Consider the following 288358-nt stretch of genomic DNA (forward strand, 5'->3'; position numbering starts at 1 on the left):
CTAAGTGATATGAAACTAAGTGATATGAAAACTAAGGAAATTAATCTGATTTTAGGCAATATTGAGAGGCATTGTAACTAAGAATAAGTAGACAGGACCATTATACTTTACTTTTATTAGAACAAAATTGAGATATTGTGTCTAGTCCTAGGTGCCATGATTTGATTTTTATTGATAGTTTGTTTTGTACACACTGGAAAATGTACAGAGAAGAGAGATGAGGATATGCAGAAGGCACTGGGAATATTTAGCATAAATAAGAAAAGATTTGCAGAAAATGGGAATTTTATAGCTATTTTCAAATGTGGGCTTCAATGGGGAAGATGGATTACACATTTTCTTGGGTATAGAGGGAATATGTAAGAAGAATGAGTAAAAATTGCAAAGTAATTTTAGGTTTAATGTAAGGATAAACTTCCTAATAAATAGAATTATCAAAATATGTATTGAGTGCCATGAGAGGAAATGTGTTCTTTAGTGGAGGTCTTCAAGCAAAGTATAGATGACTTTCTACATAGTAAAAAACACAATTATATTTCTACATAACAAAATTTCAAATTCTCTTCTTCAAATTAAACAACTTCACTTCCTTATACTAAATTTTGTGTGACATGGTTTTCATAACTTTCAAAATCTTGGTTACCTTTTTCTACTCTTTTAATCTGTGGTTTTAAAACTATACACAATATTCTATATATATTTGGACCAATCAGATCAACATATAATTGGACTTTTACTTCCTTCATTTTGAACACCATCTATCTCTCAATGAAAACTAAGATTGCATTAACTTTGATGATGATTAAGTCACATCGTTGATTAATGTTTAATTCAAAATCTCCAAAAAGGAAAAAAAAAGACTACTGGAGGATATTACATGGAATCACAATAATCCCAACCCCAACCTGTTTAAACAAGTTGATGATTTTGAAAATTGGGAAATGGATAAAGGTAAACATATTAACTATCACTATAGCTTAGGTAATTTTAACAGATGGGAAATAGTCACCACAATGAAAAGATGGAAAAATACCAGCAACTGTCTCAGCTAACAAATGTTTAGTCTTCTTGCCAACCACAAAGAAATGGCAGCCAAGGGCAACAGCAGTTTAGAGTACAAGTTGATTTGCAAAATATTACGAAGAAGGATGACAGAAGATCACAGTGTTACCTAGCAGAACAAATGCTTTTGCATTTGAAAAGAAAATGAGTTTCAGAAAGCTTGGCATGATACCCAAATAAACCATATTACTCTAAGACCATTGAGAGGGAAAACTAAAAGAAAGAAGACAAAAAGGAATGAAATGCCCTAGGCCAGCTATTTAAAATAATGTTAATCTATGCTTATCATCAATAATGGAACCACCACGTTTAAACAGTCATCTCAGTATTTATTCATGATAAAGTGTCAATAGCAGAGTGATAATGACAGAAAGAATAATTCAAATGCATACTTACAGGAAAACATTCTATGTATGGAAATATCATTTTAAAAGTAATTAAAGATCTATCAAAGAAATATATCAGTGGCTGAAGATTCTAAAAATAGAATAAGATAAAGAAAATTTTGTTTTACCAAAAACAAAAACGAAGGGTTAAAGAAACATAAAGCTCTATTGTGACGTACTTGCCTTCTTTCCCATCTTTAGTAAATCTTCATGGGAACTCTCTATACAAATACTATGTTTCAAATGCAAACATGGTAAGAAAATAGCAGACCTTTGTTATTTCAAAGCAAATCACATTTTCACAGCCAAACAATTAATGAGAGTTATGTAAAAATAAAAGATCGTGCTGCAATTTTTTGTAGATTTATAAAATATTTGATTCCATAACTCAAAATACAGCCTTGAAGGCACTACTCAAAATGACTCTCACTTAGATGCTGAAATTATACAAGACTTTATGAAAGACAGAACTACAATGCAACTATCTGTTTAATGCTGATATGAAATGAAGTATTTTAAAAGAGCTAAACCTTTTTCACAGATTTTCTTCAGTCTGAAGACATGAGATATTTCTTCTATTTTCAACACAATAAGGATTACTTATTGAGAATTAGCTTTTTCAAACTTTCTTACTTCCAGATGACTCGTTGAGGCTCAGAATACCATTAAGACTTCATAAATGAAATTCAGAGGAATTTAAAAGTAATTGTTCTAAACATTCACACTGGAAAAATAAAGTGTATTATCAATGTTAAATCCTCAAACTATTAAATGCAATTAGACAGGCATTTATTGACAAAACCCCATTGATTTGTATTGTTTATGCAAGTAGTATAAATCAATAATGGGTTTGAAATTGAGTAGAACATCAGTAAACATCAGCAATGTTTATTGCTGAAGAAAAACTGATTTTCAATATCAGTTTTCTCCCAAGTGGTGCTATATAAGGCCATGTAACATAGAATTCAGAAAAATTAAAATAAAAAATAATAACTATCACTAATATATTACCTACTATGTGCCAGATATAATCCTTTTTTTTTTAAACAACATCTCATTTGTTCCTCCCAAAAACTCAAGAAGATAAGTGCCATTATATAGTTGGGGAAACTGAGAAAGAAGGTAAATAATTTGCCCAAGATTATATAGCTAGTGTCTGAGGTCAGGTTTGAACCCAGATATTCCTGACTCCAGTCCCACAGCAGTTATGAATAATCAAGAGAGCAGTAAGAAGAAACTTGGTGAACAAAAGCAGTCTGTAATATGTTGCAGTATTTAATATGTACAATAACTTGTATACAATGTAGAAGACATTATATATCCTAGTAACCACCGAGGGAGTTTACTTCAGTTCTATTCTGCTTAATTCATTTTATTTTGATATATAATTATTAATACCTAATGCAAGTAAGACACCATACTACACAAAATACAAAAATGAAACAGTCCCTAACATCAAGAAGCTTATATTCTTACAGAAAGATAAACGTATAAAGCCATAAGCAAATACAAAATATATTTTAGCAATGCAAAATAATCACAATACTTAATTGGTGGCTCAGAAAAGGTGTCCTGGAAAAGTCAGTTCCTGAGATATAATTTCAAGAAAGCTAGGGATCATATCAGGAAAAATTGAGTTGAACTTTCATTCGAGGCATAAGAAACAATTTACTCTAAGTTATGTTCTAATTTGAGAAATGACAAATCATGTATGTAAAGCTAGTAGGTTAGCTTTCATTCTGCAGCTCCTTTTACAAATGAAGAAATTGAGGCAAACACAGTTAAGTGACTTTCTCATATTCACATAACTAGTAAGTATTTGAAACCAAATTTGAACTCTAAAAGATGTCTCTGACACTGGACCTTGCACTGTGTCCACTGAGTCACCTAGTAACACATATATTAAATATTATTACTTCTGTGTATAGGTATATAGTAACACACATGCTTAGTTCATTTATCTATTTTTTTTAAATAAAAAGAATGAGTCACTTCAGAAATCAGAGTTTTAGATAATTTTGTTACTAGATTCCAGCGAGTAATTATGTAGAAAATTATTCTTTGTATTTAAAGAATGGGCTTCTTTTTTGTTAATTTTATAAAATTTTATCATTTTCCCTAATACATACAAAAACAATTTTTAACATTCACTTAAAATTTTTTGAGTTCTAAACTTTTCCTCTCACTCCCTCTTCCTTGAGAAGGCAATTTGATATAGATTGTACATGTGTGGTTATACATATTAGCTATATTGCAAAAAACCACAAAAAAGTCATAAAAATTGGAAAATATGCTTCAAATTGCATTCAGCTTTATCCATTCTTTGTCTGGGGTTATATAGCATTTTTCATTCATAGTCCTTCAAAATTGTCTTATATCATTGTATTGATGAGAATAGTTAAGTCATTGTACAATATTGGTGTTATTGTATGCTGTATTTTCCTGGTTCTGTTCACTTTACTTTGCATCAGTTTATACAAATGTTTCCAGGATTTTTTCTGAAAGCATCCTATTCATTATTTCTTACAGCACAAAAGTTTTTCATCATAATCACAAGGGAAGATTCTGAGAAGATGGTAGAATACATCAGCAAAATTCTGAGCTTTCCATATTCTCCCACCCCGCAAAAAAAAAAAAAATGTGCCTCAGGGTGAATAGAGACCACTTTAAAAACAAATAAGAAATGGGGCAAAGCAGAGGTATTAGGATAACCTAAGAAAACCAGAAGATTCTAGACAGAGGTTTAACTCTTACGATGTGTAAACACCTCCAGACTAGCTTCACAGAAATAAGAAGCCTGGAGCCACTTAGCTAGCTGGGTTAGGAGGTAACCTCAGCGCCAACCACAGGAATGTCTACTTCTTTGAGAAAAGTTAAGGGTCTGAGTCCTGGAAGATTGAGGAAACCTCAGCTGATAATGAACATCTGGCCCAGCTATCATTTATTATCATGCATTGTGTACCTAATCTATTTTGCTGATCCACCACTATCTTGGTCAGTGCCAAATGGTTTTGTTGATTACCGTTTTGTAATACAGTTTGAGATCTGGTAGACCAGAGTCTTGTTGTTGCTGTCTGTTTTTCCTTTTCAATGGACCATAGCATCAGAGAGGTGATGCCATAACATTCAAGTGAATTGAATTTAGTGATGGAGGCTGTGTGAAGTTACCAGCCTTACTCTTTCTCTCTCCTCTGGAGCCATCTCCTTTAGAGATGGATCTGAATTCAATGGGAAAACTTGACTATTTAAAGTTAAAGTCCTTCCCAGGTCTCCATTTGACTGAGACAACACACATTCATTAAATAAGGATATGCAAGGAATGAAGGGGAAAATGGTCTATTTTACCTAGTCTAAGGAAAGGGAAATGCACAGGGTTTGTGGTGAAAACAGGAACAATTGCTATTTACACTTATGACTAAATAAGTCTTGGGGTGGGGTCCCACCCCAAGACCTATTATTACTGGCCAATGTGAGCCAGAGTGATTTGGGTTTAAGGCATGGCTCTAAAGAGAGAAATTGAGTCAATAAACCCCAAGATTCTAGTAGATCATCTTCTTTCACATTTTCCCCCATTGATTCCATTGATATGCTCAATCTTTTGTTCTTCAGGACTAATTTTATTGACTTTTTAGCTCTTTTTTGTTACTTTGATTAAGATTAGTTTCCTTCTAATCCTAGGACAGTATTGCTTGCTCATTTTCATTTGCTTCATGAGTCATCTTGATGCAGAAATGTTATTTGTCTTTAAAAATGAGCAGAGGGCTCATTGACTGCTGTTTGTATTGAATAACAAACTAATTTGAAGCAAATGGACATTGATCAAATTATCAGATACTGCGGCTTGCAAAATCTGAGTCAGTTCTAGTGACACATCAGGGTTTTCCCTTTCCACAAATATTTGAAGGTGGGTGTCAGAGGCCAACCTAAGCTTATTCTATTTGTCAGAGGGGAGTGTGCAGAAGCATTGTTGAAGCTTTCCATCTTATGAAGTGAATCACTTATTTGATCCAATATTACAGCTTCAGAGATATTAAAATTTCTCTAGTGCCCAGATTTATTCAACATCCATGGCTTTATTTTTATTGCTTCCAGGATGCTTGGCTTTCCCAACTGATGATTTTTTTGGTAATATTTGCTGACAATGATTGAGAATCAGGCAAGTCTCTCCTTGATTTAAATCCAAACCCACCAGGATTTGGCAAGTCCAGGCAATTCACACAGAGCTGTTTCAACCCGTTGAAATATCCTGATCTATCACCTTTAGCTGTACATGAGTCCATGGATTAGCTTTTTTTTTTTTAAATTGGTGTAACGGGTTTGTGTTTTCAGTGGAGTTTGTTTCTCACAATTTGAACAACCTTAGAGAGTACATTTCAACTAACATACAAGTGATGACTTCATCCAAACAAGTTTCTAGGCCTTGCAAGTAAGTGAACCAAAGTGGACATTACAATACTAATTGTCAGCAATTAATGTCAGACACACCTCATGTAATTCAATGTTTAAAAGGGGATTTTGAGCCTTGGTCTTTGTGGCTGGTTAACCAAGTGAACTTGAGCAAGTCCCTATGTCTCAATTGTATCTTTAACAAAATGAGAAAATAATACTTGACCCAAACATTGAGCTGATATAAAAATAAATGTCTGGAATGCTCTTCTTCTTTAATTCTGCCTGTGGAAATCTTGTTCTTCTTTCAAGACCATCTAGATCAAATGTCACATTTCCTATGAAAGCTTTCCAAGTTTTCCATATTAAAAATTATTTCTTCTTCTCATTTTCTCTTGGAAACTGTATATCACTTCGCCATTATTATGAAATTCTACTTTATTTTGTTTGAATAAATGACAGAATATAGCACTATTGCACCCTGCACAGATAATGAAAGCTCTATAATATTAAAACTGTGATATACATATATGTGATTATATTTATATGATGGTTCCAAACTTTAAAATATTTCTAGCATTCAAATGTCAGCATATACCATGTGTGTCAAAGATGATTTAAAACATGCATTTTGTTCTATATCTATGTATTTGTTCTGTACAGCAAAATCCAAGAGTTTTTTAATTGGAAAGAACCTGGGAGGACATTGGTACCAATGATAAACATATATGTATTATATATTTAAATATATGTACATATATTCATATATAATATATACATGAACAAAATTTTTCTCTTTGAAACTCTTACCTATAAAGACTTTAATTTATAATCTGCTTATTTTTAGAAAAAAATTTAAATTTCCAATAGTTGTCCAAAAGTATACTGCCATGAAAGGTTTTTCATCTATTTCGCTATTTATTTCTTTACACGTTCTCTACAGGTAATCTGTAATGAATCTTCATGATAGTATTTCTTCATTTCTTCATCACTGAACTTTGACCAGACATAATCTACTTTGTTTGCTTATTTGCTCTCTACTTTCTGTTTATTTCTTAATTCTTTTTTAAAATAACATGTTATTCTGCTCATACTTCTATATACTTTATTCCTTTTGAATAAAGCTTTACTTTCCATAACCATTTCCCAATTATGAGTCACTGCTCAACTAAAGCTCAGAGGTACTTCTAACCAGATGAAACTTGGAGTACTATATTCATTTGGGTTTTTTATCTGCATTAAGCTTCCATCAATATTTAAACTTTGTGTCTGTTTATAGATCATTCACATTGTTGTCTGTCTTTCATTTTGAAAATAACCAATGACATAATGAGTAGTCTTGATTTATGTGTGATTTTTATTGTGAGGCAGAGTTGTATAGTCATCATTCTCTTCCAGAATCACTTGACTCCAGTGAGAAGATAAATGGCTGGGGATACAGTGGATAAGCCTGTTATTGTCAATGTTTGACCAAGTTCCAAGTACTCCACAGCACTTGCTTCAGCCCCCTTTATGGCTGATGGAACAAATTTTTCTCATCTACCCATTCTGTTTAGAGAAGTTTTCAAGTGCTTTGAATAGAAATTTCCTTAATTCACTGATGTATTTGAGGGAAGCCTACCAATGAATAAAAACCTTGTTTAGCCCATATGTTGAGACAGTTTTACCTAGATATGACCACTGTGAATGCTAAATCTTTTTGGAGCTACAGGTGATAGTTGGATGAAAACTAGATGCCCAAAATGGAGAAGTAGTCCTGAAAATGACATGTGCTAGCCCTAGAAGTGCTAGTCCTTCCTGGACAACCCAAAATGAAACAGGAAAGTTTCTTGTTTAAATTCAAGTGTAATCACAGAGTTAGTCCATCCATTCAAATAACTTTGACAGAAATTATAGATGAACAATTAAGTAAACCTAGAATTTAGTAGGATGAAAACAAGCAGATTTCCAGTAGGAAATCATATGAGGTTCTTAATGTTCTCAAGGTTATCCTTGAAACAAATCAAGGGAATTCAGTCTAATAGATATCACTGAGATTTGATGAAATGTAATCCAGTTTACCTTGCTTGTAACTCATATTCTTTGCAAGTATGTATAGGTCATTTGTAATGGAAGAAGGGTGTATATACCTAACAGCAAAACTAAATTAATGATAAAGGTAGTAGGAGAGTTCCTGGGGTGGAGCCAAGATGTTGAAGTAAAGTCAGGAAGCTGTTTGGACTCTCCCAGTTTTCTTATAAAATCACATAAAACCTAGGTTCCCTATAAAATCACATAATAAAAAGAATCTGATGGAAGGAAATCACTCTCCAGCACAAAATAGACTGAGAAAAAAAAATCAACAAGGATCAGCCTCACTGAGATGAAAAGAATGTTCATCTCTTTTGCGTTTGTTTGATCAATAATAATTTGGAGTACCTTTTCATATGACTAAAATAGTTTCAATTTCTTCATCTGAAAATTGTTTGTATCCTTTGACTATTTATCAATTGGAGAATGGCTTGATTTCTTATAAATTTGAATCAATTCTCTCTATATTTTGGAAATGAGGCCTTTATCAGAACCTTTGAATGTAAAAATGTTTTCCCTGTTTATTGCTTCCCTTCTAATCTTGTCTGCCTTTGTTTTGTTTGTACAAAAGCTTTTTAATATAATGTAATTGAAACTTTCTATTTTGTGATCAATAATGATCTCTAATTCTTCTTAAGTCACAAACTCCTATATCTTCTATAGGTCTGAGAGGCAAACTATCCTATGCTCTTCTAATTTATTTATAATCTCATTTTTTATACCTAGAAAATGAACCCATTTTGACCTTACCTTAGTATATGATATTAAGTGTGGGTCAATGACTAATTTCTGCCATATTGGTTTCCAATTTTCCCAGTAGTTTTTGTCAAATAGAGAATTCTTATCCCAAAAGCTGGGGTCTTGGGGTTTGTTGAACACTAGATTGCTATAGTTATTGACTATTTTGTCCTGTGAACCTAACCTACTCCACTAATTAGTCTATTTCTTAGCCAGTACCAAATAGTTTTGATGACCAATGCTTTTTTTTTCTTAAGTTAAATACAATATATGTATACATGTCCAAACAGTTATATTGCTGTACAAAAAGAATCAGACTTTGAAATAGTGTACAATTAGCCTGTGAAGGAAATCAAAAAGGCAGGTGGACAAAAATAGAGGGATTGGGAATTCTACGTAGTGGCTCATAGTCATTTCCCAGAGTTCTTTTGCTGGGTGTAGCTGGTTCAGTTCATTACTGCTTTATTGGAACTGATTTGGTTCATCTCATTGTTGAAGAGGACTATCAGAATATATCATCATATAGTATTGTTGTTGAAGTATATAATGATATTCTGGTCCTTGTCATTTCACTCAGCATCAGTTCATGCAAATCTCTCTAGGCCTTTCTGAAATCATCCTGCTGGTCATTTCTTACATAACAATAATATTCCATAATATTCATATACCACAATTTATTCAACCATACTCCAATTGATGGGCATTCACTTAGTTTCCAGTTTCTGGCCACTACAAAAAGGGCTGCCATAAATAATTTTGCACATACAGATCCCTTTCCCTTCTTTAAAATCTCTTTGGTATATAAGCCCAGTAATAACACTGCTGGATCGATCAAAGGGTATGCACAGTTTGATAATGTTTTGAGCATAATTCCAAATTGCTCTCCAGAATGGCTGAATGTATTCACAATTCCACCAACAATGTATCAGTGTCCCAGTTTTCCCACACCCCTCCAACATGCCACATTATCTTTCCCTGTCATTCTATCCAATATGACAGGTGTGTAGGACCACTGCTTTTTAATATAGTTTTTGATCAGGTACAGCTAGGCACTCTTCATTTGATTTTTTTTCCATTAGTTCCCTTGAAATTCTTGACCTTTTGTTCTTCCAGATGAATGTTGTTATTTTTTCTAGGTCAGTAAGTTAGGGAGTTGGATTTGTATAGCACTAAATAAATAGATTAATTTAGGTAGTATTGTCATCTTTATTATATTCGGTCAACCTATCCAAGAGCACTTAATATTTTTCCAATTGTTTAGATCTGACTTTATTTGTGTGGAAAATGTTTTGTAGTTTTGCTCATATGTTTCCTGATTTTTCCTTGGCAGATAGATTCCCAAATATTTTATATTATTGACAGCTATTTTAAATGGAATTTTCCTTTGTATCTGTTGCTGTTGGATTTTGTTAGTGATGTATTAAAATACTAATGATTTATGGGGATTTATTTTGTATCCGGCAACTTTGCTAAAGTTGTGAACTATTTCTAATAACTTTTTGGTAGATTCTCTGAAGTTCTCTAAGTATACCATCATATCATTTACAAAGAGGAATAATTTGGTTTCCTCATTATCTACTCTATTAATGCCTTTAATCTCTTTTTCATCTCATTGCCAAAGGTAGTATTTCTAATATAAGATTGAATAATAATGGTGATAGGGAGTAACCTTGTTTTGCTCCTGATCTTATTGGGAATGGTTCCAGTTCATCCCCATTATATATGATGCTTACTGATGTTTTGAATAGATGCTACTGACTATTTTGAGGAAAAAAATCAATTTATTCCTATACTCTGTAATTTTTAATAGAAATAAGTGTTGGATTTTATCAAATGCTTTTTCTTAATCTATTGAGATGATCATATAATTTTTATTAATATGGTTATTGATATAGTCAATTATGCTAATAGTTTTCTTAATATTGAAGCAGCCCTACATTACTAGTATAAATCCTACTTGGTCATGGTGTATTATTCTGGGGATGATTTTCTGTACTTTCTTTGCTAATATTTTATTTAAGATTTCTGCATCAATATTCATTAGGGAGATTGCTCTATAATTTTCCTTCTCTGTTTTTGTTCTACCTGGTTTAGATATCAATATCATGCCTGTGTCATAAAAGGAATTTGGTAGGACTCATTCATTCCCTATATTTTCAAATAATTTATATTGTATTGTGGTTAATTGCTCTTTAAATGTGTGGTAGGATTCACATGTAAATCCATCTGGTTCTGGGGATATTTTCTTAGGGAGTTGATTAATAGGTTTTTCTATTTCTTTTTCTAAGATGGAACTATTTAAGCAATTTATTTCCTCCTCTGTCAATCTGGGCAACTTATATTTTTTTAGGTATTGATCCAATTTACTAAAGTTATATAGAATTTATTGTCATAAAGTTGGACAAAGTAAGTACTAATTATTGCTCTAATTTCCTCTTCATTAGTAGAAAGTTCTCCCTTTTCATTTTTAAGACTAACAATTTTATTTTCCTCTTTCCTTTTCTAAATCAAATTTATCAAAGATTTATCTATTTTATTGTTTTTTTATAAAACCAAGTCTTAGTTTTATTTATTATTTTTTTTTTACTTTCAATTTTATTAATCTCCCCTTTTATTTTTAGAATTTCAAGTTTCGCATTTGATTGGGGGTTTTTAATTTGCTCTTTTTTTTCTAGCTTTTTTATTTGCAAGCCCAATTCATTGATCTATGCAAGTAATCCTCTAGAGATATAAAATTTCCCCTTTTTACCACTTACGCTGCATCCCACAGATTTTGGTATGTTGTCTTGTTATTGTCATTCCCTTGGATGAAATTATTAATTGTGTCTATGATTAGCTGTTTCACCCATTCATTTTTAGGATGAAATTATTTTGTTTCCAATGACTTTTTGGTCTATTTTCTCCTGGCTTTTTACTGAATGTAGTTTTTAATGCATTGTGATCTGAAAGGAATGCATTTACTACTCCTGTTTTGTGCATTTTATTTTGAGGTTCTTATGTCCTAATATATGGTCAATATTTTGTATAGGTTACCTCAGTTGCTGAGAAGCAAGTGTATTCCTTTTTGTGTCCATTCAGTTTGTCCAAAGATTTATCATTTCTAATTTTTCTAGTATTCTATTTATCTCCTTAACTTCTTTCTTATTTATTTTGTGGTTTGATTTATCTAGTTCTGAGACTGCAAGGTTGCGATTTCTCACTACTATAGTTTTGTTGTCTATTACTTCTTGCAACTCTCTTAACTTCTCCTTTAGAAATTTAGATGCTAATCCATTTGGTGAATATATGTTTAATATTGATAATGCTTCATTATCTATAGTAGCCTTTAGCAAGATGTAGTTTCCTTCCTTATCTCTTTTAATTAGATCAAGTTTTTGCTTTTTCTTGACCTGAGAACTCAGGTCAGGATGGCTACCCCTGCTTTTTTATTTTACCTGAAGTATAATAGATTCTGCTCTAGCCTTTTACCTTTACTCTGTATGTATCACCCTGCTTTAAATGTGTTTTCTGTAAACAATATATTGTAGTATTCTGGCTTTTATTCCAGTCTGCTATCTACCTTTGCTTTATAGGAGAGTTCATCCCATTTACATTTATGGTTAAAACTACTAATTCTGTATTTCCTGCCATTTTATTATTCCCAGATTATACTTTTCTCTTTTCTTTTCCCCTTACCTCCCCACCAGAATTAAACTTATGGGCAACACTTGCCTCAAGCAGCCCTCCCCCTTTAGAATCCCTCCTCCTTAGAGTCCCTCCCCCTTCATTATAACTTTCCCCTACTATTTTTGTATTCCCTTATATTTAGCCTACCCCTTCCCTTTCCACTTTTCCCTTACCACTTTTCAATGAAGTGAGAGAAGTTGTATATTTTCTCTTTGAGCCAAATGTGATAAGAGTAAGATTCACACAATGTTCATCCTCCTTCCTTCTTTCCCTCAGCTATGATAGGTTTCCTTTGCCTCTTCATGAGATGTAATTTCCCTCTTTTTACCTCCACTTTTCCCTGTTTCTGGTACAATCTCCCTTTCACCTCTAGCTTCTTTTTTACATTATAACAGTAAAATCAAATTATACATGCACTCTCTGTGTATGCCCATATCAGAAATACAGTTCTCAAGAGTTCTTTTTACCTTTTCATGCTTCTCTTGAGTCCTGTATTTGGACATCAAATTTTATGTTTTCATCAGAAATAAATGAAATTCACCTGTTTCATTGAATGCTCACCTTCTTCCCTGGAAGAAAATGCTCAGTTTCGCTGGATATTTATTTTTGCCTGTATTCCAAGTTCCAGTGCCTTTCAGAATATCAGATTCCAGGGCCTTCGATCTTTTAATGTGAAGGCTGCTAGATCCTGAGAGACCCTTATTGTGGCTCCTTTGTATTTGAATTGTTTTTTTTTTTCCTGGCAGTTTGTAGTATTTTTTTCCTGGGTCCAATAGTTCTGAAATTTAGCAACAATATCCCTTGAAGCATTAATTTTGGGGTCTTTTTCAGTAGGTGTTCAATGAATTTTTTTCAATGATTATTTTATTTTCTGATTCTATGACATCTGGGTAGTTCTCTTTGATGATTTCCTGAAAAATAGTTTCTAGGCTCTTTTTTTCATTATGGTTTTTAGGGAGTCCAATAATAATTCTTAGATTATCTCTCCTAGATGTATTTTCAGGTCTGCTGTTTTCCCAAGCACATATTTAACATTTTTTCTATTTTTTCATTTTTTTTTTGTTTTGTTTGACGATTCTTGATGCTTCATCTAGACATTCTTTTCCATTTGTTCAGTTCTAATTTTTAATGAATTATGTTCTTCAGTTACTTTTTTTACTTCTTTTTGTAATTGTCCAGTTGAATTTTTAAATGAGTTATTTTGTTATGTGGATTTTTTTTCCCATTTCACAATTTTTTAAGGAGTTATTTTCTTTTTCCAATTAACAAATTCTGTTTTCCTGGGAGTTCTTTACCTTTTCCATTTCCTTTTTCCACTTTATCAAATCTTTCTTTTAATGAGTTATATGCCTTTTCCAGACCTTCTTTCAGAAGTTTCCTTTCCTTACCCCATTTTTCATCTAGCTCTCTTTTAAGATACTTTTAAATTTCTTCTAGGAGAGCCTTATGTGGTGGGAAACAGGTTATATCAATCTTTGAGGCTTCATATGGAGAAATTCTGCTTTTAGACTCCTCGAGGTTTGAAATCTGTTCTCTTTCACTATAGAAGCTGTCTATAGTTAGAGCTTCCTTTGCCTTTTTACTCATTAAAAAAAATTGGGATCTGCTTTTAGGGAAAGGGGGTTCCAAGCTTCCTCTATACATCAGGAATCAAGAGTGGCTGCACTGGGATTTTGCTGAGTCACTCCTGACAGTGGGTAGGTATGGCCAGGTTACAGGAGACTCTGGTGCTTTGGGGTACACTTTTTACCTTTTATATTTTTGTCAGATGTTTTATAACTTCACTGCTAATCTGCTGGCTTGCAACCCAGGCAGAGTAGCCAACACTGTGTTAGAGTCCTCCCAGTAGATTCTTTGTCCCATGGAGACCCCACCCCATCCCTGATTTGCTCAGTGTGTGCTGGCCTCCATGTCTGTGACTGGCCTCCTCCCATGCCCATGCCCATGCCTGATCAAAACAAATCAAAATAGATTTCTGGCAATCTTCAAAATTATCTTCTGCTGATAATTTGCTGCACTCCCAATATTTGTGAATTCTGTCAGTCTAGCACTATTTCAGAGGCTGAATTTCATTTAGTGTGAGGGTAGAAGGAGAAGTCAGAAAGAAGCATGTATCATCTGCAACATCTTAGCTCCACCACCCCACTACATGTCACTTTCACAAGAACTGACCATGTATTAAGGCATAAAAAGCCCACAATCAAATGCAAAAAGACAGAAATAGTAAATGCTTCCTTTTCAGACCATAATCCAATAAAAATTATATTCAATAAAGGGATAGTGAAAAATAGACTAAAACCCAATTGGAAATTAAATAATCTAACTCTAAAGAATAAGTGGGTCAAACAACAAATCACTGAAACAATCTGTAATATCATCCAAGAAAATGACAATGAGACAATCTACCAAAAATCTATGGTATGCAGCCAAAGCAATTCTTAGGGGACATTTTATATCTCTAAATAGCTACAGAAGTAAAATAGAGGAGTAAGTAAAATAAAGAAAAGAGGAAATCAATGAATTAAACATGTAAGTAAAACAGTTAGAAAAGGAACAAATTACCCCCCGCAATTAAATACCAAATTAGACATTCTGAAACTCAAAGCAGAGATTAATTAAATAGAAACTAAGAAAACTATTGAACTAATAAACAATACTAAGAATTGGTTTTATAAAAATCTAACAAAATAGATAAACCTTTGGTTAATTTGATCAGAAAAAGGAAAGAATATAAACCAAATCACTAGATCAAAAATAAAAGATGTGAACTCATCACTAATGAAAAAGAAATTAAAACAATAACTAGGAGCTGTTTTGCCAGACTCTATGACAGCAATTTTGACAATCTAATTGAAATGGAGGAATATTTACAAAAATATAAGTTGTCCAGGTAAACAGAAGAGGAAATAAAATACTTAAATAATACCCTTTTAGTAAAAAAGAAATTGAACAACTCATCAATGAACACCCTAAGAAAAAATCTCTAAGACCAGATAGATTCACAAGTGAATTCTACCAAACATTTAAAGAACAATTAACTCCAATACTATGTAAATTATTTGGAAAAATAGCTAAAGAAGGAGTACTACCAAAATCCTTCTATGATACAAATATGGCACTGATACTTAAACCAGGAAGGACCAAAATAGAGAAAGAAAATTACAGACCAATCTCCCTAATGAATAGTGATGCAAAATTTTTTAAATATATTATTAGCAAAGAGATTACAGCAATTTATCAGCAGATTAATACAAAATGAACAAATGGGATTTATACCAGCATAGCAGAACTGCTTGCCTATATCAGGAAAACTATTACCATAATCTACAATATCAATAATAAAACCAACAGAAATCATATTATAATCTCAATAGATGCAGGAAAAGGTTTTTGACAAAATACAGCACCCATTCATATTACAAACACTAGAGAGCATAGAGATAAAGGGAGCTTTTCTTAAAATAATGAACAGTATCTATTAAAAATCTACAGCAAGCATTATTTGTAATGGAGAGAAGCTGGACGCATTCCCAATAAGATCAGGGGTAAAACAAGTATGTCCATTATTACCACTATTACTCAATATTGTACTAGAAATGCTTGATTTAGCAATAAAAAAAGAAAAAAGAAATTAAAAGAATTGTAATAGGCAATGAAGAAATAAAATTATCACTCTTTACAGATGATATGTTAATATACTTAGAGAATCTTAGAAAATCATCTAAAAATCTTGTGGAAACCATTCACAGCTTTAGCAAAGTTGCAGGATATAAAATAAACCACACCAATCAACAGCATTTCTATATATTCCTGACAAAGCTCATCAGCAAGAGATAGAAAGAGAAATTTAAAATTTACTGTAAACAAAATAAAATACTTAGGGACCTACCTACCAAGACAAACTCAAGAACTATATGAACAAAATTACAAAATACTTCTCACACAAATAAAATCAGATCTAAACAATTGGAAAAAATATAAGCTGTTATTAGCGAGGCTGAGCTAGTATAGTAAAAATTACAATTCTGCCTAAATTTATCTGTTTGTCCAGTGCCATACCAATCAAACTTCCAAAACATTATTTTGTAGAATTAAAAAAAAATAATAACAAAATTCATCTGGAGAAAAAAAAGGTCAAGAATATCAAGGGAATTAATGAAAAATAATACAAAGGATGATGACTTTGCATCACCAAACCTAAAACTCTATTATAAAGCAGCAATAATCAAACCTTTTGGTATTGGCTAAGAAATAGAGTGGTGAAATAGATTAGATACATACAACACAATAAGCAAGATCTATGGTAATTTAGTATTTGATAAACTCCCAAATTCCAACTTCTATAATAAGAATTCACTATTTGACAAAAATTGCTGGGAAAACAGGAAATTCAGCATAGACCTACATCTGACACCCCATATCAAAGTAAGGTCAAAATGGATGTATGATTTGTGCATAAAGGATGATACCATAAACAAATGAGGAGAACAAGGGATAATTTACCTATCAGATCTTTGGAGAAGGGAGGAATTTATGACCAAAGAACTAGAGAACATTCTGAAAAGCAAAATGAACAACTTTGATTACATCAAATTAAAAATTTTTTTGCAAAAACAAGAATAACAGAAAGAAAATTTAAAAGGAAGTACAAATCTGGGGAAAAAAATCTTTACTGCCAGTATTTCTGATAAAGGTCTCATTTCTAAAATATATAAAAACTGTCAAATTTATAAGAATACACATCATTCCTCAATTGAAAAATAGTCAAAGAATATGAGCAGAGAGTTTCAGATGATGAAATTAAAGTCATATATAGTTATATGAAAAAATGCTCTAATTCACTATTGATTAAAGAAATGCAAATTAAAACATCTCTGAGGTACCACTTACATCTCTTAGATTGGCTAAGATGACAGAAAAAGATAATGATAAATGTTAACTTTTAAGATCTTTGTTTTTCCCTTTGCAAGTACCAAAGTATAAATCTTTATCACCTTATAGTTATATGCCATTTTGCTCATCAGTCTATTTATAGACATATTCTATTTTTACTCATAAGAGAATATTATTGAAATAATCATTTAAAAAAATAAACTATGTCTTTTCCAAATAATAGAGTTGAGGGGAATGAAAAAGATCAGTTTGAGGTTTGAATAAAATTCAATTCCTTAATTTATCAAATTATTTTTTTTACCTTAACCAACAGTGGAGACACCATCACTAAAAGCAGTATAACCTATAATTAGTTATCTTATCAAAGGACAGTTTAAAAATTGATCCCTATCTGTCATTTATTTGCCTATGTTTGGAGAACTCTAATCCCAAATCACATATAGACCAGAAGCCAGATCTATCATTAGTCATTGTTGTTTAATCATCGTTACCAGGACTCCCAAAATCATGTTCCTGATTTGCTGATAGCAACTTCAGATTTCTCATGAAAAAGAAGATTTGAATTAAGAACTGACTCAGTCCCTGTTTATAATTAAATAGTTCATGCCTCTGCAACTATTTCAAAGTAGAGCCAAGAACTCTTCAGTAAGACCTGATTCTCCTCTTCTATGGTAGCTGAGTGTGGAGATATGCCCTGATAAGGTCCAAGAAGTATAGTTTTAAAAAGTCTGTGGTGTGGTAAGCCTAAAGGATGAAGACATTGAAAAACCTTAGGTGGAGTTAACTAATTTTTCAATAAATGTTTTATTAACAATTATGTTGCTTTGTCGTATGTGTATATGTTAGTATAAATAATTGGTAAAAGGTTCCTATGAGATTTTTATAACTATTCTCTCCTTTTCATATCCTGCAGCTCTTACAGAATCAATTTAAGCTCCTAGAAGCCCAACATGAAATACAGCAACTGAAGAAATGTCTGAACTTTGAACCAATTATGTTAGTGCATGGATATACTTCAACAGGTCTACTGACTAAGACCTACAAGTTTTCCTCCTATATCATCTCCTCCTTTTTGTTTTCTTTCTTCTCCTCCCTTTCTTCTTCCTCCTCCTCATCTACCATTTGTCAGAGATATTACAGAAGGGATTGCTACTTAGGTATTATTTGGATCAGGTAATTTTTTTAGGAAGCTCTGAACTTTGAAATTTTAAGAATCTATGAAAATCTTTTCAAGCAATCAGTACTATGGTAATCCTTTAGCTTCAAAGTTATGCAAATAAACTGCCTATAGATTTGATCTTTCTTTAATTTATGTAAATATGTAGGCATGTTTGTTTGTGACTTGTACTTACTCACTTGCTTTACATCAGAGATTTTTTGCTTTTGATAAAGCTGTGGGTTCTGTGTGATAAGAAAAAGAGAACTGAGATAAGAGCTAAGACAGTAGCTATCTGGTCAGGGTATAGTCTAGCTATTATTTGACATTCATTACACTGTGAATATCATTGGTCAGTCTGTAACATTTCTTTTTTAATAATGTATTTAGGTAATGAAATAGATATGTATATGTGGATACATATGTATAACTATCAGATGAATAAGAAACAAATAATTTTAAGGAATTTTAAAATTCCATCTATAAAATGGAATTTTATAGATCCTATTCCACAATTTCCTATCTAATAGAGAACCCTCTTCTAGAACATCCCTGACAGATTAATATCTTTCCCAATGAATATTTATTAGGACACACTGAATAATGGAAGGTTCATTGACTCATACGACAAAGACTCACATTAAAAAAAAAAAAAAAAAAACTTCTAATTGTTAGCAAAATATTGCTTATCTTGTGCCAAAAAAATTACTAATTGATATATGAAGTTTCATTTTGCAGAAAGTCAGAATAAAATGTATGCATACATACACACACATATGTATATGTGTATATGTTATTTGTGTGTGTGTTTCAGGAACATTCTAAGCAGGGAAGAAATGAAGATTTAGGCTTGGAAATTTTATTTGAAAATATAATTTTGGAAATTTTATTTGAATTATTTAATCTTACTTATAAATTATTTAAATATTGACAGGAATGGGATATACAAGAAGGGAAATCCCCAGCTATTGTATCCCCTCTTTCCTCAAAGTGAGAAATAACTCTCCAGAATTGTGAAATCAATAGGGATAAGTTAATTCAACAACTCTTTATTAATCACCTGTGATATGAGAAGTCCACATGATAAGATCTCCATTTGATGTCTCATTCAGTTATGGAATTATCTCTAGTGTTTTTTTTTTTTTTTGGTTTGTTTTGTTTTTTAACAAGCTATATAAATGAAGTTAATGTTCAAGAGAGTTCTACCAAACTGGAAAGGATTCAGGTACAAGATTGGGGATGGAATATGTGTTTGTCAGACTAGTCTAGCTTGGTTTGAAGAGATTCATTATTAGAAGGCTAGCAAAAATGGTGACATATTCCCTAATCTTCCTTCCACAATAGTTCATAAAACCCATCTACTGTAGAATATAATGAATTAAGATCTCTCTGGATATAAGAAGTAGCAGCAACAAACTGCAAAATTCTGGTATTGAGAGAGATGCACTAAAACCACAACAAAATACAAGAAATGTCCCCTGCTTTCAAGGAGCCTTCAAAGTCATATAATTTTTATAAAGAGAGTAGAAAGATCATATCTGTAGCACTAAATTGATTACCATGGAAATTAGTTTCGATTTCCTATTATTTTACTGTCTCCCTAAATTTGGCAAATCATTTTTTGGGAGGGAGGATAAATGATACACTCCAGGATACTACAATGAAGCTTTAAAAAAAACCCACCAAAACTTCATTTTACTTTTGTCTGATCCAACATCTTCATCACTAAAATGCAAACACAAAGATTTATTAAGTCTTTTCCCAGTGAAGATTAAGAGGGATTAGTATAATGAAATGATTAAGAGATTTAACTCCTTTAGGAGAAAGGTGAGGTAAGTAAAAAATTATTATGATACAGCTGCATTTAAGTGGAATTATTTAAGAGAAAAGGGGAAAAAAGCTGATTTTAATACAAATATTATAATCAGTCAACAAGTATTTATGAAAGATCTATTATATGACAGGCATTGTGCTAAATACTGGAGATAACAGAGAAAAGTAAAATGCTGTTCCTGTTTTCAAGGAGCTTACAATGTAATGGGGAAAACAACATGCAAGTTGTCAACCACATATAGGTCTCAGTCAGATAGATAGATAGATAAGTACTTGTTGATCAATATCTATTCATTTATAATTCTATAGATGGATAAAGATACATAAATGTAAATATCAAAGTTTCCACTTATATGTGTTAGAATTCAGATTTTAGGAGTCATTTGCAGGTTTAGAATGTATTGAAAATGAAGTGTTTTAATTTTACTATATATTATGTATCTAATATATTAGATATTGAATAATAAATAAAAGTACTTTTATCTTATTTTCTTTTTAATTCTAACTTTTTTTTTTGACAGAACGTATACCTGGGTAATTTTTTTTACAACATTATCCCTTGCACTCACTTCTGTTCCGACTTTTCCCTTTCCTCCCTCCACCCTCTCCCCTAGATGGCAAGCAGTCTTATACAAGTTAAACATGTTATAGTATATCCTAGATACAATATATGTGTATAGAACTGAACAGTTCTCTTATTGCACAGGAAGAATTGGATTCAGAAGGTAAAAATAACCTGGGAAGAAGAACAAAAATGCAAACAGTTTACACTCATTTCCCAATGTTCTTTCTTTGGGTGTAGCTGCTTCTGACCATCATTGATCAACTGGAACTGAAATTAGATCTTCTCTTTGTCAAAGAAATCCACTTCCATCAGAATACATCCTCATACTGTATCATTGTTGAAGTATATAATGATCTCCTGGTTAAAAGTACTTTTATTTTGAATGTGCTATTTTACAAATAACATTTAATTCAACTAAAAAGTTTCATTAAATGCCTATTACGTATAAGACACTAATATACAATAAAAACAACCTTATGATAACTACTAGGAACAGAAAAGCAGAGTCTTGTCCTCAAGGGCTTACTTTGGGGGAAGAGGGGTAACAAAAAATACCTAGATAACTAAATAGAAAAAATATAAAAAGTAATACAAGGTAATTTTCATTACTAGAAAGCATTGGCAATGATGTATGTGGAGATGAGGGCATGAGAGAGAAGCCCTGTCTAGAAGTCAACCCTGAGTTTCGCTTTGAAGTTCAGTATTCAGTGAGAAGATAGTAAACAAGGAACAAACATCAGATCCTCTTCATAGATGACCATCTGAACAAAGGTGCTGAGGTACAAGATGGAATGTTGCTATGGAGAAAAGTCATTTTGACTAGAAGAGAGGAAGCAGGAAGGAAAATTATAAGAAATGTATTGAAAAGGTAGGTGGAAACCAGGTTGTGGAAATCTTTAAACAATAAGATAAGGAAGGGTTTGAAGATTTTTCATTTGGAGACTGACATAATCTGGTTTGTGTTTTAAGAATATCATTTTGGGGGAAGCTAGGTGACACAGTGGATAGAGCACCAACCCTGAAGTCAGGAGGACCTGAGTTCAAATCTGATCTTACTTCCACTTCCTAGCTGTGTGACCCTGGGCAAAATCACTTAATCCCAACTGCTTCAGCAAATATATATATATATATATATATATAATTTTGGCAGCTGTACCGTTGTTGATAAATGAGGAGAGGAAAATTATGGAAATATCAAGACAATTTAGGAAGCTTTTGTGTTAGTCTAATGAAGAGATATTAATCCCCTATAGAGTAAGTGTCCTTTGAATGCTAATGAGAAGGATAGTCCCACAAAGTAAGATATTTTTGAGTTTTCATTGACTCATTTTGCTTTTTCCCCCTACTACCCTGGACTTCTTAAAGCCAGATCTATTTAATTTTTTAATTTAATAGAATTTTATTTTTTCAATTAAATATAAAGACAGTTTTCAACTGAGTGTAAATTAAATAAAAAATAGTTCATCTCATTGCTGAAGATGGCCAGGTCCATCAGAATTGATCATCATATAGTATTGTTGTTGAAGTATATAATGATGTCTTGGTCCTGCTCATTTCACTCAGCATCAGTTCATGTAAGTCTCTCCAGGCCTTTCTGAAATCATTCTGCTGGTCATTTCTTACCAAACAATAATATTCCATAATATTCATATATCACAATTTATTCAGCCATTCTCCAATTGATGGGCATCCACTCAGTTTCCAGTTTCTGGCACTACAAAGAGGGTTGCCACAAATATTCTTGCACATACAGATCCCTTTCCCTTCTTTAAGATCTCTTTGGGATATAAGCCCAGTAGTAACACTACTGGATCAAAGGGTATGCACAGTTTGATAACTTTTTGAGCATAGTTCCAAATTGCTCTCCAGAATGGTTGGATGTATTCACAATTCCACCAACAGTGTATTAGTGTCCCTCTTTTCCCACATCACTTCCAACATTCCGCATTATCTTTTCCTGTCATCCTAGACAGTCTGACAGGTGTGTAGTGGTATCTCAGAGTTTTCTTAATTTTCATTTCTCTGATTAATAATGACTTGTAGCATCTTTTCATATGGCTAGAAATAGTTTCAATTTCTTCATCTGAGAACTGTCTATTCATATCCTTTGACCATTTATCAATTGGAGAGTGGCTTGATTTCTTATAAATTAGAGTCAATTCTCTCTATATTTTGGAAATGAGGCCTTTATCAGAACCTTTGACAGTCACACAATTTAAAGAAATGTTTATTTTTCCAATTACATGGGAAAAACTTAACAGTTTTTAAAAATTCTGAGTTTCAGTTTCTCTCTAGTCCCTGTTCCTCGTTGAGAAGAAAAGCAATTTGATATATATTATACATGTGCAATCATGCAAAATATTTCCATATTGCTAGTGTTGTGAAAGAAAACACAGACCAAAAAAAAGAAAAGAAAGTAAAAAAGTATGATTTTAATCTGAATTCATTTTTAATTAAGTCTTTCTCTGGAGGAGAATAACATTTTTCATTATGAGTCTTTTGGAAGCATTTTTCATTATAAGTCTTTTGGAATTGTCTTAGATTATTGTATTTCTGAGAATAGCTAATTTGTATACAGCTGATCATCATACAATATATTGCTATTATGTACATCTCTCTTGGTTTTGTTCACTTCATTTTACATCAGTTTATATAAGTCTTTCCAAGTGTTTTGGAAAATATCTTGCTTGTCATTTCTTATATCACAATATTATTCCATCGTGATCATATGCTATAACTTTATGAATATGACTTTTTTAATGGAAATCTGGTAGTAATATTTTAGAAGGAAAAAAATTTCTATTTTCAGAAAACCACATTAAGCAAAAAAAAAAATCACAGAATTGGAATAGATCTTTGAAACCATGCAGCTTTACCTTCTATTCAATTTAGAAATCCCTTCCATGATGATTCTGAAAGATGACTGCTAAAAAAACTTTTCTTGGCAATTGCTATTAACAAGAATAAAGTACCTCTCTGTCTTTGTCTTTGCTTCTGTCTCTTACTATTACTACCACCATCACCACCATCACCACCACCACCGCCATCACCACCACCACCACTACTACTACTACTACTACTACTACTACTACTACTACTACTTTTACTATTCTCTCTCTCTCTCTCTCTATCTCTCTCACACACAATAACTCTAGTTGTGGTCAAGTCCTTTCTTCCATGAAACCCAAACTTATCTGCTTGCAATGTTCATCAATTTTCTTTTGGGATCTTCACAGACTAATTCTACTAATACTTTTATATCAAAAATCTTCTTGAAGACACTGACCATATTCCCTAAAAGTCTGTTTTTGAAAATTAAATATTGTCCAATCCATTCAACTGTTCAAGTGTGTGATACTTCTTTCTTATCATATGTAACTTGCCACCAGTGCTATCTTCTCCACCCTGACAGCTACTAAGTCCAAAGGTCAAAACCTATTTCCCCTTGGCAAGAACTTTGTATTACATATCCAAAATAAACACACCCTTGAATAGAGAATGCATGTTAGTAGAATTGGGTGGTACCTTCATTTTATGCCTTTTCACATAATGTTCTTTATGTGAAAGTTTTAAAGTTCAAGCTTTCAGTCTACTTAAAAAATTCTCATAAGGGATCTGGACACTTTACTTTCCTAATTCACTTTACACTCTAGACTTGAGATTCTGCTTATACTGTCTTACCACTTCAAATATGTATTTTTAAATTAACAAGGATAAGTAATCATAGATGCCAACTATGTACCTAGTACTAGGTTAGGTGTGGTGGTAGATAACAAAGAATGAATGGGATTGGTATCCACCTTAGATAACTTTACAACCGTTTATTTCAATAGATATACAAGTCATATTCATAAGCTAGCAAAATAATACAGTATCAAAAAAAATGATTCAGTGCCATATCATATAGAGCTACAAAATCTAACAATATATCACATAGTTTAAGAGTTATAGGAGCTGAAGATTGGCTAAGATGACAGGAAAAGATAATGATAAATGTTGGAGGGGATGTGGGAAAACTGGCACACTGTTGGTGGAATTGTGAAATAATATAACTATTCTGGAGAGCAATTTGGAACTATGTCCAAAGGGCTGTAAAACTGCTTATGCACCCAATAGTGCTGTATCTGTGTCTGTATCCCAAGGAAATATCAAAAGAGGGAAAAGGACACATATATGTAAAAATGTTTGTAGCAGCTTTTTTGTGATAGCAAAGAATTGGAAAATGAATACACGCTGGTCAATTGGGGAATAGCTAAACAAGTTGTGACATATGAAGATAATGGAATATTATAGTTCTATAAAAATGATGAACATGCTGATTTTAGAAAGGTCTGGAAATATTTGTATGAACTGATGCTGAGTGAAATAAGCCTAACCAGGAATACATTGTACACAGTAACAGCAAGAATGTGCAATGATCAACTATGAAAGACTTGATTTTTCTCAGTGGTTCAGTGATCCAAAGCAATCCCAACAAACTGGACAGAAAATGGCTTCTTCATCCAGAAAAAGAACTAAGAAGACTAAATGTAAATAAACACATGTTATGCTCACTTCTTTTTTCTGTTTCTTTTTCTCCCATTTTTTTTCTCTTTTGCTCTGATTTTTCTTTCTCAACATGATTCATAAAGTAAAACGTGCTAAAAATAAAGAAATTTACTAGAAAAAAGAGTTATAGGAGATGAGAAATAAATAGGTACTGCATTTATCACAAAAAATTTCTCAAGGAAAGAGACCATTGAGAAATGAAAGAAGTAAATAAATTAAAGAAAGGGAGCAGAGGAAAGATGAGGATACTTCAGGAGCATGAACAAATGTCAGACCAAAGGTGTTGCAGTACTCAAGAACGTTCTGGTAACTCCCCTTTGGTTATCAAATGAAATCCAAATTCTTTAGTCTATCAGTTAAGACCCTACAAAAATGTAACTCAATTTTACTTTTCTAGCCCTATCTAAATAGTCATATATGCTGCAAATCAGTCAAATTCAACTATTCCTTGTATCCCAAGCATGCCTTTGCTTTTCTACCTCAATGCATGAACTCAGACTGTTTCTTAATCCTTAACCACCACCCTAAAAATACATATACATGTAATGACCACTTATTTTAAAATCAGCCAGAGTCAGAAATTCAGGTTAAGGGAAAATCTTTGATCTTTATTCTTTGTGGAGGTGAACGGGGATGGTGATCAGAATGTGAGCAGCCGCAACACAAACGAGGCCAACAGTCTCTCTGCCTCTCTCTCTGCCCCTCTTTCTCCACCTCTCTCGCTCCACCCACCAAAATCGTCCCTACGTCATTTCCTATATAATACATCAGAACTTGCGGAAAGAGTGGGCAGGGGTCATTCTTTCTCCAAGCATATATTAATGGAGTATGGTCCAATTACTATTTAGCTTCACATGCTTGGGAGCTCAGTGCATCAAGCTTTAGCCCATTATATATACACATATTAGCTTTTTCTTTTCTTTACATTATATTTATCTGTGTGCTTGTCTTATCAACTCAATTATATTTTAAGTTCACCAAAGGCAAAAACAAAAACAAACAAACAAACCTATATCTTATTCATTGTTGTATTCTTCCAGGACCGCTATGGTAGGTATATGGTCTGCCAATCTCAAATCTCTACTCACTTCAACATAATATTGTTAGACAATACCGTATTGTCTAACAATACTGGATGAGTTGTCCCTTTTCTTTTCTTTTTTTTCCTGCTGAGGCTATTGGGGTTAAGTGACTTGTCCAGGGTTACACAGCTAGGAAGTGTTAAGTGTCTGAGGCCAGATTTGAACTCAGATACTCCTGACTTCAGGTTTGGTGCTCTATTCACTGCACCACCTAGTTGCCTCATCCATTTTCAATATGCCAGATAGCCATCAACTATCCTGTTGAGACCGACATTGGTAGAATGAGGGGAACTGATCTCCTCTCTCTTCATTTTAGACCAATTCTACTATACATACTTTTAATACAATTCTGCCTCATATTCCTCAGAATATTGTCTCTTTAGTCATCTACTTCTCTCTATTCTCTTTTATCTAGTAATTTCATTTGGACCTTTGTATAGGCCAGTCTCTTTCATTCTTAAAAAAGAAAAAGAAAAATACCATTACTAGACATCTATCTCACTCTCATCCTAGCTCTCTCCTCCCTCTCTGAGGCATTTTTCTAGTGGAAAAGGTGTCTATAATTGTTGACTTCATTGTTTCTTCTTCATATAAAAATTCTTTACATATAGTTTCTGACCTCATCACTTATTTGAAACTATTCTCTGCAAACTTAGTAATGATATTTTAATTGCCAAATTTGATGATCTTTTCTCAATTCTCATCATTTTTATGTCTTTACACAGTTTCATACTATTAACCAGTTTAGCCTGTCTATCATGTTCTCTCTTTCTTCTTTTATTTTCCTTAAATTTCCTTTGATACATCATGTTGTATATCATATCCTTGATATCTAGACTCTCTTCCCTTCTATCTTTATTTGTTATTTTTTCTCATTTGGTGATCTCATTTATATTGTGTGTGCAATATCTCTATGCAGAATATGTGCAAACACACATATATAAGAGCATATATACATGAATTTATAGGAGTACAGATGTGTGCATATATATATATATATATATATATATATATATATATATATAAAACATACATGTATATGTGTGTAGAAACCCCTATATGAAAACCATATACATATATGAATGCACACATTTAACATTTTCATGTTAAGGCCAAAGATACTCACTTATTGATAGCTGATAGATAGCTAAGTGGTAAAACGGAAAGAACATTGGATGTGAAAATAGGAAGTTCCATGTTCAAAATTCAGTTTTAGACACTTATTAGCTGTACAAATTTGGAAAATTAAATTAACCTCTCTATGTCTCAGTTTCCTCTTCTGTGATATTTAATATGTAAAATACTGTAGCTCAAGGTTGTTATGAAGACTATGTGGCATAATAAACACTTTTTTAAAAACTGCAAATTATAAAGCTTTATATAAATTATAACTATTATTATTATATTGCAAAAATAATTCTTAGAAAATATGGGTTGAACATGATGGTATCTGTAGAACAATAATATTCTAAGATTCTTTAACAAAAACAAAGAACTTGGGATGAGGAGCCTATTGAAGGGAAGGACCATTAATGGAGTCAGTGTTTAGGCATGCTTAATTGAAGTGACTGGAAGCTTTAAGAGTAGCAACTATTTGTCTTCAAGAGAGTTGGAAATAATGCTTATGGTCCTGCCTTTCCTGTCTTGTGAATACGTCTGAGCCTGAAAGCAATGATGAGGTCATCTTTAAAGAAGTAAGAAATAATAAAAGAATAATATGAACAACAGCAAACAACAAAAGAAGATACAATTTTTTCAAGCGTTAACATTTATATTCCTTACCACTTTCCCTCTGAAATTGGCACCATTATTGCTTTATCCAAAACAATAATTCATTTCAAGAATATCCCTTACTACTTACTTTGTCTCAGTATTTAAATAATTCTTGAAGTCCTACTTCCTCTATAATAAGTCTGTGTAAACAATATCCATGTTAATCTCTTTAGTATTCCTTAACAATATGCTTACTCTGGTTCCATATTCCTAAAATGCTCTTTGCTTGTTGGGTAGTTCACTTAAAACTTAAATTTGTTAATTTCCTTAATTATGTATAGTATGACTTTGGCAATTTTCTAGGTATTTCTCTTCAAGGGTACAAGCTCTGGTGTAGCCATGTGCAGTCTAATTTTGTGCCTCTCTTATTTAGATGTATTTTCTGCCTCAAGATTGTAAAGGCTCATAGAAAAGATGCTATGGACCTAGTAATAGCATGCTCAATTCAAGTCAATAAATTAAGTCAATGTAAAAATTATGTTCAAACAATAGAGAAGGAAAAAGAAGAATAATGGGAGAGAGACAGAGACAGAGACAGAAAGGAAGAGACAAGGAGAGCATTCACAAACAACTTTAAGAGAATGAATGGATGACACATTGCAAAGTACTATGCTAGCTTTGTGATATGAAAAGGAGATATTCTTTACTCTTTAAGATATCTCATTCTAATGTAAAAGATGACACATATAGGAAGTTTTAGAGGCAATTCACATGGAAAACAGTCTTTCTAGAGTAGCATCAAAACAGATGGTATTGCCTCTTCTTTAATGATATTTTCTCTGACAAAATCATATCTTTTTCTGATGTTGAACCATAGGACCTTACAAGGACTTTGGTATTAAAAAACATATATTTCTGGGACTTTGATGGGTGCAGTGGTTGAAGAGGTTGTGGTTTCAGCTCCTGAAAAAAATTACCAAATAGGATCTCCAAAGAAGTTGGTTCCTTGATGATGTCTTCATGGGCTAAGGTGGAAGTTATACTGGAGATGTTTGGAGGGGCACTATTATTTTTGGAAGTCTTAGGAGTATTTTCTCAGTAGTTGTTGGTGAGGATGGTTATGAAAATAAGGTATTCTCTACAGGTATTGCTCCCCTCAGTCATGATAAAGGAGGTTAGACTAAAAATAGAGCTAGTGCTGGGGATAGGAGGTTACTGGATCTTGAGTTTAGGGTTCTAGGCTGTCTCAATGAGAATTTGAAGGGAATTGGTGGTTGGGGCAGTAATGGTTGGATTCGCCTTGAGCATGCCTCCTTCTGTTTCTCTCTCAGGGTGTCTTACTGCTTTAGATAATCAAGAAAGATCTCCTGTACAAGTCGAAAACTGTAACTTATTTTAAAGGTGCTTTAAATGACATTAAATTAGTAATTGAGGCATTAGTGAGGAGGGAATGCATTTTCAATTTAGGAGATTGCACAAGGACCTTAAAATAAGGGATGGAATGTTTTGTATGGGGTACAGAGAACAGGCCTGTTAAACTAGAGAGGAGAATAATTAGAGGGGAATAATAAAAATAGGCCTAAAAACATATGGAAACAATATTGAGGATAGCTTTATATGGCTAGAGTAGGAGTTTTATTTCATTCTAAAGGCAATAGGAAGCCACTAAAGATTTGGAGGTAAGAAATACATGATTATATGTGGTTTTAGGAATATACATTCGACACCTATGTGGAGAATGGATTGGGGAGGAGAAAAATAAAAATATTAAATAGGAAGATATTACAATGATTTAGATGAGAGATAGTAAGTACCTAGACGAGAGTAAAGGATGTGTAAGTAAGAGAAGGGGACAAATGTGAGACATAATGTGGAGATAGGCTTGGCAACTTATAATAAAAATGAGGAAAGAAAAGAAGAAAATATAATGCTAAAATTTCATACATAATCATATTAATATTGGTACCAAATACATAAATAAAAATCTTTGTACAAGAGATGAATTTGGAAGAAATTGCAATGAATTGAGTTTTTAACATTTTGAGAGATCACAATGTACAAACTGCTCTTTTAATGATGAAGAAACTGAAATCTAGAGCCAGGACATTATTGGAATATGTCTACAGGCTAGGGTTCAATGTTAGATCTTCCAACTCCAAATGCAGCATCTTTATTGAATCACAAGAAAAATACTCACAATAAAGCTTGCCATAGGAATAGTGTTGAAGTCAATCTCATTTCCTTTTAGGCTTTTAAAAAAATTAAAATGAATCCAACCAAAGGAGATCTTGCTGGACATTTGGTATAATGTGCTGGGAAAAAAATGACTTGGATAATCAAACTAAAGAAAACATTTAAAGTCTTGCACTTATGAATGTGATCTATTCATGCTTTTTAATCAATGATCTGTAAGACAGGAAATAAATTTAACTTCTCTATTATAATATGACATTTTCCCCCTTTTTAATGTGTTTATTTTTTTAACTTGTATGCTACAATTATTCACATTTAGATTTTAAAAAAGAGAGAAACAGAGCCCACTAATCATTTGATTTCCGTGAAGAAGAAACTGCTGAATTCTTAGCACTCTATTCAGGCTTTTTTCTATGTTTTACAAAGAATGCAAGAAACTGTAGGGAATATAGGAAAAAAAAGTGAAAAATGGTTGGATTTGTAGAAGATTATAATTAACTATTAATGATTCAAGGATAGAGGCACCTCCTTGCTGAGGCAAAAAGGGAAGATAATTGGAAGAGGTGCAATCTGTGCTGAAACTTGAAGGAGGGGAAGAATGTGAATTAGAGATGGAAAGATGGTTCTGTTCCAAGAACAGGTGACAATACATAAAGGCAAAGTGGTAAGAGAAAAAAGGATAAAACCAGGAAGGTTGAAGTTGTCCAACTTTCCTGAAATATTAGGATTGTGAAATAAAAATGGGAATGGATAAGTTGAATGAATGTTGGAGACAGGAAGTGAACCAAGGTCTCCTGATACCAGATCCATCATCCTTTCCATTGTACCATGTTGATACCAAAATAAACCTGGAATAATATTGTGCTGACCCTTGAATAATGAAGACACATATTGGATGAAATATAAACAAAGATAGATGTTGAATGAAACATATATTTCATTCAACCTTTATCATATATATAATCTTAATAATTATTTATTAATCTCTTATTATGTATGCAAAGTACTGTGCTAAGTATTGGAGATAGACAAACTAAAAATATGGAAAAAGTCTCTCCTTTAAGGGATCTCACATTCTAACTAGAGAATGCTGTAAATACCTATAGCAGAATTCAGTTGCAAAACAAATGACAAGACATTTTATGTGGCAGTCACTGGTAGTATTTGCTCAATTCTAGTATTTCTCACATGAAGAAATATGCTACGAAAAAAAAAAAAGAAATATACTATGTAATACGTGTATATGTGTATTTTAGATTCTTGGGAAAATGTCATTTAATGATATTCAGGCAACATGTAACTGAAATTCAAGAGAGAGTGCTAAGTCAGATTTGGGAGCCATCTGCATAGACAGGTAATTGATGAGATAACAAGAGGAGAGTATATAAAGTGATGAAATGATGGGTCACCGAAAAGCCAGAAAGGATACTGAGCTTAATTATTAGAAAAGAATGATGTATAATTTAAAAAAAAACACAGAAATGAAGCAATCAGGCAGAAAAAAATACACTATGAAGCAATATCTCAGAAGCTAAGTGTAGTTTTTTTTTTTTTATTCAGATAAGAAAATTTGAGGAAACTCGTATTGAATTTTTTCAATGGGTATTGAAATTAGAATTAGAGGAAAGAGAAGATTTTGAAGATATGAGGAGTCAATACATAAAGACTGAAACAAATATAATGAACAGAGAAGGTCCAATTGCTGTTATCATACATTTTTAGTGGACCCAAACAATATGATCTTATGACATTCTGGAATAGCATTAGAGGAAAAAATAGAGAATTTAAAATAAATTGTTTCAGATTGGAGAATAGTGGTGAGGGATTTTGGAAGATCAAACAGATGAGTGATTGAAGGGTAGATAAGAATATCATTGAAAATAGCTGACCATATTTTCACTTCTAAGAATGTAAGAAATGAAATTAGAACATTAGAATAGAGATAGTATAAACTTAAAACATGGGGAAACAATGTAAGATAAAAGGACTAGATTTTACCACAACAGTAATGGATATATTAAGGAACTATGAAACTGCTTAAGAGATGTAAGGACAAGAGACTATGACTAGAGATAAAAACTTCAGAATTCACATATTTAGAGATTGGAATTTTCTAGACTTAAAGAGTTCTATGATGTAGTATATGACTCATTGATTGTAGCAGAATTGGATAATGAGAAGAAGGTTAGGATTTGAAAAGACTAAGGAAATGAGAGGGGGGGGATTTAGAAAAGTTGTTAATATCAATCAATCCAGCATTTGTTTTAAATAGTATTTTATTTTTTTCCAAATAAATGTAAAGATAGTTTTAAACATTCATCTTGGCAAAACCAAATTTGTCTTGCTGAACAAGAAAAATCAAATAAAAAGGAAAAAGTGAAAAACAAACAAAAAACAAAAAGGTGAAAGAACTATGCTATGTTTTGATCCACATTCAGTCTCCATAACTTTCTCTCTGGATACAGCTGGCACTTTCATCACAGGTTTTTTGGTGAAAAGAGACAAGTCTGTCACAGTTGGTCACCACCTAATGTTGTTGTTACTAAGTACAATGTTCTCTTGGTTCTGCTTATTTCACTGAGCATTGGTTGATGTTACTCTTTTCAGCCTCAACCAGCATTTTTCTTTTCTTTTCTTTTCTTTTTAATACTTTTTTATTGACAGAACCCATGCCAGGGTAATTTTTTACAACATTATCCCTTGCACTCACTTTTGTTCTGATTTTCCCCCTCCCTCCCTCCAGCCTCTCCCCCAGATGGCAAGCAGTCCTATATATGTTAAATAGGTTACAGTAGATCTTGGATACAATATATGTGTGCAGAACCGAACAGTTCTCTTGTTGCTCAGGGAGAATTGGATTTAGAAGGTATAAATAACCCGGGAAGAAGAACAAAAATGCAAGCAGTTTACATTCATTTTCTAGTGTTCTTTCTTTGAGTGTAGTTGCTTCTGTTCATCCTTGATCAATTGAAACTGAGCTAGATCTTCTCTTTGTCGAAGAAATCCACTTCCATCAGAATACATCCTCATACAGTATCATTGTTGAGATATATAATGATCTCCTGGTTCTGCTCATTTCACTAAGCATCAGTTCATGTAAGTCTCCCCAATCCTCTCTGTATTCATTCTGCTGGTCATTTCTTACAGAACAATAATATTCCATAACATTCATATACCACAATTACTCAACCATTCTCCAATTGATGGGCATCCATTCATTTTCCAGCTTCTAGCCACTACAAACAGGGCTGCCATAAACATTTTGGCACACACAGGTCCCTTTCCCTTCTTTAGTATCTCTTTGGGGTATAAGCACAGTAGAAACACTGCTGGATCAAAGGGTATGCACAGTTTGATAACTTTTTGAGCATAGTTACAAATTTTTCTCCAGAATGGCTGGATGTATTCACAATTCCACCAACAATGTATCAGTGTCCCTGTTTTCCCACATCCCCTCCAACATTCTGCATTATCTTTCCCTGTCATTCTGGCCAATCTGACAGGTGTGTAGTGGTATCTCAGAGTTGTCTTAATTTGCATTTCTTTGATCAATAGTGATTTGTAACACTTTCATATGAGTGGAAATAGTTTTAATTTCATCATCTGAAAATTGTCTGTTCATATCCTTTGACCATTTATCAGTTGGAGAATGGCTTGATTTCTTATAAATTACAGTCAATTCTATATATATTTTGGAAATGAGTCCTTTATCAGAACCTTTGACTGTAAAAATATTTTCCCAGTTTATTGTTTCCCTTCTAATCTTGATTGCATTAGTTTTGTTTGTACAAAAACTTTTCAATTTGATATAATAAAAATTTTCTATTTTGTGATCAATAATGGTCTCTAGTTTGTCTTTGGTCATATATTCCTTCCTCTTCCACAGGTCTGAGAGGTAAACTATCCTATGCTATTCCAATTTATTTATAATCTCATTCTTTATCCCTAGATCATGAACCCATTTTGACCTTATCTTGGTACAGTGTTAAGTGTGGGTCAATGCCTAGTCTCTGCCATACTAATTTCCAATTTTCCTAGCAATTTTTGTCAAATAATGCATTCTTATCCCAAAAACTGGGGTCTTTGGGTTTGTCAAACACTAGATAAAAGTTATTGGCTGTTTTGTCCTTTGAACCTAACCTATTCCATTGATCAACTAGTCTATTTCTTAGCCAATACCAGATGGTTTTAGTTACCGCTGCTTTATAATATAATTTTAGATCTGGTACAGCTAGGCCACCTTCATTTGATTTTTTTTTTCAATAATTCCCTTGAAATTCTTGACCTTTTGTTTTTCCATATGAACTTTGTGGTTATTTTTTCTAGGTCATCAAAATAGTTTTTGGGAAGTCTGATTGGTACAGTGCTAAATAAATAGATTAGTTTAGGTAGTATTGTTATCTTTATTATGTTTGCTTGCCCAATCCAAGAGCATTTAATATTTTTCCAGTTGGTTAGATCAGACTTAATTTGTGTGGAAAGTGTTTTGTAGTTTTGCTCATAGAGTTTCTGATTTTCCCTTGGCAGATAGATTCCTAAATATTTTATACTATCAGTAGTTACTTTAAATGGAATTTCTCTTTGTAACTCTGACTGTTGGATTTTGTTAGTGATATATAAGAATGCTGGTGACTTATGTGGGTTTATTTTATAACCAGCAACTTTGCTAAAGTTGTGGATTATTTCTAATAACGTTTTAGTAGAATTTGTGGGGTTCTCTAAGTGTACCATCATATCATCAGCAAAGAGTGATAATTTGGTTTCCTCATTGCCTATTCTTATTCCATTAATCTCTCTCTCAGCTCTTATTGCCAAAGCTAGCATTTCTAATACAATATTAAATAGTTATGGTGATAGTGGGCAACTTTGTTTCACTCCTGATCTTATTGGGAATAGTTGCAGTTTGTCCCCATTACATATAATGCTTACTGCTGTCAACCAGCATTTTTTAAAGACTTACTATATGCTAACCACTGGAAATACAAAAACAAATCAAAACAAAACAAAAAATGGTACAGTTCCTTTCCTTAAGGAGATTGCATTCTTTTGGAGGGAGATGACACGTACATGCATGAAAATAAATAGAAGCAAGCTTTGAGAGGAAAGTCACTAAAGGCTTTACATAAAAGATGGAGCTGAGTCCTGATGAAAGAAATAATTTCTTTGAGCTGAACAGAAAAAGAAAGATCATCTTAGGCATATCAAAGAGTCATTGCAAAGGTACTTTAAAAAGAGATGGAATATAAATGGGCCAAGAAAAGCAAGCAGGAAAATTTAGTTTCATCTTCCGCCTTTTTCTGAATATATAGTTCATATGTGTGGTTAATATATTTCAATTTAATGTACTATAATCTTATATTGCTGATGGTGGATAGGTTAAGTACAAGTAATTATTCACATCATCCTTCAAGCCAGACATCTTTGCCAGGATATATTAGGGATATGGGCAATACTAGCTAGTTTTAAAATGGCCTTAGTAGTACAAAGATTCCAGTCATTCATTCATTCACTCAAGAAATATTTTTAAGTGTGTATGTTGTATCATAGGAAAGAATTATATATGATAAGGCATATTGATTTTGTTACCCTCTGCACTGGGTAAAAGGGATACTGACCTCACTGAAATCATAACTCTATTGAAGAGTTAAAGGTTAATGAATAAGGTAAAATATTAGAAGCTCTTAGAGATAAAAGCATACATAATATGTCCATGATTTCAAGCTCTCTATATTTGTTTATTTCTAACTCCCTCACCCTCTTCATTTTATCCTCATACTCCTTAACTATAAATACTTCTGATATTGAGGGTTTGGGAATAGCGTTATGCTAATGAGAAAGAAAAGGGAAAAAATAAGATAAGTGAGAAATATTTCATGCAGTGTAAATATAGCAGGTTTGTTGCTAATATTTTTTTCACATAAAAGAAAATGTAGACTTTCTAATGATGTCTTTGATTGCCTCCTGGGGCCACTAATTTTTTATATTCCTTCCATTTTAAGGTTCTAATAGATTTTTACATGTAAAAAATTCAAATTAGATTCAAGAAATCTTCCTCCTCCCTCAGAAGTTGCCTCAATATGATAAAGCCCTCTTGTATTCAAGAAGCCAAAGACAACCATAGTAGCATCTACGGTAAAATGAAAAGCCATATCCATAATTCACACGAGGGTGACAAATATTAGATATGTCATGTAGGTGAGATTTCTTTTTCTTGTCTTAACTAAACAAACAAAAAAGGATAAATTGTATGGAAGATATTTCTAACAGTTTCAGCAATATGTTTTCCCATAAAAAGCTGATCATATAATGATGATTCTGATATCCTGTATGTGGTGTTGATTAAGACTGTGTGAAAAGTAACGTTCCAGTGGTTGGTATGTCAGACCAACACCCCAGATTCCCTATCAAGTTCAGTCCTGTGGATGTGGCTATGGAAGTTCACTTTCTAATTTGGGTTGAGTCATTGACATGACTCTCAGTACAAGACCCATGGAATTTGGGGCCCATGACTCAGGAGCAAGTGTTAACGAGTATTTAGTGAGTTTCTCCAAATGGAACAGATGAGGTGGGGTTGGGAAACAGAAACAGTGTTAGCAACTGAGGTAGAGAACAGTGGGAACAGGGAGACAAGAGATGAGTATAGCTATAAAAGATTAAAGGCATTCCCATGATCATCCTTGAAAAGAACAGTGGGATCATATATGATTATGTGGGTCAAAGAAGGATTCTAAAAGAAAAGAAAAGTAAAAACAAAAAATGTCCACTGTACAGTATTAAGTTACAGTTACATAGTTAATACATAAAATTACATATAATTTTTTAAAATATCAATTTCTTTAAATTTTCATGTGAGGAGTTGCTTGATGAATCATTAAGGATATTAAAGTTGAGAGCCAGATAGATAGAATTGTGCCCTTTGGCTAAGATGATTTTAGGCAGAGTAAGGAGAAAGGAGAGAGCAACACAGAACATTCTCTAGTCTTTTAGTATCATATAGAACTGATTTCCAGTTCCCATCACACTAAAACAGGAACATGTTTCAATACTCTGTAGAATACATTGTTTAAATAAAGCCAGTGGGGGAGAGGGAAAATTGATAAAGTCTTAACCATATGTGTGATTTTGATTGTGTATCATAGGATTATATTATTGGAAGATCATTAAATCCAGTCTGCCACCTCTGCTCATTGAATTTATCAGAATGGACCTTAAAAATTAAGTAGTTTATATTGTTTTGCAGATGAGGAAATAAAGGCATGATATATGCAAGATCACAAAGTTTGTAATTTTTTTGAACTAGCATTTGAAATCAGATATTCTAATTCCATATCCAGTGTTCTTTTCATTGCCTGATATGTTTTGCCTTTGTCTTTTTCAGGAATTCTAACAATCTCTTTCCTAATTATACTAGACAGCATAGGTAGAAAGCAATGACACATAAAATATAAAATATTACATGAATGTAATTTTTATTATTGTTATTATCCAAAATCAGCATAGGATAATAGCTTTGGACCCAAAAGGAGTTTTGAAGTTCTGAAATTAATTGTCTAATTGTACAAAAAGGGAATTCAAGGCCCAAAAGGTTGTGACTCATGCAAGGAAAACTGGAATATGAAAGCAGGCCTTTATCTCCAAATCCAGTTTTTTCCTTTTGCAATACTGACTTCTACATAGCTACCTCTTCTGAAAGCTTTGCTTAGAATAACAGAATTGAAACATACCACTATAAGACAGACTGATGGGACAGTAGATAGAGTCCAGAATTTGGAGTTAAAAAGACTCATCTTCAGGAGTTCAAATTTAGGCTCTAACATTTACTAGCTATGTGAGTCTGAACATTTGCCTCAGTTTCCTCATCTATAAGTGGAGCTGGAGAAAAAATGGCAAAGACCTCTAGTTTCTTTGCCAAAAAAAAAAAAACCCAAATGGAGTCACAAAGAGCAAAACACAACTAATTGACAACCTCACCTACCACAACAAACAATCAGGAAAATAGAAAATATCTTGTTTTATGCTTCATTTCTGGGCCAGAGTTACATTGAATATGGTTTCTAATATGGCTTTTAATAAAATTTCTTAATTTGTTTAATCAGTCTTCACTTAATTTTGTAATTTTGGCTTCTGTTCGTAGAATAACCAGTATTGTTATTTCATTAATCCATACCAGAAGTTTTGCAATCCAACATTAATTGAATTGATAGTGAAAACACAGTCTGCAATGAGGTAGAAACTCCATTCTTTGACAGGAATCTTCAGTGCTAAGTTTCTAAGAGCCTTTGATTAGAAAATGTTTAGAATACATCGGGTATGATGTCAACCAAGAGAAAGAATTCAGGTGTGTCTAAAGTTTACTGAGATTGTATGGAGTACATCCTGCAGTGGGAATTGCTATAAAAATAGTAACTTTGGTGATTACACACTAGTCTTTAGTTTGCATCACTATTTCCAGAACTGAATAAAAGGTATATTGTGAGAAAAACAGCTACTGTTTAGACAGCAATATGTATTTGAGATCATCTGATGAGTATGAATCCTCTGGAAAAATGGCAACCTCGCCTAGAACAGCATGTGCAAAGAAAGAATAGTGTACTAAAAAAGGAAGGATTTCTATGGTCTTAGATGCTCCTAAAGACATATGTACTGAAAATAGCAACATAATTATGTTGAGCAAGACTCCAAACAGATAGTAATTGGCATAAGGAATTGAAGAAGATAGAGGGACAACTATGAAAAAACTTCAATTTGTGTCTTACCCTACTATATTTAACTTCTAACAACGTGTGTGTGTGTGTGTGTGTGTGTGTGTGTGTGTAAACGATCTCTCATTCTACTGGAGCCTTTATGGTGATAGAACCAATAGGGAAGTCATATGTGAATTCTCCAGCATCTTCAAAAAGAGATATTTTATAGGATCTAAATTTGTTCAATTGACAATATTTTATTATTTCTCCTTTTCACAAACCACCCTGCTTCCATAATGGGAGGAGGAAAGCTCTTGTAATAACTAGATATACTCAAGTAAAGTGAATCCCTGCACTGACCAAGTATCTTTTACTTTGCACCTTGAGTTCATCCCTCTTCTCTCAGAAAATCAGTAGTATGCCTCTTTGTCAGCCTTTGGGAATCATAGTTGGGAATCATTTTATGATTAAAATGTTTGTTTTTCAAAGTTTGTCTTTACAATATTGTTGATATTGTCAATTTTTTAAATTACTCTAGATGACACAGATGATATGATAAAGCATTGCCATTTATATTTATGTATTTACTAAATATTTGCCCCTTAGAAAGTCACTTAACCTATTCTTGGCTCAGTTTCCTCAACTGTAAAATAGGAATAGTAATAGTACTTACTTCCCAACATAGTTTTGAAGATCAAATATGATAATGTTTATAAAATGCGTAATACACTACCTGGAACATAGTAGTGTCTTCCTTTCTTCTCCCTGTTCTCTTCATTTAGTTGTACATCAGTTCATCTAAGTCTTTCCAAGTATTTCTGAAACTGTCCCTGTGATGATTTTTTACAAGACTATTCTATTATATTCATATGCTATGGTTTATCCAACTTTTACCCAATTGGTGGGTCTCCTCTTCATTTCTAGTTCTTTTCCACCACAACACACAAACACATGTGTTTACATGCACATGTAGACACATACACACTCATAAATTTGTATGTATATGCATAAATATATTTGCACCGTGTGTCCCTTTCCTCTCTTTTTTTGAAAAAATCTTTTGGATTATATACCAAATGGTAGTACTGCCGGATGAAATTCTATGCATAGTTTAGTATCTTTTGGGGAATATTTTCTAATTACTTTCTGAAATGGTTTGAAACAATGCATAGTTTCACTAGTTTTACATTATTGTGGCTCTTTCCCTGAAGCCCAAAAAAAGGGACATTCTTCCAGAGTACGTCTGCCAAACCACATTCTGGATAGCAAAACCCCTCAAGTGAGAAGGCAGTTTATTCCTCTCTCTATACTCTATAAACAAGGGGATCATTTCATTTTAGTATGGCTGGGGTGAACCATTTGTATCTATTTGTAGCAAAGCTATGTAAGCCAATCTATGATAGCAGGACACCTGTGAGATAAATATCCCAATACTGGGCACCCAAGGGAACAGCTGAGAAGTGATTTGTTACTTTAGGAAAACCAATATGATTGTACCATAGCCTGTCAGTTGTAAAATCACCAAAATTCATAGTTGGAAAAAGCCTTAGAAGCTATTTGAGACAACTCATATCCTTCCTCAGAATTTCTATTATGACAAAAGGCAAGTATTAATGCAGCCTCTAATTAAAGACATTCAAGAAAGGGGAACTTTTCTCCCAAGACAGATCATGTCACTTTGTGATGGCTATAATTGTCCGGAAGATTTTTTTGTTTATTTTTATTTTTCTGATAACAAGCCTAAATTGGCTTTTTTGCAGCATCCTTACAGTAGAAAAAAATTTAGCTCTCCTCTGAATATCTGGGTCAATGAACCTATAAATCAGTCCCCATGTAGAAAAAGGATTATCCTAGCAGTAATAACATGTCCCAGACAATAAGTACTTTTCTATTCCTAGTCTCCTTTGTACAAAAGGAGTAACAAATATCAACATAGATGGGTACTACTTACCTTTGGCCAACTGGCATCATATATACCATAGGATTTTTTACTTCCCTTGCCCCCAAAATTAAATTATGCGTTGAGAGAAAATGTATCTCTAAAGAGAGGAAATTAAAGATTTTGGGAACTTCAGGATATCTCATGACAAAACATATGAAAATAATAGTGTCAGCAAAGCTCAGAATAGTAAACATTATGGAATTGTTCCAACAGTGATGTGTTGTAGAGGAAAATTCACTGAGATTTAATCCTAGTTCTTCCATTAATTTCCTTTGTGACCATGGGCAAGTCTTATAAGCTTCTCAAGTCTCATTTTCCTAATATGGAAAAGAAGAGGCTCAGATTCAGTCCCTTGTCACTATGATTGTCATCTTCATCACCATCATCATGATTCTATGACTATTGTTTAAATAAAGCAGTTATAGATTATGTTGTGAAGTAACAAAGACCCATGAGTATCAGTCATTTCAATTATCAATTCCCATCATATTGTCATGCAGGCAAACTGACATTTGACAAAAAGTGACTATCAAAAATGGTATGATAGTTAGTATTAAACTCCTAAACAATTTATCATTTAATGATGAGGCAATATATCTAGATGGACATTATCACTTAGCACCTAGTCTTGACTGTTACAATTTTCATAACATTGTGCTTTCTTCATTCTCTTACTTGATCGTTCTTTCTCAGATTCATTTGTTGGATCATCATATATGTCATGCCCCAAAACTGTGGATATCACAAGCTTCTTCCATGGTCCCTCATTCCTATTTTTTTGGTGGCCTTATTGACTTCTATGGATTCAATTATCACCTCTAGGGAAATTTAGCCTGTCTATCCCCATATACTTTCTCTAAAGTTCTAAATTAGCATCATCAATAGACTGTTAGATATTTTGAACTACATGCCCTTTAGTCAACTCAAACACATCTAGAAGAGTTAATGATCTTTTCTCTCAAAATAAACCCCTTACTCAATTTCTCTACTTAATTTTGATTTCTTCTTCTTCATTTTCTTTGACCACTTAGCAATTGAGAAATGTTAGTTCATTATTTTAAATATAAGGAGACCAAGGCCCAGAGGGAAATGGCTTGTTTAAAATCAGATAGCAAGTATATTGCACACTTGGAACTGGAGCTCCAGTCTTTTGATTCCAAAGTTTAAAAGTTAATAATCTTCACAAAGTGCCTAATTTGTCCTCTGGCAGTGACTTTGGAAATGAAGAAAATTTAGTTCAACTTTATTAGATGAAGAAAACAATGATTATAACAACATTGATGCTTTATGGTCAAAATATAGGCAATCCTCTTTTCTTTGTATCTAGATAGTATGAAAAAGTGCATGTGGCCTATAAGTAAACTCCTAAATATACAGCTTAATTCTTTATAATCTTCCTAGAAGAAGCAACAGAGGTTTTCCTTAATTCAACTTTTCTGAAGAATGCTAGACTGGATACCACTGTGGTTGGTGAATTCACTTAAATAATCAATTACTATCTTCTTCATTGCTCTAGTTAATTTAAAGATAGAGGTCTTACTATACAACCAAACAGCCATTCTTGCTGTTATCTATATCCATGAAATTAGTTAAGATGAAATTTGACATTATATGCAGAGTCAAAGAAATAAGATTGAAGAAATCTTTCTCTCCAAAGAAGATGGAAGGGAGAAAAACCTAAAGGTCTATAGTTTCTGAGTTGTAAAGTTGAAAAAATGTTTACTCTAGAAAAGGGCATAGAACTGCTTGTGACATATCAAATAACAGTGTTACCTTCTTCAGAGGATCAGAAAAATACATCATTTCTTGTCTTTGACAGACTTTGCCTGAGGATATTTAATAGAATGTGATTCCTGAGCTACTGTCTATCATTGTTTGACAGAGTACAGAAAATGGAAGACAGAATTAGGATCAGAAAAGGCAAATGATTCAATTTTCAATTAAGGGAAGACAGTGACCTCCACAAAATAGGGATAAAGAAACTTGATCTTCAAATGTGGCAGAATTGTAGAATCCCATATCAGAAGGACAGTTAGTAAACATTTAGATAAGGGAGAGATAATTACAAGGAGTCTACCATAAACAGGTCATGCCAGCTTAACTTCTTTCCCCTTACTCTTTTCCTAGCTAGATTTCAGTGAACATTTGACAAAATTTCTCATGTCTTTGTGGACATCATAAGTAAAAGTTAGAGAATAGTACAATTAAGATGCATTCAGAACTGCTTAAATGATTAGGCAACAGCAATAAAAACAATGAATAAATCAGTCAGCATGGTGGGAAGTTACATTGTCTCTTTAATGTTTTATCTTTCAAATGCTTGGTAGACTTTTGGATTTATGTGACCCTGGTAATTTGGGAAGTTCCATGGTTGTATTCTTGAAATGGATTCAGAGAATTTGACCTCTTGAATTGCATGATTTTATGGGGTTTTTCAGATCAAGATTGCATGCTGTCACTTTTAATGATTGCCTGAGAGAGTTAACATAATTCAGAGGAGAGACCTGTGAGACTTGATCTTTCCTAGGAATTCTCGATTGTTTCTGTAACTTCTTCCACTTTGAAATTCTGTAATATTGTGAATTTCTCCTGATTTTCTGAGTTCTTTCTAACTTTAGTAAATATTATAGCTATGGGTTTTATTGATGTAAGGGACTTTCAGATGTAGAAACACTCTCAACTAATGCCAAGTAACACCTTGTTTGTAATATATAGTTGTGTGGAGAACTGGGAACCTAAATGCCCAGAGTGACCTAAGCAATGTTTCAATTATGGGAATGGAACTCAGCTCTTTCTAACTGGAATTTCAAGTATCATCACACTATTGATGTTTTTAATGATGACTTAGATTTTTCTGAAGCAAACATTTATTTTCTTTTAGGAAAAATAACATGAGTTTTAAAAATATTAATTATTTTACATAATTATTTTCAGTCAACATATACATGGTTTTTAGTTTCATTTCCTTTCAAAGATGGTATTTTAGGTGTGACACATATTCAGACTGACTTCATTCAGATCAATAAATTATTGTATCGTGAATTGCAGGAAAACTATTGCTGAAGTACACCAATAAAGAGACCTGTAATAAAGTTCTGCTGTAAAGAAGGTCTATAATCATTGGATAGTTATTCTCCTGGAACTCAGTTTATTAATGAAGGTTTGGTCCAAGTAACCACTAAAGTTCCTTCTATGTCTCACATTATATAAAGTATGAATGGATGTTTTGAAATTCAAGAATTTTGTTATCCTGAAAGTTAGATAAATAGGGAAAATTAATTAAATCACTTTATTTATGCTGTCTCAGGTTGTTTCCTTATAACTTCCTTCATTTTTTCTCATTTGAAATTATGAATAGTATATTTGAAATCTTCATTGGCTGAGGCTATGTGAGGGATTCTTAGCATGGAGTCAGTGAACTTTTAAAAATCATCTTGATAACTATATTTTTGCCTGATTTTTTTATTAAAGTTTTTAATTTTCAAAATGTATACATGGATAATTTTTCAACATTAACCCTTGGAAAACCTTGTATTCCAAATTTTACCTTCCCTCCCCCACCCCCTCTCCTAGATATCAAGCAATCCAATACATATTAAACACATTAAAATATATGTTAAATTGAATATATGTATACACATTCATATAATTAATTTGCTGCACAAAAAAAAAATCAGATCAAATAGGAAAAAATGAGATAGAAAACAAAATTCAAGCAAACAGCAACAAAGAGAGTAAAAATGCTATGTTGTGATTCACATTCAGTTCCTACAGTCCTCTCTCTGGGTATAGATGGCTCTCTTTATTACAAGATCATTGTAACTGACCTCAATCACCTTGTTCTTGAAAAGAGCCACATCCTCTGAAAAGAGCCACGAATAGATCATCATATAGTCTTGTTGTTGCCATGTACAATGATCTCCTGGTTCTGCTCATCTGACTTACCATCAGTTTATGTAAGTCTCTCTAGGCCTCTCTGAAATCGTCCTGCTGGTTGTTTCTTATAGAACAATAATATTCTGTAAAGTTCACATACTGTAACTTATTCAGCCATTCTCCAACTGATGGGCATCCACTCAGTTTCCAGTTTCTAGCCATTACAAAAAAGGGCTTCCACAAACATTTTTGCTCATGTGGGTGCCTTTTCCTCCTTTAAGATTTTTTTGGGATACAATCCCAGTAGAAACACTGCTGGATCAAAGGGTATTCACAGTTTGATAATTTTTTGAGCATAGTTCCAAATTGCTCTCCAGAATAGCTATATCTGTTCACAGTTCCATTAACAATGCATTAGTATCTCAATTTTCCCATATCACCTCCAACATTCATCATCTTTTCCTGTCATTTTAGCCAACCTGGCATCTCAGATTGACAACTATATTCCAATATAGTTAGTTTTCATTTGAAAGTAGATGTACTTAATTTTATTCATTTACGAACATTATTCCAAAGTCTTCAACAGACTATACCAAAGAGTCCATGAAAATCAAACACACACAAAAAGCTAAATGCCATTGGACCAGATGATGGGTAGAATCTCTTCTGGCTCTAAATATATGACTCTACATGCTTGAAAAGGCAATAATTTACACATATAAGTGACTATTTTTTGAAAACACATAAGCTATATGAAAAAAAGATCAATTTTTCTCCAATAAAGGGTAAGAAGAGAAAATAATATTTTTCTGAAAATCTTTCCTTAGTTCCCACATTGACTGCTCTATCCAGTTACTTTCAGCATGAAACTGATTGAAGATTGAAGATTTATTTTGGGTGGATGTCAGAAATTCTGGTTTACAGGACTTTGCATTTGATAAGATGCCAGATATAATACAATAGCAGTAGGGAAGACATAATGTGGCATGAAGAAAAAGTGCCAGAGGAATCAAGAGATCTGGCATACATTCCTTTTCTGTACCACTAACTAACCTTGGGTTAGGATATTTCTCTTTTCTGTATTTCAATTACCATGTCTCAAAAACGAAATGGAATTAAGCCATCTTTAACTCAATTTAAGGTCAATACCACAGTTTCCAAGATCTTTTCCTCACAGAAAGGAAATATATGAAAAAAAAATCAGAATGGTGTTGCTTGCACTGTATCTTGAAGGAACCCTGTGGTTCCTTAGGGTTGGAAATGAAGATGGAGGTCATTCTCAACATGTGGAACAGCCATTCTAAAGGGAAGACTGATAATTTATCTTCTTTTTTTTCAAATGGGCTTTTTTTCTTTATTCCATTCCATCTGTTAATAAACAAAACTGTGCTAGAATTTCATGATTTTATTTGGATTTATAAAGTTTTTTTTAGTTTGTATCAGGGATTCAAGTTCAGACAACATTTTTATATGGAAACACTGATCAAGGGATAAAGTATTACTGAAACAAATTATCATTTAGGCTTTGGAATTGAAGTGTAAACAGAAGGCTAATGCATGAATTTGCTAATTGGTTTTTCTTGCTTTTGAACATTACCTGGTATTTGATCTTTATCCAAAATGTGTTTGTATGTATGCATACATATCTATGTATACACTATTTTAATACCTTGTACACTATAACTGATGTTTGTACAAGCTTGTGAAATCAACAGAAAACAGTCTCCACACATTTAAATACCAGGCAGATTTTTCTTGTGTCTTTCAGAACACAATTGTGAATTTAAATATTATTTCTACTCCCTAGTGACATGTAGTCACCTCTAAGAGTCAGCGAACTGTACGTAGCCTCTTATAAAGAAAGAAGATGGTGGTTATGATGCTATATTTGGCAGACAACATCATAACCACCATCTTCTTTCTTCATCATATCTGGATTTTACATATTAAGCAACTGAAGTTAGAATGGCTTCTTCTGAATCTTCTACATGTTCTAGCTTGCTCTGGAGTAATGAAACTTACCCTGTACCTTCCCATGAAAGAAAACACATAAAAAAACAAGATGGTAGAACAGTTAAAGTGCTGCATGAGACAGATTATTTTATTAATTGTCAAAGAATTACATATCTCAAAGTCAGAAGGAATTTTAGGGGTCACTATAAGAACTAACTCATTCACTAAGGAGACAAATAACTGATTGGATAGGATTTTGAGCTGGAAGGAATCTTATAGACCATCCAGTCCAAGTTATACAATCTAATTCTTGTATAATATAATTTTAATTGAAAAAGCATACTTATTTTATGACTTCTAAATTCTCTTCCTCCATACAGCCCCTCAATTACCCATTGATTAGAAAAACAATATGTATATCTAATCTGTATACTAATTAATACTAAATTTTATATAGTGCCTATTATAAACCAAGTTCTATGATAATCATCTTATAGTTTTTTGTATTATTTGATCACCACAAGAATCTTGGAGATTGATGCTAAGCTGTCTCCCCTTTACTGATGAGGAGAATGATGCAGGAAGAGGTTAAGTGATTTTTTCCCCCCAAGGTCAAGTATCTAGTGAATATGTAAAGCCAGATTTAAACACAAGTTTACCTAACTCTCAGCCCCAGGCTCTATCCACTGTGAGACCAAAATGCTCCTGAATATCTTATCAGGAATCTCCTTTTTAACATCCCTGTCAAATGATTATCCAATCTGCATCTTAAATAATCCAGTGAGGGAATGCCTCCTATGTATGTCCATTTCAGTTGTGGAAAATTCTGAGATTTATTTTCCTCAGATTGAGTCAAAATCACCTCTTCTTCAATTTCTAATTGGTGTTTCTACATGTACCATCTGGAGCAATTTAGAATAAATCTAGTCCATCTCATATACAACATGCCATTAGATACTTGAAGATAGCTATTATGTACCCATTGAATCTTCTCTTTTTTGTAGTAATAACTTTATGGCCATGAACCAATCTTCTTATGGAAGACACTAAAGTTCTCTTTCCTTTTTCCTCTGGATGCACTCCATCTTGTCAGTATCATTCTGAAGACTTTGTACACAGAATTGACCACAGTTTTGTACATGTGATCTGACCATCATAGAGATTGCCACATCCCTCAAAGAATTAACAATCTAATAAAGTGATAGGACAGTTAAACAAATTACTTCACCATACTATAATGCAAAAGTACATAAGGCAAGCAGACACACATATATTTTATTAATATGAGATCTAAAATAAAATCAATTACCAAATATCAAGGAAGATACTATATAGGCTTTCTGAAGGAGATGACATTTGAACTGATATTTAATGGGGAAACGAGAATTCAAGAAAAGAGATAAGAGGTAACGCTGGCATGAGAAATAGTGAGAAAAATCATGTTGATTATAAGAGGAAATAATTTCAAACAATTAATCAATTTTACTAAGCAAGGAAGTTAAGCTACAAAATAAAAATAAGGAGGGATAGCCTTCTAAAAAACCATAGTATATGTTTGTGTATATATGAATACATATATGTGTGTATACATACATATATATGCATATATACATATATATAATATATATATATATATATATATATATATATAGAGAGAGAGAGAGAGAGAGAGAGAGAGAGAGAGACTAAGACACAGTAGACTATATAGACATGTTAAGCTTGAAATTACCTTTAGAATGTCTAACTCACTCCAAGGAAATGCTATCATGATCTTTACCATAATGTTTGACAAAGTAATTTATCTTTCATAGGTAATGGCAATGAGGCTAGTTTCGCTGGATTATCGTATTTTATAATAGGCTCCTATTATGTTTTGTCCATACCTAAAGTTTTTCCACATAACTCATAAAAGTGACTTATTCTACACTGGCTTATCCAAAATGTTTATATTCTGCACCTCATTTTAGATGCAAAGATTTCATGTAATGCTTATAGGCCATAAGGCCCTACTTAGCAATTTATAGTGCTTAGGCACAAAATTCCATGAGGTTGAACTGTAGGAATAATGTGCTTTCCAGCATGTGGAGTTTAGTCTGGAATGAAAATAACATCCTTGAAATTCTAAATGCAAAGAATCAGGAGTCAAGTTAAGGAAGACCTGTATGAAACATGAGATTGCTAGGTATTATTCATGTTTCTCTCTCTCTCTCCCCCTCCCTCTCTCCCTCCCTCCCTTCTTCCTTCCCTCTCTCCCTCTCTCCTCTCTTCTCTCTCTCTCTTCTCTCTCTCTCTCTCTCTCTCTCTCTCTCTCTCTCTCTCTCTCTCTCTCTCCTCTCTCCTCTCTCTCGCTCTCTTGCTCTTTTCTTTTGCTGAGGCAATTAGGGTTAAGTGACTTGCCTAGGGTCACACACCTGGGAAGTGTTAAGTGTCTGAGATCAAATTTGAACTCAGGTCCTTCTGACTTCAGGTCTGGTGCTCTATCCACTGTGCCACCTAGCTGCCCTATTCATGTTTCTCAATGAAAAAATGAAAATAATAATGAGAATAATATACTATATATATGTATATATAACATATGCATATATATATATATATATATATATATATATATATATACATACATATATAAACATCCCAACTTCCCAGTTATCCAATATCTAAAATTCTATGTTACAAATTTATTTTTATAAGTATTAATGGCATTACCTTTCTTTTTTTCACTGAGTAGTACTTTATTTTTTTTAATTACATGCAAAAATATTTTTGACATTCCTTTTTATAAGGTTTTGAGTTCCAAATTTTTCTCCCTCTCTTCCTTACCCCATTCTCCCCAAGACCGCAAGCAATTTGAGCCAGGTTATACATATACAATACTTTTAAACATATTTCCATATTGATCATGTCTTGAAAAAAATTAAGATAAAAGGGAAAAACTAGGAGAAAGAAAAAAAATGAAAATACTATGTTTTACAGTCTCCATAGATCTTTCTCTGGATGCATATTGCATTTTCCATACCAGGTCTATCGATATTGTCTTGCAGCACAATACTGCTGAGAAGAGCTAAGTTATTACAGTTGATAGTCATAGAATCTTGCTGTTACTATGTACAATGTCATTCTGGTTCTACTCACTTCACTCAGCATCAGTTCATGTAAATCTTTCCAGGTTTTTCTGAAATCATCCTGTTGATCATTACTTATACAATAGTGATATTCTATTACATTCAAATACCATGGCGTAATTAGCATTTCCTAATAAATGGACATTCACTCAATTTTCTATTTCTTGCCACTATGAAAGGAACTGCTACAAAAATTTATGCACAAGCAGGTGCTTTTTCCTCTTTTATGATCTTGGTTTATAGACCCAGTAGTGGTACTACTGGATCAAAGAGTATGCACAGCTTTATAATCCTTTGGGCATAGTTCCAAATAGGCATCAGTTTTCACAGTGATCGTTGGCTACAACAATGAAATCACAGATCTTCATCAAAGAAGGAAAAAAAAATGCTTTCAGATTTGGAAACTTCCAGTCAGTACTTAAAGGTCCATATCAGGAATGACATCATCAAATACAAAGAGCAGGAAAGCTCTAATGATATGTTCAACCAGTGAAAAGATAATTTAACCTTAAATCAGAGGACCTAGGGCCAAATTATGACTTTATAATTTACAAGTTTATTACATTTAGAAAGTTACTTTACCTGTCTGCCTTGCCCTCATTTTTTCCTATCTGTAAAGAATATAGACTAAATGAATTCTAGTGTCTCTTTCAATTCTGACATGCTATGACTCTATTTTCTTTATTCCATCTAAAATAACAGGAATTACCACTTTTTATATATCTATATCTATGTATCTATATATCTATCTCTTAACTCTCAAGTTTTAAAGAGAAGAGTTTGATATATTGATGTCCCTTTTGATTAGGATATTTCTGGAGAAATCCCCATTACTCCATTTCTGAAATTGAACTCTTCTAAAGAAAATTAGTTAAACACTTGATACAGTGACCCTGATACAAACACACACACACACACACACACACAAACACACACACATATTTGAATATGAAGATAGATAGATGGATAGATATAGTGTGTGTATGTGTGTGTATCTATAACATTCTCTCTCTACATTTGTTTATCTATCTATCTATCATAGTTCCCTGGCTCTGCAGAAAAGAGAAATATAGATATAGATATAAACATATAGATATATTTAATTTTCTATTCTGTAAACCCAAAATTGGTTATTAAAAAAACTCATTTCTTTACCCCTTCCCTTCTTCAACCTCTAATGAAACAGTATAAATGTATTTGTTGACTGATTTGAGTATCTTTTGCCTCAAATCTTCAGGGCAGGAAGCTTGTTTCAACTTGATGATTTTTATGTAACCCTATTAGGACTAACTGTTCTCACTAGATCTCATATAAATCAGCATACCTAACCTGTGGGAAGTAGGCATCCTCAGGTGTGTGAGCCAGCAGATAAAACAGTACACAAAACAAAGAATGAGGAGTCCTAATTTCTGCACTTTTCAGACTCCCTTTTGAATTACACCTGGTGCTTGAGTGGGCAGGATGTTCCAGGTATATTTTCCTCACAAGCAATGCTTATACTGCAATTCAAAACAAAACCATCAAGCCCTAGAAAGGGCAAACTAGAGTGAAACCACCTAGAGCAGGGAGTACATTTCCTAGCTCCTTTGAAATGCTTTTTTATGTAAATATCTATAGAGGGAAAGATCCTAGATGGTGAACCACGGATTTAACTTTTCATTTGACACTTACAAATCCAAAGTTCATTCAATTAGACATAAAGTCATAAAATGGCAGAAACCCTTTTTTAAGTTCTAGAAAGTCCATAGCACCTCCAAAGCATTACTGAGCTCACTAAATGCTATCCTCCAAAAAGTGTGTTGATGATGCCAAGACATATTGACATTTTGATTTAAATAGCATACTTTTCCAAAGTCAATATGCATAGTCATTTTCAGGACTCCATCCAGTTCACCAGACATTGTCCCTTAATTACCATATACAGGGTCTTGCGTTAAATGCTGAAGAGAATGTCTATATAAAAGACTGTTTCCAACAGCAGAATACATCAATATATACACAGATTAAAAAAAAAATGTCTCTAAATAAATGACAGCGCTGCTGCTATTAAAATCCTGGCTTATGAGATTTGGCAATAAGGTTTCATGGAAGAATATATTACTTTTTAAAATACATTTTATTTAATTTTTTCATTTTTACATACTGATTTCCTACTCTCCAATCTGTTCTCTATATTAAAGCAAAGAAAAATAATTCAGCACAAACATACAATACAAATCCCCTGTCTTACAATATGTATGTGTGTATCCTTTGTCCATTTAATCACCCACCTCTGATCCATGAAGGGAAACTTTATATCATCCAGTCACTTTTCTCCAGTATCTCCAATTGGTATTCCTTTAAGCAATGAAGGTTTTTGTTTTGTTTTATTCTTAGTGACAAAATAAAATGTATTTGCTGAAGATAATGGCTATAAGGGGTAGAAAGGAAAAAAGAACATCTTTATGTGGAATACTTGTTTAGGTATTCAGTGCACTTTATAACTTACATATTCTTTTCAGAATGGTAATGTAATCTTATTTTTCTAATACTAATATTTCTGGAATATTGGAACTTTCTTGGAAACTTGGAACTTTCTTTTTATTAGATTATGTATGGATTATTTATAGAAGTTTTGTAAGTAGCTAGTTTAAAGGGGAACAATGTGGAAATAACACAGGAAAGTAAGTTGTTCATGAAATCGATAAGCATTAATGCATATCAATTTTGTATCTATAGTACTTAAACAAAGTCTGAAACACCTTAAGTGCTTTCTGTCCCCCTTTAAAGTAGGTGATTATCATCTGATTGTAGCTATCAAAGTGAGTAGGAATACACATATAATAAATGAAATGTGCCCCAGTCACAAAGAGTATATTTTAAGATACAAAACATATATTTAAGTATATATAGGATAAAAACAACCTAATCTATAAAAAGTAGTTAAATACAAGATAGTTTGAGAGGAAAGACAATCACAATTGAAGTTAATAGGAAGAAAGAAAGGAATTCTAGGAAGCAGATGAAGGGAGAAAGAACCTGCCAGATATGGGGGATAATCAATACAAAGATAGGAGATAGAATGTTAAATGAGAAACAGAGAAGAGGATAGTTAGACTGAATCACAGAGTAAAACAAGGAGGATAATATCAAATGAAAGTGTGAAGTCAATTAGGAGAAGGCTGTAACAAGCTTTAAAAGCTCACCAAAGGAATTATACTTGATTTTATAGGCTGTAGGACTCCACTGGAGTTTTTGAATAAAGGAGTACTATGGTTAGATTTTTTTTTTAAATTGGCAGCAGTGTGGAGGGTGATTAGAATGAAGAGATTTGAGGAAGAGAAATAAGTTAGAAGACTCCTACAATAAACCAAGCAAGAAGTTATGAGAGTTTTTATTAAGATCGTGGCTGTGTGAGTAATGAGGAGTCAGATGAGAAGATATAAAAAGATATGTAGTAAAGGGAGAAATGGAAATATTTTATCAACTGATTGGATGTGTAGGATGTAGAAAAGCAAGGAGGTGAAAAATGGACATTCTTTGTAATTCCATCTATGAAAGGAAACTTCTAGGAAAGTTTGTAAGGACTAGCTTTTTTGGGGAAAATAATGAGTTCTACTTTTGACATGTTAAGTTTCAGCTGCTTCTGAAACATCCATCTTGAAATAACCAGGAGGAAATTGGTGGGTTGGACGAAATGAGTGGTATATATAAATCTGAGAGTCATCACTATAGTGATGTTAATTAAACCTATGAGAATTTATGAAGTCAATAAGCATGTGGAAGAAAAAAATGTGGATGCAGAAATTAGAAAGGATAGTGTTTATGGTGAATGAGTGAGGGTAGACAGATAGAAGGAGAATCAGGAAAGATTAGTAACAAGAAGGTTCCAGAGAGCAGAGAAGAGAAGGTGGTGATCATTGTCAAATGGAGATTATAGGCTTGATTTAGCAAGTAAGAGAGAGGAAGAGACATGGGTTTAAGTCCTGAAATTGAAGTTGACTACCTGTGAGAGCTTGGCTAATTCCTTACTTTTTCTAGGGATTCATCTCCTCATCTATAAAACCAGGAGATAGTACTAGATGACCTTTAATTTCCTTTTTAATTCTTAAGTCTATAATGAATAGAGCTTTGCATGTTTCTGTATAGATAATATTTTCTTAGTGGAATATAAAGTATTGAAATAGAAGACCAGCCTTGGAACCAATAAGACCACGGTTCCTGTCCCTGGCAGATACTGGCTGTGTGACAATGTATAGATCAGTCACCCTCTCAGGGGCCCAATATGTTTTCTAAGACTGTAAATCATAGAAGATTTTCTGATCTACATGATGGAAGAAATTTTTACCCACATGACAACTCTCTAGGCTGATCAAATCACAGCTTTTCTCCTCATAAATTAAAATACAAAAATTTATCTATCAAATATATATAAATGTATTGTACTTGAGGTGTATATGAAACATAGACCCATATATACATGTGAGTATATGCATACATCATGTTTAAACACACATACATGTCTAATTAAGTATGTGTATATATGTATGCATATGTATGTGTGTATATAATGTCTGTGCATGTAGTTTGTATTCAGAATTAACACACATAGAAACCCCCAAAGACCTGAAGTTTCTCTCCATGTGTGCATTCAGCTAACCTATGACCTGCAGAAGTCTTTGAAAATGTTCATGATGAAACTCTGGAACACAGATACTTGCTGGTTAATAAAAAGTATTAACTTCTTTGCCATTTTTATTCAGTTATAAATGACTTACACATTTATGTTACATTATTATTATTTACTCCATTTTTTTTTTATTTTTTCCAACCAGAATCAATGGCTGTTGTTAGAATCACAAAATGTCTAAATACGTAAGAGAGCTCCCAAAAGTATTTCTCTCATTGTTTTGATTAGAACACTTTCCTTTTACACCCAGAGCCAGAATTTAACTTTGGTTTTCCTCCAACTGAGGGCAGTAAAAGAGAAAACAACTGGGAAGTCTGACCCTGGTATTCTGAATGTCTCTCTGTTCCCACCCCCAACTTCATCTCATTTTGACCACTGCTGTGTTCAGGTGCATTCCAGATGACTTAAATATTGCCTCAGTGCTCTGTATTGGGTTTTTTTTCTCATACATACTTAATCCTTAACCAGATTTTACTTTGGAATTCATACTTTACAACACTCCAACTGAGGCTCAAGTAATATTCATCTATAACTTTTTAATGAGTTGTGCAATTACTCATGTGCCTGAGAAAATCTCTCATAATGCTCCATTGAGTCTCATCCAAGTTTGAGGTAAGAAATAATTGACTCTTTGGTTGAGAACTCCATTACTTTGTTTATGGTATTAGTGGGGGAAAAGGAGGTTGTTTTCCTGTTTCTGTGAGATTTCCATCTCTCCTCGATTATCCACCAACATGTACTTTATGCACGGACCTCTCAATAATGGCTTTCCTGCTGTCTATAGTATGTCATTCTGTGACTTGACAAGAAGAAAACGACCTATTTCTTTCTCTCTGAAACTGTTTGATTTAATTGTACACTGTGTTTGGACTCCATAGAGCCCCAGTGAAGAATAAGAGTAAGTCCTGGCTTGATCTTGTGGCTTTAGGGTCCGTGTCAATTATCATCTGGCACCCACTAGTCTGGCCAACTTTACAGGCATGTTTGTCTCTCAAAACATGTCAGGCCTAAAGAGTGAATCACTTCTTTTTTTAGTTGCTATAGGTGGAACAATCTTTTCCATTAAAATACACTTTACTATCTAACCAGCACACACAAAGCTTTGCGAATGCACCTTTTAGTCTGTCTGATGGCCCATAAAATCTGATAAAATAACATTACTTGTTTTCCCAGGATTCATGGAAGTATGAAATTCATAAATGGTCAGGAAGAACCTGATGAATCAAGGTATAATTTATTTTCTATTATTTTTTTATTGGCAGAAAACCCATTTGGGGGAAAACTTAATATATGTATTTTTTTACATGATACAAATTAGGCATTCCTCTTTCTCACAAATGCCAAATTCTTCTCATTCTTTTGCAGATCTTTGGAGTGAATTGCACTGTTTGGTCATAGAGTATCTAATTATATGATATACTATCACATAGTAAGAGATAATGTGAGGTCAGGAAACCTAGAATTACAAAAATATTCCTTGAATAAAGATTAGAGAGACTCATAAGAAAACTAATAATGATATTCTCTGAATATGAATACACTAAATAGCATGTATTATTATCCCTAGGTTGGGATATTGTTTTGCTATTATTGTATTCAATTTGAAAAACACCTATATTTACCTGTGGGGTTTCCATATTTCTTTAGTGATTTCTAGTTACAGTTTTGTTTGACAATCATAGCCACCAACAGAAATTTATTTTGAAAAATGCATTTATTTTAATATATCACTGGCTTCCAAATATAATTGAGGAGCATACTACCAGGAATTTGACAGACATACCCTACTTAATATCATTAATCAGTTTTTTAAAAACACATTAGGTGAGACAATATGATGGGGTTTAGTTAATACTATAGGAAGAATACAATTAAAAAAAAAACAGCTTACATCTAAGTGGGTAAGGAATGGCAGTAGATTCAGAACTGGAATTCAGTAGAACAAGAAGAGCCAGAGGACTATTCCAGAAATATGATTTCTTTGAGAGTGTCAACTGTTGTTTTATGTATACATATAGGCACACACATATACACACAGGTAAATATATGGAAAATGTCATGCATATGTATGTGAATTTACATGCATGCGTATTATATTATGAATGTGTGTATTATATACGTATTTGCATGCAAAGCATCTAGTGGAGTGGTTCATGTATACTAGCCATTTAGTCAATTCCTGTTGAACTAATTAGCCAGGGTGTCAAGGTACAATTAAAGTGACTGATTTTATAGGTTTGGCTTTTTCACAATCAATGAGTCAGATGATTTTTTTTTTAATGCAAGGGTTTGCTGTATAAAGATACAGTTTGCTGTTAATCTATTAACAGTATTAATACCTGATGATACTGATTGGAGAAATGGTAAGTAAGTTATTCCTGTATAAGCAAATAAGGGAGGTCTTATCAGTGACAGAAGCTTGGATTCAATGAATGATGATTTCTTAACTATAAATGTTTCTCTTAAAGCTACAAGTTTGTGAAATACATATATAAATGAAATCATGACAAATCAAAAGTCCTTCGGATATTTATCATAAGCTGACCACTAACTCCTTTAATTTTAACCTACATGCATGATTGGAAAATAATGATACTCCAATTAAAAAAAATAAATAAAAAAGTCTTTTCGAATTTTCCTGAAAATGATAATCAATGGACTCTTTTGATGATAATGTAAAACATGTTTCTAACTGTTTTTCCTAATAAATCAAAGGAATGGAGCAGTTAAAAAAATAGAAAGAGTGGCTTCTCTCTTACAGCTTCTTTATGGCGTCTGATGTATTTGGCTAAAAAATGTCTTAAAACTGGCATTATATGAGAAAGGATGACAACAGTTTAAATGGAAATATCACTAACTTCAGCAGTAACAAAACAGGAAGCCAAGTGCTCTAAATTAAAACAACTAAGCTTATCCCTGAAGATAAAAGAATATGCTCATCTCTCTTTTCTTAACATAACATAAAGACTGTGATTTGGAAATCTAATTATTATCAGATAGTTTCTGGGATGGTTGATTTCAGTCAACTACTCTGTCTTCCTTTCTATTTTTCTTTCTTTTTCTTTTCTTTGTATTATTTGTTATAGGAGATCATTATGTAAACAGGGAAAGGAGAAGGAATCTACATGGAAATGAAAATGACATAAAAACAAAAGATTCTTTTTTAAAAACTAGACATCTCAGATATTATTCTCATCCTTTCATTATTGGCTACAATAATTTTGAAAAACGATATGACATTTTACATCAGATGTTTAAGGAATTCAGAACTTCAAGGATTTGTGATTTTGTCACTGTGGCTATCCTGCCACCAGTACAGATCACAACAACAAGTGATGTTAATTGTTGTGGACCAAAGTTCATCATGCTGAACCCAAATAGTTGATAACTCTTTCCAAACTTAATCCTTTAAATAACAGGTATCCATAATATAAATATGTGCACATATGTGTGTGTGCATGCATATATATATTCCTGTATCTATTCTACAATATGTACCATATATGGCAGGGGTCCTCAAATTTTTTAAATAGGGGGCCAGTTCACTGTCCCTCAGACTGTTGGAGGGCCGGACTATAGTAAAAACAAAAACTTTGTTTTGTGGGCCTTTAAATAAAGAAACTTCATAGCCCTGGGTGAGGGGGATAATCGTCCTCAGCTGCCGCATCTGGCCTGCGGGCCGTAGCTTGAGGACCTCTGATATATGGCATGTGTATAAATATATATATATATATATATATATATATAACCATACATACATACCCTGACAATGGGATGATACCAATAAAAGAGTCTTTCTTTATAAGGCCTGCCTTACTTTTTAATTTATCTCTGAATGGAAGTTCACCTTCACAACATAATGAGACACTAAAAAGAGCAGAATTTTATTGGATGAAAAAAGTTTTTAATAAAATATAAAGATATGCCCTACTATATTGGAAATATTCTACTTTCTTCAAGGTTAATAAAGTTCAGGTCATTACCTTTAGTGTTAGCATACCTCTAGAATTTCTGTCTCTCATCAACAATGACAGCTGGCCATCTTTATCTGAATGTGACATAGACATCTCAATATGTTTAAGATAGAACTCATTATTTCTCCACTTAAATCCATTCTTCCTTCTAATTAAAAAAAGTATCTTTCCAGCTACCCTGTTTTGCATCTTTGGAGCTATTCTGGGTTCTATGCTGGATACACTACTACCAAATCTTTGATATCTATCACTTTCAGATCATTAACACCCTGATTCAGGTCACTAATGCTTTTTCATTTCATTCCTCTCTTTAATTAATCTTTCTTCACATGATTCTTCTTTACTTGCCCTCTCTTGGTTTAAAAAACAATATTTCTGAAGAAGAAATTACTTACATTACTCATGTGTCTTCAATGATTCCCAATTGGATTTCAGAAAATTGCACACTCTTCAGTTTGACATTTATAACTTTTCAAAATCTGGCTATCTCTCCAGATTTCTTTTATGTTAATATACTTCACATATCCCAGTCAATTTGAAATATGTTCTATTTTTCAAACTTGACTTTGGGTTTCTCCCATCTATGTCTTTGCAAAATCAGTATCCCATGCAAAAAGTCCAAACCATTGGATATTCTCTCACTATCTTAGAGTCCTTTAAATCTCAGTTCAAGTTTAACCTTGTATGGAATATTAGCCTTCCTATCATATAATTGTAAATTTATAAGAAAGAAAGGAAAAAATCCATAAATGAACTATTATATATACAATAAAAAATAATTGAGAAAAATCTATAAGGAAGGAAGAAAGAAGGGAGAAAGGGAGGGAAGGAGGAAAGAGAAAAAAGGAAGAAAGAAAGAAAGAAAGAAAGAAAGAAAGAAAGAAAGAAAGAAAGAAAGAAAGAAAGAAAGAAAGAAGGAAAGAAAGAAAAAGAGAAAGAAAAGAAAGAAGGAAAGAAAGAAAGAAAAAGAAAGAAAGAAAGGAAGGAAGGAAGGAAAGAAGGAGGGAGGGAGTGAGCAAGGAAGAAGAAAGGAATGAAAGAAGAAAGAAAGAGAGAGAGAAAGAAATAGTGGGATGGAGGAAAGAGGAGAGGAAAAAGGAAGGAAGGAAGGAAGGAAGAAAGGAATGAAGTAAAGAAGGGAGGGAGTGAAAGAGAAAAGCAAATGAATAAAAGAAAGCTGTGGAGGGAGGGAAGGAAGAAGAGAGAAAGAGAAGGAGGAAGGAAAAAAGAAAAGAAAGAAATTAAGGATACATAGAAGGAAAGAAAAAGAAAAGGGAGAGAGGGAGTAGGAGAGGAAAGAGAGAGAGAAGGAGGGAGGGAGCAGAAAAAGAAAAAAAGAATTGCTATTATTATTTTATTGAGTGGAGTCAAAGAAGGTCTTGGAGAGAAATTTTGATTATAAAGTCAACTTCCACTCATCTGGGCAATTCAAAGTAGAAAACATATATAAAGTATGTATTTTGTGCTACAGAGTATATTTTACTGAACAGTGTCTCTCTGAAGCCTAATAACTTCAGAAAATGTTTCAGAAGAGAAAATTTCAGACTGACCAGTACTTAAAATAACAGGAAGCACCCAACCATCAGTCAAATTATGGCAGGCCAATGTAGAAATATATGCTCAGGGAGGGTGAGTTATCTGGGCGAACTTTTTAAGTTTCAGCAACTGCTTTCAACCACTAGGGCACTATTCAAAGTTAGGAGCATGATTGAAAGAGTAAAATGAAAAAGAAGGTGTTTTTGAGCACTGAAAAGATATCGAACCACTCCCTATTTGGAGGGGAAAAAAAAAAAAAAAAAAAAAAAAAAAAACTGTGTAGATTTAGATTTGTTGTCTGGCTTTTTTCCAGCACAGCTTGTCAAACCAGGTTACATGTGAAATGTGCCTAAGGCAAAGCATGTGAGTGCTGAGGACAAAGAGGAGCTGGGCTTGTTGTATGGGCTTGTTGGATTTGGAGTGATTTTTACTTTTCCTCAAAGGAACACCTGATCCTCCTTCATAGGTAATAACTCTTCAAGTTCATTATCATTTCTCTGTTTGCTTTGGTTACTGGTGCTCAGTAGAAAGAATCCCTTTTTTTTCTTTTCCCCCTAGATTTATTATTTCTTCATTATGAGAAACAAAATGTGCCACTTTATTTATATTTCTGTTCTAATCCATAAATCTCTCCCTACATCACAAGGTTTATTAACACCTATAGGAATGATCACTGTCTAATATACCTAATCAGATTGCTATTTCCTCAATCATTTCTTTTAAATTAAAAAAGTCTAAAAATACAGGAAAATTGATGAAATGTTCATGAGCATTTCTATTATTTATTAGTTCAGAGAAATATCAAAGCTAGGTAGAGCCAACTTTAGTTTGAATTTACTATACCTGAGCTTTGTCATTCTTAAACATATTCATTGCTATACTATTTGACTCCTTCAATCAATGAGCCTTGTATAGATGCAAACAAGAGTATATTTGAAGACACAGCCTCAATCAAAAATGTCAATTATTGAACAAAGCTGTTCAGATCTTCTCTATAAAGAAAATTAAGACTGAGGAGATGATCCATGTTACCCACCTGTTAAGACTTCTAAGACTTCTTATTACCTGTCATATCAGAAATTCCAAATCTTATAGCCTAGATTGTGGGAACAGCTAAAACAGAGATGGGAAAAATTGACCACATAATAGACATAAAGGGGTGGGGCACATTATATTTCTAACCTCAAAAGAAGATTGAGTTTGAAGTTTTTCATTTCAAGGACATGGCAAGGCATAACTCATCTAACTATGAACATGCAATTTCTTGTGGTCTTCTTCCTGGATGACATTTAATAAATATTGATAACCATTTCATTGATTGCTAGAGGATCCTAGCTCTGTTTCCACATTTACTCATGTTTCATGACTTTCCAGATCGTATTTTAGCTATTTGCATCTGCCATGTTTCAGTTTTCCCATCCATAGAATAAAAAAAAAAATAAGAACAATGCCCTATATTCTCTTTCATCAAGGGACATTTTGGAAACCAAAGAAACAAAGATGTTTATGTCAACTATTTTGAACTCCACAGAATAAAGATGGTACCAACATTTCCTTTATTATTATTTTAAGGTCCAATATTATGAAAGGCATAGGACCTAAAGATATGAAAGTTGGGAAAGAATAGATAATCTATCCAGTCTATCCAATCCATATCAGAGAAAGAACATTCTAAATAATACTTGGTCTTCCAAAACTAGGTCAAGGATTTCTAGGGCTTCCAGAGATAGATCATTTTGCTTTCAAATGGTTCTAATTGGTCAGAGTTTGTTCTTGCATAGATCCACAAGATATCCCTCTTTCAAACCCAACCTCTGCTCTGATTCTTTTTTTCTGGGGCCCCACAGAATAATTACTCTTTTACATGACAGATCTTGAAATACTTGAATACATCTATCAATTATCCCCATATTCTTCCCTTTTCAAGTCAAACATTGCTAGTTCCTTCAACCAATACTTGAATGGAGTAGTTTTTATTAGTCTCATAACCTGTTCACTTTTTTCTGGACCATTTCCAGATGAAGAAATTCTAAGACAAGGCTTATGAGAAAAAGAGATAGGGAAGAAAGGCTCTAAAGAATATGGAAGATGGAACATTAAATTAAACAGATATAATTCAAGTTTGGCTAGAATAAAGCTCATGGAGGAGAATGAAATTAAATGAGGCTGAAAATGTAGGTTGCCATCATATTGTGAAGGGCCTTAAAAGTCAATTTTATGAATTTAATTCCCCCCCCCAAAAAAAGCAACAGGGAATAATTGGAGATTTTTGAGCCTGAAAATGAAAGTTAGATCTATGCCTTAGAAAAATTATTTTGGCAGCTTTGTTGAAAATGGCTTATGTTTATCATGATTTAGTTTGAGAGCTCAATTAATCTGTGATTTCATTATATGTTTATTCTTTCTTTAGAATAGGATCTTTTATGGCAAGCTTGTTAAATAGTATTACATTGAACTGAACTAAATCTACCTCACTAGAGTCTTACCAATTATTCTTTTTTTCCCCAATCTGATTCTATTGATATATCTTTTATTTTTTTGAATAAAGGTTATGATTCAATAATAGGAAAAATATAAATATAATGAAAATAGAAAAGTAGATTGGGTCAAAGTTATAAAGGACTTTAAAGGCTAAACAGAAATGAGAGTTATCATTAACATAAGATATATGTAAAGTTTATAAAGAACATGATTTACAAATCTTATTATTCATTAAAGAAAGTTTTGATCACCTAGAAAAAAGTCACCAAGTGCAAATAACTGTAAAGAAGAGATAATCCTTTTCCTGAGCTGTGTTAATTCTGCCCTTCAGAACAAGCAAAGGAAAAAAATGTTCAGGACTACCTCTAACTTAAGCTAAAAAACAAATGGATCTGTTTTTGAGTTTCAATAATGAGGAGGGTGGGAGAAGAGTATGTGTGAGAGAAAAAAAGAATTGGTTGACTTTTGTTTTTCATTATTTTTCCATTTCACTCATTTCTCTACTTCTGGCTTCCAGCTGTGGCCAAGGAAAGTGCCAAAATATTATGAGAGGTAGTCCCAAGGGAATTTCAGTCTGACCAGAGGTCGAAAATATGACCACTCCAACAAAAGAAACCTAAAAATTGTCATCCCTGTAGTGTACTACATGACATAGAAAAGTTTTAATGAATATTTTATATTTACTCAAATTATGTATTTTTCTTAACTAAATCTTTAACTTAAAAAAAAAAAAGTTCTAAAGAAATGTGGCTTTCCAAATGTTACTGTTTAGTTGTTCAGTAATGTCCAACATTTTATGATCCCATTTGCATTTTTTTGAGAAAGATCCTTCTCAAGCTTATTTTCCAGATGAAGAACTGAGGCAAACAGTGTTAAGTGACTTGTCCAGAGTCTCATATAGCGTAAGTGTCTGAGACTGGATTTGAACTTAAAAAGATGAATCTTTCTGATTGCCAGTCAAGTGCTCTATCTGCTATGGCACATATGCTATAGAGAGCTTTGGATGTTAAATTTTCTTCTAAACATAAAAAGATAGTACTCTTTTAAGCATAAGCAATTATGACCATTTCTATCTATATACTTATTAATTAATTAAATTCTATCTACATACTTATTAAATAAATTAATTATATACTATTAAACTGAAACATGGCAGATGCAAATGAGTAAATGTAGAAACAGAGCTAGGATCCTCTAGCAGTCAATGAAATGGTTATCAATATTTATTAAATGTCATCCAGGAAGAAGACCACAAGAAATTGCATGTTCATAGTTAGATGAGTTATACCTTGCCATCTCCTTGAATTAATAAATTATGAATTAATTAATTCAATATAATACTTAAAATACTACTGGTATACTGTAACCACCATGAAATTCACTTAATAACCTGGCAATGAATGGTCATTTATGAATTTAACTAAAATTTATTTATGCTCATTAATCTTTTTAGCCTATACATATTTATTAAATTTCTATCATGTCTAAGAGACTGCCCTAAATATTGAGAACAAAAGGATGACAATGTGGCTATTTTCATAATAGAATTTGTAATGAAAAGGAGAAATAGAATAACCACGTACACATTTAAGTGTAATATAAATAAAAAATAAAGATAAATACAAAAATCTTATAAAATTTGAGAATATGAGTCATTTTAAATTATGGAAAGGAAGAAACTGGGGTGTCTTTTATAGACTGTTATATTTGGGGGAATAAGGACTATGACTGTGATATCATTGTTACAATAAAATCTTAAATTAAGAAGGTATCTATTGATTCGGTTCTGTATCTTATCTGTTAGGAGTTCTTCAATACTAGATTTCTAAGACAACTGCCATTGATACTAATTCATTATTTCACTTAAAGATCAGGAATAGAGAATGAAGCATATCATTTAGAAAAGGAAAAATTTGATCATAACTTCATGAAATGAAGTCATTACCTAGAGATTACATAATTTAATGGTTTATATTGGCCAGATGCAAAAAAAAAATATTATTGAAAAAAAATCTGTTGAAGATAATAATGCCTTGAAAAGCAGAATCAATAAAATGGGAAAGAAGATGCAAAAGTTAATTGAAGAAAATGATAAACTGAAAACTAAAACTGGGCAACTGAAAGCTAATGAAAGCTCAAGAATCATTCAAACTCTAGAAAATGATAAAAATGGAAGAAAATGTAAAATACCTCATTGGAAAAAACATCTGATCTGGAAAATAGATCCAAGAGATAATTTAAAAATTAATAGTATATCTTAAGGCTACAACCAAAAAAAGAGCCTGTATGACATTTTTCAAGAGATCATCAAGGCAAACTGCCCTGATATACAAGATTCAGAAAGCAAAATAGTCATTGAAAAATTCCATTGAGGAAGTGGCTCTCTTCAACAATGAGTTGATTCAAACCAGTTCCACTCATCCAGTAATGAAGAGAGCCATCTACACTCGGAGAGAGGACTATGGGAACTGAGTGTGGACCACAACATAGCATTTTTACTCTTTCTGTTATTGTTTGCTTGCATTTTTGTTTCCCTTCTCAGGTTTTTTTTTTCTTTCTAGATACAATTTTTCTTGTGCAGCAAGAGAACTGTATAAATAGGTATACATATTTGGATTTAACATATAATTTAACATATTTAATGTGTATTGGACTACCTGCCATCTAGAGGAGGTGATGGGGGAAAGGGGAAAATTTGGAATAGAAAGTTTTGTAAGGATTAATGTTGAAAAAATCACCCATACATATGTTTTGCAAATTCAAAGATATAATAATTTTAAAAAATAAACATCAATAAAACTTTATGGGATAACTTAAAAAAAAAGCCATTGATCATATTCAGAAAGAGATCCCACAAGGAAAACCCAAAAAAAGATGTTGCGAAACTTCAGATCTGTCATATTAAGGAAAAAATGAGGTTGCCAAAAAACAAACAAACAAATTAAAAAAAAAAAACAATTCAAGTATCTAGTAGCTACAGTCAGGATTATCAAGGATTTGTCAGCTTCTTAAAGAATCAGATCTAGAATACCATATTTCAAAGAAGAAAGGATCTAGGATTACAATCAAGAATCACTTACCCAGCAAGAAGATATATATAAATATATATATATATATATATTTAATACAGATATAGATATAGATATTCAACGAAATAGGGGACTTTCAATCATTTCTCTTGCAATGAACTGAAGAGGATAATTTGATTTAAAATACGGCATAGAAAGGTAAGACATTATTTAAAGATTAAAATTTTTACCTACCTGGATGAGAAAATGATACTTGCAACTCTTAAGAACTGTATCTTTTATTAGGGCAATTAGAGGGGGTATATATAGGCAGAAGCTGTAGGTATAAATTGACTCTGTTGTCATGATATTAAAAAAAGGCATTAAGGAGTGAAAAAGGATTCTAATGGGAGAAGAGAAAAAGAATTAAAATGGGATAAATTATATCACAAGAAGAAACAAAAAGACCTATTGTATGAAGCTTAATCTCATCAGTTTTGGATCAAAGAGGGAATAACATTCACTCAGTTGGATACAGAAATTTATCATTGCCTATGACGAAGTAGGAGGAGAAAAGGGGGGAAAAAGGAGAGGCTGGACAGAAGGGAGGGAAGAGACATTAGAATAAAGAGGTAAGAGAAGAAATGAGCAGTGATAGAAGGGAGTACAGTTTAAGGACAAAGTAAGTCAGAAACAAAACACTACTAAGAAGGAACAGGGTAGGTTCTGATAAAGACCTCATTTCCAAAATATATAGAGAATTGACTCTAATTTATAAGAAATCAAGCCATTCTCCAATTGATAAATGATCAAAGGATATGAAATTAAAACCATTTCTACTCATATGAAAAGGTGTTCCCAATCATTATTGATCAGAGAAATGCAAATTAAGACAACTCTGAGATGCCACTACATACCTGTCAGATTGGCCAGAATGACAGGGAAAGATAATGCGGAATGTTGGAGGGGATGTGGGAAAACTGGGACACTGATGCATTGTTGGTGGAGTTGTGAACAGATCCAACCATTCTGGAGAGCAATTTGGAACTATACTCAAAAAGTTATCAAACTGTGAATACCCTTTGACCTAGCAGTGTTACTTCTGGGCTTATATCCCAAAGAGAAACTAAAGAAAGGAAAGGGACCTGTATGTGCCTAAATGTTTGTGGCGGCCCTGTTTGTAGTGGCCAGAAACTGGAAATTGAATGGATGCCCATCAATTGGAGAATTGCTGAGTAAATTGTGGTACATGAATGTTATGGAATATTATTGTTAGTTAAGAAATGAAAAGCAGGATGAATACAGAGAGGCTTGGAGAGACTTATTTGAACTGATGCTAAGTGAAATGAGCAGAACCAGGAGATCATTACACACTTGAACAACAATACTTCATGATGATCAATTCTGATGGAAGTGGCTATCTTTGTCAATGACAGGATCCAAATCAGTTCCAATTGATCAGTGATGAATAGAACCAGCTACACCCAGCAAAAGAACACTGGGAAATGAGTATGGACCACAACATACCATTTGCATTCTTTCTGTTGTTGTTTGCTTGCATTTTTGTTTTTCTTCCCAGGTTATTTTTACCTTCTTTCTAATCTGATTTTTTCTTGTGCAACAAGATAACTGTATAAATATGTACACATATATTGTATTTAACATATATTTTAACATGTCTAGGGGAGGAGGTGGAGGGAGGAAGGGAGAGAAAAAGTTGGAACAGAAATTTTTGCATGGGTCAATGTTGAAAAATTACTCAGGCATATGTTTTGTCCAAAAAAGCCTATAATAATAAAAAATAAAATAAAAAAGAAGGAACAGGGTAGAAAGAAAAGAAAAAAAAATATATGCAGAGGAGAAAATAGGAGAGAGGGAAATACACAGTTGTTAATGGTAACTATAAGAGTGAATGAGTTGAACTCTCCCATAAAATGGAAGCAGATAACAGAATGGTTTAAAAAACAGAATCCTACAAAATGGTATTTAAAAGAAACACATTTGAAATAGAGACATGTACACAGACTAAGGGGAAAAGACTGAAGAATAATTATTATGCTTCAGCTTAAGCAAAAAAAAAAAAAAAAAAAAAAAAAGCAGGGGTAGCAATTCTAATCTTAGAGAAAGCAAAAGCAAAAATAAATCTAATTGAAAGAGATAAGGAAGGAAACTACATATTATTAAATGGTACCATAGACAATGAAGTATGTCAATACCAAACATATTTGCACTAACTGGTACACCATCTAAATTCTTAGGTAAGAAGTTAAGCCAGTTACAAAAAGAAAAAGACAGAAAGGTATATTGGTGGATGACTTCAACTTCTCCCTCTCAGAATTACAAAAATCTAACCACAAAATAAAAGAAAGAAACTAGGGAGATTAATAGAATCTTGGAAAACATAGATGTGATAGACCTCTGGAAAAAATAAAGAAGGATAGAAAGGAATATATGCTTTTTAATCAGAGTACATGGTACCTAGACAAAAACTGATCATGTTTTAGAGCATAAAAATTTCACAAAAAAATGCAGAAAGGCAGACATCATTTTCAGATCACAATGCAATAAAAACTAGAGCCAATAAAAGGCTATGGAAAATGGACTAAAAATCAAGGGAAATGAAATAATTTAATTTTAAAGAATGAGTGGGTCAAACACCAAATCAATAATTTAATCAAAGTGAATGACAATAATGAAACAACATACAAAAACTTATGGGATGCAACCAACGCCATTCTTAGGGGAAATTTTGTATCTCTAGAGGCTTACATGAATAAAATAGAGAAATAGAAGATCAATGAAATGAGCATGCAAGTAAAAAAGCTAGAAAACAAACAAATTAATTACCCCCATTAAATACCAAATGAGATATTCTGAAAACCAAAGGAGAGATTAATAAAATAGAAAGTAAAAAAATATTGTGTTAATTAACAAAACTGCAGGGTGTTTTTTGTTTTTAAGAAGCCCAACAAAATAGATAAACCTTTGGTTAATCTGATTAGAAAAAGGAAAGAAAAAAAAACAAATTACAAGCATAAAAAAATGAAAACGGTGAACTTTCTACCAATGAAGAATAAATTAAAACAATAATTTGGAGCTATTTTATCGAACCATATGTCTAACAATGTAATTGAAATAAATCAATATTTATAAAAATATTATTTGCCCAAATTAAAAGAAGAGGAAATAAATTACTTAAATAATTCCATTTTAGACAAAGAAATTGAACAAATCTTCAGTGAACTTTCTAAGAAAAAAATCTCCAGAACCAGATGGATTTATTCTATCAAATATTCTATCTATTTGATAGAGTATTTAATTACATATGGAATGTATATGTAAATAATATGTAAAAAATAAATAATGTATGTGTAAATAATAAATACATATGGAATGTAAATAAGGAATATTTAATTACATATGTTTAACTTGCATTGAATTACTTGTCATCTAGGGTAAGAGGTGTGAGGAAGAGAGGGATAAAAAATGTAACAAAATTTTACATGGTTGAATGTTGAAAACTATCTGTGAATATGTTTTGAAATAAAAGGCTTTATGAAAAAGAACAATTAATTCCAACACTATGTTAACTATTCAGAAAACAGGCAAAAAAAGTTCTGTTAAATTCCTTCTATGCCACAAATATGTGATACCTAAACCAAGAAGAGCCAAAAAGAAAGAAAGAAAATTAAGAATCAATTTCCCTAATGAATATTGATGCAAAATATAACTTGTAAAATTTAAGTTCATTTATTTTTAATAATGGCATTTTTATTTTTCAAATGCATGCAAAGCAAGTTTTCAACATTCACCTGTGAAAAACCTTGTGTTCCAAATTTTTTTCTCCCCTATCTTCCTCTCCACTCCTTTTGACATCAAGCAATCCAACATAGATTAAACTTGTGCAATTCTTCTAAACATATTTCCATATTTGTCATGCATGCTGCACACACACACACACACACACACACACACAAATCAGATCAAAAGGCAAAAAACCATGAGAAAGAAAAAAATAAAAGCAAACAAACAATACCACCACCAAAAAGATTAAAATACTATGCTTTGATCCACATTCTCTCTGGATACAGATGGCACTTTCCATTCTAAGTCTATTGGATTTGCCTTGAATCACCACATTGTTGAGAAGAGTCAAGTCCATCACATTGATTATTACATAATCTGTACAATGGTCTCATTTCTGCTCACTTCACTCAGCATCAATTCACACATGTCTTTCCAGGCTTTTCTGAAAATCAGCCTTCTCATCATTTCTTAAAGAACAATAATATTTTGTTCTTTTCATATACCATAACTTATTTATATTCCTCAACTAATGGGCACCTCATAATTGTCTTAATTTGATACAAAAATTTTAAAGAAAATATTTACAGAAAGATGGCTTATTGTAATGTTATCAGCAGGATAACATACTACAACTAAGTGGGATTTATTCCAGGAATGTAGGTTGATTCAATATCAGGAAAACAATTGGATAATTAATCATATCCACCACAAAATTAAGAAAAATCATATGATAATTTCGATACCCAGAAAAAGGATGAAAAAAACAGTATTCATTCCTATTAAAACACTAGAGAGCATAGAAATAAATAGAATTTTGCTTAAAATGATAAGCAGGGTTTATTTCAAATCATCAAGCAATTTGTAATGAGGAAAAGATAAAAGCATTCCCAATATGATTAATAGTGAAAAAGGATGCTCAACACCCTTATTACTCTATATTGTACTAGAAATCTTGACTTTAGCAATAAGAAAAGGAAAAAGAAATTAAAGGAATTACATTAGGTAGTGAGAAGATGAAACTCATACACATGGTATGATGGTATACATACAGAATCCTAGAGAATAAACCAAAATTCACTTGAAACAATTAATAACTTTAGCAAAATTGCAAGATATAAAATAAACTCATACAAATCATCAGTATTTCAAAATGTTACTAACAAAGCCCAGCAGCAAGAGATATAAAGAGAAATTTCATTAAAAATATCTGTACATAATACAGAATATTTGAGTGTCTATCTGCCAAGACAAACCCAGAAACTATATGAACACAATTACAAAAACGTTTTTCACATCCAAGAAAATCCCAATAGACTTTGGATAGAAAATGTCATCTGAATCCAGAAAAAAAGCTATGGAGATTGAATGTAAAGCAATACATACTATGTTCAATTCTTTTTTCTGTTTGCCTTTCCTTTCCCATGGTTTTTCCCTTTTGTTCTGATTTTTTCTACCAATATGATTCATAAAGTCAATGTGTATTTCTATATTAAAAATTAATTAAATTTAAAAAATATTACTACTATTTGATAAACACAAAGACTCTAACTTCTGGGACAAAAGCTCACTATTTTATAATAATTACTGGGGAAAATGTCAGAAATTTGGCACAGACAGCTCACAGTCTATAACAAAATAAGGTCAAAATGAGTACATCATTTATGCATAAAGGTGATACTATAACCAAATTAGGAGAGCAAGGAATAATTTACTTACTAGATCTTTGGAGAAGAGAGCATTTATTGCCAAAGAAAAACTAAAGAATATTATGAAATGCAAAATGAATAACTGATTTCTTACATTAAAGTTTTCTACAAATAAAATCAATGTAGCCAATTTTAGAAGGGAAGCAGAAATATGGGGGGGGGGAATTTTATAGTCAATGTTTCTGATGAAAGTTTTATTTCTAAAATATAGAGGGAAGTAAGTCAAATCCATAAATATACAAGATATTCCCCAATTGATAAATGGTAAAGGCATATGAACATACAATTTTCAGATGAAGAAATTAAAGCCATCCATAGTCATATGAAAAATTGCTCTAAATCACCATTGATTATGGAAATGTAAATTTATTCAACCCTGAGGTACCACTTCACACCTGTCAGATTGATTAAGATGACAAGAAAAGAAAATGTTACATGTTAGAGAGGATGTGGGAAAACTGGGTCACTAATGCATTGGGGTAGAGTTGTGATATGATCCATTATTCTAGGAAGCAATTTGGAAATAGACCAAAAGGTCTATGAAACTGTGCATACCCTTTGATCCAGCAGTGTCACTACTGGGTCTTTATCCCAAGGAGATCATAAAAGTGGGAGAAAGGTCCACAAGTGTAAAAATGTTTGTAGCAACTCTTTTTGTGGTGGCAAAAAATTGGAAAATGAATAGATGCCCATCAATTGGGGAATTTCTGAAAAAGTTGTGGTATATGAAAGTAATGAAATATTATTCTATAAAAATTATAAAAGGTTGATTTTGGAAAAACCTGGAAAGATTTACATGAACTTATGCTGAGTAAAACAAGCAGAAGTGGGAAAACATTATACACAGCAACAGCAAGATTGTGCAGTGACCAACTATGATACACTTGTTTTTTCTCAGTGGTTCAGTGATCCAAGTCAGTCTTAATAAACTTTGGATGGGAAATGCCATGATCATCTAGAGAAAGAACTATAGAGACTCAATGTAAATCAGTATCAAGACGTGATATTTTCTTTTTTTTTTTTTTTTTTTATCTTGTGGTTTTCCCCTTTTCTACTGATTTTTCTTTCCCAACATAATTCTTAGGAAATATGTAAAAATAAATGTACACATATAACCTCAAAAACATTATTTTACATATAGCTGGGGAAAATAAGCAATAATAGAGATTTTTAAAAAGACAGTACTACAGCAAGGGGCCAGCATGAATAGCTTATTGAGGATGAATGGGGAAGTATAACTGAGGTCCAGCCTGTTTTCCCAGAAATTATTTGCAGCAGTAGCAATGAATTTAAATTCTTTAGTGGGAGAAAAAAGGCTTGAGGCATCTTTACAATCCTATCCCAAGATTATCCCCATGATAGGGGATGGCGGGGAGGGAGTTAAAAATTAATGACATAAAACAATATAAAATATAAGTGGTAGGTAAGGGGAAATTACTGAAAGATTTAAGAGAAAGAAAAATACTGATTAAAAAGGCTATCTATACCACAAGCAGATAAATGAACAGAAAGGATACTAAAATTAGAAGGAAGTATAAGTATTAAAACATCAAAAAGATTACAGGTTTTTCAGAGTAAGTATTACAAGATAAAGGAAATTGAAGAAACACCTAATAAAAGAGGATTTTATGAATTTTCAAGAGAGCCGAAATGTTGGAATGATCTCTTACACAGCAGAAATAATCAATCAAATAGAAAAACACATGAACCTAAGATGGTGTGCCTCATCAAAGAAGTAAGAGAACAGATCTGCATAACAAATACAATTAAAGTGATGGACAATCTTGGTCCTCTGATCCTTTATTGTAGAAGTTGCCAGATATTGGGTAATACTGAGTGTTGTTCCTTCATATTTAAATTGTTTTTGTCTGGCAGCTTGCAGTATTTTTTCCTTGAGATTGTAGTTCTGAAATTTCACAATCCTGTTTCTTTAGGTTTTCCTTGTGGGACCTCTTTCTAAAAGTGATCTATGAATTCTTTCAGTGAGTGTTCCCTCTGTTTCTAAAATATTGGGGCAATTTTCCTTAATAATCTCTTGAAGAATGCTATCCAGCTTTTTTTTTTTCGGTCATGGCCTTCAGTTAGGCCAATAATTTTTTAAATTGTCTCTTCTGGATCTCTTTTCCAGGTTGGCTACTTTTCTAATGAGGTATTTCATATTTTCTTTCATTTTTAATTCTTTTTAGTTTGTTTGATTGATTTTTCCTGTATCACAGAGTCTTTAGCTTCCATTTGCCCCATTTTAGTTTTTAATGTGTGATTTTCTTCAATTTTTGTATCTCTTTTTCCATTTGGTTAATTCTACTTTTTAGGGAGTTGTTTTCTTCAGATAATTTTCTTCCTTTTTCATGCTGTTGATTCTCTCATGCATATCTCTTATTTTCTTTCTCATTTTTTCTTCTATCTGTCTTAGAGCACTTCCAAGAAGCCTCTTTGGGCTTGAGACCAATTTGTATCACTCTTTGAGATTTTTTCTGAGGACATTTTATGCTTGTCTGAATTTAAGTTGGAGATATACTCCTAGGATAAAGATGGAGCTATCCCAAGCTTCCTATGCAGCTCTGAGCCTTGACTTTGAGCACTGAGTCTCCTTGTGTTTGCAGGGAATAGCTTTGCCTGCTTTTTTCAGGAAACAGCCTGGTTTCCCAGAGTTTGCCTTTGAGCTGTAACTGGAAGCTGCCCCAATGATTTACTCCTCTATTGAGGCAGAGCTAAGGGTCTTAGCTGCTGAATAGAAGTGATTAAGACACCCTCACTGGCTTTCCCAGAGTCTATCTGAGCTGAAATGAATACCCTTTTCACCTCAGTGAGACTGACCTTTCTTTAAGTTTTTCCAATCTATTTTGAGCTGGAGAATGGTTTCATTTCATCAGACTGTATTCAAACTCTTGGTTTCATGTGGTTTTCAAGGGAAACTGGAAGAGCTCAAGCAGCTTCCTGGTTTTATTCTACCATCTTGGTTCTACTACTGAAAGTCCCTTAAGTGAAGGACAATCTTGACGAAAGGAAGTAAAATTACATAACGTGGAAGCTCTTTACATAAGCAAAAAGCTTTGATTCTGAAGACAAAATTCAGAGGAACAATTTAAGGATTAAAATTCTCCAAGAAAAACAAAATCAAACAATTCATGAAAGCAACAACTACAACAAAAACCTGAACAATACAATGCAAGAAATCTACCCAAAACTTTTGCATACACAAAACAACACTAATCCTAAGAAACTAAGATAGCCTCCAGAAAAAAAAGAAAGAAATTAATGAATGAGAAAGGAGAGAGAGAGAGAGAGAGAAAGAGAGAGAGAAAAGAAAAAAAAAAGAAAACATAATAACAGGAACCACTACCACAATAATAATAACAAAAATTATAGTTCAATCTTTATTACACAATATAGTTTAATTAAACAATTCAGATAACCAAGAATAAACAGATACTGCAAATAACTTAGAAAAAGACTTTCCAATAAAGGAAAAGGGAGGTAAACAAGGAGTAGAGTGACTCCAAAAGAGACACAGATTTTCCTGTTGAAGACATTCAATTCTTTTTCTTCTAATTTGAGTTATTTTGCTAATGCCAATTGTATTTGTGAAGTAAAAGGCCATAGTTGCAGATTTGGGAAGGGCCTCAGAGACAGAAAACTAGGTGTCATAATAAATGTAATACTTGAATACTGAGTGAGTCCTAAGGCACTCACTTGTAAAATGTGAATAATGATAGCACCTAATGAATAGATTAGATGTGAAGATCAAATGACAAAATACTCTAAGTGAAAAACTTCACAAACATTGAAATACTATATTTTAAGATTAGTTATCATCATCATGTTTATTATTCCAGGGTCCCCACCTTTTAGAGTTGAGGAAATTTAGGTCAAAATAGATTGCATGATAACCAGGTGCACTTATATAGAAACTATGAGGAGTAGAATTTAAACTGAAGTCCTCTGTTTTTTTGGGTCAACTCTTTTTTCTCCTCAACCATGATGCTTCCCTTTTGCACCTCTGTCTCATGAAATCCTTAGTTTCTTTCAGAAGTTCAGCCCATATGACTCTTTCTATGTAAGAAATTTCCTAAGACATTCAGATGCTAGAGCCCTCCCTGCCAACAACACATTTTTTTAATTGGATATAATTTACATTTTTGAAATAATTTACATACATCTATATGTGCATGTTGTTTGGCCTCAGATGAATAGAAGCTCCTTGAGGTCAGAGAATGTTTCATTTTTGTCTTTGTATGCTCATCAATCAGAATGTCTGATATATGGTACACCCTTAATAAGTATTTGTTTAAGGGGTTAAATTCCCCATTTAATTTTAGTGTCTTCCCTCAGTTAATTATCTCCATTTATTCTGTCTATGGCTTGTTTGAACATAATTGGTTACATATTGTCTCCCCCATTAGACTGTGAGTTCCTTGTAACAGGGATTATCTTTTCCCTTTTCTTCATATCTTAGTATAGTATCTGGCATGTAGAAGGCTTTTAGTAAATATTTATTGACTGATGTATTTATATTGATTAATTGATTTTACTTTACTCATTCCTATTTGTAGAACTATTATAGAAAATAATTATGTATATTGAAATGACCAGCTTATCCTCAACTATCTTTTAAACTTCCTTATTGATAAGATTTAACTCAACCTACTCTATCCCATGATCAGGTTTAGGGTTCTGGTTAAACAAGCAAGCATTATTCCTTAAAACTATCCCCCCCCTTATCAATAAGAATAAAGGCTTCACAAGTTCATGGATCCATATATACATTCAGAGATACAGATACATTATGAATTTAAAAGACTTGCCCTTGATCAACACAAGATCAATGACTTGGAGAGAGCTGTAGTGGCGGGCTTATAAACTCTAGAGATGAGAACTCTAAGAGATATTTTAAACATATTGGATGACAGTCAGAATCTAGGAAGAATTTTGACAAGCCAATATTAAGTCGGATTTCATAAGACGAAATTTTGTGGGGAAAAATATAGTCTAACGCTACACTTGGATTTCATATATCAGTGTTATAAGAATGGATAGATAGTTTGTTAGAAAGAAGGAAAAAAAGATTTGGAAATTTTAGTGGCCTGCAAGCTCTACATAAGTGAAGAGGGTGATATAATTGGCATAAAAGCAAATCTAATATATCCTCAGTTTATATTAAGTGAAGTTCAAGAAAAATCCTATAAATTGGGGAATGGCTGAACAAGTAGTGGTATATAAATGATGAGCATACAGATTTCAAAAACCCTGAAAATGCTTACATGAACTGATGCTGAATAAAGTGAAGAGAATCGAGAGACCACTGTATACAGTAACAATGTTGTGCAATGATCAACTCAGAAAAACTTAGTTCATCTCAGCCTAAGACAATTCAAAAAGACTCATGATGGAATAAGACATCCACTAGAAGAGAAAGAACAAGAGTCTGAATACAGATTGAAGCATACTATTTTTATTTTTTGTGTTTTTTTTTCTTTCTCATGGTTTGTCTCTTTTATTTTGATTCTTCTTTCATAACATGACCAATGTGGAAATGTTCAATATGATTCTACATTTATAATGTATATTAGATTACTTGCTGTCTTGAGGAGGGTCAGGAAAGAGAGGAAAGGAGAAAAAGTGGAAATAAAAATTTTATTAAAGTAAATATTAAAAACTAATAAATAATTTTTCAAAAATAATTAAAACTAAAAATGGAGTGGCTTGCTTTAGAAATGATGTTTGGTGATGTTTTATGTCTATTGTAGAGGGGCTTCTTTCTCAAAAATAGTTTGGGCTACACACATGCAAAAATGTTTGTAGGAGATCTTTTCGGGTTAGCAATAAATTGGAAAATGAGTTGATGCCACTCAATTGGGGAATGGCTGAAAAAGTTGTGGTATAAGAAGATAATGGAATATTATTGTTCTATAAAAATAATGAACAAGCTGATTTTAGAAAGGCCTGGAAAGTTTTACATGAACTGATACTGAGTGAAACAAACAGAACCAGGAATACATTGTACACAATAATAGTAAGAATGTGCAATGATCAAGTAACTGTTAAAGACTTGGTTCTTCTCAGTGGTTCAGTGATCCAAAGCAATACCAATAGACTTTGACAGAAAATGCCATTTGCACCCAGATAAAGAACTATGGAGATTAAATGTAAATCAACAAATGCTATGTTCAATTATTTTTTTCTGTTTTCTTTTTCTATCCCATGGTTTTTCCACTTTTCTTCTGATTTTTCTGTCTGAAGATGATTCAAAAAGCAATGTGTATTAAAAATAAAGAAATTTAAAAAAAAAAGAAAAGAAAAAAAATAGCTTGTGCTTCATAGTTTTTGATCTTCTTTCCTTCCTTGATTCTGTGAGTACTCATTAAGAGCTCAACATCAAAGTAGAAGCTAGTTTCTACTATAATGCTTTATGTACCTGTCTTTATTCCTCTACTATTCAACTTTAATAATGAAGTTAATGAGCTCATGGAGAATTTTCCAGGTTTTTCTAAGAATATTTCTAAGGAAGACTAAAAGAGTATTAATAACTTCTTAGTTGTAGTATTCTATCATATAGAATAACAGTATTCCGTCATAATCCCATTCCACAATTTATTCAGCCATTCCCTGATTAATAGGCATCCCCTCAATTTTCAAGTCTTTGCACAGAGAATAGAGCTGCTGTAATTTTTTTTTTTTTTTTACAAATAGATCCTTTTATTTTTTTTAATCTCTTTTGGGATACATGCTTGTAGAGTAGTAGTATTGTTATATCAAAAAGTTTGAATGATTTCATAGCTCTTTGGGCATATAGACGAATATCCCTATAGAAAAAAATCTGTAATTTTCATGCACTTCTGATTCTATATGGGTAAAACATAAAATAGGGGAACTAAGAAAGCTAATTAGACACTAGTTTGTCTTAAAAGCATACAATGATGAGAAAATGGAAAAAAAGTCTTAACATTTTCTCCTAAAAGTCATATCCAATTTGACACAGTAATATTTATTTTTCAGTATTAATTCTGAGAAATATAATATAGCATGTCCAAAAGAAGAAATATGTATTTTTAAATTAGAAAACAATTTGGGGAACCTAATAATTTTCTAGTATTTAAGGAAGGGTCACATGGAAGAGAAGAAAGAAGAGAGACTGCTGGCTGGGTTCTGCTCTGGTGGCTTCTGGTCTGGCTGGCTTCTTGAGCTACTGACATTGCTAATCTCCCTTTACCTCCAATTCCCTTTTACCTCCGATCCTTCTTCACCTCTACTGAGAATAAAGACTGAAGATTTTCCTTTAACCTGAATTCCTGACTCCAGCTGATTTTAAAATACACGGTCATCACAGAAACCAGATTTCAACTTAGTTCTTCCTGGCTCCAGATCCAGAGCTCTGTCCACACATCATTATCAGTGAAGGATCAGGCTTGTTTTACTGAAAACACTTTCTCCATCCTCTCACTTCTCCCACCACCAGGAACAGTCCTATAAAACATGGCTTGAAGTTGAAGAGTCATACTTTGTCTCAATGTGAGCAAAGCCTTCCTAATTCTGACAGATAGTCAATAATGACAAAAACTACCATAGGTGGTTATATGTTTCCTTTCCCTTCATGTCTTCCAATGAACACCGAATAACTAGTTTTGAAAGAGATCATGGAGAGATGGACTAGAGTACTTTGACTATGAAATGTTTTATTGAGTATTATTGAAAAAGTTCTCCCAACATAAGTTTTTATTGTGATAATTTGGGTAAATACACCAGCAATGGCACCTAAATGAATAAATATGTACAGAGAAATTCTATTTTCATTCCATTATGAGTTAATAATATATGAGTTAATCATTGAAGAGAATTATTTCAAGAGTTATGAGTTTCTATAGTCACATTTGACAGAGAACAGAAGATGGAAAAGGAAATAAATGTTGTTTCTGACCCAGGTCAGATACAGACCAATAGCCTAGAGATAATAGCTTCTCTATTTAGCAAGTTAGGAATAATAGCCACTAAACTAGGATTTCATTCTTTTAAGTTATTCTCTGACACACAGTCCTCTGAACAATAAGATTATCATTAGTATTATTGTTATTATGTGGATCACTGGGCTTTCAGTTGTAATTTTTTTTTCCTTCTTAGAGATGATTTTTTTCAGTTTGTATTTCTAGTTAAGTTCTAAACTCTTTGTTTAAACAAATTGATTTGACAACAACAAATTCCTGTTTTCAAGAAAAAATATATTATTTTGATCAAAATGTAGTTTCTAAATTAATCATATCCTAATATTGTATTGCAAAATAAATGACAAAATTCTAAACATGAATTCTTGAAAAATAATTAATTATAATTGGTTTTATATTTATGATGTATTACTGTGTTAGTGTATATTATGTTTTGATATATATAGTAATACAATGTATTACTATGTATTATAGTACATATTATACTATAGAACATTATACTATTCTAGTATATCACTATATTATATCAGAGAATGTTTTATGTTATATAATATAGCTAATTTATAATTTTTCAGTCTTAATTCTTCAGCTCTCTGTTACTTTTCACATATATATGTGTATGTACATATTGTATTAATTCACACTACATATGCATACGTTGATATGTGCATATGCTGTGCACATATTAAATACAATATGTGCACACCTGTATATACATATGTGTACGCTTGTAAATATATGTATATACATATGCTTGCATAAACACATATGTGAAAAGTAGCAGAAAGGTAAAGGATAAAGACTGACAAAATACAAGAAATTATACTATGTTAAGTGTGTGTATATATTTAGTTTTTTATTGAAGCGTTTTTAAATTGACGAACATCTATTTTTTCCCCTGTCATCCCTTTCCTAACTGAGAGAAAAATTTCCCTTTTAATAGTTATTGATAGACAAGCAAAACAAATTCCTCAAGTGTGTCTCAAAAATATTTATCTCCTTGTGTATCTTTAATGACTTTTCACAGGAGTGTATAATATGCTTAAACTTTGGTCCTTTATATTCATGGATGATGGTTATGTTAGTGAAATTTTGTAAAACTTTTAGTCATTTATTTTTACAATATTGTTTTTACAGTATAAATTGTTCTCTTTCTGTTCTCCACAAATTCTGTCTTTTGTGTATTTTGAAGCATTATCTTCTGTGTTCCCATCTCTGAAGAATGCAACTTAGAGTTTTTTTTCAGTGTCTTCTGCTTTATCTTCACATCTTCTTTGGCAGTGATCATATCATTTCCTATTGGTTCAATTTTCCCATTGTTCCAAAATCTACATAATCCTTTCTCATCTCTTTCCAGATTTTCAGTTTCATATCACAAACTATAGAGAACATTAATCATTAGAAGATCAAAAATGGTTCATGGAATAAATGGAACTGAAGAAATGCTTTCTAGGAATGGTAGTATAGTATGTACAATGTCAGAGAGTTAGGCAGGGGAATATAACATACAGAGAACATCAAATAGGTCAGTATTTCTGTAATGTGAAATTCATAGGATGGATTAAAGTGAAATACATTTGAAAAAGTGTATTGAAGTTGACAAAGCAGATTAAATTAAAAAAGTTTCGTGCATGCGTTTTTTTTTTTTTTTTGGTCTCCTGTGTTCCAATTTACCTTGTGAAATTAATTTGCAATTTTATGAACACATGTATTTCCTAAGTATAAGCTCCTTGAAGGTAGAAATTATTTCTGTTTTTGTATGCCTGGAGTATAGTGCTAAATTCTTAACATTGATTTGAATTCCCATTTCCCCCCTTACTCTTTCATTTGCCACTTCATACATCTGCTTGAAATTCTTGTAGTTCTGCTGGGGATGTTTTTCTTCCCTGATTCCCCTCTTCCTGGCTTCTAAACATTCTTCGGTAATTAAAATTGAGTAAAAAGTTTCATGATTTATTTCTGACTAATCAGATACTTGGATTGTATTCCTGGCTTCATCATGGAATCATTGCTTCTCAGACAAGTTCTTAGCTTTGCCCAACTTTATCATGAAACAGATTATTCAGAGAGCTGAGAACCAAAAACTAGATCCTCTTCTCCTCTTTGTCCCAACAACTCTCACTTCTATTAGTGTCCTTTACATGAGGTTCTTTCGCTTGAGAATTATGCCAAAATACTGATGCAGGATCGCTCACCTATGGAAGGGAGACTAGCCATATCGGTCTACTTTGTTACTCATCTAGGACAGGTCCAACCTTGATTATGCCTAAGAACTAGACATGTGATGGGGAACAGAAACATGATTTTGTTTTCATTAGGTCACTTTTAATTAGGTAAAGTTCAATCTGATCTGACTGAGGAGTGCGGGCAGGGGCTTGTCAAGGATGAAGTGCATCCAAACAGTAACACATGGACTGAGCCTAAAATAGGAAGTACTTAGGCTCTGATGCTTCAGTACCAGAGAGTGTCTAAAATACTTTCCATGTTGGGGGAAACCATCTTTGAAAAGCATATATTTAATCATCTGGTTTTCTGGCAGAACATCTCCTTTTCCAGAAGGCTCCACTGCCACTTTTATTCAAGAAATAATACAAAATTATCGTTACTGTTGTTTCAGTTTAAGATAAGCACCTTTATGGCAGACCTTCATCTGGAACTCAGCCGGCCATAGCTGAGAACAAGGAATTAGTGTTAGAAAGCCAACCCAATCATTTTGCTACGTGGCCAAATGTTCTTCCAGAGGTAAACTAGCAGGTCAAGATGGAAAATTAAAGAACATATGAAGCAGGCATGTAATTATTTCCTCAGAAGCCCTTTTACATGTGCCAGGAGATGATAGACCACTTGTGAACATGTACTTGGAAGGGGGAAGGGAGGACAAAAGGAAATGCCCTGTACAAGCTAATCAGCTCTGCTCAAAATGAAATGAACTCTCTGCACTGAGTAGCTCATGGCCAGGAGCCAAGTCCTACCCAAAGTCTCCAGTGGGTGACTCAAAAACCCTTCCCACACATGAGAAAGATGCCAGCACTTTCATCTTCAATACCCAAGTCTCTCCTCTACCTCATACCACACTGAACACCTACAGGAATTGTTCTCTGATCCAGAGACTGGGTCATTCTATTCCACAAACTGCCCCCCTCACCAAGTTTTTTGCCTTCATAGTGATCTTTCTCCTCATTCCTTCCTTCCCCTTTCTTCAATCCCAGCCCACTACAAGGCATTCCAGATATAGAGCAAGTCAGATTTTATTCTTTTTTTCCCTTGCACAAACAAAAGCCCAGCATTGATTCTACATTGAGTAAACATGCAACAAGAGACTCACATTAATAAGGGTGCAGAATGAATGGAAATAAAATGATAGTCAAGCATTATAATGAGAAAACTGCTAATGATTTTTGAACAAATGTACATTTATTGCTTGTGTTATGTGAGGAGGAAACTTCCAGCATCAGGGTCTGTCACAACTATAGCCTTACGAATGTTTGTGGCAGCCCTTTTTGTAGTGGCTAAAAACTGGAAACTGAATGGATGTCCATCAGTTGGAGAATGGCTGAATAAATTGTGGTATATGAATATTATGGAATATTACTGTTCTGTAAGAAATGACCAACAGGATGATTTCAGAAAGGCCTGGAGAGACTTACACGAACTGATGCTGAGTGAAATGAGCAGGACTAGGAGATCATTATATACTTCAACAACAATACTATATGATGACCAGTTCTGATGGACCAGGCCATCCTCAGCAACGAGATCAACCAAATCATTTCCAATGGAGCAGTAATGAACTGAACTAGCTATACCCAGAAAAAGAACTCTGGGAGATGACTAAAAACCATTACATTGAATTCCCAATCCCTATATTTATGCACACCTGCATTTTTGATTTCCTTCACAAGCTAATTGTACAATATTTCAGAGTCTGATTCTTTTTGTACAGCAAAATAACGTTTTGGTCATGTATACTTATTGTGTATCTAATTTATATTTTAATGTACTTAACATCTACTGGTCATCCTGCCATCTGGGGAAAGGGGGAGGGTAAGAGGTGAAAAAATGGAACAAGAGGTATGGCAATTGTTAATGCTGTAAAGTTACCCATGCATATATCCTGTAAATAAAAGGCTATTAAATAAAAAAAAAAAACCTATAGCCTTCATCTTTGAATGCACTCATGAAATACAGGTTCTGACTAAGAGAAGAGAAATACACAGTATAAATGTCAGAAATTTATCTTGGACAAAGTATTTGTTTGAATCAGAAAGGTCTGGATTTGAATCAGTGCCAGAAATTTATCAGATATATGACAACTGGATGAATGACTTAACTTTTCCCAGTCTGTTTCCTCATTTGTGAAATATGTGAAATAAGGATAATCCCAGCACACGCCTAACATATTTGTTGTGAGGATCAAGTAAAGAAATGTATATATATATATATATATATATATATATATATATAGTGTGTGTGTGTGTGTGTGTGAATCGTAAGTACTACATAATGTTAGTTGCTATTGTTATTTTATTATTATTATTTTTGTTATTAAAAGTTATGTGGTTCATAAAAATTCAATCCATACAATAAATGTATTAAAATTCTCTTCATTTCATTGAACTTTAGATCAAGTAATTTGATTGTTCTAAGTGAATTTAACAAATTAATTGATGGCAGGATGTAATCCTGAGAATTTTAGGATCAGTTGTTTTGATATATATGAAAAAAAAAAATACCATTCTTACCTAATCTACATTCTAAATTTGTTGTCAGTTAGGCTGACAGAGTTATATTTAAGTGTCTTTCATAAAGTTGCAGGTGATGCTTTGAAAAGGAAGAATGAGCGCATTTAGGGTTAGACTTAAGAGTTATGACTGAATATGACTACTCAAGAAGATCATGGGAAAGATAATTTTTCTCAATCAGGAAGACACCTCAGAGACAACCATTATATTAACTCCTGGTCAGGTGGATATTAAAAGTAATCAACAGGATTTGAACTTAAAGCCTCTGATTCTAGAGCATATATATATTTAAATCCCTCTTGACACCAATTTAGTCTTCCTGCATATTGTTTTTTTCTTCATTTGTTTGTTTAACTTGTTAATTTTGAGTAAAATTTAACATCTTTGAGGCCAATGACTTTTTTATTTAGCATTTATTTCATCTTTGCACCTCCAGGTTCTACATAGTGCCTAAAACATAGTAGGCATTTAATAAATGCATGTTAATTTTAAATTATTTTTCAATGCCTCTTTATTCTTCTCACAAAGCTCCAGCTTTAAGCATAATGAAGTATAAAAAGCTCGTTTGACTATTTTCACTGCAGTAAACCTCTTGCTTTTACAAAGTATTCAAGCATTAGAAATATCCATGGAGTTTCCCAAACATCAAGTTTTTCATAAATTACTGATAAGAAAAGAATTAGAAGTAAGGTAGAGTTGTAATTGAATCACATATACACAAGTAAAATGCCTTCTTTTCACCATTCTGACTTGGGACTTATTAAAGTCACTTATTTTTGACTAGAAACAGGCCTTCATGCTACTTCTTAGTTATTTCCACTTCAAATCCCTGAGTTTACACATTAGTTCCATTCTATCGTTCAATTATGTGCTGTCTTTTCTTCCTTGAGGGCAAGGGCTATCTTGTTTGTTTGTACATGTTCCTAGTGCTTCTTACACTATCTGGCACATAGTAAATGCTTAATGAATGTACTAGGTAGCTAGCTAGCTTACTACATATTATGTATACTAGAATATGAAGTAGAAAGATCTGGCAGATAAAATACATGAATAACCATAGACAGAGGTTCACAACATTGTTCAGAAAGCAATAACAACAACAACAAATCCTCCCAAAAAAGAACAAGGAAGTAAAATGGTTCCTGATGAGGTTTGATAAATAGTTAAGGAAAGAAGAAAAGCAAAAAAAGGAAAGGGGAAAGACACACCCAGTTGAATGTAGAATTTCAAAGAAAATCAAGGAGATAAGATTTTCTTAAATAAGCAATGACAAAAAATAAAGCAAAACAATAGAATGAGAAATACAAGAAAGCTCTTCAAGAAAATTAGAGATATCAAGCAAATGTTTCATTAAAAATGGGCATGATAAAAGACAAAAATGGAAGGGATTTAACTAAAGCAGATGAGTTTAAGAAGAGATTAAAATAACACCCAAAAGAAGTAGCTAAGAAATATCTTAACATCACTAATAACCACAATGGTGTGGTTACTGATATAGAGCCAGACATCCTATCCTGGAGAATGAAGTGAAGTGGGCCTTAGGAAGCATTACTAACAATAAAGCTAGTGAAGGTGACAGAATTCTAGCTGAACTTTTAAAAACACTTAAAGATGATCCAGTTAAAACGCTGCACTCAATATGCCAGCAAATTTGGAAAACTCAACAATGACCACTGGATTATGAAAGATCAGTTTACATCCCAATGCTAAAGGATGTTGGAATTAATAAACAATTGTACTTATTTCATATTCCACCAAGGTTATACATAAGATTCCACAATCAAGGTTTCTACAGTATGTGAAATAAGAAGAGAAGGCTGCTTTTCAAAGAGATAAAAGAGACTGAATTCCCAACAAGTATTTAGTGGATCGTGAAGAAAGCAAAAAAAGTTCCAGAAAACAAAACAAAACAAAAAGCAGCTAAAAGCATCTATTTCAGCTTCATAAAAGCCTTTAACTATGTGGATCACAACAAAAGGTAGCAAATCTTCAAAGAAATGGAGGGTACCAAATCATCTTGTCTCCTGAAAAACCTAGAGCAACAGTTAGAACTGATCATGAAACAAATGATTGATTTAAGGTTAAAAAAAAATAATATGACAAGCCTTATTTAAGTTATAAGCAGAGTAAATCATGCAAATGCTTCATCAAAATATAAAAATTAGGGTTATAAAGAGAATTATCCATAATCTCAGACACGCAAATGATACCATTCTGATGGAAGAAAATGAAAAAGTAAGAAGCCATTTAATGAAGGTGAAAGAAAAGTGTAAAAAAGTGTAAAAGTTATTGGAGCTTTAACATAAAAATAAAACAAAACAAACAAACAAACAAAAAAACTAAGATCTCTAACTGCCTTCATCACTTACTAAAAAATAAAAGGAGAAGAAACGCAAGCATTGGCAGATTTTATTTTCTTGTTCTCCAAGATTACTGTAAATGATGACTTAAGCCATGACATTAAAAAAAAAGATGCTTATTGACTTAGAGGAATGATGTGGTAAATTTGTACAGCACACTAAAAAAAAGAAAAACAATCAATTTGCCAACAAGTGTCAAAGCTATGTTTTTGTCCAGTAGCAACATATAGATTTGAAAGTTCAACTATAAAGGAAGTTTACAGTTGCAGAGTTGCTTTTGAATTATGGTGCTGGAAAAGACTTTTAAGACTCCCTTGGACAAAAGAAGATTAAATCAGTTAAAACTTGAAGAAAATTACTTAAATGCTTCACTGGAAGATCAAATATAGAAGCAAAAGTTTAAATACTTTGGGCACATTATGAGAAGACAGGATTAATTGGAAAAGATTAATGTTGGGAAAGACAGAAGCAAAAAGCAAAAGAAAATGGCAGAACTTGAAATGAATAGATGGAGTCATGGAAATAATGAACACAAACTTGGAGACTTTTTGAGAGATAATGTAGGATAAAAGGGATTGATATTATTAGTGAAATAACAAAGATTTAGACACAACTAAATGATTGGAAAAGAAATAATAACATTTTTAGATTACAATGGGGTAAAGATACAAAGAGGGGATTCAGGAAAAGTGCCAAAAGAAAATTTGAAGGAGAAACCAGACAGATATCTAAGCATGTCCTTGATGTCATAACAACTATTCCACAGTAGAAATGAAGGGTGATCTTGACATAGATTCATATAACTCATAACTCTAGGAATATAACTGAATTACTTTTTTGTAAATTTTCAGAACTTTTTTTTAAGCTTTTTATTTCCAAAACATGTGCATAGATAGTTTTAAACATTTACCCTTACAAAACTTTGTGTTCCAATTTTTTTTCTTTCTCTTACCACATTTTCCCCTAGACAGCAAGTAAGTAATGTAATATATATTAAATGTGTAATTCTTCTATATATTTACACAACTGTCATGCTGCACAAGAAAAATCAGATCAAAAAGAAAAGTCATTCACAACTAATCATCTCACCACATTGCTATCACTTTATAAACAGTACATGTCATTTTGCTTGAATTCATGGAGGATTTTCCAGCTTTTTTTGAGAACTTTCTGCTCTTCATTTTTCATAGAACAATAATATTCCATCATAATCACAATTACAATTTATTCAGCCATTACCTGACTGATGGGCATCCCCTCAATTTCCAATTCATTGTCCTGAGAAGAGAGCTGCTATAAATATTTTGTAAATTTAGATCCTATTCCCTTTTTAAAAAACACTTTTGAATATATGCCTAGTAGTAGTAGTAGTATTACATAAAATATATGCATGATTTTATAGCCTTGTGGGCATGAGTCATATCTCTTGACCATTTATCAATTGGGGAATGGTTCTTTTTATATAAACTTGACTCAGTTCCTTAAACATTTGAAAAATGAGACCTTCATCAGAGAAACTTACTTCAAAAGTATTTTCCCAAATTACTATTGTTAATTGTATCTCCTTTCCCCCACTCCCATTTATTCATACAGGGCTATTTTAAAAGAAGATTAAGATAGCCAAAGTATAGTAGAGTCAAAGGTATAATTACCATCTAAGCTAGTCCCTTGGCTTTGAAGCTCATTAAAGCAGGGAGTTCCTTAGAGAAGTTTGGAAAAGTATTATTGAAGAGATATTCATGGTGATGCATGGAGAGAGAGAGAGGAAGGTGTGCAATTCTCTGTCAAATTTTACTTTGTGACTTTCAGTAGCCTCAGCAGGGATTTAGGGTGGAGATTCTGAGGCATCCAGACACTTATCCTCTAGAATTAATGATTCTAGACTAACCTCCTGTGCCTTTATATTATTCTACCTTCAAAGTTGTGTCCTCCCCACAGTAACACCTTCAACACTATCTATTCTACTCGAATAGGATAGATAGCTCTCTTACTTAGCTTTCAATGAAGTGGATAAAGTGCCAGGCTTAAACTGGCACTTAGGGCAGACCTGAGTTCAACTCTAGCCCCAGATATTAGCTGTGTGATCTTGGGCAAGTCATTAAATTAGTTTTATAAATTATAAAAGGGGGGGGGGGGCAGAGCCAAGATGGCAGAGAAGGCATACTCGACTTTCTAAGCTCGTCTCATAATCTCATGACCAATTATTAAATTCAGCCTCAAAAATAGCACTTGACTGGTAAACCCACAAGGATTAGAAGTACAACAACTCACCAGCCGAAGATAATCTGGAAGATCGCTAGGAAAAGTTTGTCCAGAGGGACCAGAGAAAATCAGTGCAGGCAGGGAAATAGAGGCTAGCAAACGGAGTGGACCATGGGAGGGCGTGACCTCTGTGGTTAGAAAAATTACAGAGATGACTCTAGCATAGGCCTTGCTTGCAAAACAGCAGATCAGCAGAGAAATCTAAGCCAAAGTCAGAGGGTACTCAAAAAATGCCAGAACCTACAGGATCTGGCTATATACACTCAAAACTGGAAGTGAGTGACCCAGTGCAGACCATAACACAGCTCTGCAGCCACAACTGCAGTACAGGGCTTGCGGGGCAGTTACAAATCTGCACGGCAGGTGAGCACAACCCAAGGCCAGTCTCTAATATGCACAATGAGGGGCTCTGCCTGGGGCATTAGAACTTCTGCAGTGGGACTGTGCCTCCCTGGGCAGAGATACTTCCAGTTCATGCGGGGTTATTTGCTGGTCATCTGCTAATACCCACAGCTCCCCTGTGGGCTTTGGCCTGGGGTAGTGACAGTTTCACTGTTTAGGCTCTAGCCTCTGGGGAGTTGCTAATCTGCACAGTGGGGTTCTTCACTAGGCACTTCCACAGCTCAGCCCGTGCTAACCATGTCTGAATCACTTGGGGGGAATTTTTTCCCAGAGCACTCCCATACCTTGCTTCTCTTTGCAGCCTGTTTATACCTATCCCTGCTTTGCAGAGGAAGTTCCTTGCCCTGAAGGCAGACTCTACAGGCTGTAAAAATGAGTAAAAAAATCAAAAGGACAATCAATAGCTTCTATAAAGAAAGAGAGAAGGTTTGCAACCCCAAGGAGACTAATAGCAAACAGTCTCCAGACAATACCCCAAAGGGGAATGTTACCTGACCCCCATTACACTCTCCTAGAAGAGACCATTAAAAATCTTAAAAGAAAGTTAGAAGAAAAATGGGAAAAGGAAAGAGAAGCTATGCAAGAAATCATAAAACAATAATATTCCATCATAATCACAATTTATTCAGCCATTACCTGACTGATGGGTATCCCCTCAATTTCCAATTCATTGTCCTGAGAAGAGAGCTGCTATAAATATTTTTTAAATTCCTTCCTTAAATGTGACTTGGAAAAGATAAAAAATTCCCAGGAAGTGCGGGAAACAGAATTTGTGAATTGGAAAAGGTAAAAAAAAAATCCCAGGAAATTAGGATTTGTGAATTAGAAAAGATAAAGAATTCTCAAGAAAGTAGGATTTGTGAATTGGGAAAAGAAAATAACTCATTAAAAAAAATTAGGGAAATGGAAAAAAATTCCATACAGCAAAACAACTCATTAAAAAATTCAATTGGACATATACAAAAAGAAGTAAAAATGCTAATGAAGAAAATACCTCATTAATAATCAGAACTGAACAAATAGAAACCAATGATTCATTGACACAGCAAGAATCAGTGAAGCAAAACCAAAAAATGAAAAATTATAGAAAAACATCAAATATCTACTTAGAAAAAATGACAGACCTGGAAAATAGATCTAAGAGAGATAATCTGAGGATTATTGGACTTTCTGAAAATTATGATGAAAAAAAAGAGCCAAAATACTATTTTACAGGAAATCATCAAACAGAACTGCCCAGATGTAATAGAATCAGAAAGTAAAATAAGCATTGGAAGAATTCATCGAACATCTTCTGAAAAAGACCCTAAAATAAAAACTCCAAGGAATATTGTGGCCAAATTTCAGAACTAATAGACTAAAGAAAAAATATTACAAACAGCCAGAAAAAAATAATTCAAATACCGAGGTGCCACAATAAGGATCACCCAAGATCTGGCTGCCTTCACATTAAAGGCTTGAAGGGCCTGGAATCTGATATTCTGAAAGGCAAAAGAACTTGGAATGCAGCCAAGAATAAACTACCCAGACAATTTGAGCATTTTCTTCCATGAAAGAAGATGGGCATTTAATGAAATAGATTAATTCCAATTGTTTCTAAGAAAGAAACCAGATCTAAACAAAAAATTTGATCTCTAACCATAGTACTCAAGAGAAGCAGAAAAAGGTAAAAGTAACTCTTGAGAACTGTATTTCTATTGTGGATATACATAAAGACTACATGTATAATTTGATCTTACTGATATAACATAAAAAAGGACAGTAGAAATGGAAAGGGGATAGTGTCAGAAAAAGGGGGAAAGGAGGATAAAAGAGGGAAACTATTTCCCATGAAGAGGAAAAGGAAACCTATCATATCTGAGGGAAACTAGAGAGGGGAAGGAACATTGTGGGAATCTTACTCTCATAAGAGTTGGCTCAAAGAGAAAACAATTGACATATTTGTTTTACAGAGAATCTTCTCCCAACTCATTAAAAAAGAGGAGATGAAAAGAGTAATAAGGGAAGGGTACAAAAAAAGGGAAGAGATTCTTTTGTTTTTTTTTTAATAGCCTTTTATTTACAGGATATATGCATGGGTAACTTTACAGCATTAACAATTGCCAAACCTCTTGTTCCAATTTTTCACCTCTTACCCCCCCACCCTCTCCCCTAGATGGCAGGATGACCAGTAGATGTTAAATATATTAAAATATAAATTAGATACACAATAAGTATACATGACCAAAACGTTATTTTGCTGTACAAAAAGAATCAGACTCTGAAATATTGTACAATTAGCTTGTGAAGGAAATCAAAAATGCAGGTGGGCATAAATATAGGGATTGGGAATTCAATGTAATGGTTTTTAGTCATCTCCCAGAGTTCTTTTTCTGGGCATAGCTAGTTCAGTTCATTACTGCTCCATTAGAAATGATTTGGTTGATCTCGTTGCTGAGGATGGCCTGATCCATCAGAACTGGTCATCATATAGTATTGTTGTTGAAGTATATAATGATCTCCTGGTCCTGCTCATTTCACTCAGCATCAGTTCGTGTAAGTCTCTCCAGGCCTTTCTGAAATTATCCTGTTGGTCATTTCTTAAAGAACAGTAATATTCCATAATATTCATATACCACAATTTATTCAGCCATTCTCCAACTGATGGACATCCATTCAGTTTCCATTTTTTAGCCACTACAAAAAGGGCTGCCACAAAAAAAGGGAAGAGATTCAAAGGAGGGAGGGAGGGATCCTAAGAGGGTGAGCGGTGTGACACAAATGGGGCCCATAAGTTTAAAACTGGGAAAGACAATTGGGGGGGGGAAGCAAGAAAAAGAAAAGCATAATCTGGGGATAATAAGATGGCAGGAAATACAGAATTAGTCATTTTAACTGTAAATCTAAATGGGATGAACTCTCCCATTAAGCAGAGGCAGAAAGCAGACTGGATCAAAAGTTCAGAATCCTACAATATGTTGTTTACAGGAAACACATTTAAAGCAGGGAGATACATACAAAGTAAAAGTAAAAGGTTGGAGCAGAATCTATTATACTTCAGGTGAAGTCAAAAAAGCAGGGGTAGCCGAACTTAGATCAAGCAAAAGCAAAAATTAATCTAATTAAAAGAGATAAGGAAGGAAACTATATCTTGCTAAAAGGTAGCATACACAATGAAACAATATCAATACTAAACATATATGCACCAAGTGGTATACCATCTAACTTCCTAAAGGAGAAGTTAAGAGAATTGCAAGAAAAAATAGACAGTAAAACTATAATAGTGGGAGATCTCAACCTTGCCCTCTCAGAATTAGATGAATCAAACCATAAAACAAATAAGACATTAAAGAGGTAAATAGAATAGTAGAAAAATTAGGTATGATAGATCTTTGGAGAAAACTGAATGGAGACAGAAAGGAATATACTTTCTTCTCAGCAGTCTATGGAACCTATACAAAAATTGACCATATATTAGGACATAAAGACCTCAATATTAAATGCTGGAAGGCAGAAGTAGTAAATGCTTTCTTTTCAGATCACAATGCAATAAAAACTACATTCAACAAAAAGTTAGGGGTAAATAGACCAAAAAGTAATTGGAAACTAAACAATCTCATCTTAAAGAATGATTGGGTGAAACAGCAAGTTATAGAAACAATCAACATTTTCACTCAAAATAATGACAATGATGAGAAATCATACCAAAATTTGTGGAATGCAGCCAAAGCGGTAATAAGGGCCAAATTTATATCCTTATAGGCCTACTTCTATAAAATAAAGAAAGAAAAGATCAATGAATTGGGCTTGCAACTTAAAAAGCTAGAAAAAGACCAAATTAAAAACCCCCAATAAAATACTAAACTTGAAATTCTAAAATTAAAAGGAGAAATTAATAATATTGAAAGTAAAAAAAACTATTGAACTAATAAATAAAACTAAGAGTTGGTTTTATGAAAAAACCAATAAAATAGATAAACCTCTGGTAAATATGATTAGAAAAAAGAGAGAGGAAAATCAAATTATTAGTCTTAAAAATGAAAAGGGAGAACTTTCCACCAATGAAGAGGAAATTAGAGAAATAATGAGTTACTTTGCCCAACTTTATGCCAATAAATTTGATAACCTAAATGAAATGGATGACTACCTCCAAAAATATAGGCTTCCCAAATTAACAGAGGTGGAAATAAACTGCTTAAATAGTCCCATTTCAGAAAAAGAAATAGAACAATCTATTGATCAACTCCCTAAGAAAAAATTCCCAGGACCAGATGGATTTACATGTGAATTTTACCAAACATTTAAAGAACAATTAGCCCCAATGCTATATAAACTATTTGAAAAAATAGGGGATGAAGGAGTCCTACCAAATTTCTTTTATGACACAGACATAGTACTGATACCTAAACCAGTAAGCTGAAAACAGAAAAAGAAAATTATAGACCAATCTCCCTAATGAATATTGATGCTAAAATCTTAAATACAATATTAGCAAAAAGACTACAGAAAATCATCCCCAGGGTAACACACCACAATCAAGTAGGATTTATACCAGGAATGCAGGACTGGTTTAATATTAGAAAAACTATCAGTATAATTTGCCATATTAAAACCAAATTAACAACAATCATATGATCATCTCAATAGATGCAGAAAAATAACTTGATAAAATCCAACATCCATTTTTACTAAAAACACTTGAGAGTATAGGAATAAATGGACTTTTCCTTAAAATAATCAGTGGCATCTATTTAAAACCATCAGGAAGCATCACATGTAATGGGGAGAAACTGCAACTATTCTCAATAAGATTAGGAGTGAAAAAAGGTTGCCCACTATCACCATTACTATATAATATTGTATTAGAAATGCTAGCTTTGGCAATAAGAGTTGAGAAAGAGATTAAAGGAATTAGAGTAAGTAATGAGGAAACCAAATTATCACTCTTTGTTGATAATATGATGGTATACTTAGAGAACCCCAGAGATTCTTTTTTCCCCCTTTAATATGTGTTTATTAGGATAGGAAAATCCAGCTCCATTAGTCAAGTCAGCAAGCATTTTTTTATGTACTTACTATGTGCCAAGCACTATGCAAAGCATCATTAGCATTGGGCTGAGCCACCAAATGTAATTCCTTAAAAAGGAAGTCTCTTAAAACAGAGATGTCAGAACAAGGCAATCCCATATAAAGTACATTTTCACCCAGTTTCCTTTATTTGTCATGCAGAGATAGTCATCACTAATTAAAGGAATATTTTCCAAATCTTCACTAGTTAACCAAGAAGCAAAAACAAATCTGTAAATCCATGCTCAACCTTGTGAGTGCTAAGTATTATTGTCCTTTTCTCCCTTTTCAGTAAAGCAGAAAAAAGTGGGATGGTTTATATAGGGTTCCACTTTAGAAAAATGAAGGGGGATAGTTTTTTGACATGCATAAAGATCCCCCTTTCTTTTTAAAGAGAAGATTTCATGGTCTACTCCAATGCATGATAATATTCTTCCTCAGTTCTTTGTGTAACAAAGACAAGTTTGTTGTAAGGCAACAAACACAAGTTAATGAGTTCATAAATACTTGTGCTTTTGATTGTGCTCATTCTACTGCAGGATAAATAGAAATTCAGACACACAGAGAGAGACAGTGATTGAGAGACAGAGAGAGTGAGACATAGGTGATGAAGTAGCAAGACAGATTGAGAGACATAGAGACAAGGACAAAGACATAGGGTGAGAAGGAGACAGATATAGATAGAAATGAGTAAAAATACATAGAGATAACGGAGAGAGGAAGACATAAGTCAGTAGGTAGAGAGAAATAGGAAAATAAGGAGACAGAGATAGATGTATAAGGAGACAGAGATTTAGATTTAGATAGGAAAAGAAGATTTAGGTAAATATAGGAAGAGGGAAAAGAGAGACAGATACACAGACAGATACACGAGAGAGAAAGAGAATGCATGAGAGAAAGGGAAAGAAAAGGAAAGAGAGGGAGAGAGAAAATGAGGGGGGAGAGAGTGATAAAGAGGGAGGAGGGGAGAGAGAGAGGAAGAAAAGGAGAAAGAGGAAGGAGGGAAGGAAGGAGAAGAGAGAGAGAGCTTAAGTGCTTCTTTATGTGATAAGGTTTCCATAAGTAGTAAGGAATAGAGCTGGGATTAACATTCAGGTCTTCTGATTGGCTTTATATTATGCTATTGACTATATTCCACAGCCTCTCCTGGAAACAAACTAGTTGTTTATTCCTCATAAGACAATAGCTAGTTCCATAGGAACTGTCAGCCCTCTTTATAGTCATTTTTCTGGCCCATGCTGTTCTTCCATTGTCTGAGTCAGTGGCAAGAACATAGGATTTGTATTAAGAAGACTTAGGTATGAATCCCAGCTCTGTTACTTTCTGGGAGAGCTAGGACAGGCCACTGAACATTTTTGTGCCTTAGTCCTCTTCTCTTTAAAGTAGGAGAGTGTGAGACTCTAGGGTATCTTCAAATAAATCCTTTCATCTCTAAATTACTCCCCTTCCTTTCTCTATCCATTCTCAGTACTTCTGACTTCAAACTCACTATGTCCAAAATCACCAACATCTGCAAGCTCCCTTTCATTGATTTTCCTCTTAATATCAGAGGTACCACCATTCTCCCAACATCCTAGGCTTGAAATCTTAAAATCTATAAAATTTTTTTTCTTTAACTTCCACGTTTATTCAAATGTTTTCAATTCTCATCATCTCAGTGAATGTTAGATCTTCGTTTCAATTCCTATTTTTTTAAATAATTGTAACTTTTTATTGACAAAACATATGCCTGGGTAATTTTTTACAACATTATCCCTTCCACTCACTTCTGTTCCGACTTTTCCCCTCCCTCCCTCCACCCCCTCCCTGAGATGGCAAGGAGTCCTATACATATTAAATATGTCACAGTATATCCTAGATACAATATATGTGTGTGAAGAACCGAACATTTCCTGTGCAAATTCTTGTTGCACAAGAAGAATTGGATTCAGAAGATAAAAATAACCCGGGAAGAAAAACAAAAATGCAAACAGTTCACATTCATTTCCCAGTTTTCTTTCTTTAGGTGTAGCTGCTTCTGTCCATCACTGATCAATTGAAACTGAATTAGTTCTTCTCTTTGTCGAAGAAATCCACTTCCATCAGAATACATCCTCATACAGTATAGTTGAAGTGTATAATGATCTCCTGGTTCTGCTCATTTCACTTAGCATCGGTTCATGTAAGTCTCTCCAAGCCTCTCTGTATTCATCCTGATGGTCTTTTCTTATAGAACAATAATATTCCATAACATTCATATACCATTTACCCAACCCTTCTCCAATTGATGGGCATCCATTCATTTTCCAATTTCTAGCCACTACAAAAAGGGCTGCTACAAACATTTTGGCACATACAGGTCTTTTTCCCTTCTTTAGTATCTCTTTGGGATATAAGCCCGATAGTAGCATTGCTGGGTCAAAGGGTATGCGCAGTTTGATAACTTTTGGGGCATAATTCCAGATTGCTCCAGAATGGTTGGATTCATTCGCAACTCCACCAATAATGCATCAGTGTACCAGTTTTCCTGGATCCCCTCCAACAAGAACCCCAGAGATTCTATTAAAAAGCTATTAGAAATAATCCACAGCTTTAGCAAAGTTGCAGGATACAAAATAAACCCACATAAGTCATCAGCATTCTTATACATCACTAACAAAATCCAACAGCTAGAGTTACAAAGAGAAATTCCATTTAAAGTAACTACTGATAATATAAAATATTTAGGAATCTCTCTGCCAAGGGAAAATCAGAAAGTTTATGAGCAAAACTACAAACACTTTCCACACAAATTAAGTCTGATCTAAGCAATTGGAAATATATTAAATGCTCTTGGATAGGGTGAGCAAATATAATAAAGATGACAATACTACCTAAACTAATCTATTTATTTAGTGCTATACCAATCAGACTCCCCAAAATATTTTAATGACCTAGAAAAAGTAACAACAAAGTTCATATGGAAAAACAAAAGGTCAAGAATTTTAAGGGAATTAATGAAAAAAAATCAAATGAAGGTGGCCTAACTGTACCAGATCTAAAATTATATTATAAAGCAGCAGTTACCAAAACCATTTGGTATTGGCTAAGAAATAGACTAGTTGATCAGTGGAACAGGTTAGGTTCAAAGGACAAAACAGTCATTAACTTTAATAATCTAATGTTTGATAAACCCAGAGGCCCCAGCTTTGGGGATAAGAACTCACTGTTTGACGAAAATTGCTGGGAAAATTGGCAACTAATATGGCAGAAACTAGGCATTGATCCACACTTAACATCATACACCAAGATAAGGTCAAAATGGGTTCATGACCTAGGTATAAAGAATAAGATTATAAATAAATTAGAGGAACACAAGATAGTTTACCTCTCAGACCTGTGGAAGAGGAAGGAATTTATGACCAAAGAAGATCTAGAGATCATTATTGATCACAAAATAGAAAATTATGATTATATCAAATTAAAAAGCCTTTGTACAAACAAAACTAATGCAAACAAGATTAAAAGGGAAGAAATAAACTGGGAAAACATTTTTACAGTCAAAGGTTCTGATAAAGGCTTCATTTCCAAAATATATAGAGAATTGACTCTAATTTATAAGAAATCAAGCTATTCTCCAATTGATAAATGGTCAAAGGATATGAACAGACAATTCTCAGACAAAGAAATTGAAACTATTTCTAGCTACATGAAAAGATGCTACAAGTCATTATTAATTAGAGAAATGCAAATTAAGACAACTGAGATACCATTACACACCTGTCAGATTGGCTAGAATGACAGGGAAAGATGATGTGGAATTTTGGAGGTGATGTGGGAAAATTGGGACACTGATACATTGTTGTTAGAATTGTGAATACATCCAGCCATTCTGGAGAACAATTTGGAACTATGCTCAAAAAGTTATCAAACTGTGCATACCCTTTGATCTAGCAGTGCTACTACTGGGCTTATATCCCAAAGAAATTTTAAAGAAGGGAAAAAGACCTGTATGTGAAAGAATGTTTGTGGCATGCCTCTTTGCAGTTGCCAGACACTGGAAACTGAGTAGATGCCCATCAATTGGAGAATGGCTGAATAAATTGTGGTATATGAATATTATGGAATATTATTGTTCTGTAAGAAATGACCAGCAGGATGATTTCAGAAAGGCCTGAAAGACTTACATAAACTGATGCTGAGTGAAATGAACAGGACCAGGAGATCATTATATACGTCAACAACAATAATATATGATGATCAATTTTGATGGACTTGGCCATCTTCAGCAATATGATGAACAAAATCAGTTCCAATAGAGCAGTAATGAATTGAACCAGCTCTCCCCAGCGAAAGAACTCTGGGAGATGATTATGAACCACTACATAGAATTCCCAATCCCTCTGTTTTTGTCCACCTGCGTTTTTGATTTCCTTCACAGGCTAATTTTACACTATTTCAAAGTCCAATTCTTTTAGTACAGCAAAGTAACTATTTGGACATGTATACTTATATTGTATCTAATTTATTCTTTAACATATTTAACATGTATTGGTCAACCTGCCATCTGGAAAAGAGAGTGGGGGGAAGAGGGGAAAAATGTGAACAAAAAGTTTGGCAATTGTCAATACTGTAAAATTACCCATGCATATAATTTCTAAATAAAAAGCTATATAAAAATGAATAAATTATAAAAAAGATATTATATCAGCAGCTGCCTCCTAATATTATTGTCAGGATTAAATCAGATAATATTGTAAATAACTTATCATAGAACCTGGCATATAGTAGATAATCTATGTGTTTTTTACTATTATTATTATTATAAATTATTATTTTTCTCAAGAGAAGTCAGGATCTAGGAGTCTAGATTTTCATTTTTTCTGCTCTAAAATAATGATATAATTCTTCTTGAGGTTTTTGAAAGTATAGAATAAATTACAAAAATATAATTAAATATGTAAAGGTAAAACAAAAAGTTTATGGTTATAACATACTTTAATCAACAGGAGCGCTAAAAGCTTTAGTCTGCAAAGAAATTGTGGATGAGGTTCGGCACTGATTATCTTTGCTCCTCCTCTCTTTGCTGCTATTCTCTTTTTCCCCCCTGAGTTGAGCTTGCCCAGTGATTTTTTGTAACAGAAGTAAGGTGAAGTGCTGTTTAATTTTATCTTCTCATTCCTGTAACTTAAAAAAGTGACTAACTCACAAGTCCTTTATAAATACCAACTAATTGATTTCCTGACATCATTAGAGATAGAGATTGGATCTAAGATATTATTGCCATAGAAATCCCCCAGGGAGGTAACTTCTATGGTTTCTGAATTTTTGTAGCTTAGAGTCTTAGTAAAACTACTCAAGACCCTGAGAGACTTGTTCCCAAGATCATACAAGGTTGTGTCAGATTTAGGACCTAAACTAGGATCTTCCTGGTTTCAATTGCCATTCTCAATCTATTATACCACGCTACTTCCTCTATTATTATTTCTACTATTAGATATATTTAATTGTCAATATTTTTATAATATTATGGTTATCTTTTATATATATATATATATATATATATATATATATATATATATATATATATATCACTTTCACCTCCACTTTCTTCCCCATACTTCCCTTTCTCCAAAAAAAGGACAAAGAAAGTGGGAACATTGGTTCAGCAAAACTAAGTAACACATCACTCAATTCTGACAGCATAAATTGTATTCCACACCCACATTCTCCCACCTCAGCAGAGAAGAGATAGAAATATCTTCTCCCCTATATTTTTCAAGGTCAGACTTGGTCATTTTAATAAAAATATAATTAAGTTTTGGTTTTTGTTATTCTTTCCATTTCCATTTTGCAGTTATTATGTGTGTTTTTCATAGTTCTGCTTGCTTTATTTTGTATCAGTTAAAATCTTATTTATTCTTCTTATATTTTCATACTTCACATTGTTATACCACAATTTGTTTGTTTCTTGTTTTTACTGCTGTTAAAAACATTGCTATAAATATTCTGTTATATTGTGCATGGGTTCTTTATATTTTTAACCTCTTTAGGATGTATATTTAGTACTGGGTTCTCAGAGTAAAAGACTATAAACAATTCAGTTATTTTCTTTCTCAGTATAATTTCAGAATGTTGGGTCAATTAACATTTCTACCAACAATATGTTAATGTTCCATATCTTTCTTCCATCCATCTAAGAGTTACTATTCCCTTACTTTATCATATTCCTTTCTATGACACCACAATTAGATGTGGCTGTTGTGAAGAGAAGATATTTAAGAAATGCTTTTTGACTGGGTGATCAAAAATTTGGAGGTGATGAGAAAGTATACTTAGTGAAAGTGGTTCAATGCATCTGCCATTTTGGAACAATGGGGCATAAGAAAGTGAGAGACTTTTTAAACCACGTCAACATGATTAAATTTCCACTCAGTATTCAAATAGTCTATTTCCTTTAAAAATAACCAATAAATCCTTCTCCAGCCTCTAAATAATTCTAGGCTAGTTAGGAATTGAAAACAGATCAAAATGAACATGATCAAATATGTTTGGAAAAAACTATTACAAGGCTATTTCTGACCTCATTTAACTAAAACAAAATATTAGAGAGCTTCTAAGAAAGACTCATACTTTCAACTTACAGCCAAAGCATCCAGCCTAAGTAATATGGATGAATTGAAACATGCATCCTGCATTTTTATTTTACAAGAGCCAAACTCTTCAACCTTCCCATGCTAGCCCATTATTTTGTATGCTTTGGTATGTTGCATGCTGATGTCAGAACTGTACAATAATAATCATCATTGACTGCTAACTGTATTACATAGAAATTATGGCATTTCAGTGGACAAAGTTATTTGTGTAATATAAACATGTGAAAGTTACTGTACCTTTTGGGCTCTTTTAAAAGTCTTCATTATTGGGGTAGGATTATGCCATCTTCTATATATGTGTTACACAGTCCAGATACTTGAAAACAAAGAGTTTCTTACATTTGGCAAAGGGAAAGGAATGTCCTGTACAAGTCAAACATGTCTTAGTGTAGGCATTATTGACAACCCACAATCCTCACCCTCCTGTATTTTCCCCAAATTTTTCACAGACAAACAATTTAGCCATGTATAGTTCACCTACTAAGTAACCCTAAAAAAAATTTATCTATATTTCTGATGGCATTTTTATGTATTCCCTGATTAGGAAAGTAATTTAAAAAGGAGAAGAAAAAGGACACATCCATTTGAAAGAAACTGCAAACAATGTTGTTTCAGAAAGGAAAGCCTGACTGAAACTTCTTTTTCCTCATCCCATTTTTTTTAAATAAAAAGATCATGACATACCAAACTTAGTATACTGTCTTGTATTTTTAAAATTCCTAATATTTATCTTGCTGTCTCAATCTCTTTCTCACCAAGGCTTACTAACTGGAGTTAAAGGGCCAACTTGCCTTGCCCCATCAAATCCATTCAGATAGATCATTGGATTGTTTGAAATCAATAGACAGTACCAAAATTCTTAAAGGAGAATGTGCTACTTATGAATCTCTCATGACAAATGGGTAGGCCATAAGAGGGTTATGTTATTTCAAGACATGTAAATCAAGTCATTTGAGCACAAACTATTACCTGAAACCAAATCCCAAATCTTCTCAGGGTTTGTCTATCACTTAGAATTGCTACATAGTTTCTTGGCATGCTGATTCACAGGACGTTCATTTCCCTATTGTTTCTTGCTGTGGTTTTGTTCCAAATATCTGCCAAGGGCTGGGGGGGTTAGGTAGGGGAAAGAGTCTTTAGGTAACTAGAAATAATTTTTAATTTTAATTTTTGGCAGGGTTGGAGGGATGGTCTGAATATTTTTAAATGACTTGGGCCATAGTCCTGTCCCAATTATTACCACAAGGCACTCAGACACAAGATATTCAGTTATCTCACTGTCATTGCATTCTTTTACTTCTTTTTTTCTTTCTTTCCTCTCTTCCTTCCTTCATCCCTCCCCCCATTTTTTCCTTCTTTCTCTCTTTCTTTCTTTCCTTCCTTCCTTCCTCCCTCCTTCCCTCCTTCCTTTCCTTCTTTCTTCCTTCCTCCCTTCCTCCCTTCCTTTCTTCCTTTCTTCCTTCCTTTTTCTTTCTTTCTTTCTTTCTTTCTTTCTTTCTTTCTTTCTTTCTTTCTTTCTTTCTTTCTTTCTTCTTTCTTTCCTTTGTCTTTCCCTCCCTTCTTTCTCTATCTCTGTGTCTCTTGCTCCTCTCTCTCTCTCTCTCTCTCTCTCTCTCTCTCTCTCTCTCTCTCTCACACACACACACACACACACACACAAACACAAACACAAGCAAACTCACATTCTTTTTTCTTTCCCCTGGAGTCTCTGTCCTTAGTATCAATGTAATACTCTGAAGTGTGATGCCTGATTTTTTTTTATTTTGGCATGCACAATCTAGCACCTGAAACTCGAGCCCAAGTCTTTTTCAGGGCTTGTCAATCACTTAGATTTTCTGTAAATGCTCATTATGGATTATGGTAGAAGTTTAGCTCAGATGCTACCTTTTCCAGAATTTTTTCCTGATTCCCTTTTCTCTATCTCTCCCACACACATATGAAAATATATTCTCCCTCCTTAAGTTTTACTAGAGCATTTTTTCTGGAGTTCAGATTGTATTCTGAATTTAACTTCTTCAAGAAAAAAGACTGCTTTTTTAAAATATCCAGAATTTACCATACACAATACAGTAAGTATATGCATCTATGCCACTGATTGTTTATTGTGATCCATTGAAATATTGCTCCCAGAGGGTAGAAGTCATGTTATTTTTGTCTTTATATCCTTAATGTACACAGAGCAGTTATATTTCATACGTTGGCTAACTGACCAAACTGTATTTCACCATTAAAGCTCTTTTATACGTAATAGAAGTAAAATATCATTCTCTTTTTATCAATGTCTGCTTATCTTCAAAAATACTACACAGACTTTTCAAAATGTTATACTTTATGACAATCATAGGAGGAATAGAAAGTCAAATGCCAGATTGGCATGACATTGACTGGCATGAAACCAGATTGGTTTCATTGTTGTTTTGATTAGGCCTTTTTGGTTTGGTTTTAGTTGCATTTTGGTTGTCATTTCTTTTCCAGGCAAATGAATACGGAGTAACTTGGTGTCATCGGCTCAGGTCTTAGTTGCTATATCTCTAAAAGTAAGAGTCTGCCTCTATTGACAATTAATTGCAGAATTCCCAAACACCACAATTGAAAAAACAAACAAAAAACATTAGTCAATTTGAAAAAAAAACACACCAGAATTTTAGTCATTGACAAAGACAGATGGTGGCACACATTGGAAAATCTTGTGATTGGCTGAAAACCAAATAATGTCTTTTGGATTAAATGTAAAGAGAAAAAGTCAGTTTGAAGTCAGTCAGGATAAAAATTCATTGAGTTACATATTACCACCTAGAAGAAGATCAGAGCTGACTTTTGCCCATAAGCAAATGTATGTAAAAGCATAGAGCAGAATCTATTATATTTCAGTTGAAGCAAAAAAAAAAAAAAAAGGCAGAGAAGGCAATCTTTATCTTAGACAAAGAAAAAATCAAATAGATATAATTAAACTAGTTAAGGAAGGAAACCTTAATCTTGCTGAAGGGTGCCACAGACAAAGAAGCTATAGCAATACTAAACATATCTGCACCAAATGATATAACATCTTTTTTTAAAGAAGTTGATTTAGTTACTAGTGGAGAGAATTCTGGAAAAGTTAGATATAAAAGATCTCAGAGGGGATAAAAAGCATGACAGTAGAAAAGAATGTACCTTTTCTTCTCAGAAGTTCATAGCACCTATTCTAAAAATAGAACATATATTAGGTATGTAAACCTCACAAACAAATGCAGAAAAGCAAAAAATAGTAAATATATCATTTTCAAATGATATGCAATTCAACTGATAATGCAATAAAAATTATAACACATAAAGGGAATATTAACAGATTACATCAGAATATCACTAGGATAATAAATCATGACAAATTAGGATTTACACCAGGAATGCAGGGCTGGTTCAATATTTGGTAAACTGTTAGCATAATTGACTATATCAATAATAAAACTAACAGAAATCATATTATTATCTCCATAGATACAGAAAAAACACTTGACAAAATCAAACATCCATTCATTCCCATTAAAAACACTAGAGAGTATAGAAATTAATGTAGTTTCCTTAAACTCCATTTTAAGTTTTTGATTAGTAGCATCTATCTAAAACCCTTAGCAAGCATTATATATAATGGGGATAAACTAGAACCATTTCCAGTAATATCAGGAGTGAAACAAGTTTCCCTTCCATCACCATTACTGTTCAATATTGTACTAGAAATATTCAATTTAGCAATAAGAAAGGGAAAAAAAAGTAAAGAAATTCGAATAGATAATAAGGAAACCAAATTATCACTAGTTGCAGATTATATGATAGTATACTTAGAGAAAAATAGAAAATCAATTAAAAATTACTAAGAAACAAAGTTGCAGGATTACAAATTAAACCATTACCAACAAAAAACAGCAAGAAGAGATACAAATAGAAATTCCATTTAAAATAATTGTAGATAATATAAAATATTTGGGAGTCTATTCTCCAAGACAAAGTCAGAAACTATAACAACACAATTACAAAACACTTTCCACACACAAAAAAGTCAGATCAAATCAACTGGAAGAACATCAAGGGCTCATGGGCAGGCTAAGCTAGAGAATAAAAATGACAATTCTATTTAAACTAATCCAATTATTCAGTGTCATACCAATCAAACTCCCAAGAAATTATTTTACAGAGCTAGAAAAATAATAACAAAATTCATATGGAAGAACAAAAGGTCAAGAATTTCAAAGTAATTAATGAAAAAATTACAAATTAAGGTGGCATAGCTGTACCAGACCTAAAACTATATTATAAATCAGTGGTCATCAAACCATTTGGTACTGCCTAATAAATAGAATAGTAGATCAGTAGAATGGATTAGGTTCACAAGACAGAATAGTCAATGACTATAGTAATCTAGTGTTGATAAACCCAAAGACCAAAGCTTCTGGGACAAGAAGTCACTATTTGACAAAAATTGCTGGGAAAATTAGAAATTTGAATGGCAGAAACTAGGCATTGACCCACACCTAGCACCATTTACCAAGATAAGGTCAAAATAGGTTCATGATTTAGACAGAAAGAGTGATGCTACACATATATTATATCTAGGATATATGTGACATATTTAACATGTATAGGACTGCTTGCCATCTGGGGAAGGGGGTGGATGGAGGGAGGGGTAAAGTCAGAAAAGAAGTGAGTGCAAGGGATAATGTAAAAAATTACCTAGGCATGAGTTCTGCCAATAAAAAGTTAAAATTGTGGGGGAAAAAAGAGTGATGCTATAAGCAAATTAGAAGAACAAAGGATTGTCTGCCTCTCAGATCTATAGAGAAGGAAGGAATTTGGAGCCAAAGAAAAACTAGAATATATTATGCAAGGCAAAATAGATAATTTTGATTATATTAAGTTAAAAAGGTTTTGTACAAACAAAACCAATGTAGACAAGATTAGAAGGGAAGCAGTAAACTGGGAAAAAAATTTACAACCAAGGATTCTGAAAAAAGAACTTCATTTCTAAAATAATAAGAATACAAACCATTTTCCAATTGATCAATGGTCAAAGTACATATTCATAAATAGATAATTTTCAGATGAAGAAATTAGAACCATTTCTTGTTATCTGAAAAAATGCTCTAAATCACTATTGATTTAATTTCCAGAAACTTGATGATTATTTAATGAGAACAGAAAAACATACACATATTCTCAGAATATATGTATTCATGTATAGGAATCTTTATAAATGATCCTTTATTAAGAAATAAAAACTCACAAATGCAGAAAAATACAAATGTTAAATGCTTAGTTTACTGATCATAATGCAATAAAATTATACTAAATATGGAGATAAATTTGGAAGATACATTACTGGAGGATGAACTTTAATCACATACATTTTTGCAAAGTGACATGAATAAGAATAATAGCAGCATGTTGGAGTGTAGCAGGGCCAGCTCAAACCAGCTCTCAAGAAACAATTGTTAAATTTTCAGTGTGAGAAATTACACCTCAGAAATTGAAAATGCTATAAATTAGAGATGGATGTATTGTTTTGTTGATTGTCTACACTTAAAAAAGTGACAGAGAAAATGAGTCAAATAGATTCAAAATAAAAGAATTTTATGCACACACATTTAAATATATTCAGATATATAAATAAGTATATGTATCTGAATATGTGAGTATATATACACACATTCACATATATTTCAGAGACTTAACTGTCAAACATTTATCAGTACATTCGTATGTACTGGTATGTTTTATGGATACATATATGTACATGTATATGTATATATAATAAACCAACAAAACATAAATATAGCAGGATAGCAATACTCAATCTATTTTAAGACTATAAAGATTCAATTTACTAGAAAACTATTTATGAAAGCTTGCTTCATCCTGTCTCATATTTTCATCAAGTATATGCTTGATTTATAAGTTATAAACTTTTTATAGAAATGAACAAGCAGGCATATGAATTAGTAGAAACTGATGGCCATTTGATGACTTTCTTTTGAGCTTGAAAATAACATAACTATCTCCTATTGCTTCCTTGGACCTTATGATGAATAAACAGAAATAAAGTTTACTATAAACTTCTATGTCTCCCCGTAGGACCAGAATTCATGTTCCACTAACACCCTTACACCTTCCCTACCCCCAACATCACCTAGAGTCCCATCTTCTACTAGACAGCCTGCAAGATGATTCCTCAGTGCTTCCACACTTAATTCTTTTAATGTTCTTCTGGAAATAGATGTAGTTTTTGGACAATGTTTTTTCCCCCTCTTTATTGAAGGGATGTCATTTATGTTTCTTGACCTAATACATTGAAGACTGAGATTATAGGGTTTATTTGTTATGTTAATGATTATCATTAATATTGATAGGTAATTTATTCCATTTATTGTTGTATTGTTAGTAATATTTACAATTATAATAATATATCAATTAGTTTAATAATAGAAGGATTAAATAGAAAAAAAATTAAAATTCTTTCATTAGATTTGACTTTGTTTTTAGAAGAACCTAATTTTCTGTGGTTATCTGGGACATTGATAATCTAAGAATACAGAAGGCCAAATGAGGTATTTTAAATACATATAGGGCACAACCTTTTCTTTTTATATGTCATCATATTCAAGAGGACTGGGTTATTTGTTGGATTAGGGAAAGACTTACTGAATGCAAATATTTACACTCCTTGCTTCCTTTCAATGGCTTTTCTTTTCCCCACTTTTACTGACTCACCTAACAAAATTGTCATAAATGTGTAATGTATCTATAAATTGTTACATGAGTAAAAATTAGACAGGACTAAAGAGGAAGATGGTTTTAAGTATGACAAACAAATTTGGCACATATGCCAAAAATGCTGAACTGATGCAAATGTAGTACTGAGTGTTCTTTTCTCACCCTTTCAGTAATAACTTAGACAAGAAGGTTCTGACTAGCTTTTTGTGTTATCTTTTAATTCTATCAATGGTGGGTTAGAATTCTAAATATGTGAGTATGAGACATTTTACCTTTTTTTACTTTTCCCTTGAGTAGACAATATCACCTCATTCTGGTATTTAATGTTGGATGAGACACTAGAGGTCAGCTAGGTGGGACAGTTGATAGAGGGCCAAACCTAGAGTCAGGAAGAATTGAGTTGAAATCCAGCTTCAGACACTTACTAGCTGTGTGATCCTGGTCAAGTCACTAAAATGTTTGTCCGTTTCCTCATCTGTAAAATGAGCTGCAAAAAGAAATGGCAAACTACTTCGGTATCTTTGCAAGAAATATCAAATGGGGTCATGAAGAGTTGGACATGACTGAACAACAATGGAGCACTAGCCATCATAAATTTCTATTTCCATTTTTTTATGGATAAAGAAAAAAAATGTAATGAATCTAAAGTGTTTCTGGCAGTGCTTGCTTGTATTGCATTGCTCAACTTCACTGCAGCTTTGATTCTGACTACACAACTTGTGCAAACTGCATGGTGCCTGAAAGAATGCTGCCAGAAACACCTCAGCTCAGAAGGGAAACAGGGTCACATAAAAATTTCTCCAGTGAAAAGGAATTGTGAGTGGGGAAAGTTTCAAAAGCTCTGCTTTAGAAAATAGGAAAACACTGAATATTCTTGAGCAAGGGAATAGCATTTTCAGACCTTTCCTTTAGAAATGTTGTTTTATCAGCTATATGGAGGCAGTCTAGAGAAAAGTGAGAGGTGAAGCAAGTAGATCTATTAGGAGTCTTTTTGCAATAAATCAGACAAGAATTATGAAAGTCTGAACTTAGCATGTGTAAAAGTGTAAAGAAGCTGGGTTTGCATTCTGGTTCCATTGGAATGAAGACACATCCTGGTGATGGTAGAGTGCATAGTAGCCTAGTTACTACATTACATAAAGTGATGCTTTATGACTGTGGCTTGTGGTGAAGAAATTTAATTGAGCTAGGAAAAGATGGTCATTCAATGGTGTACAAAAAGATACTAGACATAGCATTTTTCTTAGGAAATAACCTATACCAGATCTCCTAGCAAGAAATGAGGATCATTCTTCCCTTTTTCCCCCCAGTAACTTATGCCAATTGAAAAATAAAATATATTTCCCTTCGTTAGACTGAGACAAAAATTTATGTCTATGTCTCAATCTTTACTTTGTCTTTGTTTTCATGAGTTTACGTGACTAATGAAAATTCTGAGAAATGAATATTGCCAAGCACTGATAGCTATGTGATGACTTTGAGCATTTCTGCATTATGTGGCAGTTGCCTAGTAGGAATTTATTTCTATAACACAGTTCCAGAAGAAAAAACTACGCAGTTACCTGCAACTAAAGGACTAGAGTCTTGCCCTGACTGGTAAAAAGATCTGGACATGAGAATTTTTCTGACAGCACAAATTCTTGGTGAGTGAGAAACACTTATTAAACACTCTACTAGTACAAAGTTGTGTGTGTGTGTGTGTGTGTGTGTGTGTGTGTGTCTGTATGTATATATATTTAAATCATACAGAATAATTTAATAGATAGGTATTTTGTCTGTTTTAAATGATTGTTAATGAATGCTTATGAGTCTTTTCTGTTTTAAGTATAAGTCTTTTCTGTTTTAAGTATTTCTTTTGTAGTAGAGGAAATAAATATCTATTCTATACCTGTCTATAAGACACTTTTTACCTTATAGAAGGAATGCACTTTCAAAAAAAAAAGATTGTATTAATTTCTTTTAGGAGAGAATCTACACATGAACTATACTTGAGCTTTGCTCAAGACAATTTCCCTGAAGTTCTGGAGTGGTAACATAATAAGTCAGAAAGAATAAGGGAAAAAAAAATTTTTTTTAATTGACTCTTTCTCTTTAAGATTGTTCTCCCTCAATTGTGTGTAAGTCTAGGTTTGAGTCCCTTGTGGTAAGAGATTGTCTCTTTTTACCTTCCAGGCTTCAGCATGTTGTATGAGAATTTTCTATATGTCTCCAAACTACTTTTGTATCTTTATTTCACATTTCTCTTTCATAATAGTATATTCTAATCAGACTAGACCACTAGCCATTCCACAAAATTACTTTTCTACTACCTGCCTGAAGCATTTGCATAAGCTTTTTCCCATGTCTGGAATAAACTTCTTCCTTATCTTAACCTCTTAGCATTCTTATTATCTTTCTTCAGGGTGTCACCTCTTCTGTGAAGCTATCTTGATCTCTCCCTACACTTAGTAATGAATATTCTTTTCCTCCTCCAAGTATGCTGAAATATTTATACATTTACATGCTGCATGTTCCTAAATGGAATATTAACTTTGAATGGCATTTCATAAGTTATATGCATTATTGCATTTTTGTTTCTGCATCCCTAGTATAGTAACTCTCATACTTAATAAAATTCATTTAACTGAATCAATTCAAAGGAAGTTCTATACTTGTTCTGCTATTATGTCAAAAGCATGTCATGTCATCCTGAAATAGAACTGCATAAGTTTAACACAAAATTTTTCACCTGAAAAAGAATCCTCCTTATAGCAACCAAGCCAAGTGATCATAATACTTCTATTTGGGAACCTCCAATGATAAGGACCTTAATCTTCTTATTCTCATTTTATTTCACTGTGGTTTTGCATTGGGTGTGCCCTAACAATGTTCTTCTAGAGTTTTCTTCATTCTAAACATTCTTTCCTATGTCTGGAAAGGATTTCTACCCTTTCTCTATTCCCAGAATTCCTGTTATACTTTAAGATTCTACTAAAGTGTTAGTTAATAATTGAGACCTTTCCTAATCTCCCCAGTTATTACTAGTCCTTTCCTCAAATACATTGTGTTTATTTTTCATAAAGTTTGAATATGTACTTCTGTCCTTCCTCAATAATATGTGTTATATAATATTATAAATAACATTATATGCAATATATAATAATATATTACACACAATATAATGTAATGTTTATAATATAATAATTCTTTGAAGTCAAGAAATGATTCACTTCAATCTATGATCCTTCACCACTAAGTCCAATGCTTGGCACATAAAAGATACTTATTTAATACTTGTTAATTGATCTTGGAGTAGCCTGTAGTCTGTTACTCTTTTTGATAACTCTTATTATAAAGATGGATTTTTGTTTGTTTTTCTGCCCTACAATAAGCTAAAATTTGCCTTTAAGTAATTCTGCTCATTGTTTTAGTTTTGCCAAGAGCAGAAATGTGATCAAGAGACAAATTTTCCCCATAGTAGTAGGTCAGGTCTTTGAAGGTTGCTAACAATGTTCTTCTAGAGTTTTCTTCATTCTAAACATCCTTATTTTTTTTAATTGATGCCTATATGACTTTTCTTTTAAATTTTTTTTATCCTTGTCCTCCTGCTCAGTATCCCCTCAATTAGTCAATATCCTTCTTCTGATCTGGTTCCCAGAACAGGACACTCTAGATATTATGTAACTGGGATCTGCCTAAGCTATATGACATGAAAGAAAGACTTAGCTTTCCAAGAGTGGGTAATTTTGATTAATTAATGGATTTCTTCTGGGATAGTTTGTTCCTTTAACAAACATTCATAAGAGTATTATATATTTTACATGACAAGAGGCATACAAAGTTTAGTGATGACAAATTGCTGGGTAGGGAAAAAGAGATCTATACTTGAAATAAATATAATGTAAAAAGCAAAGTCAACAATAAAAATAAAAAAATAGGATGTTTCTTGATTAGTATTTATTTTGGGGAAATTTATAGGAATAAAAAAGATGACACATAGGCACTTAATAAATAAATGCATTGAGAGATAATTTGTATGTGTATATTTGTTAATATCTATCTATAATATATATTCAGGTACACAAATGCATACACCACACACACATATATATATAAAATGACTGACTGACATTGCTTCATGGTTTACTGCAAAAGGCAAATCATTGAAGGCAATATTTACTCAGTGCATGTTCTAATAATTTTGTTTTTGTTTATATTAAAGAAGGTATCAGGTATTAGAGGAGGTATCTCCTAAAAGAAATTTATGAGGCTTCCAGACAAAAGTTCAACAACCACTCTTGTAAGAGATAACCAATAGCAACAAACACAGTATAATATCAACACATTAAAATGAGACATTATGAAATATTGTGACACATATGTTAGATGAGTAAATGCATTTGTTTAGACACATAGGATAAATATCAATTTATCAAATATATTTGAATATCACATATCTACAAAGACCTTTAAAGATTTTCAAAAGGAAAGGAGAGAAACAGAAAGAGACACATAAAAAGAGGTATAAAAATGGGATGATGTCAGTAAAAGAGTAAAAAGACAGATAAAGGAATCCAGAAAGAATAGTCAAAGAGCTGGATAGAAAGATAAGGAAAAGAAGATACATAGAAATAAGGAAACAGAGGCATATCTAGACAAAAGGAGAACAAGGAGAAGAAGGAGTAAGAGGAGAAGAGGGGGAAAGAAGAGGAAGAGGAGGGAGGAATGAGAATTAAGGAAGAACAAATGAAGTAAAAAGTGAATGAAAACTAATAAGAGGAAAAGAAAAACAAAAAAGAACAAAGGAAAATGGAGAGAGGCAACAAAATCATAGGGAGAGAGAAAGAGATAAAGAAAAAGATTAAATTCTCTAATTGGGACAATAACAAACTAAAAGTCTTTTCTTTATCTTATATATCCTTTTTTATATCAGGAGAGGGTTCAAATTCCAAAAAGATTGGGTGTCTTTTTCTCAAGGGTTAGTATTATTTCAGAGAAAAGATTAGCAACATGATCAAATATTCTTAGATTAAAATATTGTCTGGACTATCTGAAGGAAGACAGGGAAAATTATGAAAAGGTTATTTTTCTTTCTTTAAAAATTATCAGGATTTTCCCTCAGGATCAGATTATCTGTGTTTAGAAACCTATGTCAAGTTAATGAATTGGGGAATACCCTTAAAACTGTGTAGATACTAAATTTTGTCCTCCCCTTAATAGGTAAGAGGAAAATAAAAGAAATGCTGGGGTTTTTTGGGTAGAGAACAGAGCTAAGTTTCCACTGACTATCCCTTGGTCATGAATATATTTCAGATGAAAGAGAATTCTCAGATAGCAGGAAAAATGAATTTGACTAGTAAAATGTAGTAGAGTTAGGACATGCAATTTGGAATCAGAAAAACAGAATTAGAAATTTATCTCATCTACTATTGATTTGATTTTGGATATAGCTCTAAATGATCTATAAAATAGAGGTACTAAAACTTCCTACCTTGTAGATTTGTTTTGAGAAAAGTGCATTTTAAATTATAAAGTTCCCTGGAAATTCTCATTCCTTAATTTGTGTCTTTACTACTAACTATTAATGAACATGAGTCAAGACTGCAGAGAAAGAAGCAGTACATGACGAACCCTTATTTCCACCCACTTAACAAAAAACAACAACAACAACAACAAAACTATTCTAATAACTGATCTAAGAAGGCCTCAACACTGACTAACAATAAATTAATCATAAGGAGATAGAAAGAGAACTTACAATGGAGCATCTTTTTACCTCAAAATCACAAATTTGACTTACAGGCAAATATTTAGAACAGGAATTCTAAGACCCATAGAGATCAGCTGTTCAGATATGGTACCTAGGGTTAAAGATAAACCAACACTTCTAGAAACCCTAAAACTAATTTTAAATTCAAATCACAATGCAGTCCAATAACAAGGTATCTCCCAGAGAACCTAAGAAAATAAACTTATTGCACATATCTTAAGCTATTTTCCAGGAATACCCAAAGCTGTTATTGGATTCAGCCACTGACCAATACAGGAGTGACGTTTCCAAGAGGGAACTCTGTGCTCAGATAACTGATCATGGGTTTACTTTTAGATGATTGTAACAGATAGTCTTCTGCTTAGGATTGTAGCTTGAAGGTCTTATAGAAGAACTAGGATCATAAACTAAGGCCAAAAAAGTTCTCATTTATGCCAGAAACACAGGGTTTCTTAAAGAAGATGGCCTGAAAAACTATTAATCAAATCAAAAGCTCTTTTCATGACAGGGATGCCCAATACACAAATTCTTAAGAGATTAAATTCAAAACACCTACAAGAAAAATATCACAGGACAAAGTTTGTCCAGAAGATTAACTAGAATTACTCAAAGGACTGAAGCAAGACTTTTTACTATCTTTTAATGATATTATAAATGAAAAGAAATTAGATCATCAGAGGAAAGCTGTGGAAAGAGAACTGACATATTAACACTATTACCACAACAACTAGCGTATTGCTTTCAAAGTGCTTTAAAAAATAGAATTTTATTTTCTGTTCAAAACAATCATGGAAGATTAGGATATTATTATTCCTGTTTTATAGATAGAGAAACTGTGACATAAGGAGGGTAAGTGATTTGGTCAAGGCCATATAGCTAATTAGTGCCTGGAGTGAGATTTGACTCCATATCCAATATTCTACTTTTTGTCTCACATAGCTATAGCAAATTTTGCAAGTAACACATTCCTTGGAAATAAACTTGGAATAAACAGAATTTAGTGACTTAGTGAGACAAAAAGAAACATTAAAATAAATATCAAAAAGCTGAAAAAAGAAAAGAAAATGTTAGATATTTCATATTTAAAACAACTGACCTGGAAAATAGGTTAAGGATGAATCATAATATCAAGAGTTATGACAAAACAAAACAAACAAAAAGAACACAGATAAGAAATGTCAAAAAATTTTAAAAATCTACATAGAACTACTAGAACCGGAAAGTGAAAATAGAAATCATCTACCATTATCCTACTAAAAGAAAGATCAAAATGAAAACTTTCAGGAAATCATAGCCTAAAACCAAAACTTTCAAGTCAACGAGAAAATATTGCAAGGATATAATGAAAAATTTTTTTTTTTGCATACCAAGGAGTCACAGTTAGAATCACACAAGATTTAGTAGCTAATAAAAGGAACAGAAAACATAAAATGTTATATTCCAAAAGTCTAGATGAGGCAAAGAAAAACTTATCCTGCAAAACTGGGCATAATGCTATGGTGGGGAAGGGGAGGGAGAGATCCAGGGGAGGGAACAAAATAAAGGGCTCCCAAGTCTTTTTGATAAAAAAAAAAGATGAAATTTGAGCAACAATTGCAAAACACAAATATGGGATTAAAAAGAAATATAAAAAGTTAAATACAATTTAGGCATCAGAAAGTATTTTTATAAGAATGAAATGAATGGATTCTTAATGGAAGGAGGGAGATATATAATATAAACAACTTTTGAAAAGTAATGTCAGTAGAGGTCAGAAAAAGAGTTAAATAAGATAAAAGGTATGGAGATGGTTTTTGTTATCTTGGGATGATCTTAAAGGAAGAAAGGCAAGGGAAGGGTAAATTGATTACTAGGGAATAAAAGAAAAAATAAGAAAGGACTAATATCATATAACTTGGAGCACAAGGAGAAATCTATATAAATGATAAAGGAGTGGGTGGAAGCAGGTATCATCTGAATCTCATGTTAATTACTGCAGAATGGAAAAGAATCAAGAGAACAAGTTATGTTATAGCAATATTGCATATTAATATTAAAAAGGGAATGTTTTCAATGCTGGAAAGTATCACATGACAATATAAGGGTAGTGAAATAGGGAAGGCAGACTGAAAATGATACATTTCTCTCTTCTGTCTGATTACAGATATGTTCATCTTTTCCACATGTGGAAACTGAATATGTTTCCATATGTATTCTAAAACTCTGTCCATTTGCTTATATCAAACATTAAATGAGCTGCTTTACAGACTTTTGAAATGTTTTCTTTTGAAAATGGCCTAGCTGTACCAGACCTAAAACTATATTATAAAGTGGCAATCATTAAAAAACATTTTGTACTGGCTAAGAAACAGAGTAGTAGATCAGTGGACTAGATTAGGTTCACAAGATACAACAGTCAAAGACTATAGTAATCTAGTGTTTGATAAATCCAAAGACTCAAGTTTATGTGATAAGAATTCACTATTTGACAAAAATTCTTGGGAAAACTGGAAAATAGTATGACAGAAACTAGGCATTAACCAACATTTAACATGCAATACAAGATGAGGTTGAAATGGATTCATGGTTAGACAAAAAAGATGATCCTATAGGTCCATCAGGAGAACAAAGGCTAATCTGCTTCTCAGATCAAGGGAAGAATTTATGGCCAAAGAATAATTAGAGAACATTATGAACTACAAAATGGATAATTTTGATTACATTAAATGAAAAAGGTTTTGCACAAACAAAACCATTGCAGCCAAGATTAGAAGGAAAATTGAAAATATATGGAGAATGGAGTCAAATTTATAAGGATACAAGCTATTCCCCAATTGATAAATTGTCAAAGGATATGAATAGACAATTTTCAGATGAAGAAATTAAACTATTTCTAGCAATATGAAAAAATTCTCTAAATTACTATTGATTAGAAAAATGTAATTTGAGACAACTCTAAGATACCATCTCATACTTATAAACTTGGCTAAGATGGCAGAAAAAGATAATGATAAAATTGGGAGTGACTATGGGAAAACTACAAAATGAACATATTGATGGAGTTGTGAAAGATACAGTCATTCTGGAAAGCAATTTGGTACTATGCCTAAAGGGTTATAAAACTGTGCATATCCTTTGATCCAATATCACAAAGTCTATATCATAAAGAGATCATAAAAGAGAGAAAAGGATCTACAAGTGCAAAAACGTTTGTAGAAGCCCTTTTTGTAGTGGCAAGAAGTGAAAATTGAGTATATGCCTATCATTTGAGGAATGGCTGAATAAGTTATGGTATATAAAGATGATGGAATGTTATTGTTGTATAAGAAATGATGAGGAGGTTGATTTTAGAAAAGCCTGGAAAGACTTTACTGAACTGATGATGAGTAAAGTGAGCAGAACCAAGAGAATCTGTGATTTTGTGATGATCAACTGTGATGAACTTGGCTCTCCTCAAGAATGTGGTAATTCAAGGCAACTCCAATAGATTTAGGTTGGAAAGTGCTATATGCATCCAGAGAAAGAATTATGGAGACTGAATGAAGATCAAAGGATAGTATTTTCATATTTTTGGTGTTCTTGTTATTTGCTTTTATTTTTTCTTTCTCGTAGTTTTTTTTTTTCCTTTTTGATCTGATTTTTCTTGTACAGCATGGTAGATATGGAAATATGTTTAGAATTGCACATATTTAACCTCTTTCATATTGCTTGTTGTCAGGGAGGAGAAGGAGAAGAAAGTGAGAAAATTTGGAATATAAAATTTTGCAAAGGATGATGAAAAGGATAATAACAACTAGAACAAGAAGAAAAGGGTTATGGAGGAAGGGGAGGAGAAAAGGAGGAAGAGAAGAAAAAATATCCCTTATAAAACAAAGAATTTTAAAAGAAAAATTTAAAAAACAGTTCAAGAAACTAATCGGACACATTAAAAAAATTTCACACCTCTGTAAAGATGAAAGGAATGTACATTCTCATATCCTTTTTTAGAGCCAAATATTGGCATTATATTTATATATCAATTATGTTTGTTTGTTGTTGTTGTGTCTTATTGTTGTTTTTTCCACTTACATTGTTACTGCAAATATTATTTCCTTCTTCTGTTTACTTCACTTCCTACACAATAGGTTTAAATTACAGATTGTGCTTCCCACCCCAACATCCATCCTTTTTTGTTATTATTGTTGTTGTTATGACTTTCCATGTATGTGATAGATAGAGGAGCACAGTGATTAGTGAATCAACTTTGGAGTCATGTATGGATTCAAGGTCCATCTTTGACATATACTGGCTATAAAACAAGTACCCCAACCTCTCAGTGTGCTAGATAGCTTTCTAAAGGATTATACGTTGAAGAAGATTCACTCATCTAAATCCAATGAGAAAGTTTGTCCATTTGGAGTTTGTTATAATCATGAAATCATAGATTTGGACTAAAAAATACAAAACAAAAGTGTTAAAATCTTTTCAATCAAATGAAATTAGTAGTCTTAAAAATGAAAAGGGAGAACTTTCCACCATTGAAGAGGAAATTAGAGAAATAATAAGGAGTAATTTTGCTCAACTTTATGCCAATAAATTTGATAACCTAAGTGAAATGGATGACTACCTCCAAAAATATAGACTTCCCAGACTAACAGAGGAGGAAGTAAATTGCTTGAATAGTCAGTCCCATTTCAGAAAAAGAAACAGAACAGGCAATTGTTTAATTAATTTTTTTATTTATATTATTATATTATATTTTATATATATATTATATATATTTATTATATATTATATTATTATAATATATATTATATATAATATAATATAATATATAATATAATATAATATAATATATAATATATATTATATAATATATATTAAATATATATATATATATTTATTATAATTATAATTATATATATAATTAATTATATAATTAATTAATTAATTAAACAACTCCCTAAGAAAAAATCCCCAGGACCAGATGGATTTACATGTGAATTTTACCCAACATTTAAAGAACAATTGGCCCCAGTGCTATATAAATTATTTGATAAAATAGGGAATGAAGGAGTCCTACCAAATTCCTTCTATGAACCACACATGGTACTGATACCTAAACCAGGTAGGTCGAAAACAGAGAAAGAAAATTATAGACCAATCTCCCTAATGAATATTGATGCTAAAATCTTAAATAAAATATTAGCAAAAAGATTACAGAAAATCATCTCCAGGATAATACACTATGATCAAGTAGGATTTATACCAGGAATGCAGGGCTGGTTCAATATTAGGAAAACTATCAATATAATTGACCATATTAATAACCAAATTAACAAAAACCATATGATCATCTCAATAGATGCAGAAAAAGCATTTGACAAAATCCAACATCCATTCCTATTAAAAACACTTGAGAGTATAGGATTAAATGGACTTTTCCTTAAAATAATCAGCAGCATCTATTTAAAACCATCAGTAACCATCATATGTAATGGGGACAAACTGCAACCATTCCCAATAAGATCTGGAGTGAAACAAGGTTGCCCACTATCACCGTTACTATTTAATATTGTATTAGAAATGCTAGCTATAGCAATAAGAGCTGAGAAAGAGATTAAAGGAATAAGAATAGGCAATGAGGAAACCAAATTATCACTCTTTACCGATGATATGATGGTATACTTAGAGAACCACAGAGATTCTACTAAAAAGTTATTAGAAATAATCCACACTTCGTCAAAGTTGCTGGTTATAAAATAAACCCACATAAGTCATCAGCATTCTTATATATCACTAACAAAATCCAACAGTCAGAGTTACAAAGAGAAATTCCATTTAAAGTAACTACTGATAATATAAAATATTTAGGAATCTATCTGCCAAGGGAAAATCAGAAACTTTATGAGCAAAATTACAGACCACTCTTCACACAAATTAAGTCTGATCTAACTAATTGGAAAAATATTAAATGCTCTTGGATAGGGCGAGCAAATATAATAAAGATGACAATATTACCTAAACTAATCTATTTATTTAGTGCTATACCAATCAGACTCCCAAAAAAACTATTTTAATGACCTAGAAAAAATAACAACAAAATTCATATGGAAAAACAAAAGATCAAGAATTTCAAGGGAATTAATGAAAAAAAAAATCAAATGAAGGTGGCTTAGCTATACCAGATCTAAAATTATATTATAGAGCAGCAGTTACCAAAACCATTTAGTATTGGCTAAGGAATAGATTAGTTGATCAGTGGAATAGGTTAGGTTCAAGGGATAAAACAGTCAACAAATATAGCAATCTAGTCTTTGACAAACCCAAAGACCCCAGCTTTTGGGATAAGAACTTACTGTTTGATAAAAATTGCTGGGAAAATTGGAAACTAATATGGCAGAAACTAGACATTGATCCACACTTAACACCATACACCAAGATAAGGTCAAAATGGGTTCATAACCTAGGCATAAAGAATGAAATTATTAATAAATTAGAGGAACACAGGATAGTTTACCTCTCAGACCAGTGGAAGGGGAAGGACTTTATGACTAAAGAAGAACTAGAGATCATTACTGATCACAAAATAGAAAATTTCGATTATACCAAACTGAAAAGCTTTTGTACAAGCAAAACTAATGCAGACAAGATTAGAAGGGAAGCAATAAACTGGGAAAATATTTTTACAGTCAAAGGTTCTGATAAAGGCCTCATTTCCAAAATATATAGAGAATAAACTCTAATTCATAAAAAATCAAGCCATTCTCCAATTGAAAAATGGTCAAAGGATATGAACAGACAATTCTCAGATGAAGAAATTGAAACTATTTCTAGTCATATGAAAAGATGCTCTAAGTCATTATTAATCAGAGAAATGCAAATTAAGACAACTCTAATATACCACTACACACCTGTCAGATTGGCTAAGATGACAGGAAAAAATAATGATGATTGTTGGAGGGGATGCGGAAAACTGGGACATTGATGCATTGTTGGTGGAGTTGTGAACTAATCCAACCATTCTGGAGAGTTCCAACTCTGGAGAGTTGGAACTATGCTCAAAAAGTTATCAAACTGTGCATACCCTTTGATCCAGCAGTGTTACTACTGGGCTTATATCCCAAAGAGATTATAAAGAAGGGAAAGGGACCTGTATGTGCACAAATGTTTGTGGCAGCCCTTTTTGTAGTGGCTAGAAACTGGAAACTGAATGGATGCCCATCAGTTGGAGAATGGCTGAATAAATTGTGGTATATGAATATTATGGAATATTATTGTTCTGTGAGAAATGACCAACAGGATGATTTCAGAAAGGCCTGGAGAGACTTACATGAACTGATGCTGAGTGAAATGAGCAGGACCAGGAGATCATTATATACTTCAACAAACAACAATACTATATGATGACCAGTTCTGATGGACCTGGCCATCCTCAGCAATGAGATCAACCAAATCATTTCCAATGGAGCAGTAATGAACTGAACCAGGTACGCCCAGAGAAAGAACTCTGGGTGATGACTAAAAACCATTACATTGAATTCCCAATCCCCATATTTTTGCCCACCTGCAGTTTTGATTTCCTTCACAAGCTAATTGTACAATATTTCAGAGTCTGATTCTTTTTGTACAGCAAAATAATGGTTTGGTCATGTATACTTATTGTGTATCTAATTTATATTTTAATATACTTAACATCTACTGGTCATCCTGCTATCTGGGGGAGGGGGTGGGGAAAAGAGGTGAAAAATTGGAACAGGAGGTTTGGCAATTGTTAATGCTGTAAAGTTACCCAAGCATATAACCTGTAAATAAAAGGTTATTTTAAAAAATCCTTTCAATCTCTGAATCCTTTATTGTCTTTTTCAAACAATTTTGTTAGTTTATTTCCTTTATATTGCTGGATACTAGCCAATTCCATTATGTTAAGCAGTCCCATTGCCTTTTGTCTGAATTGTCTATACCTTTTTCCTAATGGCCAAAGGTCATGTTAGCTCACAAAGGATCCCACTGCTATCTTAAATGTTCCATAGAAATAGGTCTCTAGAACTGACACATCCATTCAGTTGTACCTGGCTCTCATTTGGTCTCTTATAGCATGTTTCCCATCTCCCAGTTAGTTCTTACTTCTCCCTGCCAAACTTCCTTGTATCAGGCTGCCAGGATTCTACAATGGCCAATGGGATTTGTTGACAAATAACAAAGATGCTTCTTGTCTTACCATCAAATTTACATCCCTTGTGTTTGGCAAGTGAGCCCTACATGACAGCAAAGGCTTTGTTGTGGTCTGTGACTCATTTCACGCACTCTTCTACCACTCCCTGGGTGCAGTTTTATTGCAATCTGCCTGTTTCACAATCCTAGCAGGGCATCTCTGTAACAATATGTATACAATGAAAAAAGAAAAGCAGTGATTCAGCAACTGTGAAATGAAGCAGGAGCAGCATTTGTTTACGAGCATACCTCCAATTTCATCTGAGAATTAGCTTCTCCAATATTAGATGCTTTATAATGAGGACATGAGACACTGGAGAGAAATTGTTGCTCTAATGAGGAAATGCCCATGTGCTTTAAAATTCCTTTTGGACCAACAAGCATCAATGAGTTGGAGAAAAGTCTAGAAACAAAGTGCCTCATTCCTCAAAAAAGTACTATGCCTTTTGGGGTGAAAGGAATGCCCATTGGTGCCAAAGATAATGGAAACACCTTTGTAGCTAACTTCCTTACAAGCCTACGTCTGAGGTGAGTAATATATGAGATAGATTGATGGCCTATGTTTTCATTCACATATGACCTCTGTGTGGAGTTGTTTCCCAAGTGAAAGGCCTTGAGATCCTATATTTGTCTTGTGATAGTAACACTTTGGCCGTGTCTGCCCAATAATAGCCACCCAGAAGCTTTGTTAATTCTCCAGGCAACACATAGATTCATAATGGTTCAGCTAACAAGATTTCAGCAAGGAGGAGAAGCATGTCACATACATTTACATTCTATATTTGACCCTGTTTTGCTCTCCTTACTAGTATCATATAGGAGATAAGAGAAAGGAGTTGTAGGCATTCAAGAAGAGGAGTTCTAGTTCCTATATTCATATAGGATGTTCATTTATAGTTACAAAGACTACCTGTTTTTCTGGAGGAAGGAGAAAGGGTTTATGGTTTGTGGAGGGCTCAATACTCCTCATCTGGGATAAGTAGCAATTGGATTTCCAAGCCTTGACCTCCAAAAAGAGACATCATTTTTATGAGTGATAAATTCTTTTAGCATTCTTAAGTATTATTATTTATTATATAGTATAAGGAATCAAAGTGGCACTGTAAATAGAAAGCCAAGTCTGAAGTCAGGAAGATTTATCTTCTTCAGTTCATATCTGGTCTCAGATACTTACTTCCTTTTGACTTAGTTTCCTCATCTGTAAAATAATCTGGAAAATGAAATGGCAAACTAATCCAGTATCTTTGCCAAGAAAACCTCCAAATAGGATCACAGAGAGTTGGGCATAGCTGAAATGACAACATTGTGGAGCCATGCATATTAATATATTTTTCTTCTTCCTTTGCTGTTTTGCAAGTTAATGAGGGCAGAGACCACATTTTAATAATTGTCCCTTTTCACAAAAGATCAGTTACATGGTTTTAAAATAATAATAATAATCCTTAATTAAATAATTATTAGCTTCTATTTACATATTCCTTTAAGGGTTGTAAAATCATTTCCTACTACAAACTTGGTGAGTTAGATTGTGATCACATGTTCATGTGATCACATGAATTGTTCATGTGATATCACCTTATGTATTTTACAGATGAAGAAACTGAGGATCAGAGAGATCACATGAATTGCCCATGACCATAGATCCAGTAGATTAGCTCTAAAGTTTGAACATTAATCTATCATCTAACCCATAGAATACCCACATACCTCCCCTAAGTAAGTAAAATTTCTTAAGTAAGAAAAAATTTCTGAAGCATCTCCATCTGACTTTTCCCCAACTCTCCTTACACCCAGATTAGTCCTACATCCAGGACCAATCTCTTATTTTACTTTGTGCTACTTATTACTCTCCAAGGCAAAGTGCAAAAAAAAAAAAAAAAAAAAAAGGAAGGAAAAAAAAGGATCTGCCTCTGTCTCTCATGAATTGTGTGGCACATGTTTAAACTCAGTTTCCTTTTCTTGAGAACATGGGAAAGTCATTATAGAAAACAAGTAAGTTAGTGTTTACAAAGTGCTTTTAAAGTCAGATAAAAACCTGATATTCTATGGCACTGGCCTTCTTGCTATTCTTCCAGGAGGACATTATCTCCTAAAACTACATTTTTACTGGCTACCTCTCTTTACCTAGAATGATCTCACTTCATCTCTCCCTCTTAGATTCCATGACTTCCTTCAAGTACCAACTAAAATTCCACCTTCTACAAGAAGCCTTTTCCAATCCCTCAACTCTAGTGCATTCCTTCTATTGATTATTTCCAATTTATACTGTATATAGATTGTTTGTACATGCTTATTTTCATGTTGTCTCTCATGTTAGGTTGTAAGCTCTCCAAAAGCAACAATTGTCTTTGACTTTTCATTCGTTTGTTTTTGTATCCTCAATTCTTAATTTAGTACCTGCAAACAGGAGGCCAAAAGCCAGCTGGAGCCTAAAATGCTAGTAGCTGTGCTTGGCAAGATTCCATATTCACATCTACAGCTGTACAGGTGGCCTGAGGTCATTATAGTGGTTAAGGGACTGATTAGTAGTCACAAAAAGTAGTTGTGTCTCTATGAAATAGTGCATGAATTTCTTGATATCATGTATATATAACCACAAATCTGAGGTCCTGAATTTTTTAATTTCTCTATAAGCCTCTATATATATAGTATATAACATCTCTATAAGGATTATAGACTATTTTTGTTTGTTTCTTAGTGGGTTTTGTTTTTGTTTTTAAGCTTGTGTTTCCCTATTTTCTTTAGGCTGGAAGTGCAAATATTAATGGGCCTGATCCTACTCTGTCACAGAAGCTTTGCGCTTCTGCAATTCTAACATGTCATTTTGTCCTCCCCCCTCTTTTTTTTTTTAGAGCAGTTGGTGTCCTCTTACCCTGAGAGCTTATCCCATTAATACTAAACTTCATGTGGACATGCAATTAATTTCTCCCACTATAATACAGAACTCTCTAGTCAAGATATCCACTTTTCTCAGCCTATAAAGCAAGCAAAATTTACAGGAGAGTATTACCTTACTTGATTCTTGCACATAGCTTTGAAAAGTCTTTGTAGTGTGTAAATGATATTTTGTCTACAAAATTTGTATAGACTCCATTAAATTTCATGAGTATCACCTCTATCCTTGCATATATCCAGTTACTCTTACTTCTCTCCATTAGAGAAGACCAAGATCTGTCAGAATTGCACATGAAATTCGCTGTATTAGGAATGTCTGTGAAATTAGAAAGCAATTTAATAAAAAGGAGAGTCCATATAACTCAATAAGTTTGAAACATTTAGATTGTCGTCAAAGGAAAATGAATATTATCATTCATGTTCTATGAATCACCAAATAGTGATTTAGATCACTGTGATTAGTATTAATAATGAAAATATTCAAATGATAGAATGGGCATCAATTATCAAATGAACTTTTATTTGTCTCCTCTGAGCCACTAGAAATCATAATTGATGATGACTATCCTGCAATAGCTGATAAGAACAATACTGGCATATGTCATAATGTACCTATATATCTATACCAATTAAATATACATTAGCAGCTATAACCTCATACTTTTTTTTCCACAGAAACATTTCTCTAGAGACCTATTCCTCATAGGGTACTTATGTATTTTTTTTTTAACTTGTTGGCTATTTTGCCTTTATTCTAATTACATTTAATTTTATTGAATTGGTCTGTGAAGATATTATTTGGCTCTTAATATTGTTAATATATTATTATATATACTAATGTACATATCACTTTAATGTTTATAAAGCCCTTTTTTTGGGACAATCTTCTGTGGTAGGTAATGTAAGGATAATCTTCATTTTACAGAAGTGTAAAGTCATAAAAACAATAAGTGACATGAATACCAGAATTTTAAGAGACATGAGATGCCATTTAGGACAATCGGTATATGAACAGGAATCACTTCTACAACATTCCTAAATGAAGGTCATCTAACTTAAAACTTATGGATAGGAAATCATGAAGCTGATGTAATTGTTCCTTATATTGAGCTGAAATATTTCTACCTTACTCCTTTTTCTATTCATTGTTCCTCATTCTTCCCTCTCTAAATAATACTATTGCTATTACTTAAAATCAAGCTCTGTGTTCCTCCTAGGTTTATCAGAAATTAAAACACTGCAAATATGGAGAGATTTTGGTAGAAAGTGGTGAAAAGCTAAGTGATATGGTGAATAGAGCACTGGGTTTGGAATCAGAAAGACTCATCCTAACTTCACATCCATCCTCAGACACTTACTAGTTGTGTGACCCTGGCAAGTCACTTGACATTGTTTACCTCATTTACCTCAGTTCCTCATCTGCAAAATGAGCTGAGAAATAAATGTCAAAGCACATCAGTGTCTTTGCCAAGAAAACTCTAAAAAGGTCAAGAAGAGTTAGATATAACTGAATAGCAGCAGTAGTGAAATATTCATCTCTATCCTATATGTAAGATTTCATTGGCTTTTTTTTTTGACTTGTTACCATACTGAATCATTTAGCACATATAGACTACCATAACTCTCAGATCTTTTTTTTTCATTCAAACTTGTGTCTAACTACCTATTCCTCATCCTGTGCCATTAATAAAAATGAAATATTAAACAACACAGATTCAAAATCAGATCTTCTAGCAACTTCACTAAATAATTTCAAAATCAGTTTTTTGAACCAGTTTTGAATTGGCTTATATGTAATCAAATCTCTCCCACAGCTCCACATTTTGTCTAAAAGGCTAATGTGAAGTATGTTATTTCGGAGAATTCCTCTAAGCCACAATTTTAGTAAATCCTGACAATAAAGTAAATGAGATGAATTTGGCAGGGCTTTGTTTTGATGAAGACATGCTGGCTTTCAGAGACTATTGTTTCTCTTTCTAAGTGCTATTCAATATATACTTTATTAATGTATTTTGGAATGCTGGCAAAGATTAAGGTGAAGCTCATGTATCTATAGCTTGAGGACTTTTTCTAGTTTTGAAATTTTGAACATATTGCCAGGAAGTTGGTGGTACCATATGTTGGGCCTAGAGTCAAGAATACCTGAGTTGGAACATTGCCTCAGACACTTAATATCTGAATGATCCTTGGCAAATCCCTTAACCACTGACAGCCTCAGTTTCCTCAATTGTAAAATAGGGATAATAATAGTAAACTCAAAGGATTCTTACGAGAATAAAATGATACACTATGATATACTATTTATCAAAAGTGTTTAGCGTGGTACCTAGTACATATAAATGCTGATTTTCATTGTTCTTTATCTTGAATTTTCCAATGATCCAATTTTCCACATTTCAGTTGGGACATGGATGTTGGAATCTTTACAAAATGTTAAGCCATTGGAGTTGATTTAATCCTAGAAAGAGTTATTTTGGGCCAGAACTTGAACTAGGTACTAAGTACAACTGATGGAAACAATGCTTGTGTTCACACCTTTAGAGAGCTCATAAGTATCTAAGTACTCAATGGAGTTCACACATGTAGGGCTTAGTCTGAATTCATACCTCTCAGGACCAGAGAGCACTCTGGGAGATAACCCAGAATCCCTCTCCCTCCAGAAGGCGGAGTTAACCTTTGGGAGATCACATAAATAGAAGGAGCTCTTGGAGCTTGGGACAGACTGGAGATTGAGAAGCCATGAGTCGGAGCTGGCTGGAGGCTGAAGAAAGCAGAGGCAGAAGCCAAGGACAAAGCTGCAAGATCTCTTGGAGCCAGGCAGAGAGATAGGCCTCAACTAACCGGGCTAATTTGGAAGGAGAAATAAATGTTTACATTTTTACCAGCTGGCTGCGATTTTGGAGTAATTATTTATTTCAACTGAGACTAAGGCTGCCTCCAGGACCATCACATTTTGGCACCCAACGTGGTCCAAAAGGATACCACATTTTGGCGCCTGAACAGGGACTGACAGGACCTCAGCTGATTTCAGTGGAAAAGCTCTGATCCTGATTTCAGTAGAAAAGCCTCTGATCCTGATTTAAGTGGAAAAGCCTATGACCCTGATCGAGTGGAAAAGTCTCTTCAAGGCAGAAATTAGAGTTAATACAACAAAGAAATTTTGTAGAATTTCAGCTAAGATGGGACAGATCTTTAGAAAACAGCCTTCTGTTTCTGTACAAGGAAAATGTTTAGAGAGCATTGTTAAAGTTATGGAAAGCGAAGGTTTGATTATAAATATGGAGCAGATCACTGAATTTTTACAAACTGTTAAGAACATATGTCCTTGTTTCTCTCTGGAGAAAGAATTAGATCTAGATGAATGGGACTTAGTAGGAGAGGATCTTTGTCAATTCTGTGATAAAAATGGCCCTAACTTAATTTCTAAAGACATATTTAATACATATAATTTAATACAACTGGCTATAAGAAGTTATTTAAGTGTGAAAATGAAAAAGAAGAAAGTACCAACTAAACTAGGTGATAAGCAGGAAAATTCAGATAATGGAGTTAAGTACAATCCTGAGTGTGATACTTCACAGCAGGAGGAATTAGATCATTCTTCATCTCAGAAAGAAGAGGAAGAGGAAGAGGAAGAGAGAGAGGCAGAGATACCGTCAGCTTCTCCTGTGAAGCAGAATATGACAAGATTAGAAGAAGCATTAATTAAAGCAAAAAATAAAGGAGAAGATATATCTCATTTTATAAATGTATATCCTGTGATGGAAAAGATTGACTCTTCAGGTCAAAAAGAAAGACAATACATGCCTTTTAATTTGGAAAAACTTAAAAGATTTGAAAAAGGGTTGCACTCTTTATGGGGCTACATCATCTTATGTGAAGATGTTGCTAGATAATTTGTCTTATGAAATCTTAACCCTAAATGATTGGAAATCCATAGCGAAAACATGCTTAGAACCGGGACAAAATTTGTTGTGGCTTTCAGAGTATCATGAATTATGTAGGCTTCAAGCTCAACGCAATAGGCAAACAGGAACTATTGGACAAATCACTTTTGACCAACTAGCTGGTGAAGGTCAGTATGCAGAGAATTCAGAACAGATTTATTATCCTATAACAGTGTATAAGCAAATTTCTAAGGCTGCAATAAAAGCTTGGTGTTCCCTCCCGGGACAAAAAGATCGAGGGGAAGCTTTCACAAAAATAGAGCAAGGTCCCAATGATTCTTTTGCAGATTTTGTGGGATGTTTGCAAACAGCTGTAATCAGAACCATTGGAGATAATGCTGCTACAGAAATAATGATGAGACATCTGGCTAAGGAAAATGTCAATGAGATTTGCAAAAGAATTATATGGGGACTAGACAAAGATGCTCCTTTAAAGGAGATCATAAGACGCTGTGTCACAGTGGGCAAAAATGCTTATTATACCCAAACCATGATGAACATGAAAAGACAGGGTCCCTCTTGGCAAGGGACTTCTAGAGAAATTCATCGATGTTTTCAGTGTGGAAAAGTTGGACATTTGGGAGCTCAATGTAGATATGGAAATAGAATGAGAAGACGGGGTGAGAGAAAACCCAAAACTCCATGTCCAAAATGCAACCAAGGCTTTCACTGGGCCTCTGAATGTAGACTGACCCAGAGAAGTAAGAGGCAGGGCTCAGCTCCTAAGTATCAATTAAAGGACAGGTCGGGCATGAGAGCAGCTGAGGTTACACCCAGAGAGTCTTTAGAAATTCAGGACTCTGATGTCATCAACCAACAGAAAAGCAATCAGTATTACAGTTGGAGAGAATACAGATTTTTTAACCCAATGGAGCAGTATTCAGTGCAAACAGCTCCAATATAATTACCAGATGATAAAGAGAAAGACCTCAAAACAAAGGAAAAGATTTAAGAAACATTTGACACTGAAGGAGCATGGCTGACAATGACTGTTAAAATAACTTTAAAATCTTCATGAATCATTGGATTTCTGACACAAGAAGAGATTGTTTCAAGTTCTTCAAAACAAACAAAGAAGATTCAAGAAACATCTGATACTGAAAGCATGGCTGATAATGAGACTCTTAAAATAACTTTAAAATCTATTATTGGATTCTTGGCCCTTTAACTAATGGACAATGGATTCCTTTTGGACTATTTTTAGGACTTATGGACATGTATAATGTTGTATATGAAAAATTGTTTACCTCAAAGCTTACAAGAATCATTGGATTCCTGGCACATGAACTAATGGACAATGTGTAAATGTGTAAATTCTCATGTTAATTCATGTTATTTGTTAACACTGCTACTAGACTGTTATATGGATGGATTTATGTACACCTTGTTTCAAGTGAGCCCCTTTAGAAACCCCCTAATCTGATTTGATTTTCTATTTCCTTTGGTATTTTCATCTCCCTGAGATGTCAGGGAAGGCATGATCACCTTTTTGGAGTTCTCACCTCCTTAAGAAGTCAAGGAGGTTATGACCACCTATGTTCTAAATCAAAAGAAAGGGGGAGATGTTGGAATCTTTACAAAGTGCTAAGCCACTGGAGTTGATTTAATCCTAGAAAGAGTTATTTTGGGCCAGAACTTGAACTAGGTACTAAGTACAACTGATGGAAACAATGCTTGTGTTCACACCTTTAGAGAGCTCATAAGTATCTAAGTACTCAATGGAGTTCACACATGTAGGGCTTAGTCTGAATTCACACCTCTCTCAGGACCAGAGAGCACTCTGGGAGATAACCCAGAATCCCTCTCCCTCCACAAGATACCACATGTACTTAACTCCATTATCTGAATTTTCCTGCTTATCACCTAGTTTAGTTGGCACTTCTTTTTCATTTTAACACTTAAATAACTTCTTATAGCCAGTTGTATTTTCGACACTTTCATGACTTTGTCTGCTTCTTATAACTTGTCCCCATTACATACTCTATTTGCATCTCCTCATTTGTCTTAGTTTTCAACTTTTATTAAATTCTTCTATTCTTGACTTTTTAGTCTGAAGATTATTTGCCTTAGTAATAAAAACAAATAAAATAGAAGTTAACTACAACTTTATCTTCTGATATCGCTATCATTGACCCATAAGTTCTACTGCACTTCACACCTCTTCTTGACTTTAATATAACTTTTAAAAAGTCCCTTTTGTTGTCCCTCACATTATTTTACTAGTGTTACCTCAGGGACTATTTTATATTTATATATTCATTAGTGCCCCATAGAATATTCATCACTTAAAAATGAAAAAAAAAATTAGATTTTGAAATAACCTTAGAGGTCATTTGGCCCAAGATACATCAGTAAAGTAATACCCTTTATTGATGGCTTAATTGATGCCCTTTTGACTTTTGCCTGAAGAATTCCAGTTATCAGGGAAAATCTATTATCACCCACAGGAGGCGTAATGCCACTTTTTACTAACTTTCATTGCTAGGATTTTCCTCCTCTTATCAAACCCAAACTGCTTTTTCCACAGTCATATAACTCCTGCGTTCTTTAAGAAGCAGAATAAAGTTCTTTCCTCTTCTTTCAGACAGTTCAACATGAATCTGAAGACAGTATCTTCCTCCTCTCTTAAGTCTTCTGTTCTTTAATTTAACCATCCATCAACAACAGCTTGTCATAATTGAATGATCAAGAAACTTACCCCCATTCTTGGTACTATCTCTGAATATTTTCCATTTTAATTAATGTCCTACCAAAATGTCCTACCTGGAGCTAATCACAATACTCTAAACATAATGTGAAGTGGGATGACCACAACAGAAATATCATCAGTCCCAAGCTACTTTCACAATGTAAGCTCAGAATGCATAAGTGCTTCTGCTTGCTGTCTCTCACTGTTGATACTTAATGAGATTGCCACATATGAAAATTCCCAGATCTACCTCCAACAAAATGTCATCTAGTCACTCCTTCAGCATCATATACTTTTGAAGTGGATTTTTTAATCTAAGTATAATGTTATACATTTATCTTGATTCAAATTCATTTTATTATATTTGGCCCATTGTTCCAGTCCCTCAAAATCATTTGGATACTTACTCTGTAATTCAGTATTAACCATCCCTTCCAGCTTTGTGCCATCAACAGTTTTGAAAAGTATGCAATCTATGAGGTAATCCAAATTATTTATATAGATATTAAGCAGCACAAGGTCAAACAGATCCCTAGAGTCTTCCTTCTAAGTCTAAATCAAACATTTAGGATTATTCTGTGGATTCAGCCATTCAACTATTTCTGAATCTGTGAAATTACATTGTCTCATACTCCATATCTCTTCATCTTTTGTTAAAAAAACTAATGGAAAAAATAATGATGATTGTTGGAGGGGATGCGGGAAAACTGGGACATTGATGCATTGTTGGTGGAGTTGTGAACGAATCCAACCATTTTGGAGAGTAGTTTGGAACTATGCTCAAAAAGTTATCAAACTGTGCATACCCTTTGATCCAGCAGTGTTACTATGGGATTATATCCCAAAGAGATTATAAAGAAGGGAAAGGGACCTGTATGTGCACGAATGTTTGTGGCAGCCCTTTTTGTAGTGGCTAAAAACTGGAAACTGAATGGATGTCCATCAGTTGGAGAATGGCTGAATAAATTGTGGTATATGAATATTATGGAATATTACTGTTCTGTAAGAAATGACCAACAGGATAATTTCAGAAAGGCCTGGAGAGACTTACACAAACTGATGCTGAGTGAAATGAGCAGGACCAGGAGATCATTATATACTTCAACAACAATACTATATGATGACCAGTTCTGATGGACCAGGCCATACTCAGCAATGAGATCAACCAAATCATTTCTAATGGAGCAGTAATGAACTGAACTAGCTATGCCCAGAAAAAGAACTCTGGGAGATGACTAAAAACCATTACATTGAATTCCCAATCCCTATATTTATGCCCACTTGCATTTTTGATTTCCTTCACAAGCTAATTGTACAATATTTCAGAGTCTGATTCTTTTTGTACAGCAAAATAACGTTTTGGCATGTATACTTATTGTGTATCTAATTTATATTTTAATATATTTAACATCTACTGGTCATCCTGCCATCTAGGGGAGGGTGGGGGGGTAAGAGGTGAAAAATTGGAACAAGAGGTTTGGCAATTGTTAATGCTGTAAAGTTACCCATGTATATATCCTGTAAATAAAAGGCTATTAAATAAAAAAAAATTAAAAAAAATAAAAAAACTAATGTAACTTGAAAGACAGTCAAATATTTTACTAAAATCTAGGTAAACATTATCCGCAACATTTCTCTGACCTAAGTATTTAGCAATTCTACCACAAAAGGATATCAGATTAGTCAGGCATGCCCTGTTCTTGTTGAATCCATACTAGTTTTCTAGGTCTTCACTGAGCATCTCTTTAATAAAGAATTCTAGAATTTTACTGGGAATCAAAACTGAGCTCATGGAGGTATAGTTTTCAAAACTGATTTTGTTTTCTTATATGAAAATTTTGAAAAAAAAATGGTAAACTTCTCTATTTCTTTTGTACCTCTCTTATTTTCTCCATGATCCTAAAAGACACTGAGAATGGTGCAGTAATCACATGTGATATTTCTTTTAATACTCTAGTTGGATGGGAGAGGAAAGAATAAGCATTTATATAGCATTCTATTATGTGCTAGGCACTGTATAAGTTTAAGATAAAACTCATCAAGAGTACATAGTGTTCTCATATAATCTACCTGTTTATCTGGAGTACCAGTTCCCTATTAACTATTTATTTACTGTCCTTCCCAGTATGAAGAACATTTTACTTGGGAGAAAATACAAAAAAAGCAAAATAAGATTCAAGAATTTTTACCTTCTCTATGCTTATGAAAATTATCCCATTCACTTCAAGACACTTTCCTGAGTTTATTTTTTCCCTTGATCCTTTTTATCTTCTCAAGAAAATGTGACTAAAATTTCCAACTATTTTGTTATTTTGCATATCATATATATATATATATATATATATATATATATATATTTATCTAAACTGATTTGTGATTTCTCTGTTCATGTCAGTCTGTACATCATCAGAACAATTTGTAATAATTTCACTGTTAAAAGATACTATTCTTTCTATCCTATACTGACTTCATTTAAGTAATTTTCAGCCATACAATACTTCTTTCTATGCCTGTAAAATCTACTCTCACAAGTTTGCATGGCTAGAAATGTTTAAACTCTTCCATTCTCATCTCAGAATTAGAAGTAAATAAAAATCCCCACACTATTTACCTCAAATATTTGCTATGAAAATTTAATGAAATAATGTGGTAAAGAAAATAGATATAGATATGCACATATTCATACATATGTACACACAGATATAAACATGAAATGGGTTTATAATTTTTAGATATGAGAATTACCATTAGAGGTACCTATTCTAAAATTTGAAATCTATGGACACTTGAGTTTGGTGACTTAGGTCAAAAAGATAGCATGTATTAATAGTAGAGTCTTTTGACTCCAAATCCATGTTTATTCCATACTGCTACTCATTCTTTGTAGTTTTATGTAATACTACATTATATTCACCATTGGCTTAGAAAGAGAGGAAACACATATCAGGTTTTTTTTGCTAATTCACTGAGACATCAAGTTCTTCCTGAATTTTCATTTCTGATACTTATTCCCTGATGCATTCTGAAATCATAGAATTATTAGGAAACGTTCAGCACCAGGCTTTAAAGGCTTCGAAATATACCACAGAAGAGTCATCTCTCCACAAAGCACTCATCAGGTAGCTAGAATTGCAAAACCCCTTTGGGGTGTGATTATCCCCTGATTAATGAATTCGTGATCTGGGCATGTGTAGCAAATCAGGGTGGCTTTGTACACATCCTCTACAAATTCGTAAAATGCTTAGGCAGCACTTCTGCTGTGATGTTAAACTTGATCAAATCAAATTGGACTCTCTCCCGTTTTCTTGTGTTATAAATGCTAAGCAACTACCTGCTGGTATCCATAGATCAACCAATCAATCAACAAAGAAGTTAATACACATGTATGTATTAGGTTCTTGGGTCATACCTTTCTATATGGAAAGGAAGGTACAACTGAGATAATTAGAGGGATGGTAATATTCAATGTTTAAACTTTGGGAACCTGGTAAAGAAAGTTTCTTCTCCTACTCTGTTTCTACTTCCCAAAAAAGGATCCACGTAGAGTAAAATTTGTATATACTCAGGAAAAGAGAGAAAAATAGAACAAAACATTAAAAGGAAGAAAGAACAATTTTTTCATTGACTGATATTTGAAGATGAATATAACTACATGTGTATACAGGGGAGATATGCTAGCCACAACTCTCTCACCTATGTCAAGGCAGAAATGATTTAACATACCGTGCATGCTTATAATATAAATGGCAGATGTTTAGTGTCATGAATCTGGCTGTAGAAAGCATGTTGTCCTCATTTCTACAAAGTGGAATTAAAAGAAGCCAGTTAGAGATTACACCATTAAAATGTATTCATTTCCTACTCTTGAAGCCTTCATTTCTTCCCATATTTGTTTCCTGTGATTGATGAGTCCCCCTTTAAAACTGGGTGCTGTCATTGAATGCCAGTAAGAAATTGCAGTCCATCAATAGACATTTAAGTAGGGATTCAGTCTGATTTGCTAATGCTAACAATGAGACTCATTTTTGTCCCAGAGTGATTCAATTTAATTCAATTCTACTAATATTTATCAAGTTCCTATTACCTACAAGGAAGGGTTCTCACTAGGCTTTTGCAGTAATAGAAAGATGAATCAGATATAGTCTCTGACATCAGAGAGCTTACAATTTAATATAATAGGAACATTGCTCTAAAGATAGAAGCAACATGGCATAGGGAAAAACACATTCCATTTGGAGTCAGAATTTGTGGATTTTAACTGTGATTTTAAAGAAATTATTTGCCCTTTCTGTACCTCAGTTTCTCCACTTGTAAAATGATGGGTCTTGAACTAGATTATTCTTAATGACCCTTTTATCTCATTTTAGTGACAGCTCATTACTTCTACAAAGTTCTCATGAGTGTGATGGTCTTTACTTGCAAATATATATGCATATATACACATATACATATATATTATAGAGAGAGGGGGGAGAAAACATACATTTTTAATGTATGAGTATGTAAGCATGTATTAAATCTTCTTTTGGCTCACAGCTTAGCCTTCTTTCATTATAAGTATGATCTGTCCTAAGGAAAAAAAATGTAAGAAACTTTTTTAGGAGTCATATCTTATATTTAAAGTTAGAAGGAATCTTGGAATTAATCTCATCCAACACATTCATCTTACAGAGGAAGAAACTCTTAAGTGATTCTTCCAAGGCCACACACATAGTTAGTAGCAAAAGCAAGATTAAAAACCTAGAAATTCTAAGTCCAATGAGCATTCTTTCTACTGCTCTCCACTAATTCTGCCAGTTCTTCCATTTATATAATCTTCACCCACCTGAAGTCCTCAAATTTCTGCTCCTGGTTTCCTTGGACATTCTTTTTTGGAGAGGAAAACAATAGCATTTCTATTTTTAAAGAAGAATTGCTAGATAAGATGATTTTTAATCAAAGTAATGAATTTTAATGGTAGAATTTTAATCATGTGAGCTAGTGGGTAAGTCTCATGAAAAAATATTCTAAAGTTGAGGGGGAAAACAACCCCAAACTAATATCCTCCTAATCTTAACCTCTGACATTGTCATTGTCATTGTTATTGCTATTGTTATCTCTCTTCCATGGGGTACAAAAAAAAATATTGAAAAGTGAAAATGTAGGTGAATAATCAAGGTTTATAGATTAAAAAATAAATATCTTAATGATACTGATCATATCAATTAGGTATATAGCAAATCATGTAAACATACTCAGTTTGATCTAGCTAAGATTTGGAACGTCATTTCCCCTCCTCCTGAAATTATCATCCATTCATTCAACCTTTTTTATTCTTTCATTCATTTTTTTTTCTCTGTGCAGTGCAATGTAATGTTTTTGTTCCCATACATAATTCTTGATCTCTGATAGTGGGATTTTTTAGATTTTTATTTTGTTTTATTTTTTTAATTTGTATAGGAAAGTCCCTAGTATGCAGTAAGAGCTTCATAATTGTGCACTAGAATGGTTTAAAATTTTTATCTTCAATTAAAACTCTTATTCTTGAAACAAAGTATTGATACTAACTTCTCTTCCTTGAAAATGAATAAAATACATGTTTTATTTAGCTTTACTTGATAATTTTTTCTTTCTAGAAATTTAGCTTTCTCTGAAGTGCTCCCCTAGTTTTGGCGCAATAGATTACCTAAGAATTCACCTCAGCATAAAATTTATCTTCATTTCTGAAACTGACAGAACTACATCCAACAGATCTGCCAAATATGACTGCTACCCTTCCGATTTGATTTCTTGTCTAATTAGCTTTTTATGCTCCTGGGGAAGCACAGTAGGGTCATGTTAATATTACAAGGACAACTAGGACTAGGAATGAAATCTGAGAATTCTATGGAGTATCTTTGATCTGAGCCATGGGGCAAATCCTTGTGCTTTCTACCTACTAGAACAAAAAGTTCATGGGTACTAAGAGAGAAACAATCACAAAGCACTTTATAGATAGAAAGTGATCACATTATAATGTGGTATTTAATTATAGGTATGAATCTTTATGTTGCATCTGGAAGGCAATGGATGTAGAATGTAGTCCTAAAATTACTATTAGTCTTGTAAATTATTTTATTCCTTGTAAATGTCCCAGTGGCCACTAGATGACAGTGTGTGAACAATTACAAGAGAATCAGAGAAAAAGAGGGAGAGGTAGACAGGAGACACCGAGATAAGAGACACAGAGACAGAAAGATGGAGAGACAGACAGACAGACAGACAGAGACAGAGATAGAAAAACCATTCTTCACCCCTCCCCCTTCTTTTGAAGAATGTCACAAGACAGCAATTGCAGAATCCTTGGCAAAGCTAACCTTAATGAACCTATCTTTGAGCTGAGTTCTCTAGAACATGAAATCAGCATTCTATTTTGGCTTTAGCCCCAAATCCTGAGGCAAAATAGGGATCTTGAAGATTTCTAACTGGGTTTCTAAGATTAACAAATATGGACAATATGACAATTCCACTAGCAGCATATAGATTTTCCTCTGACTTGATAAATGGCTGAGCTAGAAACTACATCCAGCTCATCTGCCTCGAAGCCTAACAACTTCCTAGTATGCCAAACTACCTTTGGAGATATGTCTTTGGCACTAAAGAGAAGTCTCAGTGGCTGATTTTGTATCTGTGTCTGTGTGTGTATGAGAGAGAGACTGATAGACAGATGGACAGAGACACAAAAAGATAAAGACAGAGACAGAGAGATAGAGACTAAAGAGATAAAGATAGTGAGCCAGAGAGAGAGATATCTATCCCTTGGACCTATTTCTTCTAATAGATATATTATGTGTGTGTGTGTGTATATATATATATATATATATATATATATATATATATAATAGATATATTAAAGATATATCTTACTTTCCTTATCTTAGCTATTCTAAGATGCTGGGTATGAGGTGACAGATCTTGAGAGGATAGTCTCTCTGAGGAAAGGGAATAAGCACCATGAAAATTCCTTTAATGTCAGGAAAATCTGGGAAATATGAGACTGAAAAACATATGAGAGTTGATTTGTTGATTAAGTTGATCTGTTTTTCAATGACTCTTCTTCAGATATGGGCTCTGATTCCACTCTACAACCTGCCCTCCTGCCCATTTTAAAAGGCTGAGATATTATGATTTTTCAAAAAATGTATTTACCATGGATATTTCTATGGGAATATCATTTCCCAGGTTGAGAAACAGGATGACATCATGAATAGAGAGGTAGAATTTTTCATCAGGTTAGCTAGAATAAAGTCCTCCTTCTGCCACTATGTGGCACTATGTGGGTGATCTTGGGTATATTACCATTTGGAGTTGATTTTCTTCATCTGTGGAATGAATGAGTTGAGCAAGTGAATCCACACTCATAGTTTCTGATACTTTGGTATATATCATGAAAGGAGAAGAAGTTCATTGGTTTGAGAGGTCATAATTTAAGACATAATCTTATTGGTTTATATAATAACATAAATATTATTTATATAACAACTTGATATTATAGATGTTTAGTAAATAAAACATAAAACAGGGAATGAGGACAGTTTTATATTTAGCTATTGGACAATTCATCTCCTCTGACTCTGACTATTCATATATGCCAAAAAATAACACTTCAGTGGGGGAGGATTTTTTTTAATCTGTTAGTGATTAAATGCTGAATGAAATTCATAAGGTTTTATACTTGATATTTTCAGTTCAAAAGTCAACAAAAACTTTGTTGTATATTTAAAAGGAATAATGAATTTATGATTTCATGGGCAATCAACTTTTTCATTGTTCTGTATTATGGAAAGTCTTTTATTACATAAATTAAAAAAATAAATTTTATACACACAATTATATAATATATATAAACATACATAAATACACACACACACAAATTCAATAATAAGTTAACACAGGGATTGAGGCTAACATTCCATGTTATTTGTCCCCCCATCACAGAAACCCAAACTTTAGAATATAAAGACAGTACCCTTGCATATGGCTGATATATTTATTACCTAAGGCTAATTATTTCTTTTTTAGAGTGATAAATGCTTTCCAAATAGAGATAAGAATGGCATTTCCTGCTCTTGGATAGGGCGAGCAAATATAATAAAGATGACAATATTACCTAAACTAATCTATTTATTTAGTGCTATACCAATCAGACTCCCACAAAACTATTTTAATGACCTATAAAAAATAACAACAAAATTCATATGGAAAAACAAAAGGTCAAGAATTTCAAGGGAATTAATGAAAAAAAAAAATCAAATGAAGGTGGCTTAGCTGTACCAGATCTAAAACTATATTATAGAGCAGCAGTTACCAAAACCATTTGGTATTGGCTAAGCTACAGATTAGTTGATCAGTGGAATAGGTTAGGTTCAAGGGATAAAACAGTCAACAAATATAGCAACCTAGTCTTTGACAAACCCAAAGACCTCAGCTTTTGGGATAAGAGCTTACTGTTTGATAAAAATTGCTGGGAAAATTGGAAACTAATATGGCAGAAACTAGGCATTGATCCACACTTAACACCGTACACCAAGATAAGGTCAAAATGGGTTCATGACCTAGGCATAAAGAATGAAATTATTAATAAATTAGAGGAACATAGGATAGTTTACCTCTCAGACCTGTGGAAGGGGAAGGTCTTTATGACCAAAGCAGAACTAGAGATCATTACTGATCACAAAATAGAAAATTTCGATTATACCAAACTGAAAAGTTTTTGTACAAACAAAACTAATGCAGACAAGATTAGAAGGGAAGCAATAAACTGGGAAAATATTTTTTCTGATAAAGGCCTCATTTCCAAAATATATAGAGAATTAACTCTAATTTATAAAAAATCAAGCCATTCTCCAATTGAAAAATGGTCAAAGGATATGAACAGACAATTCTCAGATGAAGAAATTGAAACTATTTCTAGTCATATGAAAAGATGCTCCAAGTCATTATTAATCAGAGAAATGCAAATTAAGACAACTCTAAGATACCACTACACACCTGTCAGATTGGCTAAGATGACAGGAAAAAATAATGATGATTGTTGGAGGGGATGTGGGAAAACTGGGACATTGATTCATTGTTGGTGGAGTTGTGAACGAATCCAACCATTTTGGAGAGTAGTTTGGAACTATGCTCAAAAAGTTATCAAACTGTGCATACCCTTTGATCCAGCAGTGTTACTACTGGGATTATATCCCAAAGAGATTATAAAGAAGGGAAAGGGACCTGTATGTGCACGAATGTTTGTGGCAGCCCTTTTTGTAGTGGCTAGAAACTGGAAACTGAATGGATGTCCATCAGTTGGAGAATGGCTGAATAAATTGTGGTATATGAAAATTATGGAATATTACTGTTCTGTAAGAAATGACCAACAGGATGATTTCAGAAAGGCCTGGAGAGACTTACACGAACTGATGCTGAGTGAAATGAACAGGACCAGGAGATCATTATATACTTCAACAACAATACTATATGATGACCAGTTCTGATGGACCTGGTCATCCTCAGCAACAAGATCAACCAAATTATTTCCAATGGAGCAGTAATGAACTGAACCAACTATGCCCAGAGAAAGAACTTTGGGAGATAACTAAAAACCATTACATTGAATTCCCAATCCCTATATTTATGCCCACCTGCATTTTTGATTTCCTTCACAAGCTAATTGTACAATATTTCAGAGTCTGATTCTTTTTATACAGCAAAATAATGTTTTGGTCATGTATACTTATTGTGTATCTAATCTATATTTTAATGTATTTAATATCTACTGGTCATCCTGCCATCTAGGGGAGGGGGTGGGGGGCAAGAGGTGAAAAATTGAAACAAGAGGTTTGGCAATTGTTAACGCTGCAAAGTTATCCATGCATATAACCTGTAAATAAAAGGCTATTAAAAAAAAAAAAAAGAATGGCATTTCCTATCCACTTTGCAATCTTTTGGATTCCTCCTTTATAAGGAAGTATCTAGCAATGAAAATACATTACCAATGATGGCCAAGAAAACTTCCTTTTTAGTTTTCAACTGTCAAAAGTTGGTGTGAATTTTATATTATAAACCAAAACAATGGGCAGCTCACAAATAAGGCCTGTGACTTGATAAATAGCTAAGCTAGACTACATCCAACTCATCTGCTTTCAAGCCTGACAATCTCTCTCTAGTAGGCCAAACTACCTTTGGAGCAATGTTTTTGGCAATAAAGAGAGGTCTCAGCAGCTGATTTTGTGTCTGTGTCTATGTGTGTAAGATAGACAAATAGACTGACAGATAGATGGACAGAGACACAGAGAGATAGAGAGACAGACAGAGACAGAGACAAACAGAATGAGACAAGGACAGAAAGAGACAAAGAAAACTGTCAGTTTTCAGGACTCTCTCCTCAAAATTATTTTGCATTTAATTTGTGTAGTTTATATGAACACACATACACACACACACACATAGATATAGATATATAGATATATAAAACTCCCTTTCTTTTCCAGAAGAATGAGCTCTTCTTGAGGGTAGAGACTTTTATTTTTGACTTTATATTCCTAGAATTTAGAATACCTGGAAACAGTACATACTTAATAAATGCCATTTAATGAAAAGCCCTGCTACATTATTTTTCCATTCTCCCTCTAAGAAAATCATAATATCTGTACTCAAATATAATTCCTTTGAAAACAAATATGGAGAAAGAAAATACAGAAAAAAACACTCAGTGTTGCTTGAATGAAACTTTCCTGTGGAGTTTTCTTTTCATCTGCCTTCCGTATGTATCTGGAATGAATATGAGAGGTGATGTTCTCTGTGTTTCTGTGATCTCTGGTCTGTCCATTGAATTTGAATAAGTCTAAGACAGATGATTTGTTACACCAGAAATAACTATCTATAAATAAGAAGGGAGGGTGATGACTGCATGTTAATGTACCCTCTAATAAAGCAATATCTCATTTTCAGGGAAGCTGCAAAGTGATTTCTTAAAATCTGACAGTGTATATTCTGGAGTAAATCCAATAGGAGAGCATATTTGAAATACAGGCTGTAAATAGTTCTGTCCCAAAAATAAATAAATAAACGACAACAATGACAGAAATCCTTCTAAGTTAGTTTCCTTTAAATCCCTAGTAAGAAATAATGTTCTGACTGCATTCTTTCAATTTATTTCAATTTGACAAGTTTCTGCAGGACCCATTACTATGTCCCCAAAGGCATCTTGCTAAGCACAGATACATAAATGCCAAACGTCCTAGTGTTTCTGTTTATATTCTACTGCTTTACATAGTAATATACTTTCTGTCTGCTGAGAATGGAAATGGGAAGCAATGAATACTGGAAAACATAGGGAAAAGGAAATATCACTAGCATGCATCTAGGCAGAATGTCCTCATCTATTGGCAAATTTGTCTTTTAGTGATGACATTAGCATCCAATAGCATAAAGGTCATACTTCATAAACCAGGTACAAAAATACTTTTTAAAGTTATTTTCAGGTTCCTCTCCTCTGTGTCCTCCCTGCTAATAAGAAAAGATCCAGTTCTCTCTACTCTGCCCAATGTCCCTAAACTTGAAGTTGCTTTGAAGTTAATGGGAATTCTCTGATTATGGATCTAGGAATGAATATGCAATAGAGATTCATGGTGCAGATAAGAGGCTCAGTTTATCTGGGAGAACAGTTTTGCCCTTTGGGTAGTTGTTTATTTATCTAGGCTTAGATTATAAACTCAATAAGCCACTAATTTACTACACTGAGAGTACTATGCTCCTTGAGATTCCTAAGTGCTCAGTGTTGTGAAAACATAACTTACTCCATTTGAGGAAACAAAATGCTTATCCTTGGATAATCACTGACTGGACAAAGAAATCCAGGGAAAAGACAGATGGAAATTTAATCTTTGTTTGCTATTTTTCTCTCCAAAACACCAGTTCTACATCTTCCTGAAATAAAATAGAACTTTTTTTTTTCTAATTTGTTCTTAATAAATAGTTTTGACTTTGAAAGCTCTGGTACAAGCTCCTAAATTGTTATAAAATCTTCTCTAACTTTTGACTTTTGAAAAGACAATGTTTATTTCTCCTTGTATCCCAGTCCAAGCATGTGTATATATATCTTTTTTTATTATTATATTATAGCTTTTTATTCACAAGATATACGCATGGGTATTTTTTCAGCATTGACAATTGCAAAACCTTTTGTTGCAACTTTTCCCCTCCTTCCCCCCCACCCCTTCCCTCAGATGGCAGGTTGACCAATATATGTTAAATATGTTGAAGTATAGGTTAAATACAATATATGTATACATGTCCAAACAGTTATTTTGCTGTACAAAAAGAATTGGACTTTGAAATCATGTACAATTAGCCTGTGAAGGAAATCAAATATACAGGTGGACGAAAATAGAGGGATTGGGAATTCAATGTAGTGGTTCTCACACATTTCCCAGAGTTCTTTCTCTGGATATAGCTGGTTCAATTCATTATTGCTCTATTGTAACTGATTTGGTTCATCTCATTGTTGAATAGAGCTGAGTCCATTAGAATTGATCATCATATAATATTGTTGTTGAAGTATATAATGATCTCCTGGTCCTGCTCATTTCACTCAGCATCAGTTCATGTAAGTCTCTCCAGGCCTTTCTGAAATCATCCTGCTGATCATTTCTTACAGAACAATAATATTCCATAATATTCATAAACTATAATTTATTCAGCCATTCTCCAATTGATGGGCATCAACTCAGTTTCCAGTTTCTGGCCACTACAAAGAGGCTGTCACAAACATTCTTGCACATGGATGCATATCTTTTTTTTTTTATTTAATAGCCTTTTATTTACAGGTTATATGCTTGGGTAACTTTACAGCATTAACAATTGCCAAACCTCTTGTTCCAATTTTTCACCTCTTACCCCCCCACCCTCTCCCCTAGATGGCAGGATGACCAGTAGATGTTAAATACATTAAAATATAAATTAGATACACAATAAGTATACATGACCAAAACGTTATTTTGTTGTACAAAAAGAATCAGACTCTGAAATATTGTACAATTAGCTTGTGAAGGAAATCAAAAATGCAGGTGGGCATAAATATAGGGATTGGGAATTCAATGTAATGGTTTTTAGTCATCTCCCAGAGTTCTTTCTCTGGGCGTAGCTGGTTCAGTTCATTACTGCTCCATTGGAAATGATTTGGTTGATCTCGTTGCTGAGGATGGCCAGGTCCATCAGAACTGGTCATCATATAGTATTGTTGTTGAAGTATATAATGATCTCCTGGTCCTGCTCATTTCACTCAGCATCAGTTCGTGTAAGTCTCTCCAGGCCTTTCTGAAATCATCCTGTTGGTCATTTCTTACAGAACAGTAATATGTGGATGCATATCTTGATTGAAAAGGGAAGCAAAGAGATTTTTGGGGTGCTATAGCCAAATACCACAATAATTATGATGTGATATTCACAAAGTGTGTAGAATCTTTCAAAAGCACTAAATATTCTTTCCAAGGTATTGCTTCTTATGAAATTTTATATAGCTGATTCTCATTTGGCCTTAGCAATAATTCTGTGAGGCAGGTAATAAAGTGTTTTATTATTAAAGAACTTTTAGATTTAAAAAGTGCTTTACAGGTGTTATCTCAATAGAACTTCACAATAACCCTATATGATAAATTTGCAGTTAAGGAAACTGAGAAAGTGTGATTTAACCAGAGAAACTTTGTAACTATATGAAAGCAGGATTTGAACTTAGGTTTCCCTGACTTCAAGTCCAGTGTTCTATCTATTGTGTAGTTGACTCTAATAGAGCAGCAAATATAATCCCCATTTTGGAAATGATAACATGGAGACCCGGAGAATTGGAATGACTTGCTCAACATTCACAGGATTACAGTTCTTGACCTAAAGAATCCTTGTGGATCATGTGGTCCAAAATTCTCACTGTTTAATTGAGAAAATAAAATACTCTCCAAAAATACTACTTAGATGGTGGAGGCAGAATTCCAGACTCAGGAAATCTGATTCTAGCCTAAAACATTGTCTACTATAATTGTCCATACGACATGGCACACCAATGGCAACACTATTGAACCAAGAGTTTCTTCAGTTGGGGAAATGGAAAGGAGTAAATCTTTCTAATGGCAAACAAGAAAACTCCACGGACATGTCATATTGTCTATGAATTAAAATAGAGGGATAGGCTTTGTGGGGTCTCAAAGAGTCACATATAATTGAACAACTGAACAATAACAAGATGTTGGCAATGGTTAAATGTATATATTTGGGTTTCCTAGAGATTCCAGTCTAGGTTGTCAACATAGAACATATAGTTAGTACCAGAAAGTGTTGTCAAAATTAAAGTGTTCCATACAATAAAGCAAGGTGGGGAGAGCCCTCATCTTTTCTCCTGATATATGTCATTAGACTGAGATGGTCAAGAAAATATTATATAATTTGTTCCCACATTCCTTGAGTTGTTATCCATTGCTTACATGCATCCTTGGAAAAAAAATTTGACCATTTTGCAGGACCTCTTATTTCTCCAGTCTTATCCTCTTTCACATTTATTTCTATCCCAAAAAGTTAGATTTTTTTAATTAATTAAATTACTCTCTGTTTTAATAAGATATAACAATAGTAGCAAGATTTCATCAATTTTTAAAAATCTGGATCAGACTTTCATTTTATTGATAGAATCATATAATGATATATTGATAAAATACTTAGAAATCATCTAATAACTAGTACAAACTCCATTTGTCAAATAAATTGAAAATTAGAGAAATTTAATGATATCTCTACAGTCACACAAAGTATGAGTTCCAGAAGTGAGAATAGGATTGAGGATTCTGGTCTAGAGCTCCTTCATGACACTGTGTGACATTGAATCTCTCCAACAATAATAACAATAAATAACTAAAGATTGCTATATAATTAATATATTTCATTGAATACTAACTGACTTTTAAAACACCTCACAAATTTGAACCAACACTCTATGTAATCAATCGACTAGCCATGGCAAGTATAGCTCAGTTTGGCAAATGTAGATTTTCTTTGTAGTTCAAACACTTCCCAGGTTCCTGAGATGCCCTTTTGAGGTTTGCCAATGTGCCACTCCAGTTCACTTATTTATGTCTTCCTTAAACAGTCAGTTCACAGCTTTGGAGATTAAAACCATCTATATATTAATATATCTTGATATCTATGAAGTGTTGCTTACTTCTCTAACTCTATTGACAAAACAGGCTTCTGAATTTAATCTAGTGGTAGCATCTGGTGACATGAAGAGCACTTGTATCTCCCTATTATATTTACACGAAGATGTGGAGACATAGAAGACTTTTTGACACATTGAATTCCATCCAAGTCTTTGATATTGATTTTGTGATTCTTGGTTGGGGGGGGAGGGGAAAATGACTTTCTACTTCTAAAGAAAAATAAAGGTAGCCTTCATAAGACTGCCTGCCATCCATATCCAATTATAAAACACTATTTTGATGATTTAAGCAGAAATGAACCAAGAGCATATGGCTTAAATTGTCTCCAAAATAAACATGGGTTTAAAAATTAAAGGATATGGGCTTGGCAATTTGAGCCTCATCTTACTGAAAAATTTTGAAAAGTCATTAGACTGGATTTTTTGAGGCAACCAGTGAATGTATAATGGTATGAGTTGATAGAATGCTACTAAAATACAAAAGATAGATATATAGGCAGACAGACAGATAGATAATGCAATAGGTATATGCCACATAGCAAAACACTGTAATTTATTTGTCTCAGGGAAGTACACTGACAATAAGGAAAAACAATTAGCAAATCTCTTAATTAGATTTGTGTTTACACTTCTATTGTTAAGACTAATAATTTGTTTGCTTAAAGTTAGATAGCCTGGCTTTACTAAAATCCTGTCTCCATGCCTAAAAGTACTGTTTGAATTTAATCAAGTGAAACAAGGCTTTGTAGCATGTCCAGGCCATTTATCATGTAGGGACCCACATTGGAGATGCTAAGGTCCTGCTTCATGGAGAAAACATTCTTCAGCCATGTGAGAGGGAAAAGCTTCTTTCTACTGTCAATAGAGCCAGAATATACTGCATCTTTAAAATAACCAAACATCCCAGACACAGAGTGGAATGAAGGACCTCTTTATCCATAGTATGGAGACTATAAATTAAGTTGTATGAGGAAAAATACTACCTTCTCCTCCTGTATGCCACAGGTTAGGACTTGTGGTTATGGGAAAAAGTTCATAACTTCCATCTTTCCCTGTTTCATTTGTCTTTTTCAGTTTTAAGTGCACCATTGGAGCAGGGGATGGATTTGAGCCACGGCAACCTTGGAAGCAGAATTCTAGGGTGGATATGGTAGCCAACACAGAAAGGGAGTCCTATGAAGCCTGAGTACCAGATTTTTCAGAGTATGGAGGTATTTCAGGGACTGAAGTTCCAGTCCAAATGAAAGATTTTGTCTTGGAACTTGGTGGAATCATTTCATATAGAAATTGAGTTTCATATAGAAATTCTGTGAACTTAATATACTTTCCCATTCCAGAGATTGAAGTGATTGGGGGCCGGGGGGGGGGCGGTGTTATGTTCCCATGAGATGAGGGGGAATGTTTATATATTTGCTCTTATCATATCTTTGAAATAAATATGTCTTTGTAAAAACTGATCTGTAAAAACCTGATATTGAGTGCCTAAATGGAATTAAGAAAGATCACTAAAAATGAGGGAGAATAATCAGTGGGAATTCAGAGCCTGTGAAAGAGAGTCTAAGGCCACCATACCTTTCAGTGGGTTAGAGAACCTGAGGATGTATAAAATAAAACATACCTGGTCTTTGGATAATGGAGGTCAAAATAGTCATTATCCACAAGTATGTTTTAATTTTATCTACCTTCCATTTTGTACTGAGTTCTTTTAACATTTCTATGAACCTACAATGAAAACAAGGATCTTATTTAGGTTAATGCAAAACTATTCTTCACAAAAGAATACTAAACGTATCCTAATTATGAATTTACTCATTTTTCTTCCCTACAATTGATATTACCCAATATTTCAGAGGTGAGGATTGTTGTTTTAACATAATTCAGATATCTATAAATTATAAATTCTTATCCTTTTTAAGGAAGCAAACTACTATTAAATAGAATGTGAATCATTACACAAAATATTTCCACAGAAAGGAGAAAAAAATAAAAAGGTAAAATTTGTATTTTCTCTTTAGGAACTAATGAGAAAATCTTAGATAAATGATTAACTTTTCTAAATCTCTTAGTTTCATCCTTCATTTATTTTTTAAAAATATTTGTTTACTCAAAACTAAATATAAATTTAAAAAAACAAAATAGAAAAAGAAAGACATAAAAAAGGAAAATTAAAAATAAAACATTTTCATGAATCTGGCAGAACATCAGGGAAGATTCAAAATATGTAACAAATTTCCATTGAAAGCATATGTAATAATAGAAGAGATTATATTCATGACTGTCCATCTTTTCTTTTCTTCCTTGTATGTTACTCTTTTGTTTACTACTGTGCATTTTACTTTATTCTTTTTTTCCCTGCCTCCCCCCCACATTCCACCACTGCTTCCCTCATGCAGGCTACAATTAAGTGAGGATATATTTATGTGTGTGTATATATAAATATATATATATATATATATATATATATATACAGAATAGATAGATAGAAAGATACAGAAATATATACATCTCTATATGTATGTGTATACATATACACACATATACTTACATGCATAGATGCACAATCTACACATACACACATGTATACATACATACGCATTTAAACATGCAAAGACATACATATAAAACAATATTTATATGGCTGACATATAACATAGATTTTTCTCTTGAATGAGTCTATAAATTTGACATTGCCTAAGATCAGTGATTACTAGACCTACTTTTGTTTCTAAAAAATTCTATTCCTGATCCTTGCTGTTATATTTGTGTGTATCTCTTATTTCCCATCTCTACTAACACTTTTATTTTATTCTACTCCTATACTTGCCTCGCTATTACTTAACCTCCCTTCATCTCTCCCTTATCTTCTCTCCCACCCTTTTCCCTCTTTCTTTATCCCATTCCCATTAATCTATGTACCTTAATACACTCTCACTAATTATACATCCTTCTATACCCCCCCCATTCTATGTCCTCTTCCTCTTATTTTTTATAGATATTGAAGGGTGCAATATCCTTCATGGTATATATATATATATGTGTGTGTGTGTGTGTGTGTGTGTGTGTAAAATGGTATATATTCTATTTAGCCCATTCCCAATCTAAATAAGTTTTTCAAACTACCAGCCCTCCTCCCCATATAATGTTTCTGTGATGATTCTTCCTCTGCACTTCATCTGTATATCATAATTACTATTTTACCTTTTCCTAAACAGTTTTGTTTTTTAGAGTCAGATTATATTTAGCTATATCCCAATCTTTCTTTTGAACTACCCAATAACTTATGTCAATCTTAAACATATGATTTGTATTTCCATGTATAAATCATAAACAATTTGTCTTTGTTGAGTCCTTTGAAATTAGTTTTTGATAGTGACTCTTTTATATTAATTTTCTTTGGAATTCAGGGTAGGTTAAGACGAAATGCTAAAATTCTGCAAGTTCATTGAATGCCCATTTTTTTCCTTCAATATTATTCTTCGTTTTTCTGGATATGATATTTTTCCAAGGGCATAGTTATTTTTATTGATGATATGTAATATTCCAGGACCTGTAGTCTTTTGTTGTAGTTACTAATATATACTGTACAATTCTAACTACAATCCTAATTAAACAATGTATTAAAATTACATTTTTTATTATTTTTAATAAATATAATAATAAACAAATAAAACATATATTGTTTTATATGTTTGTTGCTTGAAAAATTTTCTTTTTGACGTGAGAGTTTTAAAATTCAACATTAATATTTCTCAGAGTTTTTCTTGTATTATCTCTTTGGGATTATAATTGATGGATTTTTTTTTCTATTTCTAATTTCCCTGTGTGTTCTATCACTTCAGAACAATTTTCTTTGATTATTTATTGTATTATTGTGTCAACATTGGGATTTTTTGATCCTAACTTTCAGGTAACTAATTATTCTTATGTTTTTTTTTTCTTTTTGATCAATTTTCAAGAATTTTTTTCCTTATGTTTCAGAGTTTGTACTATGTTTTCATTATTTATATTTTATTTTATTTCTTTATCTGTTATAGCTTCATTGGCTTCCCCTTGCTCAACTCTAATTAATTTTAACAGAATTTTTTTATTTAAGACTCTGCATCTCCTTTTCTACTTAGTTAACTTTCTTTTCATAATTTTCTTGGGTTTTTTGTATGGTTCTTTTTTATTTTCTTTTTTTAAAGTTTTTTTCCTCAATCTCTCTCTCTTTTGGTTTTTAAAATCTTTGAGTTCTATAAATTCTTTCTGGACAGGTAGAGCTATTTGGGGTTACTTGTTGGGGAAAGAGAAGCCTTTTTAATTTTCACTGTTCTCCTGTGAAGATGAACCCCAATCTTACCTATCCACACAGGCAGTTACTATGGTTGGGTTGTTTCTTCTTTGTCTGTTCATATATTTTTTTAAAATAAGAATTATTAGTGTAAGTATCTTTAATCCTAGGGGAGATGGGGAGAATATGGTATCTGTAGCTTCACTTCAGCTCTCCTTTTTGACCTGGAACCCCAAACCAAAAGCTACACCCTTCTGCAAAAGTCCATAGCCTGTAATGACCTTGCTCCACTGCTTTTGCACTCACTGACTGTTCTGGTTCCTTCTTGCCCATGGTCCTGTCTCAGCAGAGGTTCCCTCACTCTTCCTGGACTCAGACTCCAGCCTTTCCACTCTGACCTGAAGGAGAAAGTTCCTATGAGTTGGGCTGAGGCTTCTTCTGAACCTAGCTAGCTTTGGGGCTTCACTTACTGTTTCTAAGAAGCTAGCTTGGGGGTGTTTGCCCTTCACACTGGTTAAACCCAGGCTCTCAGTCTGGGTCTTCTCACTGGCCCTGCAGGACTCCTATTTTGACCCAAGTCTTCTTTCTTTTTCACAAATCTATGTCTTTCTTGAGGCAAAATTTTGTTTTGTCTGTGGGAAAAATTTGACAAGCGTGAAATTTTCTGATCTACTCCACTATCTTCCCAGAATCTTTAAAAATGTATGGAAATAGAAAAAAAAATGCATAAGATATCTAGCTACATGAAAGAAAGAAAGAAAGAAAGAAAGAAAGAAAGAAAGAAAGAAAGAAACAAAGAAACAAAGAAAGAACTTTATCCAGAAAAGACTATTAATTTTTAGTGCACTTGTCTAAAATAAAAATTAATATCTTCCTTTGACTAACAGAGGGTATAGGAAGAATGATGAATGCATGGGAAAACAACAAAATAATTAGTATAGTCCTGTACCCAGTTTTTCAAATAAATTTGTATATTATGCAAAATATTCTACATAGTTCTTTACATTTTCTTTTAGTAAAGTATGTATCTATATGTATGTGTGTATAAATAAATATATATATATATATATAAATACTTTTTTGATAAAAAGATTCTGATTTCATTTATTAAGTCATTGCCCTATGAAATTTTGAATTATTTCCGCTTACTACCCCTATAGACAACTAGATTCTGGCTCTAGTCTTCACTGATGCAGAATATATGGGCATCAATGGATTCTTAATTTGGAGGCACTTTTCAATCCCATTTGTGGTCACTGTCCCACGGTGTGTAACATACATGAGTTTCATTTGGTGTTGCAATCGAAACTATTGAATCTCAAAATGGAAGATAATTAAAACTGCTTTAATAAAGCATGCTCCAATCTTAGCCAGTAAACGGTGTCATATTTCTCCCAGCAGGTTTAGGCAAAGAGATAAAATGTATAGCTTTGTCAGGGCAGACTGATTCAGAAACATACTATCAGGCAGAAAGGCTATTGTTTCAATTGTTTCAGTGACTACATAGCTGGTTTAATCTTTGAGGCATCTGTATCAAGGAAATGGAAATCAATAGTTATCATGGCTTAGGAAACTAGTGAATATTTTTTACATATATCTAACACGTATGTTGCATTATATACACACTACATACATATATGTACATTTACATATGCATACATATATGCAAACTCTTACTGTTTGGCTGGATCTAAAATAAGGAAAGCAACTTCATGAGTTCAAATCTGGCCTCAAACACTTACTATATGACCCTGGACAAGTCACTTAATTATGTATGCCTCAGTTTCCTCATTTATACATTTGCAAAATGAGTAGGAGAAGGAAATGGTAAACCACTCCATTATCTTTGCAAGAAAATACCAAAGGTCATGAGGAGCCAGAATGACTGAAAAAAATATCATGATATATTATGCATTATAAGGAGAATAAATTTTGTATGGAAAAAAGGAAAGCTTTTGTATGCATTTTTTATCCTGAAAATAGACTCCTAGAGATCACATTCAGTGAACTCCTTATAGTTCACATAAAATTTCATATTTTAGAGTCACAACGAGCCTGAAAGATAGAGACCTAATGTAACATTATAATCATTCCACTTTACATACAGGTAAAAAAATGAGGTAGAACTTTAAAGGATTTACACATATTGCTCCTTGGAGGCAATGATTCAAAACCATTTATCTCCAGATTTCAACAGGTTTCTGGTATAATCCTGCCAAGAGAGAAACAAGCACATTTAACTAACTTGTCACTACCTTACCATACAGGTACAGATTGATGAAGGATAAAATTCCCTAACCAATGATAAAGGTTAAAAAATTCTTTTCCACTTGAATCAGATTGTTAAACAGATCTTTTTTATTTACTTATTTGTAATACACTTATTTATTTTTTAACATTGATGTTTTGAGTTCCAAATTCTCCTTCTCTTTTATCCCCCCCTGCCCATTGAGAAGGTAAATAGTATGATATTCAATATAAATGTGGCATCATGCCAAATATATTTCCATATTATATATGTAAGCAGATTCTTTTGAACTAAAAGAACAATATTCACCATGCTGGCAGCAATGTAGATAGAACTACCACTCTACAGAAGCCATATTCTGAGGAAAGAAAAATTTATGAAGGTGTTTAAGGACAAATTATGAAAAGTACCGTCTTTTTAAGGCAGAGAGAGATGGGAGTCAACTAAAGTAAAACAGTATATGTATTGTTAGGTGAAGTACTTGTATGAAATAGTTTTACTTAATGATTTTTTCTTCATTATAAGGAGGATTAAAAATGGATTTAGTAGGAATAACAGAGATGACTTCCTCCTCACAGAAATTATTGTGATATATGAAACAAAGTTATTGATAAAATATTTAAATTCCACTGATGTCTGTTCCTTTGTGAAACTAAAAATGTCACTGTTTCAAAGATATATGTGGGCAAGGAGAAGAATAATTACTTTTAGGCAAATTGGCAGTTTTAGTTTTCATCACAAAAGGTGAAAATGTGACAAAAGTGCCAAGTAAAGACACTGACTATATGGGCAACAAAATAAATATTGGAAAAAACCAAATACATAAATAATCTACCAACAAATAGACTATTTATTTTTGTTCATTACAATTCACTGAGGAAAATGTTTAGTATTCTCAAATACAAAGAGGAGGCACTTTGCCATCATCTCAATGTGTTCCTGTTCAATTGGGGTTATATCCTCAAGCACAATGAACTCACTTGACTCAAACAATTGCCAAATTGTATTTAAAGTTGGCCAATAAGTCATCCTTATATCATCTGCTCCATATGTAGAATTTGCATTTTAAAAACCTGAGAATGGTTTTCTGGGAGAAATTCAATTCATTTGAATATAATTCAACACAAAGAACATTTATTCAGCAGTTTATACGACTGGACAATGTGTGTTTTGGGAATACAAAGATCTCCCTCTGCCCTCCCACAGAGGCAATAACACACAAACACAAATGTACACACAGAGAGACATATAATATGCACAGAAAGACTAAGAGACAGAGACAAAGAGAGAAAGAGAGAATTCCTGTACACTTAGGAAGTCTATATATATCTTTAAAGTTTCATTTCTTCATTATTTCTAGTTAGAGGGAAATCTTCCTTTGGGAAAAAAGAAACTTATATGTACAAATAATGCTATACCACATTTGACAATCTCTCTCTCTCTCTCTCTCTCTCTCACTCTCAATGTTTTACATGTCTTTGTGTATGTATATATGTGTTTATGATTCTAACTTAGAAATACTATATATTTCTTTTTTTTATACATGACCAGATTGTTATTTTGCTGTACAAAAAGAATCAGACTCTGAAATATTGTACAATTAGCTTGTGAAGAAAATCAAAAATACAGGTGGGCAAAAATATGGGGATTGGGAATTCAATGTAATGGTTTTTAGTCATCACCCAGAGTTCTTTTTCTGGGCATAGCTGGTTCAGTTTATTACTGCTCCACTGGAAATGATTTGGTTGATCTCATTGCTGAGGATGACCAGGATCATCAGAACTGGTCATCATATAGTATTGTTGAAGTATATAATGATCTCCTGGTCCTGCTCGTTTCACTCAGCATCAGTTCATGTAAGTCTCTCCAGGCCTTTCTGAAATCATCCTGTTGGTCATTTCTCACAGAACAATAATATTCCATAATATTCATATACCACAATTTATTCAGCCATTCTCCAACTGATGGGCATCCACTCAGTTTCCAGTTTCTAGCCACTACAAAGAGGGCTGCCACAAACATTCGTGCACATACAGGTCCCTTTCTCTTCTTTATGATCTCTTTGGGATATAAGTCCAGTACTAACATTGCTGGATCAAAGGGTATGCACAGTTTGATAACTTTTTGAGCATAGTTCCAAACTGCTCTCCAGAATGGTTGGATTCGTTCACAACTCCACCAACAATGTATCAGTGTCCCAGTTTTCCCTCATCCCCTCCAACAATCATCATTAATTTTTCCTGTCATCTTAGCCAATCTGACAGGTGTATAGTGGTATCATAGAGTTGTCTTAATTTGCATTTCTCTGATTAATAATAACTTAGAGCATCTTTTCATATGACTAGAAATAGTTTCAATTTCTTCATCTGAGAATTGTCTGTTCATATCCTTTGACCATTTTTCAATTGGAGAATGGCTTGATTTTTTGTAAATTAGAGTTAATTCTCTATATATTTTGGAAATGAGGCCTTTATCAGAACCTTTGACTGTAAAAATATTTTCCCAGTTTATTGCTTCCCTTCTAATCTTGTCTGCATTAGTTTTGTTTGTACAAAAACTTTTCAGTTTGGTATAATCGAAATTTTCTATTTTGTGATCAGTAATGATCTCTAGTTCTGCTTTGGTCATAAAGACCTTCCCCTTCCACAGGTCTGAGAGGTAAACTATCCTATGTTCCTCTAATTTATTAATAATTTCATTCTTTATGCCTAGGTCATGAACCCATTTTGACCTTATCTTGATGTATGGTGTTAAGTGTGGATCAATGCCTAGTTTCTGCCATATTAGTTTCCAATTTTCCCAGCAATTTTTATCAAACAGTAAGTTCTTATCCCAAAAGCTGGGATCTTTGGGTTTGTCAAAGACTAGGTTGCTATATTTGTTGACTGTTTTATCCCTTGAACCTAATCTATTCCACTGATCAACTAATCTATTCCTTAGCCAATACCAAATAGTTTTGGTAACTGCTGCTCTATAATATAATTTTAGATCTGGTACAGCTAAGCCACCATCATTTGATTTTTTTTTCATTAATTCCCTTGACATTCTTGACCTTTTGTTTTTCCATATGAATTTTGTTGTTATTTTTTCTAGGTCATTAAAATAGTTTTTTGGGAGTCTGGAATAGCACTAAATAAATAGATTAGTTTAGGTAATATTGTCATCTTTATTATATTTGCTCGCCCTATCCAAGAGCATTTAATATTTTTCCAATTGGTTAGATCAGACTTAATTTGTGTGAAAAGTGGTCTGTAATTTTGCTCATAAAGTTTCTGATTTTCCCTTGGCAGATAGATTCCTAAATATTTTATATTATCAGTAGTTACTTTAAATGGAATTTCTCTTTGTAACTCTGACTGTTGGATTTTGTTAGTGATATATAAGAATGCTGATGACTTATGTGGGTTTATTTTATAACCAGCAACTTTGCTAAAGTTGTGGATTATTTCTAATAACTTTTTAGCAGAATCTCTGGGGTTCTCTAAGTATACCATCATGTCATCGGCAAAGAGTGATAATTTGGCTTCCTCATTGCCTATTCTTATTCCTTTAATCTCTTTCTCAGCTCTTATTGCCAAAGCTAGCATTTCTAATACAATATTAAATAGTAACGGTGATAGTGGGCAACCTTGCTTCACTCCAAATCTTATTGGGAATGGTTGCAGTTTGTCCCCATTACATATGATGCTTACTGATGGTTTTAAATAGATGCTGCTGATTATTTTAAGGGAAAGTCCATTTAGTCCTATACTCTCAAGTGTTTTTAATAGGAATGGATGTTGGATTTTGTCAAATGCTTTTTCTGCATCTATTGAGATAATCATGTGGTTTTTGTTAATTTGGTTATTAATATGGCCAATTATATTGATAGTTTTCCTAATATTGAACCAACCCTGCATTCCTGGTATAAATCCTACTTAATCATAGTGTATTATCCTGGGGATGATTTTCTGTAGTCTTTTTGCTAACATATTATTAAGATTTTAGCATCAATATCATTAGGGAGATTGGTCTATAATTTTCTTTCTCTGTTTTCAACCTACCTGGTTTAGGTATCAGTACCATGTCTGTGTCATAGAAGGAATTTGGTAGGACTCCTTCATTCCCTATTTTATCAAATAATTTATATAGCATTGGGGCTAATTGTTCTTTAAATGTTTAGTAGAATTCACATGTAAATCCATCTGGTCCTGGGGATTTTTTCTTAGGGAGTTGTTTAATTGCCTGTTCTATTTCTTTTTCTGAAATGGGACTATTCAAGCAATTTACTTCATCCTCTGTTAGTCTGGGAAATCTATATTTTTGGAGGTAGTCATCCATTTCACTTTGGTTATCGAATTTATTGGCATAAAGTTGAGCAAAATAACTCATTTCTCTAATTTCCTCTTCATTGGTGGAAAGTTCTCCCTTTTCATTTTTAAGACTACTAATTTCATTTTCCTCCCTCCTTTTTCTAATCAGATTTACCAAAGGCTTATCTATTTTATTGGCTTTTTCATAGTACCAACTCTTAGTTTTACTAATTAGTTCAATAGTTTTTTTTTTTTTTTACTTTCAATATTTTTAATTTCTCCTTTTAATTTTAGAATTTCAAGTTTAGTATTTGATTGGGGGTTTTTAATTTGGTCTTTTTTTAGTTGCAAGCCCAATTAATTAATCTTTTCTTTCTCTGTTTTATTCAAGTAAACCTCTAAGGATATAAAATTCCCTTTTATTACCGCTTTGGCTGTATCTCACAAATTTTGGTATGACATCTCATCATTGTCGTTATCTTGAGTGAAATTATTAATTGTATCTATAATTTGCTGCTTCACCCAATCATTCTTTAAGATGAGATTGTTTAGTTTCCAATTACTTTTTGGTCTATTTACCCCTAACTTTTTGTTCAATGTAGTTTTTATTGCATTGTGATCTGAAAAGAAAGCATTTACTAAATTTTCTTTCTTGCATTTAATTTTGAGGTCTTTATGTCCTAATATATGGTCAATTTTTGAATAGGTTCCATGAACTGCTGAGAAGAAAGTATATTCCTTTCTGTTTCCATTCAATTTTCTCCAAAGATCTAACATACCGAATTTTTCTAATATTCTATTTACTTCTTTAATTTCTTTCTTATTTGTTTTGTGGTTTGATTCGTCTAATTCTGAGAGTACAAGGTTGAGATCTCCCACTACTACAGTTTTGTTGTCTATTTCTTCTTGCAACTCTCTTAACTTCTCCTTTAGGAAGTTGGATGCCTAGCAGGATGTAGTTTCCCTCCTTATCTCTTTTAATTAGATCAATTTTTGCTTTTGCTTGATCTGAGATAAGGATGGCTACTCCTGCTTTTTTGACTTCACCTGAAACATAATAGATTTTGCTCCAGCCTTTTACCTTTACTCTATATGTATCTCCCTGCTTTAAATGTGTTTCTTGTAAACAACATATTGTAGGGTTTTGACTTTTGGTGCAGTCTGCTATCTGCCTCCTCTTTATGGGGGAGTTCATCCCATTCACATTTATGGTTAGAATTACTAATTCTGTATTTATTCTGTATTTCCTGCCATCCTAATAACCCCAGATTATGCTTTACTTTTTCTTGCCTCCCCCAACCCTCTGTCACCTTTTTGAACTTATGTACCCCACTTGTATCACGATGCTTACCCTCTTTATAATCCCTCCCTCCCCCCCTTTGAATCTTTTCCCCTTCCTTCCCTTATTACTCTTTTTCTTTTCCCTTTTCCTCTCCCCCTTTTTTAATGAGGCGAGAGAGAATTTTCTCTAAAACAAATGTCAATTATTTTTTCTTTGAGCCAACTCTGATGAGAGTAAGATTCACACAATGTTCCTCCCCCTCTCTAAATTCCCTCAGATATGATAAGTTTCCTTTGCCTCTTCGTGGGATGTGGTTTCCCTCTTTTTATCCCTCCTTCCCACCTTATTCTGCCATCATCCCTTTTCCATATCTACTTCCCTTTTTTATGTTATATCAGTAAAATCAAATTATACATGTATTCTTTTTGTATATCCACAACAGAAATACAATTCTCAAGAGTTATTTTTACCTTTTCTGCATCTCTTGAGTTCTATTCTTGGAGATCAAATTTTTTGTTTAGTTCTGGTTTTTTCCTTAGAAACAAATGGAATTCATTTGTTTCATTAAATGTCCATCTTCTTCCCTGGAAGAAAATGCTCAACTTAGCTGGGAAGTTTATTCTTGGCTGCATTTCAAGTTCTTTTGCCTTTCGGAATATCAGATTCCAGGCCATTCGATCCTTTAATGTGGAGGCAGCCAGATCTTGGGTGATCCTTATTGTGGCACCTTGGTATTTAAATTGGTTTGTTTTTTTTGGCTGCTTGTAAAATTTTTTCCTTAATCTGATAGTTCTGAAATTTGGCCACAATATTCCTTGGGGTTTTTATTTTAGGGTCTCTTTCAGAAGGTGTTCGATGAATTCTTTCAATGCCTATTTTACCTTCTGATTCTATTACATCTGGGCAGTTCTCTTTGATGATTTCTTGTAAAATAGTATCTAGGCTCTTTTTTTCATCATAATTTTCGGAAAGTCCAATAATCCTCAGATTATCTCTCTTAGATGTATTTTCCAAGTCTGTCGTTTTTGCAAGTAGATAATTCATGGTTTTTTCCAGTTTGTCATTTTTTTGCTTTTGCTTGACTGATTCTTGCTGTCTCAATGAATCATTAATTTCTATTTGTTCAGTTCTAATTTTTAAAGAATTATTTTCTTCATTAGCTTTTTTTTTACTTCTTTCTGTATATGTCCAATTGAGTTTTTCAATGAATTGTTTTGCTGTATGGAATTTTTTTCCATTTTACTAATTTTTTTTTTTTTAGGGAATTATTTTCTTTTTCCAATTCACAGATCCTACTTTCTAGAAATTCTTTATTTTTTCCAATTCACAATTCTTAGTTTCCTGAGATTTTTTTACTTTTTCCAATTCACAAATTTTGTTTCCCTGCACTTCCTGGGAATTTTTTATCTTTTCCAATTCGTATTTCAGGAAGTTGTTGCTCTCTTGTAAGGCTTCTCTTTCCTTTCCCCATTTATCTTCTAACTCTCTTTTGAGACTTTTAATGGTCTCTTCTATGAGAGCATTATGTAAAAGGGGACAGGTGACATTCCCCTTTGGGGTATTGTCTGGTGCCTGTTTGCTATTAGTCTCTTCAGGTTTGCTGACCTGCTCTTTTTCTGCATAGAAGCTGTCCATTGTTCTTTTCATCTTTTTATTCATGTTTTAAAGCCTTTAGGGTATGCCTCCTGGGCAAGGGGGTTACCAGCTTCCTCTGCAGAGCAGGAGATGTAAACTGGTTTCTGGCTCCGAGGTATGGGAGTGCTCTGAGTGAGAGTTTTCCCTTCCTCCTACAGGAGGTGGATGCAGCACTGGCCAAGCTATCAAAATGCCCAATTCGGCTGTGTGGGTTAGCGACTGCCCTAGGCTAGAGACTAAGTGGTTAAAGTGTCACTGCCCCAGGCCAGAGCCCCTTGTGGGGCTGTGGGTATTAGCAGCTGACTGCAAATAGCCCATCTCTACCAGAAGTCTCTGCCCTGCAAATCGGCCCTGCGAAAGCTCTATGGCCCCAAGCCCAGCCCCACACTGTGCAGATTAGAGGCTAACCCTGGAGGTGCCCTCCTGCTGTGCAGGTTCTCAACTGTCCCAAGGAAAAACCCTGTACTGCAGGTTGGGGCTGTGAGCTTGTGCTGCGAAGTGTGCTCTCACTTCTGGTTTGAGGTTCTTCTCAGAGCCTTCCCACTCTCCCAGCTTGCACTGATCTCCCCCCCAGACCCAGGACAAACCTTTTTTGGCGAGACTGCAGATTTTCTTCTGCTGGTGAGTTGTTATACTTCTTATCTTTATGAATTGTAGCAGCCAAGACTATTTTTGAGGCTTGATATAACATTGATAAAGAGGGTAAGAGAAGAGCTTAGAAAGTCGTAGGTACCTTCTCCCCCATCTTGGCTCTGCCCTCAATACTATATATTTCTCATGAGAAAAGAGAGTTTTATTTAATTATCAGTTCTCAAAGATCATCAGTAATCTTTCCAGTTACTTGGTTATTTCTTTTTGATATTCTTTTCATTTCCATTTTTGTAGTCACAGTATAAATTTAAATGTTCTTTTGACCCACTACACTTATTTCACTCTCCATCTATTTTTAAAACTTTCTCCTATTTCAGAATTCATCTATATGTCATTTTTAATTTGCAAAAATAGCCCATTATATCCATACACCACAGCTTATTCAGCCACTTCCTAATTAATAAAAATCCACAATATTTTTAGTCCTTTGGTGCTACCAGAAATGCCAGTTTGAATATATATACTCAAGATTTTGGAAGAGTACATTTCCAAGTATATTTAGAAAGGAGAGATTGAATCCCTTTGACCAAAATTTTATATAGAAAGTCAGTCCTGAAGGAATGAAAAGCTCTGATGAATACAATTTCAAAGACATAAAATGAAATCATTCTAATGAGGAAGAAAGGAGTAGTGGTTTGCTGATATTTATATAGAGACAGAGAAAAGTCATCAAAAAAGACAGATTGTTAAAAGCTGAAAAGACCAGGTGATTATGGATGAATATAAGTTAGAATGGTGTTAAGAATATTATAGCTCATACTGAAACAAGGTTGTTAAGGAAAGATTGAGAATAGAACAAATGATTTTTTTAAATTTTGTTCATTTTTAAGCTACATGGATGAATAGACAAAATGGATAAGAATCTTAAACTTGTGAAAATCTGAATCCAACTTCTGCTTCCAACTCTTACTAGATGTATGATCCTGAGCAAATCTTTTAACTTCTCAGGGACTATTGCCTCATATACAAAATAGATTTAAAAATAGCACTCATCGCAGAGTTTTTATGAGGATCAGAGGAAACAATATGTACAGCAATTTGTAAACCTTAAAGTGCTATATGTCACTATAATTACTACTAATTTTTATTAATCTTGTTATAAAAATGGAGTATCAAAGAAGGAATAGGACACTATTTGCAGAGTGATGATAAGTGATAATAAGAAGATAGTGTTGTCCAAATCTCACTTTGTTTCTATATTCTCTCCCACAGAAAAGTGAATTTTATTTAGAAAGGATAAAACAAAAATTCATTTCAAGTTTATGTCTATGACAAATAGGAACTTAGTATGAGATAATGCTATCAGATTTTCAAAGGTAAAAGATGCTTAAGAGATGACAGAACTACTCAAATCTGGTTTTGTTTCTGTTTTCTCTCTCAATGAGAAGACATTTGACTAGAACATTAATAATAAGGAACTTATATTGCAAATAAGTAGAAAATAAGAAAGCAGCTTGTTGACACTGACAATAAATTACTAAGTGTTAAAACCAAAATAATTATTAATGCTTTGAATTCAACTCATAAAATTCTTCCTCAACTCATAAGGAGGTCATTCACTGTGTACCCCAGAAATCTGTGATTAGCCCAGTGTTTAAAAAAATAAATTACTCAAATAAAGCTAGAGATGACTTTGTTTTGCAGTGTTAGATAGCAGCATTTGAGTCAGTTATATAATATGAAATTTCACAAAAATGAACCATTCCTGACCTCAAAGAACTTACATCCTTCTATTCTTTTCAAAGAAACATTTGTATATGTGTGCATTTTTCTCTCTCTTTCCCTACTTTACTCTTTCTCTTTTCAGCAGATAGTAGATAGATAGACAGATAATGTTTGTGGCACACACATATATCCAATATGTAAATTATATATAATATATGTATATAAAACAATCAATTATATAGCTATAAATATATACAATATACATGTATAATTTATTATTATTTAATCATAATAGACCCCTCAGCCCATGTGAAGTGAAAAAGTGTTCAGTTAGTATTTTCAATTATAGACCCCAGACTTAACTTGAAAAGTATTTGAAAGTCATTTAGTAAAGTGAAAGAATGCGAACAGGAAGTCTGTCACAACTGGGTGAGAGATTTCATCATCCAATCTGAATCCTCTATGAAAACATTTATATAGCATGAATCAAAGAGTTCCATGAATGAATTAACTATGGCTTTCCTTTGCATCCCTGTGGGTTAACTGCTTAGGAGAAAAGGAGAGGTGACAACCTCAGTTTTCATTGTGTCTTCTTCCCTTTTTTCTTGGTCAGAGAAAGCAATTGAGAGTTTCAAAGAGTCTGAAGAATTATTTCTCATCAGTGTTCTAGCATAATTCCTCCATGATTACAGTAATTCATGGTAGTATCTTCATCAAAACCAAGAGACAAGGATATAGACTAATCACACTTAAAATCAACTATTAAATGGGTTAAAAGGAATTCCAGTAACCAGGATACATGTTACTTCTTTGTTAGTTATGCTCCCTAAGCTTAAGCCTACTTCTTCTTAGACTCCCTATATACTCATAGAAGAGTGTATCACCAATACTTTTTTGTGTCAGCTTGCTTTACCATCTTGTAAATGTCTCTTTATAAAAAGTTATTTTAAAGATGACTGACTAAATTGATTCTCAACTAATAATATGGGGGGAAGGGTGGAAGCAAACTGTGGAGGCTTGAGCCAATATTATTAGAGAATCACTCTGGACTCTACAAGGATACCTGACTCATCAGTGGGAGTGAGATTTGGATCAGAAGCTTCATTGTATGTTGTGAAGAGACTTCTTTGTATACTGGAAAGTACCATAAATGGGAACTGGTATGTTTAATGAGGAGGAGAAGGAGAAGGAGAAAGAAGAGAAAAGACAATAATCACCCTAATTAATGGGCTTGAATAATTAGTAGGAACTTAATGATGGATTGTTGATTTGATTTGACTTGAAGGATGCCACAGCATCATTTGATCTCAGTGTAATTTACTCTTCTATTAATGCATTGTTCTATTAATATAATTAATTAAATTAACAATTGTTCTATTAATATTCCATTTTGTGCTTAGACAATGAGATAGTGGAGTAAATGACCTCTAGATTCTCTTTAACAAATGAGACTTTTTGAAAGATCAAGTTTACTTACAATGAGGAATGCATATTTAGGAACTGGCTCTTTCCTAAAAAAAACTCACAAAGGTACAAGCCTTGAAGTTGTTCGTGATTAACTCTGAGTAGCATTTAATATTTAATACTAGAACCAATATTTAAACAGTAGAATCATCTGTTACTTGTGAATTAAAGTTAACAATCATATTAAAGAATGCAAACAGACCAAAGGCAAGGGCATGGCAAAAGAAAAGTTCTTAAGAGGCAGGCATAGAGACAAGATAATACTAAATAAATTAACCAAACTATGGGTGATTTAGGGAGATTTAAAACCTGCATACAGCATTTGATAGAAACAAAGTTCTTCAAAAAACATGTTCTGCTCTTGGGTGGTACAAACTTTTATTTTTGCCACAGAAGCCCCATTTCAAAAAAATCCATAAGGGTTTCAGAAGTATTCAGATGCCAACTAAGGTATTTTGGTGATAGACATGTTGAACATTCAGCTACAGTTGTGAAAATAGAGACCCCAAAGAAACCATGGTTTAACAAGAATCTCTTTCCAATTCTGTTTTATCACAATTCTATTTAATATGAGATATAATTTGTTTTCAACTTTGTATTGGGGCTCTCTCTTGAAAGGATAATGCGGTAACTATTTTTTAACATACATGATTAGTTATATAGTTTTGTGTAATGTTAATAAGTTTCTGTTGTTGAACATCCATTTTCTTTGAAAGAACCTAAGAATTAACGTGACAAACTGCTAATTTTCTGTGTTTATTAAGAAATATGGAATGGCTTCTAGTAAAAAATGGCTTATCAGATTTGTCTTCTTAAAGATGTCTCTAAAAGATGGAAACAAGAGCAGGCAATTGAGAATAAATCCTCTATGAAATTTTTCACAGTCCTGTAATGAAAGAATTTATGCTAAAAAAAAATTAAGGTCATTTCTGATCATTGGAGGGTGCAGGGGGAGGAACTGGTACTGGAGGAGAGATGATGTTCTATGGAGTAAACTCAATTAGGGATCAGTTCTCAGAATCAAGGAGTAAGAAGTGAGAGCTCAGATAACTGAGTATTTATCCAATACTGTTTTGAATCACTTCAGAAGGGGAGAATGGATTTATCAGGAATGAAAGAAGAGCTTGCTAGGAGTCAAGGAAAATACAAAAAGTCCAGCACTTGAGCTCCCTTTCCCAACAAACATAAAGATAGAACAGATGACAAATCAAAGGATCAGTTTAAAGAAAAAGTGGCCATGAAAGAATCAAATGAAAAGGACCATGAAAAAGGCAAAGCTCTTAAGAGGCGCAGTGCCTACAGTGGTAGCAGCACCTCCAGGTCTCGCTCCAGTTCCACCTTCAGCTCTGGCTCTGGCACTAGCACTGGCTCTAGCAGTGGTTCCTGCCCTTCTTCATCTAGCCATTCTGGAAGTTCTAGCACCTTCCAAAGTTGTAATGGGCTGAGGTTTGAGTTGATGCACTGAGGTCCCAAGTACGTGAGGCTAAATAGTAATTGGGCTATACTCTATTAATATACATGATTGGATAAAGAATGGTCCCTGCCCACTCTCCGTGCAAGTCCTGATGTGTTGTATAGGAAATGACGATTTTGGTGGGTGGAAGCAGAGAGGGAGACAGGAAGAGAAGCTGGGAGAGATTGGGCCTGGGTTTGAGACTCCGAGCTGCTGGTTGTGTGGCTGCTGGTCAAGCTAGCTTCTTGACTCAGCTACACACATTGCTATCGCCGATTCTCTTCCACCTCCGATCCTTCTTCACTGAGAATAAAGACTGACGATTTTCCCCTAACCTGAATTCCTGACTCCTGTTGATTTAAAAATACACGATCTTCACACAAAGTTCCAGTTCCAATAGTTCCCCTGGAGCTCCAAGTCCCTCTAGATGAAGGGATGACAATAAGAAGCGTTCTTGTTCCAAAGCAAAACCACCTAAAAGGGATGAAAAAGAAGAGAAGAGATGAAGTCCTTCACCCAAACCCACTAAAGTACATATTGGAAGTCTTACTAGAAATGTGATGAAGGATCACATCATGGAAATATTTTCCACTTATGGGGAAATTAAAATGATTGATATGCTTGTGGAAAGGATGCATCTTCATGTATCTAAAGGCTATACCTATGTAAGAGTTTGAAAATACAGATGAAGCTAAGAAGGCATTGAAACACATGGATAGAGGGGCGCTCCATGGTCGGGAGATAACAGCCACTGCAGCGCTAGCCCCTGGCCCAGACTTCCACCCAGGATATTTAGCCCATTCAGAAGGATTTTTCCACCACCTCCGATGTGGCAGTAATCACCACCACAAATGAGAAGAAGAGCAGATCTGTCCACCAACTTTCCCACTTCCAGGCTGCCAGCGCTACTGCAGTTGTTCCAGTTCCAATTCTTCCAGATAAAACAAGGCAATTGTTCTCACTTTGTAACTGAAATGTCATTCAACTCAAAAATATTGGAGCATTTGTACTGAGGATGGGAGAGAGAAAAATGGTAACCAAGCACTGGCTAGCAAATCGGATGTCTCCCTGTTCTTGAAAGCTTCTAGACAACAAATTTGATTGGTTTCTCAAGGCTTATTTTGGTTCACAGGAATGTTGAAAGTTCAGAATTGCAACTGAAATACTTCTTTCCTGGCCCAAACAGAAATTTCAGCTGCTAACAACTTCTGAAAAAATCAGAAAACCAGCAAAACCAGATCAAGCAAAGAAAAGATGAAGATGTTGAAGCTGTGTCCACCCCAAAGTGGTTCTGTTTTGTGTTTTTCCCCCTTCTCCCTAAATAAATTTATGACAAATATGAAGACTTGTTCTTTGGCCAGGCTGATTCTTTGACAAAGGAGGGCATGAGAACATGCGTCTCCTGTTAAAGCTAGACCAACAGTCAGTCTGCCACTTTGATTTTTTTTCTAATGATTTCAAGGTCCAAAAGAACCTGAAAAAGAATACAGACTTTTCATTTCACTCCTTACTTATTGTTGTAAATGATTCTTTACACACACCAATGACCACATTTCTCAGAAATTAGTAAGTAGATTATGGGCCAGAACTTGGGTGCTACCTCATCAAGGAACCAGACCTTCGAGGCTATGGCCATTTGAAAAGGTAACAGGTTAATTTTGCAAAATGTAAATTGCATTCCTGGCTTTTATTGTACAATCAATACCATAAAATTTCTGTATTGATATTCTGTATCTTTGTAGCATTTTAAATAATGTTGTGTTTTACTTGTGTTGTGTAGAATGGAAGAAAATCATATCAAATAAATCTCGAGTTAAAATAAAAAAGAAAAGATTACTACAAGTGATCACTACTATTATTCTGGGGTAGCAGTATAACGATGATGGATGAAAGAGAAATAATGAAGAACTACTAAAATTGTGCTTCTGTTCTCTTGATCAAGGATTACCATCACATTAAATAGTGAATAGGCAGTTAAACGCCAAGATAAGTGAGGAGATGGGACAAAAATATTTAACTACACTGCATGAGTTCAGGTCCCATCAAGCCAGGATTAACAGAACACCAAGCTATTTGATGCAGAATTTGAGGATGTGGTCATGGTGTGTTGTATTTGATGATCTCTGAAAAATCATATAAAGCCAAAGGGTGCCATAAACTTAGAGATAGAAAAAGTTCTTCCAGTTTACAAAAAAGAAGTTTGGGAATTTTTAAAAATTAATTACTAGTGACCCTACCATTCCAGACCTCTGGCAAGTACTAGGGTTAACAAAAAGAGACCAAAAATGAGAGTCCCTATTCTTAAGGAGTTCACAATCTAATGAAAAGGTAACAAATATATTTAAACAAGTTACATAGAAGTTAAACAGGAATAATTAACAGAGGGAAAGTACTAGAATTGAGACAGGTTGGGAAAGGCTTTCTATAAAAGATGGGATTTTAGCAGGGATTTGAAAAAAGTCAGAGAAGTCAGATCATGGAGATGAAGAGGGAATATAGGAATAGGGGACAGATAGAAGAAATGCTTGGAACTGAAAGATGATGTGTCTTGAACCTGGAAGGGCAAGGAAGCTAGTGTCCTTGAATCAAACAGTATGTTCCCAGTGTGTGGGGGTACAAGAGCACTGAAAAGCTATTGGGTAGACAGAGCTAGATCATACAGAATTTTGAACATAAAAAAGAGGATTTTGTATTTGAGTTCAAAATGAATCTCTAGAGTTTGATTAATAGGGGAATGACAGTGGTTTGACCTATACTTTAAGAAAATCACTTTGCATTGTGAATGGAGGATTGATTAAAGTGGGGAGAAACTTGAGGGAGGCAGATCCACCAGCAAGTTATTGAAACAGTGCAAGGGTGAATAGACAAAAACTTTCACTGGGGTGGTGGAAATATTAGAAGCAGAAGGCACCATATTTGCGAGATGCTTCAAACTTTACATAGAATTTCAAAAAAATGATAACTTGCGAAAAATAAAATTCCAATCCATGTGACTAAAGCAGATGTACATCTAAATTGTAATGTCATTGATTTTTACATTTTTTTCTTGTTTTATTGGTGCTCTCAGTTTTTATATTTTATTTAATAAATTGATAAACATTTATTACTTAATTATGTGCTATATATTACTGTGAATATCGGATATACAAAGACAAAATTAAAAGTAGATTAGTCAAATGAATCTTTTATTCTGTAGCTCTGGTCCTATCATTTACTTCTTATAAATGCCTCTTTATTTCCCATTAGCTACAAAACAAATTTCATATTTCTTTCCTAGAAAAACAAGAGTACATACTATTTAGCTCCAATTGCTTTTCCGGCATTATCTGAAACTTCTATCTCTCGTGTAGCCTAAGCTTAATTGCTCCTTTTCACCAAGAAAATTTTGTCCTTTTCCACTTTTATGACTTCCAACAATAATGTCATCTGCATGGCTTCTCTCAAAACTTTGTTTATTGAAATTCTATCCAACTTTTAGTTCTGCTAAGCCTATAAAACTTTTCCTGATACTCCAAGAAAGAATTGTTTTCTCCCTTCTTTGAATTGGCATTGCTCTTTGTATATTATTTTTGCTTTTATTTATACTTTTATGATTCAGTATGATATGGAAATTTCTCCAACCCCCTTAAAATAGAAGCTATGGCAACTTAAACTGCATTAAGAGAGGTACAATGTGAAGAAGTTGGAACAAGAATGGATACATCCTTTGTTTTGTGATCAAACAATAATCCCATTCTCCACAATTCCGGGCACCATGGTATAAGGAAACTGATGAAAAACACAACAAAAAAATCCAGGGTAGAAAACAGAACAATGTTAGACCTGAGATTATGCTATATGATAGTCATTTGAAGACTCAAGGGATGTTCAGCCTAATGAAAAGAAAGACATTTTATGGTTCAAGATTTCTATACTTGTGAATTTAATGTAGAACAGAATTGGCTTCATTTAAAAAAAAAAGATTTTAAACTTTTATTTTTCAGTTCTAAATTTCCTAGCTTTCTCCATTCCCTCCACCATGCATTGAAAATTAAAGAAATACAATAAGGCTTGGCTTTAAAATACAAAACAAATCTTTCTTTGTATCCACAATATTTAGTTAAGTGTTTGCTATATTGTAGGTTTTTAATAGACTTGCAGCCAGGTCAGTCAAGAAATCCTGAATTGAAATTCGACTTTAGGTATTCTAGGCAATATATTTAACCTCTGTCCACGGTAGTTTCCTCAGTTATAAAATTGGGATAAAAATAGCACCTACTTCCTAAGGCTGATGTATCAAATGACATTACATTTGTAAGACTATTTACATAGGATCTAGCACATGGCAAGTACACAATAACGATTGTTCCCTTCTTAATTAATGTTTTAGCTTGATTGGTTAAGTTTCCTCTCTATCACCATAGGGTAGAAATAGTTAGTAGTCACAGGTAGAAGTTTCAGAGAGACAAATTTAGGCTTGAAGAAGGGAAAATATCACTCCTAACATTTAGAGCTCTCCCAAAGTTCAAGGGACTGGTAAATCACAGTAATTTACCAGAATATATCAAACAATATGTGACCATTATGGTCATGTGAGTAAACCTGGGGGTTAGAGGAATAAGGGCAGGAATCGCTATTTACCATTAAATCAGCAGAGCCTAAGAATCTATCATTCCATACATGTTTTATCTTCGCTCATTGAGAGCAAAAAACTTTCTCTCTCCCTCTCTCTTTTTAATCTTAGTGCTTAGAATAAAATTTAGTGCATAAAAGATGCATATGTGCATTTGTTGGATTATAACATTTGCTACTATTTCCTGAGCAAGGAATGCATTTTTCTATAAAAACGTACACACAGATATGATTATCACATATTAATATACAATACATACACATGTGTGTATGGTATATACATATATGTGCACATATTTATAAACAAATTCATATAAATATGAATATTATATGTATATATCAATATCTATTAAATTTATTTTCTTATTTAATAGTTCCAGTTGTGACTTCCTTTAGTATTTTCTTGGCAAAGATACTGAAGAGATTTGCTATTTCCTTCTCCTTATCATTTACTGATGAGGAAATACAGGCAAAGAGGATTCAGAAACTTCCCCAGGATTACACAGTGATTAAATGTTCAAGTTCAGATTTGAACTCAAGCTCTCCTAACTGCAACCAATGAACCACCGAGGGACCCTTGTATTTACTACAGATGGATAGATAGATAGATAGATCTATCTTCATATCCATATAATTTTATAGATATGTATAAATATATGGAGATGATAGATACATATGTTCAGACATACAAATGGTCATACATACATGCTTACTTATGTAGATACATAGATAGATATCAGATTTATAACTTCATTTATCGGTGTCAGAAGCTTCCAATAAGAAATTTCCTCTTCCAATAAGAAATAAGAAATGCATATAAGTACTTTTTTCCCCCATTACACTCTTAGAGAGTTTTTAGAGATGGGACAAGCAGTTTATTCTGACTTCTGTGCTAGGTATCTGTACTCTACATTAGAACTTCTTCCACTTTTTCCACTCACAACCCCTTTTTGCCCAAGAAAATTTTACATGATTGTGAATATATAAGTAGATATACTTATATACACAAAATAGATGTAAAAAATAGACATACAAATCAAATGTTAACTAGAAATAAATCAAAAATTTTATTTTAAAACAATTCTTTGGTATACATAATTTTACTATATATTAATGATGAAAGAAAATTTTCATGCTAATGAGATATATGTGGTTGTTTATTTTTCCAAAAAGAATTAAATCTTGACCTACACAAAGCATCAACATTTCTATATATCATTAACAAAGCTCAGTGGCAAGAGAAAGAAAGAGAATTGTAATGTTTGGGTTTCTACCTACCAAGACAAACACAATTTTTTCTCAGCTTTGTGCTTTCCTTTTAACACAGTTACAAAATACTTTTCACACAATTAAAGTCATATCTGAATAATTGAAAAATATCAATTGCTCATGAGTAGGCTGAACTAATATAATAAAAATGATAATTTCTACTTATTCAGTGCCATACACATCAAACTGTCAAAAATTTTTATAGAGCTAGAAAAACAATAACAAAATTCATCTGGAAGAACAAAAGGTCAAGAATATTAAGGCAATTAATGAAAAAAAATAAAAAGAGTGGTGAACTAGGAGTATCAAACCTAAAACACTATTATAAAGCCGACAGTCATCAAAACCATAGATTAGATATATATATCTGACCCAATATATCAAGAATATAGCAATTTCTATTTGATAAACCCCAAAACTCTAGCTTCTAGGATAAGAACTCACTATTTGATAAAAATCCTGGGAAAACTGTAAAATAATATGTCAGAAACTCAGCCTAGACCTGCATCTCACACCCTGCTACTATTTCCTGAGCAAGGAATGCATTTTTCTATAAAAAACATATACACATCAAAATATGGACATGATTTGGTAGCAAAGGGGGAATATCATAAGCAAATTAGGAAAACAAGGGATAGTTTGCCTATCAGACCTTTGGAGAAGGGAGGAATTTATGACCAAAGAACTAAAAATCATTATAAAATGCAAAATGGACAACTTTGGTTACATTTAATTAAAGATTTTGCACAAACCAAACCAATACAAACAAGATTAAAAGGGAAGCACAAAGTTAAGAAAAAAATTTCTAATAAAGACCTTATTTTAAAAACATAAAGAACTGTGCCAAATTCATAAGAATACAAGTCATTTCCTAATTGATAAATAGTAAAAAATTGATTGTATGTACCAATTGATGGGCATGTTACATCCTGAATTATAATATAAGTTCTTTGAGTGAGAACATTGATTTATTTTTTTTTTTCTTAAAAGCCCCTTACCTTGTTCTAATTAAATGTTTGCTTGCTTGTTTCCTTGACTATATCATGCCTAATCAAGAGGATTTTCCAGTCATAAGTGGCCTTGATGATATCTTTTGTGCCATTTCTTCCAGCTAAATCATTGTTGGTAATAAGCCACCATGTAGTTTTATGATGTCAATCGAGTTTTCTTCAATTTTGATTCTTCTGACATTATGGTGTTCTGTAGTTTGTAATCATATAGCTTTATTTAGAGAATAAGAGTGTTAAAAAGATGTACTTTGGGGAACAGCAAGTAATTTGTGGTCAGTGAAAGAGCCACAGAATACCCTCTTGTGATCCTGTACAATTTCATCCTCTTCTTATTTGGAACTTAGATCATGCATTGTATAATCTGATATTTACTGTATATATATCAAAGAGTCTTTACCCTGAAGATACGTGTTAATATTTCACTTTCACAGTATATTAGTTTGTTTATTTTCTGAGTGATAAAAAATTGATAAGAATAATAATTGATTCTAATTGATTTAACATTTATAATTTAATGTGAGATCACAAGGACAAGTCTGTATCTTTCAAGTGCTGTCAAGAGATATGACCATGTCAATTTTTTCCTCCAATCTAAAGTTGCATAAGAACAATTTAACTGTTTTCCCCAAAGAAGAATCGTTAGACACACCTTGCCTTCCTCATAACCCCAAAGGGATAATGAAGATCAAAGAGTTCCAGAAACATGTTAAACAGGTATTAACCCCCCACTTTAACTGCTAAGTGACAAATAATTAATCAATATCAGCATCTTTGCTGACATTTGCAAAAGCCTCTTTGGGAAAGTTACAGCATTATACATTTATGTTACAGAAATAAAAAGAAGAAAAGAATGAAAGATCAGAGAAATAACACGTTGAATAGCATTGCTCTCTTAAAGCTAAAGCTCATAATTCTTATATTCAGTAAGTCACTCCAACACAAATTTTCAAGTTTTCCAAGTAAGCGCACATCAGTCATAAAAAGTGACGTGAGATCTAGAATTATTTGAGAGAAGCCTTTTTATTTAAAGTAATGTATCACAGAATCTGTGGGCTCTTCTCGGGCCAATCTCAGAATTTCAAATGATATCATTAATATTCCTTTGTAGGGAACAGGTGGAGTCTGTGCAGGAGACATCCACCTGCCTGATTAAGGGAAAGCTACTTCAAGTGGCTCCCTACAAACTATATTGGAAATGGCTGATTGACTGTTGAGATTCTAAAAAGAGAAACAGAATAAAGATCAGTCATCAAAGCAGGGAAATTTTTTTATAATTGATGACTTGTTCACTGCTCTTGTTATAATTGTTTTAAGCTTCATGGTTTCTGAAAGCACACAAAATTTCCACGAGTGGGAACTCCATATCATGACAGCAACAACAAAAACAACTTTGATTCTAAAACCTTTCCTCTAGTATTATAAGATTTATGATTTTGCATGGGCATATAAAGAATAGAGAGAAGAACTGCAGTTTTTATCATTATTATTATTTATAAAATATAAACAATAATAATAATGTTTAAGCAATAAATTAAAAAGTTAGCCATTGTTACAGGAAAAAAAGTTTCTCATAATCACTTAGGGATAACATTTCTTTTTTTTTTTTTATAATAACTTTTTATTGACAGAACCCATTCCAGGGTAATTTTTTTACATGATTATCCCTTGTACTCACTTCTTTTCCGATTTTTCCCCTCCCCCCCTCCACCCCTCTCCTAGATGGCAAGCAGTCCTATATATGTTGAATATGTCATAGTATATCCTAGCTACAATATATGTATGCAGAACCAGTTTTCTTGTTGCGTGGGGAAAATTGGATTCGGAAGGTAAAAATAACCCGGGAAGAAAACAAAAATGTAAACAGTATACATTCATTTCTCAGTGTTTTTTCTTTGGGTGTAGCTACTTCTGTCCATCATTGATCAATTGAAACTGAATTAGGTCTCTTTGTCAAAGAAATCCACTTCTATCAGAGTACATATTTATACAGTATCTTTGTTGATGTATATAATGATCTCTTGGTTCTGCTCATTTCACTTAGCATCAGTTCATGTAAGTCTCCCCAAGCCTCTGTGTATTCATCCTGCTGGTCATTTCTTTCTTTTTTTTTTAATTAAATAACTTTTTATTGACAGAACCCATGCCAGGGTAATTTTTACAACATTATCCCTTGCACTCACTTCCCCCTCCCTCCCTCCACCCTCTCCCCAAAGATGGCAAGCAGTCCTATACATGTTAAATAGATTACAGTAGATCTTGGATCCAATATATGTGTGCAGAAACAGTTTTCTTGTTGCTCAGGGAGAACTGGATTTAGAAGGTATAAATAACCTGGGAAGAAGAACAAAAATGCAGGCAGCTTACATTCAGTCCTAGTGTTCTTTCTTTGGGTGTAGCTGCTTCTGTCCATCCTTGATCAATTGAAACTAAGTTAGATCTTGTCTTTGTTGAAGAAATCCACTTCCATCAGAATACATCCTCATACAGTATCACTGTTGAGGTATATAATGATTTCCTGGTTCTGCTCATTTCGCTCAGCATCAGTTCATGTAAGTCTCCCCAATCCTCTCTGTATTCATCCTGCTGGTCATTTCTTACAGAACAATAATATTCCATAACATTCATAAACCACAATTTACTCAACCATTCTCCAATTGATGGGCATCCATTGATTTTCCAGCTTCTGGCCACTACAAACAGGCCTGCCACAAACATTTTGGCACATACAGGTCCCTTTCCGTTTTTTAGTATCTCTTTGGGGTATAAGCCCAGTAGAGACACTGTTGGATCAAAGGGTATGCACAGTTTGATAACTTTTGGGGCATAGTTCCAAATTGCTCTCCAGGATGACTGAATGTGTTCACAATTCCACCAACAATGTATCAGTGTCCCTGTTTTCCCACATCCCCTCCAACATTCTGCATTATCTTTCCCCGTTATTCTGGCCAATCTGACAGGTGTATAGTGGTATATCAGAGTTGTCTTAATTTGCATTTCTCTGATCAATAGTGATTTGGAACACTCTTTCATATGAGTAGTAATAGTTTTAATTTCATCATCTGAAAATTGTCTGTTCATATCCTTTGACCATTTATCAATTGAAGAATGGCTTTATTTCTTATAAATTAGAGTCAATTCTCTATATATTTTGGAAATGAGTCCTTTATCAGAACCTTTGACTGTAAAAATGTTTTCCCAGTTTATTGTTTCCCTTCTACTCTTGCCTGCATTAGTTTTGTTTGTACAAAAACTTTTCAATTTGATAAAATCAAAATTTTCAAATTTGTAGTCAATAGTGATCTCTAGTTCATCTTTGGTCATAAATTCCTTCCTCTTCCACAGGTCTGAGAGGTAAACTATCCTATGCTCTTCCAATTTATTTATGATCTCATTCTTTATGCCTAGATCATGAACCCATTTTGATCTTATCTTGGTGTATGGTGTTAAGTGTGGGTCAATGCTTAGTTTCTGCCTGCTGGTCATTTCTTACAGAACAATAATATTCCATAGCATTCATATATCACAATTTACCCAACCATTCTCCAGTCGATGGGCATCCAATCATTTTAAAGTTTCTAGCCACTACAAACTGGGCTGCCACAAACATTTTGGCACATACAGGTCCATTTCCCTTCTTTAGTATCTCCTTGGGGTATAAGCCCAGTAGTAGGACTGCTGAGTCAAAGAATATGCACAGTTAGATAACTTTTGGGGCATAATTCCAGGTTGCTCTCCAGAATGGTTGGATTTGTTCACAATTCCACCAACAATGTATCAGTGTCCCTGTTTTCCCACATCCCCTCCAACATTCTGCATTATCTTTCCCTGTCATTCTGGCCAATCTGACAGGTGTATAGTGGTATCTCAGAGTTGTCTTAATTTGCATTTCTCTGATCAATAGTGATTTGGAACACTCTTTCATATGAGTGGTAATAGTTTCAATTTCATTGTCTGAAAATTGTCTGTTCATATCCTTTGACCATTTGTCAATTGGAGAATGGCTTAGTTTCTTATAAATTAGAATCAGTTCTCTATATATTTTGGAAATGAGGCCTTTATCAGAACCTTTAACAGTGAAGATGCTTTCCCAGTTTGTTGCTTCCCTCCTAATCTTGTTTGCATTAGTTTTGTTTGTACAGAAGCTTTTTAATTTGATGTAATCAAAATTTTCTATTTTGTGATCAATAATGGTTTCTAGTCCATTTTTGGTCACAAATTTCTTCCTCCTCCACAAGTCTGAGAGATAAACTATCCTATGTTCCTCCAATTTATTTATAATCTCTTTCTTTATGTCTAAATCATGGACCCATTTTGATCTTATCTTGGTATACAGTGTTTAGTGTGGGTCCATGCCTAATTTCTGCCATAATAATTTCCAATTATCCCAGCAGTTTTTGTCAAATAATGAATTATCCCAAAAGTTATGATCTTTGGGTTTGTCAAACACTAGATTGCTATAGTTGACTATTCTGTCTTGTGAACCTAATCTGTTCCATAAATCAACTAATCTATTTCTTAGCCAATACCAAACGGTTTTGGTGACTGCTGCTTTATAATATAGTTTTAGATCAGGTACAGCTAGGCCACCTTCATTTGATTTTTTTTCATTAATTCTTTTGAGATTCTCGACCTTTTATTATTCCATATGAATTTTGTTGTTATTTTTTTCTAGATCATTAAAATATTTTTTGGGAAGTCTGATTGGTATAGCACTAAATAAATAGATTAGTTTAGGGAGTATTGTCATCTTTATTATATTCGCTCGGCCTATCCAGGAGCACTTAATATTTTTCCAATTGTTTAAGTCTGACTTATTTGTGTGGAGAGTTTTTTGTAATTTTGCTCATATAATTCCTGACTTTCCTTTGGTAGATAGATTCCCAAATATTTTATGCTGTCGAGTTATTTTGAATGGAATTTCTCTTTGTATCTCTTGCTGTTAAATTTTGTTGGTGATGTATAAACATGCTGAGGATTTATGGGGATTTATTTTATAACCTGCAAATTTGCTAAAGTTATGAATTATTTCTAATAGCTTTTTAGTAGAATCTCTGGGGTTCTCTAAGTATACCATCATACCATCCGCAAAGAGTGATAATTTGCTTTCCTCATTGCCTATTGTGATTCCTTTAATCTCTTTCTCAACTCTTATTGCCAAGGCTAGTGTTTCTAATACAATATTGAATAATAATGGTGATAGTGGGCAACCTTGCTTCACTCCATATCTTAACTGGGAAAGGTTCCAGTTTTTCCCCATTGCATATGATGCTTACTGATGGTTTTAAATATATGCTCCTGACTATTTTAAGAAGAAGTCCATTTATTTCTATATTCTCAAGTGTTTTTATTAGGAATTGATGTTGGATTTTATCAAATGCTTTTTCTGCATCTATTGAGATGATCATATGTTTTTTGTTAGTTTGGTTATTGATATAGTCAATTATGCTAATAGTTTTCCTAATATTGAACCAACCCTGCATTCCTGGTATAAATCTTACTTGGTCATAGTGTATTATCCTGGGGATGATTTTCTGTAATCTTTTTGCTAATATTTTATTTAAGATTTTAGCATCGATATTCATTAGAGAGGTTGGTCTATAATTTTCTTTCTCTGTTTTCAGCCTACCTGGTTTAGGTATCAGTACCATGTCTGTGTCGTAAAAAGAGTTTGGTAGGACTCCTTCAATCCCTATTTTTTCAAATAGTTTATATAGCATTGGAGTTAATTGTTCTTTAAATGTTTGGTAGAATTCACATGTAAATCCATCTGGTCCTGGGGATTTTTTTCTTAGGGAATTGGTTAATAGCTTGTTCTATTTTTTTTTTTCCTAAAATGGGACTGTTTAGTCTATTTACTTCTTCCTCTGTTAATCTGGGCAACCTATATTTTTGAAGATATTCTTCCATTTCATTTAAGTTGTTGAATTTATTGCCATAAAGTTGGGCAAAGTAATTCCTATTTATTGCTCTAATTTCCTCTTCGTTAGCGGCGAGTTCTCCCTTTTCATTTTTAAGACTAACAATTTGATTTTCCTCTTTCCTTTTTTTAATCAGATTTACTAAGGGTTTATCTATTTTGTTGTTTTTTTTCATAGAACCAACTCTTAGTTTTATTAATTAATTCAATAGTTTTTTTTTTTTACTTTCAATTTTATTGATCTCTCCTTTTATTTTTAGAATTTCAAGTTTAGTGTTTGACTGGGGCGGGGTTTAATTTGTTCCTTTTCTAGCCTTTTTAGTTGCAAGCCCAATTCGTTGACCTTCTCTTTCTCTATTTTATGCAAGTAGGCCTCTAGAGATATGAAATTTCCCCTTATTACCACTTTGGCTGCATCACACACATTTTGATATGATGTCTCATTTTTGTCATTTTCTTGGGTGAAGTTATTAATTATGTCTATGATTTGCTGTTTCACCCAATCATTCTTTAGTATGAGATTATTTAGTTTCCAATTATTTTTTGGTCTACTTTCCCCGGCTTTTTCTTGAGTGTAATTTTTATTGCATCATGGTCTGGAAAGCATGCATTTACTATTTCTGCCTTACTGCATTTGAGTTTGAGGTTTTTCTGTCCTAATATATGGTCTATTTTTGTATAGGTTCCATAAACTGCTAAAAAAAAAAAAAAGTATACTCCTTTCTGTCTCCATTTCATTTTCTCCAGAGATCTATAATATCTAATTTTTCTAGTATTATATTTACCTCTTTGACTTCTTTCTTATTTATTTTGTGGTTTGATTTATTTAATTCTGAGAGTGCAAGGTTTCTCCCACTATTATAGTTTTGCTGTCCATTTCTTCTTGCAAGTCTCTTAATTTCTCTTTTAAGAATTTAGATGCTACTTAGGTATAACATTTCTTTAAAAAGACATTTGAATATCCATACCAAATATTCATAAACTCTGAGATATAGAGAAAAAACCAAAATAGGTACTGAAAATATATTACAAAATGATAATTATCAAAATTATTTGATCCAACTAAAATAGACAAGTGGATTAGTGGAACAGATTAAGTACACAATATAAAAAAAGCAAATACAATAACATAGGTTCAATAAACCTAAACATCATAATTACTAAGGTAATGATGCAACTGACCAAAATGTGGAGAATATTGAAAAAAGGTTTGCTGTAAATTACGCTTATATATAGAAATGTTTTGTATGATTGATTTAACATGTATAGTTGATATCATATTACTTCTCTCTTTTTAGTGGCTATGGGAGGAAAGATTGTGAAAAAGAGAGAATTTGAAATTCAAAATGTTAAAAAGAGAATTTAAAATAAATAATAACTTGAAATATTTTAATATATTAGGATTAAATCAAGATATCTGATTGAGAATATTTTATGCAGTTAAAAATCAATGCAGTTAAATGAGAGGGGGCATAAGGTAACTGGGAAAGAAATCTTTGTAACAAATATTTCTGATCAAAATTTGATATTCATGATATGAATGGAACTAATTCAAATATATAAGTACAATAGCTATTCCCAATTTTTGAATATTCAATGTCAGTAGGCATTTCTGAAAGATTGAAAGATAAGCCATTATCATCCATAGGAAAAATGTCCCAACTCATTAACCAGCAGAGAAATACAACTTAAAATAAATCTCAGGTCCCACTTCATTCTTATCAAATTGGCAAAGATGACAGAAAAAAGGAAATGATCAGTGTTGGATAGACTAATTTATTCTTAATGGAGCTATGAACTGTTTTAGTCATTTTGGAAAGAAGTTTGGCATGAAAACTAAAAAGTCAGTAATCTGTATATAACTTTTGATCCAGAAATAGCAAAACTTGGGCTTTACCTCAGAAAGACAGAAAAAAAAGTAGAAAAGGATTCATAGCTACCAAAATATCCATAGCAGCTCTTAGTTAATGGAATTGATTTTTATGCCTTTTGAAAAAAATTGTCAAAATATCCTATTCCTTGTAGAATCTTTAATATCAGTTTTTGCGAATATGGTAGCAACTAAAAAATGGGACATAATAGGTCTGCAAAGTGTCCTAACAAAAGCATATACAACATTGCCAATTCAGAACCTATCACCCTAACTAATCCAGCTATAGAAAGATTAATACTGTCTACAAAAATGAGGAAAAGGGTTGATATTCATTTTCAGAACTCAGCCTTTTCTTACTTAAGTTCATCCTTCCAATATTTGTTATAGTTTTCAGAGGTCACACCAGAAACATATAATATCTGCCTCCCCTTTTTCTGGGGGAATCCCCTTTCCACAGGAATTTCATCTTTGCTCCAGACTTTAGGCTAGGAAGGACCAATCATCTGGGAGGTTCCATCACTCCCAGAGCTCTTGTGCCTCTTAGTCAACAGTGTTGGTTGTAGTGATGAAAAATGTTGGCTCTTTCTACACAAGGATTTCTCCCTTCATTGTTGATTGTGGTGTCTGGGTTGCAAGCCGGTCTGATGATTTGAGGTTGAAGGATGCTGGTTTCTTATTCCTGGGGCTCTTGGGTTTAGAATCCTGGGTTGTTTCCATCAGGGTCTAAAAGATTATGGTGGTAAAAGTGGTGGCAGTGGTGATTTAACTTGCCTGGAATATGCTGTGTTTTGTTTCTCCTTTGGAATGACTTGCTTTTTCAAGAAGGCTAGCTTAACCTGTCCTGTGAGTACTTAATAAATACTTGTTGACTTGATAGGATAAACAATAATGTCCCAAGCAACTTGTTTGACCTAATATAGATTAAAACCAACGAGAGATTCATCTATTGGTTATCTGACTTTTGGAAATAATCTTAGTGAGCTATATTCTATGTAGAAACTGATTTATTTTTTAGCCCATAGGGACTTCAGGCCCCAGGCACTGAAAAATTGTTCTCCTAGGTAATATGAAAAATGTTTATGATTTCTGCTCTTGCTATATCATTTCATGTCAATATATTTTTGCAAAAAGCTGAATGATGTTAATTTGTTAAATGATACTGGCGTATAAATCAAAAGCCTCTAGTTGATAAAAGGAAGAATGCATCACAGTAGGGATCCAACTGGAGAATACTGGAGGAAGATAACCCCAACTCCATAGTGATATTGCCAGGAACCTCAAGAAGGGGTTTGGTTTGCATGGAGAAGGAAATAGCCACCTTAGCTCTGAGCAGTACAAATCTGAATTTTAAAAAAATATAAAACTTTTAATCTAATAAAACATTCAGAAGCATCCATAGCTAAATATTGTACACATATATTTTTATTTGCCCCTAATGGACACATGAAACATATTTAATGCCTACGTACATTGATGAAACTGAATAAATTCATGTAAAATCTATACAGTGTGTGTTTTCTAAAGAAAGTGATGTTATTAATATATAATAATGAAATATAAATTTCTAATACTTAACAATTGCCCAAGGTTTTATATGTTTCATTGAATTTGAACCTGGAAGCACCTTCCAAGGTCAATGCTGTTGTTGCCATTGATCTCATTTTATAAATGAAGTAATTGCAAATAAGAGAAGGCAAATGATCTACTCATCTACTCATGTGCACACAATCTGCAGCTAGGGTGAGATCTGAATCCAGTTCTCTTCTAACTCTACAAATGATCCTCTATTCTTTCTACAGAAAGGAAACAGAAGGAGGAAATATTTTTAGGCATATGATTTGATCAGATTCCAAAATTTGGACAATAAATTTTAGTTTAGCTTTCCCAGCAGCTAAAGCAGAAAAGGAAACATATTGAGTTACACAGTTTTCATTTTCTGACAACAGAAAAGTACACATTTTGCTGACAACATTTATTTTTCTCCTGGAACTAAATTCAAACAGAAATTAGCAAGAGGGCTTATGTATAGGAAATTAAGTCATATGGAAAACAGTAACTTCAATATTTCTTTTTAATTAAAAAATTGTCCATAATATATTTATCATATCTATACTTTTGAAAGATAGCTGAATTACAATTCTGTGGTGGTATGTAAAACTCTGGTCTAAGGTTTTATTTCTCAAAAGTTTTTTTTTTTCTTTTTAGTGCTGGAAGTTTTCTTTTTTAAATTGTCAACAGCATTTTATTTTACAAATACATGTAAAGAGAGTTTTCAGCATTCTTTTTTGTTGCAAATTTGTTTTCTCTCTCCCTTATCCTCCCCCAAGACAGACCTTAATCTGACATAAGTTAAATATGTGCAATTCTTTTAGACATATTTCCATATGTGTCATGTTGTACAAGAAAATTCAGACTAAAAGGGAAAAATGAGAAAAAAAAATGAACAAGCAAAAAGTGAAAATATTATGCTTCAATCTATATTCAGTCTCGATGATTCTTTCTCTGAATATAGATATTGTTTTCCATCCCAAATCTTTTAGAATTGTCTTGAATAACCACATTGTTGATAAGAGCCAAGTCCATCACATTTGATCATCACAATCTTATTGTCATTATGTTCAGTGTTCTCTTGGTTTTGTTCACTTCACTCAGCATCAGTTCATGTAAGTTTTCTCAGGCTTTTCTGAAATTATCCTACTCATCATTAATCTTATTCTATAAGAATAGAGCAACAATATTCCATTACATTCATTATATCATAACTTATTCAGCTATTTCCCAAATTATGAGCATTTACTCAATTTGGGATTGAATTTAGATGAAGGAAAGGCACATATGTCCAATCAACTTTATTTCCCAAATATTAAGCTTTAGATCACTTTTATTTCATCATTAGCATGACTCTGTAGAAAGAATACCATTTTTAAAACCAGAATACTTGTGTTTGAATCATACTATTTTTGTGACTTCTTGTAATACTTATTTTTGCCTCAATTTCCTCATGTGTGATGACATTGAATTCTAAAGATCCTTCCAGTTATGAATTAATACTCCGTTGATCCTATGTTTAGCACACATGTGCTATGCCCTATCCAAAATGAGAGATATGTGCTTTAGATATCAAGGTAGAAAGAGACAAAGTTGACATTTTTATTGTGCAAGGGCAGTATTTTGAATTGCCGTGAATGTATCTAATCCCCAATCATCTTTGGGACTATGTGCATTAATCCATTTTCCTCTCTGTCTTTCTTGCTGCTACTGTTGTTTCACTCTCCAAAAAAACCCATAAAAGCTATGCTTCTCCATGTCTGTATTTATCCCGGTCTTTTTCCTCTTTGCCAACACATTTACCTCCATTTTCCCCTTTCTCTTACTCTGATAATTATAATAAAATAAACACTTTGTGTTAGTTGACTGCTGTTCCATGTTGTTCCTCATATCTATTTTTGAGACTTCTAACCCTACCAAAATTCCTTTGTTTGGCCACTATTTCCATTTATATATAGTCTCTCCTATTAAAATATAGTTTTTTGAAGACAGATATCTCACAATTTGTATCCTTAACATTTTGAATAGTGCTTGGTACATAGTAAGCACTTAAAAAGTATTTTTCATTCATTTATTGTTTAAACTTTTACATTTAATATTTTCTATAATGTCCATAATATATAAGAGAGAGAGAGAGAGAGAGAGAGAGAGAGAGAGAGAGAGAGAGAGAGAAGAGAGAGAGAGAAGAGTGAGAAGAGAAAGGAGAGAGAGGAAAGAGAGAAAGAGAGAGAACGAGAGAGAGACAGAGAGAGAGAGAGAGAGAGAGCGCCATCTGCACTCAGAGAGAGGCCTCTATGGGGACAATGTGGATCACATAATAGCATTTTCACTCTTTTTCTTGTTGTTTGCTTGCATTTTGTTTTCGTTCTTATTTTTTTCCTTTTGATCTGATTTTTCTTGTACAGCATAATTGTGGATTCCCACTATATATATAATGTATAGAAGAAATGCACGTTAAACATATTGGATTACTTGCCAATTAGGGAAGGGGTGGGGAAAGGAAAGGGAAAAGATTTGGAACATTTGCAAGGATGAATGTTGAAAAAGTATCTATGCATATGTTTTGAAAATAAAATGCTTTAATAATAAAAAATGAAGTTTAAACTTTATCAATTTCTTAGAGATTCAGGGAGTACATTTCCAAAAAGAATTAGGTTCTATTTTTTGAAAAAAAAACTGTGTCCTTTGGAGGCCACCAGAATACCAGCAACAGCAGAATCAATCTTAGGTCAGATGAATGCTATGTCCTGTTGGACAGGACTATAGAAGATCAACCATTTAATTGTTGGGATATAAGTAGCCCACACCCATGGAATTTGTTTTTTATTCATTTGCACTAAGCTATCTATTCCTTTGAAAAATAGCAAACCAACCAATCTAGCAACTTCTAAGGATCACTCCTAGTCAAAATCAGGTGAAGTGAAATTTGACCTCTCTTTCTCCAAAAGTAGACTAGATTCTACTTTGTTGATCTTGGAGACATGGTGAACCTGTCATTTTCCTTTCTTTTTTTGGAACTTTTTAGTTTGACATGTTATTGTTTTTAATTTGGCATATGCACATTGGTAATATACCTGTTGAATGATTAATTGTAAAGATTTAACATTTGGACTTACAACACATGGGGAGCAGTAATTCTGTCATGATTTTTTTTTCATTTTATCCTATTAACATCATATCCAGAACAGAGCCAAAGACTTAGAAAAACAAAATGACGCAAATCCTAAGTTCTTTCTGGAAACTAAAAAAATAACTTTGGTGACTCTTTTCAATATGAGTTAATAATCATTTCAAATTTAGAAACCTGCATATTATTAAAGTTTAATACATCATATGCAGGGTAACATGAAGGTTGTCCAGGGTATAAACACATACATTATATGCCATATGCTGATATGAAAATGAAATATATATTTAACCTTGTTGTGTTCCTGAAGTCAGAGAGAATGTGCTGTCAACATGATGCCTGAGAGGTGAGTGCATGGAGACTAAAAGAAGGGGGGAGGAGAGTGTTGAATATCCCTCTCCCTCCTTCCAATCCACCCTGCAGAGGGTGTGGGAAACTATGTGGCAATCTGAGCTGTGGAATCTAGCAATTTGGTTAGAAAAGCAGGGAAGGTGAATGAAGCTAATCAAAGTTAGGTCAAATAGGGTGCACTTGAGGTCAGGCTATCATCCCTTACTCATATGGCCACCATGCTGCCAAGTGGTACCCTGGGAGGGAATGGTTTCCATGGGAGAGGAGTTCAGCCAAGATCTCTCATCTAGCCAACATTTCTCCCCTACAGTCAACATGACTGATTCTAATGGGGAAAATGCTGTAAGGTAGAGCTACATGCAGCTGGACAATCTTTAAAGTTAGGGGAAATGGGGGCAGGAGGAAGGTTTTTAATGAAGGTGTCTCCATCAAGTCAGGAGTATGCAAAGCGATATCATTCTATTCTAATCCTGAATTAGTTTTAGCCTTAGATCTCTGGTAAACACATTGAATTGTGCAAATCATTTTTTTTTCCTTTTCCCCAAGTTATAGAGTAACAATGTATTCTTGAAGAAAAGAATAATATATCAAAGCTGTACAAATATTTCTCATATATTTTTAAAAATGTTTGAATTATCAAGACTTTTAATAAGTATCAGAACATTTATCTATTTTCTCTGTAATTTATGGTTGCAAATGAAACCAAAGAGTAAAGGTTTCATAATACAACAAAAACAACCATTACAAAAACTATTTCTGATTAAACAAACCCAGAATGTATAGATAATATTACAAAGATTTATTTTGTCATGAAATTGCAAAGGAAGTTTCTCTACAAGAGAAGTATAAACAGTCATTCAGAATCCTAATCAGCCTTCCTCAAGAGAAATTCAGCAAATTCTAACTTTGTTTAGTTACGAAATACTTTTTTCTTAGTATTTAAATATTTATTCCTTCAATTTGAACTGAAATCAGGAAGTTAAATAGTTTGAAAAAAAATAATCACATTTATCAGCATTTTAGAAACACTAAGAAAAATCTGATTTTATTTTTAATTGAGTCACTTAGAAATGATAGAGTCAGTTCCTTACAACCTTAGCTTTGGAGATTGTCCTATGCTAAGCAGTCCAATGGATGAAAAGACAATACTGATTGGAGCTTTGTAGTACTCAATCTTCTGATTTGGTTTATCCATTTAAACAGATATGATTTCAATTTTTCAAATACTAAAGTTGTTGAAATGTTTCGTGTAATTAATAAATTTGATTTTGATCAAAGAATAATCTTTCAGAGAATTTTTGTTTGTTTAGGAATGTGACATTTTGACACATAATCCTGGCCTTCAGAGCTGATTATTTTATTCATGTTTGGGCATTTTTGACATTACTGTTCAAATTAATTCATTTCTCATTCATTTCAATTAATGATCGATTATGATTTAAGATTGTCTTCCCATTTTTGTGAAGAAAGATTATCTTACCAAATAATTAGTGAAGACAAATACTGAGGCTGGTATTTAAAAGAACACATTTTCTTTAGAGAACATTAGCATCATTTATTTTCATAAATACAATTTATGTGCTCTATCAAATATAGCTTTATTACAACAGACTTGGCAGAGTCTCTTCTTGGAAATTTCATCAACTTTTTCTGTTTGAAATCATAGAATTCTTGAATTTCAGGAAGAATCTACAAGTTCATGGATTCCAAATTCTGTCATTTTATAGATGAGGAAATTGAAGCCTACAGAGGTCTAGTCACTTCTCAATAGTCATACAGAAAGTTATATCCATGAGAACTCAGTGTTGTTTCCCAGACATTATCTAGTATTTGTAAAAATATTTTATTTTTTCTATGATCCTTATCATTCAAATCATAGGCTCAGAGATTTAGAAATAGAAATAGAAATTTTTTATTAGAGACCATCTTCTTCAAACCTTGGTTTAATAAGTAAGGAAATTGAAGCCAACAGATACTAAATAACTTACCAAAGACCACATGGGTATTAAGTGGCAGAATCCTAAGTGGAACCCAGATGTTCTAACTCCAGCCCCATTGCTCATCCATTGCACCATACCACATTTGATCCTCCTATGGCTCTTACTACTGATTATCACCGTTAGTGTTATTTTATTATACTTTTACTGCTGGCATAACATAAACCGTATTGTTTAGGCCCATATGTGCCATTTAACCCATTTGACTAAGTCATAGTTTTTAGGGAAGTTTCACAACTTGGGCCAAGTAGTCTCTCAGTAAAGGGAAAAAAAAAAATCTCAGTATTTTTGAATCATAAGAGACAACAGCTGGCCATTTAACTAAATATTCTCTCTTTGTTATTTGAACCAGGCAAGAATGACTCAGTGAAATTGAACACTGATATCAGGAAAACAAATAATACTTTTAGATGAATGGTGTTCCAGTCACTTTGTCTTCACTTACAAAGGCTAACTTATCACAAGAGGAAATAATGATTTTAACTAGTTCTTTCTCTGTAAATTCCTCTTCCTTTTTTGCTGTTTCTATTTACCAGTTTCTGTTTTCTCTATTAGCACTTTACATGTCATTTCTAAAACCTGGTCCTCTTTCTCTGCTGAATCAACACTGTCAAAAGGAGAACAATAAAAACATTTTTTTTTTAAGAGAAAAAAGTCTTTCCGGTTAGTTCATTACTTGATTACTTGATGTTCAGTTGTTTCAGTCATGTCTGACTCTTCGTGAGTCATTTTTGAGATCTTCTTGGCAGATTCACTGGAGCAATTCACCATTTTATCCTCCAGTTCATTTTATAGATGAGGAAATTGAGGCAAACAGGGTTAAGTGACCTGTCCAAGGTCATGCAGCTAGTATTTGAGGCCAGATTTGAACTAAGGAAGATGAGACTTCCAGACTGAAAGCCTATTCATTTTCCTACCAGACTGCCCCACAATTAATTCATTAAGCTTCAATGATGTGCCATGCATTGTGGACACAAAGGCAGCTCTTGTGATGTGTGTTTTATATATGTGTGTGTGTGTGTGTGTGTGTGTGTGTGTGTATACACACATCTAATGGTACGTATATATATATTTATATGTGTGTATGCACACGCACATATACACTTGTATATTGTATAATATACATATTCATACATATCTTTGTGAACTTATAGACATGTACACATATGCATATGTGTATATATGATATATATTGTATAGCTGTATCATTTTGCAAACATTTAAATGATATAAAAATATTAACTATTTCACCCAATATCAATAATGGGGAATGGCACACATACAAAGAAGTATTCATGAAGCTAGCAGTGAGGAGATTGTAGCTCTAGAATTAGAAGGGACTTCAAGGACCATTTAATCCAATCTTCTCATTTTATAGAGAAGGAAATTGAGGCCACAGACTAAGTGGCTTAATCAAAGTTATAATATACATTATAAATATCAAATATAGAATTTGTCTGTAGGCTCTCGGATCCCAGAGCCAAAATCTTCATTATCTGAGAGACTTTTGCATCAAAATGAGAAGTTTCTTCCATAGAATTTACTACTATTAATATTGAGTGACTCTATGGTTGCCCTCTCCCATACCATACATTTGAGCAACCAGTTTTCATTAAGATGCTGGCTCAGGTCCACAAGGGGTATTCTTCTGTATTATGAATTCCATTTATAAGCAGTGCCATTTGTTTGGGGAGAGTTGCTTTTCTGGAGATCTTGATCTTGCCTACCCAGTTGGTCAGTAGAGGGTTGTTATTCCTGGATCTTTGCTGGAAAGGTTGTGTACAGAAGCGGGATTAGTAGCGCCAATGGTTTGGGAGTAGGATTGGAGTAGAATAAGTAGCTGCCATACCAAATAGACAAACTAGGATCTGAGGAAATCTGAATAACTGGGACTAAAGCCCTAAAATCTAGCATGAATTCATGCTTCAAAATTGTGAGATATCTATGAAAAGAGTCTAAGTATTTGAACTCTCAGTTTCATTCTATTCAAATAAATTAGCAATTATTAACTCTAATTATGTGTAAAGTAAGAAATAGCATAGTGAGACTGAGTTCAAGTTCTAATTCTGATGAATACTGGTTATATAATTATCAAAATGTTTATCCTCATTGTCCCATGGAACTATTTAAGACTATATATATTATAGATACTTGCCTTTTTGCATCAGTTCATCAGTGTAGGGATTATTTATGCTGGGATTTACTTAGATTCATGAAATCACAGCTCTAGACTTCATTCTTCACTTCTATTATTGGGTGGAGGAAGTTCTTTTCACCAAAGTCTTTGACACCACCAAATGGTTCAACATAGAAATAGACATAATTTTAGCAATGGGAATAATATTAAACAAGAAATATTGCCATTTGCCTAGTTCCTGCACCCAAAGAACCACTACTTTCTATTTCTTCCATGACAATGTGAATTCCTTGAGAACAAGGACTTGCATATTTATATCACCAGCACTATGCAAAGTACTTATACTAAAGAGAATGTATAAATACATAAACAAAACAGGCCCTGACCTATAGGAGTTTACCTTAGTATTGGTAAGTTAATTTACATTAATAAGTTAATATAAAATGTGAATTATAAAGAAATGAGAGGCATGAACAATTGAGTGAAGAATGGGAAAATCAGAAAAAAGTATTTTTTAAAATTAAATATTATTTTCAAATGAAGATCTACCTAACAAATTTTAAAGTTTTGAGAACTTGTATCGTATGATGGAAAAGCCTTTTTAAAGATGTAATTCTTAAAGAAAACTACAAATTCCAAGAGGCAGAGGTGAGAGAGAAAGAGAATTGTAGCCATAGCAGACGTCTGTGCAAAACCCAGGAGACTTGAGAAGGGCCATCGTTTGCAATTTACACTTAGTAGACTAGTCCAGTTGGAACATGAAGGGGAATAAAGGAAAATCACTCTAGAAATATCAGCTAGATCCAGTTTGGAAAGGTTTTGAAATGCCAAACAGAGGAATTTGTGTTTTATTCTATAGGTAATAACTCTGCAGAACATAGATTCTGGTAGATTCTAATGAACTAGAAAGTTTAAATTTAGCTCAACAATGGAATTTATATCCATTAAAGTCCAAAGAAGTTTACCATTAGTTCGTTGGCCATGGGTAGTGAATTTCTTCAGCAGGGCAAGGAACATGGTCAGATCTGGGTTTCCTGAGCAAGGAAATGTCACATTTGAACTGAAATATGATTAGGAGTTTTATGATGTTAATATGATTTCTGCATCATATCTTTCAAAGGTGAGTTCATGGACTGATTGAGTGGAATGTTTACTAAACCACAGAGTTTAAAACTGACTAGTGTTTGAACAGATCTTGCAAACAAAATCATATATTTTGCCTGTCTTTTCTGTCTTAACTGATAACATAGCTCCTAAGAGGTTTGGTGGTAATAATGAAGGAGGAGTAGGAGAAAGGTAAAGGGAAAGAGAAGAGGGAGAATGAAGATGAAGAGGAGAACGAAAAGGAGGAAGAGAAGGATAAAGTTAAAGAGAAATAAAGATAAGAAAAGAGTGGTAAATAATAATAGGTAAAAAAGTAATAATAGTAATTATGTATTAATAGTAATAGATAGGTAATAATAGGAAGAAGAAAGGGAGAAAGGAGAGAAAATGGAGGAAAAAGAAATATAAAGTGAGGAGTAAGAGAACTGAAGGAAAGTAAGTGATGGAAGAAGAGAAGAAAGGAGAGAGGAGAAGGTATGGAAGGGAAGACAGAGAAAGAGAAGGAAGGGAAGAGGAAAAAAGAAGGAAAAGAAGAGGAAAAAAAGAAAGGGAGAAAAAGAAAGTAACAGAGTCATTGATTGGAAGCAGTGTGACATAATGGAAAATGTACCAGCTTTGAAGTTAGAGTTTGAATCTAAACTTGATTCTATACTACTTTTGTGAATAATCAAATCATTTAATTTCTGTCTGTAACTTGAGCCAGTGAATTCTATTCCAGAATTCTGTCTGATTCACTGATATCAATAGTCCCCAAAGTTCAATTTCACTTGAATAAGTTCTTTTCTCCCCACCCAAACCCCCAGACAAAATTAACCCACTCTCTCTTTATTGTCAATAATTTCCTGTCTTCTGGATCTTGTCTTTGATGACTATTTAGGCAACACAAGTCTGGGATCTTGTGTTTGATGCCTACTTAGGCTGGAAATAATTGGCAGGTGCAAATCCCATGAAATAGTCTTTTATGAAAAGAATTGAAGCTGCTGATTATTATTGATAATGATATTAATCAACACTCCTCTACCATCACCAATAAGATCTTTGCTGGTTTTCTAATAAAAATAAAAGAAACTAAAAAAGTTCAAAGTGATTCATTATATTATTCTAAATATAGTCTAGATTCCTTTCACCTACATAAATCTGGTTTCTATAAAATTTGAATATTCTTCTAATTGAACTCTTCTTAGTAGAGATGCAATTAAGTATGACTAATCTCCTAAGCAGTATCACAAGTAGCATAGACATACACCCACATGTACTGGAGGAGTTTTTAGCTGATACCCAGTTGTAACAGCACAGTAAGGGAGGTATATTCCTTGTGGACTAGCATTGAATATATAAATATAAATGTTGGTGTGTATGTGTATGTACACGTGCGCAAGCAGAGGTTTGTTTCCCAAGACTGGCAGGTATTGAGTAATGATAGTAGTAGTACATCCAGAAATGACTAGAGTATCAAAAATAAAATGTATACATAAATCTTATTTTTGTAAAAGTCAGCTATTATTCTCTTTCTCCATAAATACACACATGTATAATATAGATATATGTTTGACAATGGATATATTTATATATCCACAATATATTGGAATATATAGTTTTATATAATATATATATTTCTAAATGTATAATATCTTTTAAAAATCTTTCTTAAGAAAATCTATATTTAGAACAATATGTCATTTTAATTTATCTTAGGAGCCAATAAGGATTAGAACAAATGTGCTATTTTGGGATCTTAATACCTAACTACAACAATACTGGATAAAAATGAAAAGCTGAACTAATCTCAAATGCACAGTGCATAAAATAGTATTATATCTTTGACCTTGAATTGACTCTTGAGTTTGCTGGTTTAGTCTCAAAGGTATCATCAGCTCAAGCACACAGTAAAGTTGAAGTGGAGACACTAGGTCAGTACTAATAAATTTTCAGAAAATGATTTACTTTTTAACATTTCACCAGTACATAACAGACATACCAGGGAATATACATAATGCATGCTTTATGAAATGATTCATTACTGAGATAAACTAGCCAATTCTGGAATAAATAATCCCTCATATTTGGTCTAATTGCAGAGAAGACTAAGTATAACCCCAACACTCAGAAAACAGATGAGGAAACAGAAGTCATACACACACACACAAACTCAGAACAATTCTAATACTGTCCCAAAGTGGGTAGCAGTAGGATTGTCCAAAATATGATAATAAAAGACAATGAAAGTATCCAAGGAGGGATGCCTTGAGACAATTAGTTATGATGGAGGTGGACTTGGTCTCTGAGAGATTACGGGTTCAATTAGGATACTATTTTATTGAACACTCCCAGTTTTCCCCATTTTTATGAGTGGGATTAGTGAGCCTGTTACTGTTCCATGCACTAGGGAGATATGGTATACTGGAGGGTCAAGGCTTTAACAGAAAGAGGGAGTCTCCCTCAGGAAAATTTGATTGTTTTCCTCACCTCTGATGTCATTTTTTCATTTACCAATGAAATGAAGAGACTTAGGAAATGACAGTTTCTGGTTTGGCAGATCCTAAAAGGGAGAATTGTTTTAGGTCATTATAGGTTCAAAGACAGCCTATTTAGAAAAAAAGAGACTAGTCTCCTCTTTCCACAGAACCAGGGGTTTTTCTGGATTCCTTTTCCAAATAAGAAACATAACAGCAGAATATGAAGAAAAACACAAATAAAAATCACAGATAGGCTATAATCCTTGCAACAGAATTATCTTGCAGAATATTCTGCTCTCATCTTTTTCTTACTTAACTTCTTTTCTTTTCACCTGCTTAATTACTAATGACAGAATTACAGGAGCCAGTATAAAGCCAGTTATGCTATTCCCTACTCTTTAAATACCCTGACCTGCCATAGCCACCCCTTAAAATGAAAATACTGGGACACTTTCTTATGTCTGGGATGTACCTATTAATGAAGACATCCAATGTTTATATTGCCTCCTTTGTTTTATTAAGTGAATGATATCTACCCTATCACACTAGGTAACACACTAATAGAAAAGAGATTTTCAACAGATTGGCACATACAAATGTCAGCATGGAAAAACAGCTAAAATAGGTAGAAAAAGGAAAACAATAAAAATATTACTATTGTTTCTGTTACTATTGGTACTAATGACCAATGACAATGATGATGATGATAATTAGAATGGAAAAGAGTATCTATGTGCTTTCTGCCAAAAATTTTCCCAGGGCTTTTGTGCTCAGGGAAATCACCAAGTTTTTGTTCGTGTGTTTGTTTCGTTTTTTTTTTTTTTTTTCCTGAATCAACCTGTTTTGCAATAAAGAGATATATATCCACAAAACCAATTGTCTTTGCAACTGTCATAAGGAATGTGGTTTGGTTTGATTTTTTCCCCCACTTCACAGATCAGTAACCCAAAAATATCTCTGGAAAAAACATATAAGACTTTTGTTGTTGTTATTGTTGTTATTTAGCTTCTATCCTCATTTCATAAATATAAATCAAAAGGTCATCTTAGTAGATCTCTACATTGATGGTTCTTTGATCTGATCTCTGTGAGTGCTCCCATCATTTACAAAGAATGATAAGAAAGCATTCAAAGAATGTAATTCTGAATAATTCATTTGATTCTTTTTGTGAGTCCATCATGGTGTAACCATAAAATGATCTGGGAGGCTTTCCTTTTTTTTTTTTTTTAATGTTTCCTGAATATTGGAACAGCATCCAGCTTGTTTTTCTATTAATCATCATTCTCTACATAATACCAATCCATCTTTTCCTCTAATATCTCTCATCAGTGATTAAAAAAACTAACATTTTAAGAGAGCCTACAAAAGAAGAACTTTTATCCCAACATTTTTAGTCAATTAGAAAATATAATAAATAATTTTGTCTCTCAGATGAAATATGTTGAATTTTATTCATGAAATGACAATAACAGTTTAGTGATTTGTCCTATATATATATATATATATATATATATATATATATAATTTCCAACTAATATAAGATAATACAATAATAATAAATATAGCAATGATGATGTGATAACTACCACCTACTGTCATGTTATTTTTTAAAATTTTGTTAATTTTTAAAACTTTGTTAAGTCTTTCTCATTGATTTAAATTATCAGATAGCACAGGTGGTAATAAGATGCTTGTTGAATATTTGTTAAAGTTGACCATTATGGGATTGAATGACTATATGGTGGGAAGGAAGATGGTACAGTGGAAAAAAATAACGAATTTGGCACCTGACTCATTATCAGTCTTGGCTCTTGCCATTTATAAGCTATGTAAAAATGGTAAAATTACTCCACCTCTTCAAATCTCAGCTTCCTCATCTCTAAAATGAAGGTAACATTGTCCTAATACAAATCAAAACATTAAGATTGAGGGAGGAGGTTTCTTTTTTATTTTTGCCTTAGTTTTTTAATCATAACCTATTTTAAGATTTTTAGTCAAAGTAATCTCTATAAAATTGTATTTAGGGAGGTTACTAGGAAATAGTAATCCCATTTATTTGAGCATATCTAGGTATGATCATGTCTGTTATATGTAAATTATCTCCTTAAAGTCACATGAAACCTGAAATAAAAAATGACCTGTTATCAGACAATTCTAAAGCTGCACAATTTTCCCATTAAGAGAATATGATGTTAAACTGTGAGATCCCCTGTAATATCCTGTGCCATTCCCTGACATTATTTTAATGAAAAACAATGGTGGAAATGTGAAGTGTTAGTGAGGAAACACCTTTGCTGTACAACTTGACCATGTGATAATGTTATAATTAGAATAATCTCCCTAAGTCACTAGGAAAGCTCAGTGAAGCAACAAAAAAGTTAAAGCCAGTACAGATGGCATAATATTAAGCCTATGTGTCTTCTACAAGCTTCTCTTCTGGCAGAATAAATAGAGTGAGAAACCAATGGTAAAAAGGTTACATATGATAATTTTGATAAGTTAATTTTTGATTCTGGGAGAGTAACTTAGTTCAATAATTGATTTGATTACTGTTTTCCCTCTTTCTATTTCATTAAACAAACACTTATATAAATCTCTTTCCCCCCCCTTGAGGCAATTGGGATTAAGTGATTTACCCAGGATCACACAGTTAGGAAGTATTAAGTGTCTGAGGCCAGATTTGAACTCAGGATTTCAGGGCTATTGCATTATCAACTGCACCACGTAGCTGTCCCTAAACCTCCTTTTTGTAAAGCAATGTTGGGCCCTAAGTATAGAAAGATTAAAAAAAATGAAATAATCCTTGCAAATGAGGGACTTAAAATATAGCAGGAGGGCGTGACATATATGAAAAATAGTATGGTATAAATTATATAATAAACAAAATGGCAAAATCTAAAATGTTAAATGAAAATCCAGGAGAGACAATTCAGTTCCAGTTTGATGAATGAGGTAAAGCTGTCATGTTTCGCCTATCTCCATAATATATTTCACATCTGCTTCCCTCTCTTCACTTAGAGAGATATTACCATGTTTTAGGATCTCAAACTTGTCACCTGAATTATTACAATAACTTCCAATTGCTTTCTCTATATATAGTCTCTCTCCTCGCCTCTGCATCCTTCAGCAGCTGTGTCAAAATAACAGTCCTAAAACATTATAGATCTGACTATATTTTTCCCTTGAGAAAGAAATTGCAGAAGGTCCCTCTTTCCTCTACAGCAAAATGCAAAAATTCTCTATGGAACTTTAAATCCCTACCCAGGCAAGTTTCAGTCTACTTTTTTCAGGTTCATTGTATGTTACTCTCTTTCACAAGTGTCACATTCTGCCAAAATTAACTTGTTTTCTCCATACAGGACATTCTATTTCCTATCTCCACCATGTCTCTAATGTACTCCTTGCTTCTGACTCCTAGAATCCCTGGCTTCCTATATTATTCAGCTTAGGTGCCACTTACTTCAGAAAGCCAAACCTGATCCCTATAGTTCTACAGTATTATCTAGAAATTCTTTCATATCCACTTTGTATGTTTTGTTTTCACTACACTATGTGCATTTCATCTTTCTTTCTCTTTGAGGTGAGGAAATGTTTCATTTCTTTCATTCTTTTTCTTTTCTTTTCTTTTAATGTCCCTAGTGCCTAGCTCAATGCATGGCACATATTAGCTTTTTAAGAAATGCTTGCAGAATCATTATTGTCTTGTCCATTGATAATATCCTTGAAGTCAGGGACAATTTTCACTTTTTTTGTTTTGTAGCCCCAATGCTTGATAAATTTAATTGGTAGGCTGCAAGTAAAGCTATGAGGGTTAGGAAAGAGGGCAGGGATTAGAAAGAAAATAAACTGGATAATGAACTTACTCTTCTCAGCTCACATAATTGCCAGGTTTAGATTTTCAATAAAATTATTTTTTTTTTCTCAGCTAGCACAATGAAGAAGCAAAAGTAGGCAAATCTCAAATTTAAGAGGCTGACCTGTGTTGGATAAATTAATAACTTAAAATAATCTATATTCTATAACAATTACTCAACCTCATCTGACATTTTATAACCTCAGGCTCTCAGAGGAGGAAATTTATTTTAACATAATCTTACGCAGATATACATACACACTTATATGTGTACTTATATGTGTGTATATGTGTATCCATAAATCAAAATATCTTATAAAATTAATGGTTCTATGGCTACTAGATTAAGGAAACTTGATTTAAATTATTAAATGAGTAATATACTTTCATTATCTTTTATACAATTGAGCAATTGGCAAAATGACAGTACTACTGTGTTTTCAAAGAAAGTTCTTTATATTGATAGAAAAATACACCAATTTTAAAAATAAAGAGAATAGATTCCTCACTTAAATCCATCATACTTTAACTTTTCTGAAACATGCTCTTCATTATTCGACCAATGTTAGTATTATTTCCCTTCCTGCTCATTTAGCTCCACTTTCTTTTTTAAAAGATTCTCAACAAGCCAGTTTTCTGGGATATTTGTCTCTGACCTCTCTTATCCACTGAGGGAGTTCTTCATACTGTTTGCTCCTCGTGTAGTTTATGGTACTTTTCTGACAAAAATTATTAGTCATAGCTCTGACCCTTATTCTCATATACAATTAACCTCTTTCCTTTACTAATCATCCATGGCCCTGAGGATGTCTTTTAATATGCAAGCAGTAATTGAATGTTCTTGACTCAGTGTTTCTCCATTGCCATTTAGTCCTCTTATAATTTTGAGTCTTCATAGTTCATAATGTTTTATGACTCACATTAAATTAATCTCATTCAGAATATATTGGTATTCAAAAAGTACTGTTCTTTTGTTTTTCATTGATATTTGCATTCTGTCTGAAATTTTGCCTGAGGTCCTTAAAAACTTAATAGAATATTAGATACAGATTTAACACTATATATCAATAATTATGGCAACCTGAAACTTTAACTTACATAAGACTTTAGTATTATTACAGATTCATGATCTCACTTTTTTTTAATTATTTTTTTTTATTTAATAGCCTTTTATTTACAGGTTATATGTATGGGTAACTTTACAGCATTAACAATTGCCAAACCTCTTGTTCCAATTTTTCACCTCTTAGCTCCCACCCCCTCCCCGAGATGGCAGGATAACCAGTAGATGTTAAATATATTAAAATATAAATTAGATACACAATAAGTATACATGACCAAACCATTATTTTGTTGTACAAAAAGAATTAGACTCTGAAATGTTGTACAATTAGCTTGTGAAGGAAATCAAAAATGCAGGTGGGCATAAATATGGGGATTGGGAATTCAATGTAATAGTTTTTAGTCATCACCCAGAGTTCTTTCTCTGGGCATAGCTGGTTCAGTTCATTACTGCTCCATTGGAAATGATTTGGTTGATCTCATTGCTGAGGATGACCAGGATCATCAGAACTGGTCATCATATAGTATTGTTGTTGAAGTATATAATGATCTCCTGGTCCTGCTCATTTCACTCAGCATCAGTTCGTGTAAGTCTCTCCAGGCCTTTCTGAAATCATCCTGTTGGTCATTTCTTACAGAACAATAATATTCCATAATATTCATATACCACAATTTATTCAGCCATCCTCCAACTGATGGGCATCCATTCAGTTTCCAGTTTCTAGCCACTACAAAGAGGGCTGCCACAAACATTCGTGCACATACAGGTCCCTTTCCCTTCTTTATGATCTCTTTGGGATAGAAGCCCAGTAGTAACACTGCTGGATCAAAGGGTATGCACAGTTTGATAACTTTTTGAGCATAGTTCCAAACTACTCTCCAAAATGGTTGGATTCGTTCACAACTCCACCAACAATGCATCAATGTCCCAGTTTTCCCGCATCCCCTCCAACAATCATCATTATTTTTTCCTGTCATCTTAGCCAATTTGACAGGTGTGTAGTGGTATCTTAGAGTTGTCTTAATTTGCATTTCTCTGATTAATAATGACTTGGAGCATCTTTTCATATGACTAGAAATAGTTTCAATTTCTTCATCTGAGAATTTTCTGTTCATATCCTTTGACCATTTTTCAATTGGAGAATGGCTTGATTTTTTATAAATTAGAGTTAATTCTCTATATATTTTGGAAATGAGGCCTTTATCAGAACCTTTGACTGTAAAAATATTTTCCCAGTTTATTGCTTCCCTTCTAATCTTGTCTGCATTAGTTTTGTTTGTACAAAAACTTTTCAGTTTGGTATAGTCGAAATTTTCTATTTTGTGATCAGTAATGATCTCTAGTTCTTCTTTGGTCATAAATTCCTTCCCCTTCCACAGGTCTGAGAGGTAAACTATCCTGCGTTCCTTTAATTTATTAAGAATTTAATTCTTTATGCCTAGGTCATGAACCCATTTTGACCTTACCTTGGTGTACGGTGTTAAGTATGGATCAATGCCTAGTTTCTGCCATATTAGTTTCCAGTTTTCCCAGCAATTTTTGCATGATCTCACTTTCTATATTGACAAAGATAACAAAACAAATTGGAATCAAGAAAAGCAAGACAGAGTACGGTGTTTCTCCTTCCTTTTATCTCCTCAGAACACATTTAGAAAGTCAACTAGACAGGATCTTAATTTAGAAACACCTACCCCTCTCCACAAAACAATCACAGTCATTTTCCCAGGCTAGTCAGTATAGCAAGGCAGAAAGATCTTTTGACACTTACATCAACATAAGGAGCCCAGTGCTCAGAGCATTCCAATGGGCATTAGGGCAAGATAAAGTCTCAGACCTATACTTGAGCATCACAACCTCATGCTTGGAAACAGTTGCCAGGGATGGAGCCAAAACCAAAGTGAAAAAACAGGACATTCCCTGAATTCTCCCCAGCTTTCCTTAGAATTAATGTTAGAGCAAAACTATGAGTGGATTTTGTAGTGACAGAACCAAAAAACATTTGAAGTGTAATAATTTCCCAGTTTAATATATCTTGGAAGGACTTCAGGAAGGGTCTGTATGAATTGGACAGGGGGGAGCACCAGGATGGGAAATCTACCAGGAAGCTCTTAATCAAAGTACAGTAGCATTAGCTACTCTATCCTGGTTCAGAGGACCACCGTGTCCGCTGGTCAGCTATGACATCTCCAATATAACCACAGAAGGCAATTTGTGAATTCCCAAACTCCAGCATAGCAGGCAGGACTAGGCCAGCACAATCTGGTGCATTGGGAAAGGCTGCAGCACCACCAGCTCCAGCACAGCAAAAAGTCAGTGAGAGTCCTGTTTCCTTGGGGGAAAAAAAGGAAAAAAAAAAAAAGGAAACATACTCCCCAGTGTAGTAGCAGTAGAGCTCAACTTTTAAAAATGAGCAAAAATACAAAAAGAGCCTTGACCACAGAAAGCTTTCAAGGGTATAGGGAAGATCAAAACACAAATGCAGAAGAGTACAGCAATAGCAAAATGCCTATATGTGATGTCTCAAAGTGGGATATAAACTGGTCTCAAGCTCAAAAGATTTTCTTGGAAGAGCTTAAAAAGGATTTTAAGTGAGAAATTGAAAATAAAAAAGAGAAAGAAATGAGAACTTGGCAGGAAAATTCAAAGTCAATAGTTTGGAAAAAGGAAAACTGACTGAAAAAAACAACACCTTAAAAAATAAATGTGATATTATAGAGCAGCAGTTACCAAAACCATTTGGTATTGGCTAAGCTACAGATTAGTTGATCAGTGGAATAGGTTAGGTTCAAGGGATAAAACAGTCAACAAATATAGCAACCTAGTCTTTGACAAACCCAAAGACCCCAGCTTTTGGGATAAGAACTTACTGTTTGATAAAAATTGCTGGGAAAATTGGAAACTAATATGGCAGAAACTAGGCATTGATCCATACTTAACGCCGTACACCAAGATAAGGTCAAAATGGGTTCATGACCTAGGCATAAAGAATGAAATTATTAATAAATTAGAGGAACATAGGATAGTTTACCTCTCAGACCTGTGGAAGGGGAAGGTCTTTATGACCAAAGCAGAACTAGAGATCATTACTGATCACAAAATAGAAAATTTCGATTATACCAAACTGAAAAGTTTTTGTACAAACAAAACTAATGCAGACAAGATTAGAAGGGAAGCAATAAACTGGGAAAATATTTTTACAGTCAAAGGTTCTGATAAAGGCCTCATTTCCAAAATATATAGAGAATTAACTCTAATTTATAAAAAATCAAGCCATTCTCCAATTGAAAAATGGTCAAAGGATATGAACAGACAATTCTCAGATGAAGAAATTGAAACTATTTCTAGTCATATGAAAAGATGCTCCAAGTCATTATTAATCAGAGAAATGCAAATTAAGACAACTCTAAGATACCACTACACACCTGTCAGATTGGCTAAGATGACAGGAAAAAATAATGATGATTGTTGGAGGGGATGCGGGAAAACTGGGACATTGATGCATTGTTGGTGGAGTTGTGAACGAATCCAACCATTTTGGAGAGTAGTTTGGAACTATGCTCAAAAAGTTATCAAACTGTGCATACCCTTTGATCCAGCAGTGTTACTACTGGGATTATATCCCAAAGAGATTATAAAGAAGGGAAAGGGACCTGTATGTGCACGAATGTTTGTGGCAGCCCTTTTTGTAGTGGATAAAAACTGGAAATTGAATGGATGTCCATCAGCTGGAGAATGGCTGAATAAATTGTCGTATATGAATATTATGGAATATTACTGTTCTGTAAGAAATGACCAACAGGATAATTTCAGAAAGGCCTGGAGAGACTTATACGAACTGATGCTGAGTGAAATGAGCAGGACCAGGAGATCATTATATACTTCAACAACAATACTATATGATGACCAGTTCTGATGGACCAGGCCATCCTCAGCAACGAGATCAAAAATCATTTCCAATGGAGCAGTAATGAACTGAACCAGCTATGCCCAGAAAAAGAACTCTGGGTGATGACTAAAAACCATTACATTGAATTCCCAATTCCTATATTTATGCCCACCTGCATTTTTGATTTCCTTCACAAGCTAATTGTACAATATTTCAGAGTCTGATTCTTTTTGTACAACAAAATAACGTTTTGGTCATGTATACTTATTGTGTATTTAATTTATATTTTAACGTACTTAACATCTACTGGTCATCCTGCCATCTGGGGGAGGGGGTGGGGGGTAAGAGGTGAGAAATTGGAACAAGAGGTTTGGCAATTGTTAATGCTGTAAAGTTACCCATGCATATATCCTGTAAATAAAAGGCTATTAAATAAAAAAAAAATAATAAATGTGACAAAATAGGAAACATTATACTGAAGAAAACAATTCCTTAAAAATAGGATTTGCAATGTGAACAAAAAAAGAAAACAAATCCTTAAAAACAGAATTGGTGAAATGGAAAAAAAAAATCTATGGAACAAAGCATTTCCTTTAAAAGTACTATTAGCCAAATGCAGAAGGAGGTTAAAAAGCTAACCAAAAAAAGTTCATTAAAAATTAGAATTTAACAAATGGAAGTGAACAACGCAATGAGATATCAAGAAGTAAACAAAAAAATTTTAAAAAGAAAAAATAGGAAAATATGTAAAATACCTCATTGGAAAAATAACCAAACTGGAAAATAGATCTAGGAGAGACAATATAAAAATTATTGGACTAACGAAAGCAATAATCAAAAATAAAACACAAACATCACTACAGCAACATGCCTGGACAACATCTTTTAAGAAATCATCCATAAAACTGCCCTGATATCCTAGGCCCAGAGGGTAACATAAACATTGAAATAATTCATTGATCACCTTCTGAAAGAGACACCAAAATGAAAACTCTAAGGAATATTATAACCAAATTCCAGAATTATCAGATAAAACAGAAAATACTGCAACCAGCCAGAAAGCAACAATTCAAATTTTGAGGAGCCACAATCAAGATTACCTAGTATCTAGCAGCTTCCCCTTTAATGGAAAATGATATACCAGAGGGCAAAAGAATTTGGATTGCAGCCCAGAATCAACTAGCAAGCAAAATTAAACATTATCTTCCAGGAAAAAAGATGGACATTCAATGAAAGAAAAGCTTTTCAATAATTTCTAATGAAAATACCAAAGCAGAACAGAACATTTAATTTCCAATTACAAGAGTTGAGAAACATAAAAAAGTGAAGAGGAAAAAACCCAACACTGTAGTTTTTAAAGATTAATATTTTTATATCCCTACATGGGAAGATGATACTCATAACTCTTAAGAATTGTATCTTTGTCTGTAGAGAAGGAAGGAATTTGTGGCCAAAGAAGAAATGCAATTCTTATTGAAGACAAAATAGTTAATTTTGGTTAGATTAAGTTAAAAAAATTTACAAACAAAACTAACGCAGACAAGATTAGAAGGGAAGCTATAAACTGGTAAAACATTTTTACATTCAAAAGTTCTGATAAAGGCCTCATTTCTAAAATATAGAGAGAATTGCCTCAAATTTACAAGAATTCAAGCCATTCTCCAGATGATAAATGGTCAAAGGATATGAACAGACAATTTTCAGATGAAGAAATTAAAACTATTTCTATTCATATGAAAAGGTGTTCCAAATCACCATTGATCAAAGAAATGAAAATTAAGACAATTCTGAAGTAGCACCATACACTTCTCAGATTGACTAAGATGACAGGAAAAAATAATCATGAATGTTGGAGAGGATATGGGAAAACTGGGACACTAATACATTGTTGTTGGAGTTGTGAACTGATCCAACCATTCTGGAGAGCAATTTGGAACTATGCTCAAAAAGTTATCAAACTGTGCATACCCTTTGATCCAGCAGCGTTTCTACTGGGCTTATAGCCAAAGAGATCTTAAAGGAAGGAAAGGGACCCACATGTACAAAAATGCTTGTGACAGCCCTCTTTGTAGTGGCAAGAAATTGGAAACTGAAGAATGGCAGAATAAGTTATGGTATGAATAGTATAGAATATTATTGTTCTATAAGAAACAATAAGAAGAATGATTTCACAGAGGTGTGAAGAGACTAACATGAGGTGATGCTAAGTGATATGAGAACCAGGAGATCATTATACATGGCAACAACAAGATTATATGATGATCAATTCTGATGGGCATGGCTCTCTTCAACAATGAGGTGATTTAGACCAGTTCCAATGATCTTGTGATGAAGAGAAGATCTTCATCACATCTATACCCAGAGAGAGGACTGTGAGAACTGAGTGTGGATCACAACATAGCATTTTATTGTTGTTTGCATGCATTTTATTTTCTTTCTCATTTTTTCCTTTTGGATTTGATTTTTCTTGTGCAGCAAGATAACTGTATAAATATATATGCATATGTTGGATTTGACATGTATTTTAACATGTTTAACATATATTGGATTACTTGCCATCTAGAGGAGGGAGTGGAGGTAAGGGAGGGGGAAATTGGAACACAAGGGTTTGCTAGGGTTAATGTTCAAATATTATCCATGCCTACATTTTGAAAATAAAAAGCTTTAATTTTTAAAATGGATTGTATTTTTGTCAGGGCAGTTAGAAAGGGTATACGTAGAAAAAGGATATGGGTATAAATGGACTTTTATATGATGATATAAAAAAGAAATTAAAGGTATACCCTTAATAATAATAATAATAATAAAAGTATTATATTGAAAAAATAGGAAAGGGGAGATAAAAAGAGGTAAATCACATGTTGAGGAACAAAAGACCTATTACAGTTGAGCAATAAAAAGGAGAGAAATGAGTATTGTTTGTACCTTAAACTCATCAGATTTTGGCTCAGAGAGGGAATAAATATATATACTTAGTTTGATATAGAAATTTGTCTTAACTTATAGGGAAATAGAAGAGGAAAGGAAAAGGAAAGAGAGAGGCTAGTAGAAGGAAGGGCAAAAGTAGAAGGGGAAAGGAATAAGAAAAGGGGCAATGATAAAAGAGAAAGCAACATAAACAGGTAAAAATAGGATGACTATAAATACAAAGTTACTCATCCTAAGTATGAATGTGAATGGGGGTTGTAAATAAAAAGTTAGTCATCTTAACTGTGAATGTGAATGGGATGAATTCTCCCATAAAACAGAAGTGGATAGCAGACTGATTAAAAGTCAGAATCCTACAATGTTGTTTACAAGATACATACAGATATATGTGAAGCAATGGTAAAAGTCTGGGGCAGAAACTATTATGCTTTAGCTGAAGTAAAAGAAAAAAAGAAAAAAAAAGCAGGGGTAGTGATCCTGATCTCAGATCAAGCAAAAACCAAAAGACATAGTTAAAAGACTTAAGCACAGAAACTACATCTTACTAAACGGTACCATAGATAATTAAGTAATATCAATACTAAACATATATACACCAAGTGGCATAACATCTAAATTCTTAGAGGAGCAGTTAAAACAGGAAGAAGAAATAGAAAATAGGAGCTGGCTGGCAGCTTTATTATTCACTGTCCTATGCAAGGTCACTGATTCAGGGAGGACTAAAATAGGGGGACATTGTAGAGTAATAAGTGACATGCCCTGAGTTTATAGGGAACAAATTCAGAAGCAAGAAGCAGTAGTGTGAGAGCAGAATAAGCGCTCAATTTTAACTTCTAGTCCAGTCTGGTTTGCAGATGAATAACCAGGGCAAGATTCTCAGAAAAAAAAGGGAAGCTTGTAGTTTTGCTGCTCTGAAGCAGCAAAGGTTCCCATCTAGCTTCATCTCAGAGTTGAAAAGAGCCCATGTTGATGAAGAATTCCATCTGTAATTTTACCAGCAAGTGGTGAGGAAACTCACTATCTTCGGAAGCAGTTCATCGTACTTGTGGACAGTTAAGATTTTCTCCCTTACATATAACCTACATTGGTTTCTATGGAAGCTTTGGCAGACTTCTGGGGTCAAACAGAACAATTCTACACTCTGTTCCAAATGACAAACTCTCAATTACATAATGAATTTAATTATTTTCTCCTTAAATTAACCTGTCTCCAAAATAAATCTGTTTCATCAAGTGATCTTTACATGACAATTTATCTTGTCCTCCAATAATCCTGTCAATTCTTTCCTTAATGTCATTTCTATCTTTCCTAATATCATTTCCTATCATTCCTATCTTTTTTATATCATCATATAAAAGTCCATTTATACCCATATCCTTCCTATCTATGCAAAATTACACCTAGTGCTCCAAATGTTATCTGACAAGGGCAGATCTAGTATTTCCCTCATTCTGTATTCTGAGTTTCCCGAAATTCAAATTAGGATAGCACTGGCTATTTGATCATGACCTGTTGACTCATATTAAACCTAAAATCTACTAAAGGAGGTACCAAATTAGGTTTGAAATTAAGTGATGTGAATTCAAGAGCTAGATCCACTACTTATTATCTATGTAATCCTAAATAAGTCTTTTAAATTCTATGACTTCTCTTTCTTCATTTTTGGTAGGTAGGTTGTATAATTGGTTGGAGCCCTGGTCCTGGTGCCAGAAAAACCTGAGTCCAAATATGGATAAAACATTTTCTATATGACTGTAGGAAAATCATTTCATCTCTGAATGTCCCGGTTTCCTCATACGCAAAATGGGAATAAAGATAGGATCTACTTGCCAGAATTTAAGAACCAAATGTGGTTATATTTCAAAGTGCTTTGTAAAACTTAAGGTTTCATATACATAAGGTGAGAATAGTATAAGTGGGGAGAAATGTAGTTATCAGTAGTAATTGTGAAAATAATTTTGAAGTTTCTCTGATGAAGTTCTCATTTCTCATACTTATAAGAAATGCAGTCAAATTTTAAAAAATAAGAATTATTCTCCAATTAATAAATAATCAACAGATATGAAAAATTTTTCAGATGAACTCATCAAGCTATATATAGCCATATTAAAAATACTCAAACTCACTATTGATTGGAGAGATGCAAGTTGAGGCAATTCTGAGATACTACCTCATATGGTATGGATATTTCATACAGCTAATGGAGTAGAAGGGATGGATGAGAAATATTGAAGAGAATGTGTGGAGTTGGGGAATGAGATTTGGGGGCATTAATATTGGGATTATAAATTTACTCAGCAATTCTGTAGGGAAGTTTGAAACTATGATCAAAGGGCTATATAATTATGGATAGCCTTTGACCTATACCATGTAGGTTTGTTTCCCCAAAGAGATTAAATTTAAAAAGTTAAAAAGGAAGGGGTCTTATTGTACAACAATATTGATAGCAGCTCTTTTTTTAGGGAAAAGAATTGGAAATTGAGAAGATGCCCATAAATTAGAGAATGGCTAAATAACTTACGGTATATAATTGTGATAGAATGACATTTTTCTATGAGAAACAATGAGTAGAATGCTTTCAGAAAAATCTTGAAATTCCTCCAAGAGCTCATGCAAAGTGAAATGGACTATGTGAAAAAAAATATCAATGTTGTGGGATGATTAGCTATAAATGACTTCTATCCTCAGCAATGAAGTGATCCAGAACTACTTTGAATGATTGAGGAGAAAAAGCACTATCCATACCCAGAGAAAGAACTGTCCTTGGTCAATACTGATTGTATTAATTTGTTTGTGTTAATTGTATTAATACTGATTGAAGCATACTTTTTTAATAGCTTTATTTTTCTTGATTTTTTTTGGGGGGGGGTAAAACCAGGGGGAAATTTATGTTTTCTTTTGCAACATGTCTTTTATAGAAATGTTTTCCATAACTTTACATGTGCCTTCTCAGTGGGGAGAAGAGGAAGGTATAGAATGTGGAACTCAAAGTTTTAAAAACAAATGGCAAAATATGTTTTTGATATATATATATATATATAATATATATATATATATAATATATATAAAACATGCAAAAACATTAAAATAAAAAATAAAATCAATATGCATGCACAAAAAAAAAAAGATTTTGAATACCAAATACCAGAATTTCTCCTTCCTCCCTTCCCTCATTCCTCCCCAAAGCAGAAGCAGTTTATGTAGGTTATATATATACAATCATGTTTATCATATTTCTACATTAGTCATTTTATTGAAGAAGAATGAAAACAAAAGGAAAAAATCACAAGAAAGAAAAAACAAAAAGGAAAAAGTGAAAATATTATTCTTCGATTTCCATTCAGATTCCACAATTCTTTTTCTAGATGTGGATAACATTTTTCCATCATGAGTCTTTTGGAATTGTTTTAGATCATTTTGTTGCCAATAGTGTTTCTGATAAAGGTCTCAATTCTAAAATATATAAAGAACTGTGTCAAATTTATAATACAAATAATTCTTCAATTGATACATGGTCAAAGGTTATGAACAGACAATTTTCAGATGATGAAACTAAAACTATCTATAGTCAAATTTAAAATGTTGTAAATAATTATTGATTAGAGAAATGCAAATTAAAACAACTCTATTACTAGCTCACATCTTTGAGATTGGCTAACATAACAGGAAAAGATAATGATAAATGTTGGAAGGGATGTTGAAAACTGGGATACTAATGCATTATTGGTGAAGCTGTGAATTGATCCAATAATTCTGGAGAATTATCTGAAACTTTGCTAAAAGGGCTATAAAACTGTGCTATTTTAAACAGTAGTGCCATTACTGAGCCTGTATCCTAAGGAAATCATGAAGGAGGAAAAAGGATCCACATGTGCAAAAATGTATATAGCAGCTCTTTTTTGTAGTAGCAAAGAATTGGAAAAGGACTAAATGACCATCAATTGGGGTATGGCTGAATAATTTATGGCCTATGAAAGTAATGGAATGTTTTTGTTCTATAAAAAAAATGATGAACAAGTTGATTTTAGAAAGGTCTGGAAAGATTTACACATACTGAAGCTGAGTGAAACAAGCAGAACCAGAAATAACAGCAAGATTGTGCAATGATCAACTACAAAAGACATGGTTCTTCTCAGCAGTCCAGTGATCCAAGGCAATCTTAATAAATTTTATGATAGAAAATACCATCTGCATTTAGAAAGAAAACTATGAAGAACGAATGTAAATCAAGACATGCTATGTTCATTTTTTTCTACTTTTTTCTCATGGTTTTTTCCTTTTGTTCTATTTTTACTCTCTAATTCATAAAGAAATGTGTATTAAAATTATTGTCCATGTAAAACCAGAAAAAATAAAACCATTAAAACAATAAAAAGATCAATTTATTTCTTAGAACTTTCTATTCTGGTTGATCACCACACAAATTATTGATATCATGTACAATGTTTTCCTGGTCCTCCTCTCTACATTCAACATTGGTTCATGTAAATCTTTCCCAAGTTTTTCTGAAATCTGCCTGTTGATCATTTTTTATAGAACAATAGTATTTTATTACATTCATGTACCATAACTTGTTTAACCATTCCTCAGTTGATGGGGATCCCCTCAATTCCCAATTCTTTGCCAAAGAAAGAGTAAATTTGTAATGACCTGTCCTTACTAAATTCATATTAGCTATTATAATCCTAGATTTATTTTTAAAAGGTAAGCTAAATCCAAGAGAACTAACACTATGCTTCATCTTTTCTATCATTTCTTATTTTGCTTCACCATTGAAGCTTATTATCCCTTCAAATTGTAATAAATGGAATTTATTATCTGAAAAAATCATAACTTGGGATTTAAACTTCTGATGAAAATCTATTCTCCCTTAAACTAGCTATCCTGGTCCTGGACCTACACAGTTCATTGCCATCAGGTAAAACCAGTCAGGGCTTATACTTTACTGGTATATCCTTAGATAGCCCAAGGTGAACTTCACATAGTAGAGAAGGATAGAAGAGGATATTTATGAAAGAAAGAACTGATAAATAGAAATATCATAGGATTATTTTACATAGCTAACTTCTTAGCACTGGGATAACTCAAAGAACACAATTTCACTGTGGCAAATAATTTATGTGGGGAACAGAATATTAAACATAAGGCTGAGACATCCATATTTTTTACAGTTGTTTCTATTCTTCCAAAAGAAAGTGTTTTGGAAATGCACCAAAAACAAAAATGGATGCCTTCAAAATAAGGGCACTACTACATCTTTATGACACTACTTGCTGGACAGAAAACTGACACCAGCATCCCAACAACTTTACCAACATTTTCTAACTATATGTGTGTTCTGCTTTCCTTTCCATCCCTATTATTGTTATTTTATTTCAGAACCTCATATCCTTTTCTCTAGGCTGTTGCAATAATCTCCTACCATCCTGCCTGCAGCTTCTACACATTCCATCTCCCATTGCCCATCATATACACCACTTCTCATATAATCTTCATAATAGCATCAGCTAAACATGTATTCCAGGAAATAATAGCTATGAATAACTATTACAAATAATGTTTTATTATTAAAAATAAGACAATGCTAAATAACATTTATATAGCACTTACTATTTGCCAGGCACTGTGCTAAACTTATTATCGTCTTAGATTCTCACAATAAACCTGGGAGATTAGTATGCTTATTATCTTCATTTTACAGTTGAGAAAATTATTCCAAAAAGAAAGTGAGTTGCTGAAGGTCACAAAGCTATTATATATCTCAAGTTGGATTTGAACTCAGATCTTCCTGATTCCTGGTCTGGCACTCTATCCACTATGCCATGTAGCTATCCATAAACCTAATCAATCTATACTTATGATTCATCAATCAGTAAGTATTTATTAAATATTACATGACAGATAATTGTGCTAGACATTGAAGATAACACAAAAATGTCATTCTTATGATAAAAAGTTTTCCAAGATTCTCCATCATCAACCTCATGGAGCCCAATCTCCTGAAATTCAAATGCCTGTATGGTCTGGTTCCAATTATATTGTTCCTTTAGACTCCTCCTTTGCCCCATATATATTTTTAAGGGAATAAGGAACATCTACATCATCCACATTTCCAAGTGAAAGCGCTTTCTTGATTTTTTCTTTTTCCATCTTTCCTAGATCTATTCAGTTGTCCAAATTTGTTTTATTCTAACTTTACAACTACCTTTTACATTTGTCCTATTCTCTCCACTCAGTTCTGGGCTCAGAGAATTGGGAAAGGGGTTAAAAGGAACAAGTATTTATCAAGCGCTGATTATGCTAGGCATAATTATAGTTAAGCACTTTCACAAATATTGTACCTTTTGACCCTCACAACAATGAGGAAAGTATGACTCCTCTTTACCACTGAGGAAACTGAGATGAATGGTAAGGGCCTTGCCGGGATTCACATAGCTAGTAATTATTTGAGGCCATATTTGAACTCAGATATTCTTAACTCCAAACCCAGTTATATCTATGATGCTGAATTACTGACCTGTTAGCAGAGGTGGATATAAATCTTCTGTAAAACCTATAAGCCTCATTATTTTCTCCTTATTTGTTAAAGCAGGATAATACCTGCTTCATTCTACTTAACAAGGTTACTGTGAATGTGAGTTCTTGTTAATGGCTTATTTATCCCATAACTAGGAACGGATTTTCATAGATGCCAGTATCATCCATATTTGTAGCAATATAACCAATTTTCCTGAGAGTGAAAGTGAGTTCTGCAGAGGAAAATGAAAGTGGTAACAGGATTGTAGAAACTCTAATCTAATCATTAGAGGCTCCCATTTTCTTGAGATTTGAGATTTGAGAACACAATGATATGATTCAGGTATGAATAATTTTGGCCCTGAGGGACATGAATTAGGTAAATATGTCCCTGGAAATCTTTTTTAGAGAAACAAAGTCAACTCCAGCTCTCCTTATAGATAATTTTTCAAATGTTTTGGTTTGCTGTAATATTTATACATAAAATAAACCATACACATGTTACATCTCAAAAAATGTAAATGATTTAGCAGTTTGTCAGTGATTTAGAAGTCCAGATTACTTTCTTTCTAGATAGGAAGAGACAGAGAGCAAGATAGACACACAGACAGAAACAGACAGAAAAGAGACAGACACAGAGAGAATGATAGAGACAGACACATAGAGAAATGGAGAGAGTAAGACAGAGACAGAAACAAAAAAAGAGTGAGACAGACAGAAGCAGATTGAGATAGAAAGACAGAAACAGAGAAAAAGATAGAGAGAGACAGAGATACAAAGATTCAGAAAGGCAGCTTTTAACCCCGTGGATCATAGAACTTAAAACTGAATGGGTCCTAGAGGTTATCCAATTTTTTCATTTTAGAAATGAGAAAGTGGAGGCCTAGGAATAGTTAAATGACTTACCCAACATACAACAGAGGATAATTTGAACCTTAGTTCTCTGACTTCAAAGGAAATGTTCTTTCCACTGCCAATGCTACCTCTACTATCATAGCCATAGGACTTATACAAAGGTCTATGGAAAAAGTAAAACTTATCTCTAGCTCCATAGCTATGTTTTTGCTGAATGACAAATAGCATCCTATATTATACTGTGATAATTTGATAAGTTTCATGGAGTAAAACTGGCTTTTTCCTGCATTCTTCGGATTATCCAACTTTTACACCATTTTTTCCTATGAGATTCTCTTCTCTTAAAAAAAAAAAATTCTGTGCAGGTTTTCTTCAATTTCTAAAAAAAAAAAAATTATCTGATAGAATTCTTGGCTAATCTCATCTATTAATCTCAGTAAGAATAAGAGGCTGCAAAAATTGATATAAATTATCCCCACCTTTCTGATCATTCATTTCTTTGATGACTTTTTATGACATTTCTTACATGTATGTTCTCATTGATATTATATTATGTTTTAATTATATTCTCCATATATCTCTTTCCATTTCCACTTTACAGAATCATCATATTTCATTGAAGAGACCTTAGAAATCATCTATTCTAATCTATACACTATCTCCAGTGAGGGGGAAACACTACCTCCTGTGGAAGCCTATTTTACTGCTAGAAAGAACTCAAATTTTTTTAATAACAGCTTTTTATTTTTCAAAATACATGCAAAGATAATTTTCAACATTCACCCCTGCAAAACCTTGTGTTCTAATTTTCTCCCTTTCTTCCCACCCCTAGAAGCAAGTAATCCAATATAGGTTAAACATGTACAATTCTTCTAAACATATTTCCACATTTATCATGCTGCATATATCAAAAAGGAATAGTAAAGAAAAAACAAGCAAACAACAACAATCATTTCATTGTTGAACAAAAACCAAGTCTATCACAGTTGATAATTGTTTTTGTGGTGTACAATATTCTCTTGATTCTGTTCACTTCATTTAGCATCAATCACGTAAGTCGCTCCAAGTCTTTTTGAAATCATCCTGCTAATAGTTTCTTATATTTCATTACATTTATATACCATAACTTATTCAGCCATTCTCCAACTCATGGGCATCCACTCAGTTTGCAATTTGTTGTCACTACAAAAAGGGCTGCCATACATTTTTGCACAGGTGAGTCCTTTTCCCTTTTTTATGCTCTCTTTGGGATACAGACCCAGTAGAGACACTGATAGATCAAGGGGTATATGCAGTTTGATTATCCCTTGGGCATAGTTGCATATTTCTCACCAGAAAAGTTGGATCAGTTCACAACTCCACCAACAACATATTAGTGTCCCAGTTTTCCCACATCACCTTCAATAGAGAATTTTTTTTCATTTTTTTCTATACCTTATTTTGGTATAGTGTTAAGTGTTGGTCAGTACTTAATTTCTGCCATACTATTTCGATTTTTCTCAGCAATTTTTGTCAAATAGTGGAATTCAGTTTTCTTTACATTGAACCTGAAATCTGTTTCTGTGCTCCTTCTAGCTGTTGCTCCCAGCTGTGCAATCAAGGGTCAACCAAAATTTGTTGGATCTCTCATTTACATAGCAGAACTAGAATTTCATTATATAATCAGAAATATCACAAACTCCCTATCTTACGTTTAAAAATACATTATAGAATTTTGTCAAGAAAAACTCATTGACCAATAGTCGGTAGACTAGCTTTTTTTTTTTTTTTAATGAGATATTATGTGCTATTTACTCAGATCTATAATGTATTCTTTTTGCTGTCTATGGCTCTTCAAAGACCATTTTAGTGGCTCAACAATCACATTTGGTAGATTTCTTGTTGTTGGTGATGTTTGTTTGTTTGGTTTGGTTTTCTGGGATATATTTTGTCTGAGCTTGATGATTTGAATTCATCAAAAAATCTACATGCTTTCTAAATTTTTTTCTCTTACACATTTTGATTTTTAATCCTCAATTAGACTTTTTATTGTTTTTTCCATTCCTGTCAAATTTTTCCCCTCTCTGGAAATGAAAAAAGAAGCAAAATTAGAATTTAGCAAACCCATCATTTCTCCATCATCCATCATACTCCTAATTCACTCTGTGAACAGATCAATCCTCTCCCCTTCCTTCATCTTCCTCTTTACCACAATCTAGTTTTTAAATCACCTTTTTTGTTGTTTTTTTAAAGCATTTTCCCACTAACTTCAATGTTCCTAATCCGATTTGTCCAGAATAATTTCTTATTTTTTTATATCCATCCTCTCTTATCAGTAGGAAAGAATCATATCTCCTATGCATGAAAGAAAAAAATTAATAAAGCATTTATAAAGACTCAGTTTGGCAAGGTGATTAAGTGCCTCTTTGACATTTGAGATCCAAAGCAACTTCAGTTAGCCTGACTGAAAGTCCAATTCATTACTCTAACAAGAGGGAAAACTCCCAGTGGCAACAATGGAAATGTTGAGTGTGCAAGGAAAACAAAACAGACTCTCATTTTGTCTGATGTTAGTAGCTCGAAGAGGGTTAAATGTCATTTAACCTGACCTTTCCATTCCATTTGCTGGACATAGTTTTGGCTGGGAGGATGGGGATCAAAAACAAACAGCCAAGTAAACATGGAATTCAGTGCACAAGCCTGCAGCAAATCCCTAAAGAAATATCTCCTTTCAATGCATCAGTTGAGAAAGTATTTGTTCATGTTTCCACCCTGGCGGGAATGTGCAGGACAATTTGATTGGAAGGTAATGAAGCTGTGATGTGGTGACGGCCTTGTACTGAATCCAGCTAGCTGTAAAGCAAAGAAACAGGATCATTTGGCAAAGGCAGAGGGAAAAGGGAGATTGGGCCAAGCTGGCTGATCCAGCACCTCCCCTAACACTCCCAGAGCAGATGGTGTTTTATCACTTCAGTACTGTGCATGCACAGGGTTTTCCACCTGGCAGATTTTTTCCCAGTGAAGTCGGCCTGAATGCCCAGGTCTCACTGCATGAAAAATTGGTGGCAGGAAGAACGGAAAACACATGTGCAAGACGTCAGCCTGCTGTTTTGCTACAATGTCACTACAATACACCATTCTGTCATCACATTAGAAAACTGTATAATTTGGTCAGGTACGGTTTCCGTGTTGTATCAATCCACATTCATAAGGATTTTTTTTCTTTAAACCATAGACATGGATTTCTTTTTTAACTCCTTGAGTTGCTGAAGTAAATCTACCTTCAATTAAAATATACTCTGCTGAAAAAAAATTAGCCACAACTTTAGCTTATATTGCAAACAATCTTCAGCAGTTACCAGGATATTTGCATCCAGTGTCTTCAGTGATCTTCCTCAGCAACATGACAGAATTAATAATATGAATCTTTTCCCTATTTTATAAAACAGAAAACTAAGGCTCAGAAGTTAATTCAGAGAAGTAAAGTCTTACCCAATACCAGAAAGCTAGTAAGTTACCACCAAAATGAGACTTCTGATTCTATGTCCAGTGTTCTTTCCATTCTGAATAGCTGCAGGGGAAAGTCTGTATATCCATTTGAAGGCAGGAAATATGCTTTAATAAAAGCTCATTTATTAGGAAGCACATTCTTAACTCTGCTTGGGTAGGAGTTGCTTAATATTTCCCATCAGCTTTCAAGTATTCAGCCTGACCCTAAAAGCCTGAGCTAAGTCAAAGCAATTGAATTCAGCAAAAAAAAAAAAAAAAAAAAGAGAGAGAGAGAGAGTTTATTATGTGCATTACACCGTGTGACTTTTTTTTCTGTCTCTTTCCTTGTCCCTTCTCCTTTTCTTTGGTTGTGCAATGACTATTTGGTAGGGAAAGGCCTTACTCTTATAAATCAACTTACCTTTTTCTTGGCTCATTTCCTCCTTTTCTCATTTACACAGTCTTTTGTCATCCTTCTTTTTATGGTACCACAATTGACATGGAAGAATGATTCCCTCCTGTACTTTATTGTATAACTGCATCTGAAAGGTCCCTCCTTTTTTATTTTCAAACAATTAGGTAAATCTAAACATAGACATTCAGAACCTAAATGAGTCACAACACATCCTGAAAACTTCAATACCTTAGACTGACATAAGGCTTTTGTATTTTTCTCAGTACCTTCATTCTTCATTCTCTTTCCATTATAAAAAAGAGAGAGAGAGAGATGTGATCTAACATAAGATTTTTGTTTGTTTGTTTTTTATGAGAGTCTTGTTGACCATTACAAAGTAATAGTTTCATCTTTGTTTACAATAATAGCTTTTCCTTAACATGCTGCTAGATGTATTTATGTTCCTTAAATTCATTCTCATATATTCTGAAACCATTTGGGGACTTTGTTAGCTTGGTGCTTTTGTTTTGGTGAAATTCAAAGATTTTTTTTTCATTTGAGGCTATCCTCATGAAGAGTTGGTGTGAGAGGCAAGACTTTCACACAAAGAGTTAAGATTTTGTGAGATTTGCTGCTAAAACTTCTGGAAAAGACTACTACTATGAGAGTTTGATATAAAGATTTATCATGTGACTTTCAATGAATTAATTAACCTTTCTGTACCCTGTATTCTTCATCTATAAAATGGAAATAATATTATTACCACAGAGTGGGTAGAGGTAATTATCAAGAATAATTACAAATGATGTTGAAAACATAAAAGGTCCATGAGAATAAATACAAAAAAATAGCTTTATTAAAATTCCTTCATTATAATCACAAAGAATTCCACATTATATATAAATATTCTTGGAAATCATCTGATAATTACATTATTTATCTAGTCAATTCTCAGTAAGTGACTTATTAATTTACCAGTTGCAATGAAACTGTGTCATAAGAATCCACACTAGAGATAGACAGGAAAATTTGGGTATGGTCTATTTTGAAACTAGTTCTGCCATTATGAAACTAGTAACTGCCATTTATGTAATGCTTTAAATCAATAACCTTCTTTGTGCCTTTGTTATGTCCAGATGATATTTTTCTGACATTTATCCCATGTAAGTTGTCTTTGACATTATGGTGCATCTTAATTTCATTCCCAAGTATGTCTTTCTGTTTCCACTTCACAGAATCATCACATCTCAGGATTAGAAGGGACCTTCCTTCTACAAGGAGGAAATGCTATTAAAATTTTTTTTTTTCTAGAATTTAAAATGTCAACTTCTCTATGCCTTTACCTCACAGAACCAGAGAATTTTATAGCACAATGAGATCTTTCAGATCATCTAATCCAAACCACTTTGCAAATGAAGCAATTGAAAGATAGAAAGGTTGAGTAACTTTCTTGTGGTCAGTCAGTCAAATTCCCATCCCCAATCATCCTGATCTATATCGTGCCACTGGACTCAAATGGCTCTGGAGGGGAAAATGAGGCAGGTGACCTTATGCAGCACTTTGTCACTTAAATCCAATTCACATGCATGTCAATGGCATCATGTCCCTGATGGCATGGTCCTGTTCAAGAACAATGGACAACCAACAACAATAACATCAATCTTCTGGAACTATAACCAGGTCTTTCTGAATGAAAATGCCACATTTTATTCTCTAGGCCACACTATCTCTCATATGTATGATGCCGGAAAAATCATTGTAGGAAAACCTCAAAACACAGCCAGGAACTTACCATAAAACAAGATAATTAATTTTTCTGCCTTTTGGTTGTACAAAACAAGTTATCTCAAAAACCTCCTAAAGCTCTAATATATTTTCTAAGGCAATTAGGCAAAGACACCAAAAGTGTCTTCTATTTTTGAGTTTCAAAAGAGAGAACAAAATAGTTTTCTTCTCCTACTCAAAGTTATTGTTTTATCCTTTTTTTAAACTTTATTCAGCAGTGAGTGAGCCATAAAGCTTGGCCCACATTTTTAATTATCATTCTAGTACATAAAGTGCTAATTTGAAAACACAGTCAGCGAGTCTGTACTGATGCCAGACTGAGGGATGCTGATGTGGCAGTGGAAAGAAAGGGACTGAAGCAGGGTCACAGTTCTAAACATATGCTTTCTTACCTGATTTTATGCATTGTCAAAATGAAAAATCTGGACAACCAGGCCGAAATGGAAATGTAACCTGGATTACAATATAGTTTGTTACTTTCTTCCTGAAATTTGAGGCACTAATTAACTTTTTATTGTCTTTTTAATAGCGGTCATAGAGACCTAAAAATACCCTTGCTTCAGTGAAATTGTGTGTGAGTTTAGTTTGTAAGTGAGCCATTAGTTGGCATTTGAACAAAGATCAAATGTCAGTTGCCAAATATAGTGTTTAAAAAAGGACACATTTTAAAAGACTGCATAAGGTGCCTGTTCCTTTTGCTCTGAAATCTTTAAGTCATCCTTGGGAAATTATTAAAGTGAAAAACAGCACTGTTTCTCCAAACTAGGTCAGTTCAATCCAATAAGCATTTCAGGTTGTCTACTCTTTGCTAGTTAGTGTAAATGGATCAGGAGATGTAAAATCAAAGATGAAACCAGTCCTTCCCATCAAGGATCTTACATTTTCCTAAAAACCAAGAACATTTCACAAAATTGAATTAGAAAGATATTGAAAATATTGCAACTGTCATCATATCCAGACACCACATAGATATCTTTTACTTAGTTGTGGTGTTTTGTTTTGTTTTGTTTTGTTTTGTTTTGTTTTATGTTATAGGGAAAGGTCAATCTGAAGGGAGATATTTTCAGATATAGTTGTTTTATCTGGGGAAAAAGGAGGGGAGACAAAATGTATAGACTGCCAAGTTGTATCATATACCTACTTATTACATCATTTGCGTCTGATTTAGTGAGGACTGCTTTATTGAATGGTTTCAGTAATCTAGATTTGAGACACCTAAGGCCTATGAAATATAAATATTTGGGTTAAAAATATCCTTCACCATTTCCAGGTAGGGAGAGAAAGGTGATAGATTGACACAATCTACTGGAAAGAAAGAAAAAGAGACAGAGAGAGACAAAGAGAGAGAGAGACAGAGAAAGAAAGAAACATAGAGAAAGACAGAGACAGAGCGAGATCTGTGAGTTTCAATGGATTATAACTCAATATTAATCAATAGCGTAATATATTCACATTCATATTCATATAGTGTAATATAATAAAATGTTAACTTAGACTGAATTTACAATGGAGGACTAGTATACAAGACTAGGGAGCTGACAGCTTCTCTACACTAACAAAGAAAGTTTTCTCAGAGTGCAAGTCAATTTCTCAAGAGCTATCAGATTCCCCTTTAAATAAAAGCCTTAGTACAGTGCCTCACACTGGGACTACATGGTAGTATCTCTATGTAGGCTTCATAGTAGACATCAGAAACTAGGCCTAGAATTAGGAACATGAGTTCAAATGTGGTTTCAGATATATATCATCTGTTTGAACCTGGGCAAGTCATTTGTTTGCCTCTATTTCCTCATCTGTAAAAATGAGCTGGAGAAGAAAATGGCATATCACTCCAGTATCTTTGTCAAGAAAACCCCACATGGGGTCACACAGTCATACATGACTGAAATGACTGAACAACAGTAAAATGTTTGTGGGCTATTTATTTTAAGTAAAGACGTGGTGACTATCATTTATTCTGTAGAATCTTTGTTCAGGAATAAGTTGAAAAAGATGGCCTCTGAGCTTGATTCCAGTTTTTTTAGATTCTGAGTGCACAGCATTCCCATGTTATTATATGCACTTTATTGAATCGGTATGGAGGAGTGGGAGAGAGGATGGGTTGGTAGTTTTAGGAATCAATACTTCATGCTTTTTGATCTGTTACAAGGGATCTCTTGGCTTTACCAAAACCGAGGGAATTCAGTCACTGGCAAGCCAGACAAGCTGGCTAATTCCATTTTGGAATGTTTTGGCTGGAATAACTAACACTGACTTCTTTTGCTGCCTGAAATTGCCTGATAATGGCTCAGCTGTCTGCTTTGCTCTGGCTGGGTCTGGTTGGCTCAAATGCAAGTTATTATAATTCCCATTACCGATAGGGAGTGATGCTGAAGAGATAAGCAGTGCATGTTATAAATGAGGCTGAACTTTCCTTTGGAGCATAGCTTAATAACTTTCAGAAAATAAATCTTCTGTGAGCTTTAGATTCTTGTGAATGACTTACCCACCCTACTCCCTCCATCCTTTGATTGAGGAAGTTCCTCTAATACCTGGACTTACAAATAACCCAAGACTGATTTACTAGATTAATCAGCTTCCTGCCAATATTTTTAGAGTATGAGGTAAAATTCTGAGTTGCTTCAAAGAGACAATAGCCTGAAGTTATGTACACAATTTTATAGTGCCTTTTGTGTTCCAGGCATTGGGCTAAGCACTTTAAAAAAAGTTATCTCTTTTGAGCCCCCACAACAACCTGAAAGGTAGCTACCTAAATCTTAGATAAGTAGAGAAAAGTTAACTGAATTGGGTAAGGTAACACAGCTAGTAAGTGTCTAAGGCAGGAGAAAGAGAATGAGTTACAGATTTAGATTTAGGGTCAGAGAAACTATGTTCAGAGTTTTACTCTACTGGTATAGACTAAACAATCATGAGCAAATAACTTCCTTGTCCCTGAATTTCCTGATCTATAATATGAAAAGTTGGATCCTGTTACTGTTGAAGTCCTTTCCAAATCTGAATAATATATTAAAATTATGCTTTGTTCTGTTCCCTCTGAAATTTCCCTTTTAGTCTATATAGTAAGTAAGTTTATAAGTAGCCAGAATAAAAAGCAGGCATAGGAACTAAGATTTAGAAGGAGAATCTGGAAAACACAAAGATCAAAAGAGCATAATTTGCAAATTACCAGTCTATCTACCTGAGAATCTTCTTGAGTTCAAATCTGGTCTCTGCACTTACAGTTATGTGACCCTAAGTAAATCATTCAACCCTTTTTGCCTCAGTTCCTCATCTGTAAAATGAGCTGAAGAAAGAAATGACAAACTACTCCAGTATCTTTACCAGAAAAACTTCAATTGGTGTCATGAAAAATCAACATGACTAGAAAAATTGAACAGCTGAACTGAATTGTAAACTCAGGGGAAGATATTTAGACTTTGCTCTGAAGGTTTTTAATTCTTATTATTACTAATTATATATGATTAATTAATTAACACTTATTAATAATAAGTAAATCTCAGACAAGTCCCAGACATCTGCAAAACATCAAAAGGATACTGATAACTTTGTAATGATGTCAATATGTTAACTTCAAAGTTTTACTGGTGACTTTAAGAATACTTGGATGTATTAATGAACTAGCCCCAAGATGACACAGATAAGGGTCAGTCTGTTCCCACTAAAACCCTGTAAAAATGAATCTTCACACTTATGTCCCTTGAATCCTCTTCCCTCTCTAGTCTTCATGCTTCCTAGTGCTCCCAACTCTAACCATAGTTTCATGTGATCTTCTCTTCCTTTCCCTCTTCTCATGATGCCTACCTTCCATCAACATCCCATTCCCTACCCCCATGCTATCTGTCTCTATAGAGCATTTGTCTCTTCTATGTTGTTTGTCCTTACACCTTTTGTTCCTAATTAAAGTGTGATTCCATGTTTTTTGTTGTTAGTTGTGTTTTTTTTTCCTGAAGAGTATCCAAAGAACTAGGCATAAACCTGCCCTAATTTCATAATTTCATAGATTAATTATCATTTTAGATGATAAGGATAACTGTAATTTTAAGACTATTATAAGATTTATAAATTGGCTTCTTTAGAGCCACCCTGTAGGTAAGTGATGTATTATTACTATCATGGACGCTTGCAAGACTAACAGTTAATGGAAACAATTATCTTTAATTTTCAATAATAAGGGTGAAATATAGAGCCAATTCACCAAGAAGAAACTTAAGTGGAGGATGATTACCTAGATAAGTCAGATAAGGGGACCGGAAGGAGAAGGAAGAACCCACTTGCCTCAACAATACATGTTTTGTTGCATTGTTTTATTTTGTTTTCTCCCCATCTGAGCTGCCCACATAAATGTGATCTGATCTTAAAATACTTCTCTTTCCCTGTCTCACTTAGGAAAATGACAACACATGTGATGAGTTGCTAAGTTTGAGATTAGACTATTTTCCTCTCACTCACTGTTTTCTCACAGAATTAAAACCAAAAGAAAATATTAATCATAAAAGAATAAAAATAATAAAAAAAGTCATGGAGCACCATGCTGGGAAAGTGGTTTTCTTTCAAACATTTACATTGGCATCAAACAATAGCGGTACCTACCAAACAATGTGACTGCCGTAATGGATGGGGACAGTTTCTCTGGGAAAGACAAACACACAGAGAGAATCTTCCTCTGAACTACAACAGAATCTTTAAATTATTTTAAAGCTAGAAATGAGTTAGCAGTCACTCAACAAGTCTTGATTAAGTGCTCACTATCTGCCAGTCACTATGCTAAATACTGGAAAGACAAAGAAAAGTAAATGAAACAAGGAAAAAAATTAAGTTTGCAAAAAAGACCCAGCCTCTGCTCTCAAAACGCTTACAATTTAATGTAAGGGATATTAGAGATCTTCAAGTTCAGGTCCCTTTTTTAATGTATGAGAAAGCTGAGTCCCAGTAGCAGGAAATTATTTGCTCAAAATCATACAACTAATTAATGTTGTTAAAATAATCCTCTTTTTGGTCAAGAATCATAATTCTCATTGAATTTTATTGCCACATGAAACAATAGGTAGTAGAGGGAAAGGGTTGAAGGAAAAATTGTATTTTTATGATTTTAATCTCTGAAAATATTTATTTAGCAACATATAAAAACTATATATGTTCAGACAAGGTAATATAATGAAAAGAGTGCTGGACTCCTTACTTATCTAGGTAATCATCATAACACGAGTTTCTTTTTTGTGATTTGGCCTTATATTTCACCTTTATTATTGCAGATTGACAATTATGGATTCCATTAACGGTTAGGTTTGCAAAGTGTCCATGAAACACGTCTCAATAGAGGTGATACATATGAAGATGTATCAGCATCTGATACTTACTGGCTATGCATGGGTCACTTACTCTCTTTGACATGGGTTTGCAAGTCTTTAAAGTGGGATAATAATAGTATTGATCTCCTAAGAATTCTATCGGGATCAAATGAAATAGCATATGAAAAAAAATACTTTTCAAATAATAAATAAACCATCATATAATATTATCTATTATGTTTCTATTTCTGAAGATTAGAAGATTACATCCTTCAGACTCTTTGTGTGGCCCCCTGGTCCCCTCTTACCTAAAATCAGGTTTATGTTATTAATGAGGATAGATATCTATTCAAATTTACATTAACAGCTAATACAATCTTTTATACCAAAATAAAAGATACAATGCATGAACTCAAAGCAAAAGGTATTTAATGAAATAAAATTTCAAGGAAGCATAGAATTGAATTGGGTATTAAATGTTCTTGATTAAATGTCTGATTCTTCATAACCCCATTTGGGGTTTTCTTGGCAGAGATACTGGACTGGTTTGACATTTCCTTCTTCAGATCATTTTACAGTTGAGGAAACTGAGCCAGATCATTTTACAGATGAGGAAACTGAGATAAACAGGTCAAAGTGACTTCCCCGAGTAACATGACTAATAAGTATTTGTGGCTGAATTTGGACTGACTCCAGAGATTATACTCTATCCTTTGTGCCACCTAGTACATACCTATGCTCCACATACCTATTCTCAAATGTCTTTAACTCCCAGCATGTTTCATCATAGGACTACCATTGGCAACAAAATAATTTGTGGGTCTCCCCAGTCTAGTAGGAGAGAGACCAATCAGCATGCTCAAAAAAAAATGTTTAAAGATAATCACAACAGCAGTAGTCATGAAAATGTTGGCTCTTTGACATGGAAATGAAACATCCATCCATGTTCAGATTTTTGTTGACTTTTCTGGGTGTAACTATTGCGGTCTAGGGTATCTTGACCTTTCATTTTCCATAATCATTTCCACTAGCCTTTCTAGACTTAATTGTCTAGATATATCTGCATTCCTTACCTCTTATTTCTTTCCCATCAGACCCACCATGAGATTCCAGCAGAAGTGTAATAGGAATTTCAAAATCTAATGCAAATTTAGTTTGGAGGAAGTAGATACTGAACATATTGTTATTCCTATTTATATTTGAGGCAAGGTAAACACAGAAAATAAGGGAATGAAGCAAGTTAAGGATCTGGAAAACAAAGATTTTTGCAGGGATAATGCCTTGAAGTGGATAAGACTATAGTTCAGGTATTTAACTTATTAAGAGTAAGGAAAATGAACTAGGAGTCCATAGAAGACAGCAACAAAAATCTGATAGGATATAAAGATATTAGGTGAATGACCTATATACAAGCCTCTAATGTTACAGATGAGCAAACTTAGGTTTCAAAGAGGGGACTTGGCCTTCCTAATAGCACGGAACTAACTAATAAATGTCAGGGCCAGTACTGGAATAAGATATTAGGATACAAATTTTAATTGTTTTTCCACTGTGCCTAAAACAGAGGACAGATCCAAAGCATTAAACAGTGCAAATGAAGGGCAAAAGATATGACTAGAAAAGATTGCTGATTTTCCTTTCAGCAGAGGGCCATATTTTGTCATCTTTACTCCTTTTTCATTGATCTCTCTAGCAACATCCAGAGTAGAAATCACCCTCAGTATCCAGATTGGAGAAGTATCATGGATTAGACAACTGATAGCAATAAGGTGATGGAGGGTGGTGGATCAATGGCTTTTTAAGGGAACTGTGAGTGAGAGTGTGTTTGTGTGTGGGTGGTATTGGCTACGTCCAGTAGAATCACTAATGTTAATTTGCATGTATGTGATGTAAGAGAATCTTCATAAAGATTGACCTCCCAGGCTTACCTTCATTGAGAAGAGCAAAAATAGGAAGAAATCTAAGTAGACAATGCATTTCAGAAATATTGACTTGAATAAGTGAAGCAAAAAAAAGAAAACCAGATAGACTACCTGCCTATATATCTTCAAGATGATAGGCCCTTACAAAGTCAAGGATTGCTGCATTATGTTATTGAAAAGATTGTTGATCTATTTACTATTGTCTGCTACGATCTGTTAGTGAGTTAGTGATGCTAATTATTTATATCACTATATAGTTATATCATTTATATATTTATATTATATGCAATATTTGGAAAGCTTTGTGTTAAAAGAGAGAATAATGGTAGAACTTGGTGAATTATTAACTTAATTTTGAATTTCTATTGAAATCTTTGCAATTTTCTTTCATAACCCTGATTTTTTTTCTAAATTTCATTTATTCTGCTTGAAGAACAAATCCTACTTATTCTTCTTAGTGCTTATCAAGTCTCTCTTCTTCTTGTTGAATCATTCGTTATTTCTACAACTGACAGAGAGTTCTGTCTTCTCTGAACATTTTATGAACCAGTTATATCCTCTATTAGAATGTAAGCTCCTTGAAGGCAGAAGCTGTTTTTGCCTTAACATGTAGTATAGTACCTATCACAGGTTTTCTACAGTTTTTGCCAAGCTTGTCATAGTCCAATTTTATCATAAAGCCCTCAGACTGATAATTATTCTCTATCTTGCTTAAGTACCTTGCCCCCATATCTATTTATTACCTTTTTTATTTTTTATAAACAACCTGTCTATCTATACTATAAATAATCTATACTAAGGAGTAAGTATATGCCTTAGCTCCTCTGACAGCTTCTTCAAGGCACTGGATTTTCTTTTATTGCCTCTTCCTTGATTCATATCCTATTGTATTTTATCACTTCATGAAGCTCTAGAAAGCTATGTCAGGAGAACACAAGATCTGATCAGTCTCATTAAAATACAAAAGATTTCATTTAGTTTTACACTTTTGTCTGAAGTCCATCTCTACCAGAAGGATGACCAGAAGCATTGCATGAAATGATGATGGATTTGAACCACAACAATTGAGACTTTCCACTAAAGTGTGGAAGAGGGTTGTGGTATGAAAGAAGGAATATCCAAACTCTTTTAAGACTAATTGAATCGGATCTTTTGAAGTATCTCATATTATTATTAAAAAAAAAAATAAAAAACCCTAACAGGTTTCAATTGATTATGATTCCCAGAACTATATTCTTTGTCTCCTTTGATGAACTAAAATAATTGGCATTATGATTATTTTCAATTATATGATGTCTGGATTCAATGAGGATGTATTATTTCAAACATATTCAAAACCCTATTTTCAAGTTTATATCCATGAACTTTCACTATCAATTTTCTCTGAGGCTGTTGGTCATTGATATCTAATTTATAAAATTGCATATTCTTAGCTGACTGGTTTGAAATACAGTAAAGGAAGAAATATTCATAAACTTTCAAATCATAATGTCTTCAAACTGCTGTGCTCTTGACCTCCAGCTCCTAAGTTAGAATTCAAGCTCCCACTGTAAGACTTTTTGTTTCAATACTTTTAGTCCCAAGTTCCAGATTCATGTCATCTTCATACTATATATATTTGTCCTTCCCTTACTCCTTTTCCCCTTTTCCCTATTCTCAAACTATAGTTTTGAAAACAGAAATCAAATACTACCTTATTACCATTCTTTAAAAGGATATGTCAATCAATTGCCCTGATGATCCAGTCATTTTTTTTTTTATCTTCCCTATCCAAAATACTATTTCCTGGCATCACTCCTTTGTACTGTCTTGTTTTTCCTTATTAGAATATGTTTCTTTAGAACAAAAACTGCCTTGCTTGATAATATCTTTTATATGCAGAAGTTACACAGTTTGGGGTATATATCAAATGTTAAAACAGTGCTTTTTTTCATTCATTAATAGATTAAAATGACTGCATTAAAAACTTTAGTATGCTGCCTCATTCACAGGACTTTGAACCCTCAGTCTTCCTTTTCCTAATACTTTCATTCCCACATTCGTTCATTCCTTCCTTTCTTCTTTCCTTCCCTTTCTGCCCTATCACTTTGCTTCCAAAATGTGTCACATTGGTGAAACAGGCACAGCACCATAGCTTTTGGAAGACAACAGTGAATATGATTATTATTTTAGAATTTGCTTCACAATGAATTAATTCTCCCAAATGTGCCTAATTGAAAGCCTCTACCAAATTCCACTGAATTTTGAAAAGGGAAGCAGGAAGTGGTGACATCAAGTACACTCAAATCTTTTTTCCCTTATAAAGATTTCCCTGGCTGTCCATTTTATTATGATGTCTCCAAAATGTTGCAGCACTTATTGCTTATGGCATTTAGGGGGTGCTAATTGTATTTATTAGTATTTAGCTTCTCACATGTGAGTTCTACCTCTTCAATTAAATTATAACTTTTTGAGAAAGAGAATCTTTCTCAATTTCTTTGAGAGATGATAGAATATGACCTCCATTAAAAGACCAAAGATATGGATCTTTTCGATTGCTACCTGTCATATACAAATATTCACTCTATTTCACAGGAACCAGAAAAGTTATATGTAATGTAAGTCTTTTGGATACAAATTCCAGAGAAACACTAATTTGCTTACAAAGAATTATGTCTAAAACAATTTTAAAAGATTACCTAAATCTCATTAAGCCTTTTTTATACTTCTAACCCAGATAAAGGAGGGCTGGGCATATTGGCACTTTTAAAGGGAAGTAAAGTGATAGGATGATTTGATCAGGCATGATGTCATTAGGATTCTTCTCTAGGAGGCTAATTAATCATTCACCCAAACTTCTTTCACACCCTTAATTCTACTATCTGAGTGAGCTTCCTTGATATTACCATCAAAAGCACTGACAAAACTTCCAAACTAAATAGCAAAGTCAAATAAACATTCCATAGTCTAATTTTGAATGCTAAAAGTTGGGGGAAAATTTCAAGGCTGGTAATCAACCATGGACATGCAGAAAGGAAGACAATTTGATACTTAAAATATTGTATGTTCATCTTCTTACCTCTCTTTTGTCAAGTAAATCCCATGTCAACACCTTTGATGTTGACAGTTGTTACACTTATTTCTTCATTGTTGTATATGTTTGTGTTTTCTTTTTCAGTTGCATTACATAAATTGTCAAGAATCCAAATATTGGGATTAAATGTTGTAAGTCTATGGGAAACTTAGGCTTTCCTAAGCTTAACAACTTATTAGATCCCTTTTTGAAGACCTCGTATTCCTTTTGAGAAAAACTAAAAGAAAGGGGGTGAGAAGGTGAATAGTTCTTATTCATTTATTTGTTTATTCATTCAACATTTGGTCAATAAATAAGCATTACCTGAGCACCTACTATGTACTAAACACAGCTGGGGACACAAAGACAAAAAAATTAATAAACACCCACTAAGCATAGTTTTTCTTTTAGGAACTATGTGTCTACAATATCATATAATACATAATGTTATGCTATAGTAGGTGAAAATAACAAACAATGCAGTTCTTCTTTGTCAAGTCATGTCTCTTGCCTTCCTGGTATATAGGCAGTGTATTGTACGCTCCTCAAATACTCCCATTCAAAATATCTAAAAGAACAGATCATTTTCATTACAGTCAGTTCTGTTATAAATCAATATATGCCTACCAAAACTTCCACACTATATAAAATTTTACCATAAAGCCAAGAGAGCTCATGTGTAAAATTAAACTTGTGGCACAACAGTCAAAAACTTCATCAGTGACAAAATAAAATCAAAATAAGAACATAATAAAAATAGGGGCATAGTTTTATTTATGTTAAATGGTTTAGAAATACAAAAGTACTATAATAAATAGTAGTGGTATCTAAGCCTACACCCCAGTCCCACAGATGACACTGGCCCAGGGCAAAAGGCAGTGGTAATGGGATATGAGCAGACTCAGAAGGTAAACTCTAGAACTAGTGCCATAGCTTGAGCCTCTTGCCCTTAGTCTCATTTTGTGAAAAAGTCACCATTTTCTGTTATATTAAAAGTATTATATCAAGTTGTATTTTAAATACATATATACCAACTGACTACCATGAATCAAAAGCAAGCTTTTTAATAGTATAATATATAATATAGGTTAGTCAGTAAGCATTTATCAGTCTGATTGAAAATGAAGGCAGATAAAATTAAGAGGAGAGAATGGCAATAACTGAGGGTAGTAGGAATGAGGGCTTTATTTGTGGTGACAGCAAAATGAAACAGAGGCAGAATTATGGGATATAAAATCAACAGAGTTTGGTAATTAATAGGATGTAGAATATCAGGTCCCCAACATTATAATCAAGGGAAGTTAGCTGAATGATGGCAACAGCAGCAACAGTTAACATTTACAAAGTACATAAGATACACAAAGCACTTTGCATATATTAAGAACTGTGAGATCAAAGCAAAATGTGCCTTTCTTTTTTTCCTGTTTAAGCAATTCTCTGATTCAGAAGAGTTTGTTTCATAAAGTACTTATTTTCAGGATACATTGCCATGATGTTGTTGTAGAGTGGGGTATAAGGGAGGGAGCATTATTAGAAAAGCTTTTTCAAATAATTAAAATAGTTTTCTTTTTTTTTTTTGCCATGTATGATTACTAGCGTCGTGATAATACTCAGACCTCTGCTGTCAGTTGCCTGTAAATTTTAAGGTTCAGTCAGATAGCTTCTCTAGTGCTGACACATTTTCAAGGGTTCATTTTCTATGGTTGGAAAATTTTCAGAAAACTATAAATTATTGCCATCACTTCTAGAATTGCTATCTTCAATGAGAGTTCCCAGGCTCTCCATATTATATACAGTATTATTAATAATGTATATTATACATAATAATTGTATGTAAAATAACAATAATAGCTTACATGTTATCACAATTTACAATCTTTTAGGAAGTTCTTAATATGCATTACCTTATTTAATCCTGGGACAGTGGCTAGTCTCACATGTGATTACAGTGTTTGAAGACACAAGAAACAAAACTGCCATAAGGGTCATTTTCATGCATATGTATAGAACATAACCATAAGCCAATAAGTCCTAAAGATAGAGGACATTTTAATATTTGTGAAAGGATTTTGGAATAACAAACCATCAGCAATAAGCCTAAACACAAATCATCTAATCAAGTTGGCAGTTTCATTTCTGCTTATTCATTTTCCTGCCATACCTGTAATTATATTATTCTGAGAAGGTGCATGGGCAGGGCCACTCATTATTTAAGACCTAAAGGACAGCATCTACTAAACACTCTGTTCCAGGAAAAGAGGAGAGGTCAATATTTTTGAGAAGCGAATATTGGTACCACTTAAAAACTGCTTTTAATATTTTTAAAAATCAAGCACAAGTTGGATCCATTTTAAAAAAATAATGTCAGTGATCCTACACTATGTGTCCTCATTTTTTTCCCAGCATGCTCCTTTTAAATCTTTCCTTTGCATTGATCATATTCATCATAAACTATACTTAGGCATTATATGCCATAGATCCACCAGCATACTATCATCTTCTGAAGTCCAAAAAGAATTTTTATTCTCTTATATGAAACCCCTTCCATACAGTAGGGTCTTAATAAAGATCTGTTGAAACTAAGTGAGCTGGAAAGCTTTGAAGTACTTTTATGAATCTGTGATCTCATCAACCTATGTTCCATCCACATCTCACAAAGCCACTTTAAAACTTTCAGGTTCCTCATTTCTATAGTTTCCATTCAGTTGTAATAAACAATAATGACAAAAAGCTATAGAGCTTTAGAGTTTAGGTATTTTTTTTTAATTTCCTGTGAATATTTCAAATGGTGGGACTCATAATCTAAATTGGAAATCTGTAAGGAATGAGGAGCTCTCAAAAAAGAAATACTGATGATGCCATGAGAAAGAATTAATGAGAAAAAAGAGAAATTATTGAAAAAAACTAATGTGAATGGGGTAAGAACTTAACAGACTAACTTCTAACATCATTTTCAAATTTCTAGGTGACCAACTAAAGAGAGATATCATAATGGATTATGTAGTCAGAATCCAAAAGAGATTTCAACTATCAGAAAATCTGTTCAAGTTTAATTAAAAGAAATTTAACAGGCTTGTCAAGTTTCATATGGGTTCAAAAAATTTATTTCACAAATACAATATGGCACTGTTCGGTCATGGTTCTTATGAGGGGAAAAAAAACCTGGCTTTTTGGTATACTCACTACTTACATGCTCAATAATGTGGTATAAAGGAAATGCATTATTAAGGTGCTCTAAAAGAAGTATAGTGTTTGGGACTAAGGAATTAATATCTATAATTCATGCTGCTATAATCAGAAGACAATATTATATTCAGTTCTGGGCATCACATTTTAAGATACACACACAACACATACACTCATATATATTTCACATTTTAACAAAAAATATCACATTTTTATTATGTATATATGTATGGTGGAGAGTATTCAGGGTAATTCAAGCAGAGTACTTTAGACCTTTAAGATTATTATGTAGGAGCATCTGTTGAAGGAAATTGGGCTGTTTTACTTGGAAAGAAAAACCTTGAGGGGTAGAGGAGTGGAGTGATCACTGTCTTTACATATTTGAAAACCTGACCATTAGAATAAGGATTTGACTTGTTCTTCTTGACTTCAAAGTACTGACCTAGGAACAATGAATTGAAATGGAAGAGAGGTAGACATAATGTGATATAAGGAAAAATCTGCCTATATTTATAACTATTCTAAAGTAGTTATAAAGTAGAAGAAGTAGGTACCAGAAGCCCCTTCATTAGATATCTTCAGATGGAGATAAATCATCACTTCTTAGGAACAAGAGACCCTTTTTTAGTATTTTAGTATTAGCATCACAATCACTCTCAGTCAGTGATTGATGAATGACATTTGAAGGAAAGAATGTCTCTCAATAACTACTTTCCCTTGCTTTTCAATATTGAAGCATATGAATTAAATTGATACAGAATGGAGTCCAAGTGGCACAGTGGAGCGCCAAATCTAGAGCAAAGAGACTCATCGTCTTGAGTTCAAATTTGGCCTTAGACATTCACCAGCTGTGTGAGCCTGATCAAGTCACTTAACTATTTTTGCCTTAGTTTCTTCATCTGTAAAATGAGCTGGATTGGTAAATGGCAAACAATTCCAGTATCTTTGCCAAGAAAACTTTTTCATGGTCTTGCTTTGAATCTTAATATATAGTAGCCATTTCACTTACGTCTCATTGCCCTTACTATTTCCTTGCCAATGATAGCATCAGTAGAATATTTCTTTATTTTAACTAAGGAGTGAATATTAGTTACTCCAACTTGTAAAAAACAGAAAAGTTGTCATACCAAGTTGTATAGCTATATTGAAATAATATCCATTAATAAGTCACTGCTTATCATGATTGAATGAAATTTCCTGAGATTTGACCTATGTGCCCAATGCTGAATAACTATGAAAAGGTATATTGCCTCTGGAATATTCATTAATACTCAGGGGCATGAATTATTTATGATTACTTATTGCTATGAAAGGCAACATGATATCATAGACAGAAAAGAGGGCTTAGAATCAAAGAGACCAGGCTTTAATTCTGCCCTTGACCCAATTTGGTTATGTGGCCTCTGGAAAAATTATTTTGTTTCTCTATTTTAGGCAAATATTTAAGGCTACAAATTGCAGAAAATATTTAGATTTGCTTTGGTAGAAGAAGTTTCCTCATTTGGGAGTTCCCCATACCAAAGAAATCACATGCCCAGTCTTCATTCATCTCTACTTATGGCTATTTATGTATCATTTTCTTTCTTTTTTTTTTTCTGAATATGAATTCAGGGAAGTCAGGGCACAACCATGACTTAAGTACCCTGAATATAAAGTGAAAGTCAAAATAGGCAGAAAGTTCAGGGGAAAAATGTCTCTTATTTATCATATTCAGGACATGTCAGTTTTATTTCTGTTTTACCCAGGATCTGTGGAACAGGAATGTTGGAATACACAGGAGAGCTGTTGGAATACACAGGAGCCACCTGACAGTGGCTGCTGGAGATCCAACCCAGAATGGATTTCCTCTTGTGAGAGGACGATACAAGGAGAGTGAGAGGCAGTTGCTGTTCTCTGACCTCTCTGACTGAGAGGCCGTTGTGTTGTCTGACCCCTCTCCTCTTCCCTCTGCCTCCAGTTTATCTCATTGCCAGTCTGCAACACCTATGTCAGCAAAGGCTGCCTTGCAACTCCTTCAGATGCTATGATTCACAGCTGTGGAGGCTCTTGGAGAACTGACCTGTTCCTTAATGCAGGAAAGCATTGAAAGAGGCATTTCATGAAAGGAGTAAGTAGGAGGTATGGAATTTGTATCAAAATACAAGCTCCTTTTTATTAGAAATTTTAATATGGAAGCAGCATAGGTAAGCTAAGCAGAAAAAGGGATTATGATACCCTAGGTTACATAGCCTAAGATTCTTAGGACCTCTAGTCAGCCAGTTTGAGTAATGAAAGCAGCTATGTAGAAAAGTACATAGAGTCCTGGTCCTAGACTCAGAGAGATTTGAATGAAAATCCAGCCTCTGACCCTGGTTCTGTGGCTGTCATTTAACCTCTGTTTGTTTGCCTCAGTTTACTTGTCTATAAAATGAGATGATAACAATAATCCCCACCTTTCTCAAGGATGGTTGTAAAGATCAAATCAAACAATTATTTTAAAATTACATAGCATATTGCCTGGCAATGGCAAATAATATATACATATTTACTGTTATTACTAGGAGGGGAAAGTCAACTTCACAAATTATATGTATATAGTATGTTAATGTAGCTAGCTGACTGCCAAACCATGTTTCTATCTAGCTATGTACTTGTACACTAGAGTCAACCTTTTACTTGTTTTGATGCTTATTAGCTTCTCTGCACAAATTTCATCTGAAACTTAGGCTTCTATATATATCTCATGTCCCAGAACCTGAAACTAATTTTGGGCTCCTCCTTCAGGAAAGAGCCATTTTATTTTGATGGAATTAAGTTTGAAATCATTTAGTTCATTATATCTAGGGAGCTAAGAATGAGATAAGCTAAGTGGAACAATGGATAGATAACTGGATTTGGAATGAGGGAAATCAGAATTCAACTCTGGGCTAAGAGTGTTACTATCTGTGTAACTCCTGGCAAGTGACTTAACCAGCCACAGTTTCCTCAATTTTAAATAGCTAATTAAAAATAGCACCTACCTTACTGAGTAGCTGTGAATCAGATGCTGTGATCAGATGAGGTAGTTATGTAAATAACTTTGTAAACCTTTGATTCATGAATAAATTGGATTTAAGTGAGGTAGAATTCTATGAAATTGTCAGTCTCACTCTCCTAGAGCCACTACTGTCCAATGGCAGATCAGAGTCAAGACTACTGATGATGACTACAGATGGCAGTGGATGATCTTGGAGTCCTCAATGTCTAACCAAGTTCTAAGTGCTCCGCTGCCATCATGGGTATTGGAACAAATTGTTCTCCTCCACCCATTCCATCAGAGGATGTCTTTACAGGCTTGGGATAGACACTTCCCTAACTCAACATAGAGTTTGGGACCCCTTGTTACTCTCAATCTGCTTTAGCCCCTCTCTGGAAGCAGATTACTAAATTATGGATACTGAGTATATTACAGCTTCTTGGAGCCACAGGTGAGAGAGAGTTAGGTGGGTCAAGTAGACACTAAAGATGGAAAGCATCCCTGTAAACGGCTTGGTAGTCATCACACAAGAGGTAATAGTCAAGGCTAAATAAATATTATTATTATTATTTATTAATCTAGTCAGTCTTCAAACAATGCTTTAGATCAAAGGCTATATAACTTGAAAGATTTATTAATCTAGTTCTATTTCACCCTAGAAGGGAAAACCAAGAGTAATGGATGGAAGATACAAATAGGCCAATTTAGAACTTGATGTCAGGAAAAGCATCCTAATAGATCTAATCCAAAAGTGTCCTCTTCTATTGCTCTATTGCCATCCCCTATTTCTAGTACCTTCTTTCTGAGATTCCCTAACATTTTAATACAGTATACAGTCTGTATTCACATTTGTTTTGCATTTTGTTGTCCTTCACCCCCTTCCCAATTAGAATGTGAGTTCCTTGAAGGAAGAGATCACAGTTTGACTTGTTTTTATATTCCCTAGCATTTAAACATCTTGCTTGGCTTATAGAAAGGTTTAATAATTACTTGTTGACTGATTGACTTCCTAGAAAGATGATTCTCCCTCCTTATATTCTAAAGCAAAGGCTGAGAGACTGCTTATAGGATATTACAGTGAGAATTCCTTTTATGTATGGGTTGGATTAGATGAGTGCTCTAGTCCCTTCTAATTCCCAAATTTATTCTATCATTCTACACTCATGCCATTGAATGAAAACAATAATAACTAACACTGACACAGCACTTTATGAATGACAAAGCAGTTTTCTCATAATCCTGTAGGATAGGTAGTAGAACTATTATCCTATCCATTTTTAAAAGAGGAAAATGATTTCTAATAGCCTGAAATTTAAGGTACAATTAAAATAGGTTCTCTTGCTCCATAGATATAGGGCCTGGTAACACACACTTATAGGTGCCTTTTGTTTTTTACTCCATCAAAATGCAGCAAGCTATGTTATTTCCAATCTTAGGGGACAGTAAGTGGTGAAGAAGTAGTAAAGACTGAAGGGAAAAATTGGAGGTAGGGAGAGAGGTTGGTGATAAGGCAAGGTCAAGACAGCAGGAATACAGATCTTTATACTCTGGGTCAAAAACACTTTCTTTCCTGCCAAGTTTTGAAATCATGGTGTTTTAGTATGTAGGACTGGAGACTTGCCTCTGACTTTCCCATCCTCCAGGCTCATGCTGACCCAGTATGTGAAGAATTTTTATTGAAGTGGAACTAATCTCTTTCAAATGGAGAAGGTGACCTGCATGGTCCATAGAAAGCAGAGATAACAAGGTGATTCACCTAATTATCAACAGAGAAGACCTGCTGAGAGACAGCTTAGTATAATGAAAGTAGAATGGGAAACTTTTATCCTAGCTCTGCCACTTATTCCCTGTGTGACTCTGGGCAACTCATGGTATTTTGCCAAGTCTCATGGCTTTTGTATATCAATCCTGAAAAGGTGGACACTGACTGCCTTGCAAAAGGACCTAATCCACTAAAGAATTTGGAAGTTGTATTTCTTCCTAGTTTAAAAGAGAGGAAACTAACAGAAGATGAGAACTTGAGGCCAGAGTTTTCCAACATAGTGAGTATTTTTTAAAGCTCTTAGGGAAGCAGGACAAAGACAGAAAAACAGATAGATGACAGACAGAAAAAAACATACCAAGAGAATGACAGGTAGGACAGGTAGTATCTTAACCCTCTCCTTCCCCAACCAGGGCCTTTACCGATATAGGCCATCTCACAAGGCAGCCTTTCCAAAGAACTGTTAAATCTGACTCTTCTTGACTACATTTTGGGGTTTTCTTGACAAAGATACTGGAGTGGTTTGCTATTTTGTTCTTCAGCTTGCTTTACAGATGAGGAAATTGGGGCAAACAGGATTAAGTGATTTGCCAAGGGTCACAGAGCTAGTTAGTGATTGAGGCCAGATCTGAGGTCTTTATTCAATTGAAGATGAGTTTCCTGACTCCAGCTCTAGGACTTTATCCACTGCACCACCTTGCTGCACCATTTTGACGTCTGTCAAAGAATATTGTAATAATATTGACTTTAACCTTTGTGATATGGTTATTGTGAGAATGGCACTTTTAAAACTTTAAATGTTTGCTTACATGTGAGCTGTTATTATTAGTTTTAAAGACCTTAAGCTACTTTTTTTCCAAGGTAAAATGGGGGAATCAATAAATCTTGACCAACTAACATTTATTAAGTGTATCTTTTTCCCAGGCACTGGGCTAGGAACTAGGAACACAATGACAAATGAGATCAAAGATTTTTTTTTCCTTAAGTTAGTTCCCCTTTTTCAAGAACTACCTTCTGAACTTAGACCAGGGCAGATGTTGCGTTGTTTTTGGAATGTTATATCTGCATGACTGAAACAAGTATAGACAAATATATTTGCAGGTTTGGAAATATCAATAATTATCTTTTCAGAATTCAGATTTGGAAGAGACCAAAGAGATTTCTTAGTTTAATTTTAAAATATAGAATTATGATTTAATCCACATGGTAATTACTTATATGAAAATTCTTCCACCAATGTACAATTACAGTTCTTCTGAAATTTATAGGCTTAGAGTGTTGTCCAAGTAACTGAGAGATTAAAAATTTTGAACATTGTCACACAATGATAATACATGAAGTCAGATCTTCCTGTCTTAAAATGAGGCCTCTAGCCACTGTGCAATGTTATCTTTCTTCTCTCATTTAATGAAGTAAAACTAATGCTCAGTTTTATACAGAGGTTCAAGGAAGTGAAAAGAACCAGAATAAGCACTAATGCCCAGTGCTTATTCCACAGCATAACATTTTATGGAGGGAGTCCCAAGGAGGAAATTGGTACAGGACATATGCTGTAATCAGTCATTATATTTGTGCATGTGTGAGTGTGTGTATGTGAGAGAAAAATAAATTCATATATGCTGTACAATCCTGGTGTCTAACAGATGTTAGCTAAAATGAACACCTGTGTTGTATCAGCCTTATTCTGCAAATAGTCACTCATGGGTTATAAGATTTACTTATGGTAAGTCCACATCTCTGTAATCACGAGAAAAGTCATAGCAAGGTTCAATTTTATAAGGTAGGGGACACATAAAGGCATGAGTCACACACGGAACTAGTCTTATTACTTTACATTCATGCTATGTGTACTCTTAGACTTAATCCTTCTTTGGTGGTTTTCCTATTATCGTCATTAAGCAAAAACAAAATAGAGCAAAAGAAAACTTCTTTCCATGAGAGTAAAAGTATCTACTTGAGAACTGTTGGCTTTCCCAAATGCACTAAACTTTTGGTATCTCCTACAGAATCTTTGCGCCTCTTGGAGTTATTTCTAAGAATCTTCATTCCTGCTTTCAATCTTCACTGCAGTAAAGAGATTGACTCTTCACAAAGACTTCTCACAATAAGTTGAAAGATGTAAAGCTGGGCAGGGTGTAATTAAGCTGCACTTACTATTGGGGGCAACACCTAGGTGCTATCCCACACTAGTGCTTCATAATAAACTTTAATTTTCACTTCTGAGATATTATCTATTAAATGACTTACTATGGTTCATTGTATTGCCACCAATTCAGATATAGGAACTTATAAAATAGACTTGGATCTGGATATTCATTAACTAGCATATTAATAAAATTCTGGCAAATAACACAGAATTGATTTTTTTAAAGAGCATTTAATTGGAACATAGATAACCTCAAAATAGCATTCTCAGTACTTATTTCCTAAATGAGAACTCTTCAGTAACTTACTCCATCATAAAGGAATCTTTTTAGGTATCCATCTTCAAAATAGAAGGGGAGGATATTCTTCAAAGCCAAGGACTCTTCTGTAATTTGTAGATTGATTAAGTCAAAATCTCATTATTTTCTAGTCCTATCTCTTGGCCATGACTATTTATAACTGGCAGGTCTTGACCATTTTTGTGGCTCTGCTGGCTCATGTACGTAAAGGATGATATGAGATCATTTACCTCTCAAATATTTCCATTACTTCTATCAGAAGATAGCTGAATTATACTTTTTAAAAATGTCTGATGGCATTATTTCTAAAATATTTGTTTCTTTGCATTTGGGAAAATCAATGTAAAATCCAGGTTCTAATCTCATTACTGCCTGTGATATTGGGCAATTCATTTAATCTTTTCTTCTAGATTTTTCAATCAAATAGATGATGATATTTATACTATCTCACACTACTTCACATAGTTGTTGTAAGGCCAGTAATATGTGAAAGTACTTTGAAAATTGATAAGCCCTATACAAATATACTGGGGGAGAGAGATTAGGGAAGGGTAAAACTGGTGGGGGGTTTTAATCAGTGTTGAGGGCTCCCAGTTTGAAAACTCCATTCATGAATGTAGGAGAACTACCCTACAATAATGGTTTTAGAGTTAGCAAGTCCTAAGGAAATAATGGGAATCATAGCAAAGCTCATTGCCCAAATAAGATTATTTTGTTATTTCCCAAATTCATAGTAGCTTTTCAATTTTTTTCCTTACATAAAATCATTTTCTTGATTTGTGTTTTTATGTAACCTTGACCTTCTAATCTTTCTGTTGAGATCTTTGAGAGGCTAAGTGAATTGCCAAGGGTCATTTGTCTTGTAGGCATTAGATGTAAATATCTGATTCCAGATATTCATGACTTTGAAGCCACTCCCTCACTCTACCATGCTGTTTTTAAATGTTTGTGGTCATAGAATGTATTTGGGAGGAACTAAATAAATCCACATTGATTATCCATAAAGAAGCTGTGAGAAATTATCTCATAAATGTGAGATAAAGTTGTAGTACATAATAAGCAACAATAATACATATATATATATATATATATGTTTGTGTGTGTGTATACATGTATATACTATTGTGAAGATACACATAAGTATAAAAGCAAATATATAAATGTATATATAGATAAAATCCACATGTATGCTTGCATAAATACATGTATCAATCATTCCAATAAAATGACAACCAATTACAACCAGTTAAATTGGTATTTGTGAACATTTTAAAAATTGATTGATTCTGTCTTCTTTTAGACCTGTTGGTTTTACTGTCACTATCACTATGGTAGAGAAGGAATATTACAAATAATTGTAAAAAGACATTTTATATATTTTTTTCAATTTAATAAGTTATTCAGTATGGCCAAAAAAGTTCATCATTTGAATTCTAAGTTGATGAGGAAGCCTTTTGTATTTAGCTGTCTGGTACTGAGTAAAGACCATGATGAAAATTTCTCCACCTTTCTAAGTTGAACCTTATTCAACTTTCTAGGATTTATCTACTAAATTAAAGATTACCTCTGATCAATATAGGTGCCTAAATCATGCAGTTAAATTTTGATAACTTAGTGTACCTGTTAATTTCCCCCTAAAAGTAAATAAAAAAGAAAGAAGGCATCAAAGGAAGGAAGGAAGGAAGGAAAGAAGAAAGAAAAGAAGGAAGGAAGGAAGGAAGGGAGGGAAGAAGGAAGGAAAGAAGGAAGGAAAGAAGAAAGGAAGAAAGGAGGGAGGAAAGGAGGGAAGGAAGAAGAGAGGGAAGGAATGAAGGAAGGAAAGAAGGAAGGAAGAGAGGAGAAGAGGAAGAAGGAAAGGAGGGAGGAAGAAAGGAAGAGATTCTTCCTATCAGTTCTTTAATGTCTTCAAATCCTATGATCTGTACCATAATCTTGTATCAGGCACAGAAAAAGTTGGTCATGTTACCTAACTTGATCTCATCATCACCCACAAAGTGTAACTCAGAGCTGTGAAATTTCCTTTTCTGATCATAAACCCTTGTCCTTCCATCACTATCTCTTCCCTTCCCTTCAAAACATATTATTCATCTTCACCATAACTTCCAATTACTCTACTTTTCCCTGTTTTCCCAGTCCATCATTTAGCCCTATTATTTGCTAAGGACTGTGTTAATCTCTGAAGATATAAAAAGAGGTAAAAGGTAGTCCTTTCCCTCATGGAGGTCATAGTCTAATGAGAAAGACAACAAACAAATACATACAAAGTACATAGAGAATGTTTAGGAAATAATTATCAGAGGAAAAATATTAGAATTAAGAGGGTTTGAAAAACAAGATTCTGGTTGGAATTTAAAGGAAACCTGAGAAACTAGTAGGTAAAGATGAGGAAAAGCATTCTGAGCATGGGGGTCAGTGATAGAAAATAATCAGAGCCAAAATATGGACAATGACAGAAAATAATCAGAGCCAAAATATGGAGTATCTTGTTTGTGGAATAGTCAGGAGGCCAGTGTTACTGAATAGAAAAATACATGTTCGGGAATGTAAGAAGACTGGACACAGAAAAAAAGAGGATAAATTATCAAGGGCTTTGAATGCCAAACACAGGATTTTATATAATGACAATATTATAAAGTTAACTGGGTAGGAGGATAACATGTTTGGACCTGAACTTTCTGAAAATCATCATAATGTCTAATGGGAAGATGGATTAAAATAAGACAGTAAGATCTACCAGCAGGCTATTTGTAAAGGTCCAAGTATTAGATAATGAGACTCATAATAAAATAGTAGCAGTGTTTGAGGGGAAAAAAGGGACATATTTGAAAGCGGTTGTGAAGGTCAGGCTATCATTACTCTTCACCGAGGTATCACAACTTCAGTATCATCTATAATTCTTTGTTCTCTCTCTCTCTCTCATCTTCCCTCAACCCTCCAGCCATCAGATTACTTGCTAAGTGTTTTCCATTCTGTCTACATGTTTCTTACTATTTTAATTCATCTTACTCTTGATTTCATTCTTTATCTTTCAACTTCCCCTGTATACCAAAATGCTCTAACTAAAATATAAGTCCAACTACCCTTCTTAAGTGTTTCACTATTACTTTCTACATAAAACAGACTCCTTAGCTTGGTACTAAAAGCTCAATACAACCTAGTTCCAGCCTGGTTTTTCAAATACTTCCCACTGCTGTCCTTTAAAATTCCATCAAAATTCTTACTTGATCCTTTTACAAACAATCAATCTTTAATGTCTTTGAACAAGCCTACCCTTCATGGCTTCAGAATATACCATTTTCAATTCCACTTTGCAGATCACCTATTCCTTCATAACACAACTTAAATGAAGTGATGTATCAGCTTGTCCTTGCTCAGGAGAATCTATTGTTAAATCTTCAGGATGAGCATTTATACTGTGGAAATCAACAAACACTACAAATCAGCTCTAGATTTATTGTTTTATAGATTAATCTAGGTCTAATAAAGTGATGGAGGAAATGCTAATAATGCAAATTAAACTTATTAGTGTGCCCTATGTGCATTTTTCCCCCAGAGTTAGTTGTTAAAACTTTTACCCCCCACACTCTTGCTTACATGCCAACTACAACCAAAAATATTCCCTGATTCCTGAAGTTTACCTGTTCTGGGCTTCTTGAAATCACTTCATATTTCTAACTTTCTTAGTTTCACCCTATCTCAAGCATTATTTTATATTTGATTTCCTTAGGAAGGAAGAAAGGAAGGAAGGAAGGAAGGAAGGAAGGAATGAAGGAAGGAAGGAAGGAAGGAAGGAAGGAAAAGGTAGGAAGGGAAGGGAAGGAAAGGAAAGAAAAGGAAGGGAAAGGAAGGAAGGACTAGGCTCTATCAAAATGTTAAACTTTCAATAATTTGAGTATGGGTCAGTGATGTTACCTAGCTGATATATTCAGGAATGAATTTTCCTCCAACATATCATCTTATCTTTACTTTCAAATAAAGAGAAAATGTGGTTGTTGGGGGGCAAGCAAAACATCTGGGCAACAGATTGGTTTCAATGATTTGTTTCTTTGCTTCTCATGACAACCAAACCATGCTTAGTTCCTGGGAAAATGATTAATGATTGCCTATAGAAGCCAAAAAATATTTGCTTCTTTCTTCATTCCTACCTGTAGACAGATGCATTAGACTTGTTCATTTGGCTTAAAACACCTGAAAACCCATGCAAAATTTTGCAGAAATAGAATCCTTTTATTTCCTGATGGCTTGTGTTTAATACCAGGGAGGACTTCCATTCTGGGATGCTTTATGAGTATTTTATGGAAAAAAAAAGCTATGTCTGTAACATGATCCTGACTTTTGCCCTCTTTTCTAAATTCTTCTGAATGGTGAAATTAAACAATAGAGTTATGACAAGACACTTATGGGAGTATATACATGTGGTGACCTGTGAATGACAAGTGACTCCCTATTCAGGTCAGTGTCACCTCCTCTTCTAAGCTCTTTTCAGATGATCTGGAGAGGGAAATGTGATGTCAAACATTATCATGTAAATCATGTGTTTATCTTGTACCCAAGGGCTGGTACTCTTCATTTTTATGTAAATGTCAAACAGCTCTAATTCACTCATCCAGTCCTTAAAAAAAAAAAAAAAAAAAAAAGAAAAAGCTTTGGTAGACCTATTCTTAGGAAAGAAAAACTAGTGGCAGCTTCCATGGTGTGATTTAAAGATTTTTAGAGCTTAATTTATGATAAAAATATATATATATATATATATATATATATATATATATATATATATATATATATATAATTACAGTGTAGAAAACTTTGTAATTTTTATCTTAGATTGACTGGCTTGCTATAGTTGGAAAAGAACTAGATTGGAGTTGTAAGACCTGTTTTCAAGTTTTAACTCTGCTGACGACAGGCTAAGCTATTAACACTGTAACTCAGTTTTCCCTTCTGTATAATAATGATGAGTGAAGTAGATCAGAGTTCATAACTTTTTCTGTGTCCAACACTTTTTGCAGTCTGGAGAAGCCTATGAACTACTTTCCAGATTACTGTATTTAAAATGAATAAAACAAAGTCCCAGGATTACAGAAGAAGCCAGTTAAATAACAGAATGTTAAGAAAACAAATACACAGACTCTAGATTAAGAACACCTGAATAAGATGATTTCCACATTTTTCCTTTCAGGCTCTGGCATTCAATGAAATCCATCTAGGTCTTTAAGTATTAGTGTATTTCTAATTCCTCAGGCAGCTAGGTGGTGCAAGGGATAAATAACTGAGCTTCTAATCAGGAAAACTCATCTTTCTAAATTCAATTCCGGCCTCAGACACAGCTGTGGTACTCTAGGCAAGTTAATTTAAACTTGTTTACCTCAGTTTCCTCATCTATAAAATGAATTGGAGAAGAAAATGGCAAACCATTCTACTATCTTTTAAAAGAAAAGTCTAAATGGGGGGAAAAAAATCAGACATGAATGAAAAGAAAACAACAAAGTATTTCTAATTCCTTACCTAAATTCAGCAGCCCAGTCTTTAGTTCCTTCAGTGCATTGTTGAAGAAGGGTTAAAACAGAGACTGGGACAAGAATGTATAGTATCTCTGAGTATCTAATAGAAAAAAACTCTTAAGAACACAGGTCTATCAACTCCCCAAGGTTTTTCTAGTTGCTTATTTTGTTTGTCTTTTGGAGAATAACTTGTAAACTTTCCCCAGTTCCTAGCTCAGTAAGTAGAAAAATAATTAATACTTAATAGCAAATACTTAGCAAATAATTGCTAGATTGGATTGAATCCTTTTATCATTAATCAAGAATGTATCTGCTTCTCCAATGCCAATTAACCACATTAAAACTATGAAAAATTATTTGACCTTTTTACTTATTATTAGGACTGTTATTTCACAGTGGGAGAGGTAGATTAATAATAATAATAAAGGACTGACCTTAGATTCAAGAAGAGAGTCCTTTGTTCAGTATATGTTAATTTTACAATCGTGGGCAAATCATTAGTATCTTACTATTCCAAGAAAATCTTTAAGACCATAACTTTCAGACAGTTGCCTTGTTAATTCCCTCCTAACCTGAGTTATTTAAATTGATGAAATCACTAATCCAGATTTGCTCTACACCCAAATATAAACACACACACACACACAGATAAGACATACAGAGATTATATTTTGTGAGAAAATGTGTTCCTTTTGAATAGGAAAAAGATTTAAAGGTCAGCATGAAAGTTTTGGAGAGTGATGCTAGATTGATCAGGAAAAATTGCTGGGCATTAAATTTCTATTAGATATCAGAACTTGATAAAAATAATAAACTAAAGATCTTGAAAATCAAAGTGAACTACCTTATTAGTTAATTATTACGGTAATTATCCAGACACAGGATAACTAATAAGCAAATTATAGCAGGTAGCTTTGGATTTCAAAATCCCCTTCTACACTTAGGATTCCAACTTCCTATCAGCATATTACTTATTGTTTATATGTAGACATATTTGATTGGAAATCATCCTTCACCCAACCCCAACCTAGTTATCTGTCTATAGTAGGAAGAAGTGATGGAGTTACTGATGTAAAATCTAGGGATAATTCATCAACACGACACCAAGATCGCCTCATTTAAAATTAAGGTGAATTTATACATAGTGATAGTCACGAAAGACTCTGTATTTGTGATAAAGACCAGATATATCTGTTACAGCCATTCTAATAATTATTTTCAGTCTGTCCTACTAATCATTGCAATGTCCAGGTTGAGAGAATCTCAAGGCTGGGGAGAAAAAGGGGGGAGAGGAAAGCCATTAAAGGTAATGAAAAGAAAAGCAAAATGTGTCTTATGACATGCTCAGTTTCTTCAGCTGTACAGATGTGATATTCCCTACAGAAACTACTTGGAATGAAATCATTTTCATTGACATTCAGAGAATCTCCTATTGTCTGTAAGAAAGAATCTCTTCTGAAAATAATTGCCTGAGACTTAAAGGATGGGCATGTCCTCATTCCCAAGGTTCATGAAAAATGACTAGTCCCTCTTAGGGTGTCAGTCAAGTAACATCATTTTAATGTCCCAGCAGCCTGTTTTCACTTAGGGCTTTTAAAAGGGCTCTTTCATGCAAGGCGCAGTGTTTGAAGTTACCTGCTCAGTGTATTAATGAGTTGTCCTTAAGCACTTTGGGTATGTCAATGTCCTGGCTTTTGGCCAGACTAAAGAGTGGGTGAATGCCTTTCATTTCTGACAGAAACTTTTGCTAAAAAGAGATTTCTACCTCCAAGGGGTGTGTGTTCTTTTGTAAACAAAACTCTGTTGCTATAAAGACACATGCTGGAGACAAAGCATGGCAGAAAGTAAGAGTTGGACCTGGAGTTCCTTTTCTTGCTACTAATTTAAATGATGCCTCTGAGAGAACAGTGTTAGGGAATAGTTAACTAGAACAAATTAGGCCTGCAAGTTAAAACAACAAAAATAACTATTTATATTACAGAGATGGATAAGTTGATGGATGGATAGCTATGTATGCATATATGTGTGTTTGTGTTTTATATGTATATTTATGTATAAGTGCATATATATACATATATGTATATGTTTATGCATGTTTCCCAAAAAGTCTTAGTGCAGTTTTAAACTTTAAGTTAAAGTTGTGCACTTCACTAAGGATGCACATATCCACAGGATCGACATATAAGGATGCACATAAATAACCTTCAGTATTTGATGCATTTTGTAAACTGGTTCCTCTGATAAGAATTTTTTTTTAAAGAAAAATTTTTGAGAGGCAGAATTCTGGATTCTTAATTGTCTTGGTTAAAAAAATCATACTATGGAAACTGCAGCCACAGATATAGATTCATGATTCATCTTTATTTTATAGTTTTAAAAGTTTCCTACAGCATTAAAAAAAAAAAATCTGTGACTTTTCTATGGTCACATAACTGGTAAGAGTGAAATGCAGGATGTGAACTCCTGTTTTCCTGATTCCAAACTGGTTTTCTAACTATCATGTCATATTATCTCTTCACACAAGATGAACATTATCCATTTTGCTGATGGAAGGAAAGGGATCTAAAGTTGCTTCAGCATATTACAGGTTAGGAATTAAATGTCTTTACAATATCTAAGAAAAAAGTGTCCTGAGAAAAATTTTTTTAATAAGTGAATTAAGTGACAAACTTTTTGAAAGAAAGAGTGCCCACATCTATTTCTTTCATGGAATTCCCTTCCCCCTTATTTATCATAGGAATTAAGACTCATCACTTCCTAAAAATATATCAATAATATTTTAGTTATTTTACTCTCTTTTATCAAATGTGACAATAAATAAGAGGTATCTAGTACCTCTATTGATACTGTTGCCATAAGCTATCTGCTTACTTTGCTGTAAAGAGCCTATCTTATCTTCTAACAGCTATTCTCAAGTAGCCTTCTTGCTTGCTCAGCTTTCAAGAAGCCTGAAACTTGGATGATTCCCTTTGGACTAACATTAAGGAAATTAATCTACTAACTCTTTGCACTGGTAACACAATTTTGATGTTAACAGGTAAGATAATGATGGTTACCACACTATCTTAAGAATGTAGGTAGCTGGAGAGACTTACCCGAACTGATGCTGAGTGAAATGAGCAGGGCCAGGAGATCATTATATACTTCAATAACAATACTAGATGATGACCAATTCTGATGGACCTGGCTATCCTCAGCAATGAGATGAACCAAATCAGTTCCAATAGAGCAGTAATGAACTGAACCAGCTATGCCCAGCGAAAGAACTCTGGAGATGACTAAAAACCATTACATTGAATTCCCAATCCCTATATTTTTGCCCACCTACATTTTTTATTTCCTTCACAGGCTAATTGTATAATATTTCAGAGCCTGATTCTTTTTGTACAGCAAAATAACGGTTTGGTCATGTATACTTATTGTGTATCTAATTTATATTTTAATATATTTAACATCTACTGGTCATCCTGCCATCTTGGGGAGGGGGTGAAGGGAAGGAGGGGAAAAATTGGAACAAGAGGTTTGGCAATTGTCAATGCTGTAAAGTTACCCATACATATAACCTCTAAATAAAAGGCTACTAAAATTTAAAAAAAAATAAAATAAAAGAATGTAGGCTAGACTCTAGACACAATTTCTGGCTTAAGGGAAAAATATACTTTATGTGTCTACCATTCTGCATGGAAGATTATTCTGGTAAATCAAAGAAGAACTAAGTATTATGGAAAGCAAGAGTATGTCTAAAGTCTCAAATGTAACCTTCAGGCCCACCTATTTATTTTTAAATGAAATGCCATTATCTTCAAAAAGTACAAAAGTGATACTACATATCACACTTTAAGAAGTCGTATGTAAATAGATAAATTATTACACAGAGGATGCAATGTCCTGACTTGTCAAAGGTAGAACATTGTATATTTTTATTGGAGTTGTAATAATAAAGTCTCATTGCACATCAAATACTGGAAACCTCACTGTTATCTCTGACTCTTTCTTCTTCTGTACCTCGCACATCCAGTTACCAACTTTTCTACATCTCACATGATATTTCTCACATCTATCAATTTCTTCCTTTTCTCATGGACACCACCCTAAAACAGGACTCATTATGACTTGTCTGAATTATTTCAACAGATACTGTTTGTACCTTCTATCTCAACCCTCCTCTGTCCACATGTCTTACTACTGGCATATCTACTTTTTTTATGTACCTCTCAAAACCATTTAATAACCCTTTACTTCCTACTAAACAATGTCATAACTTTAATTCAGGCATTCAAAATTTTATATAGCAGATTTTTTTTCATCTCTGTGAGTTTGCCAACTTTTAAAATTATATTTGTTTTTTCTTTGTAGACCAAAAGGACTCAATTATATGGTTTTTGATATCCCCTCAAATTCTCAGTCTAACATGCTATAATCCTGACTTTCTTGTCTCCGTTAATTGTTCCTCCCTCTGGATTACTGTCTTTTTTATGTATGCCCAATATTTCCTTTAATTAGGAAGGCTATGACTAGATAACCTTCATTCCTACCACAACTTGTTGAATTGTAACCATCCTCCAAAGCCTGGCAGAAATATACCCTTCTTTGTGTAGTATTCCCTTTAGTCCACAGCTACAAAAAAACAGTGGGGGAGAGCAGGAAGCCTTCCTTCATTAGACCTTACTTGATATTGGCAATTCTTTTATATTGATATTATATATATGTATGTATTATATATATCTTCACTGTTATTATAATACTATCATTGAATAATCATTATAAACCTCTGAGTCATATCCTTCACGCTTTACTTCCCCCCCATCCTTAGAATATGAGCTCATTGGAACAGGACTATGTTGTATTTATCTTTGTATCATCATCAATATTTAATTTATACAGAGTAGGACCAGAATCTTTGCTAAATGAATTATTGCATGTTTGCATATGACCATAGAAAATGCTTTTTGGATTCAATTTTAAAAAGAAAATAATTTTCTTGCCATTGATAAAAAATAGTTGCAGATTGTTGTCATGCTATTTCATTTTAAAATATTTTTTTAATTTCATTATTTATTTTAGCATCTTTTTAAAAAAAACTGAGCTGCAAATATTCTTCCATTCTTCAGCCATTTCCCTTTCCATTGAAAACACAAATGATAATGATATTAATTACATATGTGTGTTGGTGTTCTTTTTCCAAAACACAGCCAGGTGATAAAAGTTCAGATCTTTTATTGTGTCCTTCAATATAGCCTGGTTAGTTCAGAGGCCTATCTCTCTGCTTGGTTCTAAGAGCTCCGACCGAATGTCTCCAAATCCAAAGGTTTGTCCTTCTGACTCCGCCCAGCACCAAGGTAGAAGATACAATGAATCTCTCCTGCCTCGAAGATAGGGCTTGTGGGCTTCCTCCCAGAGTGCTCCTCTCTGACCCCTGGGAATGTTCCCAAATAACTTCCTCAAGTGGCTCACTGGAGCTGTATTTATGCTACTTCTCCGAGAGTGGGATTGTGGGATATCTCCCAGCATGCTCTCTGGCCCTAAGAACTTCAAGGGAGGTATGAACACAAGCATTATTGTCTATCAGTTGTACTTAGTACCTTATTTCAAGTTCCGGCCCAAAACATCTCCTTCCAAGATCAAATCAATCATAATGAACCATGCTAAATTAGATAATTATTGTCTCTATCAACTCTAATGGCTTAACACTTTGTAAAGATTCCAACATATGTGAAATTGTACAAAAATGTCCATATTAGTTAAATTTCAAAAAAGCATAAAAATAAAGATGTTTCAGTGTAAGTTCAGAATTCATCAGTTTTATATCTAAAGATGGTTAGCATTTTTTATGATAAGACCTTTGGAATTATCTTGAATCACACTGCATGTTCAGAGTAGCTAATATTTCAGTTATCATTAAATTATTGCTGTTACTAGGTATAAGGATCTCCTCCTGCTCACTTCACTCTGCATCAATTCATATAGGTCTCCTCAGTTTTTCTAAAGTCATTCCTCTCCTAATTTATTTTTTTTGTGTCATTTTTTTCAATTCTGAATGCTTTCCTTCTTCTCCCACTCCACCCCTACTCATTAAAGAGGCAAGAAATGTGTTAATTATATATGTGAAATAATGCAAAGCGTATTTCTACAATAACCATGTTACAAAAGAAATAATAAAAATGAAATGAAATGTATGCTTCGATTTGCACTCAGACTCTTATCAGTTTTCTCTCTGGAGGTGGATAGAATTTTTCATTATTAATTTCTTTGGAATTGTAGATCATTGAATTGATCAGAATAGATAAGTCTTTCACAGTTGATCATACTTAAAATGTGTGGTATGTCTGTGTGTGTGTGTGTGTGTGTATGTGTGCGCATATGTGTGTGTGTTTTTTGCTTTATTAATGACTGCCTTTTTATTGGAGTCTTTTTACTTTTTTACTTTTATAGTATTTCATTTTTTCCCAATTACATGTCAAGACAATTTTTAGCATTCATCTTTTAAGATTTTGAGTTCCAAGTTTTTTTTCTCTTCTATTTCTAAAATGTTAGGCAATTTGATGTTATGCACATGCTATCATATAAAACATATTTCCACATAATTCAGTCATGAATGAAGAAACAGATTAAACAGGGAAAAACATGAAAAAGAATAAAGTAAATGTAAAAGTATGCTTCAATCTGCATTCAGAATCCATCAGTTCTTTAACTGAAATAGTTAGCTTTGAAGTGTTTAGCATTTTCCTTCACGAGTTTTTTGTATTTATCTTATATCTAAACACCTCTATTTTGTGTTTCTGAGAAGAACTGAAATCACTCATAGTTGATTATCACATAGAATTACTGATATTATGTACAATATTTTTTTTGGTTCTGATCAAATCATTTTGTATCAGTTTTACAAGACTTTCCAAGTTTTTGTGAAATCTTCCTACTCATCATTTTGTACTACACAATAATATTCCCTTAGATTCATGTATCACAGCTTGTTCAATCATTATCTTACTGATGGGTATCCCCTCAATTTCCAATTTCTCACCACCACAAAAAGAATTGCCATTAATATTTTGCACATGTAAGTCCTTTTCTATTTTTGTGATCTCTAGGATACATTAGTATCCATAATATTGCTGGATGAAAGGATATGAACAGCTTGATAGTACTTTGGGCATAGTTCCAAATTGCTCTCCAGAATGGTTGGATCATTTCACAGCTCCATCAATAGTACTTAATTGTTACAATTTGCCCATATAGTTTCCAAACTTTATCATTTTTCTTTTTTTTTTTTTGTTATATTAACCAATCTCATGGGTATGAGATGGTACCTTGGAGTTGCTTTTATGTGCATTTCTCTAATTAAAAGTAATTTAGAGCAATTCTTTGACTTCTTTGGTTGAAAACTGTTCATATCCTTTGGGGGTATGACTTGAATACTTATAAATTTGACTCATTCTCTATACATTTTAAAATGAGATCTTTAAGGAGCTTTGATATAAAGATTGCTTCCCAGATTTCTCTTTACTTCCAATCTTGGTTGCATTGGTTTTGTTTGTGCAAAATATTTTTAATGTAATAAAAATCAAAAGTATCTATGTTACATTTACATGCTTTGTAGCTCGTTAGATAATAAATCTATATTTCACTTAACTTCTTTGATATTTGGTTGCCATATGATATGGTATATATATATATATATATATATATATATATATATATATATATGTTTAGTACTGAAATTACATCATTGTCTGTTACCTTTTAGCAAGATGTAGTTTCTTTCCCAACCTTCTTTTTAAAAATTAGATCTAGTTTTGTTTTTGTTTTGTCTAAAATCAGAATTGCTACCACTGCATTTTCTAAAATTTTAGCTGAAACATAACTGATTCTTCTTCAAATGCCTTCTTCTCTCTGTGTATGTCTCTCTGCTTCAAGTGTGGTTCTTGAAAACAACATATTATATGATTCTAGTTCTTAATCTACTCTGCTATCCATGTCTCTTTATTCCATTGACATTCTCAATTATGATTACTACCTGTTTATTTCCCTCCATCCTATTTTTACTTTCTATTTGTCTCTTTTCTCCTTTCATCCTTTCCCTCCTTCAAAAGTGTTTCACTTCTATCTACCCTCTTCTCTGGCAGTGCCCTCCCTCCTTTTTACTTAATTTCATCTCCTCCCACTTCTTTGTCACCTCAAAATTTCTTCTATATGTATATCATTCCCTTTTTGGAACCTTACGAGTAAGGTTCAAATGTTGCCCAAAGTACACATTCCCATCTTTTTCCCTTAACTGTAATAGATTTTTTGTGCCTCTTTATATGAAATAATTAATCCATTTTATATTTCTCTTTCTTCTTCACCGGTGTACTCTTCTTTCTCATTCCTTAATCATGTGTAATCAAATTCCCCTTATTTCCATACAGTCTTATGTTCATTTTAGCTGTATTTGTAAGAATTTTTTTAAGAATTTTTCATTTTTAAGAATTATTCATATCATTTTCCCATGGATGGATATAAACATTTCAGCTCCACTGAATCTTTTATGTTTTATTTTCCTTTTTTACCTTTATAGGTTTTGTTTTAGTTTAGGCATTGGAGATCAAACTTTTTGTTTAGTTTTCCTCTTCTCCTTATGAAATTTAGAAATCCTTCTATTTATTGCATTGAATGACCTTTTCTCCCCTTGTAGTAGTATGCTTAATTTTCCTGGATAGGTGATTTTTGGAAATAGACCTAGTTCACTTGCCAATTGCTATATCATATTCTATGACCTCCAATCCTTTAATGTTGCAGCTGTTAAGTCATGTAATACTGATTGTGGCTCTCCCCACATTTGAATTGTTTCTTTCTGGCCACATTGAGTATTTTTCCTCGAGTTGATAGTTCTGTAATTTGGTCATATTTCTTGGAGGTTTTTTTTTTTTTTTTTGATAATTTCTTTCCTGATGTGATAAGTGGATTCTTTCAATGCCTATTATATTTTCTGGTTCCAGGACATCAAGGCGGTTTTCCTTGATAATTTCTTGAAAGATGCTGTCAAGATTCTTTTTTTTTGATTATGGTTCTCAGCTAGACCAATGCCTAAAATAGTCTTTCCTATATCTATTTTCCAGGTCATTTGTTTTTTTCAATGAGATATTTCATATTTTCTTCTTTTGAATGCTTCATTCTTGATCTCATAGAATCATTAAATTCCATTTGCCCAATTCTAAATCTTAAGGAGTTGTTTTCCTCAGTTAGCTTTTGTACTTCCTTTTTTCATTTGATCAATTTAAGTTTTTACTAAGTCATCCCCACTGCCACCCCAAGTTACTGACTTTTTTTTATAATTCTTTTGTATCAGTCTCATTTATTTTCACATTTTTCTTCTACCTCTCTTATATGATTTAAAACTCCTTTTTGAGCTCTCTCAGGAGTTCTTTCTTGGCTTGAAACCACTTCGTTTTCTGGGGGGGGGGGTGCTCCATAGATATTTTGACATTTTTATCCTCTCCTGAGTTTTATTATTTGTCTTCCCTGTCACCATAATGACTTTCTAGGGTCACACTCTCTTTTTAGTCATTTTTTGCTTATCCTTTTTGACCTTTTTTTCTTTTATTTTAAATTTGAATTTTACTAGTGTAGAATGGGCATTAGCTCAGGCTTCTTGTGCTAGGGCTGCAGACCTTCACTGTTTATCTGGCGCTGCAATGACGTTGCCTTGAGACACATGGGGTACCTGCCTGTCTGATACTGCACTGAAGAGGTGACAGGTGGTTGACACAACTAGTGGTTATAGGACTCTGGCAGCTTCCCTGTACTGAACTAGGGTCCTAATGCTGGTGTATGTGTATGCTGAGGTTGGTAAGAGATTTGTTTCCCTGGAGCTATACTGAAGTTCATATTCTGGTTGTTGGAAACTACTTGTTTGCCTGGGGAATGTGCTGAGGCACATGGAAGTCTGGCTGCTGGAGGATTCATGCCTATTTCCCTGAGGCTACACTAAAACATGTGGTGTTCTCAGAACTGCCAGTTCACCTGGCTATGCTGAAGCATGTTGGGGCTTCTGATGTTGGCATTTGCCTTTTTTTTTTTTTTTTTGTTAACCACTTTAGGGCTGAGGATCTCCCCCTTCCTTGCTAAGGTGGGACCTGCTACTGGCTTGCTGGCAAACTTCCTGTTGTGTATTGTACTAACCTTTTGTCCAAGTGAGACAAACCTTTCCTTTCAAAGTTTCCTAGACTAAAATATGTTTTTACCTTAACTTTTTTTTGTTGGTCCTGATGTTCCAGGATTTGTTTGGGGCTACTATTTTATCGGAGAGTTACAGTGATTTACTGCTTATTCTGCCATCTTGGCTCTCATCCTTACAAAATTGTTATCATAGCGATTTTTTGGTTCACTTCATTTTGTGTCAGTTCATCTAGATCTTTCCAGTTTTTTTGGAAAGCATCCTACTCATCATTTTCTTGTAGCATGATAATATTCCATCATGATCGCATAAAACAACTTGTCCTGATATTTCCTAGTCTGTACATGTGTTCATTTTAAGATGAACAAAATTACCCATTCCCTATTTTGTATATATAGTATTTTTGGGAAGTGGGGTGGAATGGGGAAGATTCAAATTTGTAGAGTAAACTCCCAGTGTGGAAACTCCTACTACTTCTTTTGTAGAGTGTCCTGAGTGCAATGAAAGACAAGTGATTTTTCTATGTTCATATAGCTAAAAAAGCAAGGACTACTTGAGTGCTAGTATTGCTGTTGCTGCTGATGCTGGGCTTCTAGATACTGCATCAGTAAAGGGAGTTTCCTTAAGTAAATACTCATATTAATGACATTACAATTCTACATCTTATCTCTATTTTTATTCTGAATTATTTGTTGCTTCTTATGTAGGGCAGATTCTTCATTCATTCAATCAATATATATACAACATATTGTTTAGGGAGTAGCAAAAATATAAAGATAAATTAGAAAAAGTCCTTGCCCTCAAAAAATTTGTAATGTAGGTTAGAATATTACTAAAACAAGTCTGCCTCTACATAACATCTTATTAGTCATAGATCTATCCTCTGAATACATACAGAAAAAAAATTTAATCTTTTCACATTACAGTCTGCCCCAATTATTAAGTGAGCATCTAGGGCTTAGGGGAGGAGGAGATTAGTGGTGGAGGTTTACTTGTGATTTCTTCAGTGCTTCTACTCCTCCTTTATACAGACCGCAGCTCCACTTTGCATTATTAGCTGATCTTCTTAAGTATTCTTGGTTGAAAACTTCACCAAATTTCTTAACAGAGCTACTCTTTAGCCTGAAGGTCAGACATTCAGGTTATCCCAATTCTTTAATAATAAAAATTATCCTGGGGTGGCAGAACCTGCCAGAACTTGAGCATTGATGACATGACCTTCAAGAACACAGTCACTTCTATGTGATGATGAGACATCAGACTTGCTTTCTCCAAAGCATTTGAAAACTTGGAATCTACAAAGGCACTACTTAGGAAAAAAAGCCTGAGCATGAGTAAGAATCTCAGACTGGGACTGAGAAGAGAGAAAGAATAAGCAAGGAGCAAGGGAAACTGTTTTTTGCTAATTTGAAGCATGACTGTTATCCTAGATCTACTGATGAGCAAGATAGAAGGAGGTTTATGTTAAGGGACAGGTCAATTCTCCTAGAGTCTCCACAGCTGTGAATCATTACATCTGAAGGAATTACAAGGCAGCCTTTGCTGACACAAGTGTTGCAGACTGGGAATGAGATAAACTGAAGGCAGAGGAAGTAAGAGAGAGGTCAGACAATGCAAAGGTCTCTCAGTCAAACAGGTCAGAGAACAGCAACTGCCTCTCGGTCTCCTTGTATCATCCTCTCACACTAGGAGATCCATTCTGGGTTGGATCTTCAGCAGCCACTGGCAGGTGACTCCCATGTATTCCAACAGCTCTCCCATGTATTTTAACAGGTTTAAAACATGAACCTGGAAAAAGCTGTAAATTTTGAAAAAGAAGGAAAATCAATTAGAACAAAGATGTAGTAGAGATTGCAACACAGTAGAAATCATATGCAGAAAAAGGTATCATGATGATTTAGATAATGAAGTAAGGTGGGAGCTATTGAGTGGAGAATGAAGTTCAGAAACTATACGGTTATAATATAGAGAAATCATGTTCAAAACTAGGGCTCAGATGAATAATGAGGGAGAGGAATTCCCTCATGCTAATCAGGACAAGAAAGAAAAGGCACTGTGGGATTAAACATTAAACAAAATGAGGTATAGTGTCAAGTGTATTAGATTTACAAAGAAGTATGGAAAGATGAGAACTGATGCAGAGTGAATCAAGCAGAACCAGTTAACATACACAAGGATTATAACATTGTAAGTAGAAAGAATAGTCAAATGAAACTGAATATTATATCATAATGTCTAATAATAATGCCTGTGAGAAACATTGGGAAAATGCACCTCTTTTCATTCACCATAGAGGTCATCCCAAATTAGACTATGGGTGTGATATATTCTAGATGATGTCAGTCACAGTAAATGTTTACTGGTTTTGATGAGCATTTCCCACCCCCCACCCCCACTTTAATTTCTGTTATAAGCAAAGTGTCTATGAGTAGGTGAGAGGATAACAATATATTTGGAATGAACATGATGTATAAAAAAACGCATGTATAAATAATTTAAAGAACACCAAATCAACAAATTGGAATTCAGAGCTTGGTGGTGACTTAATATTTATCACCTGATAGGCAAGCTCCTGTTGATAAGATTTCCATGTAAACATGGGCATTTTACCATCTTGGAATTCAGTTTTCTGGAGCTATAAAATTACAGGTTTTGACTAAGTAGTGTATAAGACCTCTTATAATTCAAAATCTTGTGATAAAGAATCTTAATGGGTGGGGAGGGGAAGAAGGACTCAGCCAATGAGCCAAGGAAAAGACCAGATCCTACCTAAATCCATAATGGAAAGATGAGAGCAATAGTGAAGGTACCCCTGAAGGTATTTTCAGGAAATAGATGGGTGTCTGTTAAGGATATAGGATAACAAATCCAAAATTAAGGATTTTATTAATGGATTCCAGAAGAGTTAGTATGCAAAAATCCAAAATCATCTGCCCTAATCTTCAGTTTTTATTCATTATGACATGATTCCTATACTACACCTGACAATCTTTATTTATTTATTTACTCATTTATATATTTATTGTCTATACATTTTTAAAACCTATCTTACCTCTTTCCCAATAGTAATTCGATTCCCTTTGCCTAGAATTCTTCACCCTTTCTTCCACTATTGAAATTTTAGCTATATTTCAATGCCAAGATAAAATATTAATTCCTTCATGAAGCTTCAACTGATTCCTTGAAAAAGAAAATCATATTCTCTTTCCTTTTCCTTCTTTTCCTTCTCCCTTTCCCTTTCCCTTTCCCTTTCCCTTCTCTCTCTCTCTCTCTCTCTCTCTCTCTCTCTCTCTCTCTCTCTCTCTCTCTCTTTCTCCCTCCCCTCTAAAAACATTAGAAAAATATTTGTATGCCTTATGATACTTATATAATTCTACCTTGCCTTAGCTTATATGTTCCTTGAAGGAAGATACAATGACTTGCTTACAGTAAATATTCAATAAATACTAATTTCATGAATGAATGAGCTTAAGAGATTCTCTGCTTATTGGACTATTTGCCATCTAGGAGAAGGCGTAGGAGAAGGAAGGCAATTGGAACACAAGATTTTGCAAGGGCTAATGCTGAGGAATTGTCCACACATATGTTTTGAAAAATAAAAAAAAAAAAGTTTTTAAAAAAAGAGATTCTATGCTTTCAAAAAACATGTGCACTAGGGATAGAGACTAGGGTTTGGATGAGGAGGTAATTTCTAAAATGGTTCTTTGACTTAAACTCCAAACCCCTGTCTCACAAGACAGTTTATCACCTACCCCCATCAAAAGCTCAAAAACATATAGAGACATGAGAGATGCCTTCCAAAGTTATCAGAGTCCATTCATATTCTGAGATGCTGAACAAAGTTTTTTTTTCTCTTTTTTTCCTCTTTAGAGCAAGAAGCTTGTTGTGCTTTCCATTATTATCTTAAGAAAACTGACCCAAGGATTCGATAGGTTTGAGATGACAATAGTGATACTTCTTCTTCTCTTTTTTTTACTGGTATTTCAATTAGCCAACAAAGTACATATTATTAGAACATGAAGAGATTCCATTATTTTATAGATGAGGAAACTGAATGTCAAATAAATCAAATAATTTATCCAAGGTAATAAGGATTAGTGCCAAAACTATAACCTAAAAATCCTGCTTCTCAATTCAACATTCAGTTAATGCCATTCAATGCTAACCTTATGAAAGCCACTAAGGATGTAAATATAACAAAAACAAAAAAAAGGAAGAAATTTTTTTTTAAAAAACAGTCGTTATCAAAAAATGAAAATTCTATTTGGAGGATATAACTTGGATAAAAATAAGTATATACAAAATAATTTCAAAGACACAAACAGAGAAAGTGAGAGAGTAGGGGTGGAATTTGACTCTTTTTTCATCATCAAGTTTAGCAAGTTTATAAATCCCTTTGCTAACCAAGAGTTGATTAAGTCTCATTACTGTCTGGTGGTCAGTGATATCCCTCTCGTATGCTGAGACTTGTGAAACAATGTGGTTTGGCAGATAACTCACAAAGGTATTGTGGCAAGATTACACTGAAGAGAGCTCTGTAGTGTTCAATCTAAAGTAGGTCTATTAAAATGAAACCAATTTCCAAGAATAACTTCAATTAGTAGACATCATTAAAGCCTAATTGAACCTCTAGCCTTAGCCCTTAACCTGGGAGCTTAACTAGGCCCCTGTGCTATTTGTTGCCAGAGGTAAAGGCATGTCTGATAGTAAGGTGTGGAAGTGCCAAGGAGTTAATTTTCCCAGTATGGGGTGCAGCCATCCAAAGAAAACAAGAGAGGAATCCAACTGAATTGACAAAAGGATTGTGTACTTTAAGGACCGCCAGGCTTGCCACTTTAGTAATTGGCTTTTGTTTCTGCCCACTTCCCACAATGAAAGCTGCTGCTTTTACTGGCTTACATTTGCTCCCCAAAATGCAGAATGCTGTGAATATGTTCAATATTGGAATATCCAAATGGCACTGGAAAAAGAACTGGAGACTGTCTGCCCTGCTGGCAGCATTGCAGGCATGAAGAAACAGCACAATGACGTTTTTGGATTTGGAGATCAAAGCTGAGTTCTGGCTATTGGTGGCATTGGTTCTGAACTGTAGCATGTCCATGGTACTCTAAGATGTCCTGCTTGTTTTCTTTCCAGAAGACTTTTTAAAGTATCCGAACAGTAATAACTTTAAAGTCCATGTAGGAATCTTATTGAGGCACCTGCATAAGCTGATAAGATTATTATCAAGTGCAGACATTGCTTATAATTGCATCTGTTTCATGTCATCCAGAGTTATAAAAGGTAGGTTTTTTTTCAAATTCTTTGGTTAATTCTTACTACTTGAACTCAAAAATGGACTTTGCACATCCTGACCGGTTAAAGTTGATTCTTTTTTGCAGTTATTTTCAGATGAAGCCTTATTTAAATGATCCAGTCTTATAGAAGTATTAATACTCTTACACTAGTTAATAAATATTGAGCAATTGCCCCTCTCAAAGAACCATTTTCCTAAGGCAATTAGGAATTCACATTTCATATATAATAAAAGATACTTTGGTTGTTCTCATTTAACTCAGAAAGGCAATTTGAAATGTCACACTCTCAATAGCTTGTTTGCAGAGTCTTGCTGATGCTGAAGTAAGAAGCCTGAAACTTTTGAAAAAATATAGTTCCACTTCACTGATTGATAGGCATCTCTGCCTGGATAATTTTGTGTGAATCTCAAATTCAGAATATCTAGAGTAGAATTCATCAGAGCCTTGTTCTTGGCTCCCAAATCTGTCCTTCCTTCAAAATTCTCTGATAATTTTTTTTAAATAAATAATGACACAAACATGATACGCTGAACCTGTACTCAAGAAGATGTGGATTCTGATTTTATCTTTGTTACATATTCCTGTATAACCTTAGGCAATTCATTTACTCTTTTAATTTTCTCATTTTTAAAATGAAAATCTGTATTTGACCACTAATAGTTCTAAATCTATGACTATTAAAAAGTTGCTGCTGCCTTCTCATTACCAGGTACATAACCTTGGAGCACCTCTCTCTCCCTCAATGCCCCACTATTATCCAATCAGCTGCTAATCCTTACTAATTCTGCCTATACAAAATCTCACTCCTGTTTCCTCCTCTCTACTGCCACAACCACCTGTTTAGGTTAAGGTCCCATTTCTTCTGATCTGGGCTACTTCAATAGCCTCAGGATCAATCTTTTAGCTTCAAGGCTACCCTAAATCTAAACTACCAAAATGATATTTACTAAATAATAGTCTGAACATATCCTTACCTTGACCAAGAAAAATCAGTAATTGCTTTTTTTTCTCATATAAAATCCATACTTGAAATTTTTCACAATCTAGTTTTAGCCTACCTTTCTAGAATTAAATGACCTTAGTCTCATTTACATGCTCTACTTCCACCTGAATAGTCAGAATTGCTGTTTCTTCAACAAATTTCATCTCCCGTTACTGGGCTTTTGTACAGCAAATCTCTTATAACTAAAATACATGACTTCTCATTTATATTTCTTAGAATTTTTATCTTCCTTTAAGTATCATTTCAAGTAGCACTTATGTGAAGTCTTTCATGATCTCTATAGTTGTTCCTTTCTCTCCTGTCTCAAATATTTATATTATACAATATTTACATACACACAGTGTGTTTAAAATATATGTATATAGACATGCCTATAAGCATGTGAGTATATATGGTACAATTGTGAATAGATGAATATAGATCTATATCAAGCTGACGTAGTAGATGGAATGCTATACCTGGAACCTGAAAATCCCGAGTTCAAATTCAAGCTCAGATACTTACTAGTTGTATGATCTCCAGCAAGTCACTTATTCTCCCCAACCATCAGTTTCCTCATCAGGAAAATGGGAATAATAATAGCACTTATGTTTGAGGGTTATTGTGGGAATAAAGTTGATAATATTTGTGCTTTGCAAACCTTAAATTGAAATGCCACTTTTTATATGTAAATGTATACTATAAGTTTTAGCAGAAGTGCAGCCAATAAGTGTCAGTCCTAGCTTAAATCTAGAACATCTCTAAGACCTACCTCCAAGTTCATTGGTTTCCCTTTTTAAAATTTTATTTATTTTATTCTTAACATGAAAAAATAAGCATTTCTATAACATAGTAGACTAGAAAATATGATTGCACATGAAACTACAAATCTATTAAATAAAACTTGCTATTCCTTTTAAATATTAAGCTATCATGTAACTTTCTTTTTGCTCCACCGTTCTTTTGATGATACCACATTCTACATAAGTGGTAAACATAGAAATACCTGAATCGCCAAGACAAGCAAACAAATAGATCAAAGCATATTAACACAGTAACATGAACATAAACCAAAAGCATAAACCCTGAAGTAAATAATTGTTCTTTGTTGAGTTCCTCTGCTTTAAATACTTCAAAGGAAAGATAAAATGAGAGAGATGAGGAGGAAGTGGAGAGACAGAGAGAGAGAGAGAGAGAGAGAGAGAGAGAGAGAGAGAGAGAGAGAGCACCAGCAGCGGAGAAGGGAAGAAAGGGGAGGAAAAGAGAGGAGGGGGAGAAGAGAGTAAAGAAAGGACAGAAGGGTGAGAATAGATCAGAAAAAGAGAAAGAGAAAGATATTATGGAAGACATTACATGTAGTATTTAACTTTCAGTCTGAGATTTTAAGTCTGCCAATGCCAGCAACTCACTATATGAACTTGAGAAAGTCAGACCCCTCCCATCTTTGGCAAATTAAAAAGTTATATATTGGATCTCTAAAATCTTTTCCATCTCTATGATTCTTTAATATGTGATTCTATGATTTGGACAATTACTTGTCCCCAGAAAAAGAAAGCAAATTTGATTCAAAATATTTTTAATCTCCCTATTATGTATATATAATCCACAGGCTTGCCTGTTGGGAATACAAGGACAAAATACAACATAAATCCTCTGAAACAGCTTGTAATATAATAAGGAAAATAAGGCATATAAGCAATTAATTATTATAAAATGAATAATGTGATATGTCCCAATAAATGAGACAGCCAATGAATTATGAGAAATTTGGGGAAGGATTTTTTTTTAATATAATTGTGGCAGGGGGTAGGTTGAAGGAAGATTAGAGAAGGTTTCATGAGGGAAGTTTCCCCTAAGTCTAAGGCAGTTTGACATTGTCTGCTGTATGTACCTGAGAAAAACTGTCCAATTTTTTTAAAAAATGAAACAATGTGTGAAGTCAAGGGCTATAGTTTCAAATATGGTTAAAGACCTAAATCCCTTTTAGCTTGTCCTAAGCTTGTGTCTCCTGTTCTCTTGTTGATTAAATGCATGATTCATCAGTAATCTCTCTATAAGCTGTTTTGACTATTTAAAATATTTCTAAGAATAATAAAAGACTTCTCTTAGACATGCAGTGAAAAGTTTCATCATGTTAAGTCGGCAAAAAAATACAACAAATAAAACAGAGATAGGAATAATGAATTCATCATTTAGTTTGAATCCCAAGGAGTAGGATTTTATCACATTAAACCATGCTGATTCCTGCTTCTTCCTTCCCACATATTCCCACTTGCTCATATGTTTGTGTTCCAAAATAGGAGTTAGCTACTTTGCTTTTTCCCTCTTTTGTAATGAAAATTAAAATACCTTCAGGATTTATTTCATAAGGTAACTGTGAATAAAATGAGACAAAATATGTTAACTATTATTATGGGCATCAGCAGATGCCCATCAGTAGATGGCCCAGAAGATAAAATATGTGGTTTCAGATACTTACTAACTGTGTGGCCCTGGGCATGTAACTTGATTTCCATTTGCCTAAGTTTTCTTAACTGTAAAATGATTATTTTTAATATCATCCACATTGCAGAGCTGTTTTGAGGATCAAATGAAATAAAATTTATTTTAAAAATTAGTCTACTGTCTGACACATAATAGATACTATACAAATTCTTATTTTGTTCCCTTACCCATCATCGATATCACTGTTATTATTTTTGAATGGATCTAAGAATCCAATGGTATAGGGAATACCCTTAATAAGGAACATTTTTCAATCAATGTAGTGAATGAAGCAGCTGTGCTGAAATTTAAAGTCTTAGAGAGTTGAATAACACATTAATTGACTTCCCAGGGTCAGACACAGATGTGTCATTTAAATTTAGGTCATCTTGACTTAAAGAACAGTTTTATATCATTGCCATCAGACATCAGGACTTGGATAATTTAAGATCATTACGCCATTACCATAGTAGTTCTCTATGAAATTTACTCCAGGATGGATCCCTGATTTTTTGCGCTGGGATCTTCTTCCTCATTTCTTTTCCAAGCATCAGAAATGCTAAAGCTCAGCAATCCCCCTCCATCTAGTATAGATGGTTATTAATGACATTGCAGTCACCAAAGAGAAAGCTAACAGCTTACTATAGGGGTTTTATCAAGAAGATGAGTTAGTGATGCTGAGCGAAATGAGCAGAACCAGATCATCATATACCTCAGCAACGATACTGTATGAGGATGTATTCTGAAGGAAGTGGATTTCTTCGACAAAGACAAGATCTAACTCAGTTTCAATTGATCAAGGATGGACAGAAGCAGCTAAACCCAAAGAAAAAACACTGGGAAATGAATGTAAACTGTTTGCATTTTTGTTTTTTTTCCCGGGTTATTTCTACTTTCTGAATCCAATTCTCCCTGAGCAACAAGAGAACTGTTTGGATCTGCACACATACATTGTATCTACGATATACTACGACATATACAACATGTATAGGACTGCTTGCCCTCTGGGGGAGGGGGCGGAGGGAGGGAGGGGAAAAATCGGAACAGAAGTGAGTGCAAGGGATAATGTTGTAAAAAATTACCCCGGCGTGGGTTCTGTCAATAAAAAGTTATAAAAAATAAAAAAAAATAAAAATAAAAAAGATGAGTTAGGATATCTGCATCAAAACCACACCAGGACAGGTCATCAGACAAATGTTAGTATGGGGGATCGGCCTTCCCCAACAAAAAGGAGGAGTGATGATACTTTTATTTATATCCCCACGGCCATATATCTCCTGAGCGAATAAAGCGGTAAGATTTTCACAGAAATCCTCCCTGTGATTTTCTGTTTGACCCATTTATTTTTAGAATAAGTTTATTTAATTTGATGTAAGATAAATCGGAGATAATCAGCAGAGGGAAGACACCGGCATCCCGAGGGACCGGACTTCCAGGGGTGGAGCCAAGATGGCGGCGCAAAGGCGGGAAGCTGCTCCAGCTCTCCCTGTTTCCCTTAAAAGCCAGCCTCTGAACAGAGTCTGAGGGGGAAATCACCTCTCCAGCCCAAGACACGGAAAAACTTCAGGAAAGGTCAGTCTCACGGGGGTGAGAAGGGGGTTCGTGAGAGAGAGTAAATCAGCTACTCACCCTCGGTCCTGGCTCGGCAGCAGGGCACAGCGGCTGGGCGCCTTCCAGGCCCAGCTCAGAAGGCAAACTTCCGGAAACCAGGCTGTTTCCGGTGCAGAGCTGGCAAAGCTACTTCCTGCAAACCCAAGGGGGCGCTGTGCTTAAAGCCGAGGTTCGGAGCTGCACAGGAAGCTTGGGATAGCGCCATCTACCGGAGCAACGCTCAACCTTAACCGTTTAAAAAAAAAAAAAAAGAGAGAGAGAGAGAGAGAAAATACCAGAAAAGGAAAGAAAATGAGCAAGAAACAGAAAAGAACCTTGACCATAGAAAGCTATTATGGTGAGAGGGCAGACCAAAACACCGACTCAGACAAGGACAAAATGTCCACAGAAGAAACTCCACAGATAAATTGGTCTGGTGCTCATAAAAAACTTTAAAAGGCAAATAAGAGAGGTGGAAGAGAAAAATAAGAAAAGAAATGAGAGGGATGCAAGAGAAAGTCAACATCTTGGAAAAGGAAGGAAAAGAATTGACTGAAGAAAAGAACTCTTTAAAAATAAAATTGACCAAATTAAAAAAAAAAATCCACTGAAGAAATCCCTCCCTCTTTCTCCCTCCTTTCCCTCACTCTTTCTCTCCCCCCTCTCCCCTCTTCCCTCCTCTCTGTCTGTGTCTCTGTCTGTCTGTCTGTCTGTCTCTCTCCCCTCCCCCCCCCATATATATATATATATACACCCATTCTGGGTTGGATCTCCAGCAGTCACTGTCAGGTGGCTCCCATGTATTCTCACAGAAAGGTACAAATAATTAATGCTTTCTTTCAGATCTCAATGCAATAAAATTAAATTTTATAAAGCGGTACAGAATGATAGACTAAAAACAACTGGAAATCAAATTACCTAATTCTAAAAAATGAGTAACTCAAACAACAAATCATAGAAGATTTCTGTGAAAAGCTCACATCTTCATTTGCTCATATGATAAATGGCCATGAGGATATAAAAAAAAGTATCACTCCTCCTTTTTGTTGCTCAAGCAGACCGATTCTTCTGGGTCATAAAGATCGGAGTATGCATTAACATCCATTTGACGGGATGTCCTGATGTGTCTGAATCTCAGTATCTCCCTTACACTGATCTACTCTAGCCTCCAAACCGGTGTGCAATTAACTGTAGGTCACTATGTGTGGGTCTTCCGATAGTAGTGCTTCAGGATTGTCATCAAATGAGCTGACCGTGGAGAAAGATACCCTTGTATTAGCTTACCAGGCCATGTAGTATATTTATGAGTTTGACAAGATGGCAAAGATTGATTGCACAAAGATCCATGAGATGAAGGAGCAGCAAACTGTTTCTGTAGCCAAATTAGCCATCCTTACCAAAGTATATATTTGATGCTTCATTTTACTCAGAATAGGTTCCTTCTTTTAGACTATATATGGATAGATGAATGGATGGATGGATGGATGGATATATGAATGGATATACTCACACACATACATGCACACACACATACACCTCACACGTATGGATGATATAGACCTTGTCATATATGAGAACATATAACTTTTTGCTGATCTTCTGTCCCACAAGATAGTATTTTCACCTTTGTTGTTGTTTGCTTGTTTTTTTCCCTCATTTTTTCCGTTTTTGATCTGATTCTATATAGCATGACAAATGTCTAAATATATATATATATATATTTTATTTATATATTATATTATATTCATATTATATGTCATTATTAATTATATTATCTAAATATATATTATATAAAAATATATAAGAACTGCACATATTTAAGATATATTGGATTACTTGCTGTCTAAGGGAGGGAGTGGAGTGAAGGGAGGGAGAAAAAATTGGAACACAAGATTTTGCAAAGGTGAATATTGAAAATTATCTTTGCATATATTTTGAAAATAAAAACCTGTTGTTTAAAAAAAATAAGATAACTCTGGAGCAGCTAGTTGGTGTAGTGGATAAAGCATCAGCCCTAAAGTCAGGAGGACCTAAGTTTAAAACCTAAGTTCAAATCTGGCCTAAGACACTTAACACTTCCTGGCTGTGTGACTCTGAGCAAGTTACTTAACCCCAATTGCCTCAGCAAAAAAAAAAAAAAAAAAAAAAAAAAAAAAAAAAAAAAAAAAAGAAGAAGAAGAAAAGGAAAAATAAAAATAAAAATAAGATAGTTTCTATACTCTGCAATGACCTTGTTTGCCATTGGCTTTCTTCTGCTTTGACCCAACTGTTTGGTAGAAAGTTTGAAAAAGGAAAATGTGAATGAGTCTGTAAAACTAAGTGAAATGACTAAGGACATCCTCTGTGAATGAAAGGCAAGAAACTAGGATACAGCTACCAATAGATGTGATCTTTACCATGGTAGAGGAACTCATTTCTTTGGGATCTATTCAGACACTTACCAGTGATGTGTGTCTAGAGGCTTCACATTTGCCTGATTCCAGGCTGTACTGGAATAATATGAGGAACTCAATATATTTCAGGTTGATGTTGCCTGAATATGAAACACGTTTTCTAATCTTGGAGGAAACTGAACAGATGTCCTAACCCTTTCGTTTTCTAGGCCTAAAAGTTGAGTGCATTGAAGAATTCCTTTTTCTATTCCTAGGTCATAAGGAAGTTTAAAACCTTTACAAAGCAACTTTGTTTATTCTCATTGCTAATAAATGTTCTGGAACTCTTGCTTGCAGGAAAACAAACAAACAAACAAAAAATTTACTTCCAATCTTTTTTTTTTTGTTGACTCAGGTTTTTAAAGCTAGCCTTACTTGATTCAACACTGATTTGCACATTGAATGTCCCTTCTTGGTATGGTGTCTACAGGAATTATCTGAAGATTTATACTTAACTCAATATGTATTTCAAAAGTCTAAGCAATTTTAAAGAAATACTTTGACAAGTGATAAATAAATAGATGTTTGATAAATGAAAAGTATATATAATAGAAGATCTACAAATGATTGTTTGAGGAAAGGTACATAGATAAGTGATAGGTAGGTAGAGAGCTAAAGAGATAGAGAGATGATATATGGATAGATAAATGATACCTATTTAGGGATTGAATAGAGACTGAACCTGTGATTTTATCAATGAAATATCCAGATGAGAAAACTTTCTCTAACACTTGTGTGGGGGACTTATAAAACACTTGATCTCTCAGGGTCCCAAATAAACTTCTCATAGTACAAGAAGTTGCAAAGCTGTGGAACTTCACTAATAGCAGTAGTTTCTCTCTATGAGAGTTTTCTATCCTGATAGAATTTCAGATCTAGTTGATATTCCTATGGCTATATAAGGGCACAGATTGATATGACCTATTATCTCTCAATGCTCAACAAATCAGCACATCAACTTCTTTATTTATTCTCTTTTAGTTCAAAGAGTATAAAGGGATAATAGCTCTGAGCTTGAAGGAACTTTGGAGACCATCACTTTTTATGTATGAAGATATTCAGGAAAGTTAAGTCATATATCTCCAAGGTCTCAAAGAAAGTAACAATCTGACTCTACAAAACTGGTTCTACCTTCAGTCTTTCCACTGAATTATACTGACACCATATTTTCTACCACTGTGCCATGGAGTCTTTTTTACTCAGAATAGGTTCCTTCTCTTAGACTATATATGGATAGATGAAGATGGATGGATGGATATATGAATGGATACACTCACACATACATGTACACACACACACATACACCTCACACTATACATATATTCTTGTTGAAAGCTTGAGTTTATATATGAGCAAAATTACAGACCACTTTTCACACAAATTAAGTCTGATCTAACCAACTGGAAAAATATTAAATGCTCTTGGATAGGGCGAGCAAATATCATAAAGATGACAATATTACCTAAACTAATCTATTTATTTAGCGCTATACCAATCAGACTCCCAAAAAACTATTTTAATGACCTAGAAAAAATAACAACAAAGTTCATATGGAAAAACAAAAGGTCAAGAATTTCAAGGGAATTAATGAAAAAAAAATCAAATGATGGTGGCTTAGCTGTACCAGATCTAAAATTATATTATAGAGCAGCAGTTACCAAAACTATTTGGTATTGGCTAAGGAATAGATTAGTTGATCAGTGGAATAGATTAGGTTCAAGGGATAAAACAGTCAACAAATATAGCAACCTAGTCTTTGACAAACCCAAAGTTCCCAGCTTTTGGGATAAGAACTTACTGTTTGATAAAAATTGCTGGGAAAATTGGAAACTAATATGGCAGAAACTAGGCATTGATCCATACTTAGCCGTACACCAAGATAAGGTCAAAATGGGTTCATGACCTAGGCATAAAGAATGAAATTATTAATAAATTAGAGGAACATAGGATAGTTTACCTCTCAGACCTGTGGAAGGGAAGGTCTTTATGACCAAAGCAGAACTAGAGATCATTACTGATCACAAAATAGAAAATTTCGATTATACCAAACTGAAAAGTTTTTGTACAAACAAAACTAATGCAGACAAGATTAGAAGGGAAGCAATAAACTGGGAAAATATTTTTACAGTCAAAGATTCTGATAAAGGCCTCATTTCCAAAATATATAGAGAATTAACTCTAATTTACAAAAAATCAAGCCATTCTCCAATTGAAAAATGGTCAAAGGATATGAACAGACAATTCTCAGATGAAGAAATTGAAACTATTTCTAGTCATATGAAAAGATGCTCCAAGTCATTATTAATCAGAGAAATGCAAATTAAGACAACTCTAAGATACCACTACACACCTGTCAGATTGGCTAAGATGACAGGAAAAAATAATGATGATTGTTGGAGGGATGCGGAAAACTGGGACATTGATGCATTGTTGGTGGAGTTGTGAACGAATCCAACCATTTTGGAGAGTAGTTTGGAACTATGCTCAAAAAGTTATCAAACTGTGCATACCCTTTGATCCAGCAGTGTTACTACTGGGATTATATCCCAAAGAGATTATAAAGAAGGAAAGGGACCTGTATGTGCACGAATGTTTGTGGCAGCCCTTTTGTAGTGGCTAGAAACTGGAAACTGAATGGATGTCCATCAGTTGGAGAATGGCTGAATAAATTGTGGTATATGAAAATTATGGAATATTACTGTTCTGTAAGAAATGACCAACAGGATGATTTCAGAAAGGCCTGGAGAGACTTACACGAACTGATGCTGAGTGAAATGAGCAGGACCAGGAGATCATTATATACTTCAACAACAATACTAGATGATGACCAGTTCTGATGGATCAGGCCATCCTCAGCAACGAGATCAACCAAATCATTTCTAATGGAGCAGTAATGAACTGAACTAGCTATGCCCAGAAAAATAACTCTGGGAGATGACTAAAAACCATTACATTAAATTCCCAATCCCTATATTTATGCACACATGCATTTTTGATTTCCTTCACAAGCTAATTGTACAATAATTCAGAGCCTGATTCTTTTTGTACAGCAAAATAATGTTTTGGTCATGTATACTTATTGTGTATCTAAGTTCTATTTTAATATATTTAACATCTACTGGTCATCCTGCCATCTAGGGGAGGGGGTGGGGGGGTAAGAGGTGAAAAATTGGAACAAGAGGTTTGGCAATTGTTAATGCTGTAAAGTTACCCATGTATATATCCTGTAAATAAAAGGCTATTAAATAAAAAAAAAAAAGAAAGCTTGAGTTTACTTTTTCAACAACTCAATTCATCAATAATTATTTCAAACTTCCCATATCCTAATTTCCATTGATACGATGATTGGCTGGTGATTAATGTGAGTAATCTCCCCAGTGATGCATATTGCATCTCTACCCCTTGTTTGAGTGTGCTACATACATATCCTATCATAAATCCTCTGCAAATAGTCAACCAAATGTTCTTGGGTTTCTTCTTTTAAGTCTTTTAGCAATTGTATGGAGACAAAAGGATTCAGTTCCAACTTTTGATAATCCCTCTCCTGAAACAACTGGTTCACATCCGTTTTCATGCATACTTTTTTTTCTAAAGAAATCCACAACTTTTACTTCCTCGTACTTATCAGATTATTAGTAGGACAGAAAAAGAAAATGATAAATGTTAGATAGGATGGGAGAAAATTGGAACATTGATGCATTTTTGAAGTTGTGAACTGATTGAAATATTCTGGAGAGCAATTTGGAACTACAATCAAAAGAATATAAAACTGTACATATTCTTTGATCCAGAAATATGACAACTATATCTGTATCTCAAAAAGATCAAAAGGATCACCTAAAAATACAATATTTTTTAAAGCAGCTTTTTTTGTATTGGGAAAAAATTGGAAATCTAGGGGAATGGCCATCAAGTGGGAAATGGCAAAACAAACTGTGGTATATGAGTGTAATGGAATACTGTTATTCTACAAGAAATGATTAGCAAATGGATTTCAGAAAAACCTGGAAAGACTTATAGGAAATGATGCTTAGTGAAATGAACAGAAGTAGGAGAACACTGTACAACGTAACAGTAACATTATGCAAACGATCAATTTTAATAGACTTTATTTTTTTCAGCAATAAAATAAGTCAATTCCAAAACACTTATGATAGGAAATGGTATTCATATTCAAAGAAAGAACTATGAAGTGTGAATGCAGATGAAAGAATGCTATTTTAATTTTTTTCTTTCTTGTGGATTTTCTCTTTTTGTTTTAATTCTTTCACTAACATGATTCATGTGAAAATATGTGAAAAGAAAAATAATTTTAAAAACAAATTGGTTTATTTTTTGTTAGTAATATCATGAAGTCGATCCACACCAAACACATATCTCTCCGTTACCTTTTTAGGTAGTACCCAATTTAAATACTTCATAGGCTATTATATTCAATAACTTGTAGTAACGCACCTTTACCAAAACAATATTGCTATTGAAAAGAGGTAATATATTCAGATCATTAAAAAAAACAATATCATCTATCCTACTCTATTTCATTGTCTTTCCATAGTTAGGTTTTACTGATTTTAATATTTATATTTAATATTTCTTATTTAGTCAACTTTATAGTATTCTGGGTTTTGATGCAATCAGTACAATGTCATCTATAAATAAGAGTATCTGATCAATTCATTAACTCTAATTTTTCCATTTCTTCTTCTGCTCTGCTCATTCTCTACAACAATTGTAAATATTTTGAAGAGTATGAGTCCCTTTTTATGCCTTGATATGAGTATTCAGAGAGCTGTTGAACAGTTATCTGTCATTATTTTTCTAAAGAAATATTTTGGATATATACCTAAGAATTTAAAAAGTGCCTTTAAAATATTTCACTCTGCTGAAATATGTATACATAAACACATGTATATGAATGTAAACATGTATATATACACACACATAAATATATATATATATATATATATATATATATATATATATATATACATAGTCAATAAACACAGAAAGAACATGTATTCTTTAAATGTTTTTAGTCAATGTTGGGATTACCAAAAAATGGTCTGCTGACACAGAGCATCATTTATAAAAGCCCTCTTGTTTCCTTTACATGGTATAATTTTCAGATGTCTTCAATAATCATATAAAATATTCTAATAAATATTAAGATAAGAAACTAATAATATAATTTGATAGTTATTGACATCTCTTTGGCCTTATTTTTCAATAGGGGAATAAGTTCATTGTTTTTTCCTCATATCTTCTTTCACATATTTGGAGAGTGAATCTCTCAAAACTATGAAAAATCATAGTATCTACTGTTTGGAACTTGTCTGTGTATACTTGTTTCCTAATTGCTCTTTGTATTTGTATTTTCATTTATTCAATATACATTATTTTCTAAAAATCATGTTAGGTGTTTTCAGTAAAAGACAAAAAAATGGTATCTAAACTCAAAGAGTTTGTATATTCTATAAGTAGATAAAGGAAAATACAAAATATATTAACATAAATTTAAAATAATGGAGGAACAGACAGTAGAAAAAAGGGACATAAAGGATTAGTCTTCTGTTGGCACTTAAATTAAGCACTACAGGAAGCTAGAGAATGTACAAGACAAAGGTGAGGATGGAATGAATTTAAAGCCTGGGAGTGTGGGAGCATGTCTCTACAAAAGCAGAAGTATGGGGGAGATAAATGCTATACATCAGAAATAACAAGTTTGGCTAGAATCTAGTGAGTACTAAAGAGAAATATCCAATAACTTTTAACAATGCTAAAGATAAATTGTAGAGTTATAAACTTCAAAAAAAGAGTTTTTATTTTCTTTAGTAGTTTCTCTATTTTCATCTAAAACACAATGCAATGTTAGCGTTCAAATGTAGTCTCAGTGATGAAGAGCTGAGTTTGTTTTATAAATTATTATATATATTTTTTATTTTTCATTTTTTATTCTTCTATTTTTATCCACAAATCTCTCAAGATAATGTAGCTTAGGTTTGCCAAGCTCTCTGAAAACTTATTACGTTCTTCATTGTTGTTATTTTATATAGTTATACAGCTCATAAAATTTACTTATATTTATCTATAAAATGTTACAATTGAAATAACATTTTGAATTAGCAATGGCATTAGGTGCTATTATCTTGCTATTGGATAAGATGATCAAAGGTTTGCTGCATGAGGTTATTTCAAATATGTAATTTTAGGTTTCATTAAACAAACTTACCAAATACAATGTTTATTCTCATACATGTTTAATTTTTTTGCCTTGAACTACTTCAAATAAATTGACTCATAATTGTCTGAATTCAGTTATATCCTTTTTTTTTATTTTTACTTCTTCCTTTAATTTGGTATTACTATTCTAGCTCTGAAATGTGTCTAAATATATAGAACTGATTCAAGGTCCAAAACTAATAACTAAGTATTTGCTGTCCTTTAGAATATTGTTTTCTATTATTCAACACTGACCATATACAAAGTCTCTTAAAATTCTTCTCAAAGAAAAGTGTCACTACGTATTTAAAGAATTTCTATTTAGTCTATCATTCTTTGGACTCTCTCTTTTCTTTTGTATGTCTATATTCTATGATTAATATATTTTTGCAATCTGTTGCTTGCTCTTGCATTGAAGTTACTGAACAAAAAGAAAATGACAGCTTAATTTAAAGGATCTTTTCTTGTTTTTCATAGATTCTCTTTATTTTCTTATCCTTTCACAGATATTGCCTCATTATCTGACTGTAATCATCTATATGGTGTTTTTTGTTGTTGTTGTTTTTTTACAAATGCTTATCATGAGAAATATAATTTAATATCATCATGTGTTGCATAAAATTATGCTTTTTATATTCCCTTTGATGCTTGGGGAAAAAAATCTGACTAATCATTATTTGTCTCTTCCAAGATCAATTATGAGTCCTCCTTCTATTTAGTTAAAACTCCCTACTACCTTCTACTTTCATTTATATAAATATGTTGATAAAAATCAGTTCCTTGGAAAGTATGTCTATTTGTTAATCACTGGACAAGGTCCCACATTTAAAATGTAATGATTAAGTTAACATGTACAGTCTAAAAAAATTAATTCTCAATATTCTCTATCTCATTTCCATTACATTATTATTATAACTATAGGAAAAATATGGAACAATTACAAATTCAGTTACCATTTTTGCTCATTTCATTGGTTGTCATGGTCAAATATTTCATTGCCATGTGACAGTACAGTTAATGAGTCTTTTTTAACTTACCCATTCTGGACTTTGAAAATGGTACACAGGATGTTGTCATGGTTATGCTTGAAACTTTTCCACTGTGGTAGAGCCTATTAGAGATTGAACTTCATTGTTAGAGCCTTCAAGGGTTAAATTCATCCCACAGTAAAGTATCAATGTGTGATTTTGTGAAGTATTGCCTAACATAGGAGTAGGAAAAGAGTGTTTAATAATTTTTCTTCATAATTTAATTCTTTCTTACTGAAATTTATTTTCTTACTCTAATATCTGTATAAAATTGTAAGTTTTTGTCCATTATCCTAATTAAAACTTTCTTAGATACAAATCCCATGACAATTTTACTATGTTGTGTTTATACTATGTGTGAACAATATACAAATTGTGAATGTATCACTGAGAAAGAAAAGACATTGCGGGTTGGTGTGATCCACTAGTGTTCATTAAAACTCACTGAATCTGACAAAATAGAAACAGATAACAAGAACACAAATTCAATGTCAAAGATTGATTACAACACAAACTCAAATTTTACTATAAAATACTTTACAATAATCTTTAAGGAAACACAGGAAAAAGACATGAAGCTGTTGTTATGAAGTCTGTCTCATATTAGAAATTGGCAGGAAGCAATTCCTTTTCCTTTTTTCCAACCTTCTTGTTATTCCTTTGTTTTCATGATACCCCAATGCTTTGAAGTCTGTGGAACTCAGAGGCTATAAAAATTGGAAGTATTCTTCCTGTTGTTCCCATTAGCCAAAACAAATGAAGACTGGAAAACATAGAGCCTCTTGACTGAATGGAGAAACCATTAATTAGGGAATTGGGTTATTTTCATTCCCTGTAGCTATGGAATAATTAGGACATCACAGCACAATAAATTGATAACGATATCATGTATGGCTATATGTAGATGTAAAATCTGAAAGCTGTGTAGTAATGTATGTTTTTGGTATGAGAAAGGAATGCTGCACCAAGAAGAACAAGAATTGACACTGAATTTTTTTTTCAAATAAAATTCATTTATAATATTTGCTAATTCTTACCAACTTATCCATGTGCACTTGATCAATCATAAAAGAATTCATTCTTCATAATGCTGAGTTAGTTAATTAATATTAAAAATTGAACTCAAAAACACCAAGCTTCTATACTGTAGCTGGAGGCAGCTAGATGACATAATGATAATAACAGAGTGCCAGACCTGGTGTCAGGAAGATTCATCTTTCTGAGTCACATCTGGCCTCAGACACGTATACCCTGGGCAAATCACTAAGTCATTTTAATCATGTTTGCCTTAGTTTCCTTATCTGTAAAGTGAGCTGGAAAAGCAAATGCTAAATCACTCTAATATCTCTTTATCCTGTTCTCTTCTATAAAATAAGGTAGAGAAGGAAAAAGCAAACTACCCCAGGGTTTTTGCCAAGAAAACCCCAAATGGGGTCATACAAAGTTGGACATAATTGAACAACAACAACAATAATATAGCATTTAATATTTTCACAGCATTTCAAGATTTCATCATTACAATCTCCTGTGGTTGGTAATACCTAATATTTTCTTTCACAGATTGGAAAATGGAGATTGCAAATTGGACCAAATGTCAGAGGCAATTTCCTGACTCTAAAAGTCACAGCATTTCTCTTGCTATATTACATTATCTTTCAAAAAACAGAAAAGAAAAATCAAATGGCAGATGAATAATTCACAACTCATCAGTAGTTGCAGTACTGGACCTGGGATCAGGAAGACTTGGATTCAAAATTGTCAGTTGCTAGTTGTGTGACTCTGGAAAGTCATTAAACCTATTTGGTTCCCAGGCTCTTCATTTGTAAAGTTTATAGATTGCTTATTAGAAAGGAATTCTGTGAAATCTTGACTATGAAGTCTTAATTACAATAAAAGTAAATAAATAGAATCATTTGACTTATTTTCCAATGCTGCCAAATAAAGAAACTGCAATAATATATGTGTCTAGTCATATATATATATATATATATATATATATATGTATATATATACATACACACACAAATATATATGCATATGCACATACATATACCTACATATTTTTAATTCATGGGGTTTTGGTCCATTGACTTCAAAAGTTGATAGCCTTTATAGAAACAGCTACTTACCTATCGATCATGGTGGCAGTACCTACAGTTCAGGGATTGGCTGTGGTCCATCTTTTATAATCCTTAGACTAATCTTTTTTTTTCTCAATCTTATGGAAGTGGTTATAATTTTATAAGAAAATAAAAATTTTGCTTGAATGTGCTGTGTAGAAAGTCTTTACTTGCTCTCTAACATACATCAAAATCCATTGATAAGTTAGTTGTATGTTCAATAAGAAAACTGACAGTAAATCAATAAGCATGATTGAAAAAGAATTATTATATATAAGTGGCCCTGGTACTAAGTATTTTTAATATTTAATTTTCTCCTAGTTGCATGCAAAACAAGTTTTAACATTTGTCTTTAAAACTTTGAGTTCCAGATTTTCTCTCTTTCTCCCCATCCCAACAGTCTTCTCATTGAAAAGGCAAATATGAAGTCATGCAAAACATTTCCATAAAAATCATGTTGTGAAAAAACAAAACAAACATAGATTTACCTCCAAAACCAATTCAGGGAAACAGTTTTAAAAAGTATGCTTCAATTTTTTTCCAAACATAGCTTTTTTTTCTGAGTATAGAGAATGCTTTTTATTTTTCAGAGTTGTTATAGATCATTATATTGTTGAGGATAGCAAAGTCATTCACAACTGATCATCTTACTATATTGCTATTATTTGTACACTACATTTCACTTTGCATGATATCATGGAAGTCTTTCCAGGTTTTCTCTAAGAGCATTCTGTTCATCATTTCTTATAGAATAATAATATCCCATCATAGTCACATACCACAATTCCCCAAGTTATGGACGTCACCTCAGTTTTCAACTCTACCCTAAAAATAGAGCTGCTACAAATATGTTTGTACCTATAGGTACTTTTCCTTTTTTAAAAATCTCATTTGGGATACATGCCTCATACTGGTATTGTTAGGTCAAAAGGTATGTATGGCTTCATAGCTCCTCTGGAATAATTCCAATTTGCTCTACAGAATAATTGAATCAGTTCATAATTCTACCAACAATGCATGAATGTCTCATTCTTCTGACATTTCCTCCACTATTTGTCACTTTCCTTTTCTAGTCTATTAGCCAATCTAATAGGCATATGGCAGTACTTCTATTTGCACTTCTCTAATCAATAATGAATTAGGATATTTTTTTTCATAAAGCTGTAAATACCTTTGTTTACTTCATCTGAAAACTATTGATATTTTTGATCATTTATCAATTATGGGATGGCTTTTTTTAAATTTTCAATGAAATGTTATTTTTTCCAATTAGAAGTAAAGATAGTTTCCTACATTCAGATTTTTGTAAAATTTTGAATTCTGATTTTTCTCTCTCTCTCTTACCTCCTACCCAATTCAAAGCATCAAGCAAACTGATATGTTATACATATACAATCAATTTTTAACCTATTTCCATATGAGCCATATTGGGAAAGAAAGATAAGAATAAAAGGGAAAAACAATAAGAAATAAGTAATAATAACAAATGTGAATATAATATGTTTTGATCCGAATTCAGTCTTCATAAGTTCTTTCTCTGGATGTGGACCACATTTCTATCTAAGGTCTTTTGGAATTGTCTTGGATAACTATTATTGAGAAGACTTGAGGCTATTATAGATGATCCTCTTGCTGTTACTAATTAAAATTTTTTCTGGTTCACCTCACTTCATCCAGCATCAGTTCATGCAAGTATATCCAGGCTCTTCTGAAATACATTTATTCATCATTATTATTGCATTCATATACCATAACTTATTCAACCATTCCTCCACTGATGGGCATCCCCTCAATTTCCAATCCATAGCCACCACAAAAAAGAGCTGCTACAAAGATTGAACATGTAGGTCCTTTCCCTTCTTTTATGATCTCTTTGGGATACAAAACACAGTAGTCGCACTGCTAGATCAGAGTATGTACAATTTTATAGGAATGCCTCTTTTTATAAATTTGACTCAGTGTTGCTATATTTGAGGATTGAGGACTTTCTCAGAGAAATCTGCTTCAAAATTATTTTCACAATTACTATTGCTAACTTAATTACCTCTGTTTATTATATTCTCTCTGTTCTTTTACCCTGTCCCTTCTTAAAAGTATTTTGCTTCTGACTACCCCCTTCCCCTAAATATGCCCTTTCTTCTATTACCTTCTTTTCTTCTCATAACCCCTTTCCTTCCTACTTTCCTGCAAGGTGAGATTGATTTCTGTTGTTTTTTTAATTATAGATTTTTATTTACAAGATATATGCATAGATAATTTTTCAGCATTGACAGTTGCAAATCCTTTTGTTCCAACTTTTTTCCCTCCTTCCCCCCATCCCTTCCCCTAGATGGCAGGTTGACCAATACATGTTAAATATGTTAAAGTATAAGTTAAATACAATATATGTATACATGTCCAAACAGTTATTTTGCTGCATAAAAAGAATTGGACTCTGAAATACTGTACAATTAGCCTGTGAAGGAAATCAAAAATGCAGGTGGACAAAATAGAGGGATTAGGAATTCTATATAGTGGTTCATAGTCATCTCCCAGAGTTCTTTCCCTGGGTGTAGCTGGTTCAGTTCATTACTGCTCTATTGGAACTGATTTGGTTCATCTCATTGTTGAAGAGGGCCACGTCCATTAGAATCGATCATCATATAGTATTGTTGTTGAAGTATATAATGATCTCCTGGTCCTGCTCATTTCACTCAGCATCAGTTCATGCAAGTCTCTCCAGGCCTTTATAAAATCATCCTGCTGGTCATTTCTTACAGAACAATAATATTCCATAATAGTAATATACCACAATTTATTCAGCCATTCTCCAATTGATGGGCATTTACTCAGTTTCCAGTTTCTGGACACTACAAAGAGGGCTGCCACAAACATTCTTGCACATTCAGGTACCTTTCCCTCCTTTAAAATCTCTTTGGGATATAAGCCCAGTAGTAACACTGCTGGGTCAAAGAGTATGCACAGTTTAATAACTTTTTGAGCATAGTTCCAAATTGCTGTGAGATAGATTTCTATACCTAACTGAATGTATATGTTATTTCCTCTTTGAGCCAATTCTAACGCACTTTCACTTCCCTCTCCCTCTTCCCCTCCACTATAAAAACTTTTTATTACCTCTTTTATGGCAGATAGTTTATGACATTCTACCTCTCCCTTTCCTTTTCTTCTACTACATTCCTATCTCACCTCTTAATTTTATTTTTTAGATATTATTGCTTCATATTCAACTCACATTGGTAGTCTCTATCTCTGTTTGTTTGTCTGTCTCTCCCTCCCTACCTCCCTCTCTCTCTTCCCCCTCTCTTCTCTTTTCCCTTTCTTTTCCCTCCTCTCTGTCTCTCTCTATCTATCTCTCTTTCTCTCTCCACACACACAAATATATATATATATATATATATATATATTTTATATTATGCTTATATGTATGTATTCCTTTTAACTGACTTAATAATGAGAAAGTTCTTATGCATTACAAGTATCATCTTCCCATGTAAGGATGTAAATATTTAAAACTTATTAAGTTCCTTATGTTTTCCCTTTCCTGATTACCGTTTTAGACTTCTCTTGAGTCTTGTACTGAAAGTCAAATTTTCTATTCAACTCTGTTTTTTTTTTTTAATCAGGCATGCTTAAAAACCCTCTATTTCATTGAATATCCATCTTTTCTTCTGAAGAATTATACTCAGTTTTGTTGTGTAGGTTTTTCATGGGCATAATTCCAGCTCCTTTGTTCTCTGGAATATAATATTCCAAGTTCACTGAATTCTTTAACATAGAAATGGTTAAATCTTGGGTTATCCCAACTGTTTCCACTATGTTTGAATTGTTTCTTTCTTATTGTTTGCAGTATTTTCTCCTTGACTTGTGAGTTCTGAAATTTGGCTATAATATTTCTGGGAGTTTTTAATTTTGTGTAATAATTTCTTTAATGATGATGTTTAGGCTTTGCTTTTGATAATGGATTTTTTTATAGTAATTTTAAAATTTTCTCTCATAGATCTCTTTTCCAGGTCAGTTGTTTTTCCAATGAGATATTTCACATTGTTTTCTTTTTTTTTCATTCTTTTGGTTTTGTTTTACTGTTTCTTGATATTTCATAAAATCATCAGCTTCTATTTACTCAGTTCTATTTGTTTCAATTCCAATTTTAAAGGAATTATTTTCCTCAGTGGTCTCTTGTATCATCTTTTCCTTTTAATCAATTTTATTTTTAAGGCATTCTTCTCTTTATTGGCTTTTTGTACTTTCCTTTGAATCACTCTCATTTCTCTTCCCAATTTTCCCTCAACCTTTTAATTTTTGGTTTTTCAAAATCCTTTTTGAGTTCTTCCATGGCCTAAGATGAATTTTTATTTTGGGGGGATGCTTTGGATGTAGAAGCTTTGACTTTGTTATCTTCTTATGAGTGTGTTATCTTCCTCCGTGATATTAACTTCCATGATCCAAGCCTTTTTCTATCATTTGCTCACTTTCTGAGCTGACCACTTGACTTTTAACTCTTAGTTAAAGTAAAGCTCTGTTTCCAGAGTAGAGTATGCATTATCTCAAGCTTCAGTGGTTTTCTCCAACTGTTTTCAGAGATCTTTCTAGAGACTTGTAAATTTTCAGTTCAGTTCAAGATGGTATAATCTAAGGAAAGGTATTTTTATTACTCCCCTGACTTGTGATCACAAGCACTTTTTTATGCCCTGGAATTGTGAAGAGGGTCTCTGCATTGCTCTGGATAAATGTTCTAGTGTGCTAGTGCTCCTCTTAATTCTGGGACTATGACCCAGGACTGAGTCCCAGATCTGAGTATGTGTAAAGCAACGGAGTCCTACTTCAGTGCTAGCAAAGTGACCTCCTGTAATCTTCCTTTTATCTAATTGTTTGACCACATTTACTCTCTGTGGACCAAGAGCTCCAGAAGCAACTGCTTCTGATTAAAAGGTCCCCAAGACCTGCTTTTGGTTTGTTGGGGCTGGGACTGTACTGCCATGGTGTGTACTGGATTATGTTCCCCTCTCACCCTCATGTGATAAATCTTTCCTAACTACTTTATAAGTTGTCTTTGGGATCTGTGGACTGAGAATTCTGGAAACCATCAGTGCCGCAACTGATTCAGAGGCTCTAAGAACTTCCCCTTATTTGATGGGACCCGGGCCATGTTGGTACAGCCTGCACCTGGAAGCTGCTCCACCCTCACCCTGGTGTAACAGATCTTTCCTGCAGGCCTTCTAAATTGTCTTCAGTTGGAAAATTACTTCACATAGTCTTTTGTGGGTTCTGACACTGTAGAATTTGTTTAAAATCATTATTTAAAGGTATTTGGAGGAGTTTGGGGAGGGCTCAGGTGAATCCCTACCTTAATCTGCCATCTTGGCTCTGCTCCTTGTACTGAGTCTTGAAGGAAACCAGAGATTCTCAGCACTTAAGGTGAGGAGAGTGTGCTTTCTGGGTGTAGGGAACAGCCAGTGCACAGAAAAAAATGAAATTGATTGCCAGGTATGAGAAATAGTAAGGATGTCACTTAGAATGAACTGTAGTATTATCAAGGAAAATAATGTGCAATAAAACTAGAAAAAAGTAGGTTAGAGTTATATTGTGAAGTAATTTAAATATACATGGAGAGAGACAGACAGGCAGAGAAAAAACAAAGGGATAAACAGAACAGAGAGATAAAGAGAAACAGAAACAGAGACAGAGACAGAGATGGAGTGTATATTTGATCCTAAGAGACAGACAGACAGAGAAAAAACAAAGAGACATACAGAGAACAGAGAGATAAAAAGAAACAGAGATAGAGAGAATGTATATTTGATAATAGAGGAAATAGAGAGCGATTATTAAATAGAGGAGTAACATGATTTGACTTAACACTTTGTCAGTTCTATGGACAATAGCTTATACATAAATCTAGACTAGAGGTGATGAGGGCCTAGAGGAGAATAGGAGTAGTCTGAATAAAGGAGGAAGATGGCTATGATATATAGTGATGGTAGACAGAGCAAGATTTGACAGGTGAGAGTGATATAGTTAACATGGATTAAAAAGTAATATATTTGTCATCATTAGAGTTCGATGTACTATTTTCTATATTTTTTAAAACTGTCAATGGAAATTATTCAACAAATCACAAATACAATATTTGTTATATGGCATCATATTTCTTTGTAGCTAATAGATATCCTCACTGAAAGGCAACATGATAGATGACTTTCCTGGCCTACAAGCTATCCCAGGTTCAAATTTAAGCAAACTATCTTAGAGACCCTGAGCAAGATATTTAACCTCATAATATCCAAGACAACTCTGTGAGATTCTACAGTGAATAATAATTGTGTAGCTATATCCATAGAGGGAATTTCCTCACTAGGAGTTCCTCAAATCACAAAAGAAAAGATCATAAACCTGGGTAGATAGATAGATAGGTAGGTAAGTAGGTAAAGAGAGAAATAAATTAATGAATTAATGACTTAACAGAACCTATTATAATAGTTAATCTTTATCATAAATGATGGCTCAGAATATGATAGTTGTAAGTAGTTATTAGCACATTTTATTAGCCATTTTCCATCACAAAGCATTAATTTGTGAAGCTGACTTCCATAAATCTCCCTATTCATAGTTCTTTGGGTTTCAAAGAAATCATGTCTCCATAAAAGAAGGGAGAACCAAACATTATTTAAGCTTATATTTAAGACATCAATATTTTGCACTAAAATCTATCCCCAAAGAATTAAAAAAGAGCATACAGAAGTAGTGTGATATTATGAAATGAGGGATATTATATTAAGTTAGAGAACCAAGTTCTACTCCTAACTCTATAATTAATTAGCTCCTATGATTTTGGGTTGCTTTACCCTTTCACTTTCTCACTTGTATAGTATTTCTAGAACTAGATAATATGTGATTACCCTCTAATTTTGACACACTCTGTCCATTTATTAATTCTACTTCCACCTTATGACAAAAGCATTGGAGCTATGAAAAGACAACAGAAAATCATAATAATAAAGTCATGTTGATATAGATAAATATACACACATATGTGTGTGTATGTATAATATGCTAAACTTTGACAAAGGACAGCTAGGTAGGTAGCCTAGTAGATAATGCACTAGATCAGAACTCAGGAAGAATCACCTACCTAAGTTCAAATTTGACCTTGTACACTTCGTAGCTGTGTGATTTCGGGCAGGCCATTTAACCCTCTTCGTTCTAGTTTCCTCATCTGTAAAATGAGCTGGAGAAGGAAATGACAAACTAGTTCAGTATTTCTGCCAAGAAAACCCAAAATATGGTCATGAAAAGTTGGATATGACTAAAGAAATCGATATATTTTTCTGTATCATAAATGTTTGTACTCATAAATGTGGCCTATTAATGAACATATATATATGTAATCACATTTAAAAAGACCACAATGAATAAATTTTAGCCCAAAGAACAAGCTATAAGAATGTCATAGTAGTAAAAAAGAAAAAGAAAAGGCATTTTTTATAATGAGATTTGATCTCCAGTTCTGGATCTGTCATTTACTAACTTTGTGACATCATACAAATCTTTTCAATTTCCCTGAAACTCATTTGATTCATTTCCTGGCATCTGTAAAAGTTAATAATTCCTGTATTTCTTACATCATAGGATACTGTAAGAAACAGTTGTGATAACTTATAGAAAGGCCTTTGTAGCTCATAATCTGTCAAGCTGACAAATATATTATTATTTTCTCAAGATATGGATATATAGTCAGAGACAGAGACAGAGACACACAGAGAATGACTTTAAAGTTACATTTGTTACAAACAGTAAGCTACAACTAGAATCAAGAGTTCAGCCATAAGAAAATGAGATTTCTGCCTTTTAAGATAACTTTTCCTACTCACAAGACCATATTCTTCTGTGTTGTGCATCATTTATATATTTCTGAATTAATTAAAAGTGGCATGTGGTTGATCAGAAATATTTGGGGATAAAGTAGTACAGTCCCACCAAAAATGTTTTTTGTAGGCTTCCCTAGTAATCCAATTCCAAGAAGAAAATGGAAAGGCCTTGAAAAATGTTGCTATTTATAAAACATAACTTCTAGCAGAAGTATGAAACAGTAGAATGCTTTTGCATATGAAATATTTGATTACCCCTGAATATATCAAATTGTCATATGGATATGGAGACTGAGAGATTTCAGAGGTTGGGAAGTGAAGGGAAAAAAAAACTCATGGGGTAATACAAAATTAATTAGACTGGGATTCTCAAGATATAGGTTCAAATCCCATTCAGCACATACTTAGATAAGTCATTTTATTTCTCTAGACTTCAGTTTCTTTATCTATAAAATTAAATTGTTGAAACAGATGATCTTTAATATTTCTTTGCTTTCTAATAATTTGAGGCTTTGTAAGTCAATTTACTCTGCCAGATTCTGTTATCTTGTAAGTAAAGTTGTTGAAAAGTCCATGTAGCATCCCAAGTTCATAAGCTATTCAATATAGCTTAAAAGTATTTTTAGACTTGTGGCAAAAATACTTCTAAATAGTCAGTCACAGAAACAATAAATCAATAGAAATACTTAGGTTATATTGCTATGAAATTAATAGTGCTGTACTCAGGTGCCTTTCTTTAAAAGCTTTCCCCTTATACCCACAGTAGTTCTATATATACATACATATATAACTAGAATACCTACATACATATGCACTCATATATGTTAGGATTATAATCCTAATAATTTTTAATACCTAGAAACTCACTAATGCAGAAACCTTAATCTTCATCCTCACTGTGTGTTAAAACATTAGCACAGGCAAAGACAGAAAAAAAAATCTAAATCACCCTTGTAGGTCCTGTCCCTTTTTTGTCTTCAAACATTCACTTTATTTACAATGATGAATTGATTAAACATTTATATTAATCCTTATTTTACTTTAAAATGTGTATTTAAAAGTTATGTTTGGGCAACTCTGTTTTAGTGACTTCAGCCAAATCCCTTTAAGGAATAGATGAATTCTTTTTTTATTACAGCTTTTTATTTTCAAAACATATGCATGAATAATCTTTCAACACTGATCCTTGCAAAACCTTGTGTTCCAAATTTTTCCCTCCTTTACCCCCCTTCCCCTAAATGTCAAGTAATCCAATATATGATAAACATTTAAAATATATATGTTAACTCCAATATATGTGTACATATTTATACAATTATCATGCTGTGCAAGAAAAATCAGATCAAAAAGGAAAAAAAGAGAAAGAAAACAAAATACAAGCAACCAACAACAAAAAGAATGAAAATGCTATGTTGTGGTCCACACTCAGTTCCTACATCTTCTCTCTGGGTGTAGGTGGCTCTCTTCATTACTGAACAATTGGAACTGGTTTGATTCATCTCATTGTTGAAGAGAGCCATGTTCATCAGAATTGATCATCATATAGTATTGTTGTTGAGGTGTATAATGATCTCCTGGTCCTTCTCATTTCACTCAGCATCAGTTCATATAAGTCTCTCCAGACCTTTCTGAAATCATCCTGCTGGTCATTTCTTACAGAACAATAATATTCCATAACATTCATTTATGATCATTTATTTAGCCATTCTCCAGCTGATGGGCAGCCATTCAGTTTCCAATTTCTTGGATGAGTGGATGAATTTTTGATGACTGCTAAGTCAATTTGCAATGTAAATGTAGTTGGGACTGTGACTTCAAGGTGAATATGGAACTTTTTGTGGAATGTACCCCAAGTCCCCTAGAATCTCATAAAAAATTTAGAGAATCATGTAGCTCAACTCTGCCTTAAGTTCAAGTCAACCCTGACACTTTGGGGTTATGGAAAAACATCTCAGTGACACTGAATAAAAAGAGTTGTTTAATTCAGTTGACTTTTAAAATGAAATGGCTTCACTGTCAGTCTCTCTTCTCCCACATGAGTTCTGCTTTTTTAACCAAAAGGGAGATTTACCTTCTCAAAGGTAATCTCAAAGGGCCGTGTGGGTCTTTGTAGTACCTACTAAAATTAAGTTTCATAAAATGCCTCACTAGCCCATTTCCACACATATCACTGCTATATAAGGAACTATAGGACTCTAACTTCAAAGGTAAAACATTGAGAGAGAAGCAATTATTTCCTTATAAAGAAAAGTTATAAGTGGGCTTTATGGGTACATGGATTTACTACACAGCTTTTATTTGTTTGTTTATTGGCATTCTATCTTTAGACAAATTAGCACAATTCTATATTTCTAAATGGATGGAGAGTCAAGAAAAACATAAGCGCAGGTACTAGTGAAGAGATGTATTTTTCCATTTCTCCCTAGAAGTGTCTTTCCTTGCTAGAAAACAATCAGAGACATAGGTGAACAAGAGCTGTCATATATTATTAAATTGTTACACAGTGCATATAATAAAATTATTACAGAGTACACACATAAAATGAAAAAGCAGTCTGATCTTTTCATCATCCTTGACCGCTGCATTCATGTCTGCCTCTTTGTCTGTGTATTTATATATATGCATGCTCATCTGGAAAATATTGCTTAATTATGAGACAAAAGATTTCTTTTAACTGCTTCATTGCTGTGAATTATACCAAGCCCTTGGGCAGAATTCTCTTAAGTATAATTTAGTTTACCAAATGTCCTGGGTCTCATGGAAATCAAAACATAGCAGACTGATATGATATTATGGAGCAGTGTGATATTATTGGGAAGAAAGTCTGTATGCTATATTGAAATTCAAATGATATTCTGACAGTGAAACAGTTAAATCAATTTGAAAAATTCAATAGAAGGGAAGAAAATCATTCTTCACACTCTTTGATAGCACATCCTGTTCATAATTTCATGTTCTGAAAATCCTTTGATTGGGCAGGAAGTTTAGGCTTTTTAATATTTTAATAGGCCTTTGTTGTCCACTGGTATGTTTTGGTACATAGAAGATTCATTCTTTCATAGACAGCCAGACAGTCCATTGAAAAGCTATATCCGTTTATATGGATACTACTCATGGAAGGAAGAAAAAAGAAAGAGGAGAGGGGTTGGTAGCTGCTCATAAAAGAGCCATTTGTCTATTTTCAGTGTAGTGTCTTCTTCAAATGCGCACAGTCTTCATCCTTTATCTTTTTACATCACATGGCTCTCTCATTTAACAGTATCTGAGTCTTGGTCCTCACTGAGTGAAATGTCTTGAATACTCCTGCACAATGAGTTCCTGAATACACAACAGAGACTATTACAAGGTACAGTCCCTTGTAATTTAGCTTAAGGGAAATGCTTTGTGAATAGGGTAATGTCATCACAGGCCCCTACACACACACCCACATTTTCCTTTGATCTCTTGATGTTTACCTGTAGCTTATTGATAAAGAGGCAAGATGAACATTTCAAACTCAATTTTTAAACAGGTATGCTTCTTCACTAAGTATTCTTTGAAGTCAAATTCCTTATGAATTGTTACTGCCTCTTGGGACAAGCACATTTATTTATATTACAAAAGCTTTTTTTTTCACATTCAAAAGTTTAGTTTTAGTTCCTAACAGTTTTGTGCTGTTCTTGGACATGTCCACTTTTTTTGCCCTTCCTTTTTAAATTAGGGAAATGATTGCTCTGGAGCCCATTTCATACACTTAGAATCATTTTAAGAATATATGTTAAGAGCAATTTTACATTCTCTTTATCCCACTACTATCTTCCAAAACACAATTATATGTCAATTGAATGACTCAGAATTTCTTCTGTCCAAGTAATAAATCATAAGCGTAATGAGTAAAAAGAATTTGTCATTGTTCAGTCTGTGTATAGAGTTATGTGGCATATAACCTCAAATTTCTTTCAGATCATATATAAATACATAATAAAATAATAATGCTCATTAGTCAACACCAAATATAAGTTCCAGATGTTTAAACATCAAAGTATTTATGGGCCTATAGGAATCGCCTTGAGACAGGAACAGTTCTTCAGAAACGGGACTGGAAGAAAGCAAGCTTAAAAAAAAAACCCTCCCCAATTCTCTGAAACAAAAGCCATTCTTGTTTATATATAAATTATGAATGACTTTTTAAGGGCTGACTCATAGACCAGTACATGTGCTGACAAATCCGGTTTCACAAGAGGATGAGAGCTGACTGGGCTAACAAGAATTTTACAACAAACCATTTTCCCTCCTCAAATCACATTTGAAGCAATTCTGTTTGTCCAATTCTTCAATAACCAATCATGTCAGTGTAGCAGAGGACTCATTGCCTACTCCAACTTGGAGACAACATGAAACTCATAGCATTTGAAATCTATTGGAAAAGTGATTGTTTTTATTGCTGTTGTTGTTATTGTAAACCCTCTTTGGTCTTATGGGTCCTCCATACTGCCCCTCAACAGACAATGGTAGTGTGATCTGAAAGATACTTGAAGCACATCACTAAATTAAAAAAAAAAAAAGTTTACAGTATTTATCCCTACTTGTTTAGAATACCTGCCTACTATACATTAAGTAAGAGAGGGAAAGAAAAAGAGTGAAGAAGAAAGAGAAAGAGAGACAGAGAGGAGACAGAAACAGAGAAAGAGAAAGAGAGCAAAAGACAGAGAGACAGAGCGAGATAGAAAGAGACAGAGACAGAGAGAGAAAGAGAGAGAGAGAGAGAGAGAGAGAGAGAGAGAAAGGAAGAGAGGAAGAGAGAAGGAGACAGAGGGAGAGAGAAGGAGGAGGAGGAGAGAGAGAGAGAGAGAGAGTAGGGATGGGGATGAAGGTGGAGAGTAAGAATCTATTAGGAAAGTAGAAGTGAAACATTGATCCAAATGAAGACTAAGAAGTTATGACAAAAGTAGAATAGAGAAGAGACTTCCCAGTCTCTTTTAAAGTGTTTTTCACATCTGTTCACTCTTATCCTTTGACTAATCATCTTTTTTGTTCTTCCTTTTGTTCCTAGTGATAACATTTCCAGAAAATTTTAAGATATTCCCTATTCTCCCTCCCATTCCCCCTGAAGATGGCTGAAAATTGTTTCAATA

At 33.4% G+C, this 288358-nt stretch overlaps 1 pseudogene; it reads left to right on the plus strand.

Annotated features, from left to right (window-relative positions):
• The first annotated feature begins 164419 nt into the window (after positions 1-164419).
• LOC105749558 lies at positions 164420-165789 on the plus strand (annotated as a pseudogene).
• The last annotated feature ends 122569 nt before the right edge of the window (positions 165790-288358 follow it).

The sequence above is a fragment of the Sarcophilus harrisii genome, chromosome 1, assembly GCF_902635505.1.
Source record: "Sarcophilus harrisii chromosome 1, mSarHar1.11, whole genome shotgun sequence".
Classification (NCBI taxonomy): domain Eukaryota; kingdom Metazoa; phylum Chordata; class Mammalia; order Dasyuromorphia; family Dasyuridae; genus Sarcophilus; species Sarcophilus harrisii.